At 34.6% G+C, this 288,358-nt stretch overlaps 2 pseudogenes; both read right to left on the bottom strand.

Annotated features, from left to right (window-relative positions):
• Positions 1-82,470: 82,470 nt before the first annotated feature.
• LOC149565038 (uncharacterized) lies at positions 82,471-96,592 on the bottom strand (annotated as a pseudogene).
• An 819-nt stretch (positions 96,593-97,411) lies between these two features.
• On the bottom strand, positions 97,412-265,159 carry LOC149565037 (uncharacterized; annotated as a pseudogene).
• Between the last annotated feature and the right edge of the window lie 23,199 nt (positions 265,160-288,358).

Raw genomic sequence — 288,358 nt, 5'->3', positions numbered from 1 at the left:
GGAGAAATTATTCAAAGAGCAATATGGAGACAACACTAATGCAGGATTCATGTTGAATGGGTTCAACAACATCAAGAAGAATCCAAATGAGTCCACATTTGATTTCAATGTAAGATTCCATAAAGGTATGTACAGACTATTTCAAGTTATGAGTTTGAATGAAGATGTCTGTATCACAACATATTTCAATGCTTTTGATAGCAAAATGGCTGATTAATTGAGGGATAAGGATCCTAAGACTTTAAGGGATGCTTATAAAATTGCAGTAAATATATAGAATAATAGTAAGGCATCTGGTAAACTGGGTAGAAGGGATGACCCAAAGCTTTTCAATCCAAAGAACAATAACAAAAGGGAGGGTGATAAAACTCCTATAGGAAAGAAGCCCGAAGAACCTACTATAGGCCAGGTTTTAAAAATTCTCAAAATGATGAATCCCACTAATTTTAATAAGCCAAATGTTGTTGAGAGAACCCCTATGAATAACAACAATTTCAATAGGCAGCCTACAATGCAAAATTACCGCTACACCACTCAGTGGAAAGATGGTAAGCTAGTTCCCAACCAGACCCACAATGTGAAGGATAAGGGTACTCTAGATCCCCTGCAAAGGAACACTATTAATATGAATGATGATTTACCATGGTGCATTATAAGTCAATCAACTAATTCTATTGATTATTGTGTTGTTGCTAAGTCATTTGCCTAAGGTCAAGGAGTGCAACTTGAAGAAGAAACTGAAGAGAAAAGCCATGATGATATAAGTTGCAATATGGTAAGCATGTTTGATGATTTGATAGATTCTGATTCAGAAGAGCCTCAAAATGATATTACCAGTCAAAGAATTGCTTACCATCTACACCGCCAGCAAGTACTTTCAGATGATGAAGGGTATGATACAGATAAGGCATGCAATACATTTTCTAATGTAGGTATCACAAGCTTAAGAATGCCCTCCAAAGAGGATATTGACATAATTACAGTAGAAATGATTTCACAAGTCATAGTAACTACAATTTTAGAAATAGAGCAGTAAATAATGATGCAGGAAAGCCATCCAGTGTATTCATCAAAGATATCACTCATAAGATGAATGATCAAAACAAGAAAGTCAATATAGATGGGCGTAAGATCAAGGACAATAAGGGTAAGAAATGGGAACCAAAGAAGAAGGTTCAATTTTAGATAAGTGAAGCAACAAAACCAGTTATGCAACCAAAGAAATCAGAACCTAATATTATCAAGCAAATAGTGGTGCCTGCTGCTCAAAAGATTCCAACTCCAAGTACTCTTGTAAAACCTACTATTGTTGAACCTGTTGATATGATATCTATGTTATCTCAAATTACTATAAAAGTGCCCTTTTCTGAAATTCTTAGAATTGAAGAGCATAAGAGCAAGGATTTATCATGGTTGGGTGGGATAGGAAACAATAATACTATTGTAGATCAAACAATTGCCCAAAATACCCCATTAGTAGTGCAGGAAAGTGGTATCATATCCCAAATTCCCCATATCTTTTTAGATGATTCCTCAATGGCATTTATAGAAGATATTGACCCTTTTTTCCTCAACTTGATCATAAAGGGGAAGACCTTAAAAATTTGCATGATAGACTCAGGAGCTTCTAACACTATAATGCCTTTCAAAGTAATGGAAGCCTTAGGTTTGAAGGTAGATACCAAGCAAGACAGATGCAGAGGAATGGATGCTAGGGAAGTCCCAATAATAGGTACCATAAATGCCTTACCATTCAAATTGGCTACATATCCTGAAGTAGAATTAACCATGTCTGTCCTTGTGGTAGATATACCTCCACACTATGAAATGTTACTCTCCAAGAAATGGAGTGCTGCCATGGGGGGAAGCCTGCAATGTAATCTCACTTATGCCACCTTTCACACAGGGGACAAAGTTGTCAGGGTAAATAGAGAGCCAAGGGTTAATCACATTTTAGGGGATGAAATTGACAAAGATGCCAGTTGTTTCTTAGATACTGGGATCAATGCTTTCAGGGGTGAATAAATTATTCAGGAAGTTGAAAATTTACCTGCTATCATTGAACATGAAGTTGAATGTTGCATGAACTCACCAAAATTATGGACAATGTTCTTTGCTGGGGCTAGTTCTAATGAGGGTGTAGGGGCAGGTGTAAATTTTGTGTCCCCTGAAAATAACACTTTTAGGTATTCATTCACTTTGAAGATTTTTTGCACTAATAATATTGTAGAATATGAAGCATTGTTGCTAGGACTAAAAAGTTTCCACACATCATAGAATTAAGAAATTATGTGTCATAGGGGATTCTGAACTAATTATCTCTTAGATCAAAGGAATGTACTAATCCAAGAATAAGAGATTGAAGCAATATTGAAATGCAGTTTGGGATCAGATAGAATTCTTTGATGCATTTGGGATCTCATGGAGAGATAGGACTCAAAATAAGATGGCTAATCTATTAGCAAATATAGTAATCAAGCCAAAAGAGATATCATTTGCAGGAATCTCTCAGATTGAGGTGCAAAATAGACCTTCCTTACTTGATAACACTGTAAATTGGTAGGTCTTTGAAGATTACAAAGATATTACTAATTTTTTTTTAAATGAAGACAAGTATCACAGTTAGGAAATGGATTGCAATGGATTGATTGAAACCATAAATGGGAAGGAAACCATTTTTGGTCAAGAGATTGTGCAATTGAAAAAAAATAAGATGCTGAAGGGGTTAGTACTCTTGGAAATTTTTTTTGATAACCAAGATAGAGTAAAATTAGGAGTTAACGATCCCAAACCTCAGGAGTTAGAAGAAATAAACTTGGGTACTGATGAAGTTCTTAAAAAGGTTTATATTGGCCAAAATCTTCCTATTAAAATCAAGAAAACATTGATTGACCTACATAGAAAATACAGACATGTTTTTGCTTGGTCATATGATGACCTTAAGGCTTATAGGGAGGATTTGTTCCAGCATGTCATACCATTAAAGGACAATGTAAAACCTTTCAGGCAAAAACAGAGACTAGTGAATCCTACCCTTGCCCCAAAAATGCAAGAAGAGCTGATGAAACTAAGGGATGGTGGGATAATCAAACCAATCAGGCATTCTACTTGGGTTTCAAACTTGGTTCCTGTCAGGAAGAAGAATGGAGATATTAGGCTATGTGTGGATTTTAGAAACTTAAACAATGCATCTTTGAATGACAATTATGGCTTACCTAATATGGAAGCCATGTTGCAGCAAGTGACTGGCTCTGAATTAATGTCAATGATGGATGGATTCTCTGGATATAATCAAGTTCTAGTAAAGGAAAGTGAATAGTTCAAGATAGCCTTCACAACCCCATTGGGAACATATGTATATGTGAGGATGCCTTTTGGCCTGATTAATGCAGGAGCTACCTTCCAAAGAGCCATGGAAGTAGCATTTCATGATTATATTGATAAATTTATGGTTGTGTACCAAGATGATCTTACAACGTATTCTAATAAGGCTGAAGATCACTGCAAACATTTGGAAAAAATCTTTATCAAAGCTCTGGAATATGGAGTATCTTTAAACCCAAAGAAATGCACATTTGGGGTCACAGAAGGCCAATTATTAGGACATATAGTGTCTAAGGATGGGGTGAAAATAGATCCTGAAAGAGTAGTAGCTATTGATAAAGTCCCCAAGCCAAAAAGTGAAAAGAATTCAATCCTTCTTTGGCCAAGTCAATTTTCTTAGGAGATTTGTCACAAATTTTTCTGAAATCAGTAGACCTATCTCAAAGATGCTCAAGAAGAGAGCCATTATAGATTGGAATGGTGAGCCTTCACAAGCATTCTAGGATATTAAAATTGCAATAAAAAATGCTCCAGTACCGAGAACCCCAGATTATGCAAAACCCATGCATATTTTTTCATTTGCATCTTTCCATACTGTAGCTACAGTCTTATTGCAAAAATATCAAGAAGGATATGAGCAGCCTATTGCCTTTTTCAATAAGTCACTATAGCCTGCTGAGCTGAAGTATGAAATAAATGAAGAGCAAGCATATGCTTTAGTAAAAGCTGTAAAAGTTTTCAGATGTTACTTGGTAGGTGCTACTGTTATCGCTTTTGTATCTAGTGTTGTAGTCAAGGATATATTTTCTCAATAGGAAGTATCAAGCAAGAGGTGTAGATGGATCAATAGAATCCAGGAATTTAACATTGATATACAAATAAAAGAGTTAGTAAGGGGTCAAAGTTTGGCCAAAATCATGGTTGAAACTAATCTAGAGGCTAATTAGATAAATCTGGTAAATAATGATCTCAGAGCTTACTTATGTGACATGGACCAGCGTGATTGGTACACCAATGTCATATATTACTTGCAACATATGGAAGCTCCTCCCTGTTTGCCTAAAAATGAAAAGAGGAATACTAAATTGCAAGCCATCAGGTATATAATTGTCCAAAACAACCTATGGTGGAGAAATTTTGAGGGAGTTTTGCTGAAATGAGTTGATAAAGAAAAGGCAAAGGGGTTTTGAAAGAAATGCATACTGGAGTGTGTGGGGGACACTATATGGCCAAAACTACTGCGCATAAGATTATGAGGGCTAGATTTTGGTGGCCTTCCCTTTTCAAGGATGCCCAAGTTATGGTTAGGAAGTGTGACCCTTGTTAGAGATTTGCTGGAAAACTAAAATTCTCAGGAAATACCCCATGGAAGCCAGTGGAGATTCAAGCACCTTTTCAGCAATGGGGCCTGGATTTCATAGGAGAGATTTTTCCCAAGTCTAGCATTGGCTATTCTTGGATTTTGGTGGCTACTGACTACTTTAGAAAGTGGGTAGAGGCTATCACCACAAGACATGCAACAAGTAAAGTATTCAATAATTTTCTACTCAATAATATTATTTCTAGATTTGGTTGTCCACAAAAAATTGTAACAAGCAATGCTATGTGCTTCAGGTCTGAGAAATTCATTAAATTTTGTGATAAATATGGAATAACAAGGTCATCATCATCTTCTCCATATCACCCACAAGGGAATGGACAAGCTGAGTCCAAAAATAAGAGCCTATTGAAGGTCATTAAGAGAACTTTGGATGATAATAAAAAGGCATGGGATTCCAAGTTACAGTTGGCAATATGGGCTGACAGAGTAACTATAAAGAAAGCCATTGGTATAGCTCCATTTGATTTAGTGTATGGAATTCAAACCAGAATGCCTCAGAAAAATTTGATGGGACCCTACAATTACATCCAGTTGTATGATGAAGATACTACAGATGAAATGCAAGAAAGAATGGATGAATTGGTAGGACTAACATAAACTAGAAGAGAAGCATCTCTAAAGAACCAAAAGTTGCAACTACAAGTTAAGACACTATATGATAAAAGAACTATAAGCAGAAAGTTTGAAGAGGTAGATTTAGTCTTAATGTGGAATGCCAGAATTGAGGATAAAGGAAAACATGGTAAATTTGATCCTATTTGGTTAGGCCCATATCTAATTGAAAATAATTGGGGTGAAGATGCTTATATACTCAAAGATGTATTTGACAGTATTCTTGAATTGTCAGTTCATGGACAGTTCTTGAAGAGGTATTTTTCTTGAAAAATACTTATTTTCTCCATGAATAGTAGTTTTAGGGTTTCCTGGTGTTTTGTACTTTTTGTATATTTTGTAAATCCTTGTAAACATCCCTGTGTAGTCTGGATGTTTGTTTCTATGTGTTGCTCTGTGCTCTCTAAAGAAGTTGTCATTTTTTGCACCAAGCATGTGGTCTACTCTCCCATAGATTCTAATTTCTTGCATAGACTCAAGTAGTCTATCATCCCCAGACAGAGCCACTGTTGGTCTAATTTTCACATTTGCAAAAACTATGAAAATTTTGGTGAAAAACCATTTGAGTTTTAAATACTACAGACTAGGGTTTTTATTTCAAGGTATTCTAAAAATTTTTAGGTTGCCCTAGTTTTTCCCTATTTCATGTGTTGTTAGATTCTATTAACTTCTCAAGGTTAATCTCCTAACATAGCCATGAAATTGTCCCAAGTCTGAAAACCATAGCTTCCCTTTTGAATTTTTGAGGAGTTGTAAAATATTTTAAGTTCATCCTTTACGGTCTTACGGTGTGAGGTTTCACGTAAGAGCAAAACGCCTTTTTCTTTTGGCTTTCGTGGCCATGCTTTGTAACATAGTGAAGAAGCATAAAGGATTTCACTATTTTATTGGGATACGCTTTTGTGTTTCGTAATAGCAGAATGGCTTGGCCACAAGTTTTTTGATCATACGAATGGTTTTGTAAGCGAAGAAGCGTAAAGGTCTATTGTGCTTTAAAAATCTCTTGTTACGGGCTTACAAGTAAGCAGCTTGAGCGAAGGAGCAGAGCGGTATTGGGTTGTGATCTACACATATACGTTTCAATGGGTAGCGTAGAGGCGTAATACCCTGACAAGGTGTAAAGCTTGATCTGAACAGTGCACGAAGGTTTTATGGTGTTACAAGTAAAAGAATTTTGTAAGAGCGGAGGCAAGGTTCAATGGTGTTTACGTGCCTATGATTCTTGGGTTTGCGGATGACCTTAAAGCCTTGCTTAAGTAGAAAAGGTGTCAAGTGGGACTTGTTGTAGTGTTAGAAGGGCCCAATTGCAGCAAATCAGGTGGAGGCATGACATCTATGTCAGATGGGCCCATCCCTCATGTCACATGACTTAAGGTATGATTTTTGCATGTGCTATAAATCAACGGTGACATTATTTTAATTTTTTTGAGATCAGATCTGAGTCGTTGATATTTGAGAAGAAGGGTTTTTGTCATTACGCCCTTACTCTTGCAAGATTAAGCGTATGAATGAAGGGTTGTCTTTTCCTTTCTCCGTGGTTATGGGTTTAGTCTCAACGTGTAAGCGTAAAGAGGTGAATAAAGGAAGATAAAGATAAAGGGCTTTATGCTTATACAATACAAGGTAAATTTAAGAATGTAATATCAGTTGAGAGTGCTCTCCGATGCTACGAATGAAGTTAATTCGTAAAAGCAAAAGATAAGTTTTGAAGCCTTACGGTGTCCCGAGAAATGAAGTAAGCGGAACAACGTAGAAGGACTTTCCAAGGTCTCTGCAGATACGTGCACGTATGAGTGTAAAGGATAGAAGGAAAGCTTGAGCAAAGGTTTTATGCTCATACAAGGAATGGTTGAATTGTAAGAATGAAGATGTTAGTAGAAAGGTTTTTGATGTTCTGGTGTGAAGGGTTGCATATAAGCGTAAAAGGTGAGAAGGCTAAGATAAGGATTTTTACGCTTATACGGAAGAAGCTTAAATTGTAAAAGTGGAAGTATATAGTAAAAGGGCTTGAGATCCTATGGGATAAAAGGTATCATAAGAACATAAAAGGGATTTGCAAAACAGTGTCAAGGCACCATTACGTTCTTATGATTAGAGCATTTTGAAGCCTCTCCAAGTGAACGTAGAGATCTGTCGAGGGCACTTCTGGCATTACAAAGATTGAAGGTTTGACTCAGCATAAGAACAAAAGATAGTCATAAAAATAAAACATTTGATGTGTCATGAAAGATAAGCAAAAAGGACAAAATTACTGTAGCCAAGCAAAATAAAGCTTTGAAAAGTACATCAGAATCAAATTTTGCGACTGATATACCCTGATCGCAACTTGCGATCATAAGTTTTAAAGCTCATGCATGCTAAATTTTTCAAAAAAAGGCTGGCCAATATGTAATTAAAACGTCAAGGATTTGATTGAATTGTCAGCATCAAGAAGCTTGTTTCTGTGTTGTTCTAAAATTTGAAAGTTACAAAGCTCTATGTATCCTATGTAATTGCAGAAGAATTCAAATAATAGTTTGAAGAAAATATGGCTGACCAAGAAGTTGAAGAGATGCATGAAGAAGAATTCATCATCAAGGATGAGGGTGATAATGTTGTAGAAGTCACACCAGAAGGAAAAAGAAAGAAATCTACTGTCAAGATAGAAAAGAGGACAAGGGTGAGAAAACCAAACAAGCATGCAGAGGACTAGCTAAAACTTCTTCCAGGGTCATCAAATGCAATTTTTCCAAATGATCATATATTCAGAGACCCTTATGCTTTTGTTCGAGATGTTGAATGCCCTCGAATGACTAGTTACAATCTTTTCATGTACTTTTATCAGAATAAAATAGAGAATGTGCCAGTATGTAACCCATGGAATAGAAATATGGCAAAATTAATATTCCCAGAAGTGTTCATTGATGTTAATCTATTGAAGGCCCTAATAAATTCATAGAACCTAGTAACCAGGACTTTCCATAGGCATAATGGGAGTGTATTATGTACATTGGATAGAACTTCTTTTGTTGAGGATTTTTTATTGATGGGACAAATGGATGTACCTATTGACATTGCAGATTTACAAGGAAAATTCACTAGGAATAAAACCTACTTTGTAAACAATGTCATGTTGCCACATATTTCTTACAGAGTTAAGAAGGCAGAGTTGATTCCAAGAAAGGTGGGAGACTTTTTACCTTTGAGTAGTTTCAAAAATTACTTCAAAAACACAGTGTATGGGTTGCACAAAGTATTGGGGAGTGATGGTGCAGAGGATTGTGTATATGGTTCTCTTTTTCTAATGGCATGTGACATACAGGATCCTTTTCATCATAAGGAGTATGATTATGTGGCCTTTATCATTGACAGTATGCACATTTAGATTTGTGATGCTAAGAAAGGAGAGCTGAAAGATTTCAAGTTCTACCATTATTCATTATTGATGCACCTTATCCTATATAGCAACATTGGATACATCAGTGGAGACTTCATTGATCAAAATTTTGATGACTTTGGTGAGTTACCTATGCAACTTTGGACTCGTATTTAGCATAAAGATTTCTTTTATTCAAATGCCCTAGTATTTTTTAATTTGTCTAGTTCTGTTATTATGAGGCAACTAGATCATACTTTCTTTAGGGCACCCAATATTTTGAAGACTCTACTTAGGCCCTCTTCCTTAGATGAAAAAAAAAAATAGATCATAACAAGGGAAGTATATTTTTGTTTAAAGAATGTAATTTCATCAAAGTTTTTGCATGCCCATAGCCTACCCATCCATTGCCTAAATATCTACCCCCTAGATTGGCCATTATTGAATTCTTTTGGCAATTCTTATTGATGAATAGACAAATGATCCCTCCCTCTTTGCATAAGCCTACTTTTGTATGTAGAACGTTTAAAGTAGGAGATTTTGAAATAGGCAAGAATGCATTTGAGGAATTAAGTGACTATTTAGGTCAATATAAATTTGCTACTGAGCCCTATAGGATGTATGACCCTGATAGTTATATTGCAAATGAGGTTAAGGCCATTAGGGGTTTTATTTTGCCTCCAAGGAAGCCTATCCCTGTAGAGGACCTAATTGCCAACATAGTAGCAACAGGGGAGGTAGATGAGTTATTAAGAAAGTATGAGGAAATAAGAAAAGTGGAGAATGCTTTCAAGAGGACCAACCCTAATTTTAAGGGTTTTTATACAGAATTTCCATATCCTAATAATCTAAGAAAGATGATTGAAAATTTTCACCATATTATGTTACAAATGCCTCATGAGCTAGAGGGAGAGGAAGCCATCATAAACAGAGAATACCTTGAGCCAGATACACAAACAAAATGAAGATAAAAGTTTTCTCTATAAGATCAAACAAAATGAACTCACTTGAGTCTCATGCCAGGAGAAGATCTAGAGAAAAATAAAGAGTTAGTTGAAAAACTATTGGCTTATGACGCTGAAAGTGAAACAATGACTGCTACAGAAGCTAGAGAATTGGTACATAGGAGTGGTATGATTCTAATACCACATTGGGATATTGAGAAAGCCTTTGTGTTGGACCAAATGAGAAGACAAGATAAGGCCATCAGTTATGAAGCCACTAGCAGTGAAGGCTTTTAAAGAGGGTCAGGTTTTAATGTGGACACTAAAACCCTAGCAGTGTGGAGTGTGGCCCCTAACACTAAGAAGCCTAAGATGATGGATATAGAAGAAACTGCTCAGGGCAATATGATTGTGTGGACATTGGAGAGCACTAATGGGAAGGAGATCTCTAGTTTGGTCAAACATTTTGCTCTTATGAATGAGGAAAAGGATGATGAAATTGAGGATAAGTTAGCTGCAATGTTCAGTGAATGCCTTGATATTAGAAGAACATATGAAGAAGAGCTCAAAATGAGCCATAAATAGAAACAAAGAATAGAAGAGTTGGAGGAAAAACTGAAAATTCTGGAAACAGAAACAAAATCGCTCAAAGAACAACTCAAGGTAGCAGTAGAGGTAGAAAATGCACCAAGGCAAGAGGAAGAAAGAAGGCAAATGGTAGAAGCAGAGGCCCAAACAGAAGGAATACCTATAGGAACAATATTGCCAGTGCCTATGATTAGTGTGGAAACAAAAGTTTCCCAAGTTGACAATAATACCAAGAAGAGTGCTTTGATGAATGTATTAAATCATAGAATAAGCATTCTGAAAATAATATCTCAGGAAGCTTATAATACATTCATCAGTCTACAATCTGTAGAACAGTTATGCATGGATGCAGTTAGATGGCTTGAGCCTATTTTTCAACAATGGGGGCCATATATGCAATTTTTTGATAGGTTGATACCCTTGTTAGCCAAGAAACCAAACCTCCCAGATAAAGTTATTACTGTGAAGGAGGGTATGGACAAAGTGAAAGAATTATTGCAAATCTTCACAAGGAAGCTGGCAGCAATTCAAAGTAAATTGAAAATGCTAACAAATGGTTTCTATTCTTTAATTCCTTCTGTTACTGATTCTGATGATAAGTTAAAAGATTTTAATGAGTGGTCGATTTCTTTTGATCGCATTATAGACTTGCCACAAGTGGTATCCATTCTCCATGATCGTATTGATGAATGTCTTTTTAGTAAACTAATTGATACCCTTTTTAAGGTTGAAACTAAAGTGAATAGGTTTACCATAGAAGGAAGGGTGATTAGTAATGCCAGGTGGCAGAAAACTATGGATGAACTAACAATAGTTAAGGAATGTGATTGGCACACCAAAAGAGAAATATTTTTCTGGGAAGCAATTGTAGAAATCAAAGCACTACCAATAGGGAGCAGTTAGAGAAAAGGACAAAATTGAAGATTTTATGCTCCAGCTGTCATCTGCTACTATTTTATTTGTTCCTTTTTTTGAGTTAAGGTGTTTGGTTTCTTTTGAAAAGGGGTAATATATCCAATTTTGTAAAAGGACACCTGTCACTTTCTTTTAGCTTGACGCTTGTTGCATCTCACACTATTTAAGTGAGATTCCAAGGCTAAAGAATGGTTCAAATTCTATTTTCAAGAGGATTATCCTTAGTCTATTTTTGGTCCAAGTTCCTTTTTTTTAGAAAATAAGTTTATGATGTATTTTCTTTGTTAATGGCTCTGAGAACACATGAATATAGAATGAGCTATACTTCTTTCTGAAGGTATTATGAGTCTATTGTAAATGGTATGAAATTTTGAAAGAAAATAAATACAATTGTAAGCTGTCTCCATATTAGTTGTTTCTGAATCTTGTCTCCTTTTAAGTACTTGGCTATCTTGATATTGTATAAGTAAAAGCTTGTGCAATTGAATGCAATCCAATTAGGTTGTATATCTATATATCATTGCTATTAATTCAATGGATTTAATAAAATCTTTGATGAATGTGATGAGGTTTCTTTGGTAATGGAAAGGATTTTGAATGATGAATTCTGATAAGAGTTGCTGATAGAATTTGTTGTAAGGCAACAAATTAGATCTGAGAATTTGCTATAGACTCTGAACCCCAATCGATTAGGCACTGATCAATTTAATTCAGTCGAAGGAGAAATATATCATAAATAGGTATCAAAAATGCATTATCAAATAAAATTTTACTTATATTTCTTGTAGATCTTCAAAGTTGTTTAGTACTTGTCTGCATGGAATGTTTTAGCCTTAGTTAGCCACTATTGTCAGAAAAATTCTGCAGATCTATAGAAGAATATTTGGCCATATCTATTATATGGGATGAGTTTATTAAGTTATCAAGAATTGTGTATGTGTTTGAGGATTTGAGATGAGAATCGAAATGAAACTAAAAGTAATCCTCATACAGTTTCCCTAGTCCTGAATCATCCCTGGGTATACCCACCCTGGTCTTGCAGAGCCAGAAGAGTAGAAAACCACCTTTGGTTTTCTTGAAGTTGGGTCCAAATGCTTTGCACATGCAATTGTTAAACAAGAATTGGCTGATCTTTAGATTGTCTGAGTAATTTCATTTTGATATCGAGCATTTTTTTGCTTAGTAGTTTTAGTGCATTTTAAAACACCAACAAAATGGTAACTCTGCTGGGGAGTTGTCCAACACGTCTGTGAGAAAGTATTGTAGTTTCTTTGGTTCTGTTGTGTATGTGTGTATCATGTTATCCAAGTTTTTCCCATGGTTATAAGGGAATATTTTAGTGACAAACCTTGGGAATATAAAGAAGATAATGCCCAAGTGCCATAGCTACACACCAATGTATCCAACTTATCCAAGTGTCTTATCTAACAAGCAAGAGTTGCAGTCTTATAACATCAGTGATTGGTCTGTCTGTGCCAGATATTTTTGTTTCTACTTGTGTATTGTTTTCCTTGAGTTAGCAATAAGTATCATTACATATTTTTTTGAAATAGGGTGGCGACTCAGTCAAGGTTTTGAAGCTAGTGCTTATTGTATCAAAAGGTGAATATGGCTGACAAGAGAAAGAACACAAGAGCTTACATGAGAGCCAATCCTGATGTATCAATGTATATTGATCTACCCCAAGGTGGTAGAAAGAACAGAAATAATAAAAAGATAGATCTGAATCCCACCCGAAAACCCAGAGGCAACGCATCTGACAATTCCTAATATCAACCAGTATGAGGAAGAGAGTCTTCTTCACTTTGTTCTGAATTCGAAACTACAAGACTCTTAGGAGGCATTTTTAGTACCTCATTACCAGATGAGAGAGTCTTTCAAGACAAAGACGTGTCTACAATAGGAGTTCCTTCATCAAGGCCACATCCTATAGCAGATATGAACTATACGCTAGGATTTAGGATTTCATTTGATAATCCTTTTAATCCCATTGTAGCCCCATATGTAGAGCCAAATCTTATAGATCTGGATGACCCTGCTGATTCAAAGGCAACTTTTGCAGATCCTAAAGAAGTGCACTCTAAAATAGGATTTTTGAAGAAATGGATTGCTAAGGAAGAAGCTAAATGCATTCGTCTTGAAAAGGAAAATAAACAAGCCAACTTGGATGCCATAATAGAAAGGGATGCTTTGCTAAGAAGGATGGCTGCTTTGAAGGAGTAGAATAAAAAGTTAGAAGAAAATACCACAACTCTCCATAAGGATGTTTTTGGAGATGTTATAATCTAAGAGCTAAAGTTCAAGAATAAGAGAAACACCTAAATCAAAGGCAAGAACTAGTTATTGCTCAAGTCCAAGCCTATAAACCTATTCAAGTGGATCTTGTAGAGCCCACTGCAAAAGCTCCAGATAAAGAGAAAGGAAAGGCTATAGGAATCCAAATAAATGAGCCTCAAACTATAGCAAGCAAACCCATAAAACCCTCCATGTCAAAATTAGATTTAGATCTGGAGAGGGCTCAAAAAGAGAGGGAAGATCTTGGAAATGAACTTGAAACGTTTGAGAATGAAGCTCAAGCTGCAGAAACTAGGAGAAAAATCCAATTCATAAAATCTAATTCTGCATTGGCTTCATGGCCCAATTTGTCTATCCCACCTGCAATTCCTGCAGCAGCTAGTGGTCCAATAATCTCAACTCAGGGAGTACCCTAATTTTCTCCTACCTCATCTTCCACTATTGGCACCCAAGTCCCATTTGTCCCACCTCAACAATCCCAACCTGCTCCTCTAAGACAAGCTAATATAGTTAGTACCTCAAATGTTCTTGGTTTCTAGAAGAAACCTATATACCTAAAAAAGTATAGAAAAATTTCATTTGCTGGTGTTCCTGGTGCCCCACATCCCATATCATTTGATTTAAGAGATAAAGTGGTTAAGTTCTCTAGGAATGATGCTATTACTAGTGAAGAACATTTAAGAATTTTCATTGATATGTTGAATGATTATGAAGTTGAGCATGAAGATATGGTAATTAAATTGTTTGTGCATTCACTAATAGAGTATGCAAGGGATTGTTTTAGGAGGTTTCCTGATGATAGTATTACTTCTAGGAATGATTTGAAGAAATTATTCAAGGAGAAATATGGAGACAACACTAATGCAAGATTCATGTTGAATGAGTTCAACAACGTCAAGAAGAATCCAAATGAGTCCACATTTGATTTCAATGTAAAATTCCAGAAAGGTATCTACAGACTATTTCAAGTTATGAGGTTGAATGAAGATGTTTGTCTCACAACATATTTCAATGCTTTTGATAGAAAAATGGCTTATCAATTAGGGGATAAGGATCCTAAGACTTGAAGGGATGCCTATAAAATTGTAGTAAATATAGAGAATAATAGGAAGTCATCTGGTAAACGGGGTAGAAATGATGACCCAAAGCTTTTCAATCCAAAGAACAATAACAAAAGGGAGGGTGATAGAACTCCTATAGGAAAGAAGCCCGAAGAACCTACTATAGGCCAAGTTTTAGAAATGCTCAAAAAGATGAATCCCACTAATTTTAATAAGCCAAATGTTGCTGAGAGAACCCCTGTGAATAACAACAATTTCAATAGGCAGCCTACAATGCAAAATTACCCCTACACCACTCAGTGGAAAGATGGTAAGCTAGTTCCCAACCAGACCCACAATGTGAAGGATAAGGGTACTCCAAATCCCCTGCAAAGGAACATTGTAAATATGAATGATGATGTACCATGGTGCATTAAATGTCAATCACCTCATTCTACTGATTATTGTGCTATTGCTCAATCATTTGCCCAAGGTCAAGGAGTGCAACCTAAAGAAGAAACTGAAGAGAAAAGCCATGATGATATAATATGCAATATGGTAAGCATGTTTGATGATTTGATAGATTCTAATTCAGAAGAGCCTAAAAATGATATTACTAGTCAAAGAATTTCTTACCATCTATACCATCAGCAAGTACTTTTAGATGATGAAGGGTATGATACAAATAAGGTATGCAGTACATTTTATGATGTATGTCTCACAAGCTTAAGAATGCCCTCCAAAGAGGAGATTGATAGAATTATAGTAGAAATGATTTCACAAGTCATAGTAACTACAATTTGAGAAATAGAGTAGTAAATAATGATGTAGGAAAGCCATCTAGTGTATTCATCAAAGATATCACTCATAAGATGAATGATCAAAACAAGAAAGTCAATATAGATGGGCGTAAGATCAAGGACAATAAGGGTAAGAAATGGGAACCAAAGAAGAAGGTTCAATTTTAGATAAGTGAAGCAAAAAAACTAGTTATGCAACCAAAGAAATCTGAACCTAATATTATCAAGCAAATAGTGGTGCCTGTTGCTCAAAAGATTCCAACTCCAAGTACTCTTGTAAAACCTACTATTGTTGAACCTGTTTATATAATATCTATGTTATCTCAAATTACTGTAAAAGTGCCCTTTTGTGAACTTCTTAGAATTGAAGAGCATAAGAGCAAGGCTTTATCATGGTTGGGTGGGATAGGAAACAATAATACTATTGTAGATCAAACAGTTTCCCAAAAAACCCCATTAGTAGTGGAGGAAAGTGGTATCATATCCCAGATTCCCCAAATGTTTTTAGATGATTCCTCAGTGGCATTTATAGAAGATATTGACCCTTTTTTCCTTAGCTTAATCATAAAGGGGAAGACCTTAAAAAATTACAAGATAGACTCAGGAGCTTCCAACACTATAATGCCTTTCAAAGTAATGGAAGCCTTAGGTTTGAAGGTAGATACTAGGTAGGGCAGATGCAAAGGAATGGATGCTAGGGAAGTCCCAGTCATAGGTACCATAAATTCCTTACCATTCAAATTGGTTGCATATCCTGAAGTAGAATTAACCATGTTCGTCCTTGTGGTAGATATACCTTCACACTATGAAATGTTACTCTCTAGGAAATGGAGTGCTACCATGGGGGGAAATCTGCAATGTGATCTCACTTATGCCACTTTTCACATAGGGGACAAAGTTGTCAGGGTAAATAGAGAGCCAAGGGTGAATCACATTTTAGGGGAAGAAATTGACAAAGATGCCAGCTGTTTCTTAGATACTGGGATCAATGCTTTTAGGGCTGAATTAATTATTCAGGAAGTTGAAAATTTACCTGCTATCATTGAACATGAAGTTGAATGTTGCATGAACTCACCAAAATTATGGACAATGTTCTTTGATGGGGCTAGTTCTAAAGAGTGTGCAAGGGCAGGTGTTGTTTTTGTGTCCCCTGAAAATAACACTTTTAGGTATTCATTCACTTTGAACTATTCCTGCACTAATAATATTGCAGAATATGAAGCATTGTTGCTAGGACTAAAAGTTGCCACACATCATAGAATTAAGAAATTATGTGTCATAGGGGATTCTGAACTAATTATCTCTTAGATCAAAAGAACCTACTCATCCAAGAATAAGAGATTGAAGCAATATAGAAATGCAGTTTGGGATTAGATAGAATTCTTTGATGCATTTGGGATCTCATGGAGAGATAGGACTCAAAATAAGATGGTTGATCTGTTAGCGAATGTAGCAATCAAGCCAAAAGAGATATCATTTGTAGGAATGTCTCAGATTGAGGTGCAAAATAGACCTTCTATACCTGTTAAACATTGAAAATTGGCAAGTCTTTGAAGATGATAAGTATAGAATTTGGTATGAAAGATCAAGTGATTCCATTCTATGTGCATTGCTGATACAGATTGGGTAGGTAGCATGGATGATAGAAAGAGCACTAGTAGTAAAGTATTCTTTCTTAGTTAAGAAAGAGGAAAGATTGTATTTTGCAAAGTACTATTGAGGCAGAGTATGTTGTAGCAAGAAATAATCATAATCAACTTATGTGGATGAAGTAGATGCTGAAGGATATTAGAATTGAGTTTGAAGAACTTATTATCATTTACTGTAATAACATAAGTATAGTGTGTATGTCTAAGAATCCTATATTGCATTCTAGGACTAAGCATATATCTATTATATATCATGTGATGAGAGAGAAAGAAATAGAAAAGGAGATTAGATTGGAGTACATAAGTACTAAAGATCAGATTACAAATATCTTTACAAAGTCATTTCCTAAAGAAACTTTTGAGTACTTGAGAGGTATGCTTGGGGTTATGCCCTTGCCAACTCCTAAGTAGATGATGCAGAGAGTGCATCAGTCTAGTTATAAAGAGCACTATTATTTGACTAGATTGAATTTTTATTCTTCTCATATGGGGGAGTATTTGTGATGAATTGAGTCATTGAGGACTCTTGGTATTGATATTGAACAATATCTTTTGATACTCAAGCTGGTTGAAGATTTGGTGCAACATATTAGCAATTGGCATTTAACAATTGGTATGTTATAACATTGAGATTGAAGTCTTTGATGTTGATCTCAATGGGGGAGAATATGCATGAAAAACATCTCGTGAGTTATGGGGAGAGTACGCATCAGAATAAATCCTAAGCAATTGGGGGAAAATATCTCTTTAGAGAGATTTAGAAAGATTCATGAAAGGAAGAAAGAATATGCACCTGATGTATTGTGAATTGTTTAGTGTGAAGTAAAAAATTGATGTCTAAGAAGGAGTATGCACTAGTTGTACACCTATTATGTCAAGATTCTTTTTAGCGTGTGAACACTCAATGCCAGCCCCAAAATCTAGAGCATTTTAGATTTGATTGATGAAGAGGATTTGAGAAGATGAGAACAACAACAAAAACATATATGGTATTCTTGGAACTTAGATGCTTTTCATCTATGTTTCCATCAATTCCAAAGGGGGAGATTGTTAGCATTAATGTTGATGACACTACATTGGGGGAGTATCATAAGAATTAGTGAGTACTGACATGTTGCATTCATGACTATGTCTATCATTGATGTCAACATAACATGGTTTCTAAAAAGATTGAATGAGTAGAAGACATAGATTTTGATGGTATAGACATTGGCTTGATTGTCTAGTGATGCGCAGTTACATACATGTTCAACATGGTGTTTTGATGAGATGGTTGAGTGCACAGAGTTTGAGGAAAAGATGTATCTAATATATAAAGAGTAGTTTAGAGACAAAGTATTAGGAAACCAATTCCCAATGTTTGTTGGCTATCTTACATCTAAAATCTAATGAAGGGATGCATAGTTAGGTAGTTATAGAAGATAGTCAGCTAATGATAGTAAGTGTGCAATCCTTAGTATCATACACGTGAATTTTTGTATAGACCGTGAGCTAATAGTACTATTGTAATTATAATTAATTAATTATCTTATTATAATTAATTGGGAAAGCCTCAAGGGTGACTCAAGGAATTATTTTGAACATATGGTATAAAGGAAAGATTTTTTCATTGTTTATAAAGTGTATCCATTATTGCGAGAAGTGCAAAGTGTGAAAACAAGTGGAGTTCTTATTGAATGTGTGGAAGTGATCCAATGGATTATTGGATGCTAGACTTGTGATCTAGTTACAAGATGAGAAGGAGATGAAGTCTAATCAATAGGATAGAGAAAGAGGAAGGAACAATAAAATACAATTCTATTATTCTACAAGGTATAATACAAAGATTGTTTCAATAGTGTGTTCATTTGTCTTGCCCTTGAAGTTGTATGGGCAGTGGGTCCAACTATTTTCCATAATCCTTAATAGGGTTTGCACAACTCCTTACAGGTTTGGAATCTCCTAACATATATTCAAAGTCACTTAAGAGGGACTCATATGTATTGAATTTATTCATAGACTCCTAAATGGATCCATACTCTAACAAGAAATATTCATATTAGTACATCATCTTGTGGGTATCATCCCACCAGGGTTTTCCCTCTGATCAAGGGTTTCCCTAGTTACCATATTTATTTTTATTATGTATGAGTATCTTATTGTGGCTTTAGTTTATATTACTCATATGATTAAGTTTTTTTAAGGTTGATAATTATGATAATGGTTGGATAACTATATATTCTAATAGGTAGTACATATATTTACTAAGAATCATTGCCATTAACAATAGTAATTGATAATTGTTGGCTATTTTTTCCCTATTCATCCCATCATAGATAACTAATATGAGATATTTTCAATAGGCTAAAATCTATTTGGTTGGTTAAAAAATCATGTTATCTATGGTTAGCTTTTGTATTAGGGTATGTGCAGGATCATGGTGTACCAAACTATGGCCTTAAGTGGCAGTGAAAAACCAGCAAATCAGGGTTATCTCAACTTGACACATAATTTTAAAGTGGTTCTAGACTTTATATCAAAAATTTGTAAGAAAATAATTTGTAGGAAATTGAATCTAGTTTCTAAAATACAAGGCCTTAACTGGAGAAAAAAAATATTTGATTGGTCAAAAGTTTGGATTTTAATGCAGTACTACAAAAATTTCAGGGCAAAAATAAAAAGTTGATGTATGTCTGACCATCTTAATCATAACCAAATGATAATATTTTTAAATATAATTTTAGATATAAAAATTAGACTCATTCCTAGATGTGACACATATTTTTGGGAATTTTTATTCCAAATAAATAATTAATTATGAATTTTCTACTACACTATTTTCAGAATTAAAAAATTCTCATGTCTGACCACCTTAACTAGTTCAATAAAAATCAAAATTAAGTTTTTTTTTTTTTTTTCTTATACTAGTCAAAGCATAGAATGTGACGCATCTTTTGGATTTCACAAATCTTATACGGTTTGAAAGTTATAGCTATTTTTCAACCAGTATGTCAATCAACACTTCATAGCTAACTCCACTAGAAAATAAGTAATAATTACTTAGTGAACTCGTAATTTGAAAAAGCTTACATTTATGAAAAGCTAAGAACATTCTTAACAAACTCTTTTCATTACATTAAATTTTGGTTTAAAAAAAGTCATCAGCTACATGCTTAAAGTAAAAAACACATAAGAAAATGCCAAAAACACATTTTCGGGATGTTTTAAAGATGACCATATAAGGTTGGTATCGAAAGATATAGTAGGAATTATAAAGGTATTACTTGTTTTCATTCAGTATTAGGATGGGTGGGAAAAAAGTTGGAATAGATTTTGAAATTCTTTGAGGCATTTCAGTTTTACATATTTTTCAGATCATCACTTTTTGGTACACCATGATCCTGCACATACCTATTATCTTAATTTTGTAGTTTTGCAAGGTTACTTTTTGCCTCTTGCAATATGGAAAATCCAATCATATTTTTTCCATATGGTTTTATTCTGTTCAATCATTAGATAATGCATGCCATTACTATTGCCATGTTTTATCAATTTTTGTGTTGTGTATTTGCATAACGATAAAAAACCCAAGTTTAGTTTTGATTTTTGCAAAAGCTTTCTAGAGTTCCTTGTAAAATGGTGAAAATCAATGGAGCAATGCTATAGGTGGGTTAACATGTCATGTTAGCCACCTTAAGAGTTTTTACTAGTGACATAAATTGATTGGTTGTGACTTAGAAATGTTATCAAGGGATGTTCTTTATAGCCAAAAAAATTATTTGGCTATGTCAACACCACACCAATGCACTTCATGCCTATTTATTTCTTGTTGAGATTTTTTTATCCCTTTCAACAACTGGATACATGTTTTTGGGTTTGTTTTGTCTCTTCGTAATGAATGTTCACATAGAAATCAGATTTCATATTTGATTTTCATTTATATCTCCTTTTGTAATCTAACTCCACTATGGTTGGAATTTGAACTTCAAGGTTGTAATGTGACTTATTCATGTTCTTTAATAGGAAATCTTATAGATAAGTTCTAGGTTCTTTGGTTCTTTACACCAGTATTATTCTCTTTAATTGTAATTTCATTTTCCATTATATTAATGAAACTCATTGTTTTTTACCTTTTCTTTCTATTTACTCATATGTGCATGTTACTTTCCTTATGTTGAACACTTCTTTTCCATTTTCCTATTTTTTATGTCAAGTCAAATCTATTTATAGTTGTTGTATAGTAAAAAAATTTTCCTTTCAACATTTAATAAGTTGTAACCTTCATATTTGTCCTTTGAGGATAGATAAGAGTTGAGATTTATGTATATTACGGTTTACAATTGATGTTATGTATAGTTCTAGATATAAATGGTAACCAAAGATTCAATCTGGTGTGTCATTTCCCTTTAACTTTCAACATTCCTTCTTTCCCCTTTCCTTAAATTTTTTGGTTTAGGTGCATCTTGATTGGAAGGAAAAAAAACCTTCTCTAGAGATTCAACCTCAAAGTACAATTCCTACACTTGGAGGTTTCTTTGACAAGGTTTCTTGGGGGTCAAGTCCCAAGCATGGATGCAAAATTTTGTGTCAATAGTTCTTAGCATGCCTGGTGGGATACAAAATCAGCTACACAAGTCTACTAGTTAATGAGTTCAAGCTTCATTCATTGAGAATTGGGTGTTATTTTTAGTACCAACAACCTTTGGAGGTATTTAATCAAACACCATGGAAGCTCTAAGTCCAAATCTACTAGTTTCAAGCAATCCAAGTACTGGTATGTAACAAAGATAATTCTTTTATCTTTCATGTTTCTTCAAGATTCCTATGAAATTATTTGTTCAAATGTTTTAGCATGAATCCCTTTCATAAAGATGCCTCCCACTTTCCCCATATCATTATAATGTTGTCTCCCAACCCTCCTACTTATCACATCCTCAACTTGTTTGTGAGCCAATTTCTTATGCAACATCTATTGGACTAAGCTGCATGAAGTTGGCAAGGTAGTGAGAAGAGAACTCAAGTATTGAGTTAGCATGAAGTGTTGTCATTGAGTGGCATCTAGTTATCAAGAAGTAGTGAAGTGTTGTAAGAGAAACCACTAATAGATTGACATACCAATCATGACAAAGGAGTGATGGAAGAAGTAGAATTTTGATGGTCATAGCCTAGTCACTGTTGATGTGATGGAATAAGGGAAGGTTTGAATATGACATGAGAGGCATGTAGAGAGAAGCAACAAAATGTGGGTAAAACATGCAAGGTTGTAGGTCTAGGTGTAGACTTGTAGACGAATAGGTTGGCCTATAAGTATAGGTATCTATAGAAAGGTAGTCATGAAAGTCTTGTGCCCATGCTTACTATGTAATTCAGATTTCAAATTTATAGTTGAGCGGGATAACTTTTATGGTTTCTATCTAACAATAGTGAACATGATTTAAAGACCACTCTAACTTCATTTTAAAGTTAGTTGGCAAAAAAGGAGAGAATAATGTTGTTGAGAGAGAGAAGTCAAAGTCATCATTGTTGTTACAACTATACAAAGTAAACATCTATAAAGGAATACCTAAACAATTGTGAAGAGAGTGTAACAATAGATAGGTGTGAAGAGCATGTGAGGAGGAAGAGAAAGTGAATAGAGGAAGTTTTCCAAGCTAGAAATAAGGAAGGAGATTGAAGAATCTCTAAGGATCTTTCATACAAGATCTATCAAGGCAAGGGGTGCCTAGTATTTAGATCTCAACTCTAGTTTAATTTCTAAACATTGTGACTATTGTAAGCCTTTAATAGGGCAGACTTTTAAGAAGTCTTTTAAATCCTCTAACAAGGTATCTCTTAGAAATATATTGAAATCCTTTAACAAGGGAGTGTTTAAAGGCTTCTATAATCATAATAGGTTATATGTATTCATAATAGGATGCATTCTTAGAAGGAACATATGTAAGCCTTCAATAGGGCACCCATTTTCTTGCAAGGAAACACTAGTGGGTATTTTAATCCCATCATGGTTTTCACCCTCACACTAGGAATTTCCACATGAAAATATTTATGTCATTGATGTATGCATTTGTGTGTGAAAAATTAACAAGAATTGGAATTGGACGAGAATCAGCAAGGCCGATTCGAATCGGGAATCAACCATGAATCGAAATCAAATTGGGTAGGAATTGTAAAATTAAAAAAACCCTTGAAATCTAGAGATTTAACTATTTAAAACTTATTTCATGAAATTTTATTGAATATAACTTAAACACACTATAACATCATCAAATATAAGCTAACATGAACATGGAACGTAAATGATAAATTCATCACATATGTAACTACATTACACATAAAATGTAAATTGTAGTTGAAGCAAATAGAAAAAAAAGGATCATATGAGTCAAATAATAGAATGTATGTAAGATAAAGATCGATAAGACATCAAATCATAAATGTATGTAAGATGAAGATCCACAAGAAATAAAATCATAAATGTATGTAAGATGAAGAACCAAGATCCATGAAATGTATCTCTATTAGTCCATGTACATGTAAATGTATGTCTATTAGTATCTCTAAACATATCCTTTTTTGGTGCTCTTCCTCCTTTATCATTGCAAACCTGTGGTTTTCTTTTCTATCCTTCTCTCTTAGTTTTCCTCTCTTTTACTCATGCTAAACAATTAGAAGGCCCTTTAGGGTTAAAACAAAGAGGAAAGGCAAAAAAAACTTTTTAAAAAGATTAGTTTTTATTAAAATTTGACTTAACTTTTTTCCTACCTACACAATTAATTTTTCATGATTCATAGAGGTCATTCATTCAATCCTTTGCATTAATTAGTGATTCATATGATTTGAACTATGAAATCACTAAATTGATTCACCAGTTCCAAAAAAATTGGGAAACATGAGTCAAATCACCAAACTGGCAATTCAGGTAATATAATGGTGATTCTCATTATGATGGTGTTTGTTATTGTATGGTTTGACTATATATCTTTTATCATTTCCTTAATAGTTAATTTAGTAGTAACAAAGTGTTTATTAAAGCTAGCTACATTAACTAGTAGAGTTTGTCAAAGTTGTTGGCGTTTGAGAACTACCAGATGACAAAGATCTAATACCAAGATTTTAGTCTAAGCGTTAGATAATTACTATGCTCAACTAAAAACCCTTAAGGTATGGGCTAATATTAACAAAATCATAGGGATTCTCTACACTTTAAGTTTTGCAAAACTAAGGTAGGTGCACCTTAGTGATATGGATACGTGACTAGTTTTATGATTCTTAATATCAAACATATGGTCACTAATATTTCTTTTCTTTTTTACATCTATTGCTTATATTAGAAATGGTCACAATTCTTCTTAGATTTGCTAGTAATTCTTGGAACAATAGCTAACTATGGCACATAAAGAATTACTATAAACAAGTGCTGACCAACAATTTTAATCTTCAATAGTAAACTAAAGTTTGTTTTTATATGAAATTTTTCTTTATGCAACCAAATGATATTTAACAACTTGCATCTGAATAGATGGTTAGTGCCCTAATCCATTGGTATATAGAGTCCACCTAGTACAACATTGACCTAATTAATTTCCTTACAATTAATTCTATTTGCAATTTACCCTAAATCCCATTCTTATGAACATCCCTTTCATATGACTAGAAATCCTATCAATTTATTGAAGAACTTACTTAATTCCTCGAAATAAAAGAAATAAAAAATTATTATACAACCTATCCTAGTTGCAATAAGTTGTATGAACCTTGCTCATTCAATTCTAAAATAACCAACACATAAAAATGGAGACAAAACTTAGAGAAAACAGATTGGCAGAACATTCCTTTTGTATTAATTCTCCTTGAAAATCATACAATATTGGTATATACTCAAGAATACTTCAAGACATGACAAATTATCCTATAGGATTCAATTGTATTCTCAATATGAAAATTGAACCAATGCATAGAACTTGAGATAAAGACTAACTAGACCAAATGCAAATTAGCATAATACTAAAATTTACATGGATTATAGACCCTCTCTCTAGCCTTGGGATCTCATTTAAATAGTATGAGATGAAACAAGCTACAAGCCAAAGAGGGCAAAAATATTTACAAATAGGGCCAAAACTATCACTACCACAAAAAGACAATAACTTTGTGTTCACTTGCACCTTACAAAAAAATGTCTTTATCACTAATCTCTTTGAGGTGGGGCCACTTATATTATAGCAATTTGTTGCTGAGTTATTTCACTTGATGATTGGCCCAGTTGCATTTAGTGTTCTTCTAGCTATAGGGCCACTTGGTTTGTGCTTGATGTGTCAAGTTTTGTGATCTGGATATTTATCATAATTCATTGATCCTCTACCATGTAATCAATTTTGAATTATCATATCCATGGTTGGAATTGGTTGTTCTTCATTTATTCCTTCTGTTTGAATTGATACATTAACCAATTGCACCTCTTCTTTTGCTATTTATTTATCAACACTTTCCTCTTTGATTGCTTCTTGAAATAGTTCAATTGCTATTAAATAATTAGTTACCTTTTTATCAAAAAGTACATCATTAGGCCAGTTGAAATTTAATATTTCCTTCTCCTTTATTAGGAAACTTCTTCCATTCTTCCTTATTTCTAGAAAATATTGAGTAAAAGAATCAAAAAATAATTGTACTACAACCATTTTCTCTATAATTCTAGAAAACCAAATATAATTTTTATCATTCACATCTTTATTAAGCCTACTGCTTATCATTTCATTCAATTATTTATCCCATTCTTCTTTTTCTCTTATCTAGCCTCTACTTTTAATCACATGTAGAAAAAGATCAAAACTCTTAATAAAATATTTAATGAAACAATCACTTATCTTTCTCTATAAAATATTTCTCTTTTTGTCAAATTCCAAAAGGTTATTAACCTTGTCAAAAGTTGTTTCAATTTGTTCATTAGAAAAATCAATCACATGCTAAAAAAGAGCTATGATGAGTTTTTCCTTACTAATCCACTTATCCAAAATTGGCCTTAAAATTGCCTCATTATTTTTTAATTCATCCCATATTTCCACTAATTTTGATAATTCCAAATAAAATGATGGCCAACCAACTCTATCCACTAGATATAAAATTGTATCTCTGATTCTATCTTCATTCTTAATGCACAATTCTAAATCCATTGCATGTAATTTTCTCTTTTCATCTTCTAGCTTCTTAGTTGTGTAGAGTTGGGGTTCTTTTGGGGTGCCAAGAATTTCTATAATTGGAAGTGTGTTGAAAGGTGGTACTAGGGGATAAGGTGGATAAGTAATCCTGGGTTGACTAGGTTGTGTGCCTACCTTTCCTTTCCCATATTGTTTCTCCATTTGGGAAATTATACCTTCCAATTGATTGATCTTACTCCCTCTTTCTTCATATGCACCTAACACTTTCTCAAACTTTTCATTCAATTCCAAGAATTTATTTTTATCCTTAGCTACAACTAGCACTCCAAAATCTATCATTTTCTTGGTTATTTGAGTCAATTTGTCATTGTCAACCTCTTCCACCCTATAACCATAAGACTGTATGTGTGTCTGGAATCCAGGGCCTCTTGAATTCTAGCTTTTTCTCTCTTCTAGATTGACCATATTACTAGGGCTTGATGATCAGAACTATATTTCAACCTTGTATAGGCTTGCAAGACATCCTCCTCAATTTTAAACTCTTTATCCTTCACCTTTCTCACTGCATAAAAGATCATTGCATTATCATTGTCCCACACTAGCAGTGTCATAACCCTTGAGTCTTTTAATAGTTTCCTTCAACCTTTAGGGGCTATTTGTGTAAATTCCTCCATGAGGTTATCTTTTACCTCTTCTTCAATTTTAGAGTCCTACCTATTAGGTTGCTCCATTTTAATCCTTTTGCATCTTACTTCAAAATTGCTAGTATTTCTCCTCCATGAAAATTGGGTAAACACTCTAGATTTTATAAAAAAGTCATCATCTAAAAACTCCTTACATTCCTATTCTATCATAGGGTCAATTTCTTTGCCTTGATAATCTTCTATAGTAAGGGCTAATGTAGGCACAAGGGGCTCTTCAGGCACTCCTTCTATCTCAGCTTCAGTTATAACAATGTCCCTCTCTCCTACCATATGTTTTAGTTGCTCCCTTAAGGATTCCTCATCATCTATTAGGATAGGGGTCTGAGAGGGGGAATACTCTTCCACCCTAGAAGAAAAACCCTATTCTAGTTTCTACTTTTTAGCAATAGGTTTAGCGAGTGGTTTTCTGAAATTTGTCTCTTATAAAGAGGCACAGACTATACACTCTTCTATAGTGTATATTGGCCAAGGTTTATAATTTCTCCGGTCACCAATCTTGTTTCTATCTCTATAGCCTAATTTGGATAGGCTTGAACTAAGATGGATTTCTTTTCATTCAAAGTTTTCATAATCACAATAAAATTATTCATGAGAATATTAATCTTATTTCCCCAATATTTTGCATTAGATAAGGGATTATATTTAGGTTCCAAAGCATTAAAGAATTCAAGGATTCTTCTATAGACCTTCCATTTTTCTTTCCTAATCTCTTTCTCTTGCAAGGCAAATTCATTCCTAATTATATCTTTAGGGAAGCATACAAAATTCTCATGAGATCTAGTAATTTTTATTTCTTTAAACATATCATAAAAATCCTTAGGGTCACTAAAACATGCATGGGATTTTTCTATTTGATACCTATCTAGAAAATTTTCAAAATGCTTCCATTCACCCTTTGTGATTACAAAATTATGAATAAAAGTGAAGCTTGGAAAAAATATACTTCTGGACTGCCCTTGGAGGTCCTTCACTTCAAGTCCTCCTATTTGCCATAGGATTTTTTCAATTCGAACTTTCAATGGCACCTGGCAAGGTAAGTCATGGGGCATCCCTAGGAAACCATATACTCTAGAAATGGTAGAGACTGAATATGGTATAATGTCTCCTCAATTGTTGCTCACCTTTAGCTTTAGCATAATTTTTAGGTCTAATAAATTCTAACAAGGGTTGAGGTATTCTAGGGTTATTTCTAGTCAATAAGACCCTCAACTTAGAAGCAAACTACCTATCAAATCTAACAAAGCTAGCATCAGTGACTTCCCAGGTCATGTCTACACTCCATAACTTAACATGGAGCCATTCTACATCCTTTTTCATATCCAAATTCATTTCTTTAGAGAAAATAGAGATACCCTTGTACAAACATATGTATGTAAGCATAGAGTACATGAAGAAATGTTTTTCTAATTTAGCCTTATGGATACCTATCAGCCATTTATGAATTTATTCTACTAAACATGTGGAAAAATAAAAAATTGAGCTCATACCATATTACAGTGTGTGAGCTATGATAAAAATAATAGATCTTTGGTTGTGATCCTATTCATCCATCCCCAAAAGTTTGTAGAGAGAAAAATATAATTCTTTTGTCCTGGGATTGAAACACTTCTTTAGAAATGGCTGGGGAGTATTTATTATAATGAGGGTTTGATGTCCTATCTTAAAAAAGTGTTCTTACAATGGCCCTGTTGGAACTGAAAATTGCATGGTCCATTTTCAGTCATATTTTGAAAATTTTGAGAAAATTGAGCCCTATAAAAGCTTTTAATGCCTATGTACCCGGATGTCCATTTGAAACCTCTAAGATGTTTAATGCTTCTCACACCTTTCATTCAGCATGCCTAAGCATTTCGTGAAGTTAAAGTGAGTTTCTGAGTCTTTTGGTGAAGTCCTATTTGAAGAATTTGTCAAATTTGCAATTTTGCCCGTGTCAAACAAGGACGGGAGCCTATGTTTGCCAATGAATATCTCGCACCCAGAAAGGTTTTGTGACTCACCACTTTGGGAGTATTTGGTGTCCATACCCAAGAACTTGTGTTTCAGATTTTGAGTCATTTTGAGTTCGTTTGAGTAGGTTTTGAATCCCTTAAAGTTGGTTAGTTACTATTTTCACACATTTGCACCTAGTTCTAGGAAGCCCTATTTGACGAGTAATAAAATTTGACCAGTTGATCGAAATGTTGAAATTCCTATTGCATTACATTTTAGGTGTCAGAGACTTGTTATGTTTCAAGTTTCATATCATGAAAAATCCATTTGATCAATTTTCAAACGTGATTCCAAACGCAATTTATAACTTTTAGCTGGTGTTAGCATTTGTAGATTTGTCAGTACCCTTGTTTGTGGCATTATAACTCCTAATCTATGATTGGTGAGATCGAATGGATTTTACAATTTTATTTTCCTCTAAAGATACTCTGAGTGTGTCAGTTTGCAAGTCATGAAAAATCCATATGCACACTTTTCCAGGACAATTCTGTCTGCGAAAATCACTTTTCTGCCATTGCCTCAATCTATAAAATCCAAGTAACCCACTTTGAACATCCACCATTTGTGCCCAGTTATTCATCATGAGCCTAAATTGCATATTCATATTCATCTCATGACATAGAACCAGTGTCCCAGCTTTTCCTTCCCCATGTGCCCGTTTAACCAGTTTTGAAGGTCAAATTCGAACCCAATTTATTGCTTTCTGACATGTTTTCTTGCAGGTAATTCTGAGAGGTCAACTTTAACAATGAATATCTTTTGAATTTGAATTCAACATGAGACAAGATTCAACAGGCTAAAAGTATGTGGAACAAAGAGTGACTGTGCCAATTTTCAGAGCTTGGTTAGTTGTCTGGGTTAGTTTTTAAAGGCAGCCAATGGACCTCCTGACACCAATGTAATAAGTTTTCTGATAAGTGGTAAAATTGTTTTCAGTTGATTAATTAATGATCAAACTTGATCCAAATCAATTCAAGATAATCAATAGATCAATTTAGCATATCAGTTGTTTGAAAATGAAATTTTTTTTAGCCAGACCCACTCGGGGCCCGACTAAGTTCAGCAAGCAGTTATGGCTCCTAGATGTTTTAAAATATGGAATACTTATAAGTGATACTTGCAAGGTTGATGAAATTTGTGATTTTTTCCTGATAGAGACATTTGAGGATGCAAATGTTGCAATTTCATCATGTCATAAGATTATGGATTGTATAGCAATGCTCAAATTAACAGGTTCAAAAATTTGGAGACCTTAAACTTGGATTCATGTAATATTGGAAACACAAGATTGGAATACTTGAGAGTGCTTACCTTTTTGAAGAATGTATGATTTGAACTTAGATTGAGTTCACACGAAAAGAAAATGAAAGATATTTTCAGTATAATTGTTTCCAAGGACACGAAAAAACCATGCAGTCTTCTTTTAAGTGCAAAATGGACAAGAGTTTTGAGCTACGAAATCTATGGCTTCAATTTTAAGGCAGTATGATTGGTACAGATGTCTAGCATTTCATCAGTGGCCTATTCTATGAACATTTTAGGGTGAGATCCCAATGTGTTGTAGCAAAAATGTTAGATTCTTGACAGGCATGGTCTATGAATTATGTACTAATTGCTATGGTAAGTTGATTGGTTAATTTGGTCAAATGTCCTAATAGATGACATAGAGAGTTGAATTTAAATGGGAATGAGGGAGCTAAGTTGTATAAATAAGAGAAGATGCTAAAGATTAAGAAAAATACACCAGTATAGAAAATCATGCATAGGCTGCAATGGTTTAAACAGTAAGCAAGGGAGCTTCATGCTACGGGAGAAAATGAATAACCCATGAATTCAATGAAAGAGGGGCATTCAAGTTAGAAGCAGGGGAAAATAGAGGCCCACGGTAGAAGAGAAAATTGCAAAAATCTTCTCTGGTCTAAGGGGGCAATCGACGTGTTATGGAGGCAGCAATGAGGACTGAAGAAGTAAGAGTGGAATATGATGACTCCATAGTGCCTTACCATCATTGAAAAGGAACGTGAAACTAGAATAAATTACTCACACTATGTAGCAGATACAGCAATGACTAAAAACTATAACCCATTCTCTAAGGGTCATAGCGGCAGTTTTAGCATTGTGCACTTTTTGAGATTTGGCAAAGATGCCCAGCGATTACCCTATGTCAAAGATGCGAGGTTTAGATATTCTCAATGTTCATTGTTATGTGTTTGGACTTCAATGTGTAAGCATTCATATTCTTTGGCACAAAACTTGGATTCTGTACACATCTCTTGGAGAGTTGCTATGGAGGTTTGTGCATTAAAATGACCCCACACTGTCAGAGAAATCCATGCCAAGAAAAGACACAGAGAAGCACAGAAAGAAAGTGGCATCTTGCATTTTCTAACAAGAAGCAGTCCACATGCTAAAAAAAGAAGGCCACTACTATTGAGAAAAACCCACGCAAGTAGATTTTAAGCCACTGGTCAAAGCATGTTTAAAAACAATAGTGTAATAGAGCAGCTAGCTAAGGGTGTTCATGCCAATAGAAAAAATAACATGAAGAATTAGTTCGCGTGTAGGAAGAGGACAACGGATTCAAAGTGGAGATGGCCTGCAGGGAAGAATCAGAGATTGCAATGGCAGCAGGAGCAATTGAGGGGCTTTCAGACTTTAAAATCCCACATTGCTCATGGTGAAGAGTTCAACAGTATTCAAATACCCTGAGGCAGAATAAGTTTGTTGTCCTCAAGACAATGCTTTATGAAAGCCACAGATTGTGTGGTAGAGCCCAACCATGTTCTGCACGCAGAGTGGGAAAGTTTTGACCCAGTCAATGCAAATGAAAGACATCTGGTGCCACATCATGTGAGCGGAGGGTTTAGCATGGAGGTAAGTTGCCGAAAAGGTCACAAATCTGGCAACTCACTACCTCGCCATCAGAAAGTGGTGAGAAATTATGGCTAGTGAGGTAGCAACTAGCCAAAAAAATTTCAAAGCTCAGTGGGAATAAAAGCCAATGTAAAATACAACGTGGGTCCCATTATTGATTCGACAAAAAATCAAGTAGTGCCAAGTGGCAGATGGTTGAGCGAGAAGGAGGTGATATGGCTTGATTAGATCGGTTGCAATGAAATTGTGCCACGTGGCACATCCAACAGTCCTCGCTTACTCACAAGGCAGAAGATGCATGAGATTTAGCATAGCGAGTTAGCGAGAAGATGACATGTGGAAATGGGTCTCATGTTCGATGATGTGGCAGATGCAACGAGCGATCCAATAAAAAGATGCCATGTGGCACTGGTCAAATTTAAGCTTGACCACAAATTAAAAGGGTCAGGGAAATATTGAAGAGTTAAAAATGATAATATTTTATTATTATTTTTGTTGAAAATGCCCATGTCAAGTTTTAAAATCAAATGGATTTTTTCTAAAGTTTGACTTTAGAATATTTAAAATTTTTCAATAAATTTAAAAAATCAAATGTGAAGACCATGGTTTTCTAGTAGAGGAGTTATTTTCGAAATGACTTTCAGTGGTTTTCTAAGATGCAAAATAGGTGATGTTATATATCGCCGGAATCGAGAGAAGACAAAATTTTTGATTCTGGAGTCAGTTTTTGTACACATATCAGTCTGTTTGAGCTATAGGAGGATTTGTCTCAGGTACCTGAATTGCAACCATTTTCAGACCAGGAAGTTCAGAATTGGTTTTTGGCAAGGTAATAACTTGAATATGCATAAAAGATGGTAAAAGTGCTGTTGGGGCTGAATTAGTTACATCAAAATTAGTAAAAACTCACAATTTTGCCAGAATTGCATAAGGTTTTAGATATTTTAGATGCAAAAGGACTTCATCATTAGGCAAAGATATTTCAAAGTAGTTGCAATGTAATGATGAAATAGAAAATCAAATCAGATGGAAGATAGATGTTAGAGAGAGTCTTTTCAGTTGCAAGAGATGAAATTCTAAGGGGACACATGTCGATTGTAGGTTCAATCCAGGAATTCATCTTCATCCTATATTTTTCTTTCTTTCTTCCATTATGGGGTTTCCAATTTTTTTGGTTACTGTGAGACCATTGTTGGTAGGAAAGTTACAGTCATTCTGTGAGACCACTTCTTTGGATCCAGAACTATGATTCCACCTCAATTCTTTAGCATTTCTCTATTGTATTGAGTAGCATGTATGTTTTATGCTGATAGTTCTTTTTTGTTAGGTGGTCTATGAGTTATTTTCTATACATCTTTCATGTATTCATTTTCAAGGAGAATGAATAAAATACAACAAAGGTTTCCAAATTCAATTTGAGTCTTGTCTCATATGTAATCTTTCTAGTTTGTGATCAAGGATCATAGATTAGGTTCATCTCATTTTGGAATATATGTGGTTAAAATGTCTTGCATATGGATCAAAGAGCCATGTAATTGCTCGGTATTTATCATAGGGTTTGCAAATTTCATGGTGGGATATTTTGAGTATGAGATTCAAATCTGAAGCAGATGTTTGTTCACAAGGTGAAGGATAGATTAGGAATCTAGATGTAGTAATGTGTCTCAGATTTCCCAAAGATGTATGGTTATAATTCACTTAATTTCCCAATAGATAAGGCACTGATCAGAAATAGGATCACTAGATTTTGTTGCTTGTATTTGGGTCTTATTGATATCAACATTATTAATTGAACGCTTTTCCCTTTCATGTTGAAGAGCTATAATAGAATGCCCTCACTCAGCTTATGAGGTTCCTAGATCTACATTTAGTTACTGTAGATTTATGTTATTTCATGAGTTAATAGGAGAAATAAGGGTTTTATCTACTTTATAATAGATTCAGTGTATGCTTTGATAACTGGTACCATATAAGGAATCTATAGGTTCACCCGCCTAGGTTTTGCAGAGCCTGAAGTGTAGAAGGAGTATAGCCTTATAGTTGGCCTTGTTTCTGAATGGATGTGTTGATAATGGGAGTTAACTGCCCCTAGATGTGTTTTGGTCTCATCAGGGTAATTGGAAACGGGTAACATTTTCAAACACCAACAAAATGGCGACTCTGCTAGGGAATGTATTGAATCAGATTTAAGACAAACCTTGAGAATTTGGAAAGAAGAGATTCAATACAGTAGGAGAAGTGCATTAAAAAGTTTTAGCAGTAAGTTCTCTGATGTTCTTTCCAATTTTATTACTCCCAATAATGCACCCCAGTAAGTTTTATCCATTTACAACAATATTTTTCAAGGTTGAATATAGATTGTGTTGCTAAGACTGTTCATCTTCAGTCATGTCAACCGGTTGTTGTTTTCAGAAAATTGTTGTTATTCAGAGTCAGAATTGGTGAAAGATGTTTTCTCTCTTTTAAATATTTTTAAAAGTTTTGCAAAGTTTTCAAGTTGAATTTTCAATTCAGATCTGTAGTGTTATGAATCATGTTTAAAATCTTTCTCACAATAGTGAGTGGTGACTCTATCTAAAGGATCTCTAAATCATTGTAGATCAGTGATGTATAAATTGTTTTCAAGAGTTTTTAGTGGAATCAAGCAAATTTGAAAGTTAGATGAATTTGCAAGCAAGAAGAGAGATCTATTATAAGTTTCTGCCAAATAAGTCTGGAAGTGTTGTTTGATTTGTTGTCATAAGAATTTGTAATGATAAAGATGAATCACAACTGTGATTTCATTTCTCTCTTCAAGGAGATAGCGACTCTTTAAGGTTATGATCAGTGGTGTGAGGAATTCATGTTAGCACTTGGCCAATTAGCAGATTAGTGGTTTCATACAGCAACACTTGAGGTATTTTATACTTTCATGCAATTTTCTTTCCCATGAAAGTTAGTTCTACATATGTATTCACCATCAAGTGAAGTTCAAGCACTAAGAAGAGGAGAATAGTTTTGTGTTTTATACATTTCACTGGATTTGGTTTCAATTGTTGTTTTAAAGTTGTGAAGTGTATTTGAAGCATTCATTTGGTAGAGGGTTGTGAAGATCTACTACAAATTATGAATTATAAAAGTGTTTAATGATGAATGAGTCTTGAGTTGAAGAATGTCGAGTTTCATCTCATCTAGTATGCAGCCTGTTAGTGAAGTTCCTAGATCCATCTCTATCAGGAGGTTTATGCCATTGAATTTTAATGTTATTCATGGTTTTCCAAATATTATGCCTTATGATATCAGAAAGTATTTACCTAAGTTTAGTGGAAACCATGAAATTTCAGCCAGTCATCATGTTCAGTTGTTTAGTGACTTGGTTGGTGATTTTTAAATTGCTCATGAAGACATTCAGATGAAATTGTTTGTTCAAACTTTAGAGGATGATGCTAGGGACTGGTTTTTGTTCTTACCAACATATTCAGTTTCATATTGTGATGGATTAATGTCAGCCTTCATGATGCAGTTCAGGGAAAGAGTAAGCATCTCTGATTATTTTGATAAGTTTTTGAAAATACAAATCAGGAATGGTGAGTTAGTTCCTGAATTTAATATCATATTTGCAAAGGTTTTAAATCAAATTCTTGAAAGTTACAAGCTGGATGATCAGATGTGTTTAGTGGTTTATCTCGATGCATTTGATAAAAAGATGAACTATCTGTTGAGAGATAAGGAACCTAGAACTTTGCATCAAGCATTCATGATAAAAATAGAGATTGAGAATAACATAAAATATGGCTTAACCTGGAGTCACTTCTCTAGAAATGTTTGTTGGCAAGATGAGGTGCAAAGAACAAGTCAATGTCATATAGAATGTTTAATTTCATATCAACAATTAAGCACTCCTATTGTTGTAAATAGTTTTATTGAAGATTCAAAAATAAAAACATGTGGACATGAAATCTCTTTGTTGCAAAGAAGAAATGAGTCCATTCGTGCTAAATTGAATGCACATGTTTATGGTATTACAACAGTGAATGATAGAATTGATTCACTTGATGAGTTATCCAGGCAAGATATAAATCCAGTCATTCATTTTCCCATTGATGATTTGCATTGTGTTGAAAACATAATGAATCAGGAAGAGGAAAGGTATTTATCTCAGTATGAGGATGCAGATCCTGGAAGTGATGTATCAAGTGATAAAGATGAAATTGCTGATCTGACATATTGTGAAGAAGCATCATATGAAGACAATGGTGAGACTTGTTGCTCAAGTCAAGAAGAGGATTGTGATAGTACATATGCATCTTCATGTGAATCAAATGTTGATTGGGAAGAAGAAAGTAATGATGAAAGTGAATGCTCGTATGTCAGTAAAGGTATGGATTCTTTTCTTAAATTTGAAAGTGAGTGTCCATTTTAGAATTGTGTAAATCAGTTTGAGATTGAAAGTTATGAAGAAAATGTGTCTACACAATATGAAGACAAAGAGGTTATCCATAGAGACGTATTACCTAATTGTGTAGAAGAGTATCTTGAGGATGAGTATAGTGATGATCAGTACATGATTGATCCTAAGATTAATGCATCAACGCCTATTGGTAAGATAAATGATGATTTTCTTGCAAGACATTTAAATCGCCTATATGGAGACAATGAAAGTAACTTTGATTTGTATTCTACATTCTTTGTTGACAGAGTGGATGCTGAGTCTTCATATGATTCTAATTTTTCTTCTTCATATGCTGAAAGTGTCCATGATAGTGATGTTTGAAATGGTTTTAAAGTTTTCACTAATTTGTTATATGGTGAGGAGTTTGATGTTGATCAGCACATCACTTGTCCTAATGTCTACGAAGGCACTTTGCATGGAATTATCAATCCTCTTTTTGAAGAGCACAGGGATGGTTTAGATTTAATAGAGAATAAGTTTAATGATGATACTTTGTCTTATTGTTGTAAGATGTCAGACTATTCTTCTTCCAAATATGACAGTGAATATGATCATGATGTTGCATCTGATTATGATGACAAGGTGTTTGATGAGAAAGTTATTGAAAATATGACTATACCTTGCAACGATTTTTATGATGATAATTTTAATGTGATGACTAATCCACTTGTTGATCTCAGAGAATCATTTGAAGATCTCAGATTAGTTTAAGATCTTGATATTAATGACATATGTGAGTATCAGTCAGATTGTTCATTTGATTCCTATCTGGTTATGCAAAGGGATACACATTTTGAAGGTATGAGTGGTCTTTTTCCCCAAGTTGAATATGAAGCCTTCATATTTAGAAATGATAGCATGCATGAGTTATTAAATGAAGAGAGTTTACAGTTTCACTCTAATATGTTTAAGCATGCTGATCATTATTTTCATAATGAGCTAACGGTTGAAGATGAAGTAAGTTCTTATATGCATTATGAAAGTGAAGTTGTAGATTCAGTTTTCCTAAGTGATTCATTTCAGAATGTTAATTTGATTGGTGAATCTGATGTAAGTAATAATTTCAGTTTACCTCATGATGAAAGGAATGAAAATTAGGTATATGATAGAGGTAAACAATTATGTTGAAGTTCCCGGGCCATCGCTTGTCCATAGTAGAGGTAGTTGTTTCCTGCTTTCAATAAAGCTATTCGAGGAAGTTTTTTGCTATCAGGTGGGTGGTCTGCTTCTCCCAGAGATTTGAAATCTTTCCATGCTCGCAAGGGACATGCATCCCTAGATAGAGCCACTGTTGGAACTGAAAATTGCATGCTCAATTTTCAGTCACATTTTGAAAATTTTGAGAAAATTGAGCCCTATAAAAGCTTTTAATGCCTATGTACCCAGATGTCCATTTGAGACCCATAAGGTGTTTAATGCTTCTAGCACCTTTCATTCAGCATGCCTAAGCATCTCGTGAAGTTAAAGTGAGTTTCTGAGTCTTTTGGCGAAATCCTGTTTCAAGCATTTGTCAAATTCGCAATTCTTCCCTAGTGTCAAATAGCGATGGGAGGCTGTGTTTGCCAATGAATATCTCGCACCCAGAAAGGTTTTTGTGACTCACCACTTTGGGAGTATCTAGTGTCCATACCCAAGAACCTATGTCTCAGATTTTGAGTTCATTTGAGTAGGTTTTGAATCCCTCAAAGTTGGTCATTTACTGTTTTCACACTTTTGCACTTTGTACCTAATTCTAGCAAGCCTTGTTTGACAAGTAATAAATTTTGACCAGTTTATCCACATGTTGAAATTCCTATTGCATTGCATTGTAGGTGTCAGAGACTTTTTATGTTTCAAGTTTCATATCATGACGAATCCGTTTGATCAATTTTCAAACGTGATTCCAAATGCAATTTCTAACTTTTAACTGGTGTCAGCATTTGTAGATTTGTCAGTACCCTTGTTCGTGGCATTATAACTCCTAGTCTATGATTGGTGAGATGAAATGGATTTTACAATTGTATTTTCCTTTGAAGATACTCCAAGTGTGTCAGTTTGCAAGTCATGACGAATCCATATGCACACTTTTCCAGGACAATTCTATTTGTGAAAATCACTTTTCTGCCAGTGCCTTAATCTGCAAAATCCAAGTAGCCCACTTTGAACATCCGCCATTTGTGCCCAGTTATTCATCATGAGCCTAAATCGCATATTCATATTCATCTCATGACATAGAACCAGTGTCCCAATTTTTGTTTCCCCATGTGCCCATTTAACCAATTTTCAAGGTCAAATCCAAACCTAATTTAATATTTTTTGACATATTTTATTGCAGGTAATTCTGAGAGGTCAACTTTGACAATGAATATCTTTTGACTTCGAATTTGACATGAGACAAGATTTGGTAAGCTGAAAGTATGTGGAACAAAGAGTGATTGTGCCAATTTTCAGAGCATGGTTAGTTGTCCGGGTTAGTTTTTAAAGGCAGTCAATGGACCTCCTGACACCAATGTGATAAGTTTGTTGATAAGTGGTAAAATTATTTTCAGTTGATTAATTAATAATTGAACTTGATCCAAATCAATTCAAGATAATCAATAGATCAATTTAGTATATCAGTTGTTTGAAAATGAAAAAAAAATTTGCCGGACCCACTCGGGGCTCGACTAAGTTCAGCAAGCAGTTATGGCTCCTAGAGGTTTTCAAATATGGAATAGTTATAAGTGATACTTGCAAGGTTGATGAAATTTGTGATTTTCACCTTATAGAGACCTTTGTGGATGCAAATATTGCAATTTCATCATGTCATAAGATTATGGATTGTATAGCAATGCTCAAATTAACAAGTTCACAAATTTGGAGAGCTTTGTTAGGAATAAGGTGTCTCAACCTTGTATAATTCCTATTCTTATTATTATTTGTTTTGTAAAATGTATTTTTGCAAATAATATGTAAATGTGAGTGTACATGTCTAGTTGGCATGTTGATCACTTACATGTGTCGGCATCTTGAAGTGTGTGAAGGAGATCATGGCTGAAATGGTTATGACGGATTCCTATGACGCGTAAGAGCTATTTAAGGAATGAGCTATGACAGGTGTAAGAGAATCTTATGACATGAGGCCTATTTGGGTGCCCAAGAATGAGTGATTGGTGTGTGTAAGAGAATATGCCAAAAATAGGTTGGTATGATGAATTCCCTTACACTTCTCTTGTGATCACTATTTTTGGTGGATTCTATTACAAGCTGTCATTGCCTATTCAAGGGATGGATGCCCTTTTCTTGGTATTGTATGTACATGTGGCATTGTGCATGTTTCTTGGTGGTTGAGCCATGAAAAATGTCCAACTCTTTTGTGGGCATTTTGTTGGGTCTTAAGATGTTCATAAAAGGAGTATTGCATGTTGTAATGCAATAGTGTGATAGATGAAAGTTTGTAGGTACTAAGGTGCTACTAGAGTCTTCTATTGTTGCTATTGAACTTGAATTTCAAGTGTATTGTAATCTTGTGTTGAAGATAATACATTGTGCAGGTTCTGGAGGGGTGGGGTTGTTTTACCGAAAGGTTTTTCCCCACCGACAAATCTTTGTGTTATGTGTTTCTTTCTCTATCTATTTTCTGTATGCATGGTTGGCTGCAATATTGTTATTTACATGATATTGAATCTATAAGTGTAGAATATTTTAATAGGATTTGCACCATACTTTCCTTGTGAGATTAGTGTAGGAAGTTGTTTCCGCACCTGAGTTTCCTTACAAGTGGTATCAGAGCTTGATCAACTTTTGATCCTAGTTGTTGGGTAGGGTTTTTTGAGCTTATCTCAAGTTGAGTGGATGTCATGTGTAGAGAATCCTAAATCTTATTTGCAAATTGAGATGGTGAGTTCATCATATGGAAGAATGGAGGTGGAGAAATTTAATGGCACTAATTTTGAGTTGTGGAAAATCAAGATGGAAGACATGTTGGAAGATTGTGACCTATGGGAAGTGACTACAACTGCTACAAGACCAGAAACTATAGCTCAAATAGATTGGGATATCAAAGATCAGAAAGCTAAGGGTCTCATAAGACTCTGTTTAATCGATGTAGTCCTTCTGAATGTTCTAGATGAGAAAATTGCATATAGTTTGTGGGAGTGACTTGGGGCCATGTATTAGGCCAAATCTTTGGTGAACAAGTTGTTCCTAAGGAAGAAGTTGTATTCTCTGTGAATGGAGGAAGGTAGATCCTTAACAGATTAGTTAAATGCATTTAATCTGCTGGTTGCACAATTGACATCCACTGGTGTCAAGTTAGAGGAGGAGGATCATCTTGTGATGGTTCTTGGAAGCACATTAGTCACTTTCAAAATGGATGATGTAGTGTCTTTGCTACTATCAGAAGAGATGCGAAGAAAGGCTTCCATTTTGGAAAAAGAAGCCCTTGATGTTCGTGGGAGATCCACGAAAAGAGGAAAGAAAAATGACAATAAGTCTGACAATAAGGGTGGATCCAAATCTCGTGGGAAGTCAAAGACTTCCAATAAGTCCAAAGAAAAATGTTGGAACTGTGATAAGACTGGCACTTCCGTAAAGCCTGTAAAGAGCCTAAGAAGAAGAAGAAAGCCTCAGATTCTAGTTCTGAAAAATCTCAAGAAGATGGCGATGCATTCATCGTAGCTTTGGCAGCCCATGCATCTGATGATGTGTGGTTGGTTGACTTGGGTGCATCTTTTCACATGACCTCTCATTGAAACTGGTTCTCAAGATATGAAGAGTTCGATGGTGGAAAGGTGTACTTGGGTGATGATTCTCACCTAAAGATAGTTGGACATGGAAGGGTCACTATCAAATTTCCTGATGGATGAGTAAAGGGAATCAATGGAGTTATGCACATTCCAAGTTTGGCACGAAACCTATTATCTGTAAGTATGTTGAACGATGTAGCTGTGCAAGTTGTTTTTTCAAAAGAAGGATGTAAGATGATTAGAGGATTGATGGTGCTTGCTAAGGGTACTAGGAGAGGTACTTTGCTTCAGCTAGATGCATGTATTCCTCTATGTAATAGTTCTTCATCCTGAACATCTAAATGAGCAGTGAAGAATTTTGTGGTTATTGGTTCTGATGGCAATGCAAACACTTTGGAAGGAAAGCTTCCTGCAGAAAAGACAACGTTGTGGCATATGAGATTTTGCCACATTGGTGAGAAGGGTCTTAGAACCCTAAAAAACAAAAATCTCATTGAGGGGTTAAATAACTGCAATCTCGAGTTTGACTTCTGTGAATACTGTGTATATGGTAAACAAAATCATGTTCAGTTTTACTCTAGTTCTCACAAATCTTCTGATATTTTGGATCTTATTCATTCTAATGTATTTGGTCCTGTAAAAGTTCCATTGATCTCCATGTCTGTATTTTTTGTATCTTTCATAGATAATTATAGTAGAAGGACATGGATTTATTTCCTTAAAAGTAAGACACAAGTCTTTAGTCGATTCAAGGAATTTAAAGCCCTTGTAGAGAATCAGACTAGTAAGAAGATTAAGTGTGTGAGAACTGAAAATGGTGGTGAGTTTTGCTCAGCAGAGTTTGAATAGTTCTGTAAATAACAAGGTATCGAGAGGCATAAGACAACTCCTTATACCCCAGAGAAAAATGGAGTTGCAGAGAGAATGAACAGGACACTGATGGAGAAGGCTAGGAGTATGCTTAGTGGAGCTGGTTTAGAACAAAGGTTTTGGGCTGAAGCTGTGGCCACTACTTGCTATCTGGTTAATAGATCTCCTACATCAGCTCTTGTTGGTAAGACACCCATGGAGGTGTGATCTGGTAAGAAGCCTTCAATTAGACATCTTCATGTTTTTGGTTTTGAAGCTTATGCATATGTTCGAAAGGAGAAATGATCTAAGTTGGAAAACAAAGTTGTTAAATGTATTTTCATTGGGTATAGTGCTGGTGTGAAAGGATACAAGCTTTGGGTTCCTATGAATAGTAAGGTGTTGTATAGCAAAAATGTTATTTTTATAGAGCTAACATCTTCTCCTATTGTGCTACAACCAGAAGAAAAAGAAAAGGAAAAAGATGTTGTTCAGTTGCCTCCTACCCCTGAGAAGACTGAACAGAGAGACCGTGTTGGGTCTAATGATGAGGAGAGCTCTAGCAGCTCTGAAAGTTCAGAAGAAGAGGAAGAGCAACCTCAACCTTAGCCCTTGAGGAGATCCATGAGAGAAAGAAAGCAACTAGAAAGGTTTGGTTACTCTATGTTAGATTCTAATTGTGCTTTTGTTTTGATTACTAACACTGATGAGCCTAGATCTATGAAAGAGGCTTTGGGCATGGAAGATGTAGGTTCTTGGATTGAGGCTATGGATGATGAGATGGATTCATTAGAGAAAAATAAAACATGGGAACTTGTACCTTTTCCTAAAGGGAAAAAATTTGTTGGCTGTAAATGGGTGTTCAAGAAGAAATTCTATGCAAATGGCAGTGTTGAAAGGTACAAAGCTAGATTTGTTGCAAAGGGGTATTCATAGGTAGAGGGAATAGATTATGGTGAAATATTCTCTCCTATTGCAAAGTTGACATCCATTAGATTTTTTTTATCTCTTGCTACATCATATGATTTAGAGATAGAATAGATGGATGTGAAGACAACTTTCCTTCATGGTGATTTGAAGGAAGAGATTTATATGTCACAGCCTGAGCACTACATTGTTAAAGCTAAAGAATCCTTAGTTTGCAGATTAAAGAAATCTCTATATGGTTTGAAGCAATCTCCTAGGATGTGGTACCTTAAGTTTGATGCCTTTGTGTTGTCAATTGGATTTGTAAGATTGAAATCAGATCATTGTGTTTATTTCAGAGTTGAAAATGATTGCCTTCTTATTGTTGCATTATATGTTGATGATATGTTGTTGTTTGGGAAGGGTAAGGGTATGATTTCTGATTTTAAATCTCAGTTGTTAGCACAGTTTGAGATGAAAGATCTTGGGGCAGCAAGGTACATCTTGGGTATGGAAATCAGTAGAGACAAGTATAATAGAAAACTTTGGTTGAGTCAAAGTAAGTATGTGAAGTCTGTGTTGGACAGATTCAACATGGAAAATTGTAGACCACTATGTGTTCCTATTTCTGTGGGAACAAAGTTATCTATAGATGATTGTCCAAAATCTCCTAGTGAGGTGGAGGACATGAGTAGAGTACCTTATGCTAGTGCTGTTGGCAGTCTTATTTATGATATGGTCTATACTAGACCAGACATTGCCTAAGCAGTGGGAGTCCTGAGTCAGTTTATGACTAATCCTGGACGGGTACATTGGGATGCAGTTAAGCGAGTATTCAGATATTTGAGGGGTACATCAGATTATCCATATGTTATCATGGTAACTCTTCTAGAACTCTGTATTCAATTTGTATTCATGGGTTTGTGGATTCAAATTGGGCAGGTGATATTGATCGCAGGAGATCCACCAGTGCTTATGTTTTCACTATATTTGGTGGTGCCATCAGTTGGATGAGTAAGCGACAACCTGTGGTTTCTTTGTCCACTATAGAAGTTGAGTACATGGCTTCTACTCATGCTTGTAAGGAAGTCATTTGGCTTAAGAGATTGTGTTCTAATGTTGGTGTTGATGCAGAATAGATTACTATTTGGTGTGACAGTTAGAGTGCTATATGCCTTGCAAAGAATCCAACTTTTGATGCTAGAATGAAGCACATTGATGTGCAGTTTCACTTTGTGAGAGATATGGTGGAAGATGGAAAGGTAAATTTGGAGAAGGTAGATACTATGAAGAATGTTACAAATGCATTAATGAAACCAGTGGGCACTGAGAAGTTCAGATGGTGTTCAGAGTCTATGGGCCTTTCGGCCTATAGCGGTTAGTTCCTGTTGCTCTTACAAGGTGTTCAACAAGTGGGTCAATGTTAGGAATAAGGTGTCTCAACCTTGTATAATTCCTATTCTTATTATTATTTGTTTTGTAAAATGTATTTTTGCAAATAATATGTAAATGTGAGTGTACATGTCTAGTTGGCATGTTGATCACTTACATGTGTCGACATCTTGAAGTGTGTGAAGGAGATCATGGCTTAAAAGGTTATGATGCATAAGAGCTATTTAAGGAATGAGCTATGATAGGTGTAAGAGCATCTTATGACATGAGGCCTATTTGGGTGCCCAAGAATGAGTGGTTGGTGTGTGTAAGAGAATATGCCAAAAATAGGTTGGTATGATGGATTCCCTTATACTTCTCTTGTGACCACTATTTTTGGTGGATTCTATCACAAGCTGTCATTGCCTATTCAAGGGATGGATGCCCTTTTCTTGGTATTGGATGTAAATGTGGCATTTGTGCATGTTTCTCTATGGTTGAGCAATGAAAAATGCCCAACTCTTTTGTGGGCATTTTGTTGGGTTTTAAGATGTTCATAAAAGGAGTATTGCATGTTGTAATGCAATAGTGTGATAGATGAAATTTTACAGGTACTGAGGTGCTGCTAGAGTCTTCTATTATTACTATTGAACTTGCATTGCAAGTGTATTGTAATCTTGTGTTGAAGATAATACATTGTGTAGGTTCTGTAGGGGTGGGGTTGTTTTACCGAAAGGTTTTTCCCCATCGAAAAATCTTTGTGTTATGTGTTTCTTTCTCTATCTATTTTCTGTATGCATGGTTGGCTGCAATATTGTTATTTACATGATATTGAATCTATAAGTGTAGAATATTTTAATAGGATGTGCACCATACTTTCCTTATGAGATTAGTGTAGGAAGCTGTTTCCACACCTGAGTTTCCTTACAAGCTTAAACTTGGATTCATGTAATAATTGAAATAGAAGATTGGAATACTTGAGAGGGCTTACCTTTTTGAAGAACGTATGATTTGAACTCAGATTGAGATCACACAGAAATGCAATGCAAGCTATTTTCAATATAATTGTTTCCAGGGACACGAAAGAACCATGTAGTCTTCTTTTAAGTGCAAAATGGACAAGAGTTTTGAGCTACGAAATCCATGGCTTCAATTTTAAGGTAGTGTGATTGGTACAGATGTCTAGCATTTCATCAGTGGCCTATTGTATGAACATTTTAGGGTGAGATCCCAATTTGTTGTAGCAAAAATGTTAGAATCTTGATAGGCATGGTCTATGAATTATGTATTAATTGTTGTGGTAAGTTGATTAGTTAGTTTGGTCAAATGTCCTAATAGATGACATAGAGGGTTGAATTTAAATGGGAATGAGGGAGCTAAGTTGTCTAAAGCAGAGAAGATGCTAAAGATTAAGAAAAATACACCAGTATAAAAAATCACGCATAGGCTGCGATGGTTTCAATGCTAAGCAAGGGAGCTTCATGCTATGGGAGAAAATGAATAACCCATGACTTCAATGAAAGAGGGGAATTGAAGTTAGAAGTAGTGGAAAAAAGAGGCCCAAGCTAGAAGAGAAAACCGCAAAAATCTTCTCTAGTCTGAGGGGGTAATCAGCGTGTTATGGAGGCAGCGATGAGGACTGAAGAAGTAAGAGTGCAATATGATGACTCCAAAGTGCCTTAGAATCATTGAAAAGGGACATGAAACTAGAATAAATTACTCACACTATGTAGCAGATGCAGCAATGACTAAAAACTATTACCCATTCTCTAAGGGTCATAGCGGCAGTTTTAGTATTGTTCAATTTTTGAGATTTGGCAAAGATGCCCGACAATCACCCTGTGTCAAAGATGTGAGTTTTAGATATTCTCAATCTTCATTGTTATGTGTTTGGACTATTAGTTCACGTGTAGGAAGAGGATAGCGGATTCAAAGTGGAGATGGCATGTAGGGAAGAATTAGAGATTGCAATGGCAGCAGGAGCAACTGAGGGGCTTTTAGACTTTAAAATCCCACATTGCTCATGGTTAAGAGTTCAACAGTATTCAAATATCTCAAGGCAGAATAAGTTTGTTGTCTTCAAGACAACACTTTATGAAAGCCACGGATTGTGTGATGGAGCCTGACCATGTTCTGCACACAGAGTGGGAAAGTTTTGACCCAGTCAATGCAAATGAAAGACACGTGGTGCCGCATCGTGTGAGTGGAGGGTTTAGCATGGAGGTAAGTTGCTGAAAAGGTCACAAATCTGATGACTTGCTACCTCGCCACTGAAAAGTGGTGAGAAATTCTGGCTAGCAAGGTAGCAAGTAGCCAAAATATTTTCAAAGCCCAGCAAGAATAAAAGCCAATGTAAAAAACAACGTGGGTCCCATTACTGATTCAACAAAAAATCAAGTAGTGCCAAGTGGCAGATGGTTGAGCAAGCAGGAGGTGATATGGCTTGATTAGATTGGTTGCAATGAAATTGTGCCATGTGGCACATCCAGCAATCCTTACTTACTCACCAAGCGGAAGATGCATGAGATTTAGCATAGCAAGTTAGCGAGAAGACAACATGTGGAAATGGGTCTTGTGTTCGATGATGTGGAAGATGCAAGGAGCAATCCAATCAGAAGATGCCATGTGGCACTAGTCAAATTTAAGGTTGACCATAGATTAAAAGGGTCAAGGAAATATTGAAGACTTAAAAATGATAATATTTTATTATTATTTTTGTTGAAAATTCCCACGTCAAGTTTTAAAATCAAATGGATTTTTTTCTAAAGTTTGACTTTAAAATATTTAAAATTTTTCAATAAATTTAAAAAATCAAATGTGAAGACCATGGTTTTCTAGCAGAGGAGTCATTTTCAAAATGACTTTCAGTGGTTTTCTAAGATGAAAAATAGGCAATGTTATATATTGCCAAAATCGGGAGAAGATGAACTTTTCAATTCTTGAGTCAATTTTTGCACGGGTATTAGTCTGTTTGAGCTACAAGAGGATTTGTCTCAAGTACTTGAATTGCAACCATTTTTAGACCAGGAAGTTCAAAATTGGTTTTTGGCAAGGTAGTGACTTGAATATGCATAAAAGATGGTAAAAGTGCAGTTGGGGTTGAATTAGTTACATCAAAATTAGTAAAAACTCAAAATTTGGCCAGAATTGCATAAGGCTTCAGATATTTTAGATGCAAAAGGATTTCATCATTAGGCAGAGATATTTCAAAGTAGTTGCAATGAAATGATGAAATAGAAAATTAAATCAGATGGAAGAAAGAGGTTAGAGAGAGACTTTTCAATTGCAAGAGATGAAAATCTAAGGGGACACATGTCTATTGTAGGTTCAATCTGGGAATTCATCTGCATCCTATATTTTTCTTTCTTTCTTCCATTATGGGGGTTCCAATTTTTTTGGTTACTGTGAGACGATTGTTGGTAGGAAAGTTACAGTCATTCTGTGAGACCACTTCTTTGGATCTAGAACTGTGATTCCACCTCCATTCTTCAACATTTCTCTATTGTATTGAGCAACATGTATGTTTTATGCAGATAGTTCTTTTTTGTTAGGTGATCTATGAGTTATTTTTTGTACATCTTTCATGTATTCGTTTTCAAGGAGAATGAATAAAATACAACAAAGGTTTCCAAATTCAATTTGAGTCTCGTCTCCTGTTTATGGATCTGTAATCTTTCTAGTTTGTGATCAAGGACCATAGATTAGGTTCATCTCATTTTGGAATGTATGTGGTTAAAATGTCTTGCATATGAATAAAAGAGCCATGTAATTGCTTGGTATTTATCACAGGGTTTGCAGATTTCATGGTGGGATATTTTAAGTATGAGATTCAAATCTGAAGTAGATGTCTGTTCATAAGGTGAAGGATAGATCAGGAATCTGGATGTAGTAATGTGTCTCAGATTCCCCAAAGATGTATGGTTATAATTCACTTAATTGCCCAATAGATAAGGCACTGATCAGAAATAGGATCACTAGATTTTGTTGCTCATATTTGGGTCTTGCTGATATCAACATTATTAATCAAATGCTTTTCCCTTTCAAGTTGAAGAGCTATAATAGAATGCCCTCACTCAGCTTATGAGGTTCCTAGATCTGCATTTAGCTACTGTAGATTTATGTTTTTTTATGAACTATTAGGAGAAATAAGGGTTTTATCTGCTTCATAATAGATTCAGTGTATGCTTTGACAACTGGTACCATATAAGGAATCTATAGGTTCACCCGCCTATGTTTTGTAGAGCCTAAAGTGCAGAAGGAGTATAGCCTTATAGTTGGCCTAGTGTCTGAATGGATGTGTTGATAATGGGAGTTAGCTACCCCTAGATGTGTTTTGTTCTCATCAGGGTAATTGGAAATTGGTAACATTTTCAAACACCAATAGGCCCCTATCTTAAGTATACCCTTTGAGCCCCCTTTGGCCCATATGAACGATTCGACAATGTCCCTAGGGGTCCTAGGACCCCTAGGGACATATGTCATCGTTTAATGGGTCAAAGGTGGTCATAGGTCACCCTATGACCTCCTTTGACCCATATGAATGATTCAACTATGTTCCTAGGGGACATGTCATCGTTGAATAGATCAAAGAGGGTCATAGGTCACCCTATCACCCCCTTTGACCCATAATACCCATTCGAATATGTCCCTAGGGGTCCTAGAACCCCTAGAGACATATATCATCGTTTAATGGGTCAAAGAGGGCCATAGGTCACCCTATGACGCCCTTTGACCCATATGAATGATTTGAATATGTCCTTAGGGGTAGGAACATATGTCGTCGTTTAATGGGTCAAAGAGGGTCATAGGTCACCCTATGACCCCCTTTGACCCATATTACCCATTCAAATATGTCCCTAGGGGTCTTAGGACCCCTAGGGACATATGTCATCATTTAATGGGTCAAGGAGGGTCATAGGGTGACCTATGACCCCCTTTGACCCATATTACCTATTCGAGTATGTCCCTAGGGGTCCTAGGACCCCTAGAGACATATATCGTCATTTAATGGGTTAAAGAGGGTCATAAGTCACCCTATGACCCCCTTTGACCCATATTACCCATTCGAATATGTCCCTATGGGTCGTATGACCCGTAGAGACATATATCATCGTTTAATGGGTCAAAGATGGTCATAGGTCACCCTATGACTTCCTTTGACCCATATGAATGATTCGACTATGTCCCTAGGGGTCGTAGGACCCGTAGTGACATGTCATCGTTTAATGGGTCAAAAGGGGTCATAGGTCACCCTATGACCCCCTTTGACCTGTAGACACCTAAAAATCCTTTAGAAAATAATATTTTTATTTTTCGAAAAAAGGTCCCTGATGACATCATCATTTATTAATTAATTAATTATTTAATTAATTTATTTATTTTTATGTCATTAAATCCCTTTATCTTAATTAAAAATATTTAAGTAAGAAATCCCTTCCAAAAATGTTTAAATCTTATTTAAACATTATTTCCTTATTTATTAATTATTTAATTAATAAATTAACCAAAAATCTCAAAAAAAATAAAAAAATTATTTTTTGCCCAAAACTTGGCCAATTTCCTTAAGACCACTAACCTCTTCCAAAATCTTCTAATCCTTCTTTAATTTCGATTAAAGGCTAATCCCATCATTTCCTACCCCTAATCCCAACTCAAAATATTTAATTAAGATTAAATATTAATCCTAATGTTTATTAAAAAAAATTTTAATAAATATCTACTCAACCCAAACCCTTGAAATAAATAAAACTTTATTTATTTCCTAAAAATCTAATTCATCCTCATCCTAAGAAGTTCTAGACTCTTCTAGAAAGTCTTCATCCTCATCCTAGGAAGCTCTAGACTATTCTAGAAAGTCTTTATCCTCATCCAAAGTCTAGACTCTTCTAGAAGATATCTTTAAACCTAATCCTAATCCCCACCTAACCTTGTCATATTCCCTAAACATGGGTTAAAACTTACTAACCCAAGCCAAAGTTAATAAATATCTCCTCCTTCACCCACCTTCGTTAAATGCCATCCACTTGTCTATCCCTAAGATAATCCTAAACCATCCTAATCCATCCTCTAATCATTTGCACAAGCCTAAGCAAGCTTAAAACCCTCCTAATCAAGCCCAAGTCAAAATTGCTCTCATCTCCCTCAAAATATCTCAACCATAAAACTTTATGAAGTCCACTAAGCCATAAACGACTCTTCCAAGCCCTTTTATTGCTCTTACAAGCCATTATGAGGGTCTTTATAAAGATTTTATCTCTTGAGCCTCCTTTGTTGACTCATCCTTCCCCTTTCTTCCATCCTCTCACCATGTGACATTTGTCACTCCTTGATTGGTTGTAAGGAAGCACAATCCATGTGCTCTCCTCTCATGCAATCTAAGCCCTCCATGAGCTTTTCTCCATCCTTACATCTTCGCCCTCAATCCCTCAAGCCTCTTGCCTATAAATTGGATCCTTCCCCTTTGCAAAATAACACAATCCATGAAGTAAAGTCATAATACCATTTTGAGAAGCCATTTTACATCAAAATCATACACTCACACCCAAATTCCAACTCCATTTGAAGCCCTTTTTTAAGCATAAAGCTTGAGCATACATCCTATCTATTTAGATAAAGCCACTCAACAAGAGAGCTTCTGATTGAGAGAGCCCATTAATGGCTCATATTCTCAATTGAGAGTTCATCTTAGTCTATCTTGAAGTTTATGAATTTTGTTTAGTTTGTAGAAGCTTTATTTAAATTTGATTTCTATTAGCATACTAACATTGCTCATATACATTTTGGCACGCTCGGTGGGACCCCACATGGGTCATCTTCATTAGCTTTTTTAGTCAAGTTTTGTATGTCATTTGCTGATTTTGGCTAATTTTGCTTATTTTTGTGATTGGTAGGATTGTATAAATTGGTTTTTTAGGTCCACATGACCATGAAGAAGACAAAGGAACTCATAGTCTATCTCATAGTGTTTGTAGATTTTTCAAGCTTATAGTTGGACAAAGCACTTGGAATTCTTCTTCCTCTTCTTGTATATATTCTTCTTATTCCATCTAGTTCTTCTTCTTCTTCTTGTGGGAGATCTTGGCCATTTTTTTTTTAAGGAAGCAAAATCATACACACTTCTTTTTAGTGCTTAAAATGAACCCCCAAATCATATTTAAATCCATTAAAAAATTAAAAATTTGCAAAAAAGAAAAAATCTTTTAACAAGTGAAACTAAACCAATCTAATCATTTGCATCCTTACAACATCAAGTATTTAGATGCATTCATGCAAAGTTAGGAACACTTCATTTTTTGGAATTTAAAAAGAACTTCAAGTTTCCATTTTAAAAGGTTCAAAATCAACACTAAGTGGACACTAAAATCTAAATCAAACTCAAAGCATCAATCAAGGATAAAATGAACCTCATTTGCAAATATTTTAAAGTTCTTTTAAAAATCTCATGAAAACTAAGAGTCCTAAATGGTTGCCAAAAATTGTCCTAAAAGTTTTGTTATTTGTTCCAAACAAATGTCTTGTTGCAAAATCTTGAATGTTTCTTAGGTTTTTTATGCATCAAAACAATCTAGGAATATCATTTTTGGGCTTAAAATATGCAAACTAGAACAAAAAATCTTGAATGAAAACCAAAGTCCAAAGAGTTATTTTCACTTTTGAGTCCAAAACAATCTTGAATGATCTAAGGTTAAAACAAAGCACTTCAAATTTCTTAAAGCAACACACGAAATCTCAATCTTGAATGCTCAAAGAAAAAGAAAACTTGAATGTTTAATCACTTGTCTTTGAATGCATGTTGCTAAACACACTCTTGAATGCCATAGATTAAAATCAAATTTTTCTTGAATGTATAATTAAAATAACAAATTCAATCTTGAATTTCAAGGATCAATTAACCATTGCAATATCAAACACTTCATTTGGAGCTTTTAAAATTGAACAAAACAAATCTCTTTTCCACATGCAATTTAGGCAAAGTTTGATTTTTGAACATTTAAGAAACTTCGTTAAGTTAAACACAAATTTGCAAAAATAAATTTGAGTAGTTCCTTGGACTCACCTCTTTTCTAATCACCCATCAAATATTAACCATTGGTTGCAATCTCAGCACCATTCATGGGGATGGGTCTACTTGAAAAAGGTGTTAAATGTTTCACAATCTAACTCACTCACTTGGTCTTTGAACGTTTGCTTTAACTTTATCAAAATTCTTAAATGACCAAAAATCTAGATTAAATCGATCACACTTCATTTGGGTACTAAAATTGAACAACTATTGACGTGGAGGGCCTCCAAGCATGCACTTGACAAATCGAGTCTCACACATCTTTGTTTTGGGCTTAAAACAAAATCACACTAACTCTTGAATGCTTTAAAAGAAATTAATCGATACTTGACGTGGAGGGCCTCTGGGTGCGCGAGTTTGCTTTTGTTGACCCTAACTCTTCTTCTTATTTGCATTCTTCAATCGATTTAATTTTGTTGGCCCTTTAAGTTGGAATTGAGCATTGTCTCTTAAACATGAGTGCTTGCAAAGTCTAGATTAGCACACATAAGAGTCAGTTGGTAAAAGAACAAGCGTGTTTTTTTTTAGCCCAAGGTCATCCAAGTAATACAATATACAATAGGGATGCCGCCCATGGGGCCAAGTAATCAACTTTTCATCACCCCCAGCTTGTTCACCACAGCCCAAAGCACAATCCCATCATTTCCATTAGGTCTTGGAATCTTCGTGCCATCAGCCACAAATCCACAAGCTACTACCCTCACTCCACAAAGCTATCAAATCCCACAAGCTACTACCAATGTTCTGTCTAGCTCTCAAGTGACCCAAGCTCCCACCACCACTCTACCAAGCTTCCAAATCCAGTCACCAAGCTATCAAACCCCATTAATTCCATTTCCTAGCTTTCAAATCCCACCACCTCCACCACCAACTAATCCATTACCTCCTATTACCAACTACTTTTCAATGCCACTTCTAGGAGGTAACCCACCAATCTAGCCAACCACCAATTATTTGCAGGTACCATCCCAAATGGGGGCACAACCCACATACCTTGGTCAAACCCCACAAGCCCCCCAATCCTTTTCCCAAGCTTCACAACCATCTTATACCTTACCTCTACAAAGAAATTCATTTATCCCATAGCCAGCTTATGTTCCTCAATCCCAACCTCAAATCCCATATCAACAGCAAGCCTCGCAGCACATGCATCAATATGCGCCACATCCCCCTCAATAACCTGTCATCCACCATGCAATTGGACAAACAATGTACAATCCCTATCAGCAAATCCCTCACAGCCATCCACATTCAGTGGCCCCATCTAGCACATACCTACCTCAAGGCACTCCTACATTGGGGGCACCCCAGCCATCACCTATCAATTCAGAATGGGAACAAATGAAGATAGCTTTGAAAGCCATCCAAGAAGGGAATGGTCCGAAGACATTCAACTTTGAGAATGTGTGTCTTTACCCATTTGACAGAGCCATTACCATGACACTATTTCCCAAACACTTTGAGGTACCCAAATTTGACAAAATCAGAGGAAAAGGAGACCCTGTCACACATATCAAAGAATTTTACATGCACTGTCAGGACATGGCATACAATGATGTCTTCCTCTTGCGCCTTTTTCCCAAAAGCTTGTTTGGACCAGCTCTTGAATAGTTTTACAGAATCCCCTATGGCACAATTAAAAACTTTGCTGAATTATTTGAGGTATTCGTAGCCCAATATGCCCATCTTGTTGAAAAAGAGCTATCAATAGTTGACCTTGTCCACACTAAGAAAAAAGGTGGAGAAAGCCTTGCTGAATACCTGCAAAGATGGCAAACCCTTACCACCCACATATCTTGCACCTTGCCAGAGCGCCATGTGGTGAAAATGTTTATTGATAATGCCCATCTCAGCTTGGCTCACCACATGACCATGAACTATTTACAGACCTATAAAGATATCAAAGAGAAAGGAATGATCCTTGAGCAAGGACTCATTAAAGATGGTGTGGTCAAGATTTACAAAGAGGCCAACCAAAATCAATCACATTCCAATGACAAGTCTAGATAATGGAACAAAAACAAGCACGTTGCAACAGATGGTGTCACTGACACTAGACATGTGAATATTGTTGGTCCTTCTCACAACCAGTCCAACCAACCATATCAATCAAACAATCAACAAGCTATCAACTACCAACAACAGAATAACCAAAGCTATCAAAACCACAATCCAAGACCCAACTTCCAAGGGTCTAGCAATCAAGCTAATGCCATCAATGTAGCTGCAGGACAAAAGCCTAGATTCCAACCTACACCTAGAAACTATACACCCCTTGGTGAGCCATTGGATGTCATTTTTGAGAAATTAGTCAAGGAAAACCTCATCAAATTTCCTCCTACCGAGCAAATTGACCCAAGCCAATCCAAAGCTGCATGGTACAAAGACAATGAGTACTACAAATTTCATAGGGTAAAAGGTCACACTACCCTTAGATGCATGAAACTGAAAGACTATGTGCAGGACCTCATTGATCAGAAGGAAATCACTGTTGGTGCCCAAACCTCTCCCAATGTAGGCTTACAGATCTATCAAAATGCTTTTCCTCCTTACAACAATCAAAATCCTGGAAAAGCACCTATCCAAACCAATAACAACAACACCAACAACCGTCAGCCAAATCAACAGCATGGGAAGAACAATGACCACACTTCATCCTATATAGACTATGATATCTTTATAGGTTGTATATCTGAGAAAGAGCCTTCTATCAATGTTATCAATATCCAAGGACCAAACAATGAGTGTGCAGTCACCACTCGAAGAGCTCATTTTAACATTGCAGGCCCACTTGTTTCACCAGCACCATTAGCTCCATCAAAAAGCTAGTACAATATCTTGGAACACCTTGGGAACATGCCAACCCAAATCTCCATTTTAGACCTTCTTCGCACTAGTCCTGTGTACAAGAACATCCTTGACAGTGCTCTCATAGAATCTCGTGTCCCTTTTGATATCAATGCTACTAATTTTCATAATCTTGTTGGACACCTTTCATCCTCATGTGCCCTATCGTTCAAACCCACTGACATACCCATGGTCGAGGCAGATCACACCCTTCCACTTCGCATAGCCATCATGGTATCCAATTTTTCCATGAAAAGAGTAATGATAGATAATGGATCAGCCTTGAATATTTGCACTCGAAAATTCATAAAACAAGCTGGGTATACTGAGGTAGATATCATCAGTGAGGTTATCACCATCAAAGCTTATGACAACTTGGAAAGAACCAGAGAAGGAACTATTTTGCTACCAATCAAGGCTGGGCCAGTCATCCAAGAAACACTCTGCCATGTTATTGATCTAAACCTACCATTCATAATCCTCCTCGGTCACCCATGGATTCATGCCATGAAAGCCATTCCATCCACTTACCATTAGTGCGTCAAATTTCTACATCAAGACACTGAGGTAACCATCCATGCCGATCGAGAACCCTTTTCTTACTGCAATGCACTTGAAGCTTCATCTCCCAGCTTGCAGATAAGTGTACACCATTTTCACATTTACTAAAGAAGGATGAGAACTTCAAGTGGGATCCTTTATGTCAGCGCAGCTTCAATTAGCTCAAGCAGAATCTCATCAATCCCCCTATCTTGGTTCCACCAGTTCCTGGTCATCCCCTGATTTTGTACATAACAGCAACACCTACTGCTCTAGGGGCACTTCTAGCACAACTCGATGACTACAACAGAGAAAGAGCCATCTACTACATCAGTAGAACCCTAGTTGGTTATGAACTCAATTACACTCCTATGGAAAAAGCTTGTTTGGAAGTTGTTTTCTCAACTCAAAAGCTTTGCCATTACATGCTAAGTCATACCATCCAACTAGTCTCCAAGATTGACCCTCTCAAGTATATGCTCTCCAGAACAACACTTACAAGCTGTTTGGCCAAATGGGTTATGCTCCTTAGAAAATTTGACATCCATTATGTGGACAAAAAGGCAATCAAAGGGCAAGCTATAGTAGATCACCTAGCCGATGCACCTCTAATAGATGCTTATCTGTTGATCACAGAATTTCAAGACGAGCATATCTTTCTAATTGAAGAACAACCCCCATGGAAACTTTATTTTGATGGCTCATACACATCTCATGGATCAGGGGCAGGAATATTGTTGGTCACACTTCAACGAGATTACATTCCAAAAGCCTTCAAGCTACAATTCCCTAGCACCAACAATATAGCTGAATATGAGGCCCTCATAGCAGGATTAAAGATAGCTGCAGAATGGAACATTGTTGAGCTACAAATCTTTGGCAATTCTCAGCTCATCATCAAGCAAGCCCTAAATGAATATCAAACCAAAGATGAAAAGCTATTACCCTACAAAGAGCTAGTTGATCAGCTAACCCAACATTTTACAAGGCTTTAGTTTACACAAGTGCCTCGAATACAGAACAAAGTAGCAGATGCTATGGCTACTATAGGCTCACTCTTGGAAATTCCCCAAGTAGCTACATAGTATGAGTTTTTAGTGGAGTAGCTCCTCACACCCGCCTATGTGAATGAGGATTCAAACTGTGTTTGTATCTTGGTTGGTCCCCAATCCCCTTGGTACCATGAGATTCACGCTTACCTTAACAATGGTATCATATCCCCTCACCTCACACGTACCCAATGCAAAAACCTCATCAGAAAATCATCTCACTATGTTATCATAGCCAATACCCTATATCATCGAGGTTATCACGATACTCTCTTTTGATTTTTAGACCAAAATGAGGCCGCAATGGTGTTAAAGGAAGTACACTCTGGACTTTGCGGTGCCCACACGAGTGGTATTGTCCTAGTGCGACAAATCCTTAGATAAGGCTACTATTGGACTACCATTGAAGAAGACTCCTGTGACTTTGTCAGAAAGTGTCTCCCATGTCAACAGCATGCAAATCTTGTGCACGCTCCAGCACAAGATCTACAGCCTATTGCACCACCTTGGCCTTTCACTTGTTGGGGCCTTGATCTGGTTGAAACTATCACACCCCTCTCATCTGATGGACATAAATGGATAATAACAGCTACAGACTATTTCACTAAATGGGTGGAAGCAATCCCCCTAGTCTCAGCTACAGGAGTTCAGGTCTCCAAGTTCATCTTGTACCACATTGTTTGCCGCTTCGGTATCCCATCCACCATCTTCACCGACCACGGAGGTAACTTTAAAAATCTCAACATGAAATAATTATGCACTTCCCTTCGCATCCATCACCACTTTTCTAGCCCATATTTCCCACAAGGTAATGGCTAGGCAGAGGCAACTAACAAAACCCTCCTCAAAATCCTAAAGAAAGTTGCCAATGATTTCGGCTGTGATTGGCACCTACAAATAAATCCAGCCCTATGGGCCTATCGAACTTCCTTTCGTACATCCACAAGCACAACTCCATACTTCGTAGTCTATGATGTCGAATCGGTACTACCTATAGAGGTTGAACTTCCCTCCTTGCACATATCTTTGCAAGGGCAAATATCAGATGAAGAATACAGAGTAGCTCGGCTCACCCAACTAGATCTCTTAGACGAGAAGCGACAACAAGCCTATGATCATCTCACAGTCTATCAAACTCATCTCAAAAGGAATTTCAACAAGAAGGTGCTTCCACAACACTTTCATCCAAGTGACATGGTCCTTAAAGAAAACATGAAAGTTCAAGCAGATTGAGAAAAGAAAGGCAAGTTTGAACCTACATGGCTTGGTCCTTACGTTGTCATTGCTTCCTTTGGCTCCGGAGCCTCTCAGCTATCTACACCGGAAGGAGAACTCTTGAATGATCCTACTAACATCATTCATCTCAAGAAGTTCTATGCTTGAAGATCCTTGGTATACCTAGCTTTTGAAAAAAAAAGAAAAAAAAAAATAGTACAGAGAAATAAGCGTCCAATGGTGAAAACTTGGCAATTCAAGCACCTTGGATAGGTACCTTGGTAAAAACCAGGTAATTTAGGTGCCTTGTGTGCTAAGACTAATCCATTATCTATCACTATCCTATCCCTCATCCATTCACCCACCATCCCATTAAATACTTTCTTGTTCCCTTGGTGTTCCAACCAAATATCCAAAATCTAATGGAGCTTGTAAATACCTCCTGTACAGCTTGTAAAATCTTGTACCTCAGCTGGTAAAATCTTGTACAAAACCTTGTATTATACCTTGTAAATCTTGTACCATACCTTGTATATCCGAATCTTTTCCAAAGTTTGTACCATATTCTAGCATGTAAATAATCTTGTATCCTAGCTTGTATACTATCACGTGCACACACAAAACCCCGTTTTCACTTAAGCTTTTCGCAAACCATCTACCTATCCACCTATCACCTATTATAGACATCCCATCCTTGACAAACATTTCCATCTCACGAAAACCAAAACATGAACATACTTGTACATTTGTAGCATATCTTGGTCCATCAGCTTGTACATCCTCTTTAGCTTAGTACCATTGTATCTATCTAGTGTTCGTGTCAGTTTGTCCTTGATCAACATCTTGTACCCATCGCACATCTTGGTTAGCTATTCCAATGCATCCTTTAGCTAGATTTCCTGTCACCAAAGTGTTATCTTTCTTAGTTCAGCTTTCCAGACGCATCACTCATCCAAATCCACCAGCTTAGGTGCTCTCTAATAGGTCCTTGTAGGATATAGCTTTCCTCATGTCTAATCTTGGTCTGTTAGTACCTCATCCTACCCATCTCGTTGGCAAATGGTTCTTTTTTGGATTTTCGCTTTCTTTTTATTTGGACTCTTCACTATTGGGTCTTGAAATATCTTTTTCAAGAAATCTTCTTGTTCCCTCCTCAAGGTTGCCACGATCTTCCATATCATGGTATACTATGAATGGGGCAATCAGAGCGTAATGTCTTGATCATGTCTTTTGTTTATTTTTCTTTTCTGCTTGTGGGTTACCCAGTGTTGGTTCCACGCTGCTTCCTTTAGGAATCATGTGTAATGCTGGGGAAATCCTTGCATGTTTGTTTTGAGTCAGTTCGTCAGTCCTCTGGACAGTTGGTGAAAAGGCCTTGATGTTCTTGGTAACCTTGGCAATTAACCAACAGTCCTATAGCAAATCTAGTGCTCAACTACATGGTGGTACTTCTCTCTGAAGTATCCCCCCGCTCAAAAAGCTTCAATGGTTTTCCTTCATCTCCATTATCCCCCATCCATATCCAACATCTGTCTCTCTTACCCTAGCTTATGCATTAGTATCTCTTTGAATCACTCCTCACCTTTAGCTTTAGGGATCCACAATCCTAGTCTTAGGGATCCACCAATCCAAATCAATCCACCAAGCCTCATCTTTCGAGATCCACAATCCTAGTCCTAGGGATCTCCGAAACCCATCTTCCACCAATTTGACTCTTTGAAATCCTGTTGCATCAGCTTTTTAATCCCCTCATCCATCTCCCCATCTTGGATTTCTTTTATAGTGCTCCACTCCTTCATCCTCTGCAATCCCTGAGATCTTAAGCTTGCTTCCTCTTGTGCCTCCAATTCTCCTTTATCATTCTCCCATAGTGAGAGTTTGAGTTAACTAAACCTCTTCTCTTAAGCCAATCTGAGTCTTCTTGCTCATCTCTGATTCTTGTACTTTTCAAAAAGTTGTCGAGCCTCACTTTCTCTCCCCACCGCCTTCTTGAGGGGGCATCTTGCAGTCCATTCTCTCCTCTTCTACTCTAGCCTTGGGCATCTTATTTTCTTATCTTTGATGCCATGCCACTTGCGGCATCACATCAAAGAGGGGCAAAATGTAGACACCTAAAAATCTTTTAGAAAATAATATTTTTATTTTCTGAAAAAAAGTCCCTGATGACATCATCAATTATTAATTAATTAATTAATTAATTAATTAATTAATTTTTATGTCATTAAATCCCTTTATCTTAATTAAAAATATTTAAGTAAGAAATCCCTTCCAAAAATGTTGAAATATTATTTAAACATTATTTCCTTATTTATTAATTATTTAATTAATAAATTGACCAAAAATATCAAAATAAATAAAAAATTTATTTTTTGCCCAAAACTTGGTCAATTTCCTTAAGACCACTAACCTCTTCCAAAATCTTCTAATCCTTCTTTAATTTTGATTAAAGGCTAATCCCATCATTTCCTACCCCTAATCCCAACTCAAAATATTTAATTAAGATTAAATATTAATCCTCATGTTTATTAAAAAAAGTTTTAATAAATATCTCCTCAACCCAAACCCTTGAAATAAATAAAACTCTTCTAGAAAGTCTTCATCCTCATCCTAGGAAGTTCTAGACTATTCTAGAAAGTCTTTTTCCTAATCCAAAGTCTAGACTCTTCTAGAAGATGTCTTTAAACCTAATCCTAATCCCCTCCTAACCTTGTCACATTCCCTAAACATGGGTTAAAACTTACTAGCCCAAGCTAAAGTTAACAAATATCTCCTCCTTCACCCACCCTCATTAAATGCCATCCACTTGCCTATCCCTAAGCTAATCCTAAACCATCCTAATCCATCCTCTAATCATTTGCACAAGCCTAAGCAAGCTTAAAACCCTCCTAATCAAACCCAAGTCAAAATTGCTCTCATCTCCCTCAAAATATCCCAACCATAAAACTTTATGAAGTCTACTAGGCCATAAATGACTCTTCCAAGCCCTTTTATTGCTCTTACAAGCCATTATGAGGGTCTTTATGAAGATTTTATCTCTTTAGCCTCCTTTGTTGACTCATCCTTCCCCTTTCCTCCATCCTCTCACCATGTGACATGTGTCGCTCCTTGATTGGCTGTAAGGAAGCACAGTCCATGTGCTCTCCTCTCATGCAATCTAAGCCCTCCATGAGCTTTTCCCCATCCTTGCATCTTAGCCCTCAATCCCTCAAGCCTCTTGCCTATAAATTGGATCCTTCCCCTTTGAAAAATAACACAATCAATGAAGTAAAGTCATAATTCCATTTTGAGAAGCCATTTTACATCAAAATCATACACTCACACCCAAATTCCAACTCCATTTGAACAACTTTTTGAAGCTTAAAGCTTGAGCATACATCCTATCTATTTAGATAAAGCCACTCAACAAGAGAGCTTATGATTGAGAGAGCCCATTAATGGCTCATATTCTCAATTGAGAGTTCATCTTAGTCTATCTTAAAGTTTATCAATTTTGTTTAGTTTGTAGAAGCTTTATTTAAATTTAGTTTCTATTAGAATACTAACATTCCTTATATACATGACCCATATGAACGATTCGAATATGTCCCTAGGGGTCTTAGGGACATATGTCATCGTTTAATGGGTCAAAGAGGGTCATAGGTAACCCTATGACCCCCTTTGACCCATATTACCCATTCAAATATGTTCCTAGGGGTCCTAGACATATGTCATCGTTTAATGGGTCAAAGGGGGTCATAAGTCACCTTAGGACCCTCTTTGACCCATACAAACGATTCGACTATGTCCCTTGGGGTCCTAGGAGCCCTAGGGATATATGTTCTCCTTTAATGGGTCAATGAGGGTCATAGGTCACCCTATAATCCCCTTTGACCCATATTACCCATTCGAATATGCCCCTAGGTGTCCTAGGACCCCTAGGGACATATGTCATCGTTTAATGGGTCAAAGGGGGTCATAGGTCACCCTATGACCCCCTTTAACCCATATGAATGATTGGACTATGTCCCTAGGGGTCCTAAGACCCCTAGGGACATATATCGTCATTTAATGGGTCAAAAGGGGTCATAGGTCACCCTATGACCCCCTTTGACCCATATGAACGATTCGACTATGTCCTTAGGGGTCCTATGATCCCTAGGGACATATGTTATCATTTAATGTGTCAAAGGGGGTCATAGGTCACCCTATGACCCTCTTTGACCCATATGAATGATTCAAATATGTCCCTATGGGTCCTAGGACCCCTGGGAACATATGTCATCATTTAATGGGTCAAAGAGGGTCATAGGTCATCCTATGACCCCCTTTGACCCATAGTACACATTCGAATATGTCCTTAGGGGTCCTAGGACCCCTAGAGACATATAACCTCATTTAATGTGTCAAAGGGGGTCATAGGTCATCCTATGACCCCCTTTGACCCATATGAACGATTCGAATATGTCCCTAGTCATCGTTTAATGGGTCAAAGAGGGTCATAGGTCACCCTATGACCCCCTTTGACCCATATTACCCATTCGAATATGTCCCTAGGGGTCGTAGGACCCCTAGAGGCATATATTATCGTTTAATGGGTCAAAGAGGGTCATAAGTTACCCTATGACCCTCTTTGACTCTTATATATTAATAATATACATATTAATATAATTATATATATATATATTACATTATTATATTTAATAAAAATACTACGCTATTATATAGATATATTAATAACATACATATTAATATAATAATATTTATAATATATATTATATTTAATAAAAATATTACGTTGTTATATATATATTATATTATTATACATATTAATATAATAATATATAATACATATTACATTTAATGAAAATATTACGTTATTGTATATATTAATAACATACATATTAATATAATAATATATAATATGTATTATATATATATAAATTACGCTATTATATTTAGTAAAAAAAATAATAATTTAAATTATATTTATAGATTGTAATAAGATTAACATAAGATATTATTATATATTACTAGATTATATCTTGTATGTTTACATTACATTATTTTATATATATAATATATTAAAATATGCCTTTAAATATTAATATAAGTGAAATAATTTAAAAATTAAAAACTAGAATGTTTAAATCGAATTTCTCTGTAAAATTTGAAATTTTTTGAAATTTGGCTACCGAGCCATATCGGATATCTGATTTGGAATCGGATATCCGATCAGGCTTGGTATTTACCAAGCCTACTCGGTCATCCCCAAAGATGTGTTTATAGAGAGTCTTAGTGATACTCAGACTTCGAGTAGCCATCTGGCAATGTTATTTTGAACGAAATTGAATGAAACAAAATGGGTTTTTTAATATCGCTCTCTAGATTCCATCAATATAATGTCTGTCAAATTCTAAGTTCAATAAGTATTTATTAGTTAATTATCAATAAAGATTATTGTAAAGTGCTGATTGACATACTGAATAAAAAATAGCTATAACTCTCAAACAGTATAACATTTTTTAAATCTAAAAGTTACATCACATTCTATACTTCGCCTAGTATAAGAAAAAAAAAATTAAATTAAATTTGGTCAAATTTTCTATTAGTTAGGTTGGTCAGACACGAGACTTTTTTTAATCCAAAAAAGTTTTGGTCGAAAATTCATATTTAATTATTTATTTGGAATAAAAATATCAAAAAATATGCGTCGCATCCGGTCATGAGTCTAGTTTTCATATCTATAATTATATTAAAAAAAATTTATGATTTTGATTTTGATTAAGGTGGTCAGACATACACCTACTTTTTATTTTTGCCCTAAAATTTTCTTAGTACTGCATTAAAATTCAAACTTTTGACCAATCAATTATTTTTTTCTCCTGATAAGGCCTAGTAGTTTAGAAACTACATTCAATTTTCTAAAAATTATTTTCTTACAACTTTTCGATATAAAGTCCATAACCACTTCAAAATTATGTGTCAAGTTGACATAAACCTAATTTGTTGATTTTTCACTGCCACTTAAGGCCATAGTTTTGTACACCATAATCTTGCACATACCCCAAAACTGAATGAGAAGATTATATCCAATTGATCAATGTACTTTATGATCTAATCAACTAAAATGTTAAAATATGTTCAAAAAAATTTTGATATATAAACCATATCAAAGTGAAATAATTCTTATCATTAAAAAAAATCAAGAGACAACAACATATGCATTAATTTGCTATTGATTCTACATTACAAAATTACAACAAAAGAAATAATAACATGAACTGAACATTATTAATACTGATAAATGTATCTTTTCTTAAATGTTTAATATTATAATTTAATTAATTTTTCAATATAGTTAAGGCTAAAATCATCATAACTTCCCTAACACATAATTTCTTTCCCAAAGATAAAACTTATGGTTATTGGTTATAGTGTACACAACCATCAACAACTGAGCACTTGAATTTACATCACTACCTAATGTTGATAAAACATAACAATTCAACTACAACAAAAATATATTAAAATGAACTTCATTTTAAGAAAATCAAAAATCACTTCTAACAAAATTCATAACAAAGAATTAACTTAGCCACGAGAGGTTATATCTTGGGGACTAGAAGATGTCCCTAGAGCTTCAAGAAGAGCATTTCTAGCAATGCCATAGGGTGAAACTATACACTGGTTTATGAAACTTAAAGTAGAAATAACAACCTCTTATGACACATATAAGAAAGCATGAGGCAGAAATCAAATTGCTACGAGATGACTATGAGATTATGCCAAAGATCAATAATACCAAACAAGAAAAATACAAGAACATACAATCTTAGACTCATCAGCTTAAAGAACTATCAATGAAGTTTGAAAACTAATCAACCATTGGGCCAATGAATCATTGTTTCATCAGAGGTTGATTCTCTCATTGCACAGAAAGGTGAAAGTAGCACCTTCGTCCTCATACACCAATGTTTATAGTTGGGTGATAAAAATTGAGAATGAAAATAAAGCATCATATCAAGGTGGTGTAGGAGCACCCATAAATTAATCAATATGATGTTTTAGGCATTCATAGGAGTTATCTTTTGATGTAATAAGGTACCTTGGACCATTTCCAAATACTATTCAATCACTTTGTAAGGCTTCCTAGCCAAATTGCTTCTTGTATCTAATTAGGACATGAGTTCATCAAACTATGGCTGAAGGCTCCAAAAATGTGGAAATGGAGTGTTTTATATGTTTTCCATCTTTGTAAGCCTAGCTTGGCATATTGGCAAAGTTTTACAGACCTAGGAGGTCATCATGTTAATAAATGACAAAAGTTATCAAATGTTGCAAGGTTGCAATTTGGAGATCCAATGGTCACTATGTTCAAAAAGTGGAACAATTTCAAGTCTGGGTGACACCATGATAGTTTTTCATGATTGGAAAAAGTTTAACAAATTTTTAGATTTTCATTTTTATATAGGAATTGTGAATGCTTACAATTATCTTTGGATAGTTCGGGGATGTAGCTCAGATGGTAGAGCACTTGCTTAGCATGCGAGAGGTACAGGGATTGATACCCCACATCTCCATTAGTTTAGTCTCCCTTTCTCAAGTGAAATTGAGTTTATCTTAGAAATGCTTGTTCAAACTAGGAACAAAATCTTCCTTATATTCATGTTTGTTGGAGTGATTTTTACATATTTTTTCAAGATTCCTTATATCTTTTGCTATCAAATTTCACTACTTATTTCTTGGATATTGTATGGGTATATGTTTTCATCACTTAGGTTTTTCTCTATTTAATGTCTTTGGTAACTTTGTTAAAAAGCAACCATTTTCTTAAACAAGCATTGCAGTTGCTATTTTCAATTGATGAGTATTTTGAATATGTAACTGTAGAAAATTCTTCTCTCACCTCAACATATCTGGAATGGTCTAGAAACTATTGGGATTTCTACATACCCTATGTAAAGTATTTAAACTCCACCAAAAAACCACTAGATTCATGTCAAAGAAGATTATAGTCTAAAGTAGACTGAGTCTTCGTAGACATATGAAGTATCTATAGAAGGAAACAAAGCTATTGTGTGTTGTGCCGCTAGTTAGAAAAATAATCAATTTCGCAATTTTTTCGAGGGTATTTCTTTACTATTGGATGCCATTTCTAATTTTTTTATTGGTATAAGCTAAATTTTTTGCAGATAAAATTGTTTTTCACGAAACTAAAATTAGACAAAAATGCAAGTAGACATGTGGCCATAATAATGATAAGGTTGGGCAAAAATATATGAGAAGAAGGTGGATGATGAAATTATTTATGAAACTAATACCCATTTGTAACCACAAGAACTTTGTGCAAAAATACTATTAACCATTAATCACACCCTAAGAACACTGTAGCCGTTGTCACATTTGAGAAGAACAATTTTGTGTAGAATTAGGTAGGAAAGTAGTACATATGAAGCACTTGGGCTGCCTAATCCTTATACAAATTGTTATCACATTCTCACTTTCAAAATCCATTTCCCCCATTTTCTTATTCTCACCCCCTTGAAATTTTGAGTCTAGTGTAAGTTATTATGGGGATTCTACTTTAGAAAGGATTTACTACTTTTAACCATATTTGATAACAGATAATGCCGAGATTCAAACTTAGGATGTGGCTTGTGAAGATAATGCTGAGATTCAAATTCAAACTATTTACCCTAATTTTTTAAACCTCTATGGTTTTGACTACGACTGAGTAAGTCCACTGGAGGTAGTATTGAAGGGCATTTGAAACAACAGAGCAAATGGGAGCTTAATTTGTTCTTCTTGCATCACTACTTTGGTGCACTTTCCAAATTCACTCCTCAAATTCACTCCTAAAATTCACTGCACATCAAGGAGTACCCCATATTTCATGCATTGCAATCAACACATTAACTTCAAAAGAACTTATTGCCTTTGTGATGCAAAAATATCTGTATGTGAACCCACCTCCTCCCACCCAAAAGCACTTTGGCACAATGAAACAATGAAAAATGTGTTTCAATTTTCATATTTTTCCTAATATGATCCTATTTTTATTGCTATTTTGACATTCCATGTTCATCACTATTTTGCTATTTTTGGGAGCACAAACAAAAAAACAAATGCACAAGTCAATTTGGCTTTTGTCGCTATCTCGACATCACATGTTCATTATTATTTCAACATTTTTGGGAGCATAAACAAAAAAAAATGAAGTTCACAAGCCAATTTGGCCTCTCGTTGAAAACTTTTGTCAAAAATAGAGGCCAAATGTACTAGTGTATATAGTTAGGATTAGGGTTTATCCAATTAGGAATATAGTAAACATAAACTTAGGATTACTATTAACTTAATATTAAGGGTTTATTGAATTATGAATATTTATTATTTAGTTTCATTAAATTATGAATGTTTTGGATTAGCGTTTATTACATTATGGTTTTAAAATTATGAATATTTAGAATTAGGGTTTATTACATTATGGTTTTTAAATTATGAATATTTAGAATTAGGGTGCATTTTAATTATGGTGTTTTAAATTATGAATATATTTAGGATGTAGTGAAATAGGACAACTTACTGAGGTTGGAGAAGGTTCATCCCAAGTTCAAACGTGTATGTATGCATGCATCTCTTGCAAGTACAATCTCTCTCTAGATTTCTACCTATCTAGAGGCAAACTTTATATCTTTGATTTTTATTTTTAGAGAAAAATCGCCTTACAAACTTGCTTGATTGTATTTGTTATATCGTACACGTGCAGTAGTAGATGATGAAAATGTTGGACATGAGGAAATTGAAGATGAAGCAATGGATATCGAAGAAGGATCATCTAAAGGTTAGATAAAATTGTATTAAAATAATTAATTTGTTATGCATATACACATATGTGGACCCTAAAGAGAAGTTGTATCTTAAGTCTCTATTTTAATTTTTCTTGTGGCCCAAGATCAAACAAAAAATGAGAATTGTGATATTGCTATCAAGATTTAACTATGTGATTTGTGTAGATTATCTCCTACTTATCAACAAATGAGAATGTTAATCTAGCTCAAAGCTTGAAGAGGAAAATTAATCATAGAAAAATTGATCATTTAATTGAAATGGATGTGGAAAAATTGAGAGAATATGCTAGTCAACTTACACATACTATGAAGAGGAAATTGAATAAAATAATTGCACAATTTGAGAATCTTGTTACAGTGGAGGAAATTCAACTATTATCAATTTCACTTCTTAAAGATGAATTAAAAGAGCCATTGAAACTATTGGGTATAGATACAAGTGTAAAAAAGAGGAAGACTTCTAAACTACAAAAATATATTGTTGAAAGTGTTAAGGAAGGGTTACATTCCATTAGGAAAAAATTTAGATCTGCAGATAAATCCATTGCACAAAGAGTGATACTAACAATTTTTTTAAATAAGAAATTATGGCAAAAAAGACAGATCTCTTCACTATCATCTCATATTGGGCATAGTCAAAAGATGATATTACATTATTTTAAAAGGAGAAACAATTTGGATGATATTACATTAGTAGGAAACTGGGCACTAATGTGTATTGTGCCTTGATCTAATAGGATTGTGGAAATAGATAAGAACTTAGTCATTCAATTTTGGATTGATAATACTCATCCTTCACCAAATAGAAGAGATATCTTCAAGAAAAGGATTAGGCATAAGGAGTATCTTTGACATTGAAAATATTGGTTGGATGTCACGCAACATGAATTGTATCTCTCATTTTGTAATTTAAATCCTGACACAAAGATGTGACAAACAATGTTTGAAAGATTGAAACCCTATTTTGTGAAGATAAATAGATCTTTTGAAACATGTTGTTGTCGATATCATGTTGAATTTGATTTGTACTATCAAGGGTTCAGAAAGATGATAGAAGAACGTGGTGGTTCTCAAAGTTCTTTTCATAAATGACTGAGCCAATTCATAACATCAATCTTATGTGACAAACCAAATGATCATGCAATAGGTGAAATAGATTGCATAAGAGGAACTTTTGAAACATGTGGTAACCTGACCAAATTTCCTTTGAGAGATGAAGATACTAATATGATGAGGATGGTTAAATGTAAGAGATATTAGTAAATAAAGTTAGAAACAAAAGTTGAAAAAGAATCAACAAGGTTGGAATGTGTAGAGGATGACATACCCATTGGAGAATTTATGTCAATTTTTTGTAAATTGATTCAACCATATATATATATATATATATATATATATATATATATATATATATATATATATATATATATATATATATATATATATATATATATATATATATATATATATATCATGTTTTTTTTGCTACATGACAAGCATAATAGTTTCAAACACTAAGAAAAACTTTCCCGTCGGTGATCATTTTATTTGTTGTTGACATTACAGAGAATTACTCTTTCATTTCTCAAAAACCACTTCAAGTAGAATGCTACTATACTGAGCTGGTTACTATTATGGTTCAAGTGTCTTATCGACATTAGTGATGACAAAGAATATGACACACATTTTGTGGAACATTGTTTTAAGACAATTTTTTATTATTTGAAAAACAAAGGCATAAAAATGGAAAAACATTTTGTATGGTTAGATGGATGTGCAACACAATATATATCAGCTAGACCATTTTATGCATTATGTAGATATCATCAATGCCTTAATATACCACACATTTGGAGTTTTTTGAGAGTGAACATGGAAAGGGTGAGCATGATGGTGCAATAGCTTGTATCAAACATGCTTTAAGAAAGTATCAAATGCACTATAAAGGATATTAGATTAATAATGCTCATGATGTGGTTGAGTGGTGCAAAACACATTTTACGGTGCCAACAAACATAGATAACATGTCATCTCAAGTGGATTGAGTCATACCATTCAGAAAGTTTTGGGAGGTATTACGTACAAATTAATTTGAATATTATAATTGAATCAATTTTATATTTAATATGTTATGTAATAACTAAATTATGGTACACATGTTAAATAACTCATTTTTTATATGCATGTATGGACCTTAAATTTGGGTGTTGGTAGAAGATCAATGCATGCATGCATGCAAGAGGGTAGAGAAGACATGATCTTTCCAAATATGAGAGCGGGAAAATATGAGGATATGTGGTCGATGTGAGGTTGGTCGGATATGGTGGTGAGTTGTTGAGTGAGGAGGTGAAGAGAGTGTCTAACACGACATTGGCATGCATAAAGTAGGAGAGAAATGAGAGACCTTCCATGAGTGAGGTGGTGTAGATGTTGACCAGAGTTCAATCCACCGTCACCCATGAGACAGGAAATGGAATGGAATAGGAGAATCCCAAAAAAAGCTCTTAGTGCAGTTGCAGCACTGAAGACTTTTTATCTGGTAAGCATATGTAGTCTATGTTTAGGCAACATCTTTTTTTTGGATGTAAGACCACGACCTCTATTCGAAGCCGTACTGGAACTATTTTAAGGTTTCTTCTTTTCTTGAAAGTAGTAGTAAGTTTGTAGTTTTATTTATAAGAGCATTACTGTATTGTAGTAGTACTTTGTTACTATATGTAGTTGCTTATTCTTTATAAAGGAGGGCTTGTTTAGACACCATTTTTGTTTTTGGTTTTTGGTTTTCGAGTGTATCAAGGAGACTTGTATTTCAAGCGATACTGGTGGGTGTATTTTTAGTCTCAATTTTTTGTTAATAGATCTATCTTCTATTAGTGTAGTTTTATTTGCAAGAGTAGTAGTCTTATATTTTATTATATTGCAATGATGATGTTCTCTTGTATGATCTCTTTGTCTAATGGTCTAATGGGAGTTGAAGTATTTTTGTTTGAATTTATTTATCTAAACTAAATGATATTTCTTCTGATTGTATAATTTTTCAAGCTATTGATAAAAATAGTTGAAGGTTTACATTAATTATTTGAGTATGTGTCAGTTTTTAAATTTGTCTATTCTGTTCATTTACTTCATCTTGTATTTGAGTCATAAGTTGATGAAACTTTATTTTCTCACAGGTCTCACAAATCCTTGGACTCTTTGGTTTAATAACAAGAATTGTGAATAATAAAAATCTCATTATTTCTCAAGACATATGGGAGTTTGTAGAGTAAGAGTTTTTGAAGTCTATAAATGTAATAGTGTACAATGCGTTATGAAAAGAAGATAAAGAATTACATAAGAATAACATGGAAAAGCATTCTAAAGTATTTTGCCAATCTTTCAAATAGTGCATGAGAATATCTTTTCAAGGGGTGCAACAACAAGTAAATAGAATCTATGAAACATCCTTCAAATTACACATCAAGATAAGGCTAAAGTACAAAAGTTACAAGATTAAAGAGAGGTTTAAATCAACTATGTAATTAAATGATTAAAAAACCTTATATTCATTTTTTACTCAAGTTGTTGGTCTAGTCAATCAGATGAGATCTAAAAGAGAGATTCTTGAGGATTAAAAAACTAATGGACCCTAACTAAAATACTTAAATATATTGTTGTGGTTATAGAAGAAATAAAAACCTTTCATATTTTTTATGTAGAGGAACCACATTCCTCTATAATTTCTCAAAAGAATGTGCTTAGTCTTTCATCTAGCTCTTCTTTGTAGAATGCTTTTAAGTCACTAATTTGGATTAATCATATGATGACGGGCCACACCACCCATACCAACTCACAACCAAAAATGCAATAATATGGAGACAAGAGAGATGCCAAAATGCTTCATAAAAATTCCATTAATACTTGAAATTTATTAGAAGAGATTACATACAAAGAGCTTTACTACAAGAGCTTACACTTGAAGAGCTTCTATTTCTCCAACTTCCATTAGAAGAGCTTCCATTTCTTGAACTTCCATTAGAAATGATAATAGGCCTTTCTTAAATAGGCACTTACCATCCAAGGCATGATTTATCCACAACATTCTAGAATCTCCTCAACCTTCTACAATATCTACAACCTTCTTAGAATTTCCACCTAAATACAACTAAGCACCACTATGTGGCCCAATTAGAAAATTACATTTCTTTTGTGGATCACAACAAATATTAAATGCATGATGCCACCTACACACCTCAATTAATGGAATAACAGCTATTTTTATTATTTTTCTATGCATGATGCCACCTACACACCTCAATTAATGGAATAACAACTATTTTTATTATTTTTCTATGCATGATGCCACCTACACACCTCGGTTAATGGAATGACAACTATTTTTATTATTTTCTATTTATGCCACCCATGCACCTTGAAAATAGAGATTCCTCTTTTCTCCACTTTTCCTATTTTCTATTTTAAATTATTTTCCTTCCATTTTCGTCACTTTCTCTCTCCTCCACAATTTTTTTTTTTTTTCCCATTTTTTTTCTCTCTCTGTTTTTTTTTTCAAATAATTTAATTTTCCCATGCAAGATGCTCCTGCATCAGACTCCCTTGGTAGATAGAAAAGTGTGTCCCACCCTTTGATGTCAAAAGAAAGATATAGAACCATCTTCATCTTCACCACAAGCTTCTACCTCAATAGGGACAAGAAAACCAACATACAAATCTTTCACATTTTATTTTTTTGCTGATGCATGATGCTCCTACATCCGACTCCCATGGTAGAAAAAATTTTGTGAATATGGATTCACAAAATGAAGTAGCCTCTGTTGACAGATTTTTTTTCTTTTCCTCCAACACATAGCTGGAACAAGTATCCGATGCCGATATATTTCCTTCTTTATTCTTTTCCAACACCTAGTTGGAACAACTATTTGCTGCTGAAAATACTCCTTCGCAATGAACTCTATCCAAGTATAACTCTCATCCTCATCCAATCTTGTTGAATTAATCACACCTGTAATAAATCCAGCAACACCATACCAATCTTCCTTTGCATACCACTCATGACTAACAAGATCCTCATGCAAAAAATCATCAATATCTTTTAAACTCATATCAAAGACAACATCCCATGATTGATAAGAATTTATCTCTTTGACACATTCATCTTTTCTTGCCTCTTTCATGTCATCAACAATGCATGTAACTATTCCACTTGCTTGATCTCCAACGAAGGCACTATACTTTTCCTCCATTGCTGCAATCTTCAAATCATCTTGATCTATTTTAGGTTCATAAATCTTGTCCTCTTCATGCTCTTCCTCTTCTCTTTCATCTTCTTTAGGTGTGAAAATAATTTCCTCTTCATCCACTTGCTCTTCCATTGGATCATCTTTCTTTTCCACATCCAAGGAATTATCAACATCTCTTTTCTGGTGACATGCTCTTTGTTTCCGCAACTCAGCTTCTAATTCATTCACTTGCTTCTGCAAATCAACTAGCAATGATTGTTGATTTCTTGCTCTAAATTTCTCAACTTGAGGAATCCTCAGAATCCATCCAATCACAAAAGTCATCTTCTTCTTTTTCTTCTCCATAATCAAGTCTTCAGAAGACAAATCTCATCCAAAACAAGAACCTCGTGCAAACTACCTCATAGTCGGCGTTCTGTCTACACAATCAAGAACTTCTTCACAAACTTCACCCAACTCAAGGTCCTGGTGCAAACTGCCTCACATTCGGCGATCTGTCCGCACACTCAGGAACTCCTTCTCTGATACCACTGATGTAGTAATGCTCTACTACCACTGACAAATGTATGCTCTGATACCACTGATGACGGGCCACACCACCCATACCAACTCACAACTAAAAATGCAATAATATGGAGACAAGAGAGATGCCAAAATGCTTCATAAAAATTCCATTAATACTTGAAATTTATTAGAAGAGATTACATACAAAGAGCTTTACTACAAGAACTTACACTTGAAGAGCTTCTATTTCTCCAACTTCCATTAGAAGAGCTTCCATTTCTTGAACTTCCATTACAAATGATAATAGGCCTTTCTTAAATAGACACTTACCACCCAAGGCATGATTTATCCACAACATTCTAGAATCTCCTCAACCTTCTGCAATATCTACAACCTTCTTAGAATTTCCACCTAAATACAACTAAGCACCACTATGTGACACAATTAGAAAATTACATTTCTTTTGTGGATCACAACAAATATTAAATGCATGATGCCACCTACACACCTCAATTAATGGAATAACAGCTATTTTTATTATTTTTCTATGCATGATGCCACCTACACACCTCAATTAATGGAATAACAACTATTTTTATTATTTTTCTATGCATGATGCCACCTACACACCTCGATTAATGGAATGACAACTATTTTTATTATTTTCTATTTATGCCACCCATGCACCTTGAAAATAGAGATTCCTCTTTTCTCCACTTTTCCTATTTTCTATTTTAAATTATTTTCCTTCCATTTTCATCACTTTCTCTCTCCTCCACAAATTTTTTTTTTTTTTCCCATTTTTTTTTTCTCTCTCTTTTTTTTTTTTTTTTTTTTCAAATAATTTAATTTTCCCATGCAAGATGCTCTTGCATCAGATTACATACAAAGAGCTTTACTACAAGAGCTTACACTTGAAGATCTTCTATTTCTTCAACTTCCATTAGAAGAGCTTCCATTTCTTCAACTTGATTACAAATGATAATAGGCCTTTCTTAAATAGGCACTTCTAACCCAAGACATTACAAACACAACCAATGTGGGATAAAAGGTAAATACAACTACCTTTAAATAAATATTAAATTCTCACCCAAATACAACTAAGAACCCAACAAATATTAAATGCATGATTTAAGGAACTTTCCACAAACTGCTAAATTGCCACCTACACACCTCGATTAATGGAATAACAACTATTTTTATTATTTTTCTATTTATGCCACCCATGCACCTCGAAAATAGAAATTCTTCTTTTCTCCTTTTTCCCTTACCTTGAAAATAGAGATTCCTCTTTTCTCCTCTTTTCCTATTTTCTATTTTTAATTATTTTCCTTCCATTTTCGTCACTTTCTCTCTCCTCCACAATTTTTTTTTTTTTTTTTTTCTCTTTTTTTTTTTTTTTTCTAATAATTTAATTTTTCCATGCAAGATGCTCCTGCATCAGACTCCTCTGGTTGATAGAAAAGTGTGTCCTACACTTTGATGTCAAAAGAAAGATATAGAACCATCTTCATTTTCACCACAAGATTCTACCTCAATAGGGACAAGAAAACCAACATACAAATCTTCCACATTTATTTTTTTGCTGATACATGATGCTCCTGCATCTGACTCCCATGGTAGGAAAAATTTTGTGAATATGGATTCACAAAATGAAGTAGGCACTGTTGACATTTTTTTTTTTTCCTCTTCCTCCAACACATAGCTGGAACAAGTATTCGATGCCAATATATTTCCTTCTTTCTTCTTTTCCAACACCTGGCTGGAACAAGTGTTTGCTGCTAAAAATACTCCTTCGCAATGAACTCTATCCAAGTATAACTCTCATCCTCATCCAATCTTATTGAATTAATCACACCTGTAATAAACCCAAAAACACCATACCAATCTTCCTTTGCATACCACACATCACTAACAAGATCCTCATGCAAACCATCATCAATATCTTTTAAACTCATCTCAAATTCAGCATCATATAATGCATAAGAATTTACCTCTTTAACATATTCATCTTTGCTTGCTTCTTTCATGTTGTCAACAATGCATGTAACTACTCCACTTGCTTGATCTCCAACGAAGGCACTATATGTTTCCTCCATTGCTGCAATCTTCAAATCATCTTGATCTATTTTAGGTTCATAAATCTTGTCATCTTCATGCTCTTCCTCTTCTCATTCATCTTCTTCAACTTTAGGTTCACAAATGATTTCCTCTTCATCCGCTTGCTCTTCCACTAGATCATCTTTCTTTTCCACATCCAAGGAATTATCAACATCTCTTTGCTGGTAATGTGCTCTTCTCTTCTGCAACTCAACTTCTAATTCATTCACTTGCTTCTGCAAATCAACTAGCAATGCTTCTTGATTTCTTGCCCTAATTTTCTCAAGTCGAGGAATCCTCAGAATCCATCCAATCACTAAAGTCATCTTCTTCTTTCTCTTCTCCATAATCAAGTCTTTAGAAGACAAATCTCATGCAACACAAAAACCTCGTACAAACTGCCTCACAGTCGCTTCTTGACAAACTTCACCCAATTCAAGGTCCTGGTGCAAACTGCCTCACGTTCAACGATCTGTCCACACGCTCAGGAACTCCTGCTCTAATACCACTGATGACGGGCCACACCACCCATACCAACTCACAACCAAAAATGCAATAATATGGAGACAAGAGAGATGCCAAAATGCTTCATAAAAATTCCATTAATACTTGAAATTTATTAGAAGAGATTACATACAAAGAGCTTTACTACAAGAGCTTACACTTGAAGAGCTTCTATTTCTCCAACTTCCATTAGAAGAGCTTCCATTTCTTGAACTTAATTACAAACGATTATAAGCCTTGCTTAAATAGGCACTTCTAACCCAAGACATTACAAACACAAGCAATATGGGATAAAAAGTAAATACAACTACCTTTAAATAAATATTAAATTCCCACCCAAATACAACTAAGCACCCAACAAATATTAAATGCATGATTTAAGGAACTTGCCACCTACACACCTCGATTAATGGAATGACAACTATTTTTATTATTTTCTATTTATGCCACCCATGCACCTTGAAAATAGAGATTCCTCTTTTCTCCACTTTTCCTATTTTCTATTTTTAATTATTTTCCTTCCATTTTCGTCACTTTCTCTCTCCTCCACAAATTTTATTTATTTTATTTTTTCTCCTTTTTTTTTTTTTTTTTTTTTCTAATAATTTAATTTTTCCATGCAAGATGCTCCTGATGCATCATCATAGTAGATGTAGAGAGGATTTAATTTCATAGGTAGAGGAATAAATTGGTAGAAAGGTGGAAGAGACATCATAAAAAATTTAAGTAAAAATGAGATTAATCAAATTTTAAATTAAAATCAATCTCAAAGTCAAAGGCATTAAAAAATGTCAATTTCAATGTCTCTAACGTAATATGATAAGTATGAATATCAATGCAAAATAAGATAGTTTGATTTCAATTAATAAAGTACAATTTTAACTTTTAAAAAATGAAAGTAGTATTACCCCTGCAAGAAATGTTCCTTAATGAAGTCCAAAACATGTGTAGTTTCTAGATTTGAGACATACCATTGACATGTCGTAGAATTTTGAATCTTTTCTAGTTTGGATAAGTCTATTAAGTCATATGTTACTTTGAAAAAATGATTATTAAGTGTCAACAATGGAGACGAAAATGTTAATATCATAACTAATTAAGGGGAGAAAAATATTATTTCAAAGGTGTACTTTGCTCCTACTTTGAACATGTAACTTGATGCACAAAATCTTGCATGTTATTATTGAAATAATAGATAAAATAGTTTGATAAAACATTTTGTATTATAGTGAATAATCCATAGCACATTGTCATGCAAATAGATGTCAATTTTTTATAGTACTAAATTTGAACTCATTCATTTAGTTTTTTAGTCAACCTATGTTTCATGATTAGTGGTTCACAAGAACTCATATCTCATGAAATTAATGAAATACTCTTCACTCATTACATTTAGGTGATGTTCATAGGGGTCAACCATCAAGTCTTCTTAGGATATCACCATCCTAGTACAACTCCAACTTAAATATGCTCAACCATGGAATTTCCTCTATAGTTAAGCTTAATTAGCTTGCTATCCCATTTGCAAAAGATTTAGCAAGTATTGCATCTTACGAACCATTCATTAGAGAGCCTCTTTACCTCATCAATTTAAAATTTTAAGTGTTGTATAACAATTCAAGTTGTGATATTGTTATCACAAGCCTAGAGTTATAATATAACTTATTAACCATAACATGAAATTAAGGTTGTTATTTTTAATTTATTTTAAAATTATAATAATAATAAATTATTAATTTTTAGAAAAAATTAGATGCATGATGTAATCCTAAATTTATATAATTATATAATTGGCATAATCTTATATTGATCATTCTAGTTCTAATTCTAACTTGGAATAATTTATATTCTAGATTAATCTTAACACCAAGTGTAAATATATTTTACTTACATGATAAAATTTATTAAATTATGATATAAAATATAAAATAATTAACATTATTAGTATTATAATATAAAATTAAGATATAAAACTTGTTATAATGTGTATAAACTACTAACAAATAGAAATTTTTAATAAAATGGAAAACAAAATAGTTGTAATTGGTCAAAATAAATTTTTAATCATTACTTAAATCTACAAAAAGAGAATCATTATTCTAAAACCTTATAATTGTAGTATGGATTTTGGAGCATGTGTGAGTTTTATTTTGTGAGGTTACATCATCTATTTTGGGTTTGTAAAATATTAAAAGGTCATTTTTTTCTATAAATTGTCGAATACTATATCATTTTATCTCTTAATAACAACATATGCCAAATAGTGTTGTGGGGTGCATACTAAAAACTTGCATTATTTATTTTGATAAAAACTAGATATCTCAAATTGGATTGAAACCTAATTTAAATTTGGCATCTAAGTGTATAATTTTTTTGATAAGGTTATACTTTGACTTGTTGATATAACTACTTTGAATGCACCAAATACTAGAACATGTATTATAGGGAGGTATACATAAAATATCTTATGAATGTATATAAATACATCTTAAAGTAAGTATCTTGATGGATTCTTCTCCTAAAATTCATTGATTCTAACTTTTATCTCATACATGATCTATTATGTGAAAACATTTGCAAAAGTAATGTTTTGGAAAATTGAATCTCATTTATCAAAATCAACCACAAACTAGTATAGTTAACCATTTTACACCTACTAGCTGGAGAATAAAAGCAATGTTCAAGATTGATAAATTATGATTATATTTACATAAATAGGAAATTTTATTCTATCCAAGTAAGCTATTAGTTTATAAACACATTATTTGGTTTCACTAAAATGTGTTGAATTTAGTTAATAACAACTAAGTTTTTGGAATTACTAAAAAATATATGGATGTAAAAATAATATCAATACTTTTTTTAAAGATGTGGATTGTCATGTAAAATATTTTATTTGGAAATTTTTAATGTAAAATGACTAACACATTCAATATTGACGCAGTGCAAGGCATGAGAATTCCCAAAGGAGATGTCCTAGCCCCTAGCTATACAACCACATAGTAGAAATACAATAGCAAGAAGTAACAATACAAGATCCATTACCAAATCACAATTCTTTATTTATAAAATAACTATTACATGCAATGTGTCAAGCTGTAAGGCCTTCTCAGTTATGGCCAAATACAATAGCAATTACAATAATAGTTCTACAAGATCCCTCAAGATCCAATCCAAACCCAAGCTAGTCTAGATCACACTCTAGTAGAAACCTCCAAGGAAGATCTGAACCTATGCTCACAAGCCCACCAAGAAATATCCTTTTTTTTCTCTTCCAAGCTCCTCTACTTTTCCATGATGGATGAATAATAATCTTGCTGTAAATTGCCTCACAACTGGTGCTTTGTCCATAGACTCAGGAAAACTTGCTCTCTGGCAACTTCCCACACTCACTCATCTTTTGACTGAATGAATAATGACTAAAGACTTCCCTACAACCTTTAATTATACCAATCCAAGCCACAAGTTGGCCCATAACTCAAATTAAATACAAATACATAAATTAAATGCCACAAGTCAGCCAACAATAACAATTAAATGCCCAAAATTGATGCCTTAGTAAAATTGTGATATCTCCTAACTACAAATTAATTCAAACTTATGCTTCAAACCATAGTTAACACTCTAGGCCCTCTTTCATCCCTAAATTTTCCATCCTCTAACTCATTGTAGAAAATTAGATACATGCCCTACAATAGGCACAAAATTCCTAAGCAAAGCTGAGCTCCTCCTAGACCATGTTGAATTACCAAAGACCATGTCGAGCAACAAAGACCATGCCGAGATCCAAGACCATGCCAAGCTCTAAAGACCATTTTGAGCTTCATAAATCATGCCAAGCTCCAAGACCATGCCGAGCTCCATAGACCATGCCAAGCTTCCAAACCATGCCGAGCTCCAAGATCATGTCGAGCTCCAAAGACCTTTTCGAGCTCCATATACCATGCCGAGCTCCATAGACCATGTTGAGCTCATAGAGCATACCAAGAACCATTCCTTCTTCAACTAAGTACTATTCCAAGCACCCACCAAATTAACTACTAAGCCTCCCCTCGTGAACTCCAAAGTAGTCGCCAAGAAAACACAAGATGCTCTTGCATTAGACTCCCCGGGTAAATAGAAAAGTGTGTCCCACACTTTGATGCTCAAAGAAAGACCAACAACCATCTTCATCTTCACCAAAGGCTTCCACTCCAATAGGGACAAGAAAACCAATTTGCATATCATCCATATCTGCATCACTAGAATCTCAACCAACTAATCAACATGCTCACTCCTAGGAACAAACTAAACATAATGCTTCATCAGCAAAACCCCATCCACATTAGCAAATAGTGAATCCACACCAACAACAAAAAACCCCACATCAGTAGCAAAAAACTCCACATTAGTAGCAACATGTAGATCTCCATCAACACATGTCAAACTCACAACCCTAGCAATCTTAGTGCTCACAACAAGATGCTCTACAATACATAATTCACCACCAACAACAATTGGATCATCCATGATCGAGCACTCTATAATTTCCATGTCAGATTCAACAAACTAATCATGAAAACAAACCTCAATCTCTCATGAACAAGTTTCTTAATTGGCCAAACAACTCTCTTCTACATCAGTAAACTCTAGCTGCACAAAAATCCATAGAATCCCTTCCTCACCTCATCCTTAACTCGATCAGCCAAGCTAGCTTCAAACTAAGAAACTTGATTAGCCAAGCTAGCTTTAAATTGAACAGTCATCTTAGAATACCTCCTCTCCACTACATCACAGAGATTCACAATCATCCTAGGGTCCAATTCTCTCGGAGCCATCTCCCAAGATCTTTGTAAATCCTTTGCAACAAATCCTTCCTGCGCTCCTTGTGATAGCCTTGAATTATTTGTAAGTCAGATTGCAACCTGCCACCACGCATGAACAATCAAGAACCACATCACAAGTCCAAGACAATAGATCTGCAATCCAAAAAAACTCTACAATCATGGCTCAACAAGATCTATCTTCCATCTTTGTATCCATCGATCCATCTATAAGCCCTTTGCAATTGCAAGTATGAACCACAATTTTCCACCTCGTAACCAAGATATTTAGGACTCCAGAAAGAAAATCCACCATTAAATCAAGATCAAAATAGATCTACTTCTCCAACCCAAGTCTTGATGCAAACTGCCTCAACTTTGGTGATCTATCTACACACTCAAGAACAACCTTCACTCTCATACCACCTGACATAGTGCAAGGTAGGAGAATCCCCAAAGGAGATGTCCTAGCCCCTAGCTATACAACCATGCAATAGAAATACAACAACAAGAAGTAACAATGCAAGATCTGATACCAAATCACAACTTTTTATTTATAAAATAATTGTTACATACAATGTGCCAGGCTATAACTCCTCAATTATCTTCAAATACAATAACAATTACAATAATAGTTCTATAGGATCCCTCAAGATCCAATCCAAACCCAAGGTAGTGAAGATCACACTCTCATGGAAACCTCCAAGGATGATATAAACTTGTGCTTGCAAGCCCACTAAGCAATCTCTTTATTTTCCAAGCTGTAGCTACTAGCCCTTCTCCAAATTTTCTCTTCCAAGCTCCTCTACTTTTTCACAATGGATGAATAATAATCTTGCTATAAACTACCTCACATTCGGTACTCTATCCACAGACTCAAGAAAACTCGCTCTCTAGCTACTCCCCACACTCACTCCTCTTCCAAGTGAATGAATAATGACTAAAGAATTCCCTAAAACCCCTAATTATACCAATATAATCCACAAGTCATCCCAAAACTCAAATTAAATACAAATACATAAATTAAATGCCACAAGTTGGCCAACAATAACAATTAAATTCCCAAAATTGATGCCTTAGTAAAATTGTGATATCTCCTAGCTCAAAACGAATTAGAAGTCGTGCTTCAAACCATAGTTATTAATCTAGGCCCTCTTCCATCCCTAAAATTTTCATCCTCTAACACATTTTATAAAATTAGATATACGTCCTACAATAGGAACCAAATTCCTAAGAAAAGTCGAGCTCCTCCTAGACCATGTCGAGTGACCAAAGACCATGTTGAGCAATCATAGACCATGCTGAGCAACAAAGACCATGCCAAGATCCAAGACCATGCCAAGCTCCAAAGACCATGTCGAGCTCCATACACCATGCTAGGCTACAAGACCATACCGAGCTCCAAGACCTCGCCGAGGTCCATAGACCATGCTGAGCTCCCAGACCATGTCGAGCTCTAAGACCATGCCGAGCTCTAAAGACCATGTTGAGCTTCATAGACCATGTCAAGCTCCATATACCATGCCAAGCTCCACAGATCATGCTGAGCTCCTAGAGCATGTCAATCACCATTCCTTCTTCAACCAAGTACCAGTCCAAGCACCCACCAAAGCAACTATTGAGCCTCCTCCCATGAACTTCAATGTAGTCACCAAGGAAAAACAAGATGCTCCAGCATCAAATATAGAGAACTAAATTTTGTTTTCAATATCTATTTTGTTTCATCCTATACATAGAGGTATTATAATATACTATAGTTGACTTAATACATTCTAGTTTAAAAAAAATTGAAATAGCAACAATAAGAAAACAAATACATGTCTAGTACAAAAACTTCATAGTGAATGAGATTAGAGAAAATATTTTAGAAAAAGAAGGGAAGGAGAAGTGAAAGGAGCATAGAACTCCTCTATTAAACAATCTTTTCTTGAATAGTTCATGCAAGAATAACAATATTGTCATCCATAATCTTGAAACATTTTCTCCTATAACTTTTGTTGAAACAAAAGATTACAATAACAATAAAATATCCAATCCAAATCATAATTCAATTCACGTCTCCCAACATAAATATTCATCCCACTTCTATTTACTAACATCTTCATCATATATATTTTTTGAAGGAGTAGATGAGCAATTTATATTTATTTGAAGTCCACGAAGATATACATTATTTGAAAGTGATATTTCTCTAAATGTTAACCACTGTGCCCCTTGTGGTACTCTACCTAAAATATATTAAAAGATATGTTCAAATAACTTAGAAACATGGGAGATTGTAGCTCTAGAGGAATATTTCCAAAAAGATGATTATTTGAAAGATCAAGTGACTCCAATTGCAAAAGCTTTCCAAAAGAAGTAGGAATCTTTTTGTTGACATGGTTTCTTAGCAAATTGATAATTCTTAGACCAATGAGGAATCCAATTCCTAGAGGAATATCATCTGAGAATTTGTTATTTGAGAGATCAAGACATTAGACCCATGCCAAAGATCTCACATATTTTAAATATTTCCCTTTGTTACTTATTACTATTTAATACCAATATGGACTCAAGCTTGAATTCATATATTGAAGGAAGTAATTTGTAGAATCTATTTTATTTTCCATTGCTCTCAAGTTTCTTAAGCTACCTAGAATAACTCCAGATAGATTGTACAATATCAAAAATTGAAGGTTTTGTAATTATGTCAATTCTAATGATATTTCACCTTTGAATTTATTATATCTCAACACCAAAATTCAAAGGCTAGTTAACTCCTTATCCAATTTTGGGTGTTTCCTTGCAAATTATTATAACCCAAATCTAGAACTTCCAAGGAAGTGCAATTTTGAAGTGATAATTGAATTGACCCCTATATTCTGTGTTGGTGTTTGAAAATGTTACCTATTTCCAATTACCCTGATGAGAACAAGATGCATCTAGGGGCAGCTAACTCCCATTATCAACACATCCATTCAGACACCAGGCCAACTATAAGGCTATACTCCTTCTGCACTTCAGGCTCTGCAAAACCTAGGCGGGTGGACCTATAGATTCTTTATATGGTACCAGTTGTCAAAGCATACACTGAATCTAATATGAAGCAGATAAAAACCCCTAAATCTTCTATACTCAACCAGGAATCATAAGCATGAAAAAGCTAAGAACATAACTCATGAAACTGGCAAGCTAAGTGCGGGTTAACATTGAATAGCTTTCAACATAAAAGGGAAAATTGATTTAATATGTTGATAACAGCAAGACCCAAGTATGAACAACAGAACTTAATGATCCTATCTCTGACCAGTGCCTTATTTATTGGGCAATTAAATGAATCATAACCATACATCTCCTGGAAACCTCAGATGTATCTCTACATCAAGATCCTTGATCTATCTTTCACCTTGTGAATAGACATCTGCTACAGAATGAATCTCATACTCAGAACATCCTATCATGAAATCTGCAAACCCTGTGACAAATATCAAGCAATTACATGGTTCTTTGTTCCATAAGCAAGACATTTTAACCCCATACATTTCAAAACGAAATGCAACCTAATTCATGCTCTTTGATCACAAATTAGAAGAATTAACAAAGCCATAATCAGGAGACAAGATTCAGACTAAACTTCAAACCTTTGATGCTCTTTATTTGCTTTCCTTGAAACCAAATACATGAAATGTACAGGAAACAACTCATAAATCACCTAACAGACCAGAACTATCTGCATAAAACATGAATGTTGCTCAATACAAAAGAGAAATGCTGGGTGTGTGGCTTTCACAGCCTGAGCAGAGCTCCAAGAACTGAAAATAGAAAACCAACCAACAACCTTTTTTCAGGGAAGAAGACAGAATATGTATGGAGAAGGCAATTCCCGGATTTGATTTGCAATTGACACTTGTCTATCTGAAAAACCTTCTTAACAGGTTAAAACAACTCTTTAATCTTTCCCCCCAACTGGTGAATCAAATCTTTTCATTTTACCTCTCAAGAGCCTCAAATATCTCAGCAACCTAATGATGAAATAATGTAACTGATTTTGATAAAAAAAAGAACTCAATGTAAAAAGTGAAAATCAGTTCACAGTGACCTCAAAAATGCAAGAAAATTGCTGAGAGTTGATTTTTCTCCATATTCAGATCCCAACAAGCTTTTAAAATTGCCCTCTAATCAATTTTGATGCTCTAGAATCAAGTTTGCTCATTCTGTCGCTAATGGCCCAAGAAACACAAATTGACCTATAACTCGAACTGGTGAGCACCTGTGCAAGAACCAACCTCAAATTTGGAAAATTCAGATCTTCCCGGTTCCGATGGTATATTGGAGTGCCCAATTTGGTTAAAAATTGCCCCAGATATTGCCTTTTGAAAATCTCAGTCTTGTTCATGACTTCCATGTAGTTTTGCAAAAATTATAACTTTTATATAGTTTCAAACTATATGATAAGTGAAAATTTATTTAAAAAAATCAACCCCACATGATCTTTTAGAAAAAAAAATTAAATTTTTTTTTTTTTTTAACCTTTGAAAATTCCACCATATGTTTCACTCGGGTCAAACTTGGTTTGACCATATCGCCATGTGTCACGTGCTGATTCGCTGATTTGACTCTTGCCGGATTCTTGAGTTTTTCGGCAACCTCGCTATATCGCTAGCCAGATTTTTGAGATTTTCCGGCAAGCGACATAGCGACCTGCCGGATTTTTGACTTTTCCGGCCGGATTAACTGCTGACGTCATCATTTGGGCATGCATTTTTATTTAAAATTTATTATGTCATTTCACCAGGTCGGATGACTGGGACCTGCGCAGTCAAGCTTTGCCTTCAAAAGGCTCACATTTCAATTCACAATGTTATGTGAGTGCAATTGTATTTAAAATATGAAATAGCTTCTCCACTTACCAATGTGGGATAATGCTTTTTGACTGGTTCCTCTCTGTGCACAGCCTTCTCATTGAATATCCATCTCTCACTAAAACATGAGCTCCTCTTTATTTGCCCATGGCTTCTATTTTTAATATGCGTGGGTCTGATTGTCACGGGCTTCATATAATTCTTGGACTACCCTTATTTGCTGGCTTCTCCAATCAACTTGCTATTAACGTTTTTTATTTACTACAGCTTCCAATTTTGGCATCCCTTTTAATGCACAGACCTCTATTTGCTTTGCCATTTGCTTGAGTTCTTTGGTATTTGCTGTGGCCTGTTCCTGTGGCTTGCCTTTTTACTTGCAACAGGATTCCTTTTAACAAAGTGTGGTTTGTTTCTTTTGTATGGTTGTGCAAGCTCTCTTGCTGCAAACTCTGCCTACGTGGATATTTTTCTTGCATGTTTTCCCTTTAAATGCATTTGGGACTAGTTTTTTATGCTATGAGCTATGTTTTTGTCTTAAACCACTGGAAGCTTGTTTCATGGCCTGCTCTTTGATTGTGTTAGTGCTCTGCTCTCTTCATTTGTTTTGATGTTGAAACTTCCTTATGATGGTGTTGACTACTGCTCAGTGCCCTTTATCTTTGTCATTTTGTGGCTGTAGGTAACTCCTTTTGTATTGAATGGCCTACTTTGCTTGAAAGCTGCCCTGCTCTGCTCACGTGGCCTTTTGCTTTTATGGTGTGTGCCTTGAGAAAGGCTACTTCTTTGACCTGTGTGTATGGGGTCTCCTGCATTTCACTCAGCCTTGGAAGGCTCTCTACTTTTTGTAGCCGGCTGCATTTTTTATGTCTAACCTCATTCTTCTCCAATGCAACTTACTTTCAATTTCACCATGGTGGTCCAATTCATTTTAGAAAGTAAATCATTTTGTCTCATTGTAGATTTATCCAATGACTCCATAGCAATGACTGCAATTAAAAACAATCATAGGAACATTACTTTAAAACTCCATTTTAATCATTTCCGCACCATTGTGCAAATTGTGTCAGGAGGTTTGCCAGGTGGCTATAAAAGCTAACTTAATCAAGTAACCAAGTTGTAAAAATTGGCATGAGTGTTCAATCCTGTATACTTTACCACACTGCAAATTTTTAGCCCATGACGAATTTCCAGTCAAAAGATTTTAATTGCCGAACATCCATACTTCAAATATCCTGCAGGCAGACAATGTTTAAAAACATAAACTGGGCTCGGATTCGGCATCATAAACTAGGTTATTGATCACTTGGGTTTCTGAAAATTGGGATATAGGTTCTTTGCCATGAGGAGAATGGAATTCTATAGTTTGGGCTCTTGATGAATCACCGGGCACATTTGGCGAATTTCCGAAAATAGGCACTTGGAAATTTTAACTGGCAAATGTGTCAAAAAGTGATTTTTGACAAATGTACGGACATAAGAAAGTATGCAAATGGATTCATCATGACTTAAGAATTGGCATACTTCAAGGATTTTTAGGAGACAACACAATGATATAATCCATTTAGGCTCACCAATCACAGGATCAAAGTTATAACGTGCCGAACAGGGCTACGGATCAATCTGGATACCTTAGCCGTAACAAAACAATGCAAACTGGGTTTTTGATCATGTTAGCAAACTGATCAAATGGATTCGACATGATCTAAAAATTGGAATATATGAAGTGTCTTACCCCTAGAACACAATGCAAAAAGGATTTTTTCATTTGGGTCAACTGGGTCAAAGATATGATTGGTCGAACAGGGCTTCCCAGAATTGTGAACAACTAGTTAAATGCACAAAGCAATGAATGACCAACTTTGTGGGGTGCAAAACCTAGTCAAACGGATTCAAAATGACTTGAAAATTGAAACATAGGTTCTCTATTATGAACACTAAACATCTACAAAGTGACTAGTCATGACACAGTCCTAGGTAAAAGATATTCAGATGCAAACTGGGCCTCTGATCGCTATTTGACACTTGGGCAGAATTGCAAATTTTGACACTAGCTCAAAATGGGACTTCACAGAATGGTTCGAAATGTCAGTTTAACTTCATAGAACACATAGATGCACTAAATGAAAGGTGTTAGAAACATTAAACACCTCTTAGGCCTCAGACTAACAACCGGGTACAATCTCATTTAAAAGCATTTATAGGGCTAATTTTTCTCGACAGGGTTCAAAATTGACCATGCAAATTTTAGCGCCAACAGTGGCTCTGTCTGGGGATGCATGTCCCTTGCGGGCATGGCAAGGATTTAGATCTCTGGAGGAAGCAGACCACACAACTGAACAGCAAAACTCTCTCGAACAGCTTTATTGAAAACAGGGAAACAACTACAACTACCAAGACTATGTACACACGATGGCCCCGGGCCACTGAACTTCAGCAAAATTGTTTACCTCTGTCATAAACATGATTCTTATCTGAACTTTCATGAGGTAAACTGAATTTTCTTCTTCTATTAGTTTCACCAATCATATTATCATCGTATGACAAATCACTTGGCAAAACAAAATCAGCACTCTTACTTCCATAATGCATATAAAAACTATATTCATCTTCAACCGTTAGCTCATTATGAAAGTTCTGATCAGCATGCTCAAAAATATCAGACTGAAACTGAAAACCTTCTCTAACAAATGACTCATGCATGCTATCATTTTCGAATATGAAGGTTTCATATTCAACTTGGGGAAAAGGATCACTCATACCTTGAAAATGTTATTCCTTATACATAACCGGATGATGTTCAAACGAACATTCTGACTTGTACTCACATATATCATCAATGTCAAAATCTGAGACTAATCTATAATCTTCAAATGGTTCTTCACAATCAGCAAACAAATTAGTCTTCACATCGGAGAGTTCATCATGAATCTCGTTGCAAGGTATAGGTAGATTTTCAATAACTGTCTTATTAAACACCTTGTTATCATAATCAGATGTAACATCATGATCATACTCACTGTCATATTTGGAAGAAGAACAGTTTGGCCTCTTACAGCAGTAAGAAAAAGTATCATCATTAAACTTATTTTCTTCTAAATCTAAACTCTCCATGTGTTCTTCAAAAAGAGGATTGATAACTCCATGCAAAACGCCTTTGTAGACATTAGGACAAGTAATGTGCTGATCAACATCAAACTCCTCACCATATAACAGATTAGTGAAAACTTTAAAATCATTTCTAACATCACTATCATGGACACTTTCAACATATGAAGAAGAAAAATCAGAATCGTATGAAGACCCAACATCCACTCTGTCAACGAAGCATGTAGAATTTAGATCAAAGTTATTTTCATTGTCTCCATATAGGTGATTCAAATGTCTTGCAAGAAAATCATCATTTATCTTACCAATAGGTGCTGATGCATTAATCTCAGAGTCAATCACGTACTGATCATCATTACATTCATCCTCAAGACACTCTTCTACACAATTAGGTAATACGTCTTTATGGATAACCTGTTTGTCTTCATATTGTGTAGACACATTTTCTTCATAACTTTCAATCTCAAACTGGTTTACACAATTCTGATATGGAAACTCACTTTCAGATTCAGAAACAACATTCGTACCTTTATTAGCAAGAGAACACTCACTTCCATCATTGCTCTCTTCTTCCCAATCAGCATCTGATTCACATGAAGACAAACACATACTAGCACTATCCTCTTCTTGACTTGAGTAATAACTCTCATCATCAGCTTCATATGACACCTCTTGATAATATATTGGATCAGCAACATAATTATCACTTGGAAAATGACTCTCAGCTTTATCATACTCACATTGATATGATTGTCTTTCAACTTCAGATTTAATAACGTTCTCAACATGATGCAATCTCTCAATGAGATAATTCATTTCTTGCCTATCCTGTTGGTCAAGAGAATGCATCTCTACCGCTGAAACATTATCAACATATGAGCTTAGTTCTTCTGACTGTGACTGAGATACATATGATTTACATTCTTTATATTGTGTCATCTTGCCATGACATGTCGGATCAGCAATTTCACCTTTATCACTTGATAGATAACTTTTGGTTTGCTCCTCCTCATACTGAGATGAATACCTTTCCTCTTCCTGATTTATTATGTTTTCAACACAATGCAAATTATCAATGGGAAAATGAATGGCTGGATTTATATCTTGCGTGGATGACTCATCAAGTGAATCAATTCTATCATTCACTGTTGTAATACCATAAACATGTGCATTCACTTCATCATGAATGGAATCATTTCTTTTTTCCAACAGAGAAATTTCATGTTCACATGTTTTTATTTCTGAGGCTTCAACAAAACTATTTACAACAGCAGGAGTGCTTATTTGTTGATCTGAAATCAAACACTCCTTATGACATTGGCTTGTGCTTTGCACCTCATATTGCCAGCCAATATTTCTAGAGAAGTGACTACGGGTTAAGCCATATTTTATGTTATTCTCAATCTCTATAGCTGTCATGAATGCATGATGTAAAGTTCTAGGTTCCTTATCTCTCAACATATAGTTCATCTTTTTATCAAAAGCACCGAGATAAACCACTAAACACATTTGATCATCCGGCTTGTAACTTTCAGGAAATTCACTCAAAATCTTTGCAAATCTGATATTAAATTCAGGAACTAACTCACCATTCCTGATTTCAATTTTCAAAAACTTATCAAAATATTCAGAGATGCTTACTCTTTCCCCGAACTGCATCATGAAGGCTGATAATAATTCATCCCAGGATGAAATTGAACATGCTAGTAAAAATGAAAACTAGTCCCTAGCATCATCCTCTAAAGTCTGAACAAACAATTTCATCTGAATGTCTTCATGAGCAATTTCAAAATCACCAACCAAGTCACTAAACAGCTGAACATGATGACTGGCTGAATTTTCATGGTTTCCACCAAACTTAGGCAAATACTTTCTGAGGTTACAAGGCATAGTATTCGGGAAACCATGAATACCATTAAAATTCAATGGCATATACCTCCTGGTAGAAACAGATCTAAAACTTTCACTAACAGGCTGCATATTAGATGAGATAAAACTTAACATTCTTCAAAGTCAAGACTCATTCACCATTAAACACTTCCAAAATTTATTAATTGCAGCAGATCTGGAGTTCTTTCTACCAATTCAAAACTTCAAATACACTTCACAACTTCAAAACAACAATTGAAACTCGTTCTAATGAAGTGCATAAAACTTATCAAATCATTCTCCTCTTCTTAGTGCTAAAACTTCACTTGATGGAGAACACATATGTGGAACTCACTTTCATTGAAAAGAAATCATATGAAAGCATAAAATACCTCAAGTGTTGCTGCATGAAACCATTGATCTGCTGATTGGCCTGGTGCTAATCTAAATTCTTTACACCACTGATCAAACCTTACAGAGTCGTCATCTCCTTGAGGAGAATTAAATGACATCACTGCTGTGATTCATCTTTATCATTACAAATTCTTATAACAGCAAATCAAACAACACTTACTAGTCAGAAACTTATAATAGATATCTCTTCTTGCTTGCAAATTCACCTAATTTTCAGATCTGCTTGATTACACTGAAAACTCTTGAAAACAATTTATACATCACTGATCTACAATGATTTAGAGATCCTTTAAGTAGAGTCGCCACTCACTATTGTGAGAAAGATTTGAAACAATGATTTATAACATGGCAGATCTGTACTGACAATTCAACTTGAAAATTTTGAAAGTCACCAAACACCTTGAAGAGAAACAAACTTTTAATCACAATTCTGACTCTGAAATTACAACAGCACTTTGAAAACAAGGTCCGGTTGAATTGATTGAAAATAAAACTTGAGGAGAGCACAATCTGAACTCAACCAATAAGTCACTGTTGCAAGTGGATAAAACATACTGGGGTGCATGATTTGGAGTAAGAAAACTGGAAAGAACATTAGAGAACTTACTGCTGAAAATTTTTAATGCACTTCTAATGCTGTATTGAATCTCTTCTTTTCAAATTCTCAAGGTTTGTCTTGAATCTGATCCAATACATTCCCCAGCAGAGTCGCCATTTTGTTGGTGTTTGAAAATGTTACCTATTTCCAATTACCCTGATGAGAACAAGATGCATCTAGGGGCAGCTAACTCCCATTATCAACACATCCATTCAGACACTAGGCCAACTATAAGGCTATACTCCTTCTGCACTTCAGGCTCTGCAAAACCTAGGCGGGTGGACCTATAGATTCTTTATATGGTACCAGTTGTCAAAGCATACACTAAATCTAATATGAAGCAGATAAAAACCCCTAAATCTTCTATACTCAACCAGGAATCATAAGCATGAAAAAGCTAAGAACATAACTCATGAAACTGGCAAGCTAAGTGTTAACATTGAATAGCTTTCAACATAAAAGGGAAAATTGATTTAATATGTTGATAACAGCAAGACCCAAGTATGAACAACAGAACTTAATGATCCTATCTCTGACCAGTGCCTTATTTATTGGGCAATTAAATGAATCATAACCATACATCTCCTGGAAACCTCAGATGTATCTCTACATCAAGATCCTTGATCTATCTTTCACCTTGTGAATAGACATCTGCTACAGAATGAATCTCATACTCAGAACATCCTATCATGAAATTTGCAAACCCTGTGACAAATATCAAGCAATTACATGGTTCTTTGTTCCATAAGAAAGACATTTTAACCCCATACATTTCAAAACAAAATGCAACCTAATTCATGCTCTTTGATCACAAATTAGAAGAATTAACAAAGCCATAATCAGGAGACAAGATTCAGACTAAACTTCAAACCTTTGCTGCTCTTTATTTGCTTTCCTTGAAACCAAATACATGAAATGTACAGGAAACAACTCATAAATCACCTAACAGACCAGAACTATCTGCATAAAACATGAATGTTGCTCAATACAAAAGAGAAATGCTGGGTGTGTGGCTTTCACAGCCTGAGCAGAGCTCCAAGAACTGGAAATAGAAAACCAACCAACAACCTTTTTTCAGGGAAGAAGACAGAATATGTATGGAGAAGGCAATTCCCGGATTTGATTTGCAATTGACACTTGTCTATCTGAAAAACCTTCTTAACAGGTTAAAACAACTCTTTAATCTTTCCCCCCAACTGGTGAATCAAATCTTTTCATTTTACCTCTCAAGAGCCTCAAATATCTCAGCAACCTAATGATGAAATAATGTAACTGATTTTGATAAAAAAAAGAACTCAATGTAAAAAGTGAAAATCAGTTCAGAGTGACCTCCAAAATGCAAGAAAATTGCTGAGAGTTGATTTTTCTCCATATTCAGATCCCAACAAGCTTTTAAAATTGCCCTCTAACCAATTTTGATGCTCTAGAATCAAGTTTGCTCATTCTGTCGCTAATGGCCCAAGAAACACAAATTGACCTATAACTCGAACTGGTGAGCACCTGTGCAAGAACCAACCTCAAATTTGGAAAATTCAGATCTTCCCGGTTCCGATGGTATATTGGAGTGCCCAATTTGGTTAAAAATTGCCCCAGATATTGCCTTTTGAAAATCTCAGTCTTGTTCATGACTTCCATGTAGTTTTGCAAAAAATTTAACTTTTATATAGTTTCAAACTATATGATAAGTGAAAATTTATTTAAAAAAATCAACCCCACATGATCTTTTAGAAAAAAAAATTAAATTTTTTTTTTTTTTTAACCTTTGAAAATTCCACCATATGTTTCACTCGGGTCAAACTTGGTTTGACCATATCGCCATGTGTCACGTGCTGATTCGCTGATTTGACTCTTGCCGGATTCTTGAGTTTTCCGGCAACCTCGCTATATCGCTAGCCGGATTTTTGAGATTTTTCGGCAAGCGACATAGCGACCTGCCGGATTTTTGACTTTTCCGGCCGGATTAACTGCTGATGTCATCATTTGGGCATGCATTTTTATTTAAAATTTATTATGTCATTTCACCAGGTCGGATGACTGGGACCCGCGCAGTCAAGCTTTGCCTTCAAAAGGCTCACATTTCAATTCACAATGTTATGTGAGTGCAATTGTATTTAAACTATGAAATAGCTTCTCCACTTACCAATGTGGGATAATGCTTTTTGACTGGTTCCTCTCTGTGCACAGCCTTCTCATTGAATATCCATCTCTCACTAAAACATGAGCTCCTCTTTATTTGCCCATGGCTTCTATTTTTAATATGCGTGGGTCTGATTGTCACGGGCTTCATATAATTCTTGGACTACCCTTATTTGCTGGCTTCTCCAATCAACTTGCTATTAATGTTTTTTATTTACTACAGCTTCCAATTTTGGCATCCCTTTTAATGCACAGACCTCTATTTGCTTTGCCATTTGCTTGAGTTCTTTGGTATTTGCTGTGGCCTGTTCCTGTGGCTTGCCTTTTTACTTGCAACAGGATTCCTTTTAACAAAGTGTGGTTTGTTTCTTTTGTATGGTTGTGCAAGCTCTCTTGCTGCAAACTCTGCCTACATGGATATTTTTCTTGCATGTTTTCCCTTTAAATGCATTTGGGACTAGTTTTTTATGCTATGAGCTATGTTTTTGTCTTAAACCACTGGAAGCTTGTTTCATGGCCTGCTCTTTGATTGTGTTAGTGCTCTGCTCTCTTCATTTGTTTTGATGTTGAAACTTCCTTATGATGGTGTTGACTACTGCTCAGTGCCCTTTATCTTTGTCATTTTGTGGCTGTAGGTAACTCCTTTTGTATTGAATGGCCTGCTTTGCTTGAAAGCTGCCCTGCTCTGCTCACGTGGCCTTTTGCTTTTATGGTGTGTGCCTTGAGAAAGGCTACTTCTTTGACCTGTGTGTATGGGGTCTCCTGCATTTCACTCAGCCTTGGAAGGCTCTCTACTTTTTGTAGCCGGCTGCATTTTTTATGTCTAACCTCATTCTTCTCCAATGCAACTTACTTTCAATTTCACCGTGGTGGTCCAATTCATTTTAGAAAGTAAATCATTTTGTCTCATTGTAGATTTATCCAATGACTCCATAGCAATGACTGCAATTAAAAACAATCATAGGAACATTACTTTAAAACTCCATTTTAATCATTTCCGCACCATTGTGCAAATTGTGTCAGGAGGTTTGCCAGGTGACTGTAAAAGCTAACTTAATCAAGTAACCAGGTTGTAAAAATTGGCATGAGTGTTCAATCCTGTATACTTTACCACACTGCAAATTTTTAGCCCATGACGAATTTCCAGTCAAAAGATTTTAATTGCCGAACATCCATACTTCAAATATCCTGCAGGCAGACAATGTTAAAAAACATAAACTGGGCTCGGATTCGGCATCATAAACTAGGTTATTGATCACTTGGGTTTCTGAAAATTGGGATATAGGTTCTTTGCCATGAGGAGAATGGAATTCTATAGTTTGGGCTCTTGATGAATCACCGGGCACATTTGGCGAATTTCCGAAAATAGGCACTTGGAAATTTTAACTGGCAAATGTGTCAAAAAGTGATTTTTGGCAAATGTACGGACATAAGAAAGTATGCAAATGGATTCATCATGACTTAAGAATTGGCATACTTCAAGGATTTTTAGGAGACAACACAATGATATAATCCATTTAGGCTCACCAATCACATGATCAAAGTTATAATGTGCCGAACAGGGCTACGGATCAATCTGGATACCTTAGCCGTAACAAAACAATGCAAACTGGGTTTTTGATCATGTTAGCAAACTGATCAAATGGATTCGACATGATCTAAAAATTGGAATATATGAAGTGTCTTACCCCTAGAACACAATGCAAAAAGGATTTTTTCATTTGGGTCAACTGGGTCAAAGATATGATTGGTCGAACAGGGCTTCCCAGAATTGTGAACAACTAGTTAAATGCACAAAGCAATGAATGACCAACTTTGTGGGGTGCAAAACCTAGTCAAACGGATTCGAAATGACTTGAAAATTGAAACATAGGTTCTCTATTATGAACAATAAACATCTCCAAAGTGACTAGTCATGACACAGTCCTAGGTAAAAGATATTCAGATGCAAACTGGGCCTCTGATCGCTATTTGACACTTGGGCAGAATTGCAAATTTTGACACTAGCTCAAAATGGGACTTCACAGAATGGTTCGAAATGTCAGTTTAACTTCATAGAACACATAGATGCACTAAATGAAAGGTGTTAGAAAAATTAAACACCTCTTAGGCCTCAGACTAACAACCGGGTACAATCTCATTTAAAAGCATTTATAGGGCTAATTTTTCTCGACAGGGTTCAAAATTGACCATGCAAATTTTAGCGCCAACAGTCTGTTCCCTCCTAATTTCAACATATTAAGGAAAACCATTCCCTTAATCTCTAATTCCAAATCATTATTTTCTATATTTAACACTTCTAATGTTGCTATGCAATTTTCAAAAGTTGGAAAATAATTTCTAGTGAGCTTGTTATTTGACACATCTAGAACCTCCAAGTGATGTCCACAAATATAATCCAAAAAGGGGCTAGTTATATTATTATCTACAAGTGACAAATAGTTGAGTTGTCTTTGATCATAAGTACCCTTTTTTTGTAAAATGATGCTATCAAATTGATTCTCAAAATTTTTGAAGAATTGGAGATTAAGATGAGGATGCTAATACTTTCCCTTGTAATGTATTTCTATGCAAGTCAATATATTGAGCACCAAACTTAATAAATTGAGATGAAAAATACCTTCCTCCAAATTGATTACAAGAGAGATTAAGGATGTATAATGGTATGAGATCCCACAACCAATCTAGAATATTTTCACTCAAATAATTATTGGACAAGTCAAGATCTTCTATCATGTATTGAGTGTATATAAAAGATGGTAAATTTCCATCTATATTATAAGAACTCAAGTCCAAAGAGTCAAACTGAAATTTGGGGGTCAAATATTTCTCAGCTTTTACTCTCAAGAAATTTTGAGAAAGACTCAAGTCACAAATCTTTGTGAAATTTTCTAGCTGAGAGAGTGAAAGATTTTACCCCAAAGAGTAATTTGAGAGATCAAGCTCACCCAAGGAAGATCATAATTATAGGAAATATCCAAAAAATTTAAGCTTGACATGTTTCCAATCTCACTTGGGATTTGGCCACTAAAACCATTTGCACTGATGTCCAAAAATTTCAAGTTTGACATGTTCCCGATCTCACTAGGAATTTATCTAGTAAGTTGACAAAATGGCAAGCTCAAATGTGTCAATATCCTAAGGCTTTAGAGATGTGAAGGGAATGGAAGAGGGGACAAGTCAACATACGTGATGTTGAGGTACTCGAAATAGTGCAACAAGAATAAATTGAGGAATGTCTCTCTGCTAAAAATGGATGAAATGTACTCAATAAATAATGTTTAGTGAGTGAGTGGTAGCAAAGATCCATATGAAGCATGTGGTTAGTGAGGGAGTGGCAGACAATTCCCATCATGAATCCAAGTGGTCATATGGGTTAAGAAGGTGTTGATTGAAGTGGTTGAGGGAAGAAAATTTGTAAGGGCATTCTCACTAGGAAAAGAAGAAATTTTGTAACTCTTAACTTGTTGACATTTAATATAATTTCTTATTTGTAGAAATAGCTTTCTCTTGGGGCTGTCTCTAGGGATGATATATCCAAAAATATTCTATCATTGTGTTACAAATTTCTTTATGCACTTTTATTGTTGAAGTTAGCATAGTTGCGTAATTTTTTAATAGTATCCATGAACTAATTTTTTTCCTTTAAATAATCTTGATAAGATAGGAGATTAATAATCAGTGGTTACAATAACAAATTTTCACATCTTCTATAGATATTTCTCCTTGATTGAATAGTTTACCACATCCATGGTGGCATAGGCATAGATGTGTGAGACATGTTTTCCTTTCTTAGGCATTCAAATAGGATGCTACTCATTTCCCCATCTTATTAGTAGTCATTGATGCCACTTTAACTTGCATTCATGTTTTCTATAATAAAACAACTCCTATTTACTCACATATTCATCATAAATATTGTTTGAAGTTGCAAAAGAACAATTTATGTTGATTTGAAGCCCACAAAGACATTTATTATTTGAAAATGGCATTTCACCAAATGTTAACCATTGTGCTCCTTGTCGTATTCTACCTAAAAATTTATTAAAAGATATGTTCAAACAACTTAGAAATGTGAAAGATCGTAGCTCTAGAGGAATAATTCCAATAAGATTTTTATATGAAAGGTCAAGTGACTCCAATTGCACATGATGTCCAAAAGAAGTAGGAATGTTTCCATTGAGATTATTTCTCAAAAAATTGAGAACTCTTAGACCAATGAGGAATCCAATGCATGGAGGAATATCACCTAAGAAGTTGTTATTTGAGAGATCAAGACATTGAACCCATGCCAAAGATCTCACATATTCTAGAAATAGTCCTTTGTTGTTGATTACCATTTTATCTACATAAGTAATTAAGCTTGAATTTGTCTATTAGAGAAGAAAATTTGAAACATCTGTTCAATTTGTCATTGCTCTCAACTTTCTTAAGATACTCAAAATAGTTCCAGATAGATTATTACTTGAAAAAATCAAGACTTGAAGGTTTTGTAATTTTGTCAACTGAAATGGTATTCCACCTTCCAATTTATTAGACCTCAACACCAAAATTCCAAGGCCAACTAATTTTCCTATCCAATTTGGAATGGTTCCTTGCATATTATTATACTCCAAGTTTGGAACCTCCAAAGTAGTGCAATTTTGAAGTGATGTTGGAATTTATCCCTATAGTTTGTTACCTCCTAATTTCAAAGTTTTAATACAAACTATTCTCCTTATCTCTCCTTCCAATCTATTATTTTCTAAATTTAACACTTCTAGTGTTAATGTGCAAATTTCCTATGAGTTTTTTATTTGATACATCCAAAACCTCCAAATGATTTCATCTACAAATATAATGTCGAAAGGAACTAGTTATATTACTATTTGCAAGTGACAAATAATTAAGTTTCTTTTGGTTAGACTCTACCATTTATTTTTGAAATGATGGCACCATCAAATTGATGCTCATACATCTCCAATAATTCAACATCCAGATGAGGAGGAAAGACATTCCCTTGTAATTTTTGTCTTTGTAAGTCAACATTTTGGGCACCAAACTTATAGAATTTAAATGACAAAGGCGTTCCTCTGAGTTGGTTACAAGAGAGATTGAGTTTATATAAGGATGTAAAATCCCACAACCAATGTGGAATATTTCCACTGAGAGAATTTTTTGACAAGTCAAGATCTTATATAGTATATTGAATGTATATAAAAGTTGGAAAATTTCCATCCATGTTACATGAACTCAAGCTCAAATAGTCAAAATGAAATTTGGGGATCCAAGAGTCTTCTATAATGCCTCGCCAGGGAAGTCAAAATAAGTTAACCTAAAGTTTCACTAAGTTTGCCAAATAATTTTGTTTTGAAAGATAATAAAAAACAAGAGATTACATAGTAGAAGAAATAATTCACATACATACAACAATCATAAATAGATTGCATCTCTTAAGGGTTCCATGACATTGAATCACATGTAATAGTTTACTAATATTAAATCTAACACATAACCAAAATCCACATCATGGAATAAATGGCAAGTATGAATCCAATTAAATAATATACAATTACATATGATGCTACTTGTCATAACTAGAATGCATAATCATCCATTATACAAGTCATAGGGTATGAAAACACTACTATGTTTAGGCCTAAATTGCGATAGCAGGCCGTCACAATTATGACAATAACCTGTCGCCTAACTAACATCAGTCAAAATTAGCTCCCGTTAGAAGGGTGTTAGACTTTTGTTGTCAAAATTTGTAATGGAAAGGGTAACCATTACAATTATGATGGCTACAGGTGTCATAAATTGGGCTACAATTCTAGCAAACCATTCATTTTCATCATAAGAATTGTGACAAAAATCTATTCAAGACATCATCACAATTGTGATTTCTATGTGACATAAATGCTATGGGTCCCACAGAAAGCCATGGGAAACCTCCATCACAATTGGGATAGGCATGTGGCATGAATGATGTGGGATCCATGGTGAGCTATCGCAATTGCAACATTGTATTGTATTAATAAAAATAAAATTACGAAAAACGTTGAATAGCTCTGATGCAATTATAGGTTAATATTGAGATTCAATTGGTTTTGAGAATAGTTTAATATTGTCTACTAATCAGGTCCAACCACATGAAGGTGGAAGCTCATTTGGCTCCACTCCCCCCTAACATCTAAATTCCCTGTTAACATCTAAAATATTTAAGAAATGATCAATGCTTAAATTAAGAAAATAGGTTTCAGACCTGCAAAAGTGACATCATTTTCCCATCTTCTAGTGCATGTCATTTTTCCATCATATCCAATACAAGATTCTGCCACTTTGAATCGAGAATGCGTGTGCAACTACATTCTTTATGCATAGAAAATAGGCAGAGCTAAAAAAATGCAGCACAATTACATTTTCTAATAGGTCTATTAAGTTTTTAAAATTATAGACCATCATCAGGGTATGTGCAAGATCATGGTGTGCCAAAAAAGTGGCGATGTGAAAAAAATAGAGTTTGAAGATGTCTAAAAGCACTTCAAAATCCACTGACATTTTTTCACCTATCTAGGTACCAAACATGGAAAGTAAGGGCTGAGCCTTATTGGATATCTGATAATTAACATAATAATATTATCATAATATAATAATTATAATTATTATACTATAATATATTATTCTTATTATTATATTATAATAATATAAAAATATTATATAATATAATATTATAATAATAATAATTATTATACTGTAATATAATAATAATATTATATTACAATCATATAATATTATACTATAATAATAATATTTTATTATAATAATATAATATAATATTTTATATTATAATATATAGTAATGCAATACAATATATATATATATATCAATATAATATAATATTTTATATTATAATATATAGTAATGTAATATAATATATATATAATATAATATATAACAATATATAATATAATATAATATAATATAATATAATATAATAATAATAATGTAATATATTATAATATAATATATAATAAAAGTGTAGTATATTATATAATATATGCGATGAATATTGGATATCCGATACATGTGACATTACATAAAAAAAAATCACAAACCTGCAGGCCCTTATTTCGCATATTTAGGGGCCAATATTTGCACTGTAATCGGATATCAGATATCAAGGCATTTTTTTTTAAAAAAACTCATTTTTAACCTAAATTCAATAGATTTTAGCATGATTTTGTTTGTTTTAGTTGAATCTAGGGTTTTTTTTTAAAAAAATGTTAAAATTAAAGTTTTTCTTTAATATATATTACGTTTTGCAATTCAATAGGAATGGCTGATCAAAATGATGACATTGAGGCTGGGAATAATATTCCTTATAACCCCCCACCAAATAATCTAGTACCCCCACAAATCTTCTCACCATATGATCCTCTACCCCCTCAAAGCCCTCGTCAAATTGAGGATTTGATAAATGAAAATCTCACCGAATTGAGAGGTTTTCATAGAACATATAGTAATGTACCCACATTGGCTCCTATGTTATCCATGTTAAGAACCATAGTGGATAACATTGAAACCCTTATGAACCAACAAAATGCCACTCTTCATTGGCGTGATGAAATGTATGAGATGTTTGATGATGGTTTGGACTATGATGAGGTTGCAACCCTTAATATAACCAAAGACAATTTGGCTAGCCTTTTTGCAAACTTGAAAACAGGTTTATGAGTTGACCCAAATAAATCCAAACTATTGATTAAATGGTTCACAAATGATGCCATACATGCAAACTTTTGGGATCATTGGTGGATGGTCTTTGATATCCCTCCACATGGCAATTTAGACATACCATTTTATTTCCTTAGAAAATTATATGTAGAATTTGTGTTGAAACTTAAAGTGAACTATTGGAGCACGAAGCCCAAAATGGGTTTAGGACTAGGAGCTCCTTAGGATAGACTCTCTTCCCAGTGGAAGAAAGTTGGTACTTTTTTCTCTCCCACTGATATCGCCCCCCTCCTCAATTTTAGCATCCAGATATTATGGTAGAAGCTAGCTCTCAGACCATTAGAGCCATTCATAGGGTGAGTAGCCTAATGATATCTTAGGCTAGGTTAGTCATGCCTCCTCATGTTGATGATGTTGGTACTAGTTCATCATTGGCTAGCTCATCACACATTTGTGTGCCTCACACTTGCATTATGTGCAAGAATATTTCCTGGGTCCCATAGGTGATCTTCCTGAGTATCATTTTGTATTAGATGAGGATACACCAGACACACGCGTAGAGGCTATAGACCCTGATGCAAGAGAGGAGGGGAATGTAGAGGCATGGACTCCTTCAATGTCAGTATGTCTATAAAAAAAAAATTTATGACATATGTGATTTAAAGTTAATTTTTATAATAGAGTAATTTTAATTTTTAAGCCATACTGACTTTTACATGTATGTGATCTTCATTCATGTTTAGTTGATGACTAAGGAGGAACTTAAATAGTCTGATGATGCCACGCTCTAAGCCATTTCATTTGGCCTTGAGACATCTATGATACATTATGTTGTGTTCACATTTTTTTTTCTATTTGATATTGTAGCATATATGGTTGCTAATCTTTCTTTTATCTTGCAAGTACCACCTGTCCCAAAGGGACAAAGTGTGGGGGGTGAGCTAGCATGCATTGAAAAAGGAAAGGTAATTAGGTGCTTTCTATTTGATTAAATATTGATTCATTCTTGTAAAATGTTTGTGGTAATCCCATTTAATTACATTCTTTATTATATATAGGGTGTGGCTACTGGTAATGAGCCTGTACAGATCTTGCATCGTAGACCATCAAGTATTTTCATTCGCACTAAGAGCCCCATTATATGTATAAGTATCATTTATTTTTTATTTTTTTTATCTTCGTAAATAAATTCAAAACTGATTTTCGTGATATTAACAACTACTATTTTGTATCTCATAGGAGACTCCTAGTGCACATGAGGTCCAATGGAAGAGTTATGTAGATTTGATGATACAACCACTCTCTCCTAAGGAGGAGCCTACAATAGTAAGTTGTAGTTTGAATTCATGATTAAATATGTTATAAATTTAGAATGCTATGAATTATAATATTATAGTTTAAATTGTAGATTCATTTGATAAACATATTTGAACATATACACCCCATAATCAGTGAGGTACAAGCATTGTTGAAGGCATACGAGAGGACTCTTGACTGGTGTAGGAAGTCAATGAAAGAGGTATTTATTATGAAATTTTGATTGTATAAATCTTCATTAAAAAAATGATCATTATGCATTTGATTAATTCAATGTTAGATACAAAGAATCATATAAATTTAGTAGTCTAACTTTGGGTTTTCCTTTTTTGTTTATGTAGGAGGCATCCAATCCACCTAGTGCAATGAAGAGGTTACATTTTGATCATCCACCAGCACCCTAGGACAATATAGTTCTCGTAGAATGCATCATGAGACATTTTGAGATGGCATATGCCACATTGTATATAGAAACATTGATATTATACACATTCTAATGGCATGATCAGCCACATTTTGTATATGGATCTATGTATTTTGATATATATTTGAGTACTTTGTCTATGGATACATGATCTTTGATATATATTTGTGTAAAATTTTGTCTATGGATATATTTATTTTGATATATTTTTTTTTTCATTTATGTGCACAATGATATTCATATTAATTTAGTATCTAGTATTGTTTAGTTTATCGTGGATCATGTGTATTGTTCATGTTCATGGAATATCATTAATTTTGATTATGTTTGTTATATTTGATTCAAATGCAATAATTTTTGAATAATGTTTTAACAACCTTTATTATCAAATTTGGATGCAATGTATAATTTGAAGTGCTATCATGACATAAAGACACTTGTTAACCTCCTACACAAGGTTTAGATAACCCCAAATCTGATTTTAAACTCCACCTTCAACCTTGAAACTAAATCTCGGCTTCAAATCTAATCTCAACATAGTTAAGGACTCCACTCCTCAATAATGGATTAATAGATTCATAATCTTTGTTAACTAGCACTTCACTTTGTTACTATCCTCATACTACAACTTTTCAATTTCAACATAACCTCAAAATATCTCAACTTAAGAGACTTGATTGGATAGCTCATTGATAGCCCTCATGAGCTCCGAGTTATTTTAAGCCTCAACATTACCGTCCTATAGCATTCAACAGTTCATCAATAGCCCTCACAAGCTTTGAGTTATGACCCTCGAAAGATTGACCTTGAACTGCACCTAGAGCACCTTGGAGACTCCTCAGTATGGGGTGGCCACAGATGATGGATGGTCTCTATGGCTGGAACAAGGGTGTCACTAAGGTTCACCTACCCACCCGAAACTAATGGCACTGATGATTGGATGCCAAGATTAGCAGTTTCAAAGTTACGTTGTGGTGCACCTATGAACTAAGTGTTAGGATTAAACCATGGACAAAAATAAGAATTACATACAAATATAACCAATAATAGAAAAATAATAGATCACATAGAAATGAACACAAGGCACCAAGATTTAATATGGTTCACCCAATCCCTGGGCTATGTCCACCAAATAGCAATTGTCTGATCTTATTACAATCCAGTGATTACAACCTAATTACAATCTGTAATCCCTTACAACTCAACACCGCCATAAGGATCAATTTTTCATTACACCATGAAAGAATCCCTAACCCTAAACACTTTTATACAAGTATTAAACTGCTTTAGGGTTATAACATGTTGGCCATAAATTAGCCATAACTTTAGTGGCAAATCTACAAATGGAGAATCTACAAATCTCGATAAAATAGGGCCCAAAATTTTTTACAATACTTTCCTAATCAGTCACTACAATCTAACAATCTCCCACTTGGGGACTAATTAGACTCTACACTAAACAATAGTCTCACACTTGGAGACTAATCCTATAGCAAGACCACTACCACATGGGGCTCCCACTGGATCAAAGCACCCTAGACTCTGCTATTCTTTTATTCATGTTTAGTCTAGAAGACCAACCAAAACTAAAGAGGAGTTGAGCTTCTCCCTTGTTATAACCTTTGTCAACATATCTGCTAGATTGTCATTTGTATGTATCTTCTCTAGCTTTAACTGTCCATCCTCCAAAATTGACCAAATGAAATGGTACCGCAACTGTTTGTGTTTGGTCTTAAAATGCAGAGCTGAATTCTTGGCAAGATGAATGGTACTCTGACTATCTGTGAACAAATAATTATCCTTTTGAGGATGGCCCAATTCTTTCAAGAAGAATTGAAGCTATATCATGTCCTTTGCTACCTCTATAGCAGCAACGTACTCTGCCTTAGTAGTGGATATGTGAGGCCTTTCCCTGACCCTTCATAGCCTTAGTTGTTACTTTATCATTTTGATAATCATGACTTGAGATGTCAAGACATTATCAGATACTTTAACATATTATATTATTTTATGTTGTGTGATGTTATTTTCAGATATTTGATGTTTGTCATTTAATGTTTTATGTATATGTATGTTGATGAAATCAGTAAATGTAGGATGAAAGAAACCCTGATTGATGTATGTTTCAATTTATGTGAATTTATGATACGTTTACAGGACTACTGATGTGTGCAATGAGTGTGCAGATATTTTAGCTGAGAAAATTGACGGAGGAACAAAACTGATCTCTATATGCTAATTTTGGAAACCTTGTTGTTTGTAATTGAAGTATTTTAATTTTGAGATGGATGTATGTATTTTCCTATGATCAATGAATGTTAATGTTCATAACTGTGTTCTTTTAGTGTTGCTTGACACTCGTAAATTGTTTATGCTCTTCAGTGTGCTAGTTAGGCTTAGCTGTGCAACCCTTGGACCTAAGTCGGATTAAGTTAGTATCTTTTGCCAATTTGGTTCTTAATTGAGTTCAGTCACTCTTAATTTGAATTAGTGATTAATCTACATTTTAGAGTTGTTAGTTGCTCCTAATTATTTTTCCTAGCTTATGTTTGGTTCCAAACCTATTCCTAAGGCTTTAAAACATGAAATATTTATAACCAAGGGGTATGGGTATGGGTTGGGGGTCTTTTCCAACCCCTAAGACCCTTTTGTTGACTTTTGAGGTCACTCAAAAAGTCTCTTTTTGCCTTTGTGCGAAAATTGACTCACCTTACCTCCACTTAGTGGTTAACTATAGTGTGGGTTGAGTTAGGAGCTTCTAGATTTGTAGGTGGGTGGGTGAAGTTATTGCTCCTTTTGGTGGTTGAGTTGGAGGCTTATTTAGAGGCCCTTCTTGCAGTAATTGAGGTTGTTACCCAATCTCTACATTTAGAGAGGAGTCTTGGAAGATTGAAGCAAGGAAGGGAGAAGCTCTACTCAAATTTGTTCATTTGCCATTACCTCTTGTGAAGGTAGGAATTCTCATCTCCCTTGTTCATATTTCCATGCTTGCTTCATACTTATGCTACCTTGTTGATGCTTGAATGCTTGTATGATTGTGGGTATGTTGGGAAGATTGGAAAACCATGTTTTTTTGAATGTATTCTTTTCTTGTTTATGTTTGAATTTTGAGATTTTCTTGCATGGGTGTTTTGGTATTACTCACCCTTGGATAGGGCAGAAGTGACCAATTTTGGGAAAGTTCTTTTTAGTTGGACTCCAACTAGTGTAGATTCTCTTCTCAGGATGAGAAGAGGGAGAGAGGGTAGGGTGTTATGGGCCCCTAGCTGTCAGCACAAACCCCGTATGAGTATGACATGTTAAAATGGAAGAATAGAAGTTCTTGGTTTATAGCCCCGATTGGGCATCTATTTTGGTGTTGTGCTTGACTTCTCATGTTGGAAGAATCTACCTTTCCCTAGTTTTGATTCATTGTGAATCCTATTGTGATAACCTTGTATGAATATGCATGTTTGAATTGTTTCTTGGTCATGCTTGTTGTCACCTGATCAGATTCTGTTCTCTCCACTGTTCTTAGAAATGTGTTGCAGAAATTGTTATGAACCCCTTATGAGGGTCATGAAAGAAATTCAATTAAATTGTTGTAATTCAGGATTGAAATCCTATGTCATTTGTATTTCAAACTTTGTTGTAATGGCAATGAAGTCGAGTTTTCTTCTTGGTTCTTTCCTGGCTGAGCCTTTGAATTAGGTTTGCCAATAGAATTGGTGATTGAGTATAATTGTTTATCATGTGATTTAATCATAATTTTAAATTAGATGGATGCATATCAAAAATAGGATGGAAATGATGTTGATTTAATTATGAAAATTTCAAGTTTTCTTATATGTTGGAAACGAAAATCATATTATAGATGTAGATTCAATTTGCATGATTATTAGAATCAAACAATTGTTGCATTATTGATTAAAATGGATAATTCAAATTCTTGGTATATTAAGTTTGTAACAAGTCGTTATAGATTTTCTTTGAAAAGAAAAATTTAATCCCCTCTTGGTAATATATCAACTTTAAAATTTATACTTAGAAAAATATGATAAAAAAAAATGCACTCCCAAGAGCAAATTGCTCACTGGAATTTGTATGGGAGACCGATTTAATTTGCAATAGACAAGAGAGTATATCCTCAAAAAGATTCTCCAAATATATATATATATATCATGAAATAATTCCCTTTATAGCTTCTTAATAATTAAAAAAAAGAGAGACAGTAATTTCTATGACTAAACATTTATTTTGAAAAATAAATATAGTTCTTTCAAAAAGTCACCCGACAAAAAAAATTGAAGGGTTTAATGCTTAAGCATCTCCCTTGGGTGTCAATTTGAGTTTTGCTTTAAAAAAATGTTTTAATTTAACAAAGTCAGATTTGTCATCATTAGGATGATGTCACTCACCCCTGCCCTTTCTTAACTCACGTTGACCTTGGCTCTTGGAAGATTGTGTTTTGAATTTGTTAAAATTTAAAATAGAACAAATGGCTTTCTCCATGGGCAGCCACCTTGGTTTCCACCCAAGGCAAGTGGGGTGGGGAAACATCACTGACGCAAGGTCAGTGTACTCAGGCAGTGCGCTGAGTAAGTGTTTGGGGAAGTGCATGGTATGGGGGGAATAGGGGTCAATTTGACATGGGGAGTTGGTGTAGGTGTTGTAGGGGTCAGTTTAGGTTATTTTAGGTGTTAGTTAGTAAGTAGGTTAGTAAGCATATATTTTACTATGTTATGTTGGTTAGTTTCTATTTTGTTTTATTTAGTTTTTAGTTAGTTAGTTTATTTAATTTTAGTTTGTGTTATATTAAATGTTTAATATTAAGTTTTATTTAATTGTAGTTTAGTTTGTTTTAATAATATTAGTTTTTTAGTATTAGTGTTAGGTTTAGTTTATGTTAGTTCCTTGTGTTTTGATTTTGTTAATAGTATTGTTAGTTAAGAAAGTTAGTTTATTTTAGTAATTAGTTTAATTTATCAAAGTTATAAGCTAGCTATTAATTTAGTTGCTAGCATGTTTTAATTAATTAGTTTTATTTTTAGTTAAGTTTTAAAGTCATGCTAGTTATGTGTTAATGTTAGAATTAAGATTTAGTGTACATTATGTTTTGTTAGTGACTTATTTTTGTTATCGTTAATAAATTTAGTAGTTTTAAATAATAAAGGTTAATTAGCCTTTTAAAATGAGTTAAATATAGATTGTATTTGATTAAATATTTTCAATTAATCTAAGCCCAAAATTCATGTACATTGTTATTTAAGTAATTTTCGCATATCATTATAAGTTAATGTAATATTATAACTTTTGTCGATATCAACTAAATAACAAGTGTATAAATTTTACAGTGTAGAGAACCTTATTTAAACTATGATCACAAACTTATCAAACTTATTGCTTTCTAATTATTATTTTTTTTTAAAAAATTGTGTTCTTTCCCTCGTAGTTTGGGCATGATAGGATAGAACATTAATCTTCTGTAACCTAGAAATCTAGCTCACGATTGCCCCACCAACAGTAAAGACATAACCTACAGTACTCTGCCTAGTATGAATATCCCCTACCAAATTTGAGTCATCATAGCCCTATAAATGAGTAGTAGAGCCCCCAAAGTGTAAACACTTATTGGATGTTCCTCTCAAATATCTGAGAATCCACTTGATAAAATTCCAATGCTCAAATTTCAGATGACTCATATACTTGCTAATGACTCCCACTGCATGGGCAATATCTGGCCTAGTGCATACCATAGCATACATAAAGCTTCCTACAACTGAAGCATAGGGTACCTTGGACATCTTATCCTCCTCTTCCTGTGTCTTAGGACACATCTCCTTAGTTAATTTCAAATGACTAGGTAAAGGTGTGCTGACAGCTTTAGCATTCTCCCTAGAGAAACATTGCAACACCTTCTCAACATAATCAGCCTGAGATAGCATCAATGTTCTATTCTTCCTATCTCTACAAATCTTCATACCAAGGATTTGTTTTGCTACCCCCAAATCCTTCATAGAAAATGCATGTGCTAACTGGAATTTTAGCCACTTAATATGATCCATGTTAGACCTAGCTACAAGCATATCATCAACATATAAACATAAAATAATGTAGCTATCATCATCCAACCTCGTAAAATAAACACAATAATCTAAATGACACCTATTATAGCCATGCTCATGCATAAACTTGTCAAATTTTAGATACCATTGCCGAGGTGATTGCCTCAAGCCATATAAACTTTTTTTCAATTTGCACACTAAGTTCTCCTTACCTTTGACCTCAAATCCTTGTGGCTTAGCCATATATATTTCTTCATCCAAATCACCATGAAGGAAGGCTATTTTAACATCCAGCTTCTCTAAATGCAAATCTTCAATAGCCACAAGACTTAAAACAGTATAGATAGAAGTCATTTTAACAACAGGAGAAAATATCTCATCAAAATCAATTCCCTTTTTCTATGCAAATCCTTTTACAACTAACCTGACTTTAAATCTTTTCTTACCTCCTTCCTCTTCTTTCATCTTGTAAATCCACTTATTTTGTAAAGCCTTTTTACCTACAAGAACCTTGCACAAATCCCATGTCTTATTCTTTATCAAAGAGTCCATTTCATCTTTCATTGTAGACTCCCACTGGATCTTAGTATCCACCTACATAGCTTCATCATAACTTTTAGGTTCACAAGCATTAGTAAGTAAAATAGAATACAAAGAGGGAGAAAATATTTGTGGAGGTCTAATTTGCCTCGTTGACCATCTAACATTCATTGGTGTGTGTGGTATTTATTGTTGCAGTTGTTGTACATCATGAGGAATGGCTGGAACATCAGCTTTTGGAGTATCATCCAACACTACATAATCATCTTCTTTATTCTCATGTTGCTGCAATAGATCTTCATACAACACTTTCTCATTGAATATGACATTCCAACTTCTTAGAATTTTATGATTTTCAAAATCCCAAACCCTATAACCAAATTCATTAATGCCATATCCAACAAAGACACATTTCTTTGATTTAGCTTCTAGCTTGGTTCAATTTTCAGAGTCTATATGATCAAAAACTTCACAACCAAAGGTCTTGAGAAAAGAATAACTCATGTTCTTACTAGTCCATGCCTCCTCTAGAATACTACAGCCCAAAGGAGTAGAGGGATCTCTATTAATCAAATATATTGCAGTATTGATAGCCTCCACCCACATGTGTAAGGGCAACCCAGCATGCAACCTCATGCTCCTTGTATGCTCCATTATAGTCCTATTCATGTGTTCAACCACTCCATTTTCCTATGGAGTCTTTGGGAACAATTTTGTGTCTATGAATACCATTAGTGGAGCAATAATCTTCAAACTCATGACTGCAATAATCACCACCATTATCAGATCTGAGACATTTTAATTTCTTACCAGTCTCATTTTCAACCAAGCATTTCCATCTCTTAAAAGTTTGAAATACATTAGATTTCTATTTAAGGAAGTAAACTCATACTTTTCTAGTTGCATCATCAAAAAATGTAACATAATAATGAGAGCCACCAAGGGAAGATACTTGAGCTGGTCCCCATACATCTGTATGCATGAGCTCTAATTTCTCCTTTTTGGTTTCCTTCCTAGTCTTTACAAAACTCACTCTATTTTGTTTTCCATACACACAACTTTCACAAAAATCCATATTAACACATTTTAGATGTGGTAAAACTTTCTTTGAATGAATTACTTTCATACCTTTCTCACTCATGTGCCCAAGTCTATTGTGCCACAATGCTGTATTAGACTCTACAACAACTATTTGTTCTTCCTACTCAACTGCAACAATTGTTCCTGAACATTCATTTTTCTCTGAAACAACCAAAGTAGAAGGAACAACATGACCTGTAAAAAGATATAAGGTGCCTACTTTCACACCTTTTTCTACTACAATGGAACCTTTTGAATGTAGCCAATGATTCCCATTTTGCAACTTAATCTTAATTTTTCCCTTCCCAACAATTTGACAACATTCATGATCCCCCAAATAAACAAGCCCAAAATCCCCTTGGACATAATCAATGAAATAACCTCTATGAGGTGTAGCATTAAATGAAGCACTAGAATCTAAAACCCATGAATCATGAACACTTTCTAAAGACAAAAGCAAAGCATCCTCTTCAAATTTTTTACTTCCCACATTTTCCTCCTTGTCTCCATCTGATTTATCTCCTTCATTTTTCTTTCGATTTCAGTAATCTTTCTTTTTATGACCTGGTTTCCCACAATACCAATAGTCATTCAGTCCTCTCAATTGAGACCTCTTCCCCTTTGACTTTTCTCTTGATTTTCCATGATTTCTAGAGTTACTTCCTCTCTTAGTTGTTCTAAGCCTGCTTTGTGTATTCAAAGCACTTCCTAATGTAGATCCACCTAAGGATTTCCTATGAGTTTCTTCACTCAACACAACACCAATCTCATCATCATATTTTAGGGTACTAAATCCAAGAACAAAATTACTTACTGCCATCACCAAGCCATTCCAACTTTTAGGAAAAGAACACAAAATTAAGAGAGCCCTAATTTCTTCATCAAAATTGATACCCATAGAGGATAACTAACTAGTAATAGTATTAAACTCATTAAATGATCTGCAATAGATCCACCTTCTGCCATTTTCATATTAAATAAATGCTTCATGAGAAATACCTTGTTTGAAGTAGAGGGCTTTTCATATAGTGTCGCTAGAGTTTTCATCAATTCTTTTGTCGTCTTTGCTTTTATAATACTAAATGCAACTGATGGTGCCATGCATAACCGAATGCTTCCAAGTGCCTTTTTGTCCAAAAGATCCCATTCATCACTTGACATAGATCCCCGATTCTTGACTTTTCCTTCCAATGACTTCCATAAATCCTTCTAATATAGATAGTCTTCCATTTGCATCTTCCATAACTGAAAGTTTTTCCCATTAAACCTATCAACCCTTAGCTTACCCTCATCTTCCATTGCTCCCACTCAACCATGAAACTTTCTTGTAGAGGATAACTAAAAAGAACTAGGCTCTGATACCATTTGTTAGGACTAAACGATAAACATAAATAAAAATTACATACAAATATAACCAATAAAAAAAAATAATAGATCACATAGAAATGAACACAAGGCACCAAGATTTAACGTGGTTCACCCAATCCCTAGGCTACATCGACCAAACAACAAGTTCAATCTTATTACAATCTAGTGATTACAACTCGATTACAATCCGTAATCCCTTATAGCTCAATATCGCTACAAGGATCAATTTCGCATTACATCATGAAATAATCCCTAACCCTAAGCCCTTTTATACAAGTATTAAACTACTTTAGGGTTATAACATGTCAGCCATAAATTAGCCATAACTTTAGTGGCAAATCTTCAAATGGAAAATCTATGAATCTCGATAAAAATTATGGAGTATGTATAGTACTTTCCTGATCAGTCACCACAATCTAACACTGAGGCACATTGTGAGTTTTGGCATCGAGCAAGATCGTTGTTCTAAATCTAGATGAAATGTGATCTCTCAAAAATGAGATAGGTTATTTTAGGTCTCAGCATCACCATCCTGTAGCATTAAATTGTTCATTGATAACCCTCATGAGCTCTGAGTTATGACCCTTAGAAGATTAACCTAGAAACACACTTAGAGCACCTTAGAGACTCCTTAGTATGGGGTGGCCACAAACGATGGATGGCCTCTATGGCTAGAACAAGGGTGTGACTAGGGTTCACTTGCCTACCTAGAGGTAATGGAATTGATGATTTGATGCCAAGATCAGTGGTTTCAAAGTTGCGTTGTGGTGCACTTATGAATTGAGGCACACTACGAGTTTTGACATCGAGCAAGATCGCTGTGCCGAATCCAAATGGAATGTGATCTCTAAAAAATGAGATAGGTTATTTTAGGTCTCAACATCACTATCTTGTAGCATTCGATAGTTCATCAATAGCTCTCACAATTTTTGAGTTATGACCCTCGAAAGATCGACCTTGAAATGCACTTAGAGCACCTTGGAGACTCCTTGGTACAAGGTGGCCACGGATGATAGATGGTTTCTGTGGCTAGAACAAGAGTGTGACTAGGGTACACTCGTCCACTTAGAGCTAATGGCACTGATGATTTGATGCCAAGATCAACAATTTCAAAGTGATGTTGTGGTGCACTTATGAACTAAGGCACACTACGAGTTTTGGCATCGAGCAAGATTGATGTGCTGAATCCAAATAGAATGTGATATCTCAAAAATGAGATAGGTTATTTTAGACCTTAGCATCACCATCTTGTAGCATTCAATAGTTCATTGATAGCCCTCACAAGCTCTGAGTTATGACCCTCAGAAGATCAACCTCAAAACACACTTAGAGCACCTTGGAGATTCCTTGATATGGGGTGGCCGCAGATGATGGATGGTCTCTGTGGCTGAAAAAAGGGTGTCACTAGGGTTCACCCACCCACGTAGAGCTAATGGCACTAATGGCACTAATGATTTGATTCCAAGATCAGCAGTTTCAGAGTTACGCTCTGGTGCACCTATGAACTGAGGCACACTACGAGTTTTGGCATTGAGCAAGATCACTGTGCCAAATCCAAACATAATGTGATCTCTCCAAAATGAGATAGGTTATTCTAGGCATCAACATCACCATCTTTCAACATTTGAAATTTCATCAATAGCCCTCACGAGCTTTGAGTTATGACCCTCAGAAGATTGACCTCGAAACACACTTAGAGCAACTTGGAGACTCCTTCGTATGGGGTGGCCGCAGATGATGGATGGTCTCCATGGCTAGGAAAAGGGCGTCACTAAGGTTTACCCATGACTCAAAGCTAATGGTGCTAACGATTTGATGCCAAGATCAGTGGTTTCAAAGTTACGCTCTGGTGCACCTATGAACTGAGGCACACTATGAGTTTTGGCATCGAGTGAGATCATTGTGCCAAATCCAAATGGAATGTGATTTTTTGAAAATGAAATTGGTTATTTTAGGCCTTAGCATCACCATCCTATAGAATTCAATAGTTCATCAATAGCCCTCATGAGCTCCAAGTTATGACCCTTGGAAGATCGACTTCGAAATGCACTTAGAGCACCTTGGAGACTCCTTGGTACGGGGTGGCCATGGATGATGGATGGTCTTTGTGCCCAAAAAAAGGATGTCACTAGTGTTCATCCACCCACCTGAAGCTAATGGCACTGACGATTCAATGCCAAGATCAGTGGTTTCAAAGTTATGCTTTGGTGAACCTATGAACTAAGGCACACTGCAAGTTTTGGCATCGAGCGAGATCCCTATGCCAAATCCAAACGGAATGTGATATCTCAAAAATGAGATAGGTTATTTTAGGTCTTAGCATCACCATCTTGTAGCATTTGATAGTTCATTGATAGCCCTCACAAGCTCCGAGTTATGACCCTTAGAAGATTGACCTCGAAATGCACTTAGAGTACCTTGGAGACTCTTCGGTATAGGGTGGCTACAAATGATGGATGGTCTCTATGGCCAGAACAAGGGTGTCACTAGGGTTTTCCCACCCACTCAAAGCTAATGGAACTGATGGGTCAAATCTAGCCATTAGGAGTTAGATTTTGAAAAGTTGTTAAGAAAATTGCAAAAGTTACTAAGCAACTTTTTGCAATTTTTTCTTTAAGACAAGTTTTATTGCAAATTTGTTTGCAAATGGACTTTAAAAAATCCTAGGGATCCTAATAATGTTCTAAACATCTATAAATACATAAAGAACATGCAATTTACCAAAAATCCACTTTATTGGACCAATTGATGGCCAAGGGTTATAGTTGCACCATGGCGTCTTCTGTCCATTACAAATGTGGATGGTCACAGCAAGATCATTAGATCTATCCCTAGATGTTATTACATTAAGAAAAGAAAAAATATTAGTTTCTTTGCACTAGTGTTCCATATATTGATGTGATAAAAAGTGCATAGAATGGTTAGTGATTGTGCATACCTCATGTATGTGTTACTTGATTTTTTTTGGATGAGATGTGGTTGGTATGTAATCAATTAACAAGATTTCTTAGCATGAGAATTGTTGGATAACCAATCCAATTTCCTACTAATTCAAATGGGTGTGCCTAAGGGCTCAACATGTTTGGGTGATATTGAATCCACACAAATATCACTTGCTCTTCTAGAGATGCTAAAGGGTGTATGCAAAGGGATTAGCATCCTTTAATATTGTAGAATTTCATTTTTGTGCATTTTTTATGGATATGCGTTTGGAAACATGTCATGAATGGTATGTGGATGATAAACAACCTTGTATTTCATTAATGTTATTGGACTAAGAACTAGCTTTCCTCTCAGTTGGAAGGGTGGGCCTAAGGGTTCAACACTAATGGGTGATGTTGAACCACCTTGGTAATGACTAATTCATTTGCGGAGGCTTGAGACTACATGTAAAGGGATTCTTTTTTATTTTACTCTTGTTTCAAGGGGTGGGCCTAAGAGCTCAACATGTTTTGGTGATGTTAAATAACCTTATTAATGAATAGCTCATTTGGAGATGGTAGCTAACCAAAGCTTAGAAGATTATTTTTATAGTATTGTAAAAGTTTTTTGTGAGAACCTTGCTACTAAAAATTTAGAGTATATGCATTTTTCCTAATGATTCTAAGCATGAATGCAAGATGGATCCATTTCTCAAGAGTATTTAGTAGGTTTATAGTTGTTATGAACTTTGAGCTACCTTAATAAAAGGAGGGGACTCCTTGACCATGGATGATGCAAAGATAGGACAATGGAAGAAAGGATCAAGCCAACTCCTACATAACCTTCAAGGTTTTCACAAGGATTTTTAAAAGACTTGGTCTACTTCCTTGAATGGATACTCCTCCTAAAAAACACTAAAAAAGGTTTCTAGACTTACCTTCCACAAGTACAACCCAAAACCACATGCAACCAATTCAATGCAAATATGAAAACCTCCCTCAAAATGGGCATAATGAGGATTTTGCTATTAGGAGTTACATTTTGAAAAGTTAAGAAAATTGCAAAATTTTCTAAGCAACTTTTTGTAATTTTTGCTCTAAGACAATTTTTATTGCAAATTTGCTTGTAAATGGATTCCACAGACTCCTAGGGACCCTACTACTATTATAAACACTTAGATTGCCTAGAAAACATAGAGATAATGAAAAATCCACTTTATTGAACCAATTGATGCCCAAGGCTTATAGTTGCACCATGGGTTCTTGTATCCATTACAAAAGTGGATGGTCATAGGGAGATCATTAGATCTATCTATAGACCTTATAGGGGGCAAGTTAATATTAGCGGACAAATCAATTTGGTAAGCATTGTTGCCACACTTTTTACCAATGGAGGCAGAGTTGGCATGGTTGTAATAATGCATGGTACCCATGATGAACCAACACAAAGGAGAAACACTATGAACCATGATGCACTTAACATGAAGATGATTATGGAGAGGATCAAATGCAACATGTTGCTTCAGTCCCAAATGTTGACAATATACAAGGGTTTGACTTTGACAATATACAAGATCACATTATTAGAATAAAATAATAAGTAAAATATACAATGGAAACCTCACACCATAAAAAATAATGAAATGCATTGATAAGACTTGTAGTAAAAGGCTTACACAATATTAGCATCATAAAATCACTTTTTCTTTCAATGCCTCATTGCGAATGAGTATTCAAACTTATTGACACCTTCCCCAATCTATTTTTTTAAGAAATCAAGTATTCTAATTGTTCATCTGTACCTTTTAGATTTTTCTTATTTGATTAGTTTAATAAAAATAGTTTTAATAATCATAATGGAAGCTCTATGTCAAATAAGAAAAAAGCCAAACTTGTAATAAGATACCAGCAAGCAATTATCTTTCATATAGTTATAAATGCTCTTAAAATTGGCCTTATAGCCTTGTATCACATGGAAATATGATTTTCAAGAACTTGTTCAATGTCTTCCTCTTATAATTCCTTACAAAGAACCTACCAAAATAAAAATTCAAATGTGAAACTAATTTGACCTATCTTTTTCATTATTACAAAAACCATATACAAAAAAAGTTCACATTTTACATCATAATACATCATAAATCTTAAGAATTCTCCCCAACACCCATCCCCTTGCCCCCCCTCCCCCCCCCCCAACTCTTCATGGTGTACCTACATTCCAATATCATAAAAAATTAGTAACTTATTGTATTAAACAAGATAATCATCAGTTCATTGAATCATTATGAAGAAAATAACATAAGAAGTAAATATACCTAGTCGAGTGTTTCAGTAGGGTCCTCTCTCTATTTTAGGGTCTCCAATAGGGCTTCATGATCAACATTAGTAATAGTAAAAAGTTATTTTACTTTTGGTCTTTCGTGATGCTTCAACAACTTTACATTTGTTGCTATAATAAGATGTGAATATATGAGAATTATTTTGTGCTTTTGATAGTCTTTGAATGCAGGAATTCCATTCCTTCTAAGCATGTATGTCCATAGCCATGTTCCAACAACAACCACTAAATTAGTATGATATGTGAATCCATCATCATCCGTAATCGATTGTGCAAGTTTTTGTTTACCTCTTACACAATGTGCTCGCCAATAATTAGATTTATCATCATTCCCCTATGGTGCAACCAATGCAAAGACATGTCCTGGCTGAAGTAGATCTGATAGATGGTTATGCTCAAGTGAACTTTTTATGTCATCATTTCTAATAGAGGGTATAATAGACAATGGAGTAAGATAATGTCGAGCCCATGTGTCCACCCACTCACTTGACTCACAATGATCCCAATCACACTAAAAACAACTAGGAAAAGTGTAAGCTAGTTGTTCTATCCAAATGGTCCATGTACTAGAATCAAAGCTCTGAAATGAATGCATTTTTGATGAGTCTCTCATTGTAGTACAATTTGACCTATTAACTATGGACCCTTCCTCAACCAACCAAAAGAACCTGTGTACCACTAAATCAAGAGTCCCCCCCCTGTGATAATGCTAAACTACACCAATCAATAATGCTACGAGCATCAAGAAGCTCTAGTGGTGAAATCTTCAGTTGCTCCTTAACTAGATATCTCTTTACACATGTCGTTGCTCCATCATGTTCCCTTTTTCCATGGCCAGACTCATAAAAACTCAAAATATGAGGCACCCCTCTCTCTACGTGCATCCTACACAACTAATAAAACATGAAAGCATTCTTGAATTGACATGTATAGTTATCTGACCAAATGATATGACTATCCATAGAAATTGCATGCTCATATAAGAAATCAAAATAATTCTCAAAATAATGTTGCAAAAACTTGTGAGAGTAATATCTATCATCACTCATATAAAAATGATACTCTCTAATAATCTTTCGATTATCTTCCACACTATCAGGGGCATGCCTATATGATATGTGAATGAAAATAGCAATCTAAATGGAGTTTTAATATTGAGATTGTGTCTCATTTTGAGGTTGCAATGTGTAGTTCTCAGAAAAATCAACAACTGATATAACAGTGCCAATGGAAAAAGTCTCCTTACACATTCTAAATTGTTGATCCAACCACTAAGACCTATGACTATGTCTTGCATATTTGTAGAAAATATTTTCCTTGAAATCTAAAATAAAACTAGCCACACTGATATCTTTTCCAACAAATTCACACCTAGAGCTCTCACCCCCACTCTTTAATGTGTATTTCACCATTTCTTATACCTTTTTTTTTCACTATTGTCTTTCCAAGATCTTGTTTGCACCCTTCATGGAAACATGTGTCAAACTTGGATAAGCCACCACATTCTAAACACTTCTGATTTAAGCAAGCATTTCTATAAAAGAAACAACCATCAACTCTACAACATAAAAGTTGATCTAGCAAGTCTCTTGATGATTTTGGAAGCCCACTAGCACCACAATCCTCCAACATTTCTTTACTATGAAAAGTAGAACGAATGGAGCCTAATAGTTCATGGTGCATAGAAAACTCAACGTGATATTTGCAACATGTATTTCAAATTTTGAGTGGCACATAAAATGGCTTCAAAGGTTCAAAAGCCCTTTGTGATACATGAAGACTTGTATGACTCTCTCTAAATTATTTGAACAACATAGTTTGACTTACTTCAAAATAGTGTTTAGGATGTGGCATGCGGTCTCTAATGCTAATTCTCAACTTTAACATGTCTTTAGCATTGGGTGATACTCATGAGCTAGAGTGCCAAAATTGCATAATTTCTTCCTTCACATCATCAGATAGCTTCTTATTAAAATGTGGAAGTCTCTCACCAAATGCCCATGTTTCATTTTGAAATGGATAATTAATTTTCTCTCATCGACTAAGTGCTCTTCTCAAAGTAGTATGATTTAGATTGAAATAAATACAAGTTTGTCTCATATATCTACCCTTTCTCAAATGATGACTTACCAAAGAGGTTGTAATAACCCTTCGAGCAGCTTTGTTATCCTTCTCCCTACTATTTTTCCCAATGCTATTGAGAGCACTGAAAAGATTCTTCACAATAATGACATTTCTTTCCAACTTTTTATTAACATGAATTTCAATTTGGAAAACATAGGTCTCATCTTTTGCATCTTTAATAAGTGCATGAAAAACTGACATTGCTCCACCACTGTCTTGTTGCCAAAAAATATCTTATATAGTCTTGAAGCCTATAACAAAATGGTTCTTTCTGATTTTTTTCCTTCCAAACTAGTAATAATCAATTCATCAATTTCAATTATCCATTTCAGTATTCTAGAAACTTCATTTTGATTATAATTAAGAGATATGTAAGGTTCTTGTGCATTAGGTTCATGTGCCTTGTCATGTTCGACATGGTCAATTATGCAATTTCCATTATGACTTGGTTGCATTTCGTCCTTGAAATTTTCATTCTCTAAATTTTCAATTTTGACATTATCATTTTCAATAGGTACAATTTCATTTCTCGACTATACATATTCATTATCTGACTCTATGATTTTACCTTCGACTAATTCATTGTCAACTTGACTGATATTTAACATACCTTGTCTTTTTCTTCGGTGTTCTATTTTGTTTGTTTCCCTGTATGCCGCAATGTCTTCATTGGATACCTTCCTTTTGCGTTTATCCTTTCGATGACTATTGTTCCCCATTCAGATGACAATATTGGACACCTAGGGTTATATTTTCAAACTTTTTTCGATTGGTTGGGCCCCAAAACTTGAAATTTTCTAAAACCAATGAAAAAAACCTCAAAAAGTGATCTTGTTGGGTTTGCAGGGACAGGGAATATGTTGGAAAATGATGCCAGTTATATTAGATGTTTGATATGTCCCAAGAATATTTTGGAGGGAAAAATGAATATGGGTTATAATTTGTGAGTTATCAATTATTTGAGTTATATTACTATGTAAAGATATATTATAATATTATATATATATATATATATATATATATATATATATGTATATATAATAACGTAACGTAAAGATATAACATATAATCTATAAATATAATAAATATTATTATTATTTTTAATATATTTTTATTAAATATAATAACATAATATTTTACATATACATGTTATTAATATATATTATTATTATGATCTATATTATTAATATATAGTAATATATTATGTTATTAGTATTATAATCTATAAATTTTATATATATATATATATATATATATATATATATATATATATATATATCCGTAGGGGTCCTCAAACCCCTAGGGACATTTCACAATAATTCACATGGGTTGAAGTAGGTCATAGTCCCCCTTCGACCCATCACATGATGACATATGTTCCTAGGGGTCCTAACACCCGTAGGGACAAAGCACAATCATTCACATGGGTCGAAGGGGTTCATAGGGTGACCTATTACCCCCTTCGACCCATCACATGATGGGATATGTCCCTAGGGGTCCTAGGACCCCTATGGACATATCAAAATTGTTTATATGGGTTGAAGGGGGTAATAGGGTGACCTATGAACCCCTTTGACCCATCACATGATGACATACGTCCGTAGGGGTCCTAGGACCTCCAGGGACATATCACAATTGTTCATATGGGTGGAAGGAGTTCATAGGGTGACCTATGACCCCCTTCAACCCATCACATGACAGTATATGTCCCTAGGGGTCCTAGGACCCCTAGGGACATATCAAAATCTTTCACATGGGTCAAAAGGGGTAATAGGGTGACCTATGACCCCCTTTGACCCATCACATGATGACATATGTCCCTAGGGGTCTTCAGACACCTAGGGACATATCACAATCCTTCACATGGGTCGAAGGGGGTCATAGGGTGACCTTTGCCCCCCTTCGACCTATCACATGATAACATATGTCCCTAGGGTTCCTAGGACCCCTAGGGACATATCGCAATCCTTCACATGGGTTGAAGGGGGTCATAGGGTGACTTATGACCCCGTTTGACCCATCACATAATGACATATGTCCCTAGGGGTCCTAGAACCCCTAGGAACATATCACAATCCTTCACATGGGTTAAAGGGGTTCATAGGGTGAAATATAACCTGCTTTAACCCATTACATGACGACATATGTCCCTAGGGGTCCTAGCACCCCTAGGGACATATCAAAATCTTTCACATTGGTTGAAGGGGGTTATAGGGTGACCTATGACCCCCTTTGACCCATCACATGATGACATATGTCACTAGGGGTCCTAGGACCCCTAGGAACATATCACAATCCTTCACATGGGTCGAAGGGGGTCATAGGGTGACCTGTGACCCCCTTCTACCCATCACATGATGACATATGTTCCTAAGGGTCCTAAGACCCCTAGGAACATATCACAATACTTCATACGGGCCAAAGGGGGTCATAGGGTGCCCTATGACACCCTTCAACCCATTACATGATGACATATGTCCCTAGGGGTCCTAGGACCCCTAGAGATAGATCACAATTTTTCATATGGGTCGAAGGGGGTCATAGGGTGACCTATGACCCCTTTCAACCCATCACATGATGACATATGTCCCTAGGGGTCCTAGGACCCCTAGGGACATATCAAAATCCTTCACATGGGTCGAAGGTTGTCATAGGGTGACCTTTGACCTCCTTCAACCCATCACATGATGACATATGTGTCTAGGGGTCCTAAGACCTTTAGGGACATATCACAATCCTTTACCTATGACTCCTTTCAACCCATCACATGATGACATATGTCCCTACAGGTCCTAAGACCCCTAGGGACATATCACAATCCTTCACATGGGTCGAAGGGGTCATAGGGTGACCTATGAACCCCTTCAGCCCATCACATGATGACATATGTCCCTAGGGGTCCTAGGACCCCTAGGGACATATCACAATCCTTCACATGGGTCAAAAGGGGTCATAGGGTGACCCCTATGACCTTAAGTTTATAACCGTCTAAAATAGAAATAAATTTCCTCTAAAACCATCTAAAGTTACCCTCTTAAGTTTATTTCCTTTTAAATTTGTCTCTCTCCAAATTTGAATTCAAAAAAATATCCCTTTTGAAATTTTCCTCCAAATTTGGGTGTAAAGTTGTCGGGCCTAGTCGGATATCCATTTAGGCTTGGTATTTACCAAGCCTATTCGGTCAACCCAAAAAATGTGTTTGAGAAGGGTTTCAGTGACACTTAGACTTCGGGTAGCCATTTGACAATGTTATTTTGATAAAAAATGAATGAAACGAAAAAGGTTTTTTAATATCACTCGCAAGTTTCTATCAATATAATTGCTATCAAATTCTAAGTTCGATAAGTATTTATTAGTTAATTTTTAGTGAAGATTGTTGTAAAGTGTTGATTGACATACTGATTGAGAAATAGCTATAACTTTCAAATGGTATAACATTTTTTAAATCTAAAAGTTGTGTCACATTGTATGGTTCACCTAATATAAGAAAAAATAAAATAAAATAAATTTGGTTAAATTTTTTATTAGTTAAGGTGGTCAGACATGAGAGTGTTTTTTTTTCAAAAAAGTTGTAGAAAATTCATATTTAATTATTTATTTGGAATAAAAATACCCAAAAATATGCATCACATTTGGGCATGAGTCTACTTTTTATATCTATAATTATATTAAAAAAATATTATCATTTGATTTTAATTAGGGTGATCAGACATACACCTACCTTTTATTTTTTGCCCTAAAATTTTTGTAGTACTACATTAAAATCCAAACTTTTGACCAATCAATTATTTTTTTCTCTAGATAAGGCTTAGTAGTTTAGAAACTGCATTTAATTTCCTATAGATTATTTTCATATAACTATTTTATTTCATATAAAGTCCATAACCATTTAAAAATTATGTGTCAAGTTGACATAACCCTAATTTGCTAATTTTTCACTGTCACTAAAGGCCATAGTTTGGTACACCATAATCTTGCACATACCCATCATGAAGAATTTTTTTGATGGTCTATAACTTAAAATACCTAATTAAAGAGCTCTAACAAAAATGCAAACCTATTGCATTTTTCAACTCTCCCTGATGTCTTATGCATATGAATTGACATTGTATATTGAACTATGGCATCCTTCTACATTTTTCGAAACCAAGAGATTGGCATAATTAGTTGTCATACAATTATAGGTTATTGTTGAGCTTCACTTGGTTTTGAGAATAGTTTAATATTCTTTACTAATCAAGGCCAACCATGTAAAGGTGGAACCTCATTTGATCGCCACCCCCCCCCCCCCCCCCCCCCACCCACATCTAAATGCCCCATTAACATGTAAGATCTTTATGTAAAGATCAATCTTTAAAGTACCTAGAATCTCCTTATCACCTCCTGCCACTCTTAGGAGAAGTTTGTCCTCATTGTAATCACCTAAAAATGGTTACCTAGACCATAAACCCCCTTCTAGCATTTCTTGCTAATGTTATCAAGTGTTTGATCACAAAAAAAAGTAACATCAATTCATTTGATTTTAACTTATAAATTGACCATCATATTCTAAAAACATATTTGATTGAAAGAATTTGCTCACTTTTATTTCAAATATAATTCTAAAAAATCCATCCACACATTTCTTATTTCATAAATAAAAGAATTGCATTTTTGTCTACAAATGAGCCTCCTATTTTGACAAAATATTTTGTCTACACATGAAGGTGTAATTTTCCATGTGTAGAGCCTTCTATTTTGATAAAATATTTTGTTTACACATGAAAGTGTAATTTTCCATGTGTAGAGCCTTCTATTTTGAAAAAAATATTTTGTCTACACATGAAAGTGTAATTTTCCATGTGTTGAGAAGCCTCCCATTTTGACAAAACAAAATCATTTTCTACAAAAATGTATAATTTTCTATGAGTGCAACCTTTTATTTTGAGTAAGGATAGTTTAATGTCAAAAATTAGGCAAGGATTATTCTCCACCCTTGATTAACCATTTCTTGTCTTTTGATCTCAACCATCTAATTTTCTTTAAAAAGAGGGATCTCTCCTCATATTAGGACACACTCTTGAATATTGTTATGTTGTATATTTTCTAACAAGTTTCTTGGAGCTTTGTGGAGAACTTTATTTTAGCTTAGATTCATATTTGCATGCTAGTCTAGTTTTCATTTTGCAATAATTCTATCCTACATAGCTTAATATTTGGTTTGTAATACTCTCATCCATGCTTAGAATAGTTGCACTTTGTATTCTTATCTTAGCTTAGTTTTCATCTTACATTGCATCATTGAGGCATATTTGGTGGACATTTTCACTCTTGCATCTCATCTCTAAAAGAACCTCCCATTGCATGGTTTACTAGCAAGAAGTACATTTCTAAGACTCAGTTGAGAGCTTGCATATTCAAATCCTAAGTTCTTGCACTTCATTGATAGGGAGTCCTAAGCCAACATCTAAGCATTCCAATTTCATGGAATACCTTGGATAGAAGGGTTTAGAGTGTTGCACAAAACATAGTGTACATTTTTGGTGCCCACCATGGGGCAAAAACCAAGTTTCTAGCTCCATTTTTCTTATTGAAATGTTAGTTTCATTTTCACTTATGATTTTTACAGCAACTCATTAGATAGAATCAATCAATTTTTCAATTTATTCTCATTTTGTTATTAAGGCTAACTCTCGTGTAGTCTGGTTGAGGATCAAAACAATAGAAATTTGAAATATTTACTCATATCTTCCTAACCATTTGTCATATGAGTCTAAATTTTTGTTGGAAGGTGGTGATGGTCTAGAAAGACTCCGGTCTGAAATTTAGACTAAGTCACATTGATTTACATGATTTGTAATGATTTCTTTTTTTTTTTTACAAAAACACAAATTTGGATGCAAATCAGTGAATTTTTTAGTAAACTCTACATTTTTGGATATCTCTACAAATTATAGAGGGGGTTGTTTCCTTGAATTTTTAACTTCTATGTCATATCAATGCTCAAATAGTCGATTTACTAAAAATGGTCTATTTTGACAGAGTGGGTCCCACATGAGAAAATGAGTAGATACAACTAAAATTAATACATTTTTAGAAACCTCTCTCATTTTTAGCAAGGGTCTCTTCTTTTTACTTTTATTTTTGAAACCGAAATCATGAGAAATAAATTAAATCTTGTTGACTAGTCAAAAACAAAGAGTGAAAAAGAGATCATTTTGTGATTAGCTTGAAATTCTTTGCATACACTTGGTGAAAAGAGATAACTTGAATGTTTGAGGAAACTAACCACTTTGTGTTTCCAATCTTATTTGGTAACTATGCTCTGACCCATATTGTTTTGTAGGGATTTTCTCATTACTTGCTCGTTAAGCGCAAAGAAAATCAACAATAAAAAAAAGGAATGCATGCCAAAAAAAACTCATAAACAAATTTGCTAAACATTTCTTGCAGAACACATGTCAAAGATGAAAAAATAAACAAATAAAATGAAGACCCTTAAAAATGTTCCTAGCCTTTGCTAGCTTCGAACAAGGTAAGCCTAAACTTTTGTTCTTTGCTTAAATTGTGGCATTCATTTTTGAAATCTAGCCTAATTTAGGAGGGTTAATTCACTTTCATGTGTGACACTGTACCAATTGTTTTCATTTCTTAGGCACATTAAACTTTTGATTGAGGTTCTTTGGTGATAGGAGAGTATGCTATTCATCATTGTGGTGAATTAGAAATCTTGACCCACCTTTGAATTTTCAAAAGCAAGGGGATAATTAAATCTTTTTGGTGTGTTTGAGAGAAACAATCAAAATAGGAGAGTATGCTCTTCACCCTTGAGGTGAATAAGAAATTTTGACCCTTGAAAGTGGATCCAATTTGTTATAGTTAAGATCCTTTAGCGGGCCTACCCTTGGGCAACCAAGAGGAATGATCTAAGTGGGGACAAGCAAACCTGACTATTCTAACCCGCTATAAACTCAAGGCTATGAAGGACACAAAACCTTGGTAGACATAGAACTTTTCTAACCTAGTGTGATTGCTTGTGGGATTTTGACCATGAAGAGATCACTAGGGAGGAATGCTTAAGGTACTCTTGTGGTCACAAGATTGGTTACTCACTATAAGGGGAGGGGCCCTATATTAGGGACAAGATGAGTGCTATGAATGAAAATCCTTTCTAAACACCCTAGGCTAGTAGCTACCTTATTTATCCACTCAACTTCTTGGTGCAAGATTGATCCTAGTGGGTTAACTAGATCTCCCCAAGATTTTACACTCACCATTTGTGTCCCTTGAGGGCACTTAGTGTGTGATAAGTTGTTGAGTAATGAGTCGTGACCTTTAGGTAGATCTTCTTAGCATGTGTTTTCGATTGTGAATGACCCGTGTAAATGTTCTTGAACATCAAACACAATGATAGCATTCATAAGCTTTCATTGTTTTCAAATATCACAACTGCATGTTGGCAAGGTTGCCTTGTCCCTTGTTCAACTGATTGAGATGTGTAATTACCCCTATTGTTTTCAAATCAAATGCTTGTTGATTACTGCTTGGTGTTGTATATGAGCAATGTTAGTATGCTAATAGAAACCAAATTTAAATAAAGCTTCTACAAACTAAACAAAATTCATAAACTTCAAGATAGACTAAGATGAGCTCTCAATTGAGAATATGAGCCATTAATGGACTCTCTCAATAAGAAGCTCTCTTGTTGAGTAGCTTTATCTAAATGGATAGGATGTATGCTCAATATGCTTCCAAAGGCTTCAATGGATGATTGTGGATTTTTGGTGTGGATAGATGGCTTTAGTATGGATTTGGCTCTCAAAATAGCATTATAACTTTACTTCATGGATTGTGTTAAAATGACTTGGGAGAGGATTCCTTAAATAGGCAAAGGGCTTGAGGGATCAAGGGCTAGGATGCAAGGATGTGAAAAAGCTTATGGAGGGCTCAGATTGCATGAGAGGAGAGCACATGGATTGTGCTTCCTTATAGCCAATCAAGGAGTGACACATGTCACATGGTGAGAGGATGGAGGAAAGGGCAAGGATGAGTCAACAAAGGAGGCTCAAGAGATAAAATCTTCATAAAGACCCTCATAATGACTTGTAAGAGCAATAAAAGGGCTTGTAAGAGTCATTTATGACCTAGTGGACTTCATAAAGTTTTATGGTTGAGATATTTTGAGGGTGATGAGAGCAAATTCGACTTGGACTTGATTAGGAATGTTTTAAGCTTGCTTAGGCTTGTACAAATGATTAGAGGATGCATTAGGATGGTTTAGGATTAGCTTAGGGATAGGCAAGTGGATGGCATTTAATGAGGGTGGGTGAAGGAGGAGATATTTGTTAGCTTTGGCTTGGGTTAGTAAGTCTTAACCCATGTTTAGGGAATGTGACAAGGTTAGGAGGGGATTAGGATTAGGTTTAAAGACATCTTCTAGAAGAGTCTAGATTTTGGAGGAGGATAAAGACTTTCTAGAATAGTCTAGAATTTTCTAGGATGAGGATGGAGACTTTCTAGAAGAGTCTAGAACTTCTTAGGATGAGGATAAATTAGATTTTTAGGAAATAAATAAAGTTTTATTTATTTCAAGGGTTTGGGTTGAGGAGATATTTATTAAAACTTTTTTAATAAACATGAGGATTAATATTTAATTTTAATTAAATATTTTGAGTTGGGATTAGGGGTAGGAAATGATGGGATTAGCCTTTAATCAAAATTAAAGAAGGATTAGAAGATTTTGGAAGAGGTTATTGGTCATAAGGAAATTGGCCAACTTTTGGGAAAAAAATAAATTTTTTATTTATTTTAGGATTTTTGGTCAATTTATTAATTAAATAATTAATAAATAAGGAAATAATGTTTAAATAAGATTTAAACATTTTTGGGAGGGATTCCTTAATTAAATATTTTAATTAAGATAAAAGGATTTAATGGCATAAAAATTAATTAATTAATTAATTAATAAATGATGATGTCATCAGGAATTTTTCAGAAAATAAAAATACTTTATTTTCTAAAAGATTTTTAGGTGTCTACATTTTGCCCCTCTTTGATGTGATGCCGCAAGTGGCATGACATCAAAGATAAGAAAATAAGATGCCCAAGGCTAGAGCAGAAGAGGAGAGAATGGACTATGAGACCAAATTTAAATAAAGCTTCTACAAACTAAACAAAATTCATAAACTTCAAGATAGACTAAGATGAGCTCTCAATTGAGAATATGAGCCATTAATGGACTCTCTCAATAAGAAGCTCTCTTGTTGAGTAGCTTTATCTAAATGGATAGGATGTATGCTCAATATGCTTCCAAAGGCTTCAATGGATGATTGTGGATTTTTGGTGTGGATAGATGGCTTTAGTATGGATTTGGCTCTCAAAATAGCATTATAACTTTACTTCATGGATTGTGTTAAAATGACTTGGGAGAGGATTCCTTAAATAGGCAAAGGGCTTGAGGGATCAAGGGCTAGGATGCAAGGATGTGAAAAAGCTTATGGAGGGCTCAGATTGTATGAGAGGAGAGCACATGGATTGTGCTTCCTTATAGCCAATCAAGGAGTGACACATGCCACATGGTGAGAGGATGGAGAAAAGGGCAAGGATGAGTCAACAAAGGAGGCTCAAGAGATAAAATCTTCATAAAGACCCTCATAATGACTTGTAAGAGCAATAAAAGGGCTTGTAAGAGTCATTTATGACCTAGTGGACTTCATAAAGTTTTATGGTTGAGATATTTTGAGGGTGATGAGAGCAAATTCGACTTGGACTTGATTAGGAATGTTTTAAGCTTGCTTAGGCTTGTGCAAATGATTAGAGGATGGATTAGGATGGTTTAGGATTAGCTTAGGGATAGGCAAGTGGATGGCATTTAATGAGGGTGGGTGAAGGAGGAGATATTTGTTAGCTTTGGCTTGGGTTAGTAAGTCTTAACCCATGTTTAGGGAATGTGACAAGGTTAGGAGGGGATTAGGATTAGGTTTAAAGACATCTTCTAGAAGAGTCTAGATTTTGGAGGAGGATAAAGACTTTCTAGAATAGTCTAGAATTTCCTAGGATGAGGATGGAGACTTTCTAGAAGAGTCTAGAACTTCTTAGGATGAGGATAAATTAGATTTTTAGGAAATAAATAAAGTTTTATTTATTTCAAGGGTTTGGGTTGAGGAGATATTTATTAAAACTTTTTTAATAAACATGAGGATTAATATTTAATTTTAATTAAATATTTTGAGTTGGGATTAGGGGTAGGAAATGATGGGATTAGCCTTTAATCAAAATTAAAGAAGGATTAGAAGATTTTGGAAGAGGTTATTGGTCATAAGAAAATTGGCCAACTTTTGGGAAAAAAATAAATTTTTTATTTATTTTAGGATTTTTGGTCAATTTATTAATTAAATAATTAATAAATAAGGAAATAATGTTTAAATAAGATTTAAACATTTTTGGGAGGGATTCCTTAATTAAATATTTTAATTAAGATAAAAGGATTTAATGGCATAAAAATTAATTAATTAATTAATAAATGATGATGTCATCAGGAATTTTTCAGAAAATAAAAATACTTTATTTTCTAAAGGATTTTTAGGTGTCTACATTTTGCCCCTCTTTGATGTGATGCCGCAAGTGGCATGACATCAAAGATAAGAAAATAAGATGCCCAAGGCTAGAGCAGAAGAGGAGAGAATGGACTATGAGATGCCCCCTCAAGAAGGCAGCGGGGAGAGAAAGCGAGGCTTGGTGGCTTCTTGAAAAATACAAGAATCTGAGATGAGCAAGGAGACTCAGATTGGCAAAGAGAAGGGGCTGAATTAGCTCAAACTCTCACTATGGGAGAATGATAAAGGAGAATCAAATGCACAAGAGGAAGCAAGCTTAAAACTTTAGGGAAGGTGGAGGATGAAGGAGCAGAGCACTATAAAAAGGAATGCAGGATAGGGAGATGGATGAGGGGATTATAAAGCTAATGCAACAGGATTTCAAAGAGTCAGATTGGTGGAAGATGGGTTTCGGAGATCCCTAGGACTAGGATTGTGGAACTCGAAAGATGAGGCTTGGTGGGTTGATTTGGATTGGTGGATCCCTAAGACTAGGATTGTGGATCCCTAAAGCTAAGAGTGATGAGTGATTCAAAGAGATACTAATGCATCAGCTGGGGTAGGAGAGACGGATGCTGGATATGGATGGGGGATAATGGAGATGAAGGAAAACCATTGAAGCTTTTTGAGCGGGGCGATACTTCAAAGAGAAGTACCACCATGTAGTTGAGCACTAGATTTGCTATAGGACTATTGGTTAATTGCCAAGGTTACCAAGAACATCAAGGCCTTTTCACCAACCATCCAAAGGACTGACAAACTAACTCAAAACAAACACACAAGGATTGCCCCAGCATCACACATGAATCCCAGAGGAAGCAGCGTGGAAACGACACTGGAGAACCCACAAGCAAAAAAGAAAAACAAACGAAAGACCTGATCAAGACCTTATGCTCTAATTGCCCCATTCGCAGCATACCATGATATGGAAGATCATGGCAACCTTGAGGAGGGAACAAGGAGATTGCTTGGAAAAGATACTTCAAGACCCAAAAGGGAAGATCCCAAATCAAAAGAAAGTGAAAATCTAAAAGAGAGCTGTTTGCCAACGAGATGGGTAGGACAAGGTACTAACGGACCAAGATCAAACATGAGGAAAGCTATATCCTGCAAGGACCTATCGGAGAGCACCGAAGCTGGTGGATTTGGATGAGTGATGCGTCTGGCAAGCTGAACTAAGAAAGATAACACTTTGGTGACAGGAAATCTAGCTAAAGGATGCGTTGGAATAGCTAACCAAGATGTGTGATGGGTGCAAGATGCTAATCAAGGACAAACTGACATGAACACTGGATAGATACAATGGCACTAAGCTAAAGAGGATGTACAAGCTGATAGACCAAGATATTTACAAGCTAAAGCTAATCAAAATATGGTACAAGCTAATGGACCAAGATAGTTACAAGAAGGCAAAAGCTCAGGATGATAAGATAGCGGGATGGTTTGATGTTGTGCAAGATGCGAAAGCTAAGGGTGGGGTGATAGCGAAAGATATGGATTTGGCAGGATGCATCCAATGATGATGAGAGATTTTGTGACCAAGGATAACTAGAGGAGCAGGATGAGATGGTTGGATAGGATGGTAGATAGCTAGGATTATGATGGATATAAAGAGATGACATTGGGTTTGCATGAGGATAGCCTAGAGCTAGATACCAATGACAAGGGAGGATGGACAAGACAAGATCTCCAAGGAATATAGTGCCCCCAATCAGAAGATAACATGCGGAAGGAGGTCTTATGATGGATGTGATAGGATTGAAGCTAGGATGGAAAAAGTTGAAGGGGCTAGGGAGATGGATGATAGCTGAGATGATTGGCTGAAGCTGCATAAGATTAGTGGATGGTGTGAGATGGAAGCTGGAGGATGGAGGATAGGTGGATAGATTGGAAGATGGAGTTGGATGTCAAGAAATGACCAAAAGCATGAGGGTGATAGGCTAAGCTGAGGATGGCGGGATTACACATGACGCTTGTTTGCCAAGTTTTCATCATGGTACTTGTCCAAGGCGCTTGAATTGCCAAGTTTTTGCCAGTGGACACTTTATTTTTCTTTTATTTTTTTGAGTTTTTGACTTTGGACTTAGCTGGAATGATTTTGGCTTTCTTCAGCTATTTTGGCTTTTTTGGGATTTTTCACTAGCTGTTGGAATGTTCCATTTTGTTGCTAGCTGTTGGTACACCAGATGTGTGATTTATGCAATAGATCAGATTAGATGGGATTGATGGTAGGAGATGGAGGGATGAAAATGCTGGAAAGGAGCATGAGATGGGGATGCTTGCAAGAGCAACATTGGCACATGTTGGGACGGGTGTGAAAAGAGCATATGGGGGATAGATGGTAGATGCAGGCGTGATGGAGGATTTGTGGAAGCGTGCTTGGGGATATAGGCACCCAAGATGGAGTTAGGAGATGGGGGACATGAGTCACTAGATGGGGGATTAGCAATGGTGGATGCCATTATGCATTGGGTTTCAACTTTTTTCTTAGGGATCCACATGGTTTTGGATTTTCTTTTCATAGGCTTTTGCATTATTTTGCATTCTTTGATTGGATTTTTCCTTTTTGGAATATGTCTTTTAGAATAGACATATGATTGCCTAGGATGTGGATTTTTAGCTTTATGCATTTTGAAGTTGGCATTTACATTGTTGTGGTAAGCTTTGGGAAGATGGTTAGGAGAAGCTTTGTGAGATGGAGAGGATATGAAAGAGCATGTAGGGGGATGATGATGGATGATGTGCCCTGATATGTGCCTTTGTTGATCTTGCATAGAAATGGATGGAATAGGATTTTAATGATGGCTGATAGGAGGATGGAGGATGGTAGATTTTGGGACATAGGGACCCAAAATGGATTTAGCGGATGAAGGGGGGATATGGTAGGTTGTTTTGGGTTGCAAAGATGGTGGAGGGGGGATGACATAAGATTTCTTGAAGGAGTGATGGGAGGCTGGCATGGTGAGCTTGGAGATAGGCTTGGTTTGGGGGTGTGGTGTACCAATACCTTTAGATGGTGAGCTTTTGGATACATATCCAAGACCATGAAATCCTAGATTTTTTTGTGCAATAATAGGCTCTCTGATTCCTTGCTCTTGTGGTCCTAAACCTTGACCTTGATAATGCCATCGATTGAGCATTTGAACAAGTTGAGGAAACTTTTTGCTTGTAGAAAATGGTAGAAGTGATTTATTAGGTGTATTGCAATGGGGAGATACTGTTCTTAATTCTTCTGCTGAGAGAGGGCCACCGTGGATGAATGTAAGTGAACCAAGAGGGTAGATTATAGATGGTGGAATAGCTTGGATAGGTGGTAAGATGGAAGCATGGAGCGGGGGAGATGGAAGGATAGGATCTTGATGTAGCTGGTGGGATGACAAGATATCTTGTAGTGGAGGAGATATGGCTCGAGGTTTTGGAGAAGGAGGAGATGGTGACTGCACTATGGATGGAAGACATGGTACGATGATATCTTCATTTATTCTTTGGGATATGTCAACATGCTTTTGGGTAGGATCTTGATAGGATTGGTTTGGAGTGGATGGTGCGATAGGAGGTGAAGGGATGGATTCTTCAAAGGCAGCAGATGGATAGATGGGAGATTCAGTAGTGGAGATGGGTGAGTAGAAGATGGATGCATAAGGGTCATTACGAGAGATTTGGGAAATACTTGGAGGTGATGTGGATAGGATTTGGAGGGATTTGATAGGTGGTGGTATTTTGATGCTTGCGGGAAGTGGAAGGATTTTAAGCAATTTGATGGATGGTATGGGGATGATAGCTATGGGAGATGGAAGTGATATTATAGATGGCGAAGCTTCATCATTGACTACTTCACATGGTTGGATTAGATGACATGGCTTATCGACTGTTGGAGGTGACTTTTCTTGTATTTCCTCTAGGAGATTCCTTGGAGACTCGTGTGTCAAAGGTGGAGGTGGATTGACAGGAATAGCTAGTGTGATGGGGGTGGAAGATTGGAAGCTTGGTTGATGGGGTGATGGAGGGGAAGCTGGAATATCGGATGGCATGACTAGATAGTTTGGAATAACTCTTGGATTTTGGGGGATGCTTGGGGGAATGTTTCTAAGGCTTTCAATATACCTGTCATAGTCAACAAGATTTTCATCATCATTGGAATAGGAGGTGGCGGGAGCAAGGACAATGCGACCAAACACATCATGATAGGATTGGTACTTCATGCTTTGATGATGAGTTTGATGGGGATGGGGTCTTGCATATGGATGAACACGGAAGCTCATGGTTGGATTTGGATTAAGCACAGATTTTGGATTGGCTGATGAAAGATTTCCTAGGGAGAGTCAAAGTTGTATGACAGACCTAAGGAGGATTGGCTGGAGATTTTTGGCTTTCTTGTGGGTGGAAGACTTCAAGGGTATGCTATCAAAAAGTGAGAGTTTTGCTTTCCTATGTGCAGGATTCGTGGTGATTGTGTAAACCTAAGAATAGACTAATGATCCTATGGGCATGACACGAGATTGACCACTTGTGGATCCCAACCTTTAGCTCAAGGTGATGAGGGATGCAAGTGACAAAGCTAGATTACCCTAGACAATGCTCTGTCAGAGGGATAACCTTGGTGAGGCTGGTGGATTGGTCGGATAGATTGATTGGATAGAAAATTTTGGCAAAGTGACAACAACTCTTTAAAGGCTTGGGTGATTTTGGATTGGGTTGCTAGCTGGCTAGGGGGACGATTTGGATGGACTTTGGATTTGGGATTGTTCTAAGGCAAAGAACTAGATAGATTCGGTTGCAGCGGGGGAGCATGGATGATTTTCTGATGAGGCAGTGACTATGCTAAGTATGCCTTGAGCTAGGAGATTTTTGCTTTTGTGGGATTTCGACCAAAATTGGCAAACATTCATTCAAAAGCTATGAACAAACAAGCAGACAAAAGTTTTGAGCAAGCACATCAAACACACCAACATCCTAGGAAGCTTTCTACAAGGATGAAATTTGGTTTAGCTAGGGAGTCCTCGATATACGCAAGGTACGTGAGGCCCAAATCCATAGATGAAATCAAAAAGATGTCACACAGCCGAGAGGAGCGGTAACCCACTTCTCCTCTTTCACTTCTCAAGGGTATAAAGTTCCTTGAGGCTTAGCCCAAGTGACAAAATTTTGATCCCAAGAGAGGTGTCTTTAGATTCACCTCTCGATCTTTATACTCCGTTGGAACGCTGGAGTTGAGGTCGTCCCAAGGGGTGATGAAATCCCCAAGTAGGCCTCCTAAAAAGCTAAGACAAGATTTTGGATCCTAATCTTATGCACCCAAGATGGCCTCGAAAGACGACAAGGGGAGAGAAGACTTGGATGATCTTGGGCTAAAAAACAGGCTTGTTCTTTTACCAACTGACGCTTAAGTTTTCTGATCTAGACTTTGCAAGCACTCATGTTTAAGATACAATGTTTATTCCAACTTTGAAGCATTGACAAAAATAAAATTGATCAAAGAATGCGAACAAGAAGAAGAGTTAGGGTCAACAAAAGAAAACTCGCGCGCCCAGAGGCCCTCCACGTCAAGTATCGATTAATTTTCTTTAAGGCATTCAAGATTGAGTGTGAGTTTGTTTTAAGTCCAAAACAAAAGTTTGTGAGATTCGATTTTAAGCGCGCGCCCGGAGGCTCTCCACGTCAGTTGTTGTTCAATTTTTATGCCCAAATGAAGTGTGAGCGAGATTAATGCGCATTCAAGGAATTTTCTAACTTAGAAAAACCACTAAAAACCCAAGTGAGTGGAGTTTGATTTGCATGAAGCACTTAACACCCTCTTAGGTAGACCCATCCCCATAGATGGCGCTGAGATTACAACCAATGGTTAAATTGATGGGTGATTAAAGAGGGTGAGTCCAACTACAAACTTACTCAAAGCATCTTTATTAGTTTTTATAACTTAGAAGATTTCAAAAATGTGGATTCTTTTTATGCCCCAAAAGATGATTATTTGATCTATGACATTCAAGATTGGATTTGTTGTTTTAATCATGCATTCATAAAAAAAAAAACTTTGATTTTAATCCATGGCACTCAAGAGTGATTTTAGCAACATGCATTCAAAGACAAGTGATTAAACATTCAAGTTTTTTCCTTTGAGCATTCAAGATTGAGATTTTGTGTGTTGTTTTAAGAACTTTGAAGTGCTTTGTTTTAACCTTAGATCATTCAAGATTGTTTTTGGACTCAAAAGTGAAAATGACTCTTTGGACTTTGCTTTTCATTCAAGATTTTGTGTTCTAGTTTGCATGTTTTAAGCCCAAAAATGATATTCTTAGATTGTTTTGATGTATGAAAAACCTAAGAAACATTCAAGATTTTGCAACAAGACATTTGTTTGGAACAAATAACAAAGCTTTTTAGGACAATTTTGGCAACCATTTAAGACTCTTAGTTTTCATGAGATTTTTAAAAGAACTTTAACATATTTGCAAATGAGGTTCATTTTATCCTTGATTGATGCTTTGAGTTTGATTTAGATTTTAGTGTGCACTTAGTGTTGATTTTGAACCTTTTGAAATGGAAACTTGAAGTTCTTTTTAAATTCCCAAAAATGAAGTGTTCCTAACTTTGCATGAATGCATCTAAAACCTTGATGTTGCAAGGATGCAAATGATTAGATTGGTTTAGTTTCACTTGTTAAATTTTTTTTTCTTTTTTGCAAATTTTTAATTTTTTAATGGATTTAATAATGATTTGGGGGTTCATTTTAAGCACTAAAAAGAAGTGTGTATGATTTTGCTTCCTTAAAAAAAAAATGGCCAAGATCTCCCACAAGAAAAAGAAGAAGAAGTAGATGGAATAAGAAGAATATAGACAAGAAGAGGAAGAGGAATTCTAAGTGCTTTGTCCACCTATAAGCTTGAAAAATCTGCAAACACTATGAGATTGACTATGAGTTCCTTTGTCTTCTTCATGCTCATGTGGACCTACAAAACCAATTTATAAAATCCTACCAATCACAAAAACAAGTAAAATTAGCCAAAATCAGCAAATGACATACAAAACTTGACTAAAAAGGCTAATGAAGATGACCCATGCGGGGTCCCACCGGGCGTGCCAAAATGTATATGAGCAATGTTAGTATGCTAATAGAAACCAAATTTAAATAAAGCTTCTACAAACTAAACAAAATTCATAAACTTCAAGATAGACTAAGATGAGCTCTCAATTGAGAATATGAGCCATTAATGGACTCTCTCAATAAGAAGCTCTCTTGTTGAGTAGCTTTATCTAAATGGATAGGATGTATGCTCAATATGCTTCCAAAGGCTTCAATGGATGATTGTGGATTTTTGGTGCGGATAGATGGCTTTAGTATGGATTTGGCTCTCAAAATAGCATTATAACTTTACTTCATGGATTGTGTTAAAATGACTTGGGAGAGGATTCCTTAAATAAGCAAAGGGCTTGAGGGATCAAGGGCTAGGATGCAAGGATGTGAAAAAGCTTATGGAGGGCTCAGATTGCATGAGAGGAGAGCACATGGATTGTGCTTCCTTATAGCCAATCAAGGAGTGACACATGTCACATGGTGAGAGGATGGAGGAAAGGGCAAGGATGAGTCAACAAAGAAGGCTCAAGAGATAAAATCTTCATAAAGACCCTCATAATGACTTGTAAGAGCAATAAAAGGGCTTGTAAGAGTCATTTATGACCTAGTGGACTTCATAAAGTTTTATGGTTGAGATATTTTGAGGGTGATGAGAGAAAATTCGACTTGGACTTGATTAGGAATGTTTTAAGCTTGCTTAGGCTTGTGCAAATGATTAGAGGATGGATTAGGATGGTTTAGGATTAGCTTAGGGATAGGCAAGTGGATGGCATTTAATGAGGGTGGGTGAAGGAGGAGATATTTGTTAGCTTTGGCTTGGGTTAGTAAGTCTTAACCCATGGTTAGGGAATGTGACAAGGTTCTGAGGGGATTAGGATTAGGTTTAAAGACATCTTCTAGAAGAGTCTAGATTTTGGAGGAGGATAAAGACTTTCTAGAATAGTCTAGAATTTCCTAGGATGAGGATGGAGACTTTCTAGAAGAGTCTAGAACTTCTTAGGATGAGGATAAATTAGATTTTTAGGAAATAAATAAAGTTTTATTTATTTCAAGGGTTTGGGTTGAGGAGATATTTATTAAAACTTTTTTAATAAACATTAGGATTAATATTTAATTTTAATTAAATATTTTGAGTTGGGATTAGGGGTAGGAAATGATGGGATTAGCCTTTAATCAAAATTAAAGAAGGATTAGAAGATTTTGGAAGAGGTTATTGGTCATAAGGAAATTGGCCAACTTTTGGGAAAAAAATAAATTTTTTATTTATTTTAGGATTTTTGGTCAATTTATTAATTAAATAATTAATAAATAAGGAAATAATGTTTAAATAAGATTTAAACATTTTTGGGAGGGATTCCTTAATTAAATATTTTAATTAAGATAAAAGGATTTAATGGCATAAAAATTAATTAATTAATTAATTAAATAATTAATTAATTAATAAATGATGATGTCATCGGGAATTTTTCAGAAAATAAAAATACTTTATTTTCTAAAGGATTTTTAGGTGTCTACAGGTGTTACTTTATGTCTAGACACAAAAAAATAAAACTATCTATTGGAAAAAATACCACTCACAATATCTTTTAGCAATACCTAAAACTATCATGTGGCTACTAAGTGTAAGCCCTTCCATTGAGAAAAGTGTTATCCGCAACATTTTGCTAATAAATTGTCATCCTAATTCCTCACTGTACTTGGTTTAAATTTTGTGAGAGGCTATCTTAGGGCATTTCCTATCACTCTAGTTCATAACTAGTGCATTTGAAGCCAATCTAAGCTAAAAGTACTTCCTTGATGCATAGACTACACACTTAAGTTGAGAAATTGTTCACTTGTTTTTTCACTTGCCTTCTTGGCTATGCGGCCATCTTGCTGCTCCTTTGGCTTAAGTCCTTGGTGTCGTAACTTACTTGGATGCCATTCTCATAGCTATTCTTAATTCCCACATTAAATGAACATTTCTTCTACTTGGTGTGGACTTTTAGTGATCATGTGTTATCATATTAGTTGAGCATTGTGCTTTTTACATGCCAATTACAACTAGGTTGCAGATTAACCAAGGAAACCACCCTTCCCTTAGCTTTACAAAGTTACTCTTTCATACTAGATGCTCACACAAACAAAACTTTGAATCTCAACCTATTTTTGATGTAGAGGGGGGTAACCACTCTATGAACCAGTTTGGCAGAACTCTAGACACTCCTCTCACTACTATTAGGTCAGAAAGTAGTGTATCACTCACAATGAGTAGGGAGGAAAGGAATTGATGACTTAGAGAATTCTTTGTAAACAATGAAAAGTTACAATGGCGAGAGAGGGACAAAAAGGCTTATATGGATGAAAAAGCTTCTCTCTTTGCCACAAGATTTAATGCCAACATTTTTGGAGGGCTGAGTACTAGTGAGCCTTGAAATAATGACAACATAAATCTTTTCAGTAATCATGGGGATGATGGGGGGTAATTCTCCCCCTATAACTCACCATTCATGTCATGGTGGTTTTGCATCACCTTCTAAATCATCTCAACATGGGCATGAATCCCATAAGTCCCACCATGAGAGTGATATAGGCATGGAGATAACCAATGCAGATCTCATAAAGTTTCAACAAGATGATTTCCTTCAAAAATTGATTCTCAAGTCACTGGAACAAAATGGTGATGAATACTTCATGCATCTTGCTTCCAAAGGGGTCAAGCTACCACCTAATTTTGATGTAAAAAATCTAGTTCAAAAGAGGGAGCCCATTCCCCCTAAAGTGGCTATGCAAAGAATACAAGAATTGGAAATATAGATGTCCAAATTAAAGAAAGGATAGGGAAAATCTAAGACCTCTTTAACTATAGAGTCAATATGTGTGTTGCCATTTGATAAGAATTTATACACAATACCATTCTCAAGAGATGTTGACATCCCAAAGTATGATAAGTACGATGGTAATGGAGACCCTCATGACCATATAAGACAATTCTATGCACTTAGTATAGACTTTATAACTGATGATACATACCTCATGTGATTATTTCCAAGAAGCTTAAACGGTCAAGCCATGGAGTGGTTCACCAAGATCACACCTCCTCTTAAATCTTTTGATAAGCTAGTGAAATGATTTATCCAACATTATTCCTATAACATCTCACATCCTTTCACTATGCTAGACTTGTGCAACATGAAACAAAAAGTGGGAGAATCCTTTGTTTCTTATTTACAAAGGTGGAGAAAGATATATTCAAATTACCCACAAAAACTACCTGAACATGAGAAGATTGATATCTTTGTGTCTAGTCTCATTCGAGAATTGCATTATGACTTGAGAAAACAAATCTACTTGACTTTTAATGATATGGTTGAAAGTAATTTTCATATAGAAGATGTTTTCATTAAGAAGGGTGAGATTACTATTAGCAAGGATAAATCTAATGGTAATTGGAAAGATAAGAATAAATCTTGGAATAAGAACAAGTATGTAGTAAATGATGGTGTTGTGGACATTCTGCAGACTAAAGAACCCATTTTCAACTTGGCTAGTGTTGTACTTGCAACAAAGGAACAAGGGGTATCTACAAAAAAAGATTTTAACAAGGCCAAGCTTGTAAAAAAACCCAAGTGTGTCTTGACTCCTCTCGAAGGTTCATATCAGATTATCCTCAAAACCTTACTTACACATGGGATCATCACATTACCTAAAAACTCTAGAGCATAGGATCTCACTATTAAACCTCCTTGGTGGAGAGATGACAATTATTGCAACTATCATAGAAGTAAAGGCCATACAATCGATAACTATTTTAAACTAAAAGACATTATTCAAGATCTCATCGAGGATAGGAAGATTGGTGTGGATGGGCTCATTAAAAACTCAGATCATAAGGCTTTCAAAGAAGCTTTACCTAAATATAATCAAGGAGAAAGTTCCAACACCAACATGAATGTGGGAATGAAGAATCATGATGCCAAAATCAACTATATGTATGCTCATACTGATAATCTCATTGCTACGCTTGAACCTGTTTGTGAGAATGTCAATATGATGAGGCCTAGATATGATGACTATGGTACTAATGATGAAAGACCAAAACTTATCTTAAGAGGTGTTGGTTCTATTGAAACACAAGATTCTACTAAACATGAACCCTTGATCATACTTAGAGGGGCTACTCCTTCATCTCATTGTGATAAATTGAATGTTGTTACTAGAAGCCATCCAAAAGTTGTCCTTAGAGGAGCCAATGTTTCTAAGAAACCAAATGCTAAGCCAACTAGTTCATCAAATACCTCTACCTTGATGTATGACCTTGTCAATCAACTACAAAAACCCCCTGAACAAATTTCTATTTTTGAGTTGTTGGAGTTGTCACCTCTCCACAAGGATATCCTTGAGAAAGCTTTATGCTCTGCTAATGTTCCCACAAACATTGATGCAAAATGATTCCAAGCTATGGTGAACCATATCTCCTCACCTCAATATCTTTCCTTTTCTAAAGAATATGATCAAGCTCTTATTCATCCCCATAACCTTGCTCTCCATGTCAAAGTTCAAATCTTCCATACTTGTGTCCATCGAGTCCTGATAGAAAATGGTGTAGGATTAAATATTATCTCATTCAATGTGATACAAAAATTGGGCATGTTAGAATTTTCCATTGATCCTAGATGCAAAATCACCATAAATTCCTATGATGAAGTTGAACAAACTTCTAAGGGTTTAATTGTGCTACCAATCCGAGTTGGTCTAGTGGAAAAAGATGGTGTCTTCCAAGTCCTATTTATACCTCTTGCATATAACTTGTTGGAGCAACCATGGATTCACAACATGCAAGCGGTGCCCTCTACTTACCATCAGTGTATCAATTTCTCATTCAATGCTATTGAGATAATTGTTCCCAGTGAAAACTCGATGTCCATCAACACATTGTTTGCTATTGAAATGTTGGTTCCACACAATCACTCTTCACATGAACTAGCACCATCCTTTACAAAGTGTAAATGAAAATTGAAAATGATGAGCCTTAGTATGGGCAAGTACACTCTGGACTCTATTTTTTCTCTTCCAATTTCTCCTTATTCTTATGGGAAACCAACTATCACAAAGAAACCTTCTGCTTCCTCTATGACACTTTTTGGCACTTTTGTGCAATCATCAGTACCTCTAGAGGTATAAAAGAAAGAACAAGCCATTAAAGAATGGATCTATAGAGGAGAGGAAGATGAAGAACTTATCGTGACTACTCATATTTCTCCTAAAAGATATGGTAAAGGCTATAAATTTTTGACAAGAATGGGCTCTCAAGGCCATGGGTCCTTAACTAGTCATAAAAATGCTCTAGTTGAACCTTTAAGTCACACTCAATGTCATGGTACTCGAGACACTACTGGTTTAGGCTTTGGGCTAGAAAATGACATACCAACACATGGTCAAAGACTACCCATATCTAGTGAATCAGAGGATGATGACCCTCCCATGATTGCTACTACTTCACGAGATGAAGACTTTGTCCCTCTCACTTCCCTCCTTTGGGGAGAAGAAATATTGACCACTAATAATGATGGGGAAGCTTCCACTTCCCAATAGTAGGAACAAATAGAATCTACTATTGAGGACATGAACAGAGGACAAATTAGACAAAATATTGCTCTTCTCATAGCTAGGGATCAGAGTATAGATTCTCATGAGTATGAGTGGGAAAGTCTATCGAACTCATCTTGAAAGCTAGGGGTGGATGTAATTCATGCCTATGAAACCCAACCAAGTGTAGTTGAATGGTCTAGTATAGGGTCAGATGAGTTTGACTCACAACATGTCTTAATGGGTTACGCTAGTCCCTCTAGGTCTATTCCTGAGCTGGATTCCTTTGCAACATTTTGTATAGGCTCAATTTCACAAATCACTAGAGATGACTCCTTCCATATCAATCACATCAAAACTTCTACCTCACTCTCACTAATTGATCCAGATCTCATAGATTGGTCTCTTTAAAATCAAAGACCTGAAATATGATCTTTCCAAAATGATTATGAGATCACTTGTTACCTAAATGCCATTGAAATTGTCACTTCTTCCACCAGTGAAACCATAGTTAACATGACAGAATTAGATATCAAGTACCTCAGTCAAAAAATTAAAAGAAAAAATAAGCAGTTAAATAGTGAAAACCACATTGTGGCAGTGTTTGATCCCCAAAAAAGTAAAAACAAAGCTGTATCTAATGGTGAAAACCTCCCTAAGGCACCTACCAATGAGGTACTTGGTAGCATTCTAAGCTATTTCCAAGAAAGATCTTCAGTTCTCATTGAACCTATGCAACCTATCAACTTGGGTACAGAAGAATGTCCTAAGATTATTCATGTAACTCAATCCTTGTCAAACAAGGAAAAGACACAGTTTGGTCAATTCTTCCAAGACAAGAAGATCAACTTCACATGGACATGCTCTGATATGCTAGGGATTGATACAAATCTCAACTTGCATCACTTATCAATCTCCCCAGATGTAAAGCCTATCAAAAAAAAGTTGAGAAAATGCATCTACATGTGGCCCTACTGGTCAAGGCAAAATTGGAAAAACTATTAAGTGAAAACTTTATCAGAGCCATTGATTATGAAAAATGGATTTCCAACATTTTACCTATCTCTAAGCATGACAAATCCATCTAAGTTTGTACTAATTTTAGAGATCTCAATAAAACATGTCCCAAGGATGGCTTTCCACTACCAAATATTGATATGATAGTGGACATGACTATGGGTTATGAGATGTACTCTCTCATGGATGGATTTTCTGGGTATAACCAAATCAAGATAGCTCTAGCAAACCAGAGAAGATAGCTTTTACATGCACATGGGGTACTTTTTTTTGGAATGTCATGCCTTTTGGGCTTAAAAATGTTGGTGCTACATATCAAAGAGCAATGACAACCATCTTCCATGATATGATGAATAAAAACATGGAAGATTATGTTGATGACACACTAGCTAAATCTAAAAAATGAGACACACATCTTGGAGACCTTAGTCTGATATTGGACCGTATGGAACAATTTCAACTTAGGTTGAATCCAAAAAAAGTGCCTTTGGTGTCACTTCTGGGAAATTGCTAGGTTATATCATTTCAGCAAAAGGCATTGAGGTTGATCCTGAAAAGGTCCAAGCTATCATGGATATGCCTCCCCCAAAGAATATTAGTTAGCTTAGAATTTTGCAAGGACATCTACAATCCATAAGAAGATTTATCTCTCAATTGGTTGATAAGGCTCAAGCTTTCAATAAAAATTTGCATAAAGGATCTACCCATATTTGGAACAATGACTGTCAATAGAGTTTAGATCAACTCAAAGGCTACTTGGAAAAACCTCCAGTTTTGATGCCACCCACCCCAGGAAAACCTTTGATTTTGCATATTTCAGCTATGGATTCTTCTCTAGGAGCACTTCTAGCCCAAATTGATGATATGGGTAAAGAAAGAGCCATATACTATATCAGTTGAACTTTGGTGGCTTATGAAATAAACTAAACAAGTATAGAGAAGGCATGCCTTGTTGTAGTATTTGCTTCCCAAAAACTTTGACATTATATGTTGGCACATAAAATTCACTTGATTGCTAAGATAGATCCTTTAAAATATCGATTAAGTAAAGCTACACTCACTGGTCATCTTGCTAAATGGATGATGATTCTTTCTGAATTTGACATTCAATATGTCAAACATAAGGCAATCAAAGGGCAGGCCATAACTGACCAGTTGGCTAATTTTCCACTTAAAGATACAACACCTATGCAAATTGAGTTTCCAGATACCTCAATCATGTACATCACTGAGAGAACATGGAAAATGTTTTTTGATGGGTCTCATACTCAAAATGGAGCTAGAGTAGGTATCTTGTTTGTTTCCTCTCATGGATATACGATTCCCAAATCTTACAAACTCTTGTTCCCTTGTATAAAAAACATGGTAGAATATGAAGCTTTAACAAATGGGATCAAAATGGTAGATAACTGAACTACACATCTATGGCGATTCTCAACTTGATGTGAACCAAATGAACAATGAATATCAAACAAAAGATGACAAGTTAATTCCTTATAAAAAATTGATAGATGCTCTAAGGAATTATTTTACCTTTGTAACATTCCAACAGATTCCTAGAGCAAAAAATAAGGCTGCTGATACTATGGCCACCTTAGCATCTATCCTCCAACTAGAAGAACATAGTTCCTAGTGGAAGAACTACGTCATCCTGCCTATGATTCCTCAGATACCCAGGTGATCTACACTATCGTAGGTCATGATTCTTCCTACTATGAAGCTATCTTCTCCTACCTACGTGATCAGGTTATCCCTGAAACCCTCACACACAACCAAAAATGCTAACTCCTTTGTAATGCTTCAAATTACACTCTAGTCTCCGGTGACTTGTATAGAAAGGGTCTAGATGGAACATTACTTAGGTTTTTAGAGATAGAAGAGTCTAAAAAGGCACTTGCCGATGTCCACAAAGGCATTTGTAGGGCATATTCTAATGGCCTTGCACTTGGCTCAAAACTACTTAGGATGGGTTATTACTAGCCCACCATGCAAGCTGATGCTATTCACTATGTGAAGTCCTGTTAGAAATGTTAGCTCCATAGAAACTTGATACATGCTCTTGGGCAAGAATTAATCCCTTTTGTGACATATTGGTCATTTCAACAATGGGCCTTTGACTTGGCAGGAAAGATTCATCCAAGCTCATCCAATGGTATAAATTCATTGTCATAGTGATAAAGTATTTCACTAAATGGGTTGAAGTTGTACCATTATCTACTACTACAGGCAAACATGTTGCACTATTTATACTAAATCACATCATTTTCTGATATGGTATCCCATTCTCTATTGTTACAGACAATGGAGAGTAGTTCAAGAATAGAGACCGAAGGTAATTGTGCAAAAAGTTTCAAATCAAACAACACTGGTCCTCTATTTACTATCCCTAAGGGAATGGCCAAGCTAAGGCCTCCAACAAAACATTGCTGAAAATTTTCTATTGTACAGCTCATAAGTCTGGGAGAGATTGGCATCTACAGATAAATCTAGCACTTTGGGCCTATAGAACTACCATTTGTACTCCTACAGGGGTCACACCTTTTTCTTTAGTCTATGGCTCTGAGGCTATTATCCCATTAGAAGTAGAGATCCCCTCCTTGCAAGTCTCTTTACATGGGTTGATAACTGATGAAGACCATAAAGCTATGCAGATACATGAATTAGAGACTCTTGATGTGCACCATAAGGCAACTTTTGATCACATGAGAGCTTATCAAAAGCCCATGTCTTCTCAGTATAACAAGAGGGTTCATCCACATGAGTTTCAAGTTGGTGACCTCGTGCTTAGAGAAAATCCAAAATAACAATAGTATAGGGAGCAGAAAGGAAATTTTGAACCTAATTGGTTAGGCCCATACATTATCATAGTAGCATTTGGATTTGGGGTTATCAATTGTCTACTCCCAAAGGTGAAGAACTAGTAGAACCTATCAATGTTCTACACTTAAAGAAGTTCTATGCTTAAAGGCTTACTGCTCAACTATCTTGTACACATCTATGATCCTGAAAAAATCCTAAAAATTGCAAAAGGAAATTTTAAAACAAAAAAAAGAAATGGTACAAAGGAAGTAAGAATGCCACCTTTGATTTAAAATTGGGCAAGAGATAGCACTTTTGGACTTTCCTAAATAACACAAGGCCGTCAATGCTAAAAAGGGCTGCAGTTGAATGGTTTATTTTCTATCTCTGAGACAAATTTTGGTTCTTTGTGGCTTTCCATTGCAATTAATAGAAGATAGGAACAAGAGAAAGGGGTAGCATTTACAGTTGAATTATTCAGAGGTATTTGGTGAAAAAGTATTTGTTTATCTAGGGTTGAGAATCTTATAGCCTAGACTAGAGTACTCTATCAGGCTGGTATTTGATCTAAAATTAATTTCACAGATACCCAATTGACAAACACTTTGGGTTTTAAGTTCTACTATGTCAATCAATGGTTACTCAACATTAGAAATGGATGGAAGTAGGAGTAGCTAGAGAGAAGGAAGGTTGTGGCTTAGAGGAAACATGGAGTCTAATTATGTATTGAGATACCATAGACATGAATTGCAGGAAAATCAATGCACATTTGTGCTATCCACTTTGGCCAATGATCTTCAATGTTTATTTTCACCCTTAGTCAACCCACTTAGCATCATAAACTCCCTTCATTGCCTCTTTAGGTACCTCACATGGTCCTAGTTACCCCTTATTCCACCAAATCTTGCTCACATCCTCTGTTTCACCCCCGTAGACCCAAAAAAAATTCAAAAAATTCAAAAATTGCCTAAAAATATCAAAAAAATTCAAAAATTGAAAAAAAAATCAAAAATCAAAAATTTCCAAAAAAATAAAAAGAAAAAAAATTATCCAAAAATATCAAAAAATTCCACAAAAAGCCCAATACATTCAAAAGGGGGTCAAAATTGCCAAACATGGCTGTAAAAGCTCGAAACATTTAACAACACCCCAAAATTCCTCTCAATTTTTGATATTAAGAAATTGATATTAAAAAGAAGTGTGGTAATGTCCTGAAACATAATTTTGGGCTTAAGAAAATCTAGCACAACTCAGATAGTAGAAGAGATGCTGTAAAAGTCGACCATCACCTTCCTTCCATGCAGCCATTATTAATGTGAATCAAGAAGGATTTTTTAGCCTTATTTAAGTTGCAATAGCCAGGATTAGTCTAACCACCTTCTACAAATATACCAATGCTATCTTGAAAGCCCCAATATCCATTGAATTCTTTCATCCTCATACAGTTGGGGGCATAGAATAAGTAGGCATAAGCGTAAGAGCTTGGCTCCCCTCTTAGTGCCTTTTCCAAGGTCCAAGTGTCCTTTTTGGACCCGTTTAGTGCCTTTTTCAGGCCCAAAGTGTCTTTTTAGGCCCCTCTAATGCCCTTTTAGGCCCAAAGTGCCTTTTTCAAAGGCTCAAGTGTCCTTTTCAAACCCCTTTAGTGCCTTTTCAGGCCCAAGCACCTTTTTCAAGACCCATCAATTACGTTTTTAGGCCCAAGCACCTTTTTCAAGGCCCATCAAGTGCCTTTTTAGGCCTAAGTGCCTTTTCCAAGGCCCATCAATTGCCTTTTCTAGGCCCAAGCGCCTTTTTCAAGGCCCATCAATTATCCTTTTAGGCTCAAGAACCTTTTTCAAGGCCCATTAAGTGCCTTTTTATGCTCAAGCACCTTTTTCAAGGCTCATCAAGGTCAAAGTACCTTTTTCTAGGCCCTATTTCATCTTTCTCAAGGCCCTAGGCATCCTTTTTGGGCCAAAGCATTTTTTTTCAAGGCCCTCTTTCATCTTTCTCAAGGCCTTAGGCATCTTTTTTGGATCAAAGCACCTTTTTCAAGACCTTATTTTACCTTTTTCAAGGCCCAAGGCATCCCTTTTAGGCCCCCAAAACATCCTTTTTGGGACAAAATACCTTTTCAAGGGCCTATTTTGTCTTTCTTGAGGCCCAAATGTCCTTTTGGGCCTCTAAAATGCCCTTTTATAGACCTTGAGAACATTATTCTCGGTGCACACTTAGAGAAACATCCCAATGTTGGCCTTGTAATCATCTGTAAGGGCTATCAGTACACATAGAATTATGCTTTACACACTACCACTCTTCAAATGTTATACAAATCTGTAGACATTTTGTTCCTCGCATATAAGTAAAGGTTTTCCCTACTCTATGGATTTTATTATTCACACTTTTACGGAAATCACCTTTACAATAGTCTTCAAAAATTCCAAAAATATTCACATATTCTTCAAAAATTCCAAAAACATTCACATATTCTTCAAAAATTCCAAAAACATTCACATATTCTTCAAAAATTCCAAAAACATCCATATATTCATTAAAAGGCTTACAAAACATTTAAAACATTTTTCAATAAAATGACAAGAACATCCACCTATGGCATGAGATTGCCACAATACACTTGAACAAATACTTCCCACCACATGATACACAAAATCACAACATTAGTTCAATACTAATCAATGTCCTCCTTGTGGAGGTGGGGCATTTGGGTTTCCAGTTGGGGGTATTCCTATTTGTGTAGTCCCAAATGATGAAGCTCCTACTGTAAGTCTTGCACCTTCCCAAATTGTATCCATCAAAATCAGAATATGGACGTGTCTCAACAAAGTATTCATCTGAGTAATAAACATCTTATCCAAGAAGGATATTCCTCTCCTGTGCTCTAGAGGGACTTCTCCCTCACTTCATTCATGTCTGCTCGCCATTTTACTGCTCCAGCTACTGTTGTTGCCTATTGACCAATGTCTCATTTTTCCTTATATGTATTCGTAGTCATCTTCCATGATTCCCTCTCATGTTTTACTTCATGCATCTAGCTCATGAAGTGGGTGATCCTTGTGTTGGCAACATTTAATTGATCTTGTGATTGGTATGCTATGGCATTATTCTTTTCCATAGTTTCTCTGAATGCTTCCAACTAAGCTTGTAGCAACACCATCTCATTTTGAATTTTTTCTAGCCCTACTCACTCTACTACCAGAGATGTCTTTGTAGTTTCTACCTGCACTCGTTCTACTAACAATGCTACTTCCACATGCTTCGCTTCCTCCTGTGCTCCATCTTCTCAAGCTCTTTCAATAAAACCTTGAAAGAAATCTACATATTTTTTTGCATTATCAGCCCGCTCTATCTCTACCGCTAGTACTTTCTTTAGCTCCACTTCCATTTCCTTGGTTGCATCATGAATTGGTGGCAACACTATGCTAGGTTGTGCTTCCTTAAATGGACAAAAGGTAGACCTTAGAGAACCACTTGTGTTCTCCTCAAAGATGTTGCTCATACCCCCTAAGATATTTTTTGCTACCCTCCATTATGATGCAACATGCTTTAGCACTAGTCCTTGCTCCATATCTTGAGAAGGCTCCTCCATTGACATTTGCTCCTTTGCTTGGGTATCTGTGAAACAAATATGCACATCCACAGTATCACTAAATCTCTCCAAGCTTGGTGATCTTGTTTCCTTTGTTGGTTTCTCTTCCTCCACAAGCTATGTCACACTCTCTACTAACAACTGAAGCAAGGTAGGGTCCTTTGTGTTGTCCTCCATTGGACCCTAGACTAGTAGCTCCACTTGACTTGCTCTAGCAACTTCTAGGTTGGATCTCCCAACCCTTTGATGAGACGATGCTCCTCTTGGTTTTGACCGGTTGCACTTTTCTCTTCTCTATCCCCTTCACCCCATTCCCTCCACCAAGCTATCACTTCCCTCATCAATCCATCCCCCCTTTCTAGTATCTACCATCTCTAGTTCTTGTTGCACTTTATCTTGAGTGCTAGCCATGACTATAATAATTCACAAACTTTTTTTTACTTCACTCCAATTTCTCAAGACTACTACTAATCTTCCAAACTTGTGAATTGGTTCACTCAATGTAGCTGCTCATTTATAGAAAAAAATTCACATACATTGTTGCCTCTACATGTCATTTCACTCATCTTGTCATTACAAAGTGTCAAGTCAAAGTAATAATGGGAGTAGGTGAAGTTGTCTATTGATTTGTCAATATTAACCTATGTAGCTATGGACAGGTGTCTCACATATCCTTTGTTATTATACTTTTCATGATACGACATGATTTTTTGATTTCCACTATCCTTTCATTGTCCAAACTAACTCCCACTTTTTCTTTATTCAACAAGATAAGAAAAAATTGCATGTTATTAAATACTATCACACATTGTTTTGCAATAAACAAAGACTATGTGATGTTTTCTTTTCAACAGTCCCATGTCTCTTGCCACTCAATGATGTTCAAAACTAGAGGAGAAAAGACTGTGGGATATGATCTTTTATTTGTTATTTGCTTGATGGTTTAGTTCCAATGATCTAACAAATCCATATAAAAGGGGTGTCTACTATAAGAGCCTCTATTTTGTATTGGATGGCTGTGTATACTTCTACTCATTTTGTATGGATGCTTTAGTGAGGTTGGTTCTTCTCCTTGCTTGTTGGAGTGAACTCTTCATGCTATAGTAAATACTAATACTCGTATTGTTAAGTGAATGTATGGGTCACTATGAGTATCCTTTGCAAACTTCTATCTTAGGTTATGAATGCAAGGGTCTTTGCGAACATAAAACTTCCTAATTACTTAGCATAAGAAGGATTTCTCGTGTGTCTGGTGTGCTTGTCTACAAGAAAAATTTTGGTCATCCTAGCCTTTATGCTTTGATTCTTATGTTCCCTTGCTAAATTAAAACGGATAGGTGTTCTAGTCATTCTAGCTTCTTATGCCTTAATGCTTACACCTCATCCTGACATTCAGATAAGGTCATATTCATATCTTCATAGCTCATGCTAGTGTTGACTGTATGATCTTATAAAAGCTCGATGATGAAATTAGAGTCTAAATGTTTTGTACTCCTTGCTATTAAACCAATTTGCATATTCATTTGCATAGTCTTGCATTCCTTCATATGGAGAGAACTCTCTCTGTATCTTTTTTTCAGACATTTCAGCTAACTGCTTTCATCTCATCTTTTACTTTCTTCTTGATCATGTCTTTTCACTCTCTTGATCTTTTGCTGCCCCTCTTTGATATTATATCATCAAAAGGGTTCATCCTATCATCACATCTATTACCCTTTGTTATCTCTTATTATTTTTGATACTAGCTAATTTTTCCATTTTGGATATGTTGTCAGGATCAAAATTTAAATTTGAGTTTATCTTTTGGGTCAAAATCAAATTTTCACATTCTACCTTCTTCTCTGTAGTTAGCTGATTATTGGAGGTCTAGTCCTTGAATCTCCACTGGGGCATCTTCATTCATCCATGAATTCACCATTATCATGCTTCATGTCTACTTCAATTCACAACTTTCACCTCTACATCATTTGTTTCCATTTATTTGACCTCATTTTCATATTTCATCATTCATGGTCAACTCTTGTTAACTTGGGGCATTCAATCACTTCTTTATGGTCAACCTTTGGTTCTAATCACCTATGTATCATTATGGACTTTACTATATCTCAATTTGCTCATATCTTGCTAGTTTATGCACTTCCTCTCTATCATTTCCATTTTGATCCAGAGGGGGTAGACATAATCTATCATTGCTATGCTTGAAAACATTTTCTCTTTCAGGGGCATATTCTTGACCAACTCCATTTTCTCTTGATCTATCTACTAGTGTTCTAGACTATTGCTATTAGTCTGGTCACTCAATGATTTCTACATCCATTGCTATTATAGTCTCTTTATTCTTTGACTACATGTGTTCCCATATCGATCACACATCAGTTAGAGAATGGATTCATTCTTTGAAGTTACAACTATCATGGCTTCTTCATTTGATGTGTTCCCATATTGATCACATATTAGATGAATAATTTTAAGCTTTTTCTATTCTTTAACCATATGTTTTCCCACATTGATCGTATATTAGTCAAAGAGGGGCAAATGTAATCACCTAAAAATGGTTACCTAGACCATAAACCCCCTTCTAGAATTTCTTGCTGATGTTATCAAGTGTTTGATCACAAAAATAAAATAAAATCAATTTATTTGTTTTTAACTTATAAATTGACCATCATATTCTAAAAACATATTTGATTAAAAGAATTTGCTCCCTTTTATTTCAAATATAATTCTCTAAAATCCATTCACACATTTCTTATTTCATAAATAAAAAAATGCATTTTTGTCTACAAATGAGCCCCCTATTTTGACAAAATATTTTGTCTACACATGAAGGTGTAATTTTCCATGTGTAGAGCTTTCCATTTTGACAAAATATTTTGTCTACACATGAAAGTGTAATTTTCCATGTGTTGAGAAGCCTCCCATTTTGACAAAACAAAATCATTTTCTACAAAAATGCATAATTAGGCAAGGATTATTTCTTGTCTTTCGATCTCAACCATCCAATTTTCTTTAAAAAGAGGGCTCTGTCCTCATATGAGGACACATTCTTGAATATTGTTATGCTGCAGGTTTTCCAATAGGTTTCTTGGAGCTTTGTGGAGAACTTCATTTTCTTATCTTCATTCCTTCATACCATAGCATTTTAGCTTAGATTCATATTTGCATGCTAGTCTACTTTCCATTTTGCAATAATTATATCTCACATAGCTTAATAGTTGGTTTTTAATTCTCTCTTCCATGCTTAGAGTAGTTGCACTTTTCATTCTCATCTTAGCTTAGTTTTCATCTTACAATACATCATTGAGGCATATATGGTTGACATTTTCACTCTTGCATCTTGTCTCTAAAAGAACCTCCCATTGCATGGTTTACTAGCAAGAAGTACATTTCTAAGACTCAACTGAGAGCTTGCATATTCAAATCCTAACTTCTTGCACTCCATGGATACAGAGCTCTAAGCCGGCATCTAAGAATTCCAATTTCATGGAATACCTTGGATAGAAGGGTTTAGAGTGTTACACAAAATATAGTGTACATTCATTGCCTCGTGCATAGAATGAATCCAATATTATAAATAGCCCCCTAAGAAATAATATTTCAAGTGAAATAAACACATGAAAAATGAGAGAGAGAAAGAGGAATCTACCTACCAATAGGTGTTGCCATTGCATTATTGCCATGCTACATGTTGAGTGAGTTTTACCATTTTTCTATTGTGCCAAGATCTCTCTATTTATATACATACATATATATATATATATATATATATATATATATATATATATATATATATATATATATATATATATATATATATATATATATGTATGTATGTATGTATGTATGTATGTATGTATGTATATATATATATGTATGTATGTATGTATATATGAATGTATGTATGTATGTATGTATGTATGTATGTATGTATATACATACATACATGTATGTATATATATATATACATACATACATGTATGTGTATATATATATATATATATATATATATATATATATATATATATATATATATATATATATATATATATATATATATATATATATATATATATATATATACAAAGAGATCTTTTCTAAGGTGCTAAGTGACTTACCTCAATGTCCTCCACAAAAATAATGTAGATTAAGAAAAATGGGTAGAGTTCACAATAAATTTTACAAAAACATATCATAGAAAATATTTTTAGAAAGAAACATGCCGTAACCTAGTTAAATGGGTCTAGTTGCTGATTAGTTGGGTTTATGTATACATATATTTAAGTAGGTTATGGCTCCTAAAAGGGAATGAGCCTTGTGATTATGACATTTACACAAAAGAAAAAATTGTTTCTCCAACTCCTTACACTCAACTCTTCACTAAAGTTATTCTTCCAATAGTGAGAATAGTTGCTACAAATTCCTGGGGGTCAAGGGACCTTGGACCTATGCCACATTTTCTAGAGACATGGGAGAAGTTATTGTTAGCTTCAGTATTTCATAACATTTTGGATCATATAGTGATGCCCAAATTAAAAACAATAGTATATATATATGGGATGTAGAGATCACAAGGGCACAACAACAAATTCCTATAGAACTATAATCATATTAGGTACAATAAAATGAATGAGATGTAGATATTAGAAGGGCATGACAATGAGATGTAGAGATCAGAAGGGCACGACAACAAAATGTAGCAATCACAAGGGCATAATAATGAAATCCTAGATCTCCACATGATACATGCATACATACATGCATACATATTGGAAATTTCTTTAGTTCTCCCCTTAGAATTTTTTGCAAGGGGTTAACCAGCTCTTGTGTACTATAAGTTGAGTGGTTGTATCGAGCATTGATAGATCAATCTTTTCGTGCAATGACAACCCAACTCTAACAAGTGGTATCAGAGCTTGGTCACAAGTTCAAATCCTCAAACCCTCAAGTAACATTGAGGGGCAGATTGTTGTAAATTTTTTTAACATTCCCCTCATGATTCTTCACAAAGGCTTAACTACCTCGTGTGTACTATAAGTTGACTAGTTGTATCGAGTATTGATAGATCAGTCTTTTAGTGCAATGGAAACCCCACTTTAACAATACATACATATATACATGCATATACATACATACATATACATACATACATACATATACATACATACAAATATACATACATATACATGTATGTATGTATGTATGTATATAGATATATCCTTTTTAAGGTGCTTACTACATCTTAGCACAACAGAAAAATTGATCCAACTGCATACATATTCTAGAATCGAAATAATTAAACAATAAAACTCACTCAACCTATGCTAAGTGAGTTAGCCCAAGATCACATGAGAAAAAATTATGTTGATTATTCCTTTTATTGTACCTAATTAGATGACAATTCTACCATAATTTGTAATCAACCTAGGTAATTAGAATCTAGACTCATTTAACTAGGTTATGGCTTGTATATATACATATATTTAACTAGGTTATGGATTTTGTAAGGGAATGAGCCTCATGATTATGGCATTTACAGAAAAGGAAAAATTTCTTCTTCATCTCCTTACACCCAACTCTTAATTGAAGTTATTCTTGTAGTAATGAGAATAACTATTACAAATTCTTGGGAGCCAAGGGACCCTGAGCCTATGCTACATTTTTTGGAGACATGGGAGAAGTTACTACTGGCTTCAGTACTTCATTACATTCTAGATCATACAGTGGTTTCTAAATTAATGATGGCATTAGATACTTGGGATCCTTGCAGTGAGAGTGTGCCAATACATGCATGGTTACATCCTTGGCTTCCATCATTGGGTTAGCGTATGGAGCCTTTATATCCAACCATTCATTATAAATTGGGGAATGTGCTTCATGCCTAGCATTCAAGTGATGCATTTGCATATGCAATTTTATCACCTTGTAAAATTATATTTGATCTAAGGTCCACATGTACAATTAAAACTTTTCACAGTTTAGTGAACCCATATCCATAACACATTTTATCATGCATGCATCCATTAGATTATACAACCACTTAAATTTGTAGGTTATTTTCAAATCAACTTCTAGAAATGTAAACATGAAAGATAACATATTCAATAACACATTCGACACAATGATTTAATGTGGAAACCCAATTTGGAAAAAATTACCAGTAACATGCTACTCATTCTCACTCTTTTGAAGTAATGCCCTATGAAAGGCCAACCTTGTTAATGGTTATAATGCACACTGTTAAATGTAACCTGGTTAAAGGATTTTAATCACCCTATTAGGAGTGAGCCTTGTTAGAAGACTTTAGATCATTCACTTGGAATGCCACCTAGTTAAAGGATTTACTAATGACTGTTAGGTCAACCTTAATCCAAAGGATTTACCCTAGACTGGTACAATGATTAGAAAGTAATAGTATGGCTTGATCTGATAACAACTTACAACACACTTGTAGATTATAAATCTCTATTTTAGTCCTCCATTTTGCTTGGCTTTCACACATGTCAACTCTGATAGGTTGTTTACCCTTCAAGAATCCATGCCCTTCAGCCTTCTTCCTTTGCTTGCTAATGCAATATCTTCTCTTACGTCACTAAATGAAGCAATACATTAGACTCCTTTTCTTCCTTAGGTTCTTACACATTAAAACCTTTTGTTCTGACCATCCATCTCTATAAATAGAGAATTAAGATTTTTTTTGTTCATCTTCCATTGTCCATTTTAGGGTTAAGTTGGATTAGGTAGGATTCAATGAATCTACCCATCTTTTTATTTCATCCCCTTGTGGAAACTTATCCTTCAATCCTCTTTAAATTTTTCTCAAAATGATTCATCATGAATTTTGTGCCACCATCTCATCAACCTTATGTTCCACATAGTTCACTCAATCCAAGAGATCAAACTTGTTGGCTTAGATTCATCGAATTCTTGATCTTTCTCATAATGTTGTTACTTGACATTAACTAGCTTCTGGTGCTTTACGCATAATACATTGCTTGGCATCAACTAACAAATCACTTGGCAAGAACTAAAGTTTACTAGTGCTTGATATCAACTAAAATTTACTCAGGTTACACTGTTTTAGTCAATTTACACTAAAAATTGACTTCTCTTAGTTCCAACTATTTTTTTGCTTGGCTTACACTAACTTTTCTTGGCACGTACTATTTAGATTGTTAAGCTTGGTAGACATACTTTTTAAAACTTGTTCTTCTAAACTTAATCAATGTAACCATCCTTTGCAACCTTAATTAGATTATCAATGCACTATAATATCATTGTCTTAACTGATCCTTGTACTCCTTTTCCATATCATAACTCAACCTTTTCTCTAGGTGCTATTGTTACCTCATTTGATCAAATCCTCTTCATCAATCAAACAAGTTATAGTAATCAAATCATATAAGCAATTATCTTACCAGCACGTAGCAGGTTTGACATCAGTGAAAAAATAATGATTGAAACACATTTATCATACTTGTATCAATCTATTTTCAACAGTCTCCCTCTTTGGCATTGATGGAAAAGAAAAAAAAAAAAACTTAATTAGTACAACCAACAAAATACCAAAAAGAAAATAATTCTTTGTATTAAAATCTCTCCCTCTATTAGTAACTTTCATCTTCTAAATATGTTACCAAATTATGTTGTAATCAATAGATAATCGATCAATTAATTCTTATGACTCCCTCTTGATCACTTCTTATATCTCGCTTGACATTATCTCCCTCTTACTAGGTACATGTAATCTAGAAGTACATTTTCTCCCTCTGAGTAGATATTCCATGTGTCTTCTATCTATATCATCTATCACCTTCAACAAAATTAGGAGGATTGGGATTTCTCCCTCATCTCCCTCAACAATATCTCCCTAAACTTAGATTTTTCCCCCTTCAATGTTTTTAAATCCCTCTTTGACAATAATGCCAAAGACTTGTCATCTTCATATGCAGATATGAACATTCTCAATTTCTGCCTTGGTCACCTTGCTTGTGATTGATTTGTAGCTCCAGCTCTTTGATTACTTCAGGCATCTCTTAAAGTAAGATCCACTGCATCAATGTATAACATATGTCAATCAACTTGTTTGATGCAGGGCACTCCACGTGCTTTTTAGATAGCTTTTGATAGGGGTATCACCCTTAGTTTACCTCTTAGATACTTATGAGCATCATTAGGTAATGCTTTTGTGAATATATCAACTATTTGCTCTTTTGTGTTAACATATTCCATTTTCACCTATTTATCTTGAACTAATGCTCTCAAGTAATGATACTTGATTGTAATGTGCTTAGTCTTTGTATGCATCACATGATTCTTTGATATATTTATAACACTTGTATTATCATAATAAAATATCACAGGTTTAGTGATTTCCTCTTTCATACCTTTGAGTAGCTATTTGATCCATACAATGTTTGTATAATTCATTGCATTAGCAGCATATTCATCTTTAGTAGTAGATTAAGAGATATCATTATATTCCTACCTTTTGCCTAAGAAAAATGCTCCTCTAGTGGTGCTCTTGATGTCATCAATATTTCTAACCCAATCAGCATTAGTGTAGGCTCTCAATTCAAATTTCTCATTTTTCTTATAGTATAGACCATAGTCCTTGGTTGCTTTCAGATATCTCATTATTCTCTTAATAGTTATCAAATGATTCTCTCTAAGATGAGCAGAGAATCTTGTAACTATCCCTATAGATAACGCAATATCAGGTATATTATGTACTACATATTGTAATTTGTCAATCATAGACATGTCTAATATTTGATTGAGCTTAGCTGAATCATTATTCTTTGAAAATTTATGTCCTATCACCATAGGTGTCCTTACTAGCTTGGACTCCTCCAATCGAAAAGTTTTCAATATTTCCTTAACATACTTTGACTAAGTGATTTCTATAGCATATTTCATCTAATGTCCTTGCAAACCCGTAAAGAACTTGATCTCTCCAAACATGGACATCTCAAATTATTTCTTCATTTCATTTGCAAAAGCCTTACATAAAGTATCTTGACCTCCAAATATGATATCATCAACAAAAAATTTAGATGGTAAGATACATTTTCCTTTCTTTGTCTTCAAGTACACATTGTTGTTATTATTAGTCCTTTCAAATCTAATCTTCACAAGATAATTATGAAGCCTTTCATACCATGCTCTTGGTGCTTGCCTCAAACCATATAAAGCTTTATGTAATATACATATCATATTTTTCTTTTCAACATTAACAAATCCTTTTGGTTTTTCTATATAAACATCTTCCTATAATATACTATTTAGAAATGCAGATTTAACATCCATTTGATAAGCTTTGAAATCTTTGTATGTAGAGTTCTTACTCATTCTAGTCTTGCAATAGGGTAAAATGTTTCTCCATAGCCAATCCATTCTTCTTGTGTGTATCCTTTACAAACTAATCTTGCCTTGTTCCTTGTGACTTCACCATTTTCATCTAACTTGTTTCTATGTACCCACTTGGTACCAATCACATTTTTTTCTTCTAGTCTAGGAAATAGAGTCCATGTCTTATTTTTCTCAATTTTTCAATCTCTTCTTCCATAGCTTTACTCTAGTTCACATATTCTAGGCATCTTTGACTATTTTGGGTTCTTGTATGCTCAACAAAGATATACCATTTCTCAACTTGTTCCTTGTTATTGGCCTAACATCTTTATCTCCAATGATTTGTACAGTAGGCTGATGTCTCTTGACATACTTAGACAATCTTATGTCATCTCCATTTTCTTTATTTGGTCTCTCAACTTCTGAGTCACTATGTACATCTTTGTAGGGTAGTTCAATATCTCTTTCATGTACACTAATCTCATAATCAGAATGTTCCTCAACTTCATTCTATAACTTGGTTCTTGAATGGAGCTCAACATTCATAGTATGTGAATTGGTAGTCACTAAAACTTGTTGTTGATTTTTAATTTGATTTAAATCTTCATTAGTAGGCATACCTTCATAAAAGTATACAAATGATTTGTATTCTTCTAATTCCTTCATAGGTTTAGCCTCATATACTTCTGTATATTCATCAAATTTCATAGTTACGCTTTCCACAACTTTGTTAGTGTTAGTATTTAAACACTTATAAGTTTTACTTCTTGTGAAATAATGAATAAATATACCTTCTCCACTTTTTGCATCAAGTTTACCATTCCTGAAATCTCTGAGAATATAACACTTGGTTCCAAATACTTTAAAATATTTTACATTGGGTGAGTATCCATACCATAATTGAAAAGGTGTAGAATGAGTACCTTTCTTCACATGTACATGGTTCAAGGTATAGATATTTCTACTTACAACTTCTCTTTAGTATTTTAAAGCAAAATTTTTCTCCATCATGAGTGTCCTAGCACAGTCCTTTATAGATTTGCTCATCCTTTCAACACTTCCATTTTGTGGAGGGGTCCTAGGAGCATATGTCTTTTTTTTTATTCCTCTATCATTATAAAATATCTCAAACTCATTTGATGTAAATTCTCCTCCTCTATTAGATCTCAAACATTTCATAATTTTACATGTTTCCTTCTTAACTCTTAGTAAGCACCACTTAAACATTTGGAAAGCATCAAATTTCTATTTCAGAAACATTAAAGTCATCATTCTAAAATAATCATCAACAAGTACCATAATGTACTTATCTCCTTTGTAGCTTTTCACTTCAATTGGTCCACACAAATTAGTATGAACAATCTCTAGTATCCCTTCAGAGGTATGAGTCTTACTCCTAAAACTTGACTTTGTCACTTTGCCTAACTCACATTGTTTGCAAATTATATTGTCAAGCTTCTTCAACTTAGGCAACCTCTAACACTTCTCATGCTATTGATAGTAACCAAGTTATCAAAATTAACATAACATAATATCATGTGCCATAGCCACACATCATTAAATTCTACAATTAAACAAGTAGCATCCTCTATATCAAGATAGAATATATTACCTCTAGTTTGATCACCTCTTATGATTATTTTTCCATCAGTATCATATATCTTAGCAATCTTATTTTAAAACTCAACCCTACAACCTAAATTGTTTAGTTGTGAGACACTCAAAAAATTATATTCAAGTCCTTCAACATAATAAACATTGTAACATAAAATATTTTCTATGAGTTTGATAGAACCTTTTCCTTTTATCAAACATGGTGCATCATTACCAAACTGTACACTATTTCCATCACAATAATTCAAGGTAATGAACTTATTTTTATCTCTAGTAATGTGATGTGAACACCCATTATCAATGATCCATATGTCATTCTTGTTCACACAAGACACTAGTGCATTTGCCTCATCTTCATTATATTCATCCTTCATTTCAACATACACTACTTCATCATCATGATCGTCAGGTCCATCTTTAGTTTCTTCTTCAACAATGTAGCAAGATTTCTTTCCTTTATCTTTGTAATCTTTTTTATAAGAAAATTTCTGAAGTGTGATGTATTTTGTACCAGGACTTTGGATGGTGCAGAACCCTATTTTACATTGGATTATAGTGTTGTAGATCTATGGGTTTGACCTATAACTTGTAGAGGATTGTGATATCATATGAACCTAATTTGTAAAGATGGTTTATGGTAGAGGAAATGCCAATAATGTCATGTTAGATGTATTGAGATAAATTATAGCTATATTAGATGTTGTGGAGACAACCTAGAAGAGAGGAGCACATCTTGAGAATGTGAGTGATGATAAAGTGGTAGCAACAAAACCTAATTTAGAACTTGAAGAAAATCAAGATGAGGAAATATTTTTGAGAGTATTATCTAGGGCACATTCAAAACTTATTGTTGAAGTTTTTCCTTATGATAGAAAGTTGGATACCAATGTTGTATTGGATTGGATGTCTAATATGGAAAATTTCTTTGAGTATGAAAACACTCTTGATAATAGGAAGGTGGAAATTGTAGATACTAGGATGAAAGGTCATTCTTCACTATGGTGGGACAATTGCAAACTGATAGACAAAGGAGAGGAAAGGAGAAGATTAGAACTTGACCAAAGATGGTGAACAAGGTAAAGAACAAATTCCTTCCTACAAATTACCAAGTTAGCTTGTTGAGAAAGATCCAAAATTTGAGACAAAAGGACATGACTGTGAAAGAGTATACTAAGGAACTCTATAGATTCAACATCATATCTAGACATGTGGATGATGATGTTGAGAAAATTGCAAGGTACATAAATGGATTGAGCTCTAGAATTCAAGATGAAATATTTTTTGTGAAATTGGAAAGTGTGGAAGAAGTATATCAATATGTGTTGAAAGCTAAGAAAATTGTGGCAAAGAAGTATGAACAAAGACAAAGAGGTAGAGGTGGTAGATTCCAGAGAGGAAGAGGTAGATCTTATGGTTAAGGTGGAAGATCTAACAGTTCTATGCAAGATAAAGGAAAATTTGAATGGAAGAATGATGACAATGACAAGACTAAGAGGAAAGGTGGTACGTCATACCAAGGAGGTATTGGTTTTTATCGAGGAAGAGGTAATCATTATTCTAGAGGTGGTTTTTGTGATAATTGTTTTAGATGTGGTAAAGAGGGACATAAATCTTTTGAATATAGATCCTCTAAAAGTGGGCAAGGTAATAGAAATATTGTGATTCAAGGAGACATTCAAAGTTCACCAAGTGGACCTGAGGCTTGAAAAAACTTGATGGCTTATGTAATAAGGGAAGTGATTAGGAACCTATCATTAGAAGAAGTCTTTTCAAGACTAGATGTAAGATGGCTTGAAAATGTTGCAAGGTGATCATTGATAGTGGAAGTTCTACAAAAATTGTATCAGAATAGCTAGTTACAAAGTTGTAGTTGTAGGGGCTAAAGCATCCTAAACCCTATCATGTTTCATGGATCAAAGATGAGCATAAGATATTAGTTAGTGAGAAATGCATTGTGAAGTTCAAGATTGGACATTATTTTGATGAAGTGTTGTGTGATATTATACCTATGGATTGTTGTCATATTTTATTGGGTAGACCTTGGCAATATGAAAGATATGTTGTACATGATGGAAGATTAAATCAATATACTCTTTGGAGGAATGGGAAGAAACAAATATTGTTACCTTTGATTGAAAGTCTAGATGAGGTTAATTATACTACAATAAAAGTTTGCATGGTTAATGGAAGGAAATTTGAAAAGGAAGTGAAGAAGAATCAAGTATGTTTTTCCATAATTCCTAGAGGACCAAGCTTGGATAGTAATGGCCAAGTGATAGAAAAAGCTTGTAATGACCGAGTGATAGCCGAAAATGGTAGCCAAGTACCAAAAGAAATTATAGAATTGTTGAATGAGTATAAAGACATTTTTGCTGAAGATATTCCTGATGGTTTACTGCTAGTAAGAACTATAAGTCATTGTATGGATATGATTCCTAGAGCTAGTTTGTCGAACAAAGCACCATATGGATTGACACCTATACATAATGAAGAACTTAACAAGCAAGTGCATGAGTTTTTGCAAAAGGCTTTGATTAGAGAAAGTTTGAGTCCATGTGCTATACCTATTCTATTAGTACCTAAGAAGAATGGAGAATGGATAATGTATATTGATTCTAAAGCTATTAACAAGATCATAGTGAAATATAGGTTTCCTATCCCGAGGATGGATGACATAATAGATTTTTTGAGTAGATCAAAGTATTTTACCAAGATTGATTTGAATAGTGGCTATCATCAGATCAGAATCAAAGAAGGTGATGAATGGAAAACTGCTTTCAAGAAAAAAGATGGTTTGCATGAATGGTTGGTTATGCCTTTTGGTTTGACTAATGCACCTAGTACTTTCATGAGGTTGATGAATGAAGTTTTGAAAAGATTCTTGGATAAGTTTGTGATAGTTTATTTGGATGATATTCTAATATTCAGCAAGACTAAGGAAGAATATCTTGAGCATGTTAAAGAAGTATTGCAGAGGTTGAAAGAGAAGTTGCTGATTAATCTGAAAAAATATTATTTTATGCAAGAGGAGATTGTGTATGTGGGATTTTTTATTTCTGCTAATGTTTTCAAAATGGATCCTAAGAAAGTGAAACAAATTTTGCAATGACCTACACCTAAGAATATGGGCAAGGTAAGACCATTTCATTTTTTGGCTAGTTTTAGTGTTGTTTGTAATGCTATGATTGAGACAATGAGAGGGGATAAAAGATAATTCAACTAGACACTTGGAGCTGATAAGATTTTTGAGACTTTGAAACAAAAGGTTACTAAGTTACCTATATTGGCTTTGCCTAATTTCAATAAGGTATTTCAAGTTGAGTGTGATGTGAGTGGTAGTGCAATAAGAGGTTTATTAAGTCAAGAAGGTAAACCTATTGCTTTCTTTATTGAGAAGTTGAATGATGCTAAAAGGAAGTATTCTAGGTATGATCAAGAGTTTTATGCTATTGTTCAAGCTTTGAAGAAGTAGAGATGTTATTTGATTCCTAAAGAGTTTGTGTTGTATACTGATCATAAAGCCTTACAATATTTGGGAATTCAACATAAATCAAATTAGAGACATATGAACTGGGTTGAGTATTTACTAAGTAATAAATTTGTGATTAAGCATAAGAGTGGACTTAGTAATAGAGTTGTTGATGCATTGACTAGAAGATGTTCTTTGTTGATTGAAATGAAGGTTGAAGTTCTAGGTTTTGATGAAATGAAAGAGTTGTATGATGTTGATCCTAATTTTTTGAGGCATGTAGAGAGTGCAGAGCACCAAATCTGATAGATCACATTAGTAAGTAGGATGAAAATTTTATTCAAGAAGGTATGTTGTTCAAAGGTATTTAATTGTGTATTCCTAGAAGTTTTATGAAGTTGAATCTAATTAAGAAATAATTTACTGGTGGATTGGTTGGATATTTTGGAATTGATAAGACATCGATTTTGTTAAAAGAGAAGTATTATTGGCCACAAATGTATAAGGATTTTTGGAAATTTGTGAAGAATTGTGGAGTTTGTCAAGTTGCAAAAGGAGTAAGTCAAAATATTGGATTGTATACACCTATTTTTATTCTTGAGAAACCTTGGAGTGACATTAGTATGGATTTTGTTCTTGGATTTCCTAAGACAACAAATGAGTATGATTCTATATTTTTTGTTGTGAATATATTTTCTAAGATGGCTCATTTTATACCATGTAAGAAGACATGAAATGTTGAACATGTTGTTGAAATTTTCTTTAAAGAGATTGTTAGATTGCATGGATTACCAAGAAGTATTATTTTTGAAAAAGATAGTAAGTTTGTTTGTTATTTTTGGAGAACTTTGTGGAAGAAAATGGGTAATGAGATAAATTTTAGTTGTACATTCCATTTGTAGATTAATGGATTGATAGAGGTTTTGAATAAAAGCTTGGGTAATTTTATAAGATTCTTAGTTGGAGATGAAAAACATAATTGAGAGATGGTATTGGCACAAGCTATGTTTGCATATAATAATTCTATGAATAGGAGTACAGGGAAGACACTTCTTGAGATTGTTACTAGAATGAAGCCTAGAGGAGTATTAGATTTAAGGGATGTTGTTGGCACTAAAGAGAAAATAAGTGTTGTAGGACAAGAATTTGTTGATTTTATGGAGTCTTTGCATAACAAAGTGAAGCTAAAGTTGGAACAAAGTAATCAGAAGTATAAGGAGAATGCTGATAAGTCTAGAAGACATTATGTTTTTGAAGTTGGTAATGAGGTAATGGTTCATTTAAAGAAAGGAATATTTCTTGTCGGAACATATAGTAAGATGAAGATGAAGAAGTTTAGACCTTGTAAAATCTTGAAGAAATTTGATAGTGGAAATGCTTATGAAGTTGAGTTACCTGATGACATGGATATATCTTTTATATTTAATGTTGTTGATCTGTATGAGTATCATGAGTTAGATGATGAAGTTGTTGTACCTAATGATTATTCTAAGAAGTAGATGGAAGAGGTTGAATAGATATTGGATCAGAGAGCTGGTAAAAGGACAAGAGGAAAAGAGTACTATGAATATTTGGTGAAGTGGAAGAATAGACCAATTGAAGATGCTACATCAATTTCTCAATCTAAGTTGGATTCACCTTAGGTTGTGACACTTGCATGATTTAGGAGAATCATTTCTTTCTAACCTAGTTGTCTGATGTAGGAGCATCCTAGGTTGACATGTTATCCTGCTCATTTTTGCTCATTCTCTCAAGTGCTATTGAGTTTTAGTCATTATCGAGTGCCAATAATTTTATAGTTTAAGCAAAGTTGAGGGTATTCAAAATCATGTTAACACTTGGTTTTGCATGTTATCCCATCTCTATAGTGTGTGTGAAGCTGTTCTTTTTGTGTCGAGTTACCTAGTGTATGTCGAGTGACTTTGTGTGCCGAGTGACTCTTCATGTGTTGAGTTGTCTTATTTATGAAGATAGATATGATGCACATTACATGGTGTATAAGGAATCTCATATTCAAAAAGAGAACTCAAATAATCTTAATGCTGATGATATATTTTCTTCTAATAATGTTTATGCAGGGATGCAGATTTCATGTATAGTGAATCATGCTAGAAAATTTTCTGTGACATTTACAACATTAAAGAATCAAAGCTACAAGGTGGAGAAGTTGGATATTATTTTTTTTTTCTTGTAGATATGCTCATCTAGTTCAAAGAAATTAGAAAGTTCGAAAGAAAAATGAGATTCATTTCTACAACACATCATCTCAAGAGGACTTGAGATTCACTCTACAGGGGAGTATGTTGCAGTGGTAGAGAAGAGAAACACTATAGGAGGCAACATTGTTGAAAATGTAATAGGGAATTTAATGTTATGTTTTAAATGCTTTTAGTTTTTGAGGTTTGTAATAACGTCCTACATGTGGTGGCATACTTAGAGTAGCAGTTCGATAAGCTCTCTAGATATAGCCACCTAGGACCAGGTGTGTGGATCTTAAATTAGAATAGTTTTTTTTTTAGTTCGTAGGTGGAGTGTTTAATGATTTTTAGAATCCAATAATAGGTAGTAGGCAGTTTTTGGAATATTCTTGACTTAGAAAATGAGTGTCTAATATTGGTAGAAAAAATGTTTCAGATTCTTATCTTTTTTTTGGATAGAAGACATTCTTCTTTTCTAAAATAAGAAGAAACCATTTCACATCCTTTAATAGGAAAAAGAAAGTCAGTTTTAAGGGTGAGCCAGTCGGCTATGTAAGACACAAATCAAATTTGGAGAGATATGGAATGTTTTTTATTTTGTCTTTGTGCAAGTTTTCGATGGTTTGAGTTTTGAACAGATTTTTCTTATCCTCTCACTGGAAACAAGTTAACAGTTTGTAGAAGATTAAAAAGTTTTAGTTTTGGGTTGAATTCGGTATGTTTGCAGAAAATTAGTCTCAGTGCATTGGTAATATCTCCCAAATGCACCGTTGGATTTTCATGAACTTTGGATATGTTATTATAAGCCTAATTATGCCCATCTTCACTATAGTGATTGAAGATTTTTGATCTGGTTCAAGAGTTATTCATGTCTGAGTGCAGGCCTATCTAGAGACAACAAGAAGCAATGTTTTGCAGAAAAATGTACTTTGATGCGGGGTCAATATCTCAAGTTTGAACAGTTGGATTTCTCTCAAATTTTTATATGTTCTTTGAAACCTAGTTATGCAAAATATCAATGGTTTGATTGAGAAAATATTGTCTTGTTAAAAATTTATACATGTCTGTTCACAGGTCTATTTAGAGACAACAAGAAGCAATGTTTTGCAGAAAAATGTACTTTGATGCGTGGTCAATATCTCGGGTTTGAACCGTTGGATTTCTCTAAAAAAATTATATGTTGTTTGGAACCTAGTTACACCAAATCTCAATGGTTGGATTGATTAAATCTTTTTGGTTTGAAAGTTATTCATGTCTGAGTCCAGGTCTATCCAGAGGCAGCAAGAAATTTTTTTGGGGGGGATTTATTTTTAAAGTTTTATTTATTCAATCTAGTGGATGGTTATAAGAGTCTTATGAGTTGAGTCTAAGGTATCTCTGGTTGTGTTTTCATAATAATAATAATGATAAGAACAGTTGGTTCAAATCACAATGGGTGGTTATAATATATCATGTGTGAGCCTGAAGGTTGTAGATGCCCCTTGAAGCAACTCAGTTGAGTGACTGATTCCTCCTGAGTTTTCCAAGGTGTGGCTCTGCATCATTTTTGGTATCAGAGCTTGAGAGTTGCAGGTTGTGAAGTTATATGTTGAATTCTCCTGATCAAGATTCTTCACCAGGGTCAAGCGAGATGGTGGCCTATGCAGGTCACCATCTATTGATGAAGATAGATATGATGCACATTACATGGTGTATAAGGAAGCTCATATTCAAAAAGAGAACTCAAATAATCTTAATGCTGATGATATGTTTTCTTCTAATAATGTTTATGTAGGGATGCAGATTTCATGTATAGTGAATCATGCTGGATAATTTTCTGTGACATTTACAACATTAAAGAATCAAAGCTACAAGGTGGAGAAGTTGGATATTATTTTTATTTTTCTTGTAGATATGCTCATCTTAGTTCAAAGAAATTGGAAAGTTCAAAAGAAGAATGACATTCATTTCTACAACACATCATCTCAAGAGGACTTGAGATTCATTCTACAGGGGAGTATGCTGCAGTGGCAGAGAAGAGAAACACTATAGGAGGCAACATTGTTGAAACTGTAATAGGGAATTTAATGTTATGTTTTAAATGCTTTTAGTTTTTTAAGTTTGTAATAGCATCCTACATGTGGTGGCATACCTAGAGTAGCATTTCGATAAGCTCTCCAGATATAGCCACCTAGGACCAGGTGTGTGGATCTTAAATTAGAATAGTTTTTCTTAATTCGTAGGTGGAGTGTTTGATGATTTTTAGAATCCAATAATAGGTAGTACGCAGTTTTTGGAATATTCCTGACTTAGAAAATGACTGTCTAATATTGGTAGAAAAAATGTTTCAGATTCTTATCTTTTTTTTGGATAGAAGACATTCTTCTTTTCTAAAATAAGAAGAAAACATTTCACATCCTTTAATAGGAAAAAGAAAGTCAGTTTTAAGGGTGAGCCAGTCGGCTATGTAAGACACGAATCGAATTTGGAGAGATATGTAATGTTTTTTATTTTGTCTTTGTGCAAGTTTTCGATGGTCTAAGTTTTGAACGGATTTTTCTTATCTTCTCACTGGAAACAAGTTGGTAGTTTGGAGAAGATTAAAAATTTTTAGTTTTGGGTCGAATTCGGTATGTTTGCAGAAAATTAGTCTCAGTGCATTGGTAATATCTCCCAAATGCACTGTTGGATTTTCATGATCTTTGGATATGTTATTATAGACCTAATTACGCACATCTTCACTAGAGAGATTGAAGAGTTTTGATCTAGTTCAAGAGTTATTCATATATGAGTGCAGGCCTATCTAGAGACAGCAAGAAGCAATGTTTTGCAGAAAAATATACACGGATGTGGGGTCAATAACTCAAGTTTGAACCGTTGGATTTCTCTCAAATTTTTATATGTTATTTGAAACCTAGTTATGAAAAATATCAATGGTTGGATTGAGAAAAAATTTTCTGGTTAAAAATTTAGATATGTCTGTTCACGGGTCTATCTAGAGACAGCAAGAAGCAATGTTTTGCAGAAAAATGTACTCTGATGCGTGGTCAATATGTCGGGTTTGAACCTTTGGATTTCTCTAAAAAATTTATATGTTATTTGGAACCTAGTTAGACAAAATATCATTGGTTTGATTGAGTAAATATTTTCTGGTTTGAAAGTTATTGATGTCTGAGTGTAGGTCTATCCGGAGGCAGCAAGAAGAAATTTTTGGGAGGATTTATTTTCAAAGTTTTGTTTATTGAATATATTGGATGGTTATAAGAGTCTTATGAGTTGAGTCTAAGGTATCTTTGGTTGTGTTTTCATAATAATAATAATGATAGGAACAGTTGGTTCAAATCACAATGGGTGGTTATAATATATCGTGTGTGATCCTGAAGGTTGTAGACACCCCTTGAAGCAACTTAGTTGAGTGACTAATTCCTCTGATTTTTCCAAGGTGTGGCTCTGCATCACATATATATACATATATATATATATATATATATATATATATATATATATATATATATATATATATATATATATATATATATATATATATATATATATATATATATATATATATATATATATATATATATATATATATATATATATATATATATATATGTATATACATATATATAGATACAAAGATCACAAGGGCATGGCAACAAAATGCAACGATCACAAGGGCACAATAATGAAAAGCTAGATCTCCATTGATCTCCACAATCCACAAGATATCTCTCTCTATAAAAATACATTCATATACATACACACATATACATACATACATATATATACACATACATACATACATACATCTGCATATGCAATTTTATCACCTTGGAAAACTATATTTCATCCTACTAGCTAACTAATAATTCATTTTATTGTACCTAATCTGGTTTTAGTTCTACATGAATTTGTAATGAATCCAACTAATCATCAACTAGACCAATTTAACTAGGTTATGACTTGTTTCTTTCTAAAAATAATTGCTATGGCATTTTTTTTCTAAAATTTCTTGCCCATATTTCCTAGTCTGCATTATTTTTGTGTAGGATCATGAGCTAAGTTAGTTAGCATAGGTTGAGTGATTTTTATTATTTTATTATTTCAATTTTAGAATATGGGATTTATTTTATCATTGGCTTTGTTCAAGTCTTGATTTTAACAAAGTAAGAAAGTGGTTTTTAGGGTGGAAAGGACTATATAATAAAGAGGAATCTTGAAAACTTGAATGTTAAAATGTTGAAATGAAAGCTATCGAGGACCAAAAATCTATGGTTGAATTACAACAAAATGTGAACTTGATTTTAGATATAAACAAACAAAATGACATAAATCATTCCCCATTTGTTTTGATTGTGGAGAGTTGCATGCAAAAGAGAGTGTAGAGCTCCAAATGAGAGTGGAGAACTCTGAACATTGGTGGACATTCCATTTCCATGTGCTTGTGATTGCTACATTTTGTTAACATTCCCTTATGATCTCTACATTTCATTATCGTGGCCTTGGTGGAGATTAGTGGAGATCTAGGTTTTCATTGTTGTACCCTTGCGATCTTTGTGCCCTTGCTCTGTGATTTCATTATCATGTCATACCCTTGTGATCTCTATGCCCTTTGTAGCACTACAACATTTGGGGTCAAATTGCGACAACAATTTACAATGGCAGTGTAATTAGTGGTGTTCGGGCCCAAATGTAGTAGTACTTGCTCTATGATTTTTTTCAAGATGAGAAGAGGTATGTATGTAAATGTTCTTTTCTTTTCCTTATAAACATGTATCTCTTTATATTTCCTTCAATAGGTGATTAGAGAAGCTTCTATTTATGTGTGTGTGTGTGTGTGTATATATATATATATACAAAGATCACAAAGGTACAACAATGAGATGCAGAGATACATACATACATACATACATAAATGCATTTGCAAAAACAATTTTATCATGTTGAAAAACTATATTTGATCTTTACTTAATCACCAAGAGATAATATAATTTGTAAGTATAGATTTATGCATACTTAGTTTGGTATGAATACTTTCGATTAAATTCATCTGAGGAGAGTGAGTGTACTAATGATGATAATGGCTCCATGCATTAGGTCTTTAGAGGAGAGAGACTTACAAAAGATTAGATGTTGTTTATGGATATGGGATGATTCATTTGTGTGAAGCTGTAGAAAATTAGGTTGTCAATTTCAAGTAATTTCATTAATTAGATAAGAGAATCAGCTTTGAAAGTGTGATGATCAAAACTGGCATGTCCATCCTTATGATAGATGTCTCTATCTAATAATAGAAAATTATGTCAAATGAAAAGTGAAAAATTATTAAATATATGAAAAATTAGAAGAAATTTCACCTATAATATTTTTGAAGGACAAAAACATAATTAAAATATAATTTTGTGGAAAAAGTCATGAGCTATGTGGCTCCCCATTGTGGCTATTCCACTATCCAAGAGTGGAAACTCTTCACATTAAATATGAAGATATTAAAATTAAAACATATAACTATCAGAGATCTGTATTTTTGTTTTAGTGATAACAAATATACAATCTAATTTTAAGAAAAATAATAGTCTTAAATGTAAATGATTAAACAAAATAAACAAGAGTACTAGTTCTAGCTGTATAATTCTAGTATTACTGATTATGTTAAATAAGATCTTCAATAAAACAAGTATGATGTAACATAAATGGATCATCTACTCAATCCTATTATGACTTAATGTGAATGCATATGATCATTTCCTGGATGATATTATGCACGAGATCTTTACTTAATCACCAAGAGATATCTTAACCTGTAAGTACAGATTTTTGCATACTTAGTTTGCTATGAATAAATTCAATTGAATGCAAGGATAATTTATTGTGTGAATCCAAGACATGAATGATTAATTTAATTTAGCACAAGTACTATGTAAGTGTGTATGCATGCATGTAAAGAAGTTCATATAGTGAACTGATCTATATATATACATGCACATATGCATACAATCATCATAATTAAGTATCCTTGAATCTGACCAAAGTTATTATATATGAACAAGAGATACATTTTTAGAAAGAAAAGAAAAGAAAATTTATATAATTACCTCTTCTCCCCTTGAATAAAATCATAGAGAAAGGGCACAAAGATCACAAGGGATTGGCAACAAAATCCTAAATCTCCACTGATCTCCACCAATGTTCAGAGCTCTCCACCCTCATTTGTAGCTTTCCACCCTCTTTTGTGTGCAACTCTCCATGATTAGTCAAAATAAATGGGGAATGATTCATGTCATTCAGTTTTTTTGTTTAAAATCCATAATCCACAATCCACAAGATCTCTCTATATACATACATAAATAAATACATACATACATATATACATACATATATATATATACATACATAAATCTATATACATACATGAAAACAACAATGTACTTTCTAAGAGTTTACAATTGTTCAACAAAATTAATGTTTTACAAAAAAATGCATATGAATAACTATTAGCTTAGAAGAAAGAACATGGCATAGAAATAGTACAAAAGGTGCTTGACATGAGAGGTTTGTAAATGAGGGTGTTGACCACTCTTGAAAACTTGAATAATGAAATAAAATCTATTAATGATCAAACACTGTAAGAATTTGTCTTAGGGAAAATTCACCCAAGATCAAGGAACTCAAACACAAGCACAATAGTAGACTAGAAAGAGTATGATGAAAATAATGATATATTCATTCAATATTCCATTAAAAGTACACTAGTAGTGCCTGCATATAAAGGCCTTTAGAAAGCTTCTAGAATGCATAGAAGTCAGCAACATGATAACTCATACAACCAGGCACATGTCCACCAAATATGGGTTATCCTCCATTAAGCATAGGAGTAAATGTGATGATGTGAGGATAAGCCTACAAAGGTGTAGCATGCAAAATAATGTTGTAGAAAACATGTGCTAAAATGAGTGTGAATAACTATGTTGTTTACATGACAACTCAATGAATGATGCAAACTATAGTGTTGTAGACACCATGTGTTGAATTAGAGTTGCATACTTTTGTGTTGTGAACATGAAAACTCACGAGAGTACGCAAAATCCTAAGTGTCTCACCTAAATAAATAATAAAATAATGCATTAACCTAAGTAAACATAAGTAAAGTGTAAATAGTAAATACTTACTTACACCAACACCCCCCCTCCCCCCCCCCCCACTTAAGTGCAACTCAAGGGAATGCACTTAAGTTCACAAAATCTAAGATGCAATGCATGATGGGTCCTAGCTACTAGGCCATGTTAGGTACCCATGTACATAATGAAATGCAATCTCTCATAAAGTGGAGAAAGAGGGAAAACCTCATGGGAAAAACCCTCCCCCAAAAAGAGAGATGAAAAAATTAGATGCATTAATACATGGAGTAATCAAGACCCCCCCATTACAACATACACCAAGTATATACAATAGAGAAATGTGAGAAGAAAACTATCCCAAAAGAAGAAAAGGTCCCCCCTACAAGAAAGAAGAGGAAGAGAGACAAGGTAGTCCCCCCCCAAATGAAGAATGCCAATTAGTGATAGACACACTAATGTAGAAGTTGATCCAAGATTACAGAATAGTGTTCCTCCCCTTTGGAAGAAACAATACCATAGATACAAATGAGATACTTCTGGTATGTGTTGAAAGAATCTCGATGATCACCAGTGCCTCTAAAAATTGTTCAACTATCCCTATGAAGGATGAATGTAGAACCTATCCCAAGGAATGTACTATCTCCTCAACTGATAAAGAGACCTCTTGCAATTGTTATACATAAGTATCCACAATCACATCAACTTGTGCAGATCAATCATGTAGAGAATGGACATGAGGGTTAGAGTGAGCCCTCGCAACAAGTGAAGAAGGATCTTCTCCATAAAAAAGAAGATGTATATCATCAATAATGTTCCCCAAGTCCGCTATGTATGACTCCACAAAAAACCCTAAAATGTCTTCCAAGAAGTCATCCTCTATTGTTGGAGCCAGAAGACTAGGTGTAGCTTGTTGTGCTAGACCTACCACTATGGGAATATATGCATGTGGAGTATGCTGATGTTGTGACCTCTCATTGCAACTATCGATAGAACCCCACATATCTGAATCTTTTGAAGCACTATCATTGGTGTCACTATCTTTTTTCACAATGTATAATGTGTGGATAGGATTAGAGGATAAGATGGGTGAATTCATCCTTCTCCACAAAGATCTAATGTGTCTCAAGATCCATAAGTTTGTATGCCTTTACACCATCCTCATATCCAATGAAAGTACAAGGCTAAGCTGATGATGCCTTGCATCCTCTAGAAGATATTTTTTCCCATGCTAGACAACTAAAGACTTTGAAGTGTGTCACAATTGGTTTTCTACCACACCATAGCTCAAAAGGTGTTTTTCTATCTAAGGTAGGATGAGGGGACCTATTATGTATGTGATTGGAACTATTGATTGCTTCAACTTCAAGTGATGGATCAGGAGACTTGGCTTGTATCATGTAACTTTCCATAGACTTAAAAGTTCATATCCTTAGTGCAACAACATATGTCTTGTGTGAACTAAATGCTAGTGGATTTTGAAGATCAATTCCCTCAAGTTTGCAAAAGTCTTTAAGTCTTTTATTCACATATATGCTTTCACATTCCATTCGAAGAACTTTGATGGCTTTCCTATATTTTTGTTCAACATGAGTCATGAAGGCTAGAAACTTGTTCATCACTTCATTCTTATGATGATGAAAGTAGACCCAAGTATACCTTGAAAAGTCATCAATGAAAGTAAGTATGTAGTGACCCTGGTTGATTGATGTCACTACAAAAGGACCTACTAATACCTATATATGCAAAATGTGGCCTATGCTTCACACACACTTCAACATGGTCTTTACTTGTGGAATCATCCTAGAATAAACATGGAATTGCTTATCCAAGACACCTGACAGTGTGACCCATTGCCTTCTAACTAGAAGGATTTTGCCTATGTGCTCTTACGTCGAGATGCAGGCAACCCAACCTTTTAGTATAAAGAATTTTATGCAAACTAAATGATTATGCCATTATTCTAGATGAGAGATGTGATCTAGTCTAAGAACAAGAACATATAGTTAATCTATATGTATGCATAATATTAAGGTAAATGAAGTTAAAGCTAAACAATGAAAAGCTATGACAAGATTGGGTATGCAATTTGACATCAATTCAATATCATCAAAAGCCAACCTCTATAATGATGGATTGAGAGTCTCTTAAATAGAATTTTGGCATTGATCAATGGTCAGGATCAATTTGGATGGATGGTTAAGATCGATGAGAAGATTCAATTAAAAAGGAAACTTCCTTGTAAGAAGCGAGTTAACTGATTTCTTTTGAGTAAAATAAGGAGTTAACTGATTTGCTTCCTTTTTTGATTTCAGTTAAGAGTTTCCATTTTGAACTGAAGAAAATATTTTGATGATATTATTTAATTTAATAAAATGAGATGACCTTATGAATGCCTTTTTCATTTAATTGAATAATTTCATTCAATTAATCAAAGTGGACATTATTATTAAATTAAATATTTTTAATTCCTTAGTACATTAGCCTTAGGATATAATTTAAATTAATTAGAGTATAGTCACTTTAATCAAATTAAATCTTAATCAATGGGTTTAATGTGACTAATTTGAGTCAATACTTTAAGAATTAAATAAGTAGTTTTATTGATGTAGATTTGGGGTTTTCTACATTTGACAATTAAGTCAAGTAGCTAAAATCAGAACAAGAATTGTCTAGTAGAATAGGACTTTAGAATTGATCAAAAGAGACCAAAATTGGTGATCATGGAAATAAGCCAATTTTGGGGTATTAAATTTTGCCCCTATTTGAATGAATGTGTGTGTAGCACATTCAATTCAAAGAAAATCAAAAAGCATGATGCACAGATCAAGAAATGAGATTGGTCCAAGGTTGATGATACAAAGACCAATTGATAAGCTTTTAACGATTATCTCTAGAATAGAGTTTAATTTTAAGGAATCTAAGTAGAAAATCTAGATACCTGAATTGATAAGCTTTTAAGAATTATCTCCAGAAAAAAGCTTAATCCTAAGGAATCCAAATAGAACACCTAGATACCTAAATTGATAGCATTTAAAAGGTTTTCTCCAAAATGAAGCTTAACCTTTAAGGATCCAGATAGAACACCTAGATACCTGAATTGATGAGCTTTTAACAATTATCTCCAAAATGGAGCTTAATTCTAAGGAATCCAGATAGAACACCTAGATACCTATATTGATAGATTTTAAAAGGTTTCTTCAGAATGAAGCTTAACCTTTAAGGATCTAGATAGAAGACCTGGATACCTGAATTGATAGCATTTAAAAGGTTTTCTTTAGAATGAAGCTTAACCTTTAAGGATCTAGATAGAACACCTAGATACCTAAATTGATAGCATTTAAAAGGTTTTCTTTAGAATGAAGCTTAACCTTTAAGGATCTAGATAGAACACCTAAGTACCTGAATTGATATCATTTACAAGGTTTTCTTTAGAACAAAGCTTAACCATTAAGGATCTAGATAAAACACCTAGATACCTAAGATTGGTAGCAAGATCCAGTCATGAGTAATAGAACCATCCTTAAAACAAACCTTGATCCTCAAGAGTTGGTGTTTAGACTATCCCGATACCTGTCCATCAAACTCTAACAAGAACTACTATAAGTTGTGATTTTCTAATAAAAGGATGATAGAGATGACGAAGATGTCAGATAGAAGGGGAATGAGATGCCCTGAATGATGAGATGCCCCAAGTAATGAAGAACATAAGATGGGAACTAGATGCCCCAAGTGGCAAAGATTCAAATTAAGTTGAAATTTAGATTCAATGATGTAATCACCTTACCTCCTTAGGAGTGAAATAAAAAGATGATGCACCAAAAATATGATATAAAGTAGTATAGAAGAAGAGATATGGAAGAAATTCAAGATTCAATAGAATATAGAAGAGATTAGAATGATCAAAAGAAAATGCAAAGTCAATTGAACATGATTTTGAGGTCTAGATGACTAGGTTTGACCAAAAGTTGACCAAATTCGACCAAAGTTGACATTTGCTAGAATAAATTTTGAAAATTTGAAGAAATTTGAGCTAAAAAGGTTCCAAGAGTGACAAAGTATCAAAAGAATTTGGACTACATGAGCATTTGATTGTGTCGGTCCCAAAATTTTAAAATGCATTTTTGGGTGGCATAGGTGTGTCAAATTTCAAATTCAATCCCAAAAATGGATTCAAAACAGTCAAATTAGCTAGGAGGGTGATTTTTGTGAAAATCAGAGCACTTGGAGAAATTAGGTCAAAACCTATATAAGGGCCCATAGGGTCATTTTCAAATCATTTGTACATTTTGTTTTTAGTGGAGAAGAGAGCTTTGAAAGAGATATGGCAGTCCCAGTATGATTACCCTATTTCAAGCACTCTAGATGACACAACTGGCCAGCGAACTATGGACCTCTGATGAGTAGCCAAAAAACTCACTTCATATTTGATTTGTCATGCATTTCAAGGTTTTTTAGCACATTTTTAACATGTTTATAATTTTGGTCAATCAGTTTTCACATGAGGGTGTCCTTCCTCATGCAAGCCCTATCTTTCTTCATGCGAAGATGCACTAGCTTGGTGTTTCTTCATGCATAATGGTGCAAAATCTCACATGGGAGATACCCACCTTTCATGCGAGATTTGTAGGATTTTGGGTGTTCATCACTTACAGTCTCATCGCCTCTTGTGCAAGATCATGATTCTTTGCATGAGGATTTGTTTTCTTGTGTGAGAACATGTTTTCTCGTGTGAGAGCCTAAATTTTTGTGCAAAAATTTGGTGTTTAGAAATCACATTTTTGATTGATTCACCTTAATTTCATAGTGTTTTTTCTATCTTTCTGACTTGTTGAGTGAGTACTGACCATTTGCATATTGATCTTATTCATGTGTGCAGATAGTCTTTGGTAAAATCACATTCAAAGCACATTATCTATTGTATGGGGCTCTGTTGTGGAGCTCAGATGGTGTCAATATGGCACATATTGATTGATTGGGACTTACCTCTTTATGCCAGATCCTAGTAGTATTGGTGAATCATGACCTGTTGACTACATTAGTGGAGCATTTGCATTTAGAGATGAACACCTTTCATCTTCCACAGGGGGAGATGACCATCACACCAGAGGATATCTATAGTATTCTATTTATTCCTTTCCATGGGCCATGAGTTGTATATGATACCAGGCACAGAGAAAGGATAGAGGCATTACATGTTATCTTCCAGCAAGAGTTAGCTATCGGGTGAGCCATAACATGGGATGAGCTCATCCAAACCTATGGGACTACACATAGGTTAGCATTACTATTAGCCATTTTCATCAACTGCTTCTTGGTGCTGGAAAAAGGACAACATGGTCTAGAGTGTGGATGGGGTATCATGCTATAGAGGATGCTTGATGCTCCCAAGTGATTTGGATGGGGCCAGTGCATGCTGACACACATGTTCTATGAGATGCATGAGATAGTGTATTATGAGTAGAGGAGTATGGCCACTAGAGTCTATTTGTTATAGATCTGGGGATGGGAGCACTTGCCAGTTACAAGGCCCATTTTTGAGGATGTGTGAGAGCCAATGGAGCCATATATATGTAGATATATAGGGTAGATTACCCAGGTAGGCCTGGGTAAGATGGAGCATTGGTAGACCCATCTCAATGACGTAGTCTCCATTGTATGGCAGCCCTGGAGAGAGACTAAGGATTGGGATGATGCTCTCAGGGAGTTGAGCTAGATGTTCTCCTCATGACCATTGTTAGGCCAAGTGACACAAATTTTTGAGAGGTTTCCTATTACACAAGTGTGGCAAAAATATGGGTGGCCATAACATATCTTGGAGTACTATTCTTATGCAATATTAGCAAGAGATCTGAAGCGGGGCTGTTCTGTGAGACTAGATCCCAGGAGGTCGATGATAGAAGTGCACAACCTAGTTGTGTCATCATGGGATTACCTTCCAAAGATAGTAGATGTTGGGATGATGCCTGCATACCAGGCATACTGTATCAGTCACCCCTTTCCATGTTTCATAGATCCCATGGGGATGGCAGTGTAGGGACCATAGCAAGAACTTGTATAAGGTCCAATCTAGCAGTTGGCTTAGCAGTAGCCACCATAGCAATAGCCACTATAGGTGAGGCATAGGGTGAGGTAGGTTCAGATTCCCCCTTGACACATGGGATCAGATGTAGGGGTTGGCAAAAGTAGGGTGGAGCAAGGCTGACAACAGAGGCCGTGGGTAGAGGATCACACACCTAAGTAGCAACCCAAGATGCTAGATGAGGAGATGTAGGAGCAGCCTGCTACAAGGCCTTAAGATGCCTTGAGGAGGGTGAGGGAGAGGATTAGATAGGCCTCCCAATAGTTTGGAGAATTTTAGATATAGGTGGTGGTGAGGGATGCATGGATTGTGGAGCAAGACCATGAGATCAAAAGGCTACAGGAGTAGGTACAGGTAGCTGAGTGAAGGGTGAAGATGTTGTAGGATGGGGTCAGACTACAGGTGGCTCGAGTAGCCTATTACTCCATAGAATATTCTACAGTAGTGCTTAATGAGGCTCAGTAGGTGCCTTATTTTTCTTAGTATGCTTGAGAGTCTGGAGATGCATGCCTGCCAAGTAGGCCAAACATGCCACCTCCTCCTCTTCCTCCTCCTCTAGGAGGTAAGGGTGATGGATAGAGTTAGATCTTTGATTCTTTTACATTTGATTTTTGATCTTGGCTACGTATCCATTGGTGTGCCAGCACAATTTTGAGCCATTTTTTATCATTAGTGCTTGAGTAGCACTCATTTTTGTATTGACACATTCTTTAATTTTATATATGTGTGTGTGTGTGTTGTGTGTGTGTGTGTGTGTGTGTGTGTGCGTGTGTGTGATTTTGTAGCCGAGTATCAGTGTGGTCATATCATTGTCAATGCTTGTCCTTTTATTTAATTTGCATGAGATGTTATATGCTATGCATATGGAATTCAAAATATGATGTTGATGTATGAATGCATGTTTGATTTGAGTTGTTCATGTAGATGAAATGACTTTATGGGTTTATGGATGAAATGCACAGGTAAATGGAGTGACATCTCATGTAGTGTTTCATTTTTTTGTTTGATAGTGATAGGTATCTCATCATGGAGCACAAGAGAATGAACCAAAGAATCAAATGTTTGTGCAACCATGAAGACTCATGATACATTGAAGAGACCAACAATCCCTGATCATTGGATATGATTTTTAGATTTTCATTCAAAGCTTATGCAATGTGACCCAATGTTAGATGCAACCCTAGGTTTGGTTACCAAGCCTCAATTATTATCATCACTAAGGATATAGCCAAAACCCTAGATGTCATATAATTCTCATTGACAATGCAATCATGAGAATATGAATAGGACACCTATTCTAGTTTTGTCAAGATTAAATGTAAGTAGTCAAGGCACAAGAAGCCAGAATGACCAAAAAATTTGTCCCTTTTAATGTAGCAAGTTAACATAAACATCAGAACATAAACACTAGGATGATCAAAATGTTGCTTGTGTATAGACACACCAAACCCATGAGAGATCCTTCTCATGCTAAGTAATCAATAAGTATTCTATCCACAATGACCCTTGCATTCATAACCTAAGATGGAAGCATGCTAGATTTACTCATAGTGACCTATACATTCACTTAGTAGGATGAGTATCAATATTTACTATAGCATGAAGAGTTCACTCCAAAAAACAAGGAGAAGAACCAATGTTATTTGATGTACCCATATAAAAGGAGTCAAGGTACACTTGGCCATCTAATATAAGATGGAGGCTCTTATAGTGGACACCCCTTTTATATGAATGTTTCAAATTGTTGGAACTAAACCACAAATAGAAAGCAAATAAAAGATCATGCCCCTAGTCACGACTTCTCTAGTTAGAATGACATCATCAAGTTGTTCAAGGAGACACAATGAAGTGAAAGCAAAACAAACAAAGAAAATTCTTAGCATATCCAAGAAAGTATATCATTTTGAGTTTTGTGTTATAGGATTGATGTCAAGTGTCAGTGTCCAAAACATGAATGAAAGAAATCTCTTTAGTAGGATGACAATAGTAGGTAGATGTAGTTAGAATGACTAGTGACTAAGGTTAAAGAGGAATCATCAAGATGAAGAACCTAAAGAGGGCTGAGTGAAAGTAGATAGACATGGCCAGAATGACTTTTGATTGATGCAAGAGAGATCTTCCATAAAAGAATCTAAAAACATGACCCTAACAATAGTAGGAAAACATAGCCAGAATGAATGGTGACTGTTGTGAAAGAGATTCTATGAGGAGAATCTAAACAAGGAGTGACACTATCGACATTAGGTAGATATAGCCAAAATTATTGGTGACTTTTGTGATAGAGAATCTATGAGGAGAATCTCAAAAAGAGGTGACACTAGCTATAGTAGATAGACATAGCTAGAATGACTGGTGACTATCGTGATAGAGATTCTATGAGTATAATCTCGAAAAGAGGTGACACTAGCAATAGTAGGCAGACACAACCAAAATGACCAGTGATTGTTATGAAGGAGATTCTATGACACTGACAGGTGATGCCCCCATGCTATAACAAGACTCAATCCATCGATATATCAGTAGAAAAATATGAAAAGTAGGAAAGAAACTATACAAGGAGCCAATAGACATGATGTAAGATGGAGGATTGGGAACAAGATGCACCTATTTGCTAGGTTTTCACCTTGGAAAAACTTTCGCTTTTTTGCTACCATGATGCATATTTCTAGGTTTTCACCAATGGCACTTTTCTTGTTTTTCAATTATTTTCTATTTTTTATTTTTTTATTTCTTTTTGATTATTTGGAATTTTTCAAAAAAAATTGTATTACCAAGGAACCTATTGCTAGGTTTTCACTAGGGTAACAAATTCTTCATGACTTTTAGATATGTGCAAAGAACTTGTGAGGTCAGATCAACTATAAAAATGCTTTAGGTGAAGAGTATTAATAGGCTCCTTGACCACTTCCCCCTCAGCTAGAGAAAGCTGGTAAGAACCAAATCCATACACTATAGTGATTATGTAAGGACCAATCTAGTTCGGTTCAAATTTCCCTTTTTGGATTCGTTGTTGTTGATTTTTAGGATTCTCTCTCATAATGAGATCACCCAATTGAAATTCATGTGGCTTGACTTTTTTATTGTAGTTTCTTGACATTCACTACTGATAAGCTCGCAGATGATCACACACCACTTGTTGATGTTCATCTACTAGTACTAGCTCTTGAAGCCATATTATTCTATAATCCTCACTAGTAATAAGACCTTTCATAGAGATTCTCAATGTAGGAATCAGAAACTCTATTGGAAGCACAACATCTAACCCATAAACCAAAGCAAAGGGCATTGTAATAGTTGGAGTCCTTATGCTTGTCCTATATGCTCACAAAGCTAGATTAATCTAGAGGTACCATTCCCTCCTAGATTTGCTAACTGTGTAATGGAGGATCTTAAGGATTGCCTTGTTGGACACTTCTTCCTAACCATTACCCTTAGGGTAATAGATAGAAGACCAATGTTGTGTGATTTTGAATCTTTTGCATAGTTTCTTGAGGTCTTTATTTTTGAACTATCCTCCATCATCAATAATGATGGAGGATGGTACACCATACCTATAGATGATGTAGTTTGTGATAAAGAGAGCTACAGTTTTGCCATTTTCTATTGCAAGAGGTACTACCTCTACCCACTTCGTGAAGTAGTCTATAGTTGTGATAATGAACTTATGTCCATTAGAAGAAGTTGGGTGAATTTGACCCACCAAGTCAAAGGCCCATTGTTGAAATGGCCACATTGTAGTAGATGGAATCAACTCCCTAGCTAGAGTGTAAATCAAATTCCCATGGAGCTGGAACTTCTTGCAGAACTTATGTACTTGATTGCCTCTTGCTCCATTTTAGGCCAATAGTAACCAGCTCTAATGAGTTTTTGAGCTAGTGTCAAGCCATTCAAGTGGGATTTTCAAATGCCCTTGTGAATATCAACTAATACACATTTGGACTCTTTGGGTTCTAAACACCTAAGGAGTGTTACGTTGAGACCTCTTCTAAACAAATTGTTAGCAATAATGATATTCCATGAAGCATTATTGATAAGGTAACTTTTTTAATTTTGGGTGAGACCATCCATGGTTTAGGGAACCTAAGTCTCTTAGGCATGAACTCAAGGTTTATTGATAGATTAGAATCATTAGAAATGAGTATTGGTCCTTATTTGTAATAAAGACTCACTTGTAAGGTACATTGGCACTTTGGTGTGGTTATAAGCAAAGTGACCATTTGTAACCAAAGAGTCATAATTTAAGTAGTTTTGATTATTTTGATGATTTTAGGGTGTTTTAGATCTGTTTGAGTCATTAAGACACCATGGGGTTAAAGGTTTGTGAAAATTGCAAAAAATTGCAAAATGCACAAAGTTGCTAAAGAGCAATTTTGCAAATTTTGTTGTCAAACTGAAAAGGAGGTTGTATGGTCTTCCACCCATCCAAATGGAAGTTTTAAGCATTAGGAGGCACTTATTTAAGGTCTCCACACATGGAAAAGGTCACCGTATAGATGGTGGACAACATTGGTGAATAAAAAACTCAGATTTTATGCCTTTTTTACTATTTTTTCAATTGTGTATGACCTGTATGAATTTGTGGTTGTACAAGTATTATATTATTGGATAGAGAGTTGAGAAAAGATTCGATTTCAATTTTTATAAAGTGTTTATCTTATGTAGAGAGAAATTTATAGTAGTTTAGTGTAGGTTACCTAGATTTTCTCTAAATCTGAGGGTTTCAACAAGATGGCCTCCTAACTTGCAAACCCACTATGGGATTTCAATGAAACTTTATAGAATGCAAGTTAGGAGAGGTTTTTTTGATATGGAAAACTTTCAAGGTTTTAGGATTTGGGCACCTATTTTTACCAGCAAGCCCTAGACTAAACATAGTCTTATGTCTAGTCTAGTTTTGAAGGAAAAAGATAGACCAGGCTTCCAAATTGATTAATTTAACCCAAGTGAAGGGTGTAGAAGGAAATTTTGGATGTGTATAAGATTTCCAAGGAGTTTTAAAAAGTTTGTGAACCCATTTTTTTATTTTTTCCCTGTAAACCTGTCTAAACTGGCCATTTAGGACTGTGACACAAAGTGGTCATAACTTGATGTTGGAGTAGAGTTGGTGATTGATCTTTTTGAACCTTTGAGGAGTGGTTGAATGGTTTCTATTGGTGTAAAAATAGGAGGTGGTCCTTTGCAAGATTTTGGAGTTTGGCCATTAAAACTAGAAATTGTCCTAATAGGAAGTGTTGGTAACAATTTTGAAATATGATTGTTGAGTGTTGAGAAGCCTCAAGTTTGGGATTTTCTTCTTGGTTTGAGTCTATAATAACCATTTCCATCAGAAAATTTGAGTATTGAAACCATTTAAGAATTATTTTCCTTTGTAGGTCTATCGGTGGCAAGGAGTCCCTAGGTGTGGATCCAAGTTGTTTGAGTACCCTAAGTTTGAGGGTTGGGCTTGTGAAGTGGATTCCACTTGTAAGGTAGAGTCTCCCTATATTAGAAGTCCATTGGATATTTCATTAACCTTGGAAGAAGGCCTAGTTTCTATTTGGAGGTTGAAAAAAAGTTAAGGTGCTTATTGGAGTTTGGAAGGAGAGTTTGATTTACTTTTGCTGCATGCTCTGCATCAATCCAGAATGCTTTGGTTATAGAGATAGGAGTAAATGTGATGGAAATGGGATGAGTCTTGTCCTACAATAGAAAAATTAATCCTAGAATTAGGGGTATCATAGGCTAGGTAGTATAACACTTCCACCAGGAACTCATGTCAGAGATCATTTTTGGGCATCTATAATAGGGAGGCTAGAGTAGCCATGGCATCAGCTGCTTTATTATCTACTTGAGGAATTTGTTGAAAGGTGATGTGTGGAAAATACTTCTTTAGGTCATCAACCATGCATTTGTAAGGTATCAATTTCTCATCATCTATTTGGTACACATCATTAGCTTGATTGATTATGAGCTGAGAGTCCCCAAAGATATCTAACTAATCCACTCTCCATTTAGTTGCCATTTTCATGCCATTAATCAAAGTCTTATATTCAGAAATTTTATTTGTGCAAGGAAAAAAAATCTTGAATGCTTTAGGTATTAAATATCTTTGTGGCATTATGAAGAGTAATCCAACACTAGACCCTTGTTGTGTAAAGTACCCATCAAAGAACATCACCCATGTTTGATGTGTGAGTGTCAAAATTGACTCATCAGGAAAGTCAATGTTCATCTAGAGAAGACTTTGCATAGGTGCATCCGCTAGCTGATTCAAAATCACTTGTCCCTTGATAGCTTTTCATTCAACATATTGAATGGTGAATTTGCTAAGAATCATGACCCACTTAACCAATCATCCTATGAGAGCTACCTTACTGAGTAAGTACTTTAGTGGATCTATTTTAGCTACTAGCCATGTAGTGTGGACACGCATGTAGTGTCTCAACTTTTGAGAAGCAAAGAAAATTTCTAAGCAAGCATTCTCAATGATGGTATAATTCTTCTCATAAGAGATCAGTGTGTGACTCAAGTAGTAAATAGCTCTCTCCTTATTATTGTTGTCCTCTTGAGCTAACAAAATTCCCAAAGATGTCTTAGTTGGTAAAATGTACAAAATCAAAGGCTTCCCATAGATAAGAGGCATCAAGATTGGTAGATTAGCAAGATATTATTTTATCTGTGTCAAGCTTTTCTCACAATCCTGACACCAATTGAATTTCACACCCTTGTGTAGAGTCTTTGTAAAAGGTTGTGACTTATCTACCAACTGTGAGATGATCCTACAGATAGATTAGAGTCTCCCTTGTAGACCTCTCATCTAGCTAATGTTACAGGGTTGAGACATATCCATAATTGCTTGAAATTTTTTTGGGTTCACCTCGATTCCTTTTGGAGACATAATGTATCCTAGTAACTTCCCTAATGTGATGCCAAATGTGCATTTCTTACGATTAAGCCTAAGAATGAACTTTTCCATGTGATCTAGAATGGGTCCCAAATCTTGCAAATGAGTATTATGTTTTGTGCTTTTGACCAAGTTATCATCCACGTAGTCCTCCATGGTCTTATGCATCATATCATGGAAAATTGTAGTGACCGGCCTTTGATAGGTTGCATCAACACTTTTCAAACCAAATGGCATTACGTTCCAGCATAAGGTTCCCCATACATATGTAAAAGAATTATTTTCTTGATCTTTTAGCACAATTTTTATCTGATTATAACTAGAAAACCCATCCATGAGGGAGTACATCTCATATCCTATTGTCATGTCCACTATCATGTCAATATTGGGAAGTGGAAAGTCATCCTTAGGACATGCTAAGTTGATATCATGGAAGTTAGTACAAATTATGATAGATTCATTGTGCTTGGATACTGGAACAATATTAGATATCCATTCAGCATAATTGATGGCATGAATTGAATCATCTTTTAGAAGTTTCTCTAGTTCAACTTTGATGAGCAATGCAACATGAGGATGCATTTTCTGGAGCTTTTGTTTAACTAGTTTAATGTCTAGTGTGATGGATAGATGATGCATAGTAAGATTAGGATCTAGTCCTGGCATGTCAAAATATGTTGAAGCAAAACTTATCTTCTTTTCTTGGAATAATGCAATCAACTCTTCCTCTTCTTCAGGAGACAATGACTATGCTAGATGTATCATATGAGGATTTTCTTCTATACCTAGATCGATCAGTTACTTTAGCTTTTATCAAGACTAGTGATATCTCTTGAAATTGAGTTAGAAGTGCATCAAATATTTCATTTGTAGGCACCTCAAAGAGGTTTTGCACCCTTAGATACATCTTTTTTTTTTACTTTTTTGGGTTTTGACACTACCACAATGTGGTTTTCACCATAAAACCTCTTATTTTGCTTCTTTTTAATTATATGACTGAGATATTTGATGTTTTCTTTAGTCATGTTGACACTCTATTAACTAGTGGAAGACATTATATGTTCAACAACATTGAGGTAGTAGGCAAGAGCATAGTCATTTTGTTACATGAGGACTTCACTAGATGCATTAGGGTTCTAGTCTATAAGCTCAGGATATGTGAGTGAAAGAGTAGTGGTAGCTTCAATTGCATTCATAGTATAGTCATTAAATGCTTGGACCAATATTTTGAGACCTACAATAGCTTCATCTGCAAGTGTATTCGAATGCCTTTGAGTTCTAATGTTAGTAGTTAATGACTCAAGGACACTAGTTGAATTAGACCCATTAGACCTAACCCTAGACATTTCACCCACTTCAAGTTGGTTTTCATAGACATGAACTTGGTCAATGTCTTTATTAGTAGTTGCCTTAGAGAGAGATTCAAACTCATATTCTCAAGAGTCTATACTACATGGAGATAAATAGTAGAATTCCCCAATAGTGATAGGGACATACTCTCCTTCATCATCTAGGTTTTTACACAAGTACTCAACATGTAACTCTTGACTAGACTCTCCCTTTTCTAAATGAGCATTGGGTATATCAGTATTGTCCTTAGAAGAGACACTAGTATCATTCATAAGGCTAACACATGGCATAAAGTCATCTAACTCAGTGAAGAATTTAGCTAGATCATGAGAAATAAGATAAGGATAAGGATCCTCACCATCTGATTTATCATCTTGATTATTTGACTCAGCTAGTGACTCATCTCCACATGAATCCTCAAGCTCTAGTACGAGCTTGTTAGTTCCCAGTTGGAAGGGAACCTTTTTAAAGCCTAGACCAGATGTATCTCTATTTCTTTGAGCTATTTCCTTGATAGGATCAACTAGACCACTATTATTACACCCGATAAGATTAGTTCCCTTATAGCCAAAATGCCTCATGAGTCTAAGGCTAAGACCATACTTCTTAGTAGTAATCTCATGTGCTTGTTCTGTTAGGTCTACTGGAGTCTTTTCCTTGTAAAACCATGCAACAATGGCTTTATTTTCACTCTCATCTTCTAAAGGGATTTTAGGCTTGACAAAAGTGCCATCATACTTGGTTTGAGGTGTCAGCACGAATGGATTCTTTGCCTCAGATGGCCTCCCATAATGACGAAGAGACTTAGGAAGAGATGTTAATGATAGCACTAGTTCAACATGGTATTCACCCATACTAGTTTCATTTAGCTTAACTGACTACTTGATTTTTTTCAGCTTGTTGTCATGATAATCAATAGATTCTCTATTAGTAGGGATGAAATTTTTAGCATCTTTGAGCATATTGCAAGTGTAGCTAGTATTAGTCAGAGTAGTGACTTCAGAGCCATGAAATAAGAACTTGATGCATTGATGGTATGTAGAGGGCACAACATGTATCTCATTTATCCATGGCCATCCTAGAAGAATGTTATAAGCCAAGGGAATATCAAGGACTTGACAAGTGACATCCCTTTCCACAAGATTGACATGAAGGGGTAAGACCACAAGACCTAGAGACTTTCGTTCGACTTTGTCATACGCTTTGATAGTGATCTTGTGGCAAGGATCAATAGAGTCCTTAGAATAATTCAATTGTCTAAGTAGAGTGATAGAGACAGTGTTCAACCCAATGCCATTGTCGATAAGTACACAAAAAACATGTGTTTGATGTATCATGACCTCAATGTATAGAGGTTGATTGTGTGAGTGACTCAATGAGTTGTCATTGTAATATCCCAAAATTGGATCATTGCCATGATCACCAATTCTGGTCTATTTTGATCAATTCTAAGACCTATTATAATAGGGAATTCTCATTCTGCTACTCGCTACTTGACTTAATTGTCAGATGCAGAAAACCCTAATCTACATTCATCAAACTCATTATTTAATCCTTATAGTACACACTCATATTAGCCACATTAAACCTATTTGATTTCAATTTAATTTAATCTAAAGTACTCATACTTTATTAAATTAAATTATTTGCTAAGGCAAATGTACTACAGGATTAAATTTATTTAATTTAATAAATATGCCCATCTCAATTAATTAAAAGGAATTATTTAATTAAATGGAGAAGCTACTTCTAATTAATGAAGCAAAGTTATTTAATTAAATAGAAAGTTATTCCTACTTAATAAAATAAAGTTATTTGATTGAATAGAAAAGTGTCTCTAATTAATTAAATCAAATTATTTAATTAAATAGAAAATATATTTATGAGAGCATATCTCATTTTATTAAATTAAATATCTCTCCTAATTTTCTCTTCAAGTTCAAAACTGAAAATTTCTAGTTCACTGCTAATAAAATTAGAAGTGACCCAGATCACTTACTCTCACACTAAAATTTATCTGAGCTGACCGACTCTTACACTTAGATCTGAGCTAGTTAACTCCCTCTAATTTGGGAATCTTCCACCTTAACTGAACCTCATCTTCAATCCTAACCACTGATTGAAATCGATCTCAACCATTGGAGTATTTTAGGAAAATCTATTTAAGAGACCCTCATTTCTTCATTTTAGAGGATGAATTGAATTGCTATCAAAGTGTTGTTGAAATTCATACTCACATTTTCTCACATTTTGCATACACTTGCATCCTTAGTTTAATTCCATTTAGCTTAACTATGCATATTTTAATCTAGTTTGCTTTATTTTATTCTTGGATTACATTGCATATCTTATTTAAAATAATTTTCACATTCATCTATACTAGTTGCACTCATCAAATCCTTCATTCCTGGAGGGTCTAGTTGCCTACACCTTGATTCTAAGGATATTAACAAGAAAAATCCCTTTAGACAGAAGGCAATAGGTTGGCTTGTAGGGCTAATCTTGGATGATCAATATCATGTTCATTCCACAATGAATCTACAAATAAAGACCATGTTGAAATGTTTGTGAGGTTTAGAGGCCCACAATTCATAGGTACATTCATCCTCCTCAGAGAAAGACATAAAGTAAGGTGAGGTCAAGTGACCTACCATATATTGAAATTTCTCAAGATCAAGATCTTGAGGAAAATTTTCCTTAGTGAGGGCTTTGTCCAGAATCTTCATGTGGGCAAGCAAGATTTTAAGCAGCTCAAAGATTGTGAGTTGAGTATTAGTTCATTTCAACTAATTGAGAACACTATAGCTAGTTGCTACTAAATTAGTTGAGAGTTTTGCACCTTTGCTAGATGGACTGGCAAGGGTCTTGTCTTTATGTTGTTCAAGATCAGGAGTAGAAGGCACATGGACTTTGAGGACCAACTTGGCATGAGAGCACGTAACAACATTGGCACATTATTTTGAAGGTGTGTTATCCATTGTGTTGGAAGTAGGGCCTCTCAGGACAAATGGTGTCTTGGGTTTAGTGTTATCTTTCTTGCCCTTGATTGTAATAACATCATAGTACTAAAAATCCATAGGTTCAACCATTTTTATTACATTGTCATTGTTGGAGTATGTATAGTTGACCTTATTGTTAGGTTTTGGTTTTGAGCTCTCTCCTTTTTTGTAAGATGGGAAGGGTTCTTTATGTTAGGATAAAACCACAGATAGAAATAAAAACTACATGCAAATATAACCGATAATAGAAAATAATAGATCACACAAAAATGAACACAAGACACTAAGATTTAATGTTGTTCACCCAATCCCTAGGCTACATCCACCAAACAGTAAGTCTGATCATATTGCAATCTAGTGATTACAACCTTATTACAAACCGTAATCCCTGACAGCTCAATACTACCGCAAGAACCAATTCCACATCACAAAATTATGAAAATACCCAACCCTAAACCCTTTTATACAAGTATTAAACCACTTTATGGTTATAACATGTTGGCCATAAATTAGCCATAACTTTAGTGGTGAATCTACGAATAGTACCCAAAAAAAAAATTTGGGGTGATGCCCTGAACTCCACTAATTATGAAGTATGTGTAGTACTTTCTTGATTAGTCACCATAATCTAACAATATCCCACTTGGAGACTGATCTTGTAGCAATACCAATACTACATGGGGCTCCCACTGGATCAAACCACCCTAGACTCTATTGTTCTTTTATTCATGTTCAGTCTAAAAGACCAACCAAAGCTGTAGAGGAGTTTAGCTTCTCCCTTGTTACAACCTTTGTCAACATATCTACTAGATTATCATTTTTATGTATCTTCTCTAGCTTTAACTATCCATCTCCAAAACAAATCGAATGAAATGGTACCACAACTGTATGTATTTGGTCTTAGAATGCAGAATTGAATTCTTTGCAAGATGAATGGCACTCTGACTATTTGTAAAAAAATAATTATCCTTCTGAGGATGTCCCAATTCTTCTAAGAAGAACTAAAGCCATATCATCTCCCTGGCTGCCTCTGTAGTAGCAACATACTCTACCTCTGTAGTGGATAGAGCATTAATCTTCTGTAACCTAGAAACCAAGCTCATAGCGACCCCACCAACAGTAAAGACATAACTTGTAGTAGTCCACCTAGTATCAATATACCCTACCAAATCTGAGTCAACATAGCCCTGTAAATTAGTAGTAGAGCCCCCAAAGTGTAAACACTTATTGGATGTTCCTCTCAAATAACTGAGAATCCACTTGACAACATTCCAATGCTCAAATCCTAGATGACTCATATACCTGCAAATGACTCCCACTACATGTGCAATATCTGGCCTAGTGCATACCATAGCATACATCAAGCTTCCTACAGTTGAAGCATAGGGTACCTTGGACATCTTATCCTCCTCCTCTTGTGTCTTATGACACATCTCCTTAGTAAACTTCAAATGACCAAGTAAAGTTGTGTTGACAACTTTAGTATTTTCCATAGAGAAACGTTGCAACACCTTCTCAACATAATCAGCCTGAGATAGCATCAATGTTCTATTCTTCCTATCTCTACAAATCTTCATACCAAGGATTTGTTTTGCTGCCCCCAAATATTTCATAGCAAATGCATGTGCTAACTGGCATTTCAGCCCCTTAATATGATCCATATTAGACCCAACTACAAGCATATCATCAATGTATAAACATAAAATAATGTAGTTGTCATCATCCAACCTCTTAAAATAAACACAATAATCTGAATGACACCTATTATAACCATGCTCATGCATAAACCTATCAAATTTTAGATACCATTGCCGAGGTGCTTGCTTCAAGCCATATAAACTTTTCTTCAATTTGCACACTAAGTTCTCCTTACCTTTGACCTCAAATCCTTGTGGCTGAGCCATATAGATTTATTCATCCAAATCACCATGAAGGAAGGCTATTTCAACATTCAGCTACTGTAAATCCAAATCTTTAGTAGCCACAAGACTTAAAATAGTATAGATAGAAGTCATTTTAACAACAGGAGAAAATATCTCATCAAAATCAATTCCCTTTTCCTGTGCAAATACTTTTACAACTAATTTGGCCTTAAATCTAAGTTTCTTACCTCCTTCCTCTTCTTTGAACTAGTAAACCCACTTATTCTATAAAGCCTTTTTACCACAGGCAACTTGCATAGATCCCATGTCTTATTCTTCAGCAAAGAGTCCATTTCATCTTTCATTGCAAACTCCCACCAAATCTTAGTATCCACCTGCATAGCTTCTTCATAACTTTTAGGTTCACCAGCATCAGTAAGTAAAATAGAATACAAAGAGGCAGAAAATCTTTGTGGAGGTCTAATTTTCCTTGTCGATCATCTAACATTCATCGATGTGTGTGGTATTTGTTGTTGCGGTTGTTGCACATCATGAGGAATGGCTAGAAAATTAGCTTTTGGAGTATCATCTAGCACTACATAGTCATCTTCTTTCTTCTCATGTTGCTATAACAGATCTTTGCACAACACTTTCTCACTGAATATGACATCCTGACTTTTAACAATTTTATGATTTTCAAAATCCCAAAGCCATATCCAACAAAGACACATTTCTATGATTTTATGACATCCTGACTTTTAACAAAGACAATTTTATGATTAATGCCATATCCAACAAAGACACATTTCTTTGATTTTTCTTCTAGCTTGGTTCTATTTTTAGAGTCTATATGAGAAAAAGCTTCACAACCGAAGGTCTTGAGAAAAGAATAACTCACCTTCTTACCAATCCATGCCTCTTTTAGAATACCATAGACCAAAGGAGTAGAGGGACCTCTATTAATCAAATATACTACAGTATTGAAAGCCTCCACCCACATGTGTAAGGGCAACCCAGCATGCAACCTCATGCTCCTTGTGCACTCCATTATAGTCTTGTTCATGCGTTCAGCCACTCCATTTTCCTATGGAGTACTTGGAATAATTTTCTATATATTAATACCATTATTGGAGCAATAATCTTCAAATTCATGACTACAATACTCACCACCATTATCAGATCTAAGACATTTTAATTTCTTACCAGTCTCATTTTCAACCAAGCATTTCCATTTCTTAAAAATTTAAAATACATCAAATTTCTGTCTAAGGAAATAAACCCATACTTTTCTAGTTGTGTCATCAATAAATGTAACATAATAATGAGAGCCAACAAGGGAAGATACCTAAGTTGGTCCCCATACATCTATATGCACAAGCTCTAATTTCTTCTTTTTGTTTTCCTTCCCAGCCTTTACAAAACTCACTCTCTTTTTTTTTCCATACACACAACTTTCACAAAAATCCATATTAACACATTTTAGACCTGGTAAAACTTTCTTTGAATAAAGTACTTTCATAACTTTCTCACTCATGTGCCCAAGTCTGTTGTGCCATAGTGTTGTATCAGAATCTACAACAACTATTTGTTCTCCCTACTCAACTGCAACAATTGTTCCTGGACATTCATTTTTCATTGAAACAATCAAAGTAGAAGGAACAATATGACTTGAAAAAAGATATAATGTGCCTACTTTCACATCTTTTGCTACTACAAGGGAACCTTTTGAAACCTTTCAATTTTTACCATTAAAAGTAACTACACAACCCTCATCACCAAGTTGCCCCACTGAAATTAAATTCCTACTCAGCCTTGGAAAATGTCTTACCTCATGTAGTAGCCAATGATTCCCATTCAATAACTTAATCTTAATTTTTCCCTTTCCAACAATTTGACAGGGTTCATTATCCCCCAAATAAACAAGCCCAAAATTTCCTTGGACATAATCAATAAAATAACCTCTATGAGGTGTAGCATGAAATAAAGCACCAGAATCTAAAACCCATGAATCACCTACACTTTCTAAAGACAAAAGCAAAGCATCCTCTTCAGATTTTTTACTTACCACATTTTCCCCCTTGTCTCCATCTGATTTATCTCCTTCATTTTTCTTTTGATTCTAGCATTCTTTCTTTTTGTGCCCTGGTTTCCCACAGTACTAGCAATCGTTTGGTCCCCTCGATTGAGACCTCCTCCTCTTTGACTTTCCTCTTGATTTCCCATGATTTCTAAAGTTACTTCCTCTCTTAGTCATTCTGCCCTTGCTTTGTGCATTCAAAGCACTTCCTAATGTAGATCCACGTGAGGATTTTCTATGAGTTTCCTCACTCAAAACAACACCAATCAAATCATCATATTTTAGGGTACTAGATTCAAGAACATAATTACTCACCACCATTACCAAGCCTTTCTATCTTTCAAGGAAAGAACACAAAATCAAGAGAGCCCTAATTTCTTCATCAAAATTTATACCCATAGAAGATAACTTACTATTAATAGTATTAAACTCATTTAAATGATTTGCAATAGATCCACGTTCTGTCATTTTCATATTAAATAAATGCTTTATGAGAAATACCATGTTTGAAGCAGAGAGATTTTCATACAGTGTCGGTAGGGTTTTCATCAAGTCTTCTGTTGTCTTTTCTTTTGTAATATTAAATGCCATTAATGGTGCCAGGCATAACCGAATGCTTCCAAGTGCCTTTCTATCCAAAAGATCCCATTCAGGATCTGACATAGTTCCCTGATTCTTGGCTTTGCCTTCCAACGACTTCCATAAATCCTTCTAATAAAGATAATCTTCCATTTGCAACTTCCATTACTAGAAGTTCTGCCCGTTAAACCTGTCAACCCTCAGCTTACCCTCATCTACCATCACTCCCACTCAACCATGAGACTTTCCTGTAGAGGATAACTAAAAGAAAACCTCACTCTGATACCACTTGTTAGGATGAAACCATAGACATAAATAAAAACTACATGCAAATATAATCAATAACAAAAAATAATAGATCACACAGAAATGAACACAAGACACCAAGATTTACCATGGTTCACTCAATCCCTAGGCTACATCCACCAAATAGCAAGTCCGATCTTATTACAATCCAGTGATTACAACCTGACTACAAACTGTAATCCCTTACAGCTCAATATCACTGCAAGAACCAATGTCACATCACAACATTATGAAAATACCCAACTGTAAACCCTTTTATACAAGTATTAAACTGCTTCAGGGTTATAACATTTTGGCCATAAATTAGCCATAACTTTAATGGTGAATCTATGAATGACAAATCTATGAATAGTACCAAATTTTTTTTTTTTGGGCAATGCCCTAAACCCCACTAATTATGAAGTATGTGTAGTACTTTCCTGATCAGTCACCATAATGTAACACTTTATAAGCCTTATGATTTGTGTTTTTGTTATGTCCATCGACCACAAGGTCACCATCATCAATCATGTGCTAAAACTTGTGGCACAGGTTGTATGCCCCTTGTTTTGGTGGTACTCATAAAATGTGGTTTCACTCCACCATGGTGGGTGTAGTTGAGGATCATATGGGTTAGATTTGTCCAGTAGTGAAATGAGTTTATGTTGTAGCAATGTTTTGTAAACCACATCCAAAGGTTCACCCAAAGGTGTATACTCTGGTTTAGGGCGTGAATCCCATGTGTTTCTTAGTCGATTCTCAAAAGTGTTGTTGTCAAGAGGATATTTCTTATCATTTTTGGCTACATTAAGACCATCTATGAGATTAAAGGCTTCCTTAGTAGGTTTAGGAGTGACATTAACTTCTCGATTCTTGTTGATATATTTGGGTTTTTCCTTGTTAGAGGTGGTGCTTTGTTTTGTGTCCTTTTGAAGAGTAAGTTCATCCTTCTTGACTATGAATTCCTCTATGCAAATAGCTTTTGTGAGCATGTCTTCAAAGGTACATGGACCTTGAAGTTGGACTCTATATCCAAAATTGGGCAAGAGATTATTAGTGAAGATGGCAAGCTTTTCCATTTTAGGAATCTTGTGTGAATACTTAGTGTAGATTTGTCTCCACCTCTAGAAGAATGTGAGGAAAGGTTCACCAACTTTCTTCTTAAGGTTACATAAATCTTGAATATTGATAGGGTGTTGAATGTTATGAGAATATTTCTGGAGAAACAAGTTGGTTATTTCATCAAACATTTTAATACCAGGAGGCAAGTGTGAAAACCACTCCAAAGCTTGACCACCTAGACTTTTGGGGAATAAATGCATGAGATATGTCCAGTTATGCATAAATTCCATAGAAAAAGCACTAAATTCTCACAAGTGATCTTGGGGATGAGTGGTCCCAAAGTACTTTTCATACTTAGGTAGCTATACTCCTCTTGGAAAAGGAGACATGTCTATGCTTTTGTCAAATGGAAATGGACAAACAATGTCTAAGATATATGTTTTTGTTGGTTTGTCTTTTTCATGCATCATCTAGGCCATTTGGTCTTGCATGATTTTTAGTTGTTTTTGGAGTTTGGAAGTCTCAATTTCCTCTTCAGGTGTGGTGATGGTTTCCACATTGAAATTAGAGGGTAGCTTAGCTCCCTCTTGGGAAAGTTTGAGAAAGTACTTTTCTTTCTCTTCATTAAGTAGGATTTCCATGATCTTCTAAAAGTTATTGTCTTTTTGGCATTTTTCTATGTATTTGGGAAGTATTTCCACCTCTACCTTTTCTTCATCAGTGTCATGGTCTTTCTCTTTGTCATTCCTAGGTTGATCTTGATGTTTGCTATGACTACCATGTTTAGGTTCATAATCAACCACTTCAAAAATGTGTTTAGTTTTAGTATATTATGATTGGAAAGGTCCTTTGAAAAGGAAGTCAAATGTTTTGTTCAGAGATTTGGGACCTTTGCTAGTCTCAAGATCCTCTTGATACAAAGGGTTCCTAGTTTGTTGCAGGTTTATGGAAAATGTTTGCTAGAATCAAGGTGATCTAACAGGTGAGGGTGATTGTGAAGATGCCTTACTAGACGAATTGGATACAGACTGTGTATAAAATAGAAGGTGACCTTTGTTATGATTACTACTCGTACTAAGAACACCCTTGTGGTTGGGGTCAAGTGTGGATACCATGTTCCAACATCCAGTAGCATGCCTATGGTGAGTTCTAAAGGAGAGATTCTTCCCCCTCCTTGCACAAAGATTATGCCTCTTTTTGGAGGTGAACTGGGTAGCCTCTAACTAAATGTTTTTACTTGGCTTCCATTTGTATTAATCCTTGGTGGCTCCACAAGTAGAGCTAAGACTAGCAGCCCACACCAGCATCTAAAAGTGCACACACTTACTTAACAAGACAAGGGCTAGTGTCGGCTAGTGCAACAGACAAAGCCTCCCCTTGATATGTGATATCAAGAATGAAGGAGAGGAAATTAACATGGCTTTGGAGTCTTTCTCTCAACAAAGTTTCTTTACTAGAGTGAGGTGGAATCTCTGTTGAAAGGAGTGTGCTCACTTGGGTCATTCCTATAGGTCGGATCACTCCAAAAGGCCCTCTAAAGGATTGTCTCAGATTGGTGGTTTAGATCTAAAAGTCAAAGTTTCTAATTTCCCTCAAGGGGAAAGAGCATACTCCTCTACCTTATTTCTTCTCCCAAAAACACAAAGCACATTAATCACCAAGTTAGCTTAATCAATCCCACCTTGGTCTATTTCAAGACTTTGATCCTCTAAAAGGGAATCAACATCTCTTCATTAAAGGCTTTGTTTAGGAGGACCACTAACTTGCTTGCCTCCCTCAAATGCCATCTTTCATGAGCATCTAGGTTTTTGATTCACCCTTGGTCATGACCTCCAAGTGGTGAAGAGCATAATTCCCTATTCTTCTATCTTACAACCTACAAAGTTCACAAGCCCTAATTAGACTATGTTTAGAAAGTAGGAAAAGACACATTGTTTTAGTGGGTTTTAAGACCAATATTTAACAATCGTATCTTTGACAACATCCTGCAAACACAGAGTTAGTTTAAGTTTTCAGCAAGTTTTGTATGAAGGAGTCTTCGTCAAATTTCCTATAGACAATTGTTAGGCTGCAAAAAACTAGAAAACCTAAAATAATGATGCTTTAGAGAAAACACATCAATAAAAAAAATGATAAACAACATTTGGGAAAACTCCATTTTAACTATGTTGTTTAAAGATTTTGTGCAAAATCTTGTGTAGGCCCGCATGAAGTCTTTCACTATCCCACATGAGAAAATGATGTGCTATGTGAGAACTTGCGTAATAGGGCACTTTTTCATGTGAGAAAGTGTACAGTGATATGTGAAACGCTCAAATATTTGGATGAAAATGAAATTTCTCATGCAAGAATCTCAAGAATTATATGGAATAGTACGACAAAATTAAGACAAATGAGTCTAGAAAATTTTTTTTTCTTGGCCCCATGGTGGGTGCCAGAAATATATATGCAAAATGTGAACTATGCTTCATACACACACGTCAATGTGGTCTTTACTTGTAGAATCATCCTGGAATAAACATGGAATTGCTTATCCAAGACACTCGATAGTGTGACATGTTGCCTTCTAACTAGAAGGATTTTCCTATGTGCTCTTAGGTCAAGATGTAAGCAACCAGACCTTTTAGTATGAAGGATTTTATTTAAACTAAATGATTATGCCATTATTCTAGATGAGAGATGTGATCTGATCTAAGAATAAGAAAAGATAGTTAATCTATATGTATGCATGATATTAAGCTAAATGAAGTTAAAGCTAAAAAATAAAAGGCTATAACAAGATTGGGTATGCAATTTGACAACAATTCAATATCATCAAAATCTAACCTCTGTAATGAGGGGTTGAGAGTCTCTTAAATATAATTCCAAAGTTGATCAATGGTCAGGATCAATTTGGATGGACAGTTATGATCAAAGAGAAGATTTAGTTAAAAAGGAAACTTCCTTATGAGAAGGGAGTTAACTAATTTCTTTTGAGTAAAATAAGGAGTTAATTGATCTGTTTCCTTTTCTAATTTTAGTCAACTTAAAAGCTTCCATTTTGAACTAAAGAGAAGATTTTGATGATATTATTTAATTTAATAAAATGAGATATGACCTCATAAATTCCTTTTTCATTTAATTGAATAATTTCATTCAATTAATAAAAGTGGGCATTATTATTAAATTAAATATTTTTAATTCTTTAGTAGCTTGAGGATATAATTTTTATTTAATTGAAGTATAGTCACTTTAATTAAATTAAATCTTAATCAATGGGTTTAATGTGACTAATTTGAGTCAATAATTTAGGAATTAAATAAGTAGTCTAATTAATGTAGATTTGGGGTTTTCTACATTTGACAATTAAGTCAAGTAGAAAAAATTAGAACAAGAATTGCCTAGTAGAATAGGACTTTAGAATTGATCAAAATAGAGTAGAATTGGTGATCATGGCAATGAGCCAATTTTGGGGTATTACAATACCATGTGAACCAACTGAAGAACAACTGATGCTATTGAAGACTTTCCTTTATGTAACTTCTTCTCTAGATGCATCTCCACTAAACTTGTTGAACAGTCACCTTGGGAAAAGTTGATTTTAGGTAGACCTTTGACCATATTGTGTGAGAAAAGTTGTTAAAGATAGTGGAAGGCTAGATGACCATACAACTCATGCCATAATTGAATTTGTGAATTTGTTTTAGTCAACAATGCTTGTGAAGGAGACTTTGGTAGAAAGTGAGAGAAAGAATACAACCTTTTGTCATGATTAGCTTTCCCCATTGCAACCACTAAATCATATTTTAGACTGTGCACCTTTACTAAGTTAGAAAGGAACTCAACTTTATGACCATCTCCAAGGTGAGTGATTTTGTAAATCAAGAGGAGATTAGAACTTAGGTTTGGAACATAGAGCTTTGAACTCTCCATTTTCCATCTCCAAATTTCCTTTCCCTTCAACTTCTATTTTTGTATCATCTCCTAGAAAGATGTGTGGTACCTTAGACTGCTTCAATGAAGAAAAATATCCTTTTGAAGAAACCATATGAAATGAGGCAACTAAGTCAAGAATCCATTCCTTTGAAGAATTTGAATTTTCCATGAGTGATTGGAGTTTGCCCTTTGAATTTGAAGATGAGGATCCTTTATAAGCATTAGGTAGTGCAAAATTATGTTTCTTCATGATAGTCATCAACTCATCAATCTTTTTATGATAACACTCATGTTATTCATGACCCAATTTCTTGCAATAGGCACCCTTTTTCTTGTCCTTATTATTGTCCCCCTTCTTATTTGAATTCAAGGAAGACTTTCCTTGTTGATTTGATTGTGGTGTTGTCTTTTTTGCATCCTCTTGTTTGTTATTCTTCCACTTCTTATTATTGTCCTTTCCTTTATTTGAAGATTGACCAGTTAAATTTTGAGAACCCTCATTATTGGCTACCAATGCCTTAGACTTAGGTGAATTGAGAATCCCCTTTGATTTCAACTTCTTTTCTTCTCTATCCAATAGGTCAGCATAATCATCAAAAGAGAGTTTCTAATTGGTAGACCCTAATGTAGTCTCTGAGGTGTTATAAGTAGAAACAAATGTGGAGTACTTAGATGGCAACTTATTATGAATGAGATAGATCAACTTGTCAACTTTGATAGGACTCCCACAATCATAAAGTTTTTCCCATAGTTCATTCACCTTAATGATGAAATTTTGTATAGAATCAAATGACTTAGGATCTAAGGAGACAAGCTCATCTTCAATTTTGAAAATATCCTCTTCAGACACTTTAACATATAGGTTTTTGAGGTTATCACAAGCTTCCTTAGATGTATTAGACTTATGAATCTTATATATGATGTTGTCTTCAACCCGCAAACAAATATCACCTAGGGCTTTCCTACCTACTTGTACCTAGGCAAAGATTTTATTAGCAGATACTTGATCACCTATTGGTTTAGGAAATGTACCATCTACATATTGAGAAACTCCTTTATGCATTAAATGACACCACATTTTAATGGACCATGTAGCATAGTTATGTGGAGTTAATTTTAGAAACTTAAAATATCCCATGATGCAGAAAATGAAAGAAAACTATAGAAAAGACGAACACAATACTAAGAACACCTACTCTTTTCACTCAATTAGGAAACCCCCCTAGAAAAGATGATTTGGGCACTTTATATGTAGTGTTTTTACAATGGCCACTTGCAAATTTTGGCCTTAATGGACTTCTAGTTTTTCCTTTTTACAACCTTATTTTGGAGTTCAAAATTGGAACATTACAATGTATCTTAGATATACAACAATTCTTAAGATATATCAAACTATTACAATGTAGAAAAGGACCTAATTCTTAAAGTGACACTTTTGTCCATACAACCCCATAATCTAATTGTAGATCTAGAAAGTAGACAAAAAAAAATGCACTTTCAAAAAAATGGAACCTATTTTCATGTCTAGATGAGCCTATGTGGAGAAATTGAAGTTGTAAAATGTAGGATTGGATAGCTATAGTCACCAAAAGATGCGATTTCTAGCAAATCCTTGCAACAAAACTAGAAAAGAGTTTTGCCATTAAAAAGTTTATAAAATTATACCCAATTTAAAAAATAATTGCATTTGGCTTAGAGTCTGGATGACTGAGATATATCCTCCCAAAGTCAGACTGCAAAATCAAAAATTAATTTGGAGAGGGGTTGCATCAACAAAAGAAAGGGTTAAATTTGATTGTTATATGACCGTCGTAGCAATTCAAATTTTCCCTTGAATGATGATCAAAAAACCATCAAATTTAGGGTCATAAATTGATGGTGTCAGGAAAAAATCCACCCCTAGATTACATCAGCATGATGTCATGATAATGTCAACACCTTAGGTGGCAGTATAGACCATATGGAACCATACAGATGACATTAACTATGCAATGTATGATTGCCTCGTGTATGGCTGACTAGATAGGTATGATAACTGAGTGTATTAGACATGTGAGATGATTCAACATATGGTAGGTGTGCTGAGTTAGTAGGTGGATGTGGAAAAGTCCACATATCCTATGGGATTTGATGTCCACTATGGTAGAAAGGTGTGAGAGAATATGGCCTATCTAGAGACACATGGTAGATGTGTGTTACTCATAGATACTATCACCATGTGGATGAAGAGTGAGCTAACATGTGGAAGCAAGGACATGTGGCAGGTGCTAGTGATGCCACATGGTGTGGTTGTTGTATCATCAATTTTCATTTTTTTAGCACCGGTAATCTTCGGCAAACACTGGATTTTGGTGGGTTTAATCCTGCATGGGCCTTGGGAACATCCTTCACATAATTTAAAATGTGAAATCTACCAGCTTTAAAATAAAAGGCTAGTGTAAGGTGGGCCTCCAACTAGTGAGCTTGACTACCTAATCTGGTAAAGGCTAGTAGAAGTTTGTGAGCCATCAGATTTGGATTTTTTGTCGTTGATTTGTGCAGTTTGATGTTGAATAAATAGATGCCTACCAAATTAGATGCCACAAAATATTCTCCCAAATTTGTAGGATGAAGATGTCATTGCCCAATTCTAAAAAAACAAATTCTTTTCTAGCTTGACTAGGCAAAAAAAATTCCAAAAACAGAAATTTGATAAAGTAGAGAATTAATAGATCTAAAAAAATAATTAAATAGATTTGAAAATGACCATACCTGGTTGCAAATGGATGTTGGTTTGCAAATTTTTTTTTTCTTATGATCAATTTTAGCCCAACATAAGTGAATTTATAGTTGATCTTCACCAAATTGACATTTTGGATGCAATGGCAAGGTTTGATTTGGCTCTAGATGCTCCTAATTTTTGTAGATTCTTCAGATTTAGGTCAAGGTGCTGAAGTATGAATGGCCTTGAATAGCTATGTGAAGAGAATTTTCTCAAGCTCTGATACCATGCAAGAATTTCTCTTAGGGAAAATTTAGCCAAGATCAAGGAACTCAAACACAAGCATAATATTAGACCAAAAAGACTATGATCGGAATGATAATATGTTCATTCAATATTCCATTAAAAGTACACAATGAGTGCCTATATATAAAGGCTTCTAGAATGCATAGAATTTAGCAACATGATAAGTCATACAACTAGGCACATGTCCACCAAATATGGGTTATCCTCCATTAAGCACAAGAGTAAGTGTTATGATGTGAGGATAAGCTTACAAAGGTGTAGCATACAAAATAATGTTGTAGACAACATGTGCTAAAATGGGAGTGCAAATAACTATGTTGTCTACATGAAAACTTAGTCAATGATGCAAACTCTATTGTTGTAGATAGCATGTGTTGAATTAGAGTTTTGTACTTCTATGTTGTCAACATGAGAACTCATGAGAGTATGCAAACTCCTAAGTGTCTCACCTAAATAAATAATAAAATAATACAATATAATAAAATAATGTGATAACATAAGTAAACTTAAGTAAAATTTAAATAGTAAATACTATTTTACACCAATAAACACCTATACCAAAGCTACAATAGACTATGAAGTTGATTTTAGATAAGCTAGAGATAGATATTCGGAAGTTTGATAATCAAAATTTAAGGCACAAGAGAAAATGAGAAGGAGAAGATTTAGAAAGAGAATGAGAAGGAGAGGGTTTATAAAGAGACCACATGACAAAAATAATAGCTAGACAACATAGAAGATATTATGGGAGCCATTGGATAGAATCCAAGAAAGTTTTGTTGTAGGTACCATGACATTGGTATGAACTGCAAGTTTCTTTGAGAATTGATAGTCCAAATATCAAATGCTTATAAGAGTGTTTCGAGTATTCGCATAGTCTATTGATCTTAGATTGGTTTTGACAAGTGAGTATAAACACACTTAAACCATTTACTTAGTTCTTGCCAAACTAGTAACAATTATGAAGCACAACATGTAAATATTAGACCATGTTGAGTTATAATGAGAAACAAGTCACTCATGTGCTGAGTCACCCAAGTGCTGAGTAGATAGACCATGCTAAGTAACTTATGAGCTAAGTAAATAGTAGATGCCAAGAAATGTAGGTGCTGAGTCACAATAGAAAGATAGTGTATGCCGAGTATTAGAGACTTCATATGTCGAGTAACATAGTTTGGACATATTTGTTTGTAATGGCACAAAAAACCATGTAAATCATTTTTGAGCTGAATTAAGATTATATTTTGATATTTTGGAGATAAGGATGAACCTCTAATTGGATTCCCTATGCAATTACATACAACCAATCAGAAAATGGGAAGGTTTAAGCAACAAAATGGATGAATCTCAGCCATAGATTCATACCTAACCCTAAGTCACTAAGTCTTCTTAAGGAGGACAAAACCCTAGAACTCTAGTGAGTGTGTAAGGAATTGAAGGAATAAAGATAGAAGTTTGCATGTGCAAATAGTGCATTCATGGTTACTTAGAAGTTATGAAGAAAGAGTGAAATACATAATCAATTAGAGAAGAATAGAGGATAGAGAAAAGGATAGAGCATTGAGACATCTAATTAAGAAGGATCAAGAAGATAAGTGTGTAGAGGTGATATGTTATCAAGAAAGCAATTACTAACCACATGATCAATGCTGAGAAATTTTAATAGGTGATTTTAGTCAAAATCTCTTAATAGAGTAGTCCTGACAGACTATATGAAATGCTTTAATAGGGTGCTTACTTAGATGTAAGTTGAAGTCCTCTAACAAGGCACACTTCTAATAGGGTGTTGAAATCTTCTAACAAGGTGAGACCTAATAGTCCTTGTAAGCCTTTAACAGGGAAAATATTTCATAGGGTAGATCATGTTTCATGGTCAAAACATTGTAACCTTAATTGGATACACTTTATTATTGCAGTAGTAAAGATTTGTGGGTGTCATCCCAACCCCCTTTTTACCTTCTCACTTTGTGATCATATCCAATTTTATGTGTGTGATTGCTAACATGTTTACATGATTTAAATGTATATGCTTTACATGTTATTTCAATTTACTTATTGAATGCATGAGATGGATGTGTGGTGAAAGTATTATGGGTTCAAGTTTTATTTGCTAATTCACCCCACCACCCCCACCCCACCTCTTAGAAGTTTACCTTTCCTATCATAATTCCAACAATTTGTATTAAAGATTTTTCCTCTAAAAGAGAAGCTTTGTAGCTTTGAGGAAAGATCTTGAAATGAAAGTCTACAAGTTGGGAAAGACTATTGAGGACTAGGAGATTGAAATACATATTATACTACATCAACTAAATGAAGTAGGAGAAGCTCTAAAAAATTCCTTGAAGAGAAGGAAAGAAATTACTATTGTGGAGAATGACACACAATACAAAGAGATAGACACTACTAATCTTTTTGCATATGGAGACTCAAATGAATTTGATGTAGCAGTTGTAGTTCTAATGGAAAAAAACATAATCCAAGCTGAGGAAATTAGAAATTTTAAGTTAGAACAAGAATCAGAAGCCATATTGGTATGTGAGGTGACTAAAAAGAAGAAGAAAGCCATGGAAGACAAAGCCATGATTGAAGAAGACAAAAGAGTTTTTGCCAATAGATTGGAAAAGAAGTAAATAGAACTAACCAAGATTTCCAACATGCAATTAGATGCTCTAAGTCAAATTATGAATGCCAATTATGAACTAAATGTCAAAGACATTGAGATAATTACATTAAAGTTGCAAAATGAAAAACTAGAAAATGACCTAAAGAGAGAAAAGGAATTTATTGAAAGTTTCAACACACTAAAAGAAGCCATCAAATACTTTGAGCAATTACTGAGATCCTCTAAATCCAACAATGATACATTTGGACTAGGATACACAAGTATTGAAGAAGGAGATTCATCCAAAAGTGTTGAAAAAATGAACAAAAAAGGTAAGAATTCCAAACCTACTTATCATAATTGTGGTAAAAAAGCACATACTATTAATGTGTGCAGGAGTAGAACTACAAATCAGAATGCTAAGCCTAAGAGCATGGTTCACTACCACAAGTGCAACAAGCAAGGTCATTAGGCACATTAATGTAGAACCAAGACCATGCATACACAAATATTTGAAGGATATTGTTACAAATGTCAAAATTATGGACATAAAGCTTTTGAATGAATATCCAAATCCATGTGGTCATTGAACAAGAAAAAAAGGTAAGAAACAATGGAAACTCTTATAATTGGGATTATAATACAAGATATAGCTATCATTATTGTCAAGAATATGGACTTGTTCCTGAGAGCTATATTAGGACACACTTTAGTGGTAACTACAAAAGGTAGTTGAGTCAAACCATATGGTTTAGGTCTTTGAAGATTGGTCACATAAGTAAATATTATCCAACTAGGTCAAAGGCACCAAATTGTGAATTTGATAAAGGTAAAGGCAAGGCAGATGTTAAACACATGAGAAATGAGATGAATAAGACATGGTAAAAGAAAGATGATTGAACACATTAACTAGAGAAGGGATCACTTCACTCAATGGGTCAGGTGATCGCACCTCATCAAACTAGGCAATCAAGAGGTATTTGGGACTATTATTTAAATGTTATATCATACATCAGTTCCAAAAGGAGATAGTACTAAAAAAATTACATTACCATGAATAAAAATACAAGATGCTAAAAATTAAAGACAAATCTTTAAGTTTTTCATGTTGTTGCCGAGCATGAAAAGTTTCTTATATGTGCCAAGTGGAATGTTAGTTAATGTTGAGCTATTAGACTAGGTAGTTGATGCTAAGCTTGTAGTAGCTATTGAGTGATGAAAATACCAATGGATGCTGAGTGAACCTGAAATTGGTTGATGCTAAGCTTACAACTGTGTAAGAACTCAACATTAAATGCAAGGTTTTCAAAGGGTATATGATCAAATTTTTCTCATTCTTCATCATTTCAAATTCAAGAAAGAGTGAGAAGAGCATAAGGTGATTTAGAAACATGTTCAAAGTAGTTGCAAGAGATTTTAGCAGCAATCTCACACTATTTCACCAGATTTTACAAGGTATTTATCAAGAACTGAGCTATGCAGTTTAGATTTTCATAAGCCCTAGTTTGACACAATGGCATAAAGTTCAAAAAATGTTGAAGGGAAAGAAGTTTTAAATGTTTAGCTATTTAGTAATGAAGTTAAGCAACCCATGTTTATAGCCATTCTTGATATTGAATTTAAGCAAGACCTTTCTTAGAGCACATTGTTAATGATCCTACCAAATGTAATAATGGCACAAGATGTAGGGAGATGCTATAACTATAAAATTAGTAGCATTGGAGACCTAGAGATTAGGGATGCATATAATAGGTTATGTGATGATGGTATTTTGAAGGAAGAGTTCCAAATCATAGAGAGAAAGAGTTTAACATGAGCCCTAGATTTTACAAATGTATTCAAGATAGAGTGGATATGAATTGTGCTGAGCCAAAATCATGATGGTTCTTTATGGATAGAGGGAGGAGCTATCAAAATAACCAAGAGAATAATTAATAGGGTTACTAGTTACCCAACCCTAGATCAACCTAAGACACTGAGAAGTGATTCCAAGGAAGTAATTGAGAAGAACACTAGAGAAAAATGGAATAAGAGAGGCATGACAATAGATACAACCATTGATCCATTGTTAGAATTTTCTATAAGGGTGGTATCACACATGTTTTAACAATCTAGTAGATTTAATAGTGTACCTACATAACTATGGATGTTAACTATAAGATTGTCAAGAAAGATCATACATATGATCTAGCAGCACTAGTACTTCAACAACTGATGGAAAACATTGGAGCTATCAAAAAAACCAAGAGTGCACAATGTAAGTTTGGTTCCATACTAGTTTGTATATTCTTTTATGTACAAAACACTTTTCCCTCATTTGGCACTATGGGATGGAAGACCAATAGATCAATTATAGTGTAGATTAATGAGTACATTGAGTAGCTAGGAGAGAATTTTGAATCTCTAATGATGAGCTACTTTGAAGATTTAAAAAAGTCAATGAAGGAAAGAATGAGGATACTAGTATCCTTAATTGAGAAACATTATGATGACAATTTTTTTTCTTGTTGATGCTGACTACACATTTGTACAAGCTACCACACCAAGGGTAAAATGGTTGAGACCCTTATGGTATGAGATAAATGTAGATGAAGCCTTAGCAACCTTAAAAACTCTACTAGTAGAAGAAGTATACAAAACTACAAAAGTTTTTTAGAACTATGAAGTATAAAAGTCCAAGATTACTATGGAAATGAAAACTACATCAGTTATTAAGAAGGACAAGCTAATAAAGAAGTTGAAAGAAAAACTTGGAGAGGGTGTTGAGGAGGAAGAGGAGGTAGAAGAAGAGGATGAAGAGGAAGAACAATCTCAAGTTTAAGAACCTCTAGCATTAACTCAAGGCATGGGAGAAGATAAGGAAGAGGAGGAGACTGAAGGAGAAGATGGAGAAGAAGCCGAGGAATCACCTACTCTTGCCATGCAAAAGAAAAGGAAGGCAAAGTCATAGCTAGTGGAAAGGGAAAAGAAATTTGTCAAACCTAGCCAAGAAAAGACCACTACACCCACCACTAGAGCCAACACACATGCAACTACCCAAAAGGCCAAGGAAAAGATAAACAAAACAAAAGAAGGAGGTTAGAAATAGAAAAGATAGAGAAAGAAGTATGTGGCATAGCAAGAGTCTGATGAAGAAAGAATAGAATCAGATGACAAAAACCAATTTAGGGTGTTGATTCATAATCCTTTATCAGATCTTAATAATTTATGTGAGAATGTTAAGAATAATATAGACCTATCAGGGTTTTCACATATAGATTTTGAAAATTTTGGTAAAGTGGAGAAAAACCAAGTGGAAGAGGAATTATATGCCATGATCTCAAAGTTTAAGACAAAACCACTATAATTTTCCAACTCAATACCGAAGAGTCTATATGACATAGTTGAGCAAAAATGGCATCATTGTATAAATTTGGAAAGAAAAATTAGGGAGACACAACTAGCCCAACTAATGCTAGAGTTGACTAAGGGATGAATTGCTAAGGCTATCAAGAAATATTTAGTTATGTTTACACCTAAATATAGAGCCTTCAACATTCTACAGAATAATATTGAGGATGTTGTTAAGAAGTCAACACAAATATGGAAACTCATTAATGGATCAACCATAGTGAAGAAAGGACAAACTGGCCTTTAGAGGTTAATGATGATGATAAAGAAGATGATCACAAAGAAAACATAGTTGGAGAAGAGACAAAAGTGAATTAAAATGACAAGGCAATAGTTGAGCCTAAGCAACAAGAAGAATAGAGTGTGCATGACACACAATTACCAAACATCAATCCCTCACCTTACACAACCAAGATGATTGAAACTATAACTATTAAGAATATCTCTAATCTATCAATTAAGAAAATCAATCCTCTTATTGAAGAAGACTTGAAGAATATTTTAGATCAATCTACACTACATTCTAAACTTTGCAAAAATCAAATTTTTGCCAGTATAGATGAATTGGAAAATCTAGTAACTAATGTCACAAGGGAAAAGGTGAATCCACAAGAACCACCTTATATCATCCTTCTAGCTACTCATGTACAACATTTGGTTCAAATGATAGTAGATACATCTACCAAGGTTGATATAATTGTTGAAGTTGACACAATTGAGAAGAAGATTGCAAGATAGCAAGAAATAAAATAGATAGATTCATTTGTACCTACAACACAGGTACAAGATGCTAGTCAAGTCATAGTGGTTGACCAAGGAAAACCTAAAGAGAGTGAGCTAACATGTAAGGTGAAGGAACAAGTAGTCATCCAAGCACTAGTAGCCTTACCAACATCTGGCATTCCTTCTACACAAACTATTCAGAAGTAGAGCACAGAAGCTAGTACATTACAAATCTCAGTGCCAAGCACAAGCTCATCAAAAGTTGATAGGGTAATTCACAATGGTAATATAAATCTTGAAGGAGAAATCATTATACCTAAGTATGGTTATGATACAATGACACTAGAATAAATAGGCATATTGTAATAAGCCTTAGAAAGGAAAAAGCATCAAGAAATTCTTAGGAGAGAACATAGGAAGAAGCAAGTACTTCAAGATATTATGGACATCTTTCTAGATGCATTTAGTCTGCCAACTTCTAATGAGACCAAGCCACTAATAAAGAAACTAATAGATATAGTGGAGAAGGTCAGTAATGAATACCTTGATACAGATGCTAAACTCTTAGAATGGTTAGAAAATAAATTCCAAAATAAGGTAAATGAAAAGATATCTGGTGACATACCACTAACACAAGTTGCATTGGAAACTAAGGTTGAGGATGTGAAGAATGTACTTGAGAAAATATTCTCATTGTACACCAAATTGTGCAACCCTACACTCTTCACTCAAGAGATCAAGAGTCATATTTTGAGCCTAGAGAGAAACCTCAAGATATCAAGTACTAAGCTACCTCAGAACTTAGCTCAAAGTGAGAAGCATTTTAGGAAATTTCTTCAATCATAGAGTCAATTAGCTATATTGATAGAAGATGAGGCTAACATAAGAGCCAAATTGTCAAGCATATAAGCAACCCTCACCCTGCATATTGAGATATTGTAGAAGGAGCTAGGCTATGTTGAAACTCTATCAAAGAAAGACCCCAATATTTCTACTTTAGATGGTCTAGTACACTTTGCTACTGAGCTTGAGATCCAAATTAAGTCATTGGATGTTGCATGTTTGAACTAGGATGTAGCTCTCAAGATAATATTGGAGGTCCATAAATATTTTATAGAAAAGCACATTATAAGTGTATAGCCCATTTGACATAAGTGTCAAAAAGGGGGAGATATATTGTTAGAGATATATAATATATTTTTGGGGAAGATACATCATTTAGGGAGAAATACTTGTTGGGAGAAATAGAGAAAAATGAAGAGATATCATCTAAGGGAGAGCATGAAAGAGTATTAGCGCATTGAAGTCAAAGTGTATCAATAGAGACACATTTAATTAGAAAGGAGCACAAATTTTTGATACAAAATAGACATATTAACTTAGGGGGTGTTATCAAATTTTGAGGTATACAAGTGATCTAGGAGCATCCTAGGTTTCTTTGTAATCTTGCACTTTTTTTCATTCTACTAGTTGCTATTGAGTTCTTAGTTGGTGTCAAGTGACTCCTTTAGATGCCAAGTGATCATTTGGGTGCCGAGTGATTCCATGGCTACCAAGTGTTGGAGGATGTAGAGTTCATAGTTGTTGCCAAGTGATTCCTTTGGATGTTGAGTTCATCTGGATGTCAAGTGCCAGTTTTGAAAATCTTTCATTTACTGACTAGTTTGTGTTTGGTTCCAATTTGGACCAACTTTGGTTGCATTTAATTTTGGTATAGCTAGTTAATATTTATTATGTGTCAACTTGTGGCTCCACATGTAAGAGTTTATTAGTTGGTATTTGCATTAGGCTGACCTTTGGACTTTCTTGTTCTAGAATCTTTTGTAAGTCCTTTTGGCTAGTATTTAAAGAGGTCTAGGATTGAGTTTTAAGTAGATTGGTAGAGAAGGAGACTTAGAATATTGGAGTTTAAACTTTCTAGATTTAATTATATATGGTTGTAACCTAGAAGGCCTTATAGCTGGGCATGTATTTTGATCGATTGATGAATCTAAAAGATATATATTGTTCTCTCCCTCCTTGGTGTTGTTCTTCGTTATTGTTTCAACTGTGTTAACTCTTGTAGGGTGATTTGGATAACTAGGTGTTCCCTAGGCCCTAGTTATTCACCTCCTCCTTGCACTAACAAGTTATTGCAAACTTTTGAAATTTTAAAGTTTTGTATATAAATTGAGTCATGGATATGTTATGCTTGAGAGATTAAGGCTTATAATGTATATTCAAGTGTTTTTGACAATCATGTCAAAGGGGGAGATTGTTGATCTCAAATTGGTTTTGATAAGTATCAACACAATTAAGCCATTTACTTAGTTCATGTCAAACTAGTAATACATGCCAAGAACATATAAATATTACGCTATGCTAAGTTACAATTAGTGTTGAGTCACTCAAGTGCTAAGAAGATAGACCGTGTTGAGTGATTTAGGAGCCAAGTAAAAAGTGGATGCCGAGCAATGTAGGTGTTGAGTCATAACAAAAAGATTGTGCATGCCAAGCATCAGAGACTTTATATGTCAAGTAACAAAGTTTGGACATATTTGTTTGTGATAGCACAAACAACTATGTAAATCATTTTGGAGCTGACTTAAGATTATATTTCACTATTTTGGAGATAAAGATGAATCTCTAGTTGGATTTCCTATGCAATTACATCACTAATACATTTGGTACCAAATTGCAACGACAGTGCCGTTGTAGTTTTTCCGTCACAACCTTGTCATTGTCGCAATTGCGACGGTTGCAATTGCGACGATGACAAGGTTGTGACGGAAAAATTGCAATGGCACTGCCATTGCAATTTGGTAACAAATGTATTAGTGCATGCAGCTAATCAGAAAATGGGAAGTCCTAAGTGGAAAAATGATTGAATCTCAGCCATAGATTCATACCTAACCCTAAGTCACTAAGTCTTCCTAAGGAGGATGAGCCCCTAGAACTCTAGTGAGTATGTAAGTAATTGAAGGAGTGAAGAGAGGAGCTTGCATGTGAAAATAGAGCATTCATGGTGACTTAGAAGTTATGAAGAAAGAGTGAATTGTAGAATTAGTTAGAGAAGAACAAAGGATAGGGAAAAGGATACAACATTGAGACATATAGTCAAGAAGGATCAAGAAGATAAGTATTTAGAGGTGATCTATTATCAATCAATCAAGTGCTAACTATAGGATCAATGCTAAGATATTTTAATAGGTGATTTTAGTCCAAATCTCTTATAAAATCCTTTAGCAGGGTTCTTACTTTGTTGTAAGTTGAAGTCCTCTAACAAGGAACACTTCTAACAAGGTGTTGAAATCCTCTAATAAGGTGAGACCTAACAATCTTTGTAATCCTTTAATAGGTCAAACCTTTCATAAGGTGTAACATGTTTCATGGTTAAAATAGTGTAACCTTAATTGGATACACATTATTACTATAGTAGAGAAGATTTGTGGGTATTATCCCCACCCCGCTTTCACCCTCTCACTTGGAGGGTTTCTGGGTAATCATATCTAGTGTGATGTGTGTGATTTCTTACATGTTTACATGATTTAGATGTATATTCTTTACATGTTATTTCAGTTTACTTATTGAATGAATGAGATGGATGTATGGTGAAAGTTTTAACTGCTGATTCACAACCCCCCTACCCTATGTCAAAAATTTACCTTTCCTATCATAATTCTAACACAGTCTCCCTGCAATAATCCCAAGTATCAAATGTTTATAAAATTTTTTCAAGTTTGGGAACCACTTCAACATCCTTTGCAAGGTTTAGAGTTAATTTCATTGAGCCAAAGGCTTTTGCAAGGGAATGAGCCTCATGGTTATGATAGTTACATAGTAGCAAAACTTGCTTGCTCAACTCCTCACACTCAACTCTTTGCTGAAGTTATTCTTCAATTCCTTACGTATAAAATTTTATCACCTTGGAAAACTATATTTGATTGTAATAGCTAGGAACAACTAATTGTTCATTTTATTGTACCTAATCTGATGACAATTCTAAAGGAATTTTTAATCAACCTAGCTAATCAACAACTAGATCCATTTAAGTGGTTATGGCTAGTTTCTTTCTAAAAATATCTTCTATGATATGTTTTTGTAAAATTTCTCATGAACTCTACCCATTTTTCCTAGTCTACATTATTTTTGTGGAATATTTTGAGGTAAGTCACTTAGCACAGGTTGAGTGAGTTTTATTTTTCATTATTTGGATTTTGGAATATGTATGTAGTTGGATCAATTTTTCAGTTGTGTAGCTAATATGTAATAAGTACCTTGAAAAGATCTCTAAATATACATGTTCAAAAGGAGATATAGAGAGATGCTTATTTAGAAGGAAAGGAAATCAACATTTACTTACCCTTGAAGAAAATTGCAAAGCTAGGGCATGGCAACAAAATTGTAGAGCAAGGGCACAACATGACAATGAAATTGCAAAGAAAGGGCACAACATGCCAACAAAATTGTAGAGCAAGGGCACGATACTAAAATTGCAGAGCAAGGGCATGAAAATGAAACATAGAGATCACAAGGGCATGACAACCAAATCATAGAGCAAGGGCATGACAATCAAATTTAGAGTTATATAAAAGGAAAGAAATACACCAAACATATATACATAATCACAAGACTCATTCCATTGTAGATGTTGTAACCTAGTTAAATATACGTATATATCAATGCAACTAATTAATAACTAGACCCATTTAACTAGTGATGTCTTATTTCTTTCTAAAAATATATGCTATGATATGTTTGTGTATAATTTCTTGTGAACTCGACCCATTTTTCATGGTCTACATTATTTCTATATAGGATCTTGAGGTAAGTCACTTAGCATGGGTTGAGTGAGTTTTAATATTTTATTATTTAGATTTTGGAATATGTATGTAGCTGGATCATATATGTAATAAGCACCTTGAAAAATATCTCTCTAAATATATAAAGAGATACATGTTTAGAAGGAAATATAAAGACATACATGTTTACAAGGAAAAGAAAAAAATATTTACAAACATATCGCTTCTTTCCCTTGGAGAAAATCACAGAGCTAGGGCACGTAGATCACAAGGGCATGGCATGACAATAAAATTGTAGAGAAAGGGCACATCACAACAACAAAATTGCAAAGAAAGTGTATGACATGACAATGAATTCATAGAGAAAGGGCATGAAAAAGAAATGCAAAGATCACAAGGGAACAAAAACTAAATGCACTAATCAAAAGGGCTATGCAAATGTTCATAGCTCTCCACCTCATTCGCGTAAAGCTCTCTCCAAAATCAAAACAAATGGAAAATGATTGTCATATTTCTTTTTTTTTGTTTTATACTTGTGAGGGAATCACAATTATAATCCAAACATCTATATTGCGATGACATTGGGGACAATTATTTAAAAAAACATGAAACTGACCACAAATTACACCATCATCACAAATTGCCATCACAATTTGACCCCAAATGTTGTAGTGAAAGTTCAAAGAATATACATCATAAAATAAAATAAATCCTCTCATACGATCTTTGATAACCAAATATAGCTTAATAGAGTATTACCATCCAACAAAAAAATAAGATAAGAAAGAAAGGTACAACTACATAGGTATATCCAATAATGACATTGACTAGTTAGATCTATAGTACCATATAGATTGTTGGAAATAATCAAGACTAGCTAGGTTACTAAGAGGGGAGGGGTGAATCCATAACCTCAAAAACTTTAAATCAATTCAAAAATTTTAACCACATAAATCATTCACCATTTATTCTTCTAATCTACTACATGCATTGAAAGATAACATTCACAACATAATACATGAACACAATGTTTGGTGACCCATAAACCTTCCAAATAGAATGTAAAACTAGGGTGGGGATGATACCCACAAAACTTCACTACTGCAACATAAAGGTGGCCGGTTAAGGCTTACAATGATCACTTCTAGTGCTCTACCCTGCTAGAAGAAAATAGGACTACTAGATCCATCTTGTTAGAGGATTTACAAACATACAATGAAGTATACACTCAGTTAAGAGATTTATACAAAGACTATTAACTCTACCCTATTAAAGGATTAGAAAACTGATTCACCTATTAGGATGAAGTAGTGGATCTACTTACAACTGATTGTTGATAAGATCCTTTAGCACCGATCACCTTATGTGGTAGATATGATTTTTCTACTTCTATATTAACGTTTCTACATTCCTTAAATTGTTAATGATTATCCTTCTCATGTACTTCTCAAAATATACTTCCTTTTTTTTTTCTCAAAATTACAATACAATACAATGATATGAATCTTACATATATAACTTTCCAATTTACAAAACTGAAAGGTTGGCCAAAACATAAGCAAACAAAACATTACTAAGTCAGCTCAATAGTAAACAACTTCAGGTTCACTAAACAGACTCAGTGACCTTTTGATACTCAGCATCCACTACATTACTTGGCATCATCATGCACTTGGTAGAAGTGAAGGCTTGGTCCATACCAATCACTCAGAGTAGTTCTAAACTTGGTGACTATTGATGACTCGGTAGATGTAGTGTCACTCAGTAGATACTGAATCCTTTTGTTTACCTTCCTATCACTTGGTAAACATTGCACATCTATCACTTGGTAGAAACTAACTTCATGTCATGTAAAATTGATAACTTGGTAACCATTTTTGAACTACACATTCACTTGGTAGCTTCAAGAATGCTCAGTATAAACTATAGACTACATGATGAGCTCGATAAGCATTCCAAATCAAATAAGTGTTGTCACTGATGAAAAATACAACATGATGCCAATAATCTCCCCCTTTGGTATTAGTGACAAAAACACTTATGAGCCAAAACATATGTTCACTGACATTTTGATTTTGATTTTTCAAAATTTATATTTGTAAAGGTATTGTATATACATATCTTACATATCTCCCCCATGCATATGGCATAATATATATACATAACATTTATCTCTTTTCTTGTACATCTCATACTCCCCCTTTTTGACAATAATGCCAAAGAGTATATATAATAAATTCAACTAGAGACACCAAAAATGTGAAGAAACTCGAAGTGTACCTTGAGAATAAGATCCAATGTCTTATCCCAATTATCTTGCAAAATTTTGCAGGTAGAAAGTGCCACTTGAACTTCCATTGAAAGTTCAATCATATGATCTACAAATGAAAAAGTGGTATCTTGGACCAATGTTTTTGAATAAGCAATATGTTTATGTATTTGGTCCATAATTGGAAGGATCATATTGTGGATGTCAATTAGTGTAGACCTGATCTTGGCTTCCTCTATTAGTAATTCTGCCTACATTTTTGACAAAAAATTCACCTTCATGTGATGAGATGAGCTTGAACTAGGGTGAAGCTATAGCCTTTGAGCACTTGCTTTCATATCTACATCAATCTTGCTCAATTTCTCCTTTATATCCTTGGTAAACTTGGTAACATCACAAAACTTGCCAAAAAGTGATGTTACATTGATGAAGGATTGATGAAGGTTGCTCAAAATTGTAGGTAATTCTACTTGCTTTATTGCAATGTGCTAAGCAATGTGCTCAAGCATCTTATTATCAAATTTCTTCTCTGTCTTTTCAATCAGCTTCTCTTGGCCATAAGTGTCCTTATTGAACTTATTTACGACCTCCTCTAATTGTAACAAAATGTGTTGAGATGAATCAACATAAATACCTATAGCCTCGGTAATTATATTTTTAGCACTTTCAATTATAGAGAACTCTCTATCTGTCTCATCTCTAAGCAGTTTTTGTCTTGCTCTTTGCTCTAAAAGCTAATCGACTCATCTTATTTCATTAACTGTGGCAGTATCCAGATCTATCTTAGGTATAGAAATTTGTTTATCCAAGTCTATATCCTCATCAATTGCCTTACCAGTAAGCAAAAGTTTTAGTGGAGTCTTTGGTTTTACTTCAGTGCTTACTTCCTTGGATTTAGAAACAAAAATAATTGTTGATGAAGTTGGACTAGTAGAGAAAACTTGAATTGGTCCAACTAAAGGAAAATTGAGAGCAGTACTAACTGTATCCAAAATTGATGTGCCTCACAAAAATGATGTACCAATAGGTAATGTACAAGCTAGAATACTTATAATTGAAGAACTAATTGGAATTGAAGTGGGGACATATAATGCTAATGAAAACAAAACTATAGAGCTAACTAGAATCAATGAAGACAAAATTGTAGAACTTATTGATGGAAATACTGATAATGTAGGAGTAGAGGGAGCTAATTTAGTAGCTGAAGAAGTAATAGATAGCTTGGTAGATGTAGTGCTTGACACTTCCATTGCAGATACCTAGAGCTGGGAGGAGGCTAGTGAAGATTGAGCAATAGATGTTACTGTTGTGCTCATAATCTCACTAGTAGAAGCTGTCTCCATAGATGTGATAGTCTTTGGTGGAGAGTGAGGAAGAGATGCAATTACTTCAACTGATATCCTAATTAGATCATCTTCATCCTTGTCTTCCTCCTTCTCCTCTTCTTCCTTCTCCTTCATCAACTCTTGCATATCTTCATTAGTTACTATGATCGAGGAAGTATTATCATCTTCCTCATCCTCTTGGTCACTTTCATCATCCTTTATCTCTACTGGATCATCACTAGGCTTATGTAGATGATAGATGACTTTCCACATGTGTGTTGCATCATTAACAAAAAACTCTATATCTTTGATTAAAATCAAACATGTATGGAATCTAATCATCAATCTTCCTTCATTGATCTTCATTGCTACCTTTACTTCTGCATCTGTAAGACTTGGTAATAATTTTTTCAAAGATTGTTCATAAATATCTTTAGCTATTTGTACAGCTGATTCCAACCTTGGCTACAATCTTTCAAGTAGTTCTTTTGAAATTTGAGGAGCTATTTGGTCTGGAGAATACTTGCATTTTCCCATTTTGTTGAGTACCAATGCCTCAATCTACATCTTCTCCACATCAATTCTGGTTTCAAACTTTAAAGCCTTGAAGTTTGTGATGCCACCTCCTTCTTCCATTTTCTTTAGCCTTTCTTGGAAGGTAAGTGGGGGCTTTCTAAATACAACTTCACCTTTTTCTTTTCCTCTTCTAGTGAAAATAGCGGTAGAGGCTTTTGGAGGTTTAGTAATAGTTACCTTGCCCTTCTTCTTTGCTGGCTCTGCCTCAATTTTTGATTCTTGCTCTTCTTCTTCTTCTTCTTCTTCATATTCTCCTCTACCTTCTATAACCATAAGAAGGCTAGTGGAAGATTTTATCTGGCCTATTTTCCTCTTTCCTTTGTTGATTGCCTGAGGTAGCTTGATTTCAAATTCAATTCTGGATTTTTCCTCATCAAATGTTCCAAAGATTGGTTGCATGGGATCTACAGGCTCATTTACTAGTGTTTCAATGATGTCCATAGTTTCATCAATATTGACCTCATAAGGGAGAGGTTTCGCCCATGCAACTTGGGGCCTGATTGCCTGAATATATACTCTATCATTGTCAACCATGAAGCAAATATCATCTTTGTTATCCTCAACAAGTTTAGGAGGAATCTTGAACCCGTTGTTCATCCTTTCCTTGAAATATTCAAAATAATTGTCCATGATTCTATCAAATTTTACTCCCATTTCTACTATAAACTCATTTATCTGATATAGAATAGGAATATCTTTTCTCCAGACAATAGATCCTTTGGATGGAAAGAATTTTTGTACATAGAAGAAAAGACATGTCAACAAAGAACCAAATTTGTAGGGATTGTTCTTTGATGTTTGGATTCTTTCCATATTCTTGTTTAATTGTTTCAACAGTAATTCTAACAAATCAAAATCCATTTTTTTCTTTACAATCTTAAATGCTAAGTCTACTACCTCACATGGCACATTTTTCAATTGACTAGAGTTGTAAATCTTTTGTGCAGTTGCCTAAATTTCAAATATTAACTCTATATCAAAAATGGTGCTAATTTTAAAACCTCTATCATCCCACTCGACTAGGGTTTTCTTTTGAAGTTCATCCCGACCTAGGGTTTTGGTAGATTTTTCTTAACTTAGCATGAGGAGACTAGTAATCTTATGAATCATCTTCTTGGTGATTAATACTTGTTGCTCTAACCATAATTGCCCATTGTGAAACTCACTGAGAATGTACCTTATCCACTTTATTTGAAAATTTTGTGGCAAGTGAGGGATATGAGTTAAACCTTTTGTTTCCAAATGCTTATGCTCAGGCTTTAATGAGCCATCAACACACATTTCTTCTAAAGCACTATTCATCTCTAGGGTTCCTATCTCCTAAATAGAATACTTAAAATGAGTATGAATGTCATTAATTAGGAGTACCTTTGGTGGAATTTGAGATTGTACACCATTAGGGTCAAGTCCCTTTACAACTACTAGAACTAGCTTGAAATTCATTTCTTTCCACTCCACACCCTTAACCAACATTTCTAAACCTCTTTTTACCTTATTGCTACTGGTACTCTTGGATATCATTGATGCTTGGTAAATGATAGAAATCTTTCAAACAAATCCTTCACTCTAAATTTTCTTGAAATAGCCTAGATACACCTAAAATCACTTAGCTCTGAGAATTCTAAAGACACGATGAAAAATGAAGTCAAATTCTTCCCTTTTTGATGAAAATTTTCCATTAATGCTAGGTACCATGATAGATTTTCATCCACTGACTTAACTCAGTAAGAGTACCAACTCAACAAATGAACCAATTTTCCTTTTTCTCTTGACCTCACTGGGTAAGGTCTTCAATCAACTTTCCTTGGTGGAGTCTGATGCAACTTGGTGAAAGATAACCTTTCTGTGATCCTTGTGTATCTAGAATACTGATTGGATCATTTGCATTCTTTGTTGGAACTGCTTGTGATTTTCTTGTTGGGTACAGCTCCAACACATTCTTAGGTTTTTAGTTTGAGAGGATGGAGTCACCCACTTCTTGAGTGACCTCACTTCCATGATTTGAGCTTGTATCCTTAGTAGATTTAGGAATCCATTGCTACCTCATTTGTTTCCTTATGTTGTTAGCCCTTGCTTTCTTTTCATCTTCAACATTGCTTATATTCATGCAATTTTTAGCTATATGACCAAGCTCAGTGCAAGTATAACACCTTATGGTAGTATCCTTCTTTCTTAGGTGTTGTCTTGCATAGTTTATGCTAATGTGTCCATATTCTCCACAATAATGACATTTGTACCAGGTATTGTAATCCCATCCAAATATTTCCTTTACAAGTTGTTCAACTGGATTAAATGATTTGGATTTACATTGGAATGCCTTGTGACCATGTTTCTTGCATTTGTGACATTTACCTTCAAATTTTGGTTTCTCCCTACATTCATTAGCTTTAAGACCATGCTAATTGTAGTTGTAGCACTTTCAATTGATTTTTTCTTTTCCATTGCTCCAACATTTGTTTGATGTATGACCTAACTTACCATAGTGATTGCAAGTAGGTCTTTGATTCCTTTTTGTACCTTTCTTGGAAGATTCACCTTCTTCATTAAATCCAAGTCCTACTTTACCATTTTGTTGTGAAGATTCTGCTCATTTTTCCGATCCAATTGATTCATGTCTGCTTGAGATTTCATCATCCTTTCATTGAATTTTTTTTTAGTATTTAGGTCATTCTTCTTTCATTTATTTTCTTTTTAAATATCAACTCCCTTATTGTTCTTTCATTGATTTGTCTTTCAAAATTTAGATCATTCCTTATTCTTTCATTTTCAGTTTTGAGAAAGTTGATTTCTTCATTTGCTCTAGTGATTTGATCAATAAGATCTTCATATAGAGTGGATTGATTTTTCTCTTCATTATTTATAGCCTCTAAGTCTTCTTTTGCCTTGTTTCTTTATTCTAGAATTTCACACATTCTTAATGATTGAATTTCTTGTTCTCTTTTCAATTTTCTTATCTCTTCTTACAGAGAGCCATTCTTTTCTAGGAGTTCTTTGATTGCTTCATTGGCTTCAGCTGAACTACTTGATGGAAATAAGTCTTCAATCTTTTCCTCAACATATTGATGGTCATTCATTTCTTTTGCAAGTTTCTTTCTTCTTTTTAGAGATTGGGAACGATGCTCTTTTTCTTCTTTGAGTTGAGCTATGGCCATTTCCAGATCTAGCTTTTCATTTTCAATAATTTTGTCAAGTTTTAATATCTCCATTGACCTTGATCTTTTCTCGAGCTATCAAACTTTTATCCTGAGAACCACAAAGCTCTAATACCAATTGTTGGAAATACTCAAGACTAGCTAGGTTACTAAGAGGGGAGGGGTGAATTAGTAACCTCAAAAATTTTAAATCAATTCAGCAATTTTAACCACAAATCATTCACCATTTATTCTTCTAATCTACTACATGCATTGAAAGATAACATTCACAACATAACACATGAACACAATGTTTGGTGACCCATAAACCTTCGAAATAGAAAGTAAAACTCAGGTGGGGATGATACCCACAAAACTTCACTATTGTAGCATAAAGTTAGCTATTTAAGGCTTACAATGATCACTTCTGGTGGTTTGCCTTGTTAGAAGCAAATAGGACTGCTAGGTCCACCTTGTTAAAGGATTTACAAACATACAATGAAGTATGCACTCAGTTAAGAGATTTATACAAAGACTAGTAAGTCTACCCTATTAAAGGATTTTAAAAATTGATTCACCTATCAGGATGAAAAAGTGGATCTACTTATAATTGATTGCTAATAAGATCCTTTAGCACTGATCACCTTATGTGATAGATATGACTTTTTTGCTTCTATATTGACCTTGCTGCATTCCTTAAACTACAGCTGATTATCCTTTGCATGTACTTCTCAAAATATACTTCCTTTTTTTTCTCAAAATTATAATACAATATAATGATATGAATCTTACATATATACCTTTCTAATTTACAAAACTGCAAGGTTGGCTAAAACATAAGCAAACAAAACATTACTGAGTTGGCTCAATAGTAAACATTATTGAATTAACTCGATGACCTTCTGATACTTGGCATCCACTACATTACTTAGCATTGTCATGCACTCGATAGAAGTGAAGGCTCGGTCCATACTAATCACTCCAAGTTGTTCTAAACTCGATGACTACTCGTGACTCAGTAGATGTAGTGTCACTCGGTAGATACTAAATCCTTTTGTTTACCTTCCTGTCACTTGGTAAACACTGCACATCCATCACTCGGTAGAAATTGACTTCATGTCATGTAAACTATTAACTCAATAACCATTGTTGAACTACACATTCACTTAGTAGCTTTAGGAATGCTTAGTATAAACTATAGACTACGTGATGAGCTCGGTAAGCATTTAGAATTGAATAAGTGTTGTCATTGATGACAAATACAACATGATACCAACAATAGATATCAATAGACAAGTCATAACCAACATCTAGATCAAGGAAACACCTGAAAGAAAACTATCTGAAAGGGACCAAGGCACAAGTATCATCTAAACCTAGAGTCAACAAAGATAGATAGGAAATCTACTATATAAGTGGGAAAGTGTCATCACATTAGCCAAGTCTAAGTTTACCCCAGAAGCTACTCTAGATTCTGAAACCCTAGTGTCTCTATCCTGCACTAGTATCCTTTCATATAAACAAGGCATACTAACAAAGAAAGGTCATAACTAAGAATCCTCTCTACTCCCATCCTAACTTATACTAGCACTTGAGGCATGGGAGAGGAAAAATAATGACTCTTATGAGTTTATTTTAAACGTATCTAATTAAATGTTATCACATATTAAATTTTTTTACAATGGGTTAACTAGGTAGCCACTTAGGGCTCTAGCATGCATTACAAGCCACTTCCCAACATCACAAATTATCTACCTTAGGCTTACTAAAAGTACAACTAATAAAATCACAATTTTCTCCCCAGTCCTTTGCAAGAAAATGGAAAGCACCTATAGATAAAACATAGAATTCACCTTAGTCTTAGACAAGCAATTGGGAAGCATTCGAAAGTCAACTAATAAAAAACTCAAAGGTTACATTAGGAAAACACACCATAATCACCTCATTTCTATACAAGAAACTTGAAAGAGAAAAATAATATTGATCGAAGACTTAAAGGTTACTCTAGGAAAATCATACCATTCACCTCAGTTCTACACAAGAAACCAAAAAGCACTACAAACATCTAATCAAAATAATCATAGAAAATATGTGACACACCACCATGGTCAGGTAGAAAATATCATATGCATAACATCATTGAAGCAGAAAAACCTCAAAGTATCTAGTAACACACTCTAGTTGGTCAATGTACCAAGTCAAACCTGAAACCCATAGGAGTAAACCACACATCTCATAAAGTACACAACAATGTAACTTTCACAATTCATTAGGTTTTGGAAACATAAAAGTTCAATTTTCACTATGGTTTCATGTTTTCATTCTTTTCAAAGTATCAAGATTACTACAATTTTTGAATTATCAAAAGATGTAATCATTTTCTCCTAATACCAGAAATCATTTTCATATAACATTGAACTATCAAGAAATAACTCGAGTTTACTAAAATAATCATTCTCCAAATTACCATTTTGAAAATTACTTTCCAAATAATTTTACAACAAAATCATAATTAAATATTATTATTAAAATTGTATTAACTATTATAAAATTATTAATACTAATATTAATTAATTAATAATAAAATAATATATATTATTTATTATTTAATAATAATAATTATTATTATTTAATTAACAAATATAATAATATTAATATTTAATAAATTTTTTAAATAATTAAAGAAACCATTAAAAAGAACCTTTAATGTTTTAGGCTTGTTAGTCTTGTTGCTTATGATCAGCATTAGCTTCTTAGGTAGCCTTGGCTACCATAGTAGCTACGAATGTTGTCAATAGTCCTGGCTACCTTCATAGTTAGCGACCATAGTAGCACAAGGCAGGGAAAGAAAAGAAGGTGTAGGTGGGAGGTGGTGGCTCGACTCCCCATTAATTTTTATTATTTATTTTTAAACAAAACATGGATAGCCCCTCCCCCCTACAAAATGCAATTCCTCCATTTCTTATTATATTATATTTTATAGTTATCATAGTAATTATAAATTACTATGGTAACTATAGAACTTTTTTTTTGATAAATTTTCAAATAAAAATCTAGTATAGCAACCTAGATTAAACAGTCAAAACTTCTAAAACAAATTGGGTTTTCTTTTCAAAACCCACATCTTGATTTAACCAAATCCATTATGAATCATGCAATTTACTAAACAAAGGTTTTCCAATCTTAAATTGTTTATAGACATTTTCAAAATGAAAAGAAATAGATTCATGATAAAAGTTTCAAATTAAATCATAGATAGTGGAAATCAAAATTTTCTCAAACAAGGGTTTCAATGCAAAACAAATTCTGAAATAGATGCATGAATCACGAAGAAGATAGAATGATTTCATAGAGGAAACTACTACATAATACTCAAGAGATCCTACCTAGATCTGATGCTAAACAATGAATGCACGAAGCTTGCAAATAGTTTTCCCTTCTTTCAAAAACGTCTTCTCAAAAATTGGCTCCTCAGAATTAGTGTATGGAGAAATGAGCTCTAATTTCCAAATAAAGAGCCTTCCCCAAATTAGGGCTTTGATTTTGCAATCATGTGAGACCTTTTTCCCAATTATTTTTTTTATATTTTAATTTCATGTGCAAGCTTTTGCATTTTAATTAAAATAAACTTTCTTAAATCAATTCCTTTTTCTCTTTTATTAAATCTCGAGATATTTTAATAAGATATTTATTAATTTAACTACTAATTTTAATTAGTTATTATTTAATTAAATAAATATGATTACACTAAAATTAGAACTTTACTTAAATCTTTAAATTTAATTTATTTAATTAATTAATTTTTCAATTAATTAAATATAATTAAATATTAAATTTTCTTTATAAAATTTTCTTAATTAAATCGTTAAATTATCTTTTAATTTGATTTAATTATAATTGAAAAGCATAATAGACCAACAAAACCAAATACAAAAATCTATTATAAAGTACAGAATGCTAAAATAAACTCAACGGTCAAAATCATGAATTCATGTCACTTGACGAATTTGAAAGGGTAAAAATCATATACTTTTCTACTTGACTTAGGGTTAAGATTTGGACTCAAGGATTATCTCCCCTCTTTTACCATTGAGATGCCATGAAAGGACACACTCATCCTGGCAATTTAGGGAAGTTGATTTCCAATACTTGCAATTTGCATAAAATTCAAGCATGTACATACACATATAATCTAAACTAAATAGGCAATGACATGGAGTGGTGCATCACATATATCCTAACTAGTAGGTGACTATGATTCCCTCTCTCAACCACATTAGAAATGTCAATCATAAAGTAAGACATACAAGTACACCATACACATGCAAGTATGGGGTAAGTATACATAGAACTACATATAAAACATCTATCTATCTAACATCATGAAATAACTAAAATCATTATATGAACATACATGTATCATCATCGAAAGCATAACAATGAATGCATGAAATAAATGAGTATCAAGTAGCTTATCAAAAATATCAACTAAACATGAAATAACATCTTGTAATGCCCCACTTGGAGATCCTTGGAACAAGGATTTAATACAAGCCAAGATATATTTTTTAAACAAGTATGGATGTACATGACACTCAACATAGGAGGATCAAAAAGATCACAATGGAAGACATAACCAAAATCTTGACAACCAACACATCTCCAAACAACACTACCAAACTAACATACTCAAATAGAGAAACAAAGACCAAAGATGCCAATAGAACAAAGAATCTTAGCTCTATTGAAGCATGGAAAATTAAGCAAACCCAAAGGGTACTTAAAACACCAAATTATGTTCTTAGAAAACTAGTGGAGATAGCCCTTATTTTTTGTGCAAGGAAATGCAAATGATAGTTTCATGTGAGGAAGTATAACATGTCATGTGGGGATCTGCCTTTCGTGTAAGGAAATGCACCATACAATGCAAAGACATGCTTGGCTTAGTAGCAAAACCACCCAAAACTAGTGTGGAGTTTTATGCAAGCAACTATAATGAGTTGTATGAGGAAACTTAGCACATTATATGAACCTTTTCATTCTCACATAAGAAAGTACAATTTTACACGAGGAAACAAATCAAAAAGCTAGAAAACATTACTTAGTAGAAAGCTAGGAAATCAATTTTCTCTACACCAAGGATTACCCAATCCACAAATCAAGGCTTAAACACTCAAATGCTATAGCTACAAGATGGAAAATACATCCTACCATATGAAACATAGCAATAAAAGAATGTACTAAAAGCAACATCAAAGTGTACAAAAGCAACATCACAATGTACAAGAATAACAAAACTCACCCATAGTTCCTCCCAACCATAATAGCATCATGAGACCTCAAAGGCCCTAGATATCCCCTAGGTGTAACATCCCAAACTACCAAAAATATTTTCATATTTGTCTTATGAGGACGTCACTAGTAAAATATACTACAACATAAGAATAAGGAAATTTAACATTCAAAAAAGTAAAGAATTAGATATCCCAACTAATCAAACTCATTATCTAATCATATGCGAAACATGGTAATACTAGAATGTGTCAAATAAATTAACATCCTCTAAACATGATATCTAAGCACTCCAATGAAAGCACAAGTGAAAAGAAAACATACTCTAAAAATGAAGTACCAAGTGAAACAAAAGGAAATAGTCGCACTAGACTAATAGATAGTCTTTATGCACCAGTCCCCAGCAATAGTAAAGGTAGCTATTCTTCCCAACCATGTGGAACCTATAGGTCCACTCCCATTGTGGTGATGGAGATAATGATTCAACCAAAAATACAAATAAAGAAAATATCCATGGATACAACTCACACCAAATAGTAAAGACGATTGAAACCAAGATCTTTCAACAGAGCAAGTATAACTGGTCTTGGTTAGACATTGTATGGGTAATGATTTGTTGTGGGTTTCATAATGCATTCCCCATTTATGGATGGAATGGGGACCCCTTACTTTATTTTTTGGTTTTCCAAAACCCTAGTTTAGGGTTTGAGTCCTTTTGGGGCTTTATCTAGTGTTTTTAGTTCATGTCTAGGTCTTGACTGGAAAACCTAGTTGATGAAAATCAGTGTTCTAGGAGGAAATAAGCCTTTTGAAAAAATAAAAGGCACACCAATGCACCTCACTAGGTTTACTAATTCCCAAATTTCATTGAGGAAAGGGCACTTACACTTGCGTGATGTGTAGATGCCCAACAATGCAGCTATGCACCTGCACAACACCCAAAGGTGAGTGCGCCTATATAACTCTCCCCCCAAACCCCTTTCTTTACATTGTTTAAAATATTTCCATTTCATCTCTAGAGCTCCTTTTTCATGCAACACCACACCTCTAAGGTGTGCATCCTTTGTCCTCCCTCTTGCCAAAACATGAAAAAAACATGAGTTAAAACACAAAAGAAATAAAGTGCACAGTAGCACACTTGATTAGGTGTACTACTGCGCACCTTATTTCCTTTATTAAAACTAAACATCCTCAAAACACTAAAACATCCATATGTCCACTACAATATTCAAGTTTTATTATGAGAGAGGCACATTAGGCACACCTATCAGGTGTGCCAGGTGCACCCATTTTTTTTAATTTTTGCATTTTAAGGATTTGAAATTAGGTTTCTTCATGTTTTCAAGTGGTCCAATTTTTTTGAGTTTTGTGAGAGTCACTCTTAGCTCAAAATTAATCATGTTTTCTTCAATTCCTATGACTTTGGACTAATGGATGTAGCTTTTTGTAGATATTATGTTATCTTCATCTTCCTTGGGCGAGAAAATGGCACCAAAACCTATGGTCTTTAAGCTCTAAGGTGTTCCAACAAAGTCAAGTTTCCAAGATGACAACTCAGAGATTAGGGATACTAATTTATGGCAGATAGATTTGTGGGAATTTTTGAAGATATGCAATAAATTCGCTAAGAGTTTGCTATGGTCTCTACTTTGATTTTCTTAGGTTAAGTGAATTCAACTTTACACCCAGTGTCGGTACAAACTTAAGAGTTTGTTATGACACTTGCAGAACACTTTTTCCTTGAGGAGAGGGTTGTGAAGTATTGGAAATATTAGAGGAGTAATTGAGAGGGGAGGGGTGAATTAGTTACTACTAAAATAAATCCTTGATCCCTTAGATCTCAAATAAAATTCATACTAATTACTACTGCTACTGGGTAAACATGTGGAAATTATTATAACTCGGTAAATGTAGAATGTGTAATACTTTAGCAGATCTTAATCAATTACTTAACCTTAATCTTGCATGCATGAGAGAAAATAAATTAACACACAAGACACCAAAATTTAACATGGAAACCCAATATTGGAAAAACCATCAATGTAACTAGTTACTTTTTTTCATTCTTTTGAAGTGAGCTTGGTTAGGAGTGAATCTTGTTAAAGGTAACAAAACACACTATTAGGTGTGACCCTATTAAAGGATTTAATCACCCTATTAGGAGTGAAATTGTGAGAGCTCTTGAAATAATTCAATGGAATTGCCACCTTGTTAGAGGATTTACAAATGGTTATTAATCCAACTCTGTTAAGATATTTTAGATAACTACTACAATGTTTAGAAAGTGACAATAAAAATGTCCTTATTGTAATGCAACTAAATTATTGATTATAGATCTCTATTTTTCCTTTATACTTGATCCTTCCTAATTGAATTGTACTCTTATACTCCAAAATGATACCTACTTATCCTTCAAGTTCACTTCCTTATCTACTTATCTCTTCCAACTCATTTAGTTTGCACATCACACTCACACACTTTTGGAATCAAAACTTGACCTTTTAATTAAACCTTTCAAATTTTTAAGTTAGCTCAAATACAAATTATAATAATCATTATTCATCACCTCAGTCAGCTAAAGTACAAGTTTACATAAAATTACAAAGTTGGCTAAAATGTAGAAACTCAGGTTCAGAAGACTGGCTCAGTGAGGTTCAGATACTTGGCATCCACTATCACTACTCAACATCATTATGCACCTGGTAGACATAGAGGCATGGTCCATACTAATCACCTTCAAGTAGTCTTGAAATCAGTCTACACTGTTGACTCGATGAATATTGTAAAACTTGATTCTTATTACATAGCTTAGTAAAAACTGATTCTGAATCAATTTCCTATGTTAACCAATAGGAGCTTGGTTAACACTATGAACTTATAAAATTCCTTTGGTAACTGAGTGAAATTGGTTAAGACTAACTTTTTTAAACTTTCCCTTCATTAATTAAGTGAGCTTGATTAACACTATTTCTACTTAACTTCCTTAGATACCTGAGTGAGCTTGGTAGACACTACCTTCTGCCAAGAGTAAACTCAGGAACACTCAGTAGACTAGGAAAACTATCTTCACTAACCAAGTAAGCTTGGCATGCACTAACTATCAATTGATATGACATTTGTGTGACATAAAAGACAACACACAATTAATTAATTATAACCAACAATCTCCCTCTTTGGCATTGATGGCAACACAACATTTCATAGTGCAATAATTTTTTTAGAGATATGAAACATATCCTTAGTTTCATTCTAATTATTGTTCAAGAGAACTTCCTCTATTAGTAAAAACTATATACTTCTACCTCTTAGAGAAATTTCTTATGAAATATGATATTATAACTTCTTTGATAGTTTTAGGAACTACTTAACTTCTCCCTCTACAAAATTTTAGAAAGATATGATAGTAAACTTCTCCCTCTTTAATAACACATACCAAAGACAATAATCAGAATAGTATCAATGTACCTTGAGTATAGATTCATCTACAATATGTCCTTCATAATACTACATCAACTAATTGATCTTCTTTTTGGTTCCTATTGATCCATCACTAAACTTAATTTAGTGAGCTTCAGATAGGGGAATGACCCCTAGCTTACCTCTTATATAAAAAATGAATCCTTAGGTAATGGCTTGGTGAATATATCAACAATTTGTTCCTTTTTGTTCACATATTCCAATCTGGCTTCTTTGTCTTGCACCAACTCTCTTAAGAAGTGATATTTTATAGCAATGTGCTTTATTTTGAAATGCATCACTAGATTCTTTGATATGTTGATTGCACTGGTGTTATCAAAATATATGACAACTAGCTCTTTGATTTCAACCTTCATTCCTTCCAATGATTATTTGAACCAAACATTGCTAGAGCAATTCACTGCTATAGCCACATATTTTGCCTCTGATGTGGATTGTGATGTACAATTTTGCTTCTTGCTTCTGCAAGATACTAGTCTTTTACCAAGAAAGAATGTTCCACCACTAGTGCTTTTTCTATCATCAAGACTTCCTACCCAAGTAGAATCAGTAAATACCTTCAAATCAAGATTGCCTCCAAGTTTGTACTATAAGCCATAGTCTTCAGTGCCGTTCAGATATCTAAAGATTCTTTTTATTTCCATCATATGGTTTTGTTTGGGTTTTTCTTAGAATCTTTCCACTAACCCAATTGCCAAGGCAATATCAAGCCTTGTATGTACTACATACTACAATTTCCCAATAATTGATCTGTATAAAATTTGATCTACTTCTTTGGAGTCATCATCTTTGGTAAGTTTGAATCCAGTACACATGGGGGTTCCAACTAGTTTTGAATCTTCCAATCCAAATTTCTTAAGTATTTCGTTGATATACTTAGATTGAATGATGCAAATACCATTTTTATTTTTCTATATTTGCAATCCAACAAAGAATTTTATTTCACCAAACATGGTCATCTCAAATTCTTTATTCATTTTCTCTAAAAATGTTTTGCATAAGTTATCATCTCCTGTAAATAGAGTATCATCCACAAATATTTCTACTAACTCAATTTTGTTATCTAGTCCTTCCTTGATATGCATACTATTGTTATCATTAGTTCTTTGAAAACCAATCTGTAACAAATAGTTATGCAACTTTTCATACCAAGCTTTGGGAGCTTGCTTGAGACCATATAAAGCTTTTTGTAGCTTGCAAACCATATCACTTTTTTCAAGATCAGCAAAACCTTTTGGCTCTTCAATGTAGACTTATTCATCAAGAATTCCTTTCAAAAATGCTGATTTAACATCCATCTCATATACTTTGAATCCTTTGTGAGCTACATATTCTAGCAAAGTCCTAACACCTTCTAGTCTTGCAATAGGGGAAAAAGTTTCACCATATTCAATACCTTCTTCTTGAGAATAACCTTTGCATACTAGCCTTGCTTTGTTTCTTGATACCTTTCTATATTCATTTAGCTTATTTTTGAATACCCATTTTGTACCAATTATATTTTTATCCTTGGACCTAGGAACAAGAGTCTAGGTTTATTCATTTCTATTTGTTCTATTTCTTCATTCATAGTCTCAATCCAACTTTCATTTTTCAATTCATCTTTAACACTTCTAGGTTCAAATTCAGCAAGTAAACATGTACCTTTTAGTTTTCTTCTTGTCATTATTCCATTTGATTTATTTCCAATGATCTAATCAGGTGCATGATGCCTTCTAAAATATTTGGCCAATACAGGTTCTTTGAATTTGGAATCAATTGTGTTACCTTCATTTTGAATCTCAACTTTAGGCTTAGGTCCTTCTATCTATGGCTCAGGTCCTTCTGACTCGATATGCACTAACTTAGTAGCCTCTGAATGTGACTCGGGTCCCTTTGACTTGGTTTTCACTACCTGCAACTCAATAACTGATGAAAGCTTGGGACATGAAGTCTCTTTTTTGTCAAATGTGTTTGGTAATGTATTAGGTTCAAAGTAACAAATATTCTATAATCTTCTAGTTCCTTTTTGCTTTCTTCTTCACTCTTTTTGGAAAATTCATCAATTCTCACATGTGCACTTTCCATGATTTTGTGAGTAGACATATTCAAACATTTGTATGGTTTACTTTTGCAGGAGTATCCTAGAAATATACCTTCATCACTTTTACATCAAATTTTCTTTTTCAATATTCTTTTAAGATATAACATTTGCTACCAAATAATTTCAAGTAACTTTACATTGGGTTTGTAGCCATACCATAGTTCATAGGGAGTTTTGTTTGAGTCCTTCTTTAACCAAACTTAGTTTAAAGTATGAACCATAGTGCTAGTAGCTTCCTTCTAGTATTTGATAGCAACATTCTTTTCAATCATTAGTGTCCTTGCACAATCCATGATGGGTCTATTTCTTCTTTTAGCTATTTCATTATCCTCAAGAGTACCAGAGGTTGATACCTGTCTTTTGATTCATCTTTCAATGCAGAAATTTTTGAATTCATTTGAGATGAATTCACCACCTCTATATAATCTTAAGCATTTCAATATTTTTCCAATTTCTTTTTCTACTCTTTGCCCGATACCATTTGAATTTTTCAAAAGCTTCTAATTTTTCTCTTAGATACATAATAGTCATCATTCTAGAATAGTCATCAACAAATAGAATGAAAAACTTTTCTCCACTATAAGTTTCTATTCCAATGGGTCCACATAAATCTATAAGCACAATTTCCAAGACATCTTTTGACTGATAGTTTTTTCTTTTAAAACTAATGTTTCCCATTTTACCAATTTGACAATTTTTGCATAATCCAACATCATGTTTCTTCAAACTAGGAAGACCTCTTACTATGCCATAACTAGCTTCTATGACATAGTCTTACATGACAATCACTAAGATCAAGATAAAATAGGTTACCTTTTGTTTACTTACCTGATCTAATCAAATTTCCTTGGCTATCCAGTAGTCTTGCCTTTCCATTCATAAATTCTACCTTGAATCCAATGTTGTTCAGCTATGCCACACTCAATAAATTATGTTTAAGTCCTTCAATCCGATAGACATTGTCACATGCAAGTTCATTACTAAATGAGATATGACCTTTTCCTTTTATGCAACAAGGTTCATTGTTCCCAAACCTTACACTACCTCCATCATAGTGTTCAAAATGTTCAAACTTAGTTTTGTCTCCAGTCATATGGTGAGAACATTTACTATCTACGATCCATGTATCATTTTTGCTAACATGAGAGACAAGTGCCATCTTATCTCCTTCATCATCAGATTCATCTTTTATAGTAACATACACTATTTCATCTTCAATGTTATCAGAATCTTTAGCCATAAAATAGGTTTTCTTACCTTTGTCTTTGTAGGATTTGTGACCTCTAAATTCTTTCTTGCCTTTGTACTTGTTCTTATCTTTCCTTCTTTTTTTGGACACCCAGAAATAATATGACCAATTTCTTCACAAGAAAAACATATTAGAGGGATTTTACCTTTGCACTTTTCTTTGCTCCTGGAATATTTCTTTGTAAGTAGAGCTTCAACAATTTCAAGATCACTATCACAACTTTCTTCGATTTCTTCCTCCCTTGATTGATTGTCTTCTATTTTCTTGCCCTTTTCCTTGAGTGAAAGTTTAGCTTCAAATGTAGATTCAATATTCTTGGAAGTAGGAACATAATTGTCAAAGTTGTCAAGTTCAAAAGCTGTCAATCTTCCTACTAGGTCATCCAAACCTATCTTGTTATTTGGATCACATCTCTTTTCTTGAATAGCCAATACTCTAATTGCATAAATAGGAAGAAGAGTTCTAATCACTTTACTTACAACAATTTCCTCTTTAATGTCTCCTCTGAATGCTTTGATTTCACTTACACTAGCCTTGATTCTTTTTGCATATTTTGCAATGTTTTCATCTTCTCTCATTTTCATTTGATCAAACTGTCATCTAATATTCTCTTTTTTGGCTCTACTTACATTGTCATCTCCTCCATAGATATCATTTAGTTTTTTCCACATATCAAAAGTAGTTTTATAGTCTTTGATCTCATCAAATTCAACATAACTAAGAGTAGATGTAATGTCAATCATCATGATGTTATGGTTCTTCTTCTTAGCAATATCTTCAACTGATAATGTTTCGGTGGGAGTTGTGTATTCTTCATCAAGATATTCGCATCTTGAATCATTGATGGTAGCCATATGAAGCCTCATAAGTCCTTACCATGTGGCAAAGTTGTCTTTGTTCAGCTTTGGAATCTCTCTTTTTCTCTTAAGACATCTTGATCTTTAGCTTAGGTCCTTGAAACTTTCTTTGCAAGCACCAAAAGCTTTGATACCAATTGTTGGAAATATAAGAGGAATAACTAAGAGGGGAGGGGTGAATTAGTTACTACTAAAATAAATCCTTGATCCCTTAGATGTCAAATAAAATCCATAATGATTATTGTTGCTACTCAATAAACACACAAAAATTGTTGTAGCTTGGTAAATGCCGAATGTCTAATACATTAGCACATCTTAACCAATTACTTAACCTTAAACTTGCATGCATGAGATAAAATAAATGAACACATGAAACACTAGAATTTAACATGGAAACCCAATATGGGAAAATCTACCAATGTAACTAGTTATTATTTTTCACTCTTCTGAAGTGAGCTCAGTTAGGGGCCAATTATGTTAAAGGTTACAAAAAAAATTGTTGTGACTTGTTAAAGGATTTAATCACCCTATTAGGAGTGGCCTTGTGAGAGGTCTTGAAAAAATTCAATGGAATTGCCACCTTGTTAAAGGATTTACAAATGGCTATTAATCCAACTCTATTAAGAGATTTTAGATCACTGCTACAATGGTTAGAAAGTAACAATGAAAATGACTTGATTGTGATGTAACTGAATTGATAATTATAGATCTTTGTTTTGCCTTTATATTTGATCCTTCCTGATTAAATAATACTCTTTTTCTCTACAAGGATACCTACTTATCCTTCAAGTTTTCTTCCTTATCTGCCTATCTCTTCCAACTAATCTAGTACATACATCACACTCACACACTTTTGAAATCACAACTTGACCTTTTACTCATACCTTTCAAATTGTTAAGTCAATTCAAATACAAATTAGAATAATCATTATTCATCACCTTAGACAACTAGAGTACAAGTTTACATAAAATTAAAAAGTTTGCTAAAATGTAGAACTTAGGTTTAGAAGACTAGCTTAGTGAGGTTCTAGTACTCGACATCCACTATCACTGCTTAGCATTTTCATGGACTTAGTAGATGTAGAGGCGTAGTCCATAGTGATCACCTTCAAGTAGTCTCAAACTTGGTCTACACTAGTGACTTAGCAAAAACTATGAATCTTGATTCTTATTACATAGCTCAATAAAAATTGATTCTAAAGCAATTTCTTGTGTTAACCAAAAGGATCTTGGTTAACACTATGAACTTATAAAATTCCTTTAGTAATCAAGTGAATTCAATTAACACTGACTCTGTTTAACTTTTCCTTCATGAACTAAGTGAGCTTGGTTAACACTATTTTTACTTAACTTCCTTCTGATGCAGGAGCATCCTGGGTGTAAGCGCAATCTTGCATCACCCAAAAAATATTTTATTTTTAGTCTTTTCTATTTTAATAAGGACTAGTAGACAGGGTGGTTACTATTTATGGAAACTTACTATTTTTAGTAAGTTTTTCATATGAGCTAAAAATGTTCTCATTTTCTATAGGAAGATTCATTTTAGAGATATAAACCTCCCATAAAAATCTCATTTCTCTAGCTTAAGTATTAGAGAAGTTATTGGAAATTTTTGGTAAAAAAAATTCTAGAAAAATCTTTAGGCTCACTGTTGGAGGCCTTAGAATTTCTTGGTGAGATCCAAAAACTTGACGGAAGGGCACTTGCTCAGTTTTGTGCTTGTATATTAGGAGCTAGAATTTTTGAAAAGTGGTTATAATAGCCAATTGGATTAATGGTTTGTAAGTTATGGCCTTTCGAAGTTGGGCTCCCAAAATTTCCAAAATAATTTTCAAAAATGTATATGGCTGACTCTATATGTTTTTTTATGGTTTGTTGGCATTAGGTATCAAGTTTAAGCATCTAGAACCTTCTTAGGAAACATAAAACTATCTATTTAAGAAAGGCTCAAACATTGTCTAGAACAGATTTGGGTGATAGCTTGCAACACTATCTTGCTAATTACTATAATGAAGGCACCCATTTGGGTTAGCATATTGTAATTGAGAATTCTCTAATTCTGCATTTGTGCCAATAATAAGAAGTCCATATTTTGGTCTTGCATTTTTTGTTATTTCTTTGTTTTTGTTATGAGTTTTTGGTATTAAGGGGAGTTCCCTACATCAAGTGGTATTAGAGCTAGATTTCTTGAGTGTGTAGACAGATCACCAACTAAGAGGTAGTTTGCACTAGGACCATGGTTTGAGCTAAGGTTGTAGGTAGATCACTAATTGTGAGGCAATTTGCACTAGGGTTTCAATAGAAGAATGAAAATGCCTCCATGAAGAGAGCATGGTGGAAGAGCTACAAGTGTTACACCTAAGGGTTTTCAAACCCTCCAAAGAAAAATGCAAGCATTGGAAGAATAAATGCATAGAGGAATAAATATTTCCATAAGAAATGAAAGTAAGGATGAGGATGAAGTTGAAGAAAATTCCGAAGTAGAGGCAATTCTAAATCTAGAGGAAGAGAGGCCTTTTAGGGCCATCTATAAGATTAGAAAAAGATCTATGTTTAAGGTTCCCACATTTTCAAGAAATCTTAACCCAGAGGAGCTAATCGATTGGATCAATGAACTAAAGGAGTACTTTGAGTATGAACATATTGAGGATCTAGATAGAGTCAAGTTTGAAAAGGAAAAACTAAAGTGACATGCAAAGATCTAGTGGCAAGAGGTTCAGTTGGAGTGAAATAGACAAGGAATAGACAAGATCACTAGATGGGATCATATGATAGCTAAAATGAAGTGACAATTCATTCCTATGGATTATGAGCTTGATCTATTGAAGAAGATGCAAGGAATGAAGTAAGCGAGGAAATCTATTCAAGAGTATACCAAAGAGTTCTACCAAGTTCTCATTAAAACTAGCCATGCAGAAGTTGATAAGGAGAAGGTCACCCATTATCTTAGTGGGTTAACACCAAACATTTAGGATGAGGTGATCTTGGTTTGGATGAATAGTATTGAGGAGGCATACCAGTTTACCCTAAGAGTTAAGGAGAAACTAAACAAGAAGTTTGACAATAAGAGTAGTGGAAGAGGTCATGGTGGAAGATCTAGTGGATGGTCTTATGGAGATTGTAATGATGATCAAAAGAACAAGGATAAGGTTGGAAGTAGTAATAAGAACCAAAGGGGAAACAATTCCAATCATTTCAATGATTAAAAACATAGAGATAAAAGAGGAAGAGGTAGAGGACAAATATCTAAAAGAGGAGGCTTCCATGGAAAATGTTCTCACTACAAAGAAGAAGGGCATAGAGCATTTGAATGTACCCAGTGCCAAGGCAGGATAGATTAAAGAATAGAAGGTTAGGCAAGAGTTGCACATGTTGATGAAGATGCCAGATCCTCACATTCTAAAGATGTTGAAAGAGAAGAAGTTGTAGTTAATAGAAGAGTCTTGCTAAGTGGCGAGAATGAACCTAATCAAAGGAGCTTGTTTCTGGTGTTAGAAATGATGGCCACCAAGTTGAAGCTCAAGAGACAGAAACACTTACACCCATACTATATTGCTTGGGTGCAAGATGACCACAAGGTTATGATCAATGAGTAGTGCTTAGTGAAGTTCAAGATTAGAAGCTACCAAGATGAGGCACTATGTCATATCATACCTATGGACATATGTCATATGTTGTTGGGTAGGCCATGATAGTTTGATAGGCATGTTGTACATGATGGGTGATCAAATACCTACATTCTAACTAAGAACAGAGTGAAACATAAGTTGAAGCCATTGAAATAAAGAAGAAAATGTATGTAGTGTTGCTAGAATATGTTTTGTGGATGGAAAAGAGTTCCTTAAAGGTATGAAGCATGAGCACATGTGTTTTTCTATAATTCCTAAAGATATTAAAGAAGAAGTAGATGAGGTACCTAAAGATGTTGTAGATATGTTGGAAGAATTTTTTGATATTATATTAGACAATGTACCTGATGGATTACCCCCAATGAGGAAGATTAGTCACTAGATAGATTTGGTTCCAGGAACTAGTTTGCCAAACAAGGTAGCACATCGAATGACACCAACAAAAAGTGAAGAGTTGAACTAGAAACTTCATGAGTTGTTGTAGAAGGGGTTGATTTGAGAGATTCTGTATCCATGTAATATACCAATAGTATTAGCACCATAAAAGAATGGAGAATGGAGGACATTCATAGATTCTCGTGCTATCAACAAGATCACAATAAATTATAGATTTCCATTGCCAAGGATGGATGATATTATGGACTATTTGAGTGGAGTTGAGTATTTCACAAAGATAGATCTAAAGAGTGGATACCATTAGATTCATATCAAATAAGGTGATGAGTCAAAGACTACTTTCAAGACAAAGGACAATCTATATGAGTGGCTAGTCATGTCTATTGGGCTAACCAATGCACCAAGCACTTCCATGAGGCTCATGAATGAGGTACTAAAGGATTATCTAGGTAAGTGTGTCATTGTTTACCTAGATGATATATTGATATTTAGTAAGAAATTGGAGGAGCATTTGATTCATATTTGCAAGGTGTTTGATATGTTGAGGGAAGAAAACTTGTTGATAAACCTAAAGAAATGTAGCTTTGTAAAGAAAGAGTTGGTATACTTGGGATTTGTAGTTTTAGGAGAAGGTCTGAAAATGGACCTAAAGAAAGTGAAGGCTATCCTTGAATGGCCTACTTCAAGGAGGGCAAAAGAGGTAAGATCTTTTCATGGACTAGCTACATTTTACAAAAAGTTCATAAGTAATTTTGGCAATATTTGTGGACCTTTGAATAAAACAATTAGAGGAGATAGGAAAGAGTTTAAGTGGACTATAGGAGCAGATAAGAGTTTTAATCTATTGAAACAAAAAGTTACTAAGCAGCCTATTTTAGCACTTCCTCATTTTAACAAGGTGTTTCAAGTAGATTGTGGTGCTAGTGGTATTGCAATAGGAATTATTTTGAGCCAAGAAGGTAGACCTATTGCTTATTTTAGTGAGAAGTTGAATGATGCAAAATGAAAATATTCTATTTATGATAAGGAATTTTATGCTATATTTCAATAATTGAAGAATTGGAGACACTATCTTCTTGCCAAGGAGTTTGTTTTATATACTGATCATCAAGCTTTGCAATATTTGAATAGTCAAGAAAAATTGAACCCAAGGCATTTAAAGTGGGTTAAGGTTTTGCAGAGTTATACATTTGTTTTGAAACATAGAAGTGGGAAGTCTAACAAAGTTGAAAATGTTCTTAGTAGAAGACAACTTTTGCTTATAGAAATGTAGATAGAGGTGGTTGGGTTCAAGGAACTCAGCACATTGTATCCAGATGATCACGATTTCAGTGAAGTGTGGAAGGCTTGTACAAAACCTATTACACTTGAGAGGACAAAGTGGTTGGATTTTATGATCTAGGATAATATGTTATTCAAAGGAAGCTAGTTGTGCATTCCCAAAAGTTCAATGAGAGAGAATATCATTAAGGAGAAGCATAGTGGAGGATTAGCTAGACATTTTAGCAGAGATAAAACTATAGCTTTGGTTGCTAAAAATGACTACTAGCCATAGTTATATTTAGATGTGCTAAAGTTTGCACAAAGTTGTCAAGTATGTTAGATTGTATTGGCCATTACCTATACCAAAGAAGTAATGGGAGTATGTCAGCATGGATTTTGTTCTTGGATTACTAAGGACACAATGTGGGCATGATTCAATTTTTTTGGTGGTTGATAGGTTTTCAAAGATGGCACATTTTATTCCTTGCAAGAAGATTAGTGATGTTGTACATATAGTAGAGTTATTTTTTAGAGAAGTGGTGAGATTGCATGGTTTACCAAAGAGTATAGTTTTAGATTGAGATACCAAATTTGTTGGGTATTTATGGCGTACATTATGGAAGAAGTTGAAGATAGATTTGAAGTTTAGTTCATCACATCATCCACAGACTAATGGCTAGAAAGAAGCTCTGAATCACAATTTGGGGAACTTACTGAGATGTTTGGTTGGAGATAAACCAAAAGGATGGGATATGATTTTACCATAGGCAGAATTTGCGTATAATAATTCTATCAATAGGAGTACTAGTAAATCACCATTCTAGATTATATATGGGAATAGTCCTAGAAATGTTTCTTAATTGAGGAAGTTTGATAAGGGAGAGATAAGTAGTGCTAAAACATAAGATGTTGTTAAACATTTGAAGAACATCCATGAGGAAGTGAGGAAGCACATCATAAAGATGAATACATAGCATAAGGCTAAGGCAGATGTGAAAAGGAGGCATAAGGAATTTTAGATTGGAGATGATGTCATGGTTCATTTGAGGAAGGAGCACTTTCCAGTGGGTACATATAATAAGTTGAAGATGAAGAAATTTGGACCATGCAAAATAATCAAAAGGCATAATTCTAGAAATGTGTATGAAGTGGAGTTACCTATTGAATTGAATATTTCACCAGTATTTAATATTTTAGATTTGACTGAGTAATATGAAGAAGGTGATGGAGATGAAGTTATTGAAGCGCAGTGGAGTATTCTAGTTGCTAGTTTGGCTACAAAGGAGATTGAGGAGATACTGGACAGTCATGTTGGTAAAATTACTAGAAACAAAAATTATGAGGAATATCTAGTCAAATGGAAGGGGAGACTAGTACAAGATTCATCATGGCAAGAAAGGGAGGAGGTTAACCATCTTTGTTTTCCTCTGAGCACTTGAGACTTGATGGGGTCACATCTCAAATTACCCTAGATGTCTGATGCAAGAGCATCCTGGGTGAAAGGGCAATCTTGCGTCACCCAAAAATATTTTATTTTTAGTCTTTTCTATTTTAATAAGGACTAATAGATGGGATGGTTACTATTTATGGAAACTTTCCATTTTTAGTATGTTTATGATATGAGCTTAGAATGTTCTCATTTTCTATAGAAAGGATCATTTTAGAGACATAAACTTACCATCAAAATCTCATTTCTCTAGCTTAAGTATCGGAGAAGTTATTGTGGATTTTTGGTAAAAAAAATTGTAGAAAAATCTTCAAGCTCACCGTTGGAGGCCTTAGAGTTCCTAGATGAGGTCTTAAAGCTTGATGGAAGGGCACTTGCATAGTTTCATGCCTATAGATCAGGAGCTGACATTTTTGAAAAGTGGTTATAATAGCCAATTGGAGCAACGATTTGTGAGTTATGGCATTCTAAAGTTGGGCTACCCAACATTTCTAAAATAATTGTAAAAAATGTATTTGGATAACTCTATATGTTTTTATAGGCTTTGTCAACCCTATGTATTAAGTTTGAGCATCTAGAACCTTCCCAGGTGGCATAAAACCATCTATTTAAAAAAGGCCCGAACATTGTCTAAAACAACTCTGGGTGATGGTTCGTATCACTATCTTGCAGATTACTATAAGGAAGGTACCCATTTTGGTTAGCATATTGTAATTGAGAATTCTATAATTCTGCATTTACAATGATAATAAGAAGTCCATATTTTGTTCTCACATTTTCTGTTGTTTCTTTGTTTTTGTTATGAGTTTTTGATATTAAGGGGAGTTCCCTGCATCAATTTCGATGCCTAAGTGAGCTTGGTAGATATTACCTTTTGCACAGAGTAAACTCAAGAATTCTCGATACTCTAGGAAAATTGTGTTCACTAACCAAGTGGGCTCGGTATGCATAGACTATCAATTAAGATGAAATTTGTGTGACATCAAAGACACCACACAATTAATCAATTATATCCAACAGTGACGAGCATAATGGGAGAGATCATTCTTGATCTCCAATCTGACAATATCGAGAAAGTATTTCATCCCCCATGTGCAGATCAATTCATCATGCTTGCCTATGAGCAAGCAAAAAGGTGGCACTAGGAACATATTGAGGAAGCCTCCAAGATCATCCAATCTTTGTACCTTATTGAGAAGACTCCTCTATGAAAGAAAACTAGTAAACTGGACATGACAAGAAGATACATGAAAGAAGATATTGGATACTTGATTATACTTTTGAGTAGGGTTATGGGTCTACTGGTGGCTGGGCACTTAAACATTTTTATGGTACATTTTATTGAGACCATCAAGATAGCAAATATACCACTTGATTGGGCCTTTAACTTTGAGTGAAAATTTATGTGAATAGTTGGAGGTGGCAAAGAACAAAAGGAAATTTTACATGACATTATACTTGGTGTACTTGTTAGCTGGAAGGGTGATAGATTATCTAGGGCTTTATAAGAAAGGTAGCATGTGGGTTGAAAATGCATGGCCTTATATTGTGTACCCTCAGTTAGTAAAGAAGAAGCTCTTAGAGTAGATCAAAGACTATAGAATTGTTAATGATGCCTTTATATTCACTATAATCTGATTCATAGAAGAGGATTATGCAAAGAGATTATGAGATGATGAAGTGGCACATATATCAGTACTCAAGGCTTATTATATCTAATTTAGAACTTTTACATATTTAAGGGTAGCAGGTACACTTCTCAACCCTAAGAAGCTCCCTAGGTATCCCAGTGACAAATTAATTATCCTAGAGATTTTCCAACAAATCTTCTCCACATATGTTAGAGTTAGAAAACAACACAAGAATTGTTAGACATGGCCTTTAACTATTAGACCTTTTCAGGTGGATAGGACACAAGATATCCCCTCTTTTGAATTTCAGTAGGATCAGTACCCATTAGAAGAATATTATTCTCCACAGCCATATTTCTACAACATTGGGAGAGTATAATATTTGGCAAGCAAAGCATTCAATCATGAAGAAGCTATTGAAGACCATTGGATGAATGTGACAAATGACTACAACGTCTGCATCACAGATCATTGTAGGATGGCATTTTATCTAGTAGAAAAGGCCTTAAAGATAAAGGCGACATTAAAGGTTGTACAACAAGACTTAGAAGAAGTACTTGATTCTTTTTTCAACATGGATAAGATTAGTGAGCAACCCATTATGAATGTTGAGGTTGATAGAGAAGAGAGTTCTGATATCAACCATAGCATGAGGCACATCATCAAAATGACACAAGATTGGATCAAGAAACAATTTAATCTTGATATGGTTCTAGAAATAGTGATCTTTTATGCACAAGCTTGCCAAGTTAAAGGTCAAGGGAAAAAGGTCATGATACTACATTCATAGCCCAATCACTAGTAAGGCCAGAAATAGTGTACTAACTTCATAGACCGATTGGATACTATCAATCTTAGAAGGGTAGAGGAAAGGGAAATAGAAAGAGGAATTTTCCTCAAAGAGAACAACCTGAAGAAGGTGAAATCTAGGCACCTCCACAAGAAGAAGAAAATATACAAGGGCTAGAGAGTACTGAATTTTTACAAGCCTAGGGTAATCCTCAAGTGCCACTAGTTGCACCAAGCCAAACAGAGGTAGAGGTTAAAATTAAAGAGGTCTCTCCACCTCATCAAGTAGAATAGGTATCTCCTTCCACATTTAAGAAGAGAGTAAAGATCAAGACTCCAGTTAAGAAAAGAAAAAGGGTGATCAAGAAGGTGATTCCTTTCCCATTAGTCCCTGACCCTATCCTAGAGGGAGAAGAAGGGTAAGAGGATAATGATGAGTCAAAGGATAACTTACCCTTGAACTAGAGGACTTGATCGGCTAGAGTCATAAAGGAAGAATAAAGGAGAAGTTCCACAACTACACTGCCATCTATCCCTGATGAACCTATATAAAAGACTACATCAAAAGATGAAATTAAAGAGTGGATAGATTAGTAGGATGTGGATGGCACTGATGTCTTTTAGATGTCAAATTTTGATTTCATTCTTGACACTCGAACTAATCAACCTCAATAGGAGGATTGGAGTCAAATGCCACCTAAATCACAAGGACCTGAGATACCATTGTCATTACTAGTGCAAGTCTTGTTTTGTGTCGACAAGTGATCAACTACTCCCCTACCTCCAAACAATAAAGAGGAATAGGTACAAGGGGAACAAATACAACAAGTATCTAGTGAGGAAGTGTTGGAAGAGGGATATATAGCTGAAAAACCTTTGCAAACTTCCTAGGACACTAAGGTGCAAACTATGGGCTCAACAAAAATAGACACTACAGATGAGGAGCCTTCAAAAAGGGAAAAGACCCTAAAAAGGAGTGATAAGGGGAAGAGTATAGCCAAACAAACTCCTTCATCCTCAAAAGGAAATCCCCCAGCACAACATGTTCCAAGGTAGCTCTGAAAGGAAGTGATTAGAAACAAGAAACAATAGTTTACTACTGAGGAGGAGGATGGAATGGAACTAATAGAAGTACTAAGGAAACTTAGTTTACCTCCAAAGGATGCAAGAGCATTATCCTTCATCATGAGTGATCAAAATTAGGAACCTTTTTCTCACATGGTTATCCCTCCTCCAGGATAAAATGTTGAAGAATTGACTCCTAGGAATTATTAGATCTAGGAGGTTATGCTTGGGAAGCCAACTTTGGAAATTGCAAGGCTAATGGTTACTATAGGGATGAAGGAATTTTTTAGGAGCGTGGAACAGGATGGGGCATAGTTGATAACATTTCAACAACAAAATGAAATTCTAAAAGGATATTTAAATGAAGTTTTTAGCCCTTTGGATCCCGATAACCCTAAGATGACTCTAAACCCAACAATTCAAAGGAGAGATAGGGAAGTAGTGCAATTGGATCCATTTTGAATGCTTGTTAGAAATAGAAGGAATGTTTTGAGGAGATAAGCATACTCATCATCCAATGGAATCTTAAGCTACTACATGTCATGTAGGAGAATGTGGATAAGATGGTAGCAATTTTGAATCAAGATTTTGGTCTTATAGATGAGGTGCATACCTAGGGAAAGGATCTATAGGTGTTATAGGCAATAAAGGGCCAAAGGTATTAGATGCTTATGGATGTATATACGATGGAGGAGTTAGATTTAATAGATGATTGGATAGAGAAGATAGTGGATAGAAATAAATTAATGGAAACATTACATTTAAAGATCCATCAACTCAAGGACCAAGCCTGAGAGAAAATTTTGGAAGCTAAGAAACACTATAGTGATGCATGTCTAGACATTTTTGAAGATGATGAATGAGAGAAGTTGATACTTGTAGAGGTGGTAGTTTAGAGATTCTAGAAATTTTTTTATGAAGTTTCTAATGATGAAGATATTTGGAAGGCATTTAGGATAGAAGAAGCTTTGTTAGAGCTTGATACAAAACTCAGGGATTTTGTTCAAACCCGTATAGAGGTAGATAATTATAGGCAAAAAGTCAAAAATAAATATAATGCCTTAGATTTACCAACTACAACACAACTTACTGAGATAATAGGAAAATTCAAGGGCAGACAGCTAGACATAGCTTTAGTATGAAGGGGGACAAAACCTAGAAGCAAGAATTTCATTTTTGACACTTAGTGAAGTTTTACATTTTTGGGACATTTGAGGTACATTGTTGTGCTAGGTGCGCTACTGCACCAAGTGCATTGGTGCACTTTTTGGAAAAAATGTGTTGGAGGAATTTTGAAGGAGTTAGAGGTGCACAAGTGCACCTAATGCACTTCATTTAAGGTGTGCTTTTCCAAAGGTGCACTAATAGTAAACTACTAGTTCTAAAAATAGAGATTTTCATGCACTAGAAATGCATTCTAATAGTAGTTTAACTTCAAAAAATGTCTCTTACTCTCAACACAAATTGAGCAGATGATTTCTTATAAATATAGGATTGTAATATGTAATCAAGGCCACTGTTATTTTTGTAGTAATATATGCTTTTGGTGCTCGCATTTGGAGTGTAGTGATTCTTGCCTAAGTGTGTTATATTTTGTGGATGTATGTTCATGAAATGTGATTGAGCCAAAATTTTATTGCCTTATTTCTAGTTGTGCGATTTTTTAATTCTGGTGTTTGCTATATTTTTATGAATTCCACTCATGTATCTTGTTCGAGAAGAGATCACTCATCTTTGTTCCTTCATGGCTTTTTGTCTCACATCAGCACACTTTCTATGGCCATGCAATCTAATGAAGTTTGAAACATCATACAGTTACTAAATTCTCATAGATGATTGCATCAATGGAACTAAGGAAGCCCTACTCCTATTTTCATTGGTTATCTACCAATTTCTTTGAAGGTTTAACTTGTAGATGTATTGTTTCCATAGCTTATGTCTGTTAAGATTTAATTTCATGTTATTTGGTTAATTTTCTTGTTATCTTCATTATTTTCTTTACTATCCCCTTGTTAAAATAGGAATTCATATTAGTTGCATTATTAGATTGTATTCATTGAAAAACATAAAAAATACAAAATACATAGTTTTTTCATGTGTTTACTATTTTGAAGTAGCAAAAAAATTCTAAAAATTGTCTGAAGTTATCAAAACCAGAAAAGGCCTCCTCATGAACATTCACATTTATCTTGAATTGAGTGGATTCTAGTAGATCACAAGATTGCCCAGAACCTTGGAGTTGATCCTTGGATTGATTTTTCAAGAGAGGAGTTCAAAAGGATTCCTACTGTTAAGCATCTTACAAAATAATAGCTCAACACTATGTAGGGACTCTGGTGGAGAGTTGGTAAACCTGCAAACAAATCATTCCCCTTAGTATTCCCTCAGGAGGCTGACATGTTGTGTCCCTAGCTAAACTGTAGGGACTAAGAATCACTGATCATTCCCCTCAACATGAGCCTTGGGAGGCTAACTTTATATTTCTTTTCTTATTTAATTTTATTTCAATTAATTAAGTTATCACTTATTAGAAATGATTCACGCCAGCTTGCTCTAGGACACCATGATTGCAAGAGAAGCCCCTCCACTGATCTTACACTACATACCCATACTTATCACATGATGAGTGCCTACAACCATGCATATTCCAAACCCAACCCCACATGAACATAACTCCACTAAAATAGAAATGGGACATTGGACCTTGCTAGTCACCCAACAAATGCATATGCACATGCTCATGTATAGTGCACCACCATCACAAAGATCAAACACAAGGGCTAGATGAGAACACAATGAAAGAAAACACTCAATCAAAAATAGACTCAAGAGGATGGATGTGGCACACATGGTAATGCAACATAAAAGAGAAATAATGATCTGACTTACATCCTATGGATGTGTTGGAATTACAATAGGAAAAGTAAACTTCTGAGAGGGTTGGGTGGGGGGGGGGGGGGGGGGGGGGGTGGCACAATCAATAGTTCAAACTTAGACCATAAAACATTAACCACACATCCATCTCATGCGTTCAATAGATAAACTAAAATAACATGTAAAGAACATACATCTAAATCATGTAAACACATAAGAAATCACACATATAACACCAAATATGATTGCCCAGAAACCCTCCAAGGGAGAAGGTAAAACTGGGGTGGGAATGACACCCACAAATCTTCACTACTATAGCAATAAAGTGTATCCAATTAAGGTTACAATAGTTTGATCATAAGTTATGAGCTACCCTATGAAAGGTCTTCCCTATTAAAGTCTTACAAAGACTGTTAGGTCTCACCTTGTCAAAGGATTTGAACACCCTATTAGAAGTGTGCTTTGCTAAAGGATTTTAACCCACAACTAAGAAAGCACCCTATTAAAGGATTTCATACAACCTATTAGAACTACTCTATTAAGAGATTTTTACTGAAATCACTTGTTAAAATATCTAAGCATAGATCTTTTGATTGACATTTTCTTGCCTGATAATAGATCACCTCTAAACACTTATCTTCTCGATGCTTCTCGATTAGATGTCCCAATGTTGTATCCTTCTCTCTATCCTCTATTCTTCTCTAATTGATTATGTAATTCACTCTTTCTTCATAACTTCTATGTTTTCATGAATGTTCTATTTATGCATGAAAAGATACTCTCTTCACTCACATAATCCCTTTTATGCTCATAGATAGTTTAGGGTTTTATCCTCAACAAGACTAGAAAAATTAGGGTTAGGTATGAATTTGTGATTGAGACTCATCCATCTTGTTTCTTAAACCTTCCCATTTTCTAATTGGCTACATGTAATTTCCTTGGGATTCCAACTTGAGATTTGTCCTTATCTCCAAAATATTATAATTTAATCTTAAGTTAGCTAAAAAATAGTTTACATAGTTGTCTTTGCCATTATAAATAGATATGTCAAAACTGTGTTACTTGGCACATGAAGTCTCTGATGCTCGACATCCACTATGTACTCAGCTCCTGAATCACTTGGCATGGTCTATCTACTCAACACTTGAGTGAGCCAACACATGAGTGGCATGACACTCATTGTAACTCAGTATGGTCTAATATTTACATGTTGTGCCCGGCATGTATTACTAGCTCAACATGAACTAAGTAAATGGCTTAAGTGTGTTGATACTCACTTGTCAAAACCAATATGAGATAAACAATCTCCCCCTTTGACATGAGTGTCAAAAACACTTGAATATACATTATCAATATTGATCTTCATGAGCATAACATGTCCATGACTTGGCTTATATACAAAATTTCCAAATTTTATAATAACATAGATACCTCAAAATATGATAACTCCCCCTAAGTTAATATATCTATTCTATAACCAAAATATGTGCTCCTTTCTAAGTAAGATACTCTTTCATGCTCTCCCTTATCTAATATCTATTTATTTTTCTCTATTTTGTATGTCTCCCCTAATGATGTATCTCCCCCTTTCTATATTCTCCTTTAGTCTCTTCCTTTTTGACAATTATGTCAAATGGGCTATACACTAATTATGTGTTTGTCCAAAAAGGATTTATGGAACTCTAGTAGAATCTTGAGATCTACATCCCACTTATCACATGCAACATCCAATTATTGGATTTGGATAGCAAGCTTAGCAACAAGGTGCACTAGACCATCTAGAGTAGAAAGATTGAGGTCTTTCTTTAGTAGAGTTTCAACATATCCTTGATCCTTGTGTAGTATCTTCATATGTGGGGTGAGGGATGCTTGTATGCTTGATAATTTGGCTCTTATGTTAGCATCATCTACTATCAATATAACTAATTGACTCTATGTTTGAAGAAAAATATCAAGCTTCTCACTCTAAGCTAGGTTCTAAGGTAACTTGGTACCTAATATGTTGAGGTTTCTCTCTAGGCTCAAAATGTGATGTTTGGTCTCCTAGGTGAAGATTGTAGGGTTACACAATTTGTGTACAATGAAAATATATTCTCAAGTACCTTCTTCACATCCTCAACCTTTGTTGCCAATGCAACTTGTGTTAGTGCTATGTCACCGGATATCTTTTCATTTACCTTATTCTAAAATTTCTTTTTAGACCACTCTAGGAGTTTAGCATTTGTATCAAGGTCTTCATTACTAAGCTTTTCCACTATATCTGACAGTTTTTCTAGTAGTGGCTTGGTCTCTTCAGACATTGGTAGACTAAATACATCTAAAAAGATGTCCTTGATATCTTGAAGTGCTTGCCTCTACCTATGTTCTCTCCTTAGCATTTATTGATGATTTTTCTTTTCTAAGGCCTGGTACAATATGCCTATTTGGTCTAATGTCATTATATCATAATCAAACTTAGGTATAACAAAATCTTCATCAAGAGTGATAGCTCCATAGTGAATTATCTTTTCAACTTGTGAAGAGCTAGTGCTCAACTTCTAAAGAGTTTGTGTAGGAGGAGTGCTAGAATCTAGCAAGGCTACCAGTGCTTGGATGGAAACTTGATCCTTCACCTTAGGTGTTTCTTCACTCTCTTTAGGCTTGCTCTTTTTTATCATAATGACAAGACTAGCACCTTGGTCCTATGCTATAGGTACAAATGAATTTATTTGTCTTATTTCCTGTTGTCTAGTAGTCGTATATTTCTCTTATTTAGTTTTATGCTCAATTGTATGAACTTTAACAATAGTATCAACCTTAGTAGATGTATCTATTGTCACTTGAATCAAAGGTTATAATTGAGTAACTAAAGGGATGATAGAAGGTGGTTCTTGTGGATTCACCTTATCCCTTGAGACATCAGAGACTGCCTTTTGGAGCTCATCCACACTGACCAAAATTGGATTATCACATAGCTTAGCTTGCAGTGTAGATTGGTTCAGTATCTTCTTCAAGTCTTTTGTAGTCAATGGATTGAATTTCTAAGCTGATGGATTAGGAACATCTTTTATAGTTATAGTCTCAGTAGTTACACTTGTGTCATGAGGACTGACACTCAACACTTTTGTGTCATGCACACTCTATTCTTCTTGATGTTGTTCAACTATTGTTGTGTCATCTTCTTTCATTTCTATCTCTCTTCTAATAGTATTGTCTTTGTCATCATCTTCTTTATCATCATCATCATCTTTATCATCATCCTTAGCCTCTAAAAGATCAATCTCTCCTTGATTTTCAGTATCTATGTTGACTTCTTAATAGAATCCTTCATATCTTTCTATAGAATGCTAAAGGCTCTATATTTAGGTGTGAACCTAACTGCATATTTCTTGATAGCCTTAGAAATTTTTCCCTTAGTCAAATTTGGCATTAGTTGGGCTAATTATGTCTCCTTGATTTCTCTTTCCAAGTTTAGACAATAATGTCATTTTTGCTCAACTATGTCATATAGACTTTTAGGTACAGAGTTGGAAAATTTTAGTGGAGTTGTCTTGAACTTTTCAATCATAGCATAGATGGCTTCTTCTACTTGGTTTTTCTTCACTTTACCCAATTTATCAAAATCAATATGTAAAATCCGTGACATGTCTACATTATTCTTTACATTTTCACTTAAGTTCTCAAGATCTGACAAAGGATTATGACTTACCACTTTGAATTGGTTGTTGTCATCTGATTCAATCCTTTCTTCATTTGACTTTGGCTATGCCACATATTTTATTCTTTGTTTATTTGTCTCTTGCCTCCTTGTTCTATTATCGTTGTCTTCTCCTTGACCTTCTGAGTGGTTTCATGTGTGCTTTCTCTAGTGGTAGGTGTAGTGGGCTTGGTTGAGCTAGGTTTAACAATCTTCTTTTCCCTTGCCACATGTTGCGCCTTAATGTTCCTTTCTTTGGATCAATAGGAGTAGATGCTTCCTTGCCTTCCTCTCCCTCAACATCTTCAATTTACTCCTCTTCCTTGTCTTCTCCCATGCCTTGGGTTAATGCAAGAGGTTTTTTTGTTTGAGTTTCTTCTTCCTCTTCTTCCTCTTCATCTTCTTCCTCTTCTTCCTTAGCACCCTCTCTAAATTTGACTTTTAGTTTCTTCACTATCGTATCCTTCTTCTTAATAGCTGATGCAATTTTCAACTCCATTGTAATCTTAGACATTACCATCTCATAGTTACCAAATATCTTTTCACTTTTATCTATTTCCTCTGCTACTAGTGTTGTGATGGCTATTGAAGCTTCATCTACATTAATTTCATACCCAAGTAGTCTCAACCATCTTACTCTTGGTGTGGCAGCTTGCACAAAAGTATAATCAACATCAACAAGAAAATATATATCATTATAATGTTTCTCAACTAAAGAAACTAATATCCTCATTCTTTTCTTCATTGATTTCATGACATCTTCAAAGTAACTAATCATCAAGGTTTCAAAATTTTCTCTCATCTACTCAATGTACTCATTGATCTGCACCACAACTGATCTATTGGTCTTCCACCATATAGTACCAAAAGAGGGGATAGTATTTTTCACATAAAAGAATATAAAAAAAAATATAGAACCAAACTTTCATTGTGCACTCTTGGTTTTCTTGATTGCTCCAAGGTTCTCTTGGTTATCTAAAAGTAGGATTTCTTTGAATATTATTTATGTTAGGAAAATCCATTGGGGGACCCAATTGAATCAATATGTGGATTATGTTTCTAAATTTTCAAATAAAATAGTTTGGAAAGACCCAACTAAGTTGCCTCTTTCATTTCAAGAAATTAACCAATTTCAAAATATTCTAAACTCAAGATTAGTCTACTTTTATGATGCCCAAGATTGGATTTTTTGGGCTCAAGCTAAGGATGGTAAATTTTTAGTGAAAGAGGGATACAAAATTCTACAACATAATGATTTGAATAAACATTCATCAAGAGCTTTTTCATTTTGTTGGAATTTGGTTTTTTTGCATGGTTGACATTAAAACAAAGGATTTTAACTAGTGATAGACTGAATAGACTATGAATTGCTAAGCTGTTTAAATGTGTTCTTTGTAAGGAATAGGATAAAACTATGGATCATTTTTTTGTTTCTTGTTCATTTTCTTATCAATGTTGGTGCTTTATTTTGAGCAAGCTTAAGTATTCTACTCCCTTGCCTAATAGTCTTTGGGGTCTTTTTCAAGCCTAGCCAATTCTTTATCAAAATTCATTGTTTGCAAATATTTGGAAATGTGTTCCAGCCTTGGTAGTTTGGGCTATTTGGTGGGAAAGAAATAAATGTATCTTTAGAAAGGAATCCCTTCCATTAGATATTGTCTTATTTGGTATTGAAAGGTCTATCTCAAAAGTAACTAATTCCAGTTTGAAAAGGACTAATTTTAATCCAATTGTGACTCATTGGGATTCATAGCTTGTTTACTAATGGAAACTTTTGTTTATGCCTAATGGGTGGAAGATTAGTCCATCACTAGCTCAGATCTTACTCAGGAAGAATAGTTGGAAACCCCTATCTTCTAGTTTTTGGAAGCTAAACTTTGATGGTGCTTCTAGGGGTAATCCTAGTCCTTGAGGATTTGGGGTTTGTATTTGAAATTCCTTTGGTAAGGTTGTAGCAATCAGTGTATCTCCTCTACCTATTGATACAAACAATATTGCTAAGGCCCATGATTTTCTTGTTGGGCTCTTATTAGCTAAACAAGGTTGTTTTAATAAGCTTCATATTAAAGGGGATTCTTCAGTTATAATTGATGCTTGTATTCATAGATGCATTATTTCCTAAAAACTAAAGTATATTCTCAATCAAATCTGGAGACTCCTTGATGAATGTTTGGAAGTTTTCCTCTAGCATACTTATTGTGAAGGGAACAAAGTTGCATTTTTTTTATCAAATTTGGGTTGTGATGGGATTAATGTTTCCACCTTTCATTCTCTACCTTTTATTGAGCAACATAAGGTCTTAAAAAATCTTATCCATGATGACATGGTAGCAGCTAATAATTGTACTGTTTGAGATGAGCAAGTTTTCTTAAGATGCCAAGTAATTTTGTTTCATGTGCCGAGCTATGCATTTTCCATTAGGAGCTAAGCTCCTTAGTAATTTTCATTGTGAGCTGAGCTCAGTCAAAATTTCAGCTGCCGAGCTCTTCATACTATAGGTGCTAAGTTATTCTATAGTACCAAGTGTACTGGATCTTTTTAGGTACCGAGTTGGCATTTTGATAACTAGTGCCAAGTTCTAGTTGAGATAAGCAAGTTATCTTCAAAAGCTCATATTAGTATTGTTTGAGATGAGCAAGTTTTCTTAAGATGCTAAGTAATTTTGTTTAATGTGCCAAGCTATGCATTTTCCTTCAGGAGCCGAGCTCCTTAGTAATTTTCATTGTGAGTTGAGCTTAGTCAATTTTTTAGCTGCCAAGCTCTTCATACTACAGGTGTCGAGTTGGCATTTTGATAACTGGTGCTGAGTTTTGTTTGAGACAAGCAAGTTATCTTCAGAACTCGAGTAATTTTTTTCATGTGTCAAGCTATGCATAATTCTTTAGGTGTTGAGCTCCTTAGTATTTCTCATTGTGAGCCGAGCTTGGTCTATTTTTCAGATGGTGAGCTTTTCACGCTTCAGGTGCCAAGTTTTTCTACAGTACCAAGAATACAGGATCTTTTAGGTGCTGAGTTCACATACTAATAATTGGTGTCAATTTCTTCAAGCTTAAGGTGCCAAATTATTCAACAGCGCTGAGTATTCATGATCCTTTCAAGGACTGAGTTGACATATAAGTAATTAGTGTCGAGTTACTAAGTCTTTATTCAGATGCCGAGTCATTGAGTGTTTCTAATGCTGAGTTGTGCTTATCAGATGCCGAGTTACCCTATTTATAAGTTTGTGTCATATGCAAATGAATTTAAAGTTGCATGCTTTTATTCAGAGCATTTACACCAATATGAATTTCTAAGTACTTTTTGCAAGATCCAAATCTTTTATTATTTGATGGTATTCAATTTTGAAGTTATGTTGGTCGATTGGTTCATGTGAACAAATTTGAATATTAAAGGAGTAATATTTGTAGTACTATTTATAGGCAGGATTAGGACATCACTGGAGAGATTAAATGACAAGTTGCAATTTGATTATTTAGTAAGACTCTTCACATCATCTTCAAAAATATTTAAAAAGGCTTAATTAGGCAAATATAGTTTGTAAGCTGAGATTTTGTTGAAAAATGAATTTTGGATGGGATACTAATTTGGTTTGGGCAACATGTCATATGCAACATCATTTAGTTATGCCAAAAAAAATTTAGATTTGGCTACAACTGGCATTAGATGAAATTGTGCTTCCTAAGCATATAAAGGATGAGGTGCTATGTCAAATGTTCATTTTGAACTCACAATCAGTCAGTTCAGCCATTTAGTGCATCATTGGTGAGGAGCTTCTCGATCCCTTGGCACTTGTGTTTTTATATCCCTCCTAGGTCATATCTATTTTCCTTTCCAATGCTATGGACCTTCTACAATCTCCAGAGTTACTTCAAGGATTGGCTTGTAAGGTAATTCTGCCACATTTCTTACTGGATTATAAGTTGGAGATGGCCATGTAGAAATATGATTTATGGAATGGTATGGCTTTGGTTGGTGGTCTATTTTCACATTTTCAAATTCTGCAAAAGTATGAATTTTATATTGTTTTTGAGGCAATGAAGAAAAATATAAATAACGACAATATCAATTATTTGAAACAATCTTTGCCCTCTAATCCACAGTTATTGGGTGAGCAGATGGTGGAAAGAATCATGTCAGTTGGAATGGTTATGATTTGCTTGCTATTGGATCATAATGCTTCATCCCCCACTCAACTAAATGCATTGGCAGTAACTTCACAACCACTGGAACAAAATCTTTGGGATTCTATCAGAGTGCCAAATTCTGATTTAGATTGGCTAGTTTATAGTGATTTGGCTATAGAATTCTCTTTGATGGTCTCTGGTGCCTTTGTTGTGTTCTTGTAGATTGGGCAGATTTGCAAAGCATTTTTTTAAGGGTTCATCTCAGAATTTCTCTTCTTTCAATTGGGGGTATCTCTTATGTTGCTACTCTAAATCTATTTTCCGCCAAACTTACTGTATCTTTATTATGTAGAAGTTTAGAGTGAGTTATCTTCAGATGGGTGATAACCCTTTGTAATCTTTTTTCTATCAATATATACATACATGTAAACTTTAGGGATAATGCTAGGTTTTCTTCATTGATTCTTTCCTAGTTGACCTCGTTCAATTAGATTAATAAATATTATAGTGGCTTGCCACTTTTGCTTTTTTTTTTTTTTTTAAAATTATTAATAGTAATAATTATTTAGTTAAAAATAAAATAATATATACAATATATTATTATTTAATAATAATTATTATTAAATTAACAAATATAATAATATTAATATTAATATTAATAATACTATTAATATAAAATATCTTAATAAAATTTAATATTTAAAAAAGTTTTTTTAATAATATTAAAAACATTAAAAAAACTTTAATGTTTTAGGTGTTGAGATAATGGGTGTTGCACACATTGCATAATATTGTTATATTTTATCATTTTATTTTATTATGTAATGTTGTGCCTAGATGGACATGCAACATGTAATGATTTCCATGGAATATTTTTTATGAGTTGTATTGTAACATTGTGATAATATTTCATGTAATTATTTAATATTGGAAAAAAGAATTAAATGCCCAATATTAAATGTGGGGTCAGTGGGTTAGGTAGCACATGATTTATGTAATACCACTTATTGGTTTTGTGGCACTTGCTACTATATAAGCAGCCACAAGGGTAGTTGTTGTAGAGAGTAGGAGTGAGAAAGGCAAGAGTCGAGCGGGACAAAGCTTGACAGTTTAGCCAAGGGAGCATTTGTGAAGGTTGGAAGCATGGCATGGGATGTGTGGATTCATGCTTGTTCACATAGTTTGCTCGGCTGTGGCTATGACCATGAAGGCTTCCATGGTTGTGTTGCAATGGTATTTTTTGCTGAATAATACATGGTGATGGATTCTTTTGGAGGCTAGGTTTTTCCGTCAATGAGGGTTTCCTAGGGTATATCTTGTGTCACAATTTTGTGGGTATGTTGTCTATTTTCTTGCATGTGGATTTTAATTTCATGTTTATTTTAGATCTATTATGGGTTATGTGGAAATGGTTATATTCTTTCTTGCCAAGTTTCCTTACAAGTGGTATCAGAGCTATGGTTTTATTATTGTAACCCTAGATTAAATCCATGGGAATCCATGAACGGATAAAAGAAAAGGGCAAGATATATGAGTTATTTATTGAAGATCTAAGGGCTTTGGGTTTGCTATTATGATGGGATGTTAAAATATTTGGGCATATGAAATTGTTGGTCAAAAGGATTTTTCAGATGTTTCATTTAAAATGATGGTTTTTGGGGGGTAGCATGCAAAAATAACCTCTTGGATAAAAACAAACCTCACCACTGGATCCGAGTCGATGTTTCCATAAATTTTCATATATAATATGCCCTAGTTTGGCCATGTTCAGAGGAAATGAAAGAGCTTTTTAGTTTCAGCCCATGATGGCTGTCAAATTTAATCTTGTCAAAATTTTCGTCACAAGAAAAAAAAAATGCAGTGAAAATGGTAAAAAGACTGTCTTAGTAAAATGGCCATAACTTTCTCTCAGAATATCAGATTTTAGAGTTCTTATAGGTGTTGGAAAGCTAATTCAGAACACTAAAACATGGTGTAGGTTTGGTTGTATAATTTTGATATTTTGACAAGTTTTAAGAGCCCTAAAGAAGATGTAGCTTATTTTGAGCATGAATTAGGGGATAACTTCGGCATACGGCGTCGAATTTTGGACTTCGAGTAGTCAACAGAAAGCTCTTGGAGAGCTCTACACATTGGTTTAGATTTGGTGTAGGTTTGGCATGGTTTATTTGTTGATATATTGATCTGAACAATTTATAGGTATATTTTGACTATGGTAACATTGTGATTTTATGGCATTGGAGATTTAAGATTTGATGTCATTGTATACTCAGTTCATATTTCAGATTAGTTTCATGATGATATAATTATCAATGTTTGGTTTGGATATGTATGATGACTTGTTGGATCTACAAGTTGTGCAGGGTTGTAAGTGGTCTATACTTACAAGTTGCATTTATAGCTTGGTTATGGGTTGTCTTTGCCCATTGATCTTTCATTATTGATGCATATTCAGATTGGTGGCTTAGATTTGGGTTGCCTATGCCCCAAGTCACATGATTTGCTGATTTTTTCTTCATGTAGAAGGGATGAGATGTTGTTGCCAGGTATAGTCATGGTGGAGGATTGTGGTTGACTATTTTATGCTGACAGGTTAGAGATATTGAGAGATAGATGCTCAGTTTATGGATGTGGTCATGGTGTCATAGATTTTGGCATGACATGATTGGTTATACAGGTACATCCTTCATGTTCATTAGCTTGAATTTTTTTATTCAGTTATCGTGGTATATCTTCTTGGTTGAGGATCATGGTTATTTGGTTTCTTTTGAGGAGCTCATGATGTGCACTTTGAGTTCTTTGATGGTTTAATGCCTTGATTGATTCTCATGGTTAGAGGATGGTTTTTCATCACTATGTCATGGATAGCTTGGATACATGGTTTAGTGGGAGCTTGTGATAGTGATGGGGTGACAGTGCAAGATTAATTCCTGGTTTGGCTTGGATCTTCATATCAGAGATGAATTTTATGATGTCATAGGTGACTTGGTACCACGGTTGAGTAGGAGTTTTTGGGCATTGATATATTTATTGAGTGTTTGCAGATATTGGAGGTTTGCCTTAGATCTTGTTGTTGCAGAAGCATCTTTGACATTTGCATGGTGCACTTGTTATCTTCATGGTATGTGGAGATGGTTCTTCATGGTATGTGGAGATGGTTTTCTTCATGGTGTGTGGAGATGGCTGCATCTTGAGGACTCACATAGTTATTGGCAAAGGTGTGGTTTATGCTTTTATTTGACATGTTATCCTTGGTATGAGGATGGTTTCATTATTATGTCATGGTATACTCTTGATATGCATTTAGAGTTGTGACATGTTATGGTATGTTCATATGGAGCATGTTATCTCTTTGGTTGAGATGGTAAGATCATGTTGTCATGTTTATGTTCCTGAGGCCATGGTTAGTACATAAAGCAAATTGAAAACTATCCCTTAGAGTTAGTACCAACTGACATAGAAGTTGGTAGATACTGAAATGCTTGGTTAACATTGTTAACTATACAATATGCTCGGTAGATACTTACAATCTGAATAATGTGTATGTCACTAATAACAACTACCCAAGTGAGCTCGAAATGCACTAAATGATAATGATATATCATTTGTGTAGCACTAAAGAAAATATACAATTAATCAATTGTATCCAATAACCTCCCTCTTTGGCATTGATGGAAATACAATATGTCATAACACAATGAAATTTTTAGAATAGGAATAAAGTAAGGAACATATCCTTAGTTTGATTCTGATATGCATTTATGAGAACTTTCTCTATCACTGTGAACTCTGTCTACCTTTAGTTTCTTTCTTTCTTAGAGAACTTTTGTGTACAACAACTATTTCCAAGTTCATTCTCCCTCTTAGATATCTCTATAATAGCATACTTCTCCCTCTTTGAAAACACATACCAAAGACAAAAACTATATTAATATCATTGTACCTTTTAAGTATTGATTCATTTGCAATATGTCCTTGTCAATTATGCACCAACTGATTGATCTTTGATTTTTTCTAGTTAATGCATCACTTAAACTCCATTTAGTGAACTTTAGATAGGGAAATGATTCCTAGCATACCTCTTAGATACAAAAATGCATCCTTAGGTAATGGCTTGGTGAATATGTCTATAATCTATTCTTTTTTATTTACATATTCCAATTTGACTTCTTTATCCTTCACCAATTCTCTTAAGAAGTCATCTTTTATAACAATGTGCTTTGTTTCAGTATGCATCATTGGATTCTTGGATCTATATTGATTGCACTGGTGTTATCACAATATATGACCACTAGATCTTTGATCTCTATCTTCATTCCTTCCAATAGTTGTTTGAACCAAAAAATGTTAGAACATATAACTATTGCTACCACATATTCTACCTCTACTGTGGATTGAGAGATACAATCTTGTTTCTTTCTTTTCCAAGACACTATTCTTTTACACAGAAAGAATGCTCCATCACTCGTGCTTTTTCTATCATCAAGACTTCCTACCCAATCAGCATTAGTAAACACCTTCAAGTCCAAATTGCCTCCAAGTATTTACCACAAGCCATAGTCTTCAATACCTTTTAGATATCTCATGATTCTCTTGATTACCATCATATGATTTTCTCTAAGATTTGCTGAGAATCTTGCCACCATACCAAATGCTAATGCAATATCAAGCCTTGTATATGCTACATACTATAATTTTTCAATCATTGATCTGTATGTGGTTTGATGTACTTCTTTGGAATCATTATTCTTGCAAAGCTTATGTCCAATAGACATAGGGGTTCCAACTGATCTTGAATTGTTCACTCCAAACTTATTTAGTATCTCCTTGATATACTTAAATTGAGTAGTGTAGATACCACCTTTCTTCTATGAATCTGTAATCAAACAAAGAAATTTATATCACCAAACATGGATATTTCAAATTCTTTACTTATTTCTTCTAAAAATGTTTTGCATAAGTTATCATTTCCTATGAATAATGTATCATCACCAAATATTTTTGCCAACACAATCTTCTTTTTTGGTCCTTCTTTTATACATAGACTACTATTATCATTTGCTCTTTGAAAGCCAATTTGCATTAAATAATTACAAAGTCTTTTATACCAAGCTCTAGGAGCTTTCTTGAAACCCTATAATGCATTGTGCAACTTTCAAACCATGTCTCTTTTGCTATGATCTACAAAACCTTCTGATTATTCAATTTAGACTTCCTCATCAAGAATTACATTCAAGAATGCATATTTAACATCCATTTGATACACTTTAAATCCTCTTTGTGTTGCATATGCTAGTAGAGTTCTAACACCTTCTAATCTTGCAATAGGAGCAAGAATTTCACCATAATCAATACTTTCTTCTTGAGAATAGCCTTTACACACCAATCTTCCTTTGTTTCTAAAAACTTCTCCATCTTCATTTAACTTGTTTCTAAACACCCACTTTGTGCCAATTACATTTTTATCCTTAGGTCTAGGAACAAGAGTCCATGTTTTGTTCTTCTCTATATATTCTATTTCTTCATTAATTGCTTCAACCCAACTTTTATTGTCACATATAAGTTCCTTTGTCAATGAAATAAATCCTTTTCCTTTTATGTTACAAGCTTCATTGTTTCCAAATCTTACACTACGTCCATCATAATACTCCATGTGCTCAAATTTTATTTTATCTCTATTCATATAATGTGAACAACCACTACCAATAATCCATGTATCATTTTTGCTAACATGAGAGATAAGTGTCATTTTATCTCCTTCATCATCAAATTCATCCTTTACAACAATATATACCATTTCATCTTCACTATTATCAGAATCTTTGGCCATAAAAAAAGATTTCTTACCTTTATTCTTGAAGTTCTTGTAGTTCTTGAAATCCTTCTTACCTTTGTGCTTATTGCTTTTCTTTTCATTTTTGTTTTCTATATTTGGACACCTTGCAGGAATGTGACCAACTTATTCACAAGAAAAATAGATCAGAGGAACTTTACCTTTGTACTTTCCTCTACCTTTGGAATACTTCCTTACAAGTAGGGCTTCAACAACTTAAATATCACTATCTAAACTTTCTTTTGATTCTTCTTTTTCACTTCCTGATTGACTGGACTTTGATTTCTTACTCTTTTTAATGAGTAATAGTTTAGCTGCAAATGTAGACTCAATCATTTTTAAGCTAGGAACATAGTTATCAAAGTTATCTAATTCAAAAGTTCTCAATCTTCTAACTAGAGCATCCAAAGATATTTTATTATTTGGATCATATATTATCTCTTGAATAGTAGAAACTCTAATTACATAAATAGAAAGAATAGTTCTAAGTACATTTCTTACAATTTTTTTTGTCTTTAATGTCTCCTCTAGATGCTTTGATTGCACTTACACTTGATTTGATTCTTTCCATATATTTTGTAGTGTTCTCATCTTCTCTCATTTTCATCTAATCTAAATGACCTCTAAAATTTTAGCCTTAGCTCTTCTTACATTGTACTATCTTCCATAAATATCTTTTAGTTTGGTCCACATTTCATGAGTTGTTTTGCAGTCTTTAACTTCATCAAATTCAGCATAACTGAGAGAAGATGCAATATCAATCATCATGATGTTATGATTCTTCTATTCAAGAATATCTTCAAGTAATAATGTTGCAGTGGGAGTCTTGTATTCAGCTTCAAGATATTTACAGTCTGAATCACTGATAGTAGCTAAGTGTAACCTCATAAGTCCTTGCCATGCTACAAAATTGTCTTTGTTCAGCTTAAGAATTTCTCTTCTGTAAGACATTTTGATATTTAGCTTAGGTCCTTGAAAGCTTCTCTACAAGCACCAAAATATCTAATACCAATTGTTGGAAATATAAGAGGAGTAATTGAGATGGGAGGGATGAATTAGTTACTACAAAAATAAATCCTAGATCCCTTATAAGTTAGTACAAAATAAACTCTAAAAATTGAATATGGCCTATGCTTGAAAAACACACCTAAAATGTTGTAACTCTATAAATACTGAATATGTAAATCTTTAAATGTTATCTGTACTTACCATTACTTTATGTTATTTAAAAACACATTCAAGAAAATAGCATAAACACATTTGACACCAATATTTTAACATGGAAACCCAATTTAGAAAAAACCACCAATTGCAACTAGTTACTTTTTTCACTCTTCTAATGTGAGCCCTATTAGGAGCCAACCCTGTTAAAGGTTACAAAAAACACTATTAGGCATAACCCTATTAGAGGATTTAATCACCTTGTTAGAGATCTTTAGGAAATTCAAAAAAATTGCCACCTTGAACATTAGGGGATTTACAAAAAGCTATTAAGCCAACTCTATTAAGAGATTCAGATCACTGCTACAATGGTTAGAGAGTAACAATGAGATGACTTGATTTCTGATGCAACTGAATTATTGGTTATAGATCTCTATTTTGACTTGTATACTTGATCCTTTCTGGTCGAATATATCTTTTCATCTCCACAAGGATATTCAATTTATCCTTTATGTTTCCTTCCTCTCTTCATCATTAAATCTTCAATACATTTCCAACTTCTCACACACTTTAACTTGCAACTTGACCTTATACTTATATCATCCATATTGTAAAGTTGGCTAAAATAAAACTTAGAATAACTTATATTCATCTTCTTAGTTTTCTAGAACCAATAGATAAATCAATTAAATTCAATATGCCAAAACAAGAAAATCCTTTGTTAGCTAATCCTACTCGGTAGACACTAACTCAGAAACAAATTTCCCATGTTAACTAAGTAAACATTTCCTTCATTAATTGAGTGAGCTCAATGAACACTCATCTTCCACAGACCTTTCTTTGGCACTTGAGTGAACTCAGTAGACACTACCATGTGAACTAGGAAAACATAGGAACACTCGGTAGACATAGAAAACTATCTCCACTACCTGAGTGAGCTTGACATGCACTAACTGATAATGATATGACATTTGTGTAATATAAAATACAACACACAATTAATTAATTTTATCCAAACAAGTACACCATACACATGCAAGTATGGGGTAAGTATCCATAGAACTACATATAAAACATCCATCTATCTGACACCATGAAATAGTTAAAATCACTATATGAACATACATGTATCATCATCCAAAGCATAATCATTAATGCATGAAATAACTAAGTATCAAGTAGCTCATTACAATTATGAATTAAATATGAAATAACATCTAATCAAATTTGGTAACCAAGTACCATTAATCATAAAACATAATCATAAAACTCACCTAAAAAAATATGACAATACAACATGAAAAGTCAACTAGGGATAGGCAATACATCTTCACTTTTTACTCTCAAAACATTTTGAGAATGACTTAAAAAATTAATCTTTGTGAAATTTTCAAGTCCAGAGAGAAATAAAGTGCCACTTAGATAATTATTTTAGAGACCAAGTGAAAGAAAAGATGGGATATTAACAAAATGAGATGGAAAACTTCCACTTAATTGGTTTGAGGTGAGCTCAAGCACTATAAGCTTAGGCAATACACCTCAAGAGCTCCATAGAATGTTTCCTCTTAGTGAGCTGCTGTAGAGATGCAATACTTCAAATTGTGAGATATTTCTAATCAAATTTGGAAGGCTACCTTCAATATTATTATGACCAAAATTTAATATAGTCAATGAGGACATATTTTCAATAGAATTTAGAATTATTCCTCCTAGATTTGATCCCCCATTACAAAGTCTACTGAGCTAGGAAGCATGTTACACAATGAAGGAGGGGTTGAATTTGAGATTGGGGTTATAGGTCTATTCAAGGTCCGTCAAGTGTGGAAGTCTTAAAACAATAGAAGGGATGAAAATGGAGAGTTGTTAGTAATAGAGGTAGATAGATGCCAAAAATGTAAGACTTGAAAGCCAAATGGGAAATGACTACTAAGCATAGTAAATGTCAACAAGTAAGAGATGGGGGAGTGAGTGAGGGGGATGTGAATGTTAAGCATCACTTCACTAAAATGTGGAATAATAGAGGAGTATTTATAAGATCTTTAAGTTATAAAAAATTCACTTGTAAATGTGTGGAAGATGTAGATATAATGTTTGAAGTCTTTGGCATGTGGAGGATGTGATGAAGTAAAGTGGTCAAACGTCTAGAATTGTATAGTACTAATTTTCAAAGTCTTTGTGACATGTGGAAAATATTAATGTACATCAATGAATTGTAAGCAACTAAACAATGCCTCTCTTCTTCTGAGAAATTGCAACAAAAAAAGCTCCTCTAGTCTTGGATATGCATTAAATTGTGCATGAATAAGAATTCTTCTCATTTACTCACAAATTTTGTTCATTCAATTATGAAAGGAAAGAAAAAAAATTCAAAGTATGGAAGACACAGGGAAATTGTTGAAGTGATTATTAGCAATTATGGAAGAATTGAAGGTCTATTTAGTTACGAGAATATAAAAATGAGAATAGGAAGAAAATTTTTTAAGAATGTGGAAGACATAGGGAAACTGTTGAAGTGATTATTAGTGATTATGGAACAATCTAAGGTCTGTTTGGCCATGGGAATATAAAAATGGGAAAAGGAATACTTATTCTTGAATAGAAAATGGGGTTTGCATATTCCTATTCTTTTTTGGTTCACACAGAATTTGTTGTGGAATTCATGGACTCAAAAATTTATGTTATCTAAAATTAAAAAAAATTGGAATAGGAATAAGTATTCCAATTCTACCTAGTAAGGTGAAATAGAAAATTCTCATTTTTGGGCCAAAATTGAAACACATATTTCAATTTTATTCCTATTCCATTTCTGATTTGGCGCATCCAAACAAAGAATTCAAAATTTGAAGAACATACATATGCCTATTCCACTTGTATTCTAGTTACCAAATGGGCCCTAATTTCCAAAGTTGTGGAAAATTAATTACAACTATCAAAAACTTTTTAATAATTTAGTGTGGAAGGCTTGGGAAATTTGATGAAGTTAAATTATTATCAAAGTTTTGTTCATATGCAAAAAATAGGGATGAAATCTAATTTTCAAACTTCTCATGGAAAATCAAAGAAAATTATAATGTCCAGACATGTAATTTAAAACTGTGAATCTTTTAAAAAATTAAATATTTCACACATCAATTACAATCAATTTAATCACATGCTTCTACTGACCTAAAATTAGTGAGGTTGGAGTGTGGTAAAATGTTAGTTTTTGTTTATATTCATAATAATCTTTATATATTTTTAAAAATCTTTTCAAACTTTTAATTCTTTCTTTCAACAATGTTTTTAATCATTTCTTTGGATTTTTAATAATCTTTCCAAAACTAATTTAAAAGAAATTATAATTTTCAAATTCATCTTAATCATTCTAATATTTTTACAAGTACAAATTAAACTAAAAGATATTAATTGAAAAAAAATTAAATTTATTTTTATATTTGTATTGATGTTGAATATATATGATATATGTAACAATTATTTTAATTGAAAATAAAATAATTATATTTTAATTTTAAAAAAAAATTTGAAAATTTTAAAATATAATAGTTTTTTGTTTAGAATGTGTGTGCAATTTTAAACATCAAGGTTTCACAACACTCTTGATCTATCCTCAAAATGCATATAAGTAAGAGATCAAAAAACAAAATATGTATACAAGACTAGTCTCAAGAAATACAAGGATAGGAAGAAAAGGTGAATCAAGAAAGAACCATCTAATGATATAAAAAAGGAGGGGATAAAGAGATCACATAGGAAATAAAAGTAAAAGAAAGTACATTTTTTGGTTAATAGTTTGTCTTCCTTAATTCTTTGATTTATACCTTATCTCCTAAAATGCCCAATGGCTAGTGGAAAACAAAGAAGTTAACAATAGAATGGGTGAGCATAACTTTATCTATCAAAGAATCTTGAATTGAAAGCTACAACTCCCTTTCACATGCAAGATTTGCAATGAATTTTTTTTTGGGTTTTTAGGGATATGCTATTAACTAGATAGTAGAAGAGGTCAACAACCAGATTATTCAACACTTCAAACAACCTCGAAAATTTTCAAAGTGGAGACTGGCATCTATTATGCAATCTATTCAAAGATGAATGCAAAGATGTAAACATGCAAAACTAGCTATCACAACATGAGAGGAGAAAAGATTATAGGCAATTCCTAGATTGCTAAATTAACTAAGATTTGATAATACCTAGATTGTCACCTCTTTAGCTACTTTGTTAATCATAATCAAGACTCCTCATGCAATGAATTGAATACACATGAACTATAGTGCACAACACATGGAAAAGAATGATGCTTATGCTAAGGAAAGTAAAGATTAAAATCCACTAAGATAAAGGAAATAAAACCAAGTTTACTTATGATCATTTAATTTTGAGTTACAACACATTCATTTCAAACATAATATAACAACTAAATGAATAACAAAAATAACATGTAGACTTAGAGTCACAAGCAATAGTCCTAGCTACAAAGGTTTTCCCACAAATAATTTTGCCAATATTAGTAACTTCTAAAAACTTTACATATGTAGGCCTTGTTGGCTCCTGATTGAACAATTTTGAAAATGACCAAGAAACTAGACAAATGCATCTAAGGATACCAATTTCCTATGACAAATGCACTTGATTGCAGTCTTGGACCAACTATAAGGCATAACTCCTTTACTTCAGGCTCTACAAAACCTAGGTAGGTGGACCTATAGATTCTTTATATGGTACCAGTTATCAAAGCATATATAGAATCTAATATAAAGAAGATAAAACCCTTATTTCTCCTATTAACTCATGTAATAACAAAAATCTATAGTAGCAAATTGCAACTCTATGATATTCACAAGCTGAGTGAGGGTTCAATTGTTCTAGCTCTTCAACATAAAATGTAAAGATGATTTGAATTTGATTTAACTTTATGTGGGTGGGGAAAGTGGATGAAAACCAAGTATAAACAACAAACTTATGATCCTATAGTTGTTTAGTACCTGATCCATTGGGAAATTTGTGAATCTCCCTCATGCATTTGGATATCTTATACATATTCATATATTCATATATATGATCTATCCATTCACCTTGAAAATAGACATAAATGTTCAACTAAATCTCATTCTTACTTGATATCCCCCTCAATAAACCTACAACCTTGTTGAATCTTTGAAGCATTTACATAATTCCTTGAATTACAAGCAATAATGAAGCAACATACAGTCTTAAGGGACTACAACTATGATCTAGGCTCTTTGTTCAAAGATCATAAAACATCACAGCTCAACTAAGAAAGGAGACAAGATCTAAACTAAAACTAAACACTTTTTGTTCCTTGTATTGATTTCCTTGAAATAATACATAAAAATGCATGAAATTAACTCACAAAGAACCTTATAAACCAAACTATTCAATGAAAAAATGCTATCATAGAAGAGAGAAAATGGTGGGAATGAGAAGCTGGTGGGATGGGAAGGGGGTATCATAGCCAAAGAAAAGCTTCATGGTTTGGAACCAGCACATCCCAGATCTTCCATTCATAATTCATCAATTCCAAAGCCAATTCTACTATCTTCATTCCAGAGAAAATTTCCAATATTTTCCAACCTTGGTCTCATAGATCTGAGAAAACTCAAGATTGGAACCCTTACAATGAAAGAAAGATAGAAAGATATAGGAAAGAAAGAATTCCCATATGTGATATATGCCTGACATGTGTCCACTTTAAGATCAATCTCTTGCAACTAAAAACCTCTTTCATCATTCTACCATTTTGATTAGATTTCGTTTTCATCATTACTGTGTAACTAATTGTAAAATATCTTCTATTTAATGATGAAAACTTTTGTGCATCCAAAATATTTGATCTAACTCAGTAAATGCTGGTGAAATTTTGAGTTTTCAATGAGTGAATGTGATCAGAATTTGATCTTAACTGCATTTCCACTACCTTCTAATGATATTTAGGTCATTACCATGTTAAAATCAGAACTGAACCTTGATAGTTGAATATAGTTACAAATTGAGGACCTAAGAGAAATGGTCTTGTATATTGAACCAGTGGCATTCTATGCAAAAACTAACCTTAGAATCAGAAAGTTCATCTCTTCCCCATTTTGGCGATATATAATATTGCATATTTACCTTACTAGGAGCTCCTTAAATCTCAATTTGAAAATCACCCCTCTAGTAGAACACTCTGCTGAGTCTCCAACTCTGATTTTTCATTTTCAAAAATTAAAAAAATATAAAGTTTAAACTATAGATTAAAATTCCTCTCGTTTTAAAAGTTTCATGTCACCCCAATTTTAAAATGATAATTTTAAAATGATTTTATTTTCTCTTGCCTCAAATTCTAGGGTCAACCTAATTTGACCAGCTGCCACATGTCACTGTGTGATTGGCCTACCATCTATAACTCTTGCTTTGTTATTGCCACATGGTGGCCTTTCATTCATTTTCCAACCACCACCTTAGCATGCTGACAGAGCCTACCACATCACCTCCTAACCTGGGCTAGTTGCCACTTATCAATCACCCGCATGCCCACATTATCTAACTAGTGTGCATCTTTATCAAGCGAGCATGCACCAACCCTCTGATACGGCCTCGTGGTAGCATCTTATACATCTTCACCTAAACCTGATTTTGTGGCACAATCTCAGCACTAGTTGAGACCCACTGCCATGTGGCGACATCCCACATGCCCACCTTCCTTATCTCATGGGTACTTCCATCTTGCAAAATTACACTTTGTCGATCTTTCCTAGATCAATGGTGGGCCAAAGTTCTTTTCTTTGATGGTCTGCTGAGTTGACTTAACCAATAAAATATCAGTCTTTTACCAACGTCCTCTGACAGATTTCACTATGGAATTTAGAGTTTCAGTGCCCATGACATCACTACTTTTAACTCGATATACCTATCATATTCCACCAATGAGCACACTTTACTTCATCTAACCTTTTCGGCATGCCATGAATTAGTATTCCTTTTAAGTCTTGGTCCCACTGTGCTAGCTTGCTCTCATTATTTAAATATTGAGCAAGTCATATTGCAGGTAAGCACTAACCTTAGATCTTGTTTAAATCTACGAAGATCAAAAATCTTATATGACTGTATACCTAGTTAGCTAGACGAACCAATGAAACACTTTCTTTTCATTCCAACTCACCCAAAAATTGCCACAAAAGATGAGCTATTATTATCTTTTGAGAAAGGAAGGCCCATGATGACACACCATGTCATGTGTCATGAGGGTGCATACCTGCATTACTTAAATATCTTACAACTTCTTATTGCGGGCATGCACCACCTGTTGATCTAAAAATGATCAACGATGTACATAACCCATGCCCTTTGAACTACATGAATATCCTCTATGACATCATCATGGATATGTGTCACTAGGGCACTTGCCCACTTTAATTAAAAACTTTGCACCTTCACATTATGGGAATGCACCCACTGTTGATCATCCAAAGATCAACGACGTACATATGTGATGCCCAAAAGTGAACCCACTATATGATTTGACCAATGATATTGTTTGAAAGTTGCATGTGCTTTGACAATTTTGCAAAAGTTCTAATAGGTTCTAACATTCTCCAGTCTTTGCGGCACATTTGAAAGCTCAACATCACCAAGTGCTACATGGCATGAAGGTGCTTAATAGCTTTACTTAAACCTTGAGCATTTTCATCTTAGGGCATGCGCCCACCATTGATCTCAAAGAGATCAACAGTCAGCCCAAATAAACCACCACAATTAAGATGTTTCACCAATACTTAAGAAAATGACCATGGCTAGAACAAAAGTGACTGGGGTAAAACTGTTGGGAAAGGATTTTTTAAAAGATATACTCAGAAAATAAAATATTTTTAAAAGGACTAAAACTTCCTGCACATATTTGAATTCAAACAAATGAAACCCTACCCTTGGAAACATGGAGCACAAGCAACATTAAGGTAACATGAAATTAAGGGTTATTCATTTAGGGAAAAAAACTCTTGAAACACAACCCTAATTTTTAATAAGAAACTAAATTTTCACTGTAATATGCAAAAATTTTGAATGGTGAAAAATTAGGCCAACAGTGGCTCTATCTAGGGATGCATGCCCCTTGCAGGCATGGCAAGGATTTAGATCTCTGGAAGAAGCAGACCACACACCTGGACTTCAAAAACTTGCTCTCTTGAATAGTTTTATTGAAAGCAAGAAAATTACACCTACTATGTACAACCAAAAAGTTTTCATAACTTCTTACCATTGTCAAAAACCTAATTCTCATTTAGATCTCTCTAAGGTAAGCTAGAATTATCTTTCTCAATTTTACCAATCTGATTAGCATCTTGGATCATATCACTTGGAAAAATGAGATTATCATCATTCTCAGAGTGCCTATAAAATTCAAAGACTATTTCATTTGCTCAGTATGAAAAAATGAATCAGCATGATCATAACAACTGACATCAAACAAAAATTGATCACCACTAACTGATTCATGCATGCTATCTACCAGAAACACAAAAGCTTGGCATTCAACTTCATTCAATGAGTTATATGAATCAAATTGTAACTCACCTTGTGCCTCCAAATATGAAGAGTGTATAAACTTTGATTTCTCCTTGTCTATAATATTAGTATTCCATAAATTAGACTAAACATTCACTACAACCTCTTCATACTCAAACAATTGATTAGATACTAAATCACAAGAATCATCATGAAATTGCATGTTCATAATATGTTGATCCGTATCAAATTTTCCCTCAAATAACTCACTAGGATAAACTATTTCCTTAGTACTACTTTTCTCATCACATGAGCCATCTAAATGTATCTCGTCCTCATGAAAATAAGAAGACAATGAACTAGCAATAGACTTTATCTCTACATTTTCACTCTCAACATAGAAGTCATCATGTGTATTAATGCATGAATTACCATCACATACACCTCCCAAACTTGACAGAGCATATTCTAAAACTATATCCTCTTTAGAATCAAATTTATGGGAAATGAATTCACCATATAGAAATGCATAATGTGGAAAAACACAAGAATCCTTAGATAGATTAACATACCTTTCAAAATCATGAGCCAACAAATTAGAAATCTCATCAACGCTTAACAAGATTTCACTACTAGTTTCTTCCCCTTGGCTATGATTATTATTTGGATAGCTTGATAAATTTGTAATAGTAGGCTCATTAGCAGTACATCCCAAAAAATTAGAATGATGATCATCCCATACATCTTCCCTTTTAGACAATACCTCAACAACTAGCATTGTAACACATTCACATTCATCACTAGAAGGAAGACTATTACTACTATCACATTGTTCCTCTTCTTTATATTCATTATCATAAGAAGATGAACCCACGTTATGCCTATTATTGAATTGCTAATTACTGTCCTTTGATTTGTAAAACTGAGACTCTTCATATTCAGTATCACCTTCAACAGACTCATTGCATTCACTACTATTTGACTCATTAGCCTTCAAAGCACTTTCAACCTCCATGATAAAATCTTGTATTTCACACATATTGTCTAATCTTATCTTGGCTGGCCAATCAACTGAACATGGCATAAAAAATTCTAAGAGTACCACTGGCCATGAAGGCTCATCAGGTCTGAAAAACTCATTAAGATTCATAACTACTAATTTGAACTTTATGTAAATTTGAAATCCACTAAGACCCTTAATATCACCAATTGTATTTCTTAACATTAAGACAGTCTTATCATGAATCTTTCTTTTCAATCTAGCAATATTTACATGAACACTTTCAAGAGTTGGCACATCATTTTAGACCTACACTTAAAATCCATCTCTTGAAATTAAAAAAAAAACTTTTACCTCTGTTTTCTTAGTGTTGAAAAACTAGATGGAGGCAACCATTTTTAACAACTTTTGACTTCCATGAAAATAAAACATAAAAATCAAAATACCTCAAGTGCTGATGCTAAACTTTGATCTACTAATTTGGCATAGGTGAAAGACTAAAAATCCTTTACACCACTAATCAAACTTTGTAGAGCCACCACCTCTTTGCAAGAGGAATAAAATATTCACTACTATGATTCAATTTTTACACTTCAATTTCTTATAACAACAGATTGCAAAAAACACTTAAAAACTTATCAAGAATTAAAAATTCCTTTCCAAGAGACTATCAAAAACTTCAGGTATGCCCATATAACTGAAACTCCTTCAAAACTTTGCAATGAAATCAACTAGGAACAAACTGATATAGATATTTGAGAGTCGTCACTCACTCATGTGAGAAAAAAGCATAATTTTTCACTTGACAAATCTGATCCAGACCTTGAATGTATGAGAAACTTGTAGATCATTACCATCTTGAAAAGAAACTACACTTTATAAATCAATTCTTGACTCTAAAATTTCTCAACAACACTTGCAAATTGAATTAATTGAAGATAGACCTATAATAGTCATAGAACACAACTTCCATCCAATTTTACAATGTACTACTATCCATGAATAAAGCTTAACCAGGGATCACAAAACCTTGCATACAAAAATGAATATGCAAAATACATCAGAGGTTTCTAGCTCCATAATTCAGGAATTTACAACCTTTTCCTTGACAGAGTCACCATGTTGTTTGCTCTTGATTTAACAATTTTGAAAATGACCAAGAAACTAGACAAATGCATATAAGCCTAGCAACTTCCTATAATAGATGCACCTGACTGTAGTCTTGAGCCAACTATAAGGCATAACTCCTTCTTCACTTCAGGCTCTACAAAACCTAGGCAGGTGGACCTATAGATTCTTTATATAGTACTAGTTATCAAAGCATATACTGAATCTAATATAAAGTAGATAAAACTCTTATTTCTCCTATTAACTCATGTAATAACATAGATCTATAGTAGTAAATTGTAACTCTATGATATTCACAAGCTGAGTGAGGGTTAAACTAGTCTAGCTCTTCAACATAAAATGTAAAGATGATTTGAATTTGATTTGATTTTATGTGGGTGGCGAAGAGGATGAAAACCAAGTATAGACAACAAAATTATGATCATGTAGCTGATCAGTGCTTGATCCTTTGGGCAATTCATGAATCTCTCTCATGCATTTTGGATATCTGATACTTATTCATATATTTAGATATATGATCTATTCATTCACCTTGTAAATAGACATCAATTTTCAACTAAATCTCATTCTTACCTGATATCCCCCTCAATAAACCTATAGCCCTATTGAATCTTTGAAGAATTTACATAATTCCTTGAATTACAAGCAACAATGAAGCAACATACAACCTTAAGGGATTGCCACTATGATCTAGGCTCTTTGTTCAAAGACCATAAAACATCAAAGCTCAACTAAAAAAGGAGACAAGATTTAAACTAAAACTAAACACTTTTTGTTCCTTGTATTGATTTCCTTGAAATAATACATAAAAATGCATGAAAGTAACTCATAAAGAACCTAATAAACCTGACTATTCAATGAACAAATGTTGTCATAGAAGAGAGAAAATGGCAGGAATTTGAAGCTGATGGGATGGGAAGGGGGTATCATAGCTAAAGCAGAGCTTCATGGTCTTGAACCAACACATCCCAGATTTTCCATTCAAAATTCATCAATTCTAGGTCCAGTTCTACTAACTATCTTCATTCCAGAGAAACTTTCTAATATTCTCCAACCCTAGTCTCACAGATCTAAGAAAACTCAAGATTGGAACCCTTACAATGAAAGAAAGACAGAAAGAATTCCTAGGTTTGATATATGCCTGACATGTGTCGACTTTAAATTCAATCTCCTAAAACTGAAAACCTCTTTCATCTTTCTACCATTTTGATGTGATTTTGTTTTCATCATTACTTTGTAACTAATTTAAAAATATCTTCTGTTTAATTATGAAAAATTTTGTGCATCCAAAATATCTGATGGGCCTCAATAAATGTTAGTGAAATTTTGAGTTTTTACTAAGTGAATGTGATTACAATTCGATCTTAACTACATTTCCATTGCCTTTTATCCATATTCAGGTCATTACCATGTTAAAATTAGAATTGAACCTTGATACCTGAATGAAGTTACAAATTGAGGACCTGAGAGAAAACCTTCTATAGCTTGAACTAGTGGCATTTTGTGCAAAAGTTGACCTCAAAATTGAAAATTCATCTTTTCCCATTTCTAAAAATATATAATATTGCATATTTAGCTTACCTGGAGCTCCTTAAATCTCAATTTGAAAATCACCCCTCTGGTAGAACACTCAGCTGAGTCTGCAACTCTTATTTTTAATTTTCAAAAATTAAAAAAATCTAAAGTTTAAACCATAGATTAAAAGCCCTCTTGTTTTAAAAGTTTCACATCACCCAATTTTGAAATGATAATTTTAAAATGATTTTATTTTCTCTTGCCTTGAATTCTAGGGCCAACCTTATTTGACCAGCTACCACATGTCACTAGATGATTGGCACACCATCTGTAGCTCTTGCTTTGTTATTGCCACATACCATTCTTTCATTCACTGCCCAACCACCACCTTAGCATGCTGATAGAGCCTACCACATCATCTCCTGACCCAAGCTAGTTACCACTTGTCAATCACCTGCATGCCCACATTATCTAACCAGTGTGCATCTTTATCAAGCGAGCATGCACCAACCCTTCAATGCAACCTCGTGATTGCATCTTACACCTCTACATCTGAACCTGCTTTTGTGGTGCCATCTCACCACTAGTTGAGACCTATTGCCACATGGCAGCATCCTACATACCTGCTTTCCTTATCTTGTGGATAATTCCATCTTACAGAATTGCATTCTCCATTGATCTTTAATAGATCAACAATGGTCCAAAGTTCTTTTCTTTGATGGCCCACTCAACTAGCTTAACCAATAAAATATCAGTCTTTTACCAACATGCTCTGATAGATTTGACTATGGCATTTAGATTTTCAGTGCTCATGACATCACTTATTTTAACTCGACATACCTGTCATATTCCACCAATGAGTGCACTTTACTTCATCTAACCTTTCCAGCATGGCATGACTCAATATTACTTTTGAGTCTTGGTCCCATTATGCCCACTTGCCTGCATTATTTAAATGTTAAGCAAGTGCACATTGCAGGTAAGCGCTAACCCTAGATCTTGTTTAAATCTACGATGATCAAAAATCTTATATGACTGTATACCTAGTCAGCTGGATGGACCAATGAAACACTTTCTTTGCATTCCAACTCACTTGACAACTATCACAAAAGATGAGCTATTATTATCTTCTGAGAAAGGAGCGCCCATGACATCACACCATGACATGCATCATGAGGGCACACACCCGCATTACTTAAATATCTTGCAACTTCTTATTACAAGCATGTGGCACCCATTGATCTTCAAAAGATCAGAAATGTACATAACCTGTGCCCTTTGAACTGCATGAATATCCTCTATGATGTCATCATGGATACGTTTCACTAGGGTTCTTGCCCACTTTAATTAAAAACTTTTCACCTTCACATTCTAGGAATGCACCCGTCATTGATCTTTCAAAGATCAATGATGTACAAATGTGATACCCAAAAGTGAACTTGCTGTATGATTCAACCAATGATATTGTTGGAAATTGCATGTTCTCTAACAATTCTAAAAAAGTTCTAATAGATTCTAACATTCTTCAGTCTTTTTAGTGCATTTGAAAGCTCAATGTCACTAAGTGCTACATGGCACGAAGTTGCTTGCCTGCTTTACTTAAACCTTGAGCATTTTCATCTCATGGGCATTTGCCCACTATTGATCTTTGAGAGATCAATAGTCGGCCCGAATAAACCACCATAGTTAAGATGTTTTGCTAATACTTAAGAAAATAATCATGGTAAAAACAAAGGTGATTGGGGTAAAATGGCCAAGAAAGGATTTTTTAAAGATATACTCAGAAAATAAAATGTTTTTAAAAGGACTAAAACTTCCCGCACATATTTGAATTCAAACAAATGAAACTTTACCCTTGGAAACATGGAGCACAAGAAACATTAGTGTAACATGAAATTAAGGGTTTTTCATTTAAGGAAAATAAATCTTGAAACACAACCCTAATTTCAAATAAGCAACCAAATTTTTAATGTAATATGCAAAAATTTTAAATGGTGAAAAATCAGGCCAACAGACCTCTTCAAAATGGCTAGTTACATTTGATGATTGTAGTGCAGAACATCTCTAAATAGAATAAACTAAAAATAGGACTTGACTAAGTCATAGTCCATTATAGAGTGTAAGATTATTGAGGAAATTCAAAAAATGGCTAGATAGAGAGAGATGTATGAGAGAATGTTAAATCATCATGCTTTTCTAGGAGTCATTGCCTTAGCTATATATGCCTTCAATGCATTTGTTACTTTATCTAGCTCCTTGACACCTAGAATTATGATATTTTCTAATTGAATCATCTAATAGTCATGCATCTCTATCAACCCATCCACTTTGGAAACCTTTGATTGGGACTTCTTTGATGTCTACCTTAAGATGGAGTTTTCTGATGAAATTTCCTAGATTTTTGACATATAGAAGTTGAGTGGATCAGTGGTCTCATGAAAAAATGCTAGGAATTTGGTCTTCATCCTCTTAATGACCTTCTACCCTAGGTCATGTAAATTTATAAGTTTATTTTTAGATCTCACAACGATTTCCTTTATGAACTTGAAAGATAATTTCCAATGAAACAATGGCTCTTGGCCTACCTTGAGGATCTCATGGGATATGGAAACATTGGTCTTCATATTGATCACCTCTTACAATAGGGACATTTTCTTTGCTAGTCTATTTGCTACATTTTGCATGGTAATTTGATGACTAGAGTTGTCTCCCTCAACTTGCCATCATCCAATAGAAGATTTCCTAAATTCTCAATCAATGGGGGACCTTGTGCCTTAATTTCATCAATCCATGATCTGCCAATTTTCCCAAATTGTCTTTCTTGTTGTAGCTTCAAAAGAAAGTTCATATTCTCTTCTTCATTTGAGTCAAATTTTCTAGTTGAAGTACTTCTAAGTGTAGACCTAATGCATTCCATTAATTCTTTGTTTGAGACCTTGAGCACCTCTTTCTCCACCCTTAACTCTTCTAGCCTATCCTCAGTTTTATCATTGGTAGACTTCCATTTATTTACAATGGAATTATGAATAGGGATACTAATGTGCACCATTCTTATCTTAAGGTTATTTGTAGTGAGCTCATGAAACTTGCCCTCCTTTTGAGGCTTTTCGATCTCCATTAACATGTGGCCAGTAGAGGGATTAGTGATGAATGCTTCTATGGAAATTTTCTTCTTTATCTTCTTTGACTATGGCTATCAATAAGTTGTTTGTGTGATAAGGTCCTTTGATGGGGTAGCTTCTTCATATCTTTGCTTCTTCTGATCAATGGTCTCCTCTAACCATGACTTGGTTGAAAAGACAATGATCATTGATTTTAAGGCAGTAGTATTAAAGAGCTTCCTTACCACTAGGGGAGTTTTCTTGCTCTAAGAAAAAGTGGGGAAGGCAACAACTTTGGTTATCGAGAGGGCCAAAGTATCCCCTTTCTATGATGTATCCTATTCTTGACCATCCATGGGGTTAGTATCACATCCAAATTGATCAGTTGGATAGGGAAGGTGGCTTAGCCACTAATTTTTCTTTCTCCTACTCTTTTTCCTTCTCCTTGTCCTTTTTCTTCTCCCCAAATTTTCCTATATTTGGAAGGGATCCCCCCTCACAAGTATGGGTAATTGTAACATTCTTGTCTAGAGGGGTATTTACACCTTTGCTGATGGACTAGGTTGGGCCTGTAGATGTTAGAGTGATAGCAGTAGTGGAGATCATTGTAGTCAACTAAGTAGAATTGAAAGTTACTCCACTTGTAGAGCATGTGCTTCCCATTCTCTTCTTTCTTTCTTGGGTCCACTCCACCCATTTTTCAATCCCTTTTATGATCTTGTGCATTAGAATCTCCTTGGTATCAATGATAGGACCTATAGGTAAGGTAGGCATTATGGGAGTTCCTTTAATTTTCTCATAAGATGAATGATGCATATAGGAGCCATCATCTACAAGATCAAAAAACATCAATAGAGTGATTATACAATTTAATCTCTTTAATTTTCAATTGAGACCAAAACTTCTCTTAAGTTTTACATTTATTAAGATATCTAGCCCAAAAAAATTAATGTTTGTAACATGTCTATAGGCATATCCTAACTTCAAATCATCTCTCATGAAGTTTAATAGATCATACTAAGGCCTGAGAACCTCGTAATCAATCAACTTGATCTTACTTTCAAAAATCTTGACTAGATTCTGAGCATCAGATCTAGAGGCATGAGAATAGATACCAACAACTATGGGGAAGAAAATCCTAGCTATCTTCTTTACATTTCAAGACAAGGTGTTCACTTCAAGTATTTGTCGATATAATTTGACAAGAACAACTTTGTCCTCTAGGTACCTAGGAAGTATTTTGTGAAAACCATTAAAAGCATCGATCTATAGGGAGGAGAAGCTCAGAAATTGGATGAAAGGGCATCAAAACTGGTTAATATCTAAAATTACTTCTAGTGAGAATCTTTTCTTGGGGCATCTTTGAAATTCCCAACATAATCTCATAGTGAATGCATTGTTCACTGCCGCATACTCCTCAATGCTCCTCTACAATTGAAGGTGTGGATCGCACTCATACACCTTTGTATTTTCATCATACTCTTCAATGCTAGGAAGACCCAGCCATAGCTAATGCATAGCTAAGGCATAGATTAAATAAGAAAACATGTTTACATGCTTGAATATATTAGCTAAATTCAACCATGAGGCAATCTCATCTCATATGATTTGGGCCTAGTCAATCTATAGACCTTTGACACAAATTTCTTGCACCAAGAAGAAGTGGTACTCAGTGAATTCTAAAATTTCTTCCTTTCCTTTTAATCTAAGCAATAATGCCAGGATGTCAACAATCTCCCTTTTTAAATTGGTCCCAAAAAGGTTTTTTGGCATCTTTCTCTTCTTTTAGCAAGGTGTTTGGAACTAGGTCCTCTACATATCTTCCCTTCTCAAAGTTTTCTTCTCATTAGACATGGATGCAAAAGATCTAAAATCGATATTGTACATGGTGGATTCATGTGTTTATGAGACCTTAGAGAAGAAAGCAAATAAAATGACAAAAGACTAATCTAAATCCAATAAATCATTGCCAAATAGAGACTCTACAAACATATTGTGTTTCCCTAACCACAACCACTAAGATTTCCCTCACACCAACATCTCAGTTGTAGTTCTAGAATGGGAGTATGTCATAAACGCAGATTATATGAGTATGATAACCCTAGAATGATATGAACATGTGCATGTGTAGACTAAATAAGTGCTAAATGATACTAAATAACATAAAAATAATTCTAAAATGGTATCAACACAACATGAATTTACTATAATAACAATGCAAAAAGATGATAACCCTAAATATACCTATAGTGCATATGCTTAAAACTTGGGTCCCTTTGCTCTTGAATCTCCCTCCTATTTATAGGATTTCAAAAGGGGTAAGGGTAAGAATAAAGATTTTACCTTTGTCTAGGGGATGGAGGTGAAACTTAAAATATCTCATAAGGCACTAAGACGAAAAGTCCAACAGACTTAGTTTGTGAGGATAAAAGGAGATTTTTCGATTCTTTTAAATGTAAAAAGGACGATTTTCACTTTTGAGAGGAAAAATGGATTTTATTGATTTATTTATTGTTCCATTTATTTTAAATTTTTTGTCTTTTCCTTTTTCCTTTTTAATTATATTTTATGATTTTGTGAATTATTTTTCCTCTTTTGAAACTTGATTTGGGTCCTTTTTTATTTGATAGATGATTTAATTGATTAATGACCTGATGTAATGATTGATTTGAAAGTCTATTGTCTGCCTCTTATTTGATCCTTAATTTTGCATTTTTTGATTGAAATTACATTGTTTTAGGTCTTTGCCAATTTTTGGGTGTTTACAAATGCCCCTCTTTGAGCTAATATAAAAAGTATATTACTTCAAAGACTATCTGATTTTCTAATTTTAGGTCCAATTTTGATAACTGAATGTTTGATTATTGATGTTTGATTGACTCAAGGTTGATATGATGCCTAATTATTGATAATTTATTGCTTGATTATTGGTGATTTGGTGTCTATTTTTTATGTTTGATGTTTTAAAATTCTTCATTTAGGATAACTTGATTAAATGACCTAGTTTGATTTTAATGTTAAAATTTTGGTTGGGGTAGAATGTTTTTTATGTTGATTTAATGCTAAAATGCTAGCTGGGACAGCACATTTTTTATATTTGAAATTTTTTGATGCCTTGGTATACTACCCCATAAGAAATGAAATTGGAAAGATAGATGTACAAAAATAGGGATCTTCCAATTTTATTTCTAAAAATTTTGATGAGAAAAATTGAATGTAAATGTGTAGCCACCAAGTAATGTGTAGAATCAATTCAATGATATTGGATAAATAGAGAAAGTTCCCCCTCTCAGGATACAGAGTAGGGGAAACTAAAATGTCTATCTCTAGACATAGAGTAGAATAAATAATGTTTTTCAACAAAGTGATGTGTAAAATCAATCCGGTGATGTTAGATAGATAGAAAATAGTGCCCCTCTAAGGATACAAAGTAGGAAAAACTAATGTCCATCTCAGAATACATAGTAGGAAAAATAATAGGTTCAAGATAGAACCATTAGCTGAATAGCTAGATGTTGAGATTTGATTGATGTAGGATGATCACTTGTAATGAAAAATTGATTTCATTGTTTGGCGTTTGATTGTTCGAGATGGGATGAGTGCCCCTAGTGAGCAAGGACCTTTAGATCAAGCACAAACAAATGATGTAGGTAGTGTGGCATAGGGTTGATTTGTGGAGCTTTTGTGTTCATTATATGGACTTATCATGTATTTTATTTATGATAAGGACCCTTTTATGTTGATGTTGATGACCTTTTGATGTTGATGTGTATGATTCTATCTTTTTGATTTATGAGATATTCAAGCTTGTTGATATTTAGGGTTGTCCACTGGTTATATCATGGACTTTATATATCTAATGTTATGGATGGATGCATGTGTGTGATGTCATGATTTGATATGATAGTTGTAGATATTTATGTAACATGAATGATTAATGTAGTGTATAGATTCTTAATGTAATAACATGATATGTGGATAATGAATGTAAAGATGAAGTAGATAGATGACATGTATGAATGAAATGTTAGATAATGAAATGCATATATGGAATGAAATGTGATGTAATGAAATATAATGAAATGAAATATAATGTGATAAATGCAATGGATTAAATGCAATATGAAATAATGATAAATGAAGGATACTAGGGATGAAATGATATGAAAAGATGTAACCTTACTTCTGCAATTTGAAAGCTACAAAGGAACCACAAGTAAGAAGGGTGGAATGGGGAATGCATAGAATATGATGAATGGTGTAATGAATGATGACCAAAATTTTTTGAGATTCAAAGGTCACACAATGTAATAGATGATGTGGTGTAAAGAAACATGAAGTGAAATAGGAGAAATTAGTGACCATAATTGTTTGAGATTTGAAGGTCACATAATGCAAGAGTTGGAATAAATGATTTGCCAGAATGAAGTGTGATGTAATGTGGTAGTGTTGTGATGAGACAAATTCCACAATAGTTGAGTGTCAACCATGCATGAGTATGCTATTTTGTGTCCTACCATTTGATAGCCTTTCTTTGTGTAGGTGTTTTATTGAATAATGTTGTTTAGGCTTGTTTGTGTTATCCTAACTTTTATGCTAACCATTTGTTTTGAAGGTAGTCGACATGAAGATGAAAACTAAATGAATGCAAATAACTATCACTTTTTGTAAGGAGATGCAAATTAACTATCATTATAGAGTGTTTAGTATAAAGTGACCTAGTACAACCACCACTAGCTGAGTTATGGTAATATGAATATTGGATCACACTAAGAAGTAACATCAAACAAAGGAAATGTACATGAAAGATATGATAACTACCAAAAAAAAAAGTTATAGCCATAGTAAATGAAAATAGGCATGCAAACAGTAACATGTTAGATAGAGAACCTCACCTAAGATATCATACAAAACTAGTCAAGGTACACATGGCCTTCTAGATGAGAAGAGGCACTTACAAGTGTACACAAATGATGTAAAAAATCAAAGGATCACTAGAGAAAAAAATTTAAAAACTAAATGTAAATAAAATATCATGACTTTATTCTAGTACCTCTAGTCAAGTACATCATTGAAGTACTAGAAGTTCATAATAGTAGAAAAATGCCATACTTTGTGGACTAGTAGTGTTGACAATTATGTGCAATAGAGTCAAGTTTGTTCAATTCTTGGTGGATTCAATTGATGTATGAGTCTGGTAGTGTCAGTAGAAGATATTTTTTCGAGTGGATCACTATGTCTAAGTGTCAGAGCTAAGTGGGGGAAAAGTGTAGTTGACGAACCTCTAGAGAACTGACCTATTGGTTCAAACTTCAAGTGTTAGTTCATGAGTAGGGTGAATCAAGTAATGTAGGACTAGCACCAACACAACCTAAGGATGAAAGTGTTAGGGTAGAAGAAAATCCCTTGTCAACATTAATGCTGTTGTTGGTGAGCATAGTGCAATAGGCATTGTAGGTGGTATTAGATGATGACTCGATGATGTAGGCAAAGAATAGTCCACTCGAGGTAGTGAAGAGCATGTCAGAAGTAGTGATGGAGGTAGGGGTGACAAAATCTCCCAAAAAATCTATGAGAAAATCTCAGAGAGATGTGGAATACATTAGTGTGGGTGAGGTGATGAGTGGAGCATGTTTTTTGATTAGTCTCAGGATTCTAGGACAAGGGTCAATGAAAGGAGAAACTAGTAGTGTGAGTGGAAATGAGTCACAACTAGAGGTAGGGGGTTGAGGTCAAACATCAAGTATCATGGAATAATTACAAATAATTTTGGCCAAAAAGAGAGTTTGAGTAGAAAATGTTGAATACAAAGTTGCATTTTTACTAGGGTTGATGGATAAGGCATGGGAAGATAGAGTGACAATGGAGTTGAGATGGCTCCAAGTGGTGGTGAATATGGAATGGGCACATGTATGATCATTAGAAGTAGAACTCCAATTGGAGAAATTGTGAGTGGAGGGAAATGATGTATGGATGTGGGAGGAGCAATTGCAAGCACAGAGGTTGTAGGAATCCCTAAAGATGGCACAAGTGGGTTTATAGAGCACACAAAATGAGTTGGTGTTACTATAGTCATAGTTTGAGTGATTTACGAAGGCAATTACAAAATCAAAAACACTATCATTGCAACTATAGGAGTAGTTAGCATTGAGTGAGTCAAAGGTGAGACAAATGTAGCAGTGGTTGAGCAAGACAAAAGTGGATGTGGAGTGTTGGAAAATGGTGAGTGATCAAATGCAATAGGAATGAGATGTGGACCAATGAGCGATTACTATACCTAGGATAAACAAACTAGCGGAGAACATGTTTTTAGATATGCAATAGACTATGAAAGTGCATTGAGAAGCTGCCTATTATATGGGACTTTATCATGAGGCATTCCCTAATGAGAACTAATGGGCAACACAATTTGTGGATAGGGAATTTACACAATTGTTGAACATGCAGTTATGCTGTGGTAGATTTCTAATTCCCATGAATGCAGTGTGCATATGAGGAGGGTTGGCATGTGGGACCTCATCGTCTGGGATTGGGTCTGTGGAAAAGCCCCTAATCGAACACCCTATCCTACCACCTCCATAAAGGAGGCCAAATTAAATGATTTGTCAGATGTTGTTGGAATGTAGTGTTGTTATTGCTATCATAAATAGAATAAAAAAATGTGTTTTTGTGTTAATGAACCATGATGTTGAAAGCATTGAATAAACAATGTCATTTCCATTTTCGCTATTTTCTAGATATGTTTTGGATTTTTTTAGTATTTTGAAGAATATGTGGATGTTTTTGGAATTTTTGATAGATATTTGAATTTTTTTATATTGGAATGTTTTTAGAAATTTTGCAAATTTTTGCAAGCTTAGCAATTTCCATAAAAGTGGGAGCAACAAAATAGGCAGAGCAAGATAAACCTTCACTTATGTGGGGTGATTAAATAGTGATGGGGGCTATCAATGAAAGATGAGTACAAGCTTGTGTAACATTTGGAGAGCCATGGTGTTTAAGGTGGAAAAAGTAGGAAGTGTTAAACCACAAATTGTAAGGTATAATTCTGTATATATTGATAGCCTTTGTAGATGAGCTAAAAGCCAATGTTCATATCTTTCTCTAGGTGTGTCTGAAGATGGATACATACAGGGCCTATGAAAAGGCATTTGGGCCTATGGGAGGCTTTGATGGCTAAAAGTGTTGGTCTCAGATTGGTTTTGACAACTGAGTGTCAACACACTTAAGAAAATTTTAAGGTTGATGTCGAGTATAATATAGATGCAAGGCTACAATATGTGTTGAGCCATAAATTCAATAGGTGCCGAGCAAGTTTCAAGTGCCAATTCACTATAGGTGTCGAGTAAAGTATAGATTCTAAGCAAGACATAATCTTATATGTGTTGAGCATTAGTAAATAGTAAGTGCCAAGTAACACAAAATTAGCATATGAGTTTGTGCCTTCAAAAACTCAGATGTAAATAGGTTTTTAGTAGACTCTAGATCAATCTCAAAGGATCTAAAAGATAAGATCAAATCTTTTACATTCCCTATGAAATCAACATGCAACCAATTAGAAAAATGGAATATTTGAGTAAGAAAGATGGATGAATCTAGATTGTAGATTCATACCTAACCCTAAGTTTTGAAGATCTTTATAAGGAGGTTGAAACCGCATAATTTGTGTGTGTGTGTGTGTGTGTGTGTGTGTGTGTGTGTGTGTGTGTGTGTGTGTGTGTGTGTGTGTGTGTGTGTGTGTGTGTGTGTGTGTGTGTGTGTGTGTGTGTGTGTGTGTGTGTAAGAGATAGAGGTGAGAATGCTAGCAAAGTTTTGAAGGAAGTTTTCAAGGGTCTAAAGACTTAGAGAAAGAATAGCATTGCAAAACAAGTTATTCCAAATAGAGTAACAATACTACAAAAAAAGTTATATCAGATCAAGAAGGATCTCAACTCAACAATTAAAGATTATAAGTTATTAGGTCATCACATTCTACTATAATATCTAGCCATTGTATTAGGAGAATGAAAATCCTAAGGACATAGGTTGGTTTAACAACCATATTGAAAACCCTTTAACTGGGTGGCATTCCAAGTGAATGTTTGTAAATCCTTTTGATAGGTCACTTTTAACAAGGTGGAAAACCTCTAATAGGGTAGGACTTTCACATGGTAGACCATTCGAAGTGGTCCAACTTTGTAACCTTAACCAGTTACATATTACTGTAGTGATAAATTGTGGGTGTCATCCCCACCCCAATTTTACCTTCTCATTTTGGAGGGTTTTTGGGTGATCAAATCTTGTGTTATCTATTTTCATGCATGCCTCAAAAGTGAAGGATTTTAGAGGTTAAATTTTGGTACTTTTGATTCAACACCCCACCCCCCCCCCCCCTCAAAAGTTTACTTCGCACTTGTGAATTCCAACAATTGGTATCACAAGAAAAAGCCTTAAAAATTGAAAAAAAATCGTACAATGGAGGTCTATAAGCTTGGGGAGATTATAAAGAATTAGGAGATTGAGATACGTCTCATTATACATTCCCTAGAGGTAGCTAGGGAAGAATTGAGAAAATCCCTAAAGAAAATAAAAGAAATTTCCATAGCTAAAAGTGATACACAGTACAAGGAGATTGGCACCTCAAAAGTATTTGCTAGTGAAAATTCTAAGGAATTTGATGCAAAAAATTTAGACTTGATGGACAAAAATAGAGCTTGAGAAGAAGAGATTAGAACTCTTAAGATTGAACTAGAACCACAAGCCATGATGCTTTGTGAACTAACTGAACAGAAGAAATGAGTTATTAAGGATATGTTGGAAATATAGATGGAGTAACTAAGAGGGGAGGGGTGAATCAATTATCATAAAAACAAATCCACAGATCCCTTAGATGTCTTAAAACACAAACTAGTGGAACTCGGTAACCACATAGAAAAATGTTGTAACTCGGTAGATGAACTTGTGAACTTATTAAGCATTCATAAAGATTTAATATGCATGCATAAAATATTTAATATGAACACAAGAGATACCAGATTTAACACAGAAACCCAATATGGAAAAAACCACCAAGTAACTACTTACCAATTTTTACTCTTCTAAAGTGAGCTTTGTTAGGAGCCAACTCGGTTAAAGGTTACAAAACACATTGTTAGGTGTGACCCTATTAGAGGATTTGATCACCCTATTGTTAGAGTAAATAATTAATAATTAATTATTTATTCTATTGCTTAAGTTTACTTAGGTCATGCATTTATTTAATATTTCATATTTAATGCATGTTGTGACAACACGGGAGTTTGTTCCCTTCTAGTTGTCACACTTATCTTCCAGCTTGTTCTACAAGCTTCCATGAGCTCTTTATATTCGAGCTCTCTCTCATTGTATCACATTGATCATCACATTATTGTAAATACATTTCTCATTGTGTTTGCATTCATGGTGTCTCTCATGTCCGTTTAGGGTTTTTGCCCGTGCTCCATGCTCTTCCCTTCTATGGCTTCTCTTTGACAGGTTCGCATGCAGGTGATCTTGGTGTCTTCGGAGTTGGCTTTCCTCAACTCCAACATGGTATCAGAGCCTTCCTGCTGCAGCTTTGTTGAAGAAATTTTGAAGCCGTGATTTGAAGTCACAAACCCTAGTTTGTTTATGCAA

Source organism: Cupressus sempervirens, chromosome 3 (genome assembly GCF_028749045.1).
Source record: "Cupressus sempervirens isolate cs-2001-9-10 chromosome 3, ASM2874904v1, whole genome shotgun sequence".
NCBI classification, from domain to species: domain Eukaryota; kingdom Viridiplantae; phylum Streptophyta; class Pinopsida; order Cupressales; family Cupressaceae; genus Cupressus; species Cupressus sempervirens.
The sequence above is the reverse complement of the archived record's forward strand: the minus strand, read 5'-3'. Positions and strand labels throughout refer to the sequence as shown.